The sequence below is a fragment of the Spermophilus citellus genome, assembly GCF_964194105.1.
Source record: "Spermophilus citellus genome assembly, chromosome: 11".
Lineage (NCBI taxonomy): Eukaryota > Metazoa > Chordata > Mammalia > Rodentia > Sciuridae > Spermophilus > Spermophilus citellus.
In genome coordinates this window covers 25,847,979-26,112,889 of record NC_138192.1, presented here as the reverse complement: position 1 = coordinate 26,112,889, position 264,911 = coordinate 25,847,979, and the positions used below count along the sequence as shown (strand labels likewise).

General features: G+C 40.3%; 3 protein-coding genes across 11 annotated transcripts; 1 reads left to right on the top strand and 2 right to left on the bottom strand.

Annotated features, from left to right (window-relative positions):
- The first annotated feature begins 23,033 nt into the window (after positions 1-23,033).
- CCDC93 (CCC complex scaffolding subunit CCDC93) lies at positions 23,034-106,447 on the top strand. Of its 9 annotated transcripts, none has more exons than XR_014018041.1 (25): positions 23,034-23,215; positions 27,960-28,073; positions 29,282-29,376; positions 35,753-35,864; positions 39,644-39,742; positions 40,625-40,681; positions 51,588-51,688; positions 55,257-55,286; positions 57,882-57,918; positions 60,646-60,738; positions 61,011-61,061; positions 61,879-61,965; positions 72,159-72,275; positions 74,990-75,052; positions 78,566-78,639; positions 79,959-80,040; positions 80,910-80,981; positions 82,420-82,473; positions 84,046-84,108; positions 84,335-84,443; positions 86,530-86,612; positions 88,703-88,740; positions 90,226-90,310; positions 91,099-91,232; positions 94,810-94,923. XR_014018041.1 is itself a non-coding variant. In XM_081261605.1 (25 exons), the coding sequence occupies exons 1-25, from the start codon at positions 23,174-23,176 to the stop codon at positions 101,416-101,418; spliced, it is 1,923 nt and encodes a 640-aa protein (XP_081117731.1). In that variant the 5' UTR covers positions 23,034-23,173; the 3' UTR covers positions 101,419-106,447. The 9 variants fall into 9 exon arrangements, 7 of the variants coding, with proteins under 7 accessions (XP_081117731.1, XP_081117730.1, XP_081117732.1 ...); XR_014018042.1 differs by having other exon boundaries at positions 91,084-91,232; XM_081261605.1 differs by lacking the exon at positions 91,099-91,232 and adding an exon at positions 101,365-106,447 and having other exon boundaries at positions 61,014-61,061.
- A 4,712-nt stretch (positions 106,448-111,159) lies between these two features.
- LOC308631099 (5-hydroxytryptamine receptor 5B) lies at positions 111,160-152,854 on the bottom strand (the record flags this gene model as incomplete). The annotated part of the gene is made up of 2 exons (XM_081262028.1): positions 111,160-111,495; positions 152,078-152,854. 2 exons carry the CDS (start codon positions 152,852-152,854, stop codon positions 111,160-111,162), a joined length of 1,113 nt encoding a protein of 370 aa, XP_081118154.1.
- A 36,708-nt stretch (positions 152,855-189,562) lies between these two features.
- On the bottom strand, positions 189,563-204,268 carry DDX18 (DEAD-box helicase 18). Its single transcript, XM_081260466.1, has 14 exons — positions 204,105-204,268; positions 202,420-202,794; positions 200,123-200,245; positions 198,091-198,226; positions 197,642-197,742; positions 197,342-197,541; positions 197,141-197,255; positions 196,087-196,226; positions 195,486-195,647; positions 194,889-195,041; positions 194,441-194,554; positions 192,638-192,694; positions 192,148-192,325; positions 189,563-191,120 (listed from the first exon to the last, which is right to left on the bottom strand). Exons 1-14 carry the CDS (start codon positions 204,187-204,189, stop codon positions 190,978-190,980), a joined length of 2,082 nt encoding a protein of 693 aa, XP_081116592.1. The 5' UTR covers positions 204,190-204,268; the 3' UTR covers positions 189,563-190,977.
- Between the last annotated feature and the right edge of the window lie 60,643 nt (positions 204,269-264,911).

The window sequence follows — 264,911 nt, the reverse complement described above, 5'->3', positions numbered from 1 at the left end:
GTTAAATGAAATGTCATTATTAGAGGTGCTCATGTTTAACAAATGTACTGTAAGTTAATTCAGTAGTGTTTTCTATAAAGTTCTCCACTGAATGTTCGCTGCTCATTTTCACTGTCTCTGCATGCCTAACATCTCCTTAAAAACGTCTTTAAGGAAACAATGTCAACTCCCAATCTTGGGGAGCAATTACATCAAGGTCAGAAGTGTCTTCTGGGCTCAGGTAATCTGTGTCACGTTCACAGAAGACCCTGAGCAGATGCAATTGTGTGTGTGTTCTTGGGTGTACATGCAATATGCTAGAATGTTAATAACGCTGGGGAGGGGAGAAGCAGCACAATTATTTGGCAGAAGATTTGAGAAAAACATTTTCAGCTCAAAGAGAAAAAAAAAGCAATGAAGCCCCTTTGGCATCTGTGCAAAACTGTTTGCTTGACTCTGGAGGTGATAAAAATAATTTATGAAGCTCTACATTTTTAGCAAGAGGAAATGACCTCAGCTTTTGGCAATCTGATGCAGTTAGTGAAGCCTCTCTCTCTCTACTACTTTTATGGATTTCCTTGAGCTACATATTCTGTGACCTGTATTTCAGATTTATTGGCAGATACATAAGCCACATTAAGTAATATAAAATGCGGTGAATGCATCAAACAACTCAGCAGGGACCTACTGACAGCGGGCGAGAGGCTGCCTCTTCGAAGAAGTCACTCTGAATTGGATACCTGTTTATGCAATTGTCTAACTAGGCTCTGCATTTTTGTTTTAAATAAAGACATGAGTTTGAAACAAAAGAGTCTCCAGCTGAACGCATAATATATGAGGTGGCAGGAAGAGAGTGGACAGCTAACTTTAAAATCTAATCAAACCCTCAGGATTTGGAGTGTGAACACGTTTTACTTCCAGTTTGGGGGTAAGCATGGCTTCTCAGTAGGAGAAAGGGGGCCCCTAGCATATTGTGCTTGGTTGTAAGCAAGACAATCGAGTAGCATTTTGATGAGGGAGATGCAGACTGGCTGTCTTTTAGTAAATACTTACTGCCCTGAGAAAGAGGAACAAAGTACCAGCAAAGAAATAAGTATTGAACAGTACCACACACTAAGTACTTGACATAAGGCTGGAAGAAATTTTGTAAAACCGATGCCCCCATCTCTGATATTGTAAGTGGTGAGGCAGGAGGACCAGGTGGCAGCTAGGAGACCTGAGGTCTAGCTAGACCAACTAAGTCACCTTGGGCAACTTACACCCTCTCTCTGGAGCTCACAATGAGACTCCTGGCATCCTTTCTAGTGCAGAAATCCCTCGGTTCTTAAACAATGGGGTCCAGATGATTGATGTAAGAGAAATGAGATCACAGGATGCAGGGGACACCTCAACTAGCAGTGAATAACTTGAGAAGATTCAGAATCTGGCATAAGCCCAAACAGAAAAATGACAAACCTGTAGACTCATGGAGAACTTTCAGTTCACCTTCTCGGGACTGTTATATTTTACTGTTAACCATTCCCTTTTAAAGATGGCCTTGTGAGAGTCCGATATAGGTACATTCCCTCTAAGAATCCTTCTGTGTGAATTGTATCCTACAATGGCTTCTCCATTCTCTGAAAATTGGTAGCTGTTTGGACCACTTAATACAACTATATGAATTAAGAATAGTGGTTAATGGCACCGATTCTAGAGTCAGATGGCTGATTTTAATACCTAATTCCGCTGTTATTAACTGTGTGATCTTGGGCAAGTCTTCCAACTTCTCATAGACTCACTTTTTCTTTTCTGTAAAACAAGGGTGACAATAATTATATTTGTTTACTGGATTATCATGAGGGTGAGATGTGACTGTAAAGCATTTAACAAACTGAAACAGAGGAAAATTTTCAATCTATATATTTAGGTATTATTATTATTATTGCTTTGTTTTATATATACCCACTTTGTCTTCTTGTTGCAAGAGTGTAATTCACTAAAGGCAGAGTTTCAACAGAACATGTCATTTGTGTTTTCTGCGGCGTTGCACTCACATTATGATTTTTAGAAAATAAGTATTGAGGGGTAAGGTCCTGTGAAGGTGGAGAAAGGAGAATGAAGCATAATAACAATAAGATAAAGTTCTTTGCCCCACCTCCCCACCCCTCCCCACCCCTCATTGCATAAAGAGCAGTTCTGACCATGGCTACCAGTATTAAACATTCACCTCTTACATGGAACATTACATAAATTATTTCTAATCACCACTCTGCTGGATATATATTATTATCCCTATTTTACAGAAAGAAAAACTGAAGTTCAGGGAAGGGAAGAAATATTTCACATCATCCAAGTGAAAGAGTGGGATTCAAACCCATGACCATCAGCTGCCAATGACCATTTCTATCATATAGTTAGTCCTTCCACCCACAGCATGCTGTCCAATCAGACAGAGGCTTAGCTTGTGTACAGGCGACCTAGATATCTTCTGCTGGAGAGGGATAAGAAATTAGAGATGAGGTAGTCAGAGACCCTTAATGCTGAGTCACTAGAGCAAGACAGTGGCCAAAGCTAAAAGTCGAGAGCCAGTCTTTAAAAATGCCTCAGGATGAAAAGAAATGCAGATCATAGTCACTGGGTACTCACACCATAACAAGTGCTATCACCAGGGTTCTTGCTGAAGCCGCACAATGGTGGCTTAAAGACAACAGGTGCTAAATAACTAAGATATTAAATATGGATATCAAACAATAGAATATGATTCCTCATTCCTTGGAAATGGTAGTCATGCTAGCCACTTGCAAAGCTCTTTTACCTCTGCCTTAAGTAAGGGGTAATAAAATGAGGGAGTTCATACTGGCAAGATTGGGACATGAGAAGAAAGATGGGATTAGGAGATAACATTAAGGCCCAGCCCTAAAATTCCATTTGGAAGTGCTGGTGCAAGTTATGGCTTGGCCTGGGACCAGCAGAGAAACACTTGGGCCATGCAGGACACGATGGGAGCCATATTGTCAGGAAGGGCATGGAACTGTGAATGTCTTTGTCAGATTGAAAATATCTGGTCTCTGCGAACAACCGTTTCCAGATCTGAATGCCGTCTGCCTTCCAGAAATGTTTCATCCTAGACTTGAGTTATTCATGTTGCTTTCCCAAATGTCAGGTAGAAATGCTTGGGGGGTGATAAAATAGTGCAGGAATACATTTGCCTGACATAAAGGAGTCCAGGTCTCTGTCAGCTAATTTAATAAGACACTCGAAGCAAGAACCACCTCTAATAATTTCAAGAGATAGTCCCTTGAAAAATTCAGGTAACCGAAACAAAAACGAGAGGAACTTTGTTTATTTAAATTATGAGGATAATTGCCTCAATTCTCCAATTCCCCTCACTGGGGTAGACTTGGCTTGAGTGTATCAGTATCCATGGTGACTCATCTAATAAGTAAACTGCATTAGCTCTGCTACTAGCAGAGAGGAAAGGGAGAGGTTCTGAAATATATCTGTCGTGGCTTCCTTCCAGAGCAAGGGATTTCATTATATCCTGAAAACATGAGGCAGTTCAAAGAGATTTGAAATATGGAATGAGAAGGAGGCAGAGAAGAAGTTTGGGATTGTGCACTTGCTTTTTAGTTTGGTTCTTATATATGGGAATCAGACACTAGAGACAGGGGCTCTAGGGGGAGACTTTATTCTTTTGGTCCAGGGTTTTGTTTTGGTTTGTTCTATGGTTGATTTCTTTCCAAAAAGTTCCCCCCACACACATGCAGGCTTTCAATTTTACTCTTATGTACATAATTTCAAGTGAGTATGACAGGGCGGCCTTAAAGATATTGCACATAGATTGATTCCATGGCTAAAATGAAATTTGATGGAATATTCCATGACTGATAATTCCTGTGTAGTAAACTCAGAAATGAATGGTGGAATGATGCTAGAAATCATCCCAAATGCTCACCACAGTTTTTGTGTAACCGCAGCATAATAACTTTCTTTGCATCCATCTACTTTTGAAAATCATTTTATGATTACAAGCATGTTAGCTATTCTAATTATTACTGCAAATAATTAATCATTTCCTTTACAATCACTTATTAATTAGCTGTCATAACACTGTTGTGAGTTAGGTGGAAGACAAGGATTCAATATTCAGTTATTAACACCTAATTAAAACATTCATTGTTTTCCATATGTTGTTTATAGCTTGGCTTCCTCCCTTGAACTTGACTGAATTTCTCTACCATAGACCGTCTTCCATTTCCTTTGCTACAGCGCCATCTGTTGTTGGGAAGTAGAAAACGTCCTTTGCTTTTATCACATAAAAAATAATCCTGGCAACTCAGCTTTTACTGGAACTGAAAAAGTTTGGTCTGCAGGGCTTGACTCTTGCAAGATTTTCCTTCACTTTTTTTTTTATTTGACAGAACTGGGGATTGAACCCAGGGGTGCTCTACCACTGAGCTACACCCCTTGCTCTTTGATCCTTATTTATTTATTTTAGTAGTACTAGGGATTGAACCCAGGGCCTTAGTGCATGCTAGGCAAGCACTGTACCAACTGAGCTATATCCCCAGCCCCTTCACTTTTTTTGTTCTAGTACTTACTACATGAATTCTTCTACTAATTTCAATGGCATCTTCTAAGTAGTAAATTAAGTCAGCCCTTTAATGAAACGACATAGAAATCGTCGACTCTTGACTATGGGAGATCGGTTCTCAGACACCTTCCCCTGTCTTCCTGCAAGAATGACCAAATCTACATAAAAAGTTGCCTTATTTATATGGAAGCTACATACATCCTCACAGATGCTTTAAGTCATCTCTAGATTACTTATAATACCTTACACAATATAAATGTTATATTCTACTATTATTTAGGAAATCACAATAATAACATCTGTGTATGTTCGGTGTCGATTCAATTATTCTTCTTCATCCGAATTTGTTCAAACTCAGGTTGGTTGAATCCACAGATGTGGAACCATGAACATGGAGACCAACTGTATACAACTACTCCAATGTAGGAAGTGTAGGGGAATTAATTAGCTAACTAGCTTGGTTAACATAAATTCACAATTGAGGGAAATTGAAGATGGAATGATTCAAATCACCTGTAGATTTACTATCTACTCATCTGTATAACAAAAGCCCAGAGGCCTTGAGTGACTGCAGGGTGCTAAGCACTGTTCATTCTTGCAATCACCTGATAATGAGGATGCTGTAATTATGCACATTCAACAAATAAAGAAATAGAATCACCGAAAGGTAAGGTAAATTTCTGATGCAGGGAAGTCTACATGATTTGTGGGGCTCAGTGGCAAAATGAAAATGTAGGGCCTTTTGTTTCAAAAACAGGAAAAAGTTACCATTAAAGGTACTAAAATGTAAAATATTTTTCCTTTCTTTCTACATTCCCTCTTTTTCTCTCTCTCTCTCAATTTATTATAATTTTCTTATTTGTCATTTAATGTCATTAAAAGTAGAGAGAATTTTTTGGCCAGGCCCACGCTACCTATCGCCCCAGATGTTTGGGAGGCTGAGGCAGGAGGATCATGAATTCAAAGCTAGCCTAGCAACAGCAAGGTGCTAAGCAATTCAGTGAGACCCTCTGCCTAAATAAAAATACAAAAAAGGAATGGGGATGTGGCTCAGTGGTTGAGTGCCACTGAATTCAATCCCTGGTACCCTAAAAAATTTAAAATTAAAAAAAGTAAAGAAAAATTTTATTATTAATATGAATATTACCATTCATTTTATATTGTATAATGCCCATTCTAAATGCAAATATAAGAGCATGTAACTGGTATTTAGAATAATCAGAATTGCACAATTACTATTTTGTAGCTCAAACATATAGAAAGTGAAGATGTTGGACAAATAGAGCTCAACTATTTTTATTTCAATGATATGAGCACATTCTACCAACACTACTCACTTTGGGCTTATTGGTGAGTTAGGAAGGACTTACAGGAAAGGGAATTGAATTCTCTTTTCTTCGGTGTCACCATTTTCAACGTTAAGTGCTTGGCTAACGCAGAGAAACCGTATATGAAAGGACGTGGTAGGGCTCCCTGTCTTGCATTTTCTTAGAATACACTGTCTTCATCCTGCATTTAAATCAAGTTCTGGTTCAGGCGCAAAGTCAGTGCGAAGTGTAACGTGCTCACAGCGTGCTCAGTTGGGGTGTCACTGACAGAACTCCCACGTATTGTGGGTTTACCAGGATTTTGCGTTCATGAGGCGTCACCAATTCAGTGAGGGAACCAGATGGGAGGGACAGCAGATGCCCATGTCATGCTTATCTTCTTCACTCACCTGCATGCTTCAGGGTCCCATCAGAATTCACTTACAAAACATTCAGAGATAAAAACTACCAAGGCATTGAAGACAATGATAGCACAATTTAATACCAAGTGTGAGGCCCTCTGAGCTGAGGGGTGCTGTGAGACTGCACAGATCATACACCCACAGTGCAGACCTCCCCCCATGATGGACAAGGTACAGAAAGGCAAAACTTTGAACTTCAGCCACCTGAGTTCAGATTCCTGCTCTTAATCATCGTGCTCTGCTCTGCATCAGACTGTGTCCAGAGGCACCTTCCAAAGGTTCTACTCTGTATGTCCGTTATTACATAAAGATTGTGGTGAAGGGCCCTTAGAATTTCAGTCTTCTCATTTTATACGTAAGAGATAAAAAATCTAAAGAACACAGATGACAGACCTGGTGTCCGGGATCTAGAATTCCTTTCACATTGTCAAAATGAATGCAACATCTCTTTCCCCTCTGTACCCCTCCTTCTGGTGACCTAATTCTCCTTTGCTAACCCACATCAATCCCATTTAATCCCTGTGTGTTAGATGAGGTGGATTCCCACACTCTCCACCAGGGCCCAGAGAACAGCATGCAGGCAGACCTGGCGAAGCCACATCTTCCACGTGAACCTCACTATAGCTGTGGGGAAAGAGATGCCTTCCTTCTCTGGGATGTGGCACCATGCAGACCATGAAATCTCTGAGCTTCTGACTTGTCACCAGGTAGAGAGGCACTTTCTGAGAACAAGGTCAGTGTAGAGGAAAGCAGAGTGGAGAGGTAGATACGTAGAGAAACTAATCCTTGATCCAGTACAGTTTTGAGCATCTGGTTGAGTCCTCAGTTCCAATAAATGAGCTCCCTTTTGTTTCTTAAGTCAACTTAAATCAGGTTTCTGTTACTAACTAATATAAATGGAGATATGGCTTTAGGAATCATTCAATAAACAATAATTTAAACCATGGTGAGAGTGAAAGAAATCCAAAGATAAAGCTCTGGGGAATTTCATTTAAGGAGAAAGTAAAGGAAGAGAAACCAAGCAGGGTACTGAGGATGCAGTCAGGGGTTTCGGGGGAAACCTAGCACAAGAGAGAGTACCCTCCAGGCAGAAGGAGGAAGCAGGGGTTGATACACAGAAAGTTTAAGAGGATTGACAAAAATGTTCTGAACTAGAGGTTAGGAGATTGGTGGATACTTGCATCAGGAGGTTATTGGGTGTGGGAAAGCAAGCCACGCTCTGATATAAGAGCAAATGCAAAAGCAAATCTTGTGTTTAAAACAATAGGTTGAGTATTGATCATGACTTCCTCTTGTGACACAACTGAAACCCAAGGAAAATAACTTCTAAAATTTTTTAACCTGCAAGAACGATAAGAACAAGAGAGGAGACCACAGTTCGAAAAACTGGCAACAGCAAATGAAAAAGGAAGTGGGCAAACAGATGGAGGACCGGTATCTGACTCTGCAAAGGGAGGAAGCAGACACCTCAAGGCCCACTTGGGGTTGTGGTGGGGAGTGACCTCCTGAGCAGAACTCTGACAACCTTAGGCCCGAGGCACAGGCAGCTTGGAGAGCAACTGCAAGGCTCAAGGCTGAAAGCACCTATTAGAGCCACGGGACCCATCCCTAATCTGTCCTTCTCAGTTGGGTTACTGACCCTCTGATTCTCACTAGAAACCAGAGCATTTTTCTATGGGAACATTGAAAGGACCAGAATCCTGGCTCCAGAAACACTGTTAGAGTCAGGGTAATGGATTAGGTCTGTGGCCCAAACCAAAGGATTAGATAAGGTCACACACTAGTGGCCAGAGCCCCCAGCCTGTCCCTGCCCTTTATCAGGGCAAGGTGTGAAACCCAACATGACACTGAACAAGCTCTCTGTGGAAATAATGCTCCATGTCAGTTCGCACTTGACAATTCAGCTAAATAAGAGATATATTTAGCAGAATCCCCTTCCTTATGTGGTCTGGGTTCAGGTGGCAATGGAATCTGTTTGAAGTTTGGAAAGCAGGGAAGGGAAGCAGCCTCCATTGTGCTCTGATGCTGGGTGTAGGGTAGTAGGTGCCACTACAGGTGCCACCATCCTGGCTGCTGGCTGTTCCCTGGGCATGGAAGACACCTGCCGGGCCCCCTGCTCCACTGGCCACCACAGATCTCCCTCAGCTTCCCCGTGGTCTGGGTCAGCCATCTATGCAGTCCTGCAGGAAGATGACCCAGTCTTCCTTGGCAGGTCACCTTCGTCACTGAGACTGTGGTGGCAAGAACGCCTCAAACAAGTTACTTGAGTCCCACAAACGGGGTGGCTTAAAACAGCAGGGGTTTGTTAAGTTACAGATCTGGAAGCCAGACGTCTGAAGTCCAAGCCTGAACCAAGCCAGCCTTCTTTGAACACTCGTGGTCAAAGAATTCTTCCCTCTTTTCCTTTCTTCTGGTGGTCTGCTGGCCATTGTCATAGAGGAGAATAACCTATATATACCCAGGGAAAATGAGTGAGTTTTCAAAGATCAAATGGAGAAGGTGAGCAGGTAGCAGCGATAGGAAAAAATAACACTTTGCAAAAGACAAAAATAACAACCTCAGCTGTCATTTATTTACATCCATTCCAAAAATAAATTAACAGAATAAATGACATTTATTTCAAAACTGAATGAAGATAAAGGAGGTGTAGCTGCTTGTCATAATGCCGCTACCTACTAGAAAGTACCCACACACTGCTGTCAGACTATAGATCAAAATTTCTCAAAGTGTGTATCACTGAATGATGATTTGTTAATACTTTCGTTCCCCGAAAAGGCTCCTTGTCTCAAATAAGTTTAGGAATGCTGCATAGTACCCCACCCCACTTTGAAAATCAGAGAACACACTAACAGGAAAAATCCCGGAGGCATCTGCCATAGAAAAATGGTATAACATTTTAAAATTCTCTTCTCTAGTAATATTCAGTAGCTTAAAAAACTTCTAGTGTCTCTTTATGTTACATGAAAGATTTTTTTATTGTCTTTTTAAACCCTTTCCGAAATCACCATAAAGCTAATTGGACTCAGATCCCCTTCCTAATTATCACTGTTAACACGTAAAATAGTGTTTTTCGTATCTCAAGTCTAAAATCATGTTATCTGTTGTAGACAACTTTAGTAAAACAGATTGCAAAGAGCCCGAGAAATGTTAAAATTCTGCTACATCTGACATATGGAGAATTTTTGGTATTCAACCCCAGCTTTGCATTTTTCTTTGCAATTTTCAAAATGCACAGCCTCACACTCTCTTTCAAAGCTTCTGGTATTATCCAGAAGCAATTACGAAGAAAACCCAAATTACCTTTCGTCATTCTACCTATTCAGGGCCTTGGAAATGCAGACTGACAATGAGCTAACAATTATTTGCAATCCACTTTCAGTTAATTTCACCATAAATTGAGCCTGAGGACTGCTGACAAATAAAATATATTATTCATCTGAAAACATTCTCTTTGGGGCTCCAGATCTCCAATCTATTTCATTAGTGATCACGATCAAACTAAGTTGGAAATTGATTTATGCAATAGTTATCCCTCTACAATAATTAATTAGGAAAATAATACTTCGGGGGAGCTTTGAAAGGGAGCCATTTCTAAGGCTCTTTGATAAAATGGAAAACTTTTAAAATAATTATGAGGCAGCATTCCTAAGGGAGTATGTATGCATTGCATTGCCTTTCCTATTTTCACAAGATCTTAGACTGAAACTGCAGTCAGGATAGCTCCTTGAATCTCAATTCAGTTCATCTGACAATTTTTGAGCACGTACTACTGTGTGCTGCGTCTGTGAGGGCTGCACAAATGGAGCATCCTCAATAAGGGTACACGGGCAAGTAATGTACTAACTGTCCTAACAAATGCTATAATAGACATAACTGCAAGGTGTTTTGCAGCCACCAAGGGTCCAGGGACTGATTCTACTTGAATGTCTGGGGAATGCTTTATAGGGAACCAATGCACTACAATTGGTTCTAGAATGATGGATTCAATGTTATTTGGTTGATTCAAGGGCTGTGGTCTGGAAGGAATCATGCAATTCTAAGCAGAAGAAACAGTATAAACTAAGAAAACTCCAAGTGGGTTTAAGAAGATGTGAAAAGTCCAGGGTGTCTGTGAGAGTTTAGGAGAGGAAGGTTCATTGAAGCCAGATTATGAAGGGAAAAACTTCAAGTCCACAATTTTTAATAAATGGGATTTTAAGCCAAGAAGCCGTGTTGTTCAGATAAGTCTGCTGGCAATGTCATTATGGTATGAAGGAACGACTGGAAGTTATTGTAATTATGGTGAGAGGCAACCAAAAAATGTAGGAGAGGAAATAAGAATTCAAGATGAAGCAGAACTTGAGAGTTGTTTAGTTCAGCCAGGCACGGTGGTGCACACCTACAATCCCAGTGACTGGGGAGGCTGAGGCTGGTGCAGTTGACAGCCTGGGCAACTTAGCAAGGCTCTGAGCAACTTAGTGAGACCCTGTTTTAAAATAGAAAAATAAAAAGGACTGGGGATGTAGCTCAGTGATAAAGTGCCCCTGGGCTCAATCTCCAGTACCAAACAAATAAACAAACAAACAAAACACCCAAAACTGTTTAGTTCATTCCCTTAAGAGAAGTCCAAGCACAGTGAGTTCAAGGACTTGGAAGGATCTTGTAGGTGCTAGTCATGGAGGTTTTGACCAAAGACAAGTGAAATGCAGAACCCTTAAAAGAGGATGAGAGTATCCTGGAAAGTTATAAATGAGGATGGTGTTCATTCACTCCCTGGTTCATGTCATCAAGAACCTACTGGGCATGGGACAGAGACACAAATGAGACCCAATAAGCTGGCAGCCTTGATCAAAGGGGACATTGATTACCTTCAGGCCAGGAGTGGTTTCAAGGTTAGTTAACAGAATTATAAGAGGGAAAGTCATGGAATTCAGAGTAATTCTGAAGTTCTGCTTCATCTCGAATTCTTATTTCCTCTCCCATAATTTTGTATTGCCTATGACCATAATTACAATAACTTCTAGTAGTTCCTTCACACCAGTCAATGAGTAAAGAAATGGAAAAAAAAAAAGATGGTCCAACTCAAGTTTCATGTCCAGGCAGGAAGATAAGAGTGAAAAAGAGCAATGTATATGGTGAATCTTAGCCCCTTTGAAGGAGTTTTCCTGGCAATCATCCATTGACATCTCATTGTTCAAACGTGGGTCACATGTCTACTCCTAATCTGCACAGGATCCTGGGAAAAGCAGAACTGGGCACATTTTTACACCCATCAAGTTCTTCTGCAAGGAAGACAAGAAAGAATGGACATTATCTAGACAACTAGCAACTATGCTTTGCATATTTAAATAAATTTTTATTTTACCCTCTTGATTGATTAAAATCTTACTGGAGTGTAGAATTCCACATGTAGTTCTTCTTTAGAATTTTGAACATGTTCCATTGTGTTCTAGCTTCCAATGTTACTTTATTTCTTTGTTTTGTGACCTGGTCTTTCTCTCTGCAAAATCTTAGCATCTTCTCCTTATCTCTCAAGTCCTGAAATGTCATATTAATGTGCTTTTGTGTGAATTATTTTTCCATTTTTTTATGCATGGCATTTGAAGAGTATTTTCAACCAGGACACTGCTTCATCATCATTTTGAAGGACTTGGTGTCTTCTATCAGGACAGCTGACCTCTCTTGGACATTTCCTTGGCCCTATCTTTCAATTCTCCCATTGAATTTTATATTTTCACCTATCATTTTCATTTTCTAAGAGTACCCTTTATAATCTAATTTGCAATCTATAAATAGCAGTTATCTACTATTATGTGATGATAGTGTAATTATAGGTTTTTAAGTGAGTTTTTTTTTTAAATTTGAAGCTTGGGTTGAGGCTCAAAGTCTAGAATTTAATGTACCCCCATATTCCAAAGGAAAATGCTAGACATTCATGTAGGGCTTGCATACCATGCATGTATAGTAAAACAAACCTTGTGCCCTTAGTTTACTTCTCACCCATATATGAATAAAAGTACATAAATACAGAAATAGTTTACACTGTTTTAAGTGAATCAGTGTTTTTTGAAAGAAAGTTATATTTAAGAGTGAACATTTAAAGTGAATGCCTCTTACCCTGCATACATGTCTGATTACACCATTGGTGTGACTCAGCACCATGCACAGCCAGAGGAATGAGAATTTTATCCTCCATTTGTGTTCAATGTATCAAACTGCATTCTATTGTCAAGTATAACTAATTCAAATAAAATTTAAAAAGCAAAAAGAAATAATAAAAAATAAAGTCAATGCTTCTTTCTACACCTTGGGTTAAGTAAGATGAGGCTTCATGGCACAAAACATCAGGGTTATGGCCAGGAGGGAAGACCAACAGCTTGATCCCCAGTCAGCTGCTGCTGAGCTGCGGAAACTGTGGGCCTGCTCCGCACTGGACAGAGTGTAGGGAAAGATTGTTCTTGAGAGAATTGGACCCACATCCTCTGGAGTTAGGAGGTCAGGTAGGGCAGAGAGATTCATGCTTTCCAAACCTCTGAGGCTGCTTAGAGTGCTCCTAGAGAGCAAAGAAAGAAATGCCTTGGGAATGGTCTGAATTTCCACAGTAGAGATGAACAGAGTCTCATTTTGAGAAATAGGCAAAGTATGAGTGATCTTGAAAGAACCCCCACCTAAGAGTTCCAGTAAACAGAATAAGCTTACAACCAGAGTTCCTGGAAGGAGAATGAGGAGAACATCCTGGTAGGCCTGCTGCATGGTGTTTTGCTCAGGGAAGTATGGGAAGAAGAGTTCAAGGCAAAAGTCCCATTCAAGAGTAGGAAGAAAATCCCTATAAATTCCTCTGCATCCAAAGGGGTCTACTCTGGGGCAGCTGCCACACAGAGGGTCTAATGTTGGAAATAAGAACTGACCAAAGAGGAGTTTCCCTCTTCCCTTCTCATTCCTGCTCCCCTTGCTATGGCATCAAGGGTGGCATAGAAGGATCAGTTAGTGAATGGGAGACATAGCATGAGAGGAGGAAAGAAGGATAGACTGTATACTTCCATTTCCGTCGAGAAGAATTTGAGGTCAGACCTAAGCTAGGAAGTGGATGAAGGTGTGGACTGCATGAGAGTGAAGGTTAGATTAGACTGGAATTTTCCATGCCTGAAAATGAGATCATCCTAATCTGCAAAATTTCCACAAGAGATTTAGGATCTACACAAGATATCATCCAGGTGTGGGTGTGGGAAAGTTGATCTGACAGAGCAACTTTAAAAAGGATGAATGGGGGGAAAATAGATTTCTTTTTCTTGCTTGTACCGTGTCAAATATAACCAATGTTAAAATAGTTTAGTTTTCTCTTCTGATTTTTCCTTTTGGAATTTTAGTGGGACTTCAGGAGAAAGAAAAGATAGACACAATCAAATTTTTGTTACTGTAACAAATACTTGAGATAATCAACCTGAAACGAGAAAATGTTTATTTCAGTTCCCAGTTTTAATGTTTGCTATGGTTTGGATGGTGTACCCCAAAATCTCACATGTAAGATAATATTCAAGAAGGTTCAGAGGAGAAATGATTGAGTTGTAAGAATCTTAACCAAGTCAGTGATTTAATCCCCCAATAGGGATTAACTGAGTTAACTTAAGTGGTAGGGCTAGAGGAGGTGGGAATTGGGGCGTGGCTTTGGGGTATACATTTGTATCTGGAGAGTGGAGTCTCTCTCTCTGTCTTCTGATCATCATGTGAGCTGCTTCCCTCTGCCACACTCTTCTGTGGGGTGTTCTGCCTCACCTGGAGACCTGACGAATGAAGCCAGCTGTTTATGGATTGAGACCTCCAAAACCAAGAGCCCTCAAATAAACTTTTCCTCCTCTATAATTGTTCTGGTTGGTTCTTTTAGTCACAGCAGTGAAAAAGCTGACTAAAACAGTGGTTTGGGTCCATGGTCAGTTGGCCCCATCACTTTTAGGTCTGTGTGACAAGACAGCACATCACGGTAGGGTGTGTGTTGGAGGAAAACTGTTCAACTCGTGCCAGAAAGAGCGGGGGGGGGGGGTACTCTAGTGTCCCACCATCCACTTTGAGGGTACACCCTGGTGACCTGAAATTTCCCACTGGACCCCGTCTCTTAACAGTTTCCACCACTTCCCGATAGCACCACACCAGGGACCACATCTTGAATACATGGGCCTTTGGACAATATTCTAGATCCAAACTATAGTAAAATCTTTTTTAACCCATCACTCCATACAACTGCTTTTTTTTTTTTTCCTTTTTTCTTTCACCAAACACTCCTTTTCCAGGAAAGATTTAAGTTGTGTATACTGATATTTGGAATGAGAAATCAGTAGGTACTAGGACAGTCCTAAATTTTCACTTAAATATTGGGCATATTCCACTTCATAAATGGACTTAGTAGAAAGTTACAACTGTGGTTTATTACCTTGTAGCTACCACCTCAATTTTCCTCAACTGAAAGGATACTCTCTGACGGACATGTCTGCCACCTGGTGGCCACTTGGATACACACGCTATGCTAACATGACCATGCTTAACCACCTTTCCATGCATCATCCACCACTGATTTACTTGGGGACACTTGGGGACGGACTCTAGACACAGATAAACAGAACACACACAGCTCTGTCCTTCCTCATGAACTGGCATTCTAATGTAGAAGGAAACACACCTTTTTTATATTTAAGGGAGGTTTGTAAGTATTAAGGCTCTAAGATCCATGTCTATGTATTCAAACTTTTTTATTCTCTACTGGATTCTTCCTTGAAATTTAATAAAATAAATTTAAATCATTGTCATCTTAAAAAAAAAAGCCCAAACATCAATCATGTTGTCCCTAATCATCTTTGTTCTTCTTCCCGTCTGTTCAAAATCAAGTTTCTCCAAAGAGGAGTCTACATCCTGTGCCCTTTCTGGATATGACTTCATTTTCATGATAGCCTTATCTATGTTGTTCTTAAGTATATTTTATTTTATTATCAAATAATTAAAATTTGAAGAAAATAAGAACTATCCATGTATTCATCACTCATACTTCTTAAATGGTGACATACTACATCTTCCTCGGCTCTCTTTCCTGAACATAGAATAGTAAAGTTAATGAGTTTCTCTATTCCTGCTCCCATTCCTTCCCCCAAAAAAAACTCAGTCAAGAGCATTCTTCCTAAGAGGCCTCACACCTATTATTTTCCATGTTTGCAAACTTAGCAAACAAATATAAGCGTGGCTTTTTTAAAGACTCAACTTTACACTTATGGTTTTCTTATTTATTTATTATTTCTTATTTATTCCAACGTGGAACTCGAGTTCATCTTTACCACTGTACAAAGATATCCCAAATGATATGTCCACTCTTTTGATGAATATTTAGGTCATGTTCAGAGCTTTTCTATTTCAAGCAATGGACTCCTCATCCACATGTACAGTTTTTGAGCAGAGGACCCTCTGTTTTTCTCCCAGGAATCCTCTCTACCCAGGGATTTGGCTGGCCCACCGCATCCTTCATTGACATTAAAAAAAGTTTCTGCCCCAAGCCCTGGATTCCACCTACTATCTACTCAGTCTGGTAACAGAAGTGACTCATCTACCAGATTGATTTCCCCTTATAACGAGTATATTTGAATGACGCCACCACAGCAAGACCATTTTTCCTCTCTCTACCAAAATAATTCAGATTTCTTTCACTGTTAGTTTTGTTGTTATTAAGTGGTGATACAATGGTTCAAATAGAGGCTTGTTAGTATTATAGTTTTAGGGTGATGATTTATAACTTTGAATTATTTTTCAATCACAAATTAATGACTTCCATGTTGTTCTATTTGTAGGCAAAGTATTTTGTTGTTAGAAAGCCCAATAAAAAAATTCACAGATACTGCAGTAATGTTCTTTGTCAAGAAATACAAAAGTTCTCAGAATGATATTCATAAATCTATAATATTTATATAATATATAATGTTGTGAAATAGATACTTGGTCTTTATCCAGACATATATCCTAAAAATCGTTGGAATCCTGGAGTGATTAAAATATCTCTCAAATACTAATGAAATGGTGGGATTGGCAGCCACCAGCCAGCTTTAAGTTGGGCTCTTCACTTGAGAGATCCAGGCATGATTAGAAGCCTACGAATTTTAGCTCCACCCCACAAAACTCTGAGGAGTAAAAGGGATTGGGGTTGAACTGATCACCAAAAGCCAATGCTATATCAAATATGCTTGTATAATAAAGCCACCATAAAATAACAAAAGAAAAGGTCCAGGGCTTCTGGATAGCTGAATACGTGGAGGTTCCTAGTCAGTGGAGTACCCAGAGAGGGGTCTGTGTCCCTTCCCATGTGCCATTACCTATCAGTCTTTTCATCTGGTGTTCACATATATTCTTTGTAATATCATTTATAATAAACCAGTAAGTGTAAGTAAGTGTTCCCTGAGTTCTGTGAGCCATTCTAGCAAATTAATTGAACCCAAGTAGGGCATCCTGGAAAACTAATTTAAAACAGGTCCATCAGTCACACAGGTTCTAACCTGTGCTTGAGAATGGCCTATGGAATGGGGGCAGTCTTGTGGCACTGAGCTTCAACCTGTGGGATCCGATTGTCTCTCCAAGTAGGCTGTGTCAGAATTGAATTGTATAGGAAGACACTCAGCTGGTTCTGAGTCTGCTGCAGAGTCCCCTGGATGAGTAAGAAGAAATGTCACCATGCTTCTGGTGTCTGAAGTGTGGAATGTCTGTGTGAGCAGTGAGTAGAAAACACACTTTGGTTTTTTTCCTATGTATATCCACACAAAAACATAAGCTTGAAACTTATTAGCACGTTGTTTCTATCTTATTTGATTTTGAGATGTTAAAAGTATAATGTATTTTTATTGCTATTTAAGAAGTCTTTCATATTAATCTAGAATTCAGCATTTATTGGTCTCCTAAGGTGATTTGAATTTTTTTCTCATTTAGTTTAATATGGAAGCTTGATAAAACTGCAATTCCAAAGATGATTTTGTATAAATATAGGGTATTCAGAAGTGGATTTCCTGAGTGAATCAATTACGTCCTTTAATTTCTAGAGAGTCCAAGGGTGGTACTTCAAATAGGCTCTCGTGTCATTTTTTGATGTGATTATTTGTTCATCCCAAATTCCGTTTTGTTCCTGTATGTTTGAGCCAGCTTTTTCACTGCTGCAACTAGGAGACCCAACCAGAACAATTATAGAGAAGAAAAGTTTATTTGGGGGTTCACAGTTTCAGAGGACTTGGTGCATAGACAGTTGGCTCCACTCCTCAGGGCTCCAGGTGAGGCTGAATATCATAGCAGAAAAGTGTCAGGGGAAAGTAGCTCAGGTAATGATCAGGAAGCAGAAAGAGAGACTCCACTCACCAGATATAAACATGTACCTCATAGCCACATCTCCAGTGACCTACCTCCTCCAGTCATACCCCACCTGCCTCCAGTTACCACCCAGTTAATCTCATCAGGGGATTAATCACTGATTGGGCTAAGACTCTCACAACCCCTTTGAAGTCTCTTGCATTGTCTCACACATGAGCTTTGGGGGGATACCTCACACCTGAACCATAACACTGTACTCAGCGCTCTTCAGGCAGAGGATTTAGGGTGTTTCTGGCATTTGGAGGGATAATTCTTCTGTGTGCCTTATATTAGGCTATGGTGTGCCCAGGGTGCTTAATCACCTCCAAATATGCTCCCAATAAACACTGACAGTCACAGGACAGGGGCTTAGCTGAGCTTGGCTCTCAGGTCTGCTCCATTCTCTCCTGTTTCCCTTCAAGGACCCAAGCAGAAGAAGCCGTGGAGGCCTGGGTATGTTCTTGCAGTAGATGGCACTAGCATGAGAGAATGAAGGAACATAGCACCATCATATATCTGCCCACATTCCTCTAGTCAAAGAAATTCTTATGACTCAATGTCAAGGCAGGAAGTTTGCCATCTGTAACAGCTGAGTGCTAAATGTTGGTAATATCCCTGCTAAGGTGTGAATGTTTGTATTCTGCTAAAATTCCTAGGTTAAAATTCTAGCCCTTAAGTTGATGGTATTAGGAAGTGGGACCTTTGGAGGGGATCAGGGCTCTGCCTTCATGAATGGGATTAAGGGCCTTATAAAAGGGGCCCCAGAGAAGTCTCTCACCCCATCTGTCATGGTCATTTAAGGTCACAGTGAGAAGCAGCCCACCTATGAGAAACAGTCTCCCACCAGACACTAAATCTGATACTGTCTTGATCTTGGATTTCCCCACCTCCAGAACTGTGAAAAACTAATTTCTGTAGTTTAGAAACCACCCACCTTATGGAATTTTGTTACAGAATCCCCAACAGACTAAGACAACTTCCTAATCTCTATAGAACTCCAAATGCCCCTTGGGTGCCCAGTCACTCCTCTCACCCCTATTTAGAACTCTTCTTGATGCCTGGCACACAGTAAGCACTAAAGGAATGGATATTTGATGAAAGATAAACTTTGCCAAATTGCCTTCTAGTTCTGTTGTGAAAACTCAATGACTAGGGAGTGTTATTGGCATTTGTTTAATGTCCTCAAAATATTAATTATTTCTTCCATGCAAAAAAGATCGTTCATTTTCTTTTTAAAATGAGGCTGAGAATTTTTTTCCATGTGTTTAGTGACAATTTCCTTCAGGAATTCTCTATTCAACTCTCACGCTCATTTTTCTATTGAATTTTCTCTTCCTCATTTGTAAGGTTTCTTGTCACAGGTAATGAACATTTTTTTTTCCAGTTTGCCTTTTAAATGTTTTAATGATGTTTTGGCAGGCATACATTGTTAATATTTATATAGCCTCATCTCTCACCCTTTTCTTTTTGTGGACTGCTAAAATATTTTCACAGGCAACATGTTGCACCAAATGAATATACTGTAATATATTTAATTATGCCCTTATTGTGGTCTGTTTACATGAGTTTCAGGTTGTATTAGTCATCTTTTCATTGCTCTGACCAAAATACCTGACAAGAACAACTTAGAGGAGGAAAAATTATTTTGAATTATGGTTCCAGAGGTTCAATCCATGGTTGGCCAACTCCATTGTTCTTGGCCCAAGATGGACAGAATAGCATGGTGGTGGAGGAATGCTGCTCCACTCTAGGGAAGATGAAACTTTCCAGAGCATGGCCCCAGTGACCCACCTTCTCTGGCCATGTCCCATGTGCCTACAGTTACCACCAGCCAGTTTATTCAAAGTAGGATGGAAGCAGGTCTCACAATCCCATCATCTGAATGTTCCTGTATTAGCACCAGAGCTTTGGGGGGACACTTCATATCCAAACCATAACACAGGTTTTTCTGGCAGTAATATTCTGACGAAGATCTCTGTACATAAATCCTGAGTAGAAGTATCATATTCAAGGATATTTAAGTTCTTGTATATTTGCTAAATTATTCAAATCCTACTCCCCAGGTGCCAGGACTCAGATCCTCAACCCACAGAAATCACATTGTAGATTCCCTTACATCATGACCCGCCCTAGATCCTCACATCCCAGGCCTTGCTGTTGAAGCCCTTACAGGTCACCTTTGTATGGCAGGAAACAAGGAGAGAAGGCTGAAGGCCAATTGTCTGGACAGGGAAGCTGTCCAGAACACCTCAGATGCTGCTTCTGCTGAGAATTCTTTTCCCTGGGGTCTCTTCATTGTATCTGCTTGGGAATGACAAGGGTCAGTCCTATCCTGGCCCCTTCCTCTAAAAGAGATTCTGACTCCAGCTATGCTCTATCCTGCTATACAGTTTTTCCTCCCTTAATAGCACTTATTTTTACCCAATATTATCTTATTAATTTAGATACTTAATTTCTTTCACCAATTGTCTAGTTGGTTGGCTGCAATATCTCCAACACCAAGAACAGTTTCTAGCACAAACTCTTGTCAAATTGGCTGCTCACTGGAATCACCTGTGTTGGCTTAATAATACACTTGTCCTTCCCCTATAAGCAATGCTTAATTATTAAATCTCTTGAGCAAGAATGTTATTGTTTTCTCTGAAATTAAGAATGTAGCAAATATTCTCAAGCATGTATACTCACTGCTGTGTAGTGATTCCTTGTCAAATTCTTTTTAATGTAGAGTGTGGTTGTGAAAATGATTGAATCTTGTTAATTAAACTATCATTTTTTAAGAAAACATACTGGAAGAAATCATCCAAATGTGTGTGTGTGTGTGTGTGTGTGTGTGTGTGTGTGTGTGATGTGTATTCATGCTAGGCTGTTTTATCTTCTGTCTAGAAGTAGAGGGTATTTAAGTCAGTTTCCAACACCTGGCCTCTATTATTTTCCTGTAGAAATGCTAAATATAGGACGATACATGGTAATATTTTACAACCTTAACAATAGATAAGGACACAATTAAGAATTTTTAGGAAGAACTCATTTAACCTAAAGACTTAATCTACTTAAGGATTTTGAATTTTCTGTGCCACTTTGATCTATAAAGAAACATACTATACTCAGGAAGTCACCATTCACTATTGTATTATATAAAATGCATATATTCCAAGGGAAAAAATATCCAATGTTCATGTCTCTCCCCAGACTACTGAAATCAGACACTCTGAGAATAGAACTAAGTGATTTCAATGGACTGAAAAACTTGAGCTGCTGACACAGAAGGAACTCAGTAATATTAATGGATGGATGGATGGATGGATGGATGGATGGATGGATAGATGGGTGACTAAAAGGGCAAATCAGAAAATCTTGCTTCAAATAATAGCATAGTCACCTACATGCTGTGGGACTTAGGAGTGTCACTCTACTTTTCTGAATACCCATTGTTGTACTAGATACCTTCCTAAGGTCTTCCTTTTTTAGGATTTCATGATTCCTCTTCTTGGTCATAGCAATAGCCTAGAGTACTAGGATTGGCAAAGGCCTAGAAGCACAAATGATTGAGATTTTATAGAAATCTTTATGCAGGGTAAAGGTGATCCTAACAGAGGGTTTTTTTATTATGACAACCTGTATTTGTGAGGATCTGGAGAATCTTGATATTGAAAGAACATCACATGATTTGTACTGAATGTACAAGAAAAGGATAGAATGACTGATTCCTAATCCCCCAGACAGCCCACAAGGGAGACAGAAAGTGTATTGGGACACCTGCAGCCAGAGGAAAGGGAGTACAGTGCATTTATTTGAGATGTTCCTTACAAATATCCTCTGTCACCATTCAAGATCTTCTCTAAGACTGTTTAGAGTTTCCCCTCTTAAATATGTGTTGCTTCAGCTTTCTTGACCACTATCTGACATCTTCAAAAAAAAAAAAAAAAAAAATACTGGGACAGTTTTTTTTTTTTTTTCTGGGAAAGTCAGTTGCTCATCATTATTTAAAACTTTGCAAAGGCATTTACAACAGAGGACCTGTGGTGTAGCCTCTCTGAGTCCTGTTATTCTCTAGGCCCTTTCCACTGGGCTACTTTATATACAGCTAGTTAGGTTCATCTGCTTTATAAGATTTGGCTATTTGTCTTAAGGCTCTGTTTACCCTGAATGGCCACAAATGATCATCACTCTCCATTCCCTCTCAACCTATACCATTTTAGTGAAGGACAGTTTTAAGGTTAAAAAAAATAAAATATTTGGGGAGTTTTGAGTATAGGAACCCTGGAAATTGAGTTTCATTGGTAGGTGAGAGTGAGATGTTCTACAACCCAGACAGGAGAGTTTCCATTACTTGAATATTTAGATTTGTCAAGTAATTTCTCAAGTAACCTGGGGATTGGAGGATGGCATACAGTTTTATGAATTATTTGCTACCTACATTTAAGAACAAAATTATGTCTTTAGGGCAGGTTGACTTTTGTGCTTTGGTTCCAGACAAGTCTCTGTTGTCAAGGACAAACTCCAAGGAGGAATGCAAAAAGCGCAGAGAATTTTTTCAAGGGGAAACATTTATTGAGTAATTAAAAAAAAAAAAAGATGGTAGGGATGCAAAGAGGAAAAAAAGCAAACACAAAACCTCTTTGATTTCAATCAGTTTATAGTCTCACACTTCCCACTCCTCAGAGAAAGGATTACTCTGTGTTCATCTCTTAAAAAGAGAAAGAAAAAATGCTGGGGAAACCCTTATAGAGCTGTAGCACGCTCATCAGAGGGACAACCCTTTATATAGCTGCCATCCTTTGGGACAGACAAAGGGTGTATCATATGTAGCAGCTAAAATGACTTCAAACCAGGATTCACATTCTCTGAGATGTCCCCCTCCTAGGAAGACCCAGAAACCCGGGTTGGGAAAGAGCTGAAGCCCGGGGAGGCAGAGGGCATTTTCCCAGCGGGTTTCCCGGGAACTAGATACCACTGGATGGGACGCTGTGGAGGACAGTGGGCATGAAGAATCCCTTCTTCGGGGGCCCCGTCCCTTGTTTCAGTTGCCGAGAAACTTGCCCAAGTGCGCCTTCGTCAGAGCTGGAACCCGGCCGGGATCTGGTATTCCTAAACTCATTGGTGCTCGAGCTCTGACTCTGAAGCTAGGGAGCTTCCGAAGTCCGGCTTGTGGAGAGAACCGGACCCAACTGGGACACCCGATGCTTAGAAAAGGACGGAAAGGGAACAGAGATGCAAAATATCCTTAAGATGCAAGAAGACTTCATTAAACTTTCATTAAACTTTTCGCGACAAGCATCAGAACCCCAGCGATAGGCTCTTGCATCAAGCAGGTACTAAAGGTCCAGGCTCCGCCCAGCCTCGCCCAGCTGCCTTCGCGCAGGCCCAGTCTCGCCGCGCTGCGGCCTCAACGCGCATGCTCCGCCCGGCCTCGGCGCCCCGGGCCGGCGGCATCGGCGGCGGTGGAGGAAGTTTCCGCTTTGCGCTCCACCCCGGTAGCAGCTTAGCTGAGGGGACAACTTCCTCCCTACGCGCGGCGGGCTTAGCTGCCGCCCCACGTCACCCCCCGGGTCATGGGGTTGCCCAAGGGTCCGGAGGGCCAGGGTCTTCCAGAGGTAAGGACCTCTCTCTCTCTGTCACGCCGGGGTTCCTGAGGAGAGGGCCGAGCCGGGGGGCGAAGGGTGGAGAGGGGCCTGGGTGGGTTGGGAGCGCCCCAACCCCTTCCCCGGGTGTGTCCACTCTGGGGAAGCACTGGCCCTGACCTCGGAGGAGGGAGAGCAGGTTCCCTTGCGTGTCGAGGTGGCTACGGGTCCGTGGGGCCAAAGTTAAGCGGCTCCCGGGTCACCTGGGACGGAGGGGGCCTTCCTGGCCGCACACCTGATCTAACGCAGCTGCACGTTCCGCAGTGTCGGGGATTCCACCACTCTGGGTCTCCCACCACTCTGGGTCTCCCAGACAGTCTCGCCCACCCTCTGTGCTGCAGGGCTCGCCTTAGACTGCTAAGCTCAGGAGTCACGAGACTTGGGCGCCTGGACTGTCCGGGCTTGGGCTGTGCAAAGGGCGGTGACCTTGGGGGGCCCACCCGCTCACTCCAGGTATGCCGGGTCCCGGCGGCCTACCCCACCCATCCTGCGGTCCAGAGCGAAGGACCCTCTCCTTGCATTTAACCCCATTCCGGGCGGCGAGAGGAAGTTTGGGAGCACTCCTCTCACTGGGGTTGTGTCGGGATGGGAACGCGCTTTCCTGATGGTGCTGTGTGGGCCAGGGACCAAGCCCCCCAGCTGTCCGGAAACGTTGCTGCTCCTCCAGAAAATAGCAGGTGCTTTTTCAAAGGTGTTTGTAATTAAGTGCTCAGTCCTAGGAACAGTGGTTTCTCTATGTGCTTCCAGTTTGGGAGTAAGGAGACTGTGTGCTTTGTCTTCTAGTTGTATATATTTAACTAGGTGGTTTGCATTTGTTTTCCCTTCCAGTTGATTTACTCAAAAGCTAGTATAGTTTACTAGATTCCAGAGAGAAATGGAATCCACCCACGCTGCATCTTTACCCTCTTCCTAAGCTTCTAAAGTAGGCACTTGGCAGGGGGACTGATTTCTTAACATGATGAGTGTTCCCTTCACATTTACCCTCCTGTGACCAATCTGGCTTCTCTGTGCCCCTAGTTCTTCCATCCCACTAATTAAAGAATTACTATTTTCTGTGTCCAGCTGGGGATGGAAGCGATGGAAGGACTAACATAGTCATCAGTGTGTGTTCCCAGAATGCAAATCCATTTTGTTATCTTAAGAGAATCTAGCAAGTGTAATATTGTCAGAATTCCTGTATTAGGTAAATCCTTACACCCATGTTGCTTTGATTTCACCCGAAATTATAAAGAATAGGATCTGTACTGAGATAGTTCAAGTTTTCTTCTTTGCCATTTTTAAATTCTAGGCCTTTATCAAGTTTTTATGTTGGCTTTTGTTGTAGCATCTTCCTTAAACCTTCCAACTTCCCACAATATTACCAATGTGTGTCTTTCTAAAATAATTCCCAGTCTGCTCCTGTGTGTCCTTTGTTATCCCTTCAGTGACTGCTAGGAGACTAGGTCTGATTTGTCATTCATTTCCAAGAGCCTAAGACAGTTCCCCACAATTAGGAAGAAGTCAGGGTGAATATAACAACTTAGTACTGAAAAACCAGTCTTTTATCAAGCAGTTACTAGTCCAGTTGATATATGAAATTTTTAATGCTTTACTGTATGTATGTGAAAGATACAAAGATAACCACACTTGGCCCTGCCTTCCAGGCAAAGCAATTCAAACTTTATTGGGCTGTTTTAAGAGCTAGCATTCATTCAACTTTAGCAGAATTTTAGTTTTAACTGCTGCGTATAGTAATTATCTTGGTGACTTTTTATGACTTCAGGAAGGGTAATTGTATTCCTTGTGTATTTAGCTAGTGGTCCTCTTCCATTTTGTTTCAGTGTTAATCTGCAAAGAAAATTTGGAGTCAGACATCCTAGTTCCAGTATCTTCTGCCAAGAAGTTCTTTCACAGGTTTTAGTGCAAAAGTGCACGTCTCCATTCTGGGTATGGACCCTGTGTTTTCATTGGGGTGCTCTGTGGGTGTTTAGATAAAATTTGAGGCAGAGATTGCCCACCCGTTATCTAATGTCCTCTTTTAGAATTGTTTCATGATTTAAAATGATTGAACAAATAAAGGGTTTCTTTTTTACACCCTAGGAGTTTTAAGAAAATATTTATTTATATCATCATTTATTTATTTATATATTTATTTTCTTTTTCTGCTCTGTCTTCCTGAGAGTAGTTCTTTTTATCTTTTCTTTGGTCTCTTTATTTGATGTTTCTCAGCCATCACAGATCTTTCTGCATAAGAGAGAGGGAAAGAAAAGTGGCTCAGGACTAATCTTACACACAGACCTGGGATAGGCAGCGGGTTTATTGTCAAGAGCCTGACAAGGCTGCTCTGCAAAAAGAGGGACTACTGCAGCAAGGAGAGAGAACAGCAGCAACTGCCCCTTGAATGTTACCTTTTATAGGTTAGAATCATGACCGCACACCAGGGGAGGGTTTGGTCTTGACTGACATAGTAAGCATCCCCGGATCTTGTGGAAGGCAAATTTGTTTCTTGGGAACAGAAACAGGCAATTTTCCTATCTCAGAGGGGGAACAGGAAAACTGGCATGTCACTTTATCTTCTCAAGGAGAGAACAGGGTAACTAGTACGTCCCCATCTCGGGGGCCAGTAAGTTGTCTTCTATCTCTCAATGAGAGAACAGAGAAAGACCAACATGTCTCTAGGCCGATAGGTTTTATCTCAGGCTACTTTCCAATTCTTAGGAATAAGAACACTATTCATAAAGTGGGAGTGGAGAAAAGGAAGATGGCTGCAATTATGCTAACAGAGAGAAGTTGTGAATAAATAATACTACTTTATTTTTATAAATGCACTAGGAACTAGTGAATGCTACTCTTTAGAAACTTTAACAGGCTGAATAGAGGGTCATTGGAGAAGTGAGGATGGATAAAATGAACTGTGGTCCAAAGTTGTCACCTCTCCCAACCCAATCCTATGCCATCTCAAAGGATTATCAATCATTTTAATAATTGTGTGTTCAACTTCACATTAATATCTATTCTCCCTTTCCTGGTAGTTTGTACTTCAGTTTGTACTTAAGTGTAAACTTGACTTTCTATTATCAGCATCCTGACTATGAAAACATTTTAATACATGATTGGTTTAGGTCATGCACTTTATGTAATGATTGAGTTTGTCATTCCTTATTAAATAAGTATGTCCTTTGAATGTTATTTTGATATAGTGGAGTAAACACACATGTGTAATATATAGCTCCTCTCCTAAACCAGATAATATTCCAGTGGGAAAGACAGACATGTACATAACATCAGACAGGTCACTCAAGAAAGGCTGATACTTAATTGTATGAATGACATGAACTATACACAAGATGCAGGTGTAGAAATGACCATTTCTGGCTGGATTTGTAAGGGGTGGCTTCTAGTAGGAGCTAGAATTTGAAGGTGATTTCTGAATGGTTAGAGAATATCAAGGGAAGGTAGATGGCGTGAATAGTAAAGAAACTGGAATGTGCATGCTTGTGTCAGTTGGCCATAGCCATGTTCAGGTTGTTTTATTTATTCATTTTTTTGGAAGGAGTGCAGATAAAGAATGAAACTGGAAAGATAAGTTACAGCCAAAGATCTAAGTGCCAAATCAAGAAATTTGGAGTTTATCTTATAGATGTAGTACATAATAGGCATTGTAATGAGGACTGTGAGAAGTGTTAAAAGAGGGGTAATGTGAAAGCTTTAAGAAGGGCTGAGCTAGACAAAATAACAGGGAAGAAAGATTGAGAGGAAGTGGCAATAATGATGGCATCGAATATGAATTAAAGGGGAAGATAAATGTGAGATGCATACTAAAGAAAGATTTGACAGGCATTGTTTCATAAGGGACTAGTAAGAGATGAGAATGAGAATTTGAACATGTGTTGTATTATATAGAAAGGTGGTTTTTGATTTTCTACAATAATAGAAGAGAGGAAAGTCAGTTCATAAAAGTAAAAGTGCTAGAATATTTAGGCAAATTTAATAAATATTAAATACCTGGGTGAGGAGTCATAGAAATTGAAAATTTTAAATGAAATCTCAATTTACACATAAGATTAATTAATTATTTTTAAGTAATTCTATTTGGTGGTAATAATGTATTATAATATATAATGTAACTGTAGTAGCATTTAACCCTTTAATATATCTGGGCTGAAAGCCTTCCTTGTATTTGTGTTAAAGATGAAAAAGGGAAGTGCAGAAAGGGATACATGTTTTAATTTCCTCCTTTCTTCCTACTTTATCAGTAACTTCCCAGGCCTGAATGAATATAAAGTTTAAAACAAAAACAAAATACCTTGTTATTATGTGCATGGAGTTTATAATCTAGTTGAGAAACCCATCAAGATAGCTATGTGTCGAAACCAGGTGTGGTGACATAGACCTATGATCCCAGGTACTTTAGGAGTTCAAGGCCACCCTGGGCAACATAGAAAAACCACTGTCTCAAAAAAGAAAGAAAATTGCATTTAGAGAAAAGGGGAGTGATGCACTGTCATTTCTCCCTCTACCTCTGATGACTAACAGCTCATTGAGGGAACCCTCTTCTTGGAGACTCTGGCAGCACTTCTACATAGTTCTCTATTACACTTCTGGAATTTTCAGAGCGAATCCAGTGCAGCAATTTAGCCAGCGTCACTGAGCAACGAGATTGCGGCACTGGGGATATGATTTGCTCTGGTTTATTTAAGGTAGCCTTTACCAGCAACACTTGTACTTTTTGTTCTAGGTGGAAACTAGAGAAGATGAAGAACAAAATGTGAAGTTGACCGAAATTTTGGAACTCTTAGTTGCAGCTGGGTATTTCAGAGCAAGAATTAAAGGCTTGTCACCTTTTGACAAGGTAAGAGGAAACCTTTCTAACCATTAAGGGTGGCATAATTAACCATGGCAAAAAAAGAAGCGACAAACTATGCTTTTACTTCCTCTGTTTCCATTCTCCCTGATACAAATTTATTGTGGAAGTTTTCCAGCTTCCTTTTCAAAGAAATTAATGATGAGTCAGTAGATATACTTGAATTCCTTTTCTGTGCACAGTTTTAGGAAATACAGACTGGCAAAAGAAATTGTTTTTCTGTTAAAGGAATTTACAGTTTGGGGATTATAAAGTTTATGTAAGAAACTAATCTGAGTTAATAATTACTTATCCTAAATCAGCCTGCTCACAGACAGTTGACAGATTCACTACAGATGGCAAATGTTCTGAATTTAGAGGAGCAAGATGTCACTATAAGATAGTCTTTAAAATTAGCAGAATCATGCATAGTGATTACACATAAAACAGTAATAGGTGTTGAGGACACAGAGATGAAACAGTCACTCCACCCTGTACTTAAACACCCTGGGCTGTTTTATAATACACATATCTAGTAGGCCTTATCCAGTCTAGGTCTGGGCTGAAGCCCTGGAATTTGTATTTTATTGAATATCTCACATGAATGTAAAGCAGAACTAAAAAATCGCCATTGTTTTTTTCTAATATCAAGTTGTATCTGAAAAGGATTTTGTTTCAAAATGGGTTTTTAGCATAGATTCATTTGCATCTCAGAAACTCTGTAAACAGAGTAGGAATTCTTATCTTCATTAAGTAGATGAGTGTGACAAGATATATAGAAATTGTGTAATGAGCCATAAAATCTCAGCCTTGATGCCTATATGCCTGGTCTATAAAACACATGATTCCTCTGGATCTAGCACTTGCCTAAAACTGGGTTGAGAAATCTCTCAGCTGAAAATCAATGTCTGACACCTTCACTATAAAGAGGATCTATGTATAGTATGCCCATGTAATAATAAAAGTCAACTTCTCATTCACATTAAAGTGGCCAGTAGCTACTTACTGGGCATTGCAGACAGAACATTTCCAACATTGCAGAAAGTTTTATTTAACAGTGCTATTTTAGATGAATTGTAGTAAGCAGGGCACATTCTCTCTTTAAAGATATATAATTTTCTGTGTTAATGGATCTGTAATAATTATTTATAATTTATTTACCTTCTGCTTATTACCTGAGCTAGAAAGAGAAAACAAGTATTTTCTTTTTTGTACAGGTAGTAGGCGGAATGACTTGGTGTATCACTACTTGCAACTTTGATGTAGACGTGGATTTGCTCTTTCAGGAAAACTCTACAATAGGTCAAAAAATGTAAGTTATTAGGGTTTGCCATGGAATGGCCTAAAGCAGGGAAGAAGGGACTTTCTTGAGGGTAATTATGTAGTAACTATGTGTATATATTTACATTCCTTTTCATTTCTCATATTATAGTGTTTGCATTTATTCTTAACATAAACTTTAAATGTTTACCTGTGGGTCATCTCTTAATATTTTTAGCTGTAGATTGTAGATTGGTTACTCTTCACCATCCAGCCTCTCTGTTTTTGTTTTTTTCATTTCTGTTATTGTTTAGTTAGTTAGATAAAACAAACTAATGGCATTAAACTAAGGAAAATAGCAACTGGGTCAGATATGGCATTAAACTAAGGAAAATAGCAACTGGGTCAGATAAATCGTATAGAAAATATTCAAAGTGTGTTGTCCAAAGCCATATGTGATTTTTCAGAACAAATTGTTCTTGCCATTTGCATCTTTGTAAGAAATAATTAAGAGCAGGCAGTAAACCTTGTTTCCTCTCTCTCTCGGTGAACTGACCCTTCTTGGGTTCTGTAGTCATCTTATTTGTCCTTGATAATGTTTCTTATTCTGAAGTCTACTAAGTCTGATATTAATATAGCTAGTCCAGCTTTCTTTTGATTAGCATTTGCTGGCATACTGTTTACATTACTTATTGTAATTTTTGGTTTTATTTTTAAGGTTGCTTTCTTTTAGGCCTCATATATTTCACCCTTTCTTTTCTATCCATTCTGATAATCTGTGTGTTTCAATTGGGAAGTTTAAACTACTTACATTTAATATATTTATGATGTGGTGGAGTTTAAATCTACTGCTAGTTGTTTTGTATTCCATTGTTTGTTTTCTTCCTCATCTTCTACCTTCATCTGCATTGACTTGGTGATTTTCTATGACTCTGTTCTACTCTTTTGGCTTGCTAATTGTATTTCCTTTTCAAAATTCAATGACTGCCTTAATATTCATAACATAAATTTTTAATATATCTACCAATCTTCTAAAAATATTGTATTACTTCCCATATAGGGTAAGAATCTTACAACAATATACTTCTAAATCCTTCTTACCCTTTGTGTTATGTGATCATTTTCAGTGTTGTAAACTTCACAGTACATTATTACTATTTTTACTTTAGATCAGAGGTCAGTAAAACTTTTCCATGAAGGTCTAGATAGCACATATTTTAAGCTTCATCTCTGGTTTCTGTCACAGAGGCTCAGCTCTGGTTTAGTGTGAAAGTAGCCATAGACATACATAAATGAACTAACTTTTGAGGGTCCCCTACATGCCAGAAGCTTGTGCTTCATATATGTCATTTTAATTTTCATTACAGCAGATATTATTCCTGTTCTACAGATGAAACTGAGGCTAAAAGAAGCCAAGGTCACCCAGCTCATATGTGAGAGTCATTTAAAGTTCAAGTTATTTCTAATTTATTTTATATATTAGAGTTTCTAGTGACTACTTAATTTATCTCTTCCCAAATACACTGATTGGGTGAAATTTGACTAGGAGGAGGAGATTCTTTCCCTTCCCATTGCCTCTGTTGTGTAAGGCAGAGCCACATTCTACCCTCCATTGAGAGAAGACAACATGGACACCTTGCTGGAGATTTTACCGGTGGGCTCCATGCTGTCTTTCATATCCCACCAGGGGCTTGACTATTTCATTAGATACCTAGTTCTACTTCTACAGCTGCCACGGAGCAGCTGTGACCTTGTGCAGGCTACTCCTCAGTTCACTTAAATATAAGAAGTGTATGAGCTCATATACATACTCATTAATTTTTTAAGCCTTTCACTACCCCCCCCAAAAAAAAAAACATTTTTAAAAGGATTGAAGATGGTTGGGGTATAGCTCAGCTGGTAGAGTGCTTGCCTCACATGCACAAGGCTTTGGGTTCAATCCCCAGCACCTGACACACACGCGCACACACACACACAAAAGGATTGAAGATGGCTTATAAACATGCATATGAATTGGTAATAGTGGAAAAGTGAAGCAAAGGTAAAGGGGGGAAATTGGACAAAAGGCACAATCCCACATGAAGGATGATCCACAAAATGCTTTGTTTTCCTAGGATCATTCAAAGGCCTTAAATCTTTGGTAACCAATGAAAAGAAAAACATGGTAAATTACCTGTTCATAGTAGACATATAATAGAAGGAAAATCAGTCCTTGAGATTTGAAAAAATTTGTAGTGCTAAGACCAAAGGACATCTCTCAAGGATCCTTATTAAAAAGAGCATTGATTAGGACAGCATACATGTTCATTGATATCTAACCATGAATAACTGGGCTTTACATCCCTAACATCTGCCCTTCTAGAACACTGGTGTCTCATCAAGCCACCTGTAGTGAAAGGTCCTTCCCAGGAGGTAATGCATAAGTTCAGGCATGTGACCATGCTCTCCCCTGTAGGGCAAATTCCAGAGGTAGATTTTTATTCTTTTTTTGTTTTTATTATGTCGGTGTTATATCCATGAAGTAAAAAAGATTCAAATACTATAAAAGGGAGCAAAACAAAAGCTATATCTCTTTCCTTTCCCATTATACATTCCAATTTTATTCCCTGGAAATAACCATCTTGAACTATTTAAATTCTTCGCAGTGTCACTTTACAGCTCTTAACTACAATTGTGTCTCTTTCATTAAAGTCTGATAAAAATAGGAAATTAGCTCACTTACATTCCTCGCTGCATCCCCTTCATCTTCTATCTTCCAGTCTTTTAATTACTACCTATTTGTGGTTGTCTGTACAATTTTGTACTACTTAGACTTCTGTTTCTTAATCCACTAACATAAGATAGTTTCTCCTGGATTCTAACTATTTGCAGTGTACATTTTTGTGTCTCTGTTTTTCCTTCTACCTTTGGCTACCATCTATCAACATTACCTTTAAAATGGTAAGAGCATAAGGGCTGTGCCTGTAGCTCAGTGATGGAGCACTTGCCTAGCATGCTAGGCCCTGGGTTCTATCCCCAGCATCACAAAAACAAACAAAAATGGTAAGGGCATGATATTTATAATAATTAAGTTGTTCATACTCTATCTACAAGTAGGTTCTAAAAGTAAATCTATAATAATTTTTTATAGTAACTAAAGACTGTGATGGGATCAAGAGAGGAAAATATTATCTGGGCCATAATGATACTGTTTAAAGGAGAAAATTCAAAATATTACAGTTGAATTGAGTCTCTCTTATTTATTCACTTGACAAATGTTTATTGAGTCCTTACTATTGGTCAGGCTACTACCTATTCTGGGTACTTTGGATACATTAATGAAAAATGTACTGCCCTCTTTATAATCTAGTAGGGAAAGACAAAGCCAGTGAGGAGTATGGAGAGATGCTGGGTAGGAAGCGGTTCGGGTTTTATGTAGGGCAGGCACTATAGGAGGACATGGGAGCTAGGACTTGAGGGAAGAGGCTTCCAGGCAAGGGCACCCATATTCCAGGCACTTGCACGTGCATTTTATTATTTAACCTTCCCAACAGCCTTTGAATAGGCAGGACAAGAATTATCCCTGGTTTTATGGAAACTGAGGAACCACATGACTTTCAGTAAGTTCCAGAGTGGGTGATGGAACTGGAATTTAGATCTAGGTTTAATTCACTCTTTCAAGCTGCAGTGGAGGATAAAATTCTGAGTACTCTTAATAAAAGGAGTCAGATTAATTGCCTATAATGACAAGTGGGTAGGTTAAACCCTTAGGCTAGTAAACCTGCCTGGTGACCTCTGCAATTGTCCCTTTTCTTAATTTTTAGGAATTTGAAGGATCCGTCCTCAGTCCAGGGAGGAGTGGGGGCCAGTGGCTTTCTGTGAGAAGGCTTCCTATCCTCCCTTGCCTTGCCTGCCTGTGTTTTCTTCCATGCCTCACCTCCTGGCAATGTAAATGCCTTCAGCTGCTTTCATCTGCACTGGGACTGTCCAGATTTGGCAGTAATTTCTGGGAAGTGAGTTTAAGAGGGTTGTAAAAGAGGTAATCCTTTATGAACCAGGCAAGCAGTCTAGCTGTGAGGAACAGCCAGAGGCAACCCTGCCTGAAGGCAGAGGGTTAAGGTGCTGGTGTTGGGATTTTAAGCTACTGAATGGATTCCCAATGATTGCTGACCTTGTGCACGCTGCTGGGTCTGCAGCCACTAGAGGGAGTGCTCCTCCTGCTGAACTAAAATGTAACTAAGGCAAGGTTGTGTTGGTATTACCCCCTGGTGCCTGACCTGGGTGAGCAAAGACTCAGAGCCAGCATTGCTGCCCATATGTATTTGCTAAGCTTGGAGAGTGTGTAGCAGCTAACCACTCTTGTCTCCTATCACAAAGAAATCAGGAAACAGGTGTGGAAGTCTCATGGAGATCAAAATGAACAATAAAGCTTATCAAAGAGAAAGCCTTAGATATGGTGCCAAGTGGGTTTGTTAATCCTTTCTTACTAAACCATCCTATTCAAGCCTCAGGCAGACCTGGTGAGCCATAGACGTTTGCACTGGAGCTGGCTACACATTTCATGATATGCGTGTCCTGAAGATAGATACTGAGAAAATAAGACCACAGGAGTGGCTGAGAGCCGCAAGGTGATGTCCTCCTTCCTCCAGGCCTTCTAGATCAATTCCTCTCCGTCCCTCTTCTGTTAATGAAGTGGAGTGAGGAGGAGGCAAAACATTACCTTAAAAGGTTCCCCTAGAAGATGGATGCTCCTTCCCTTTGTGAAAGTGCTATGGAGCATTTGTCACCCCCTCCCCAAACTTTTTCTCATAACATATTGGAATCGATATTTGATCTGATGATTAATGGGATATGTCTGTCATATTCATCAGTTTTAACCCTAGATCCACCTCCTTAAGCTACTTTCTAGACAACAAACTCTGTGTCTTGGTGTTCTCTGGAGGCCATTTCCTGGAGGGTTGCTTAGCTTTTGCCTCTAGGTCACTTTGTTCCTGTTAAGACTAAGAGCATGAAACGTACTAGGGAACACTGGTAAGAAAATCATCGCTCTCACTCAGGCTTGAGTTAAATGTTGATCTTAATTAAGGAAGCTATCTGGGAAGGACTATTAAACTGCAGCAGAACAAAGGTAGAAAGATTTTTGAATAAGGAACACTCTGGGTAGACCCAAAACTTGGTGAATTTGAAGCATCTACCAAGATCCCAGTGACCTCATGTTCACTCTGAGTGACCCTGAATTCACCGGGACCTTCGTCTGTGAAAGCATAATCCTGCACTTGTGAACAAGGCCACAGTTGCTGCTGTTAGTGATAAATTTTTTTTAAAAAGACTCTTGAGTGGGGATATGACTGAAACTGAGCCAAAGTTTCTATTTCTCCATATGGTTCCACAAGGCCATGCCTGGTAATTGTTTCCAAAGGTTCTCTCTCTTCATACCATGGCTTTTGGTTTTATCAGACCCACAAAATTACCTCATTTTTCTCCTCTTAAACTAATACGATTAAGATATACAAAACAGAATCACACAATTAGAGATGAAATACCAGTTGGTTAGAGAAAGAAGGATAAAGCTACAGTGAGACAGAACATACTTACACACAAGATCCTCCTCTGTTCCTCCTGTGATAAAACCATTCTTCCCAGACTGAACTGAGAACCCTCCCCAGTAGGAAGCAGATGCTTACCTCCTGGCCAGGATGGAAGATGCTCAGAGACCTCAGGGACTCTGGTTCCACCCCTCTCAACCCCAGCCATTCCAAAGGAAGAGACCAAGGCAAGGTATTAGAGAGAGATCAGGGTCTCCCTCATGAGAAGTTGAAATTTTCTCCTTTCTTAATGAAATAAGAGTCATCCCAAATTTAGAACTGGTTTTAAAATATTTATAAAAAAGGCTACTATTTATTTAAAAAATATTTTTGTGTCAGAGTTAAGAACTACAAATTTCTTTAAGAAATGAGACCCATGTTTTGTCTTAATATCCTGGGCACCTGTTACAGTGTCTGGTAATTATTTTTGTTGAAAGGGTATTTAGAACAATTTTTTTATATATAACCTGATGGTTCCCAGGCTTTTGGGAAAAAAAGTCAGTAAAATGAAATATAATAGAATATGGGACACCGATAGTTTTATTTTACCACATAAGATAACAAATAATAACTGCCACCTCTGACATCACCATCATATAAAGAAACAAAATATTTTAACTTAAAAAATTAAGAAAGGACAAAATCTTAAAATAAATGGTGAAGGAAGTTTTGCAACCTCAGATGCATATAGATGTGCAGCTTTTTCTCATTTTTCAGTCATCTAGGAGGAACTTGGTCATGGTCTGGCTCTGGCTCTGGCCTGGCACTGAGAAACTCAGGTTCTTCTGGGATGCGGCCCAGACTTTAGAAATGTCTAAAGGCTTCTCAGGATATTCTCATTCTGTGCTTGTTTTTTCTGAACAGAGCTCTATCAGAAAAGATTGTCTCTGTCCTTCCGAGGATGAAATGTCCACACCAGCTGGAGCCCCACCAGATCCAGGGAATGGATTTTATTCACATATTTCCTGTTGTGCAGGTGAGATCTGTTTGGTTTCTTGTCCTCTGAACGTCAGAATTCCTATAATAAATAGATCTGGGACTTGGGCTTTCTATCCTGGATATAAATCTAATGGAGGTGGTATGGATTTGGTAAAGAAGAACATGATGAAATTTCTTGTTGTCATTCTTAAAGGGTTGCTGTAATCCATATTACCCATAACACCTGTTTGAATGTTCCCATCAGTGGCTTTTCATTGATTTTGGGTGAACATGGAACTCTGTAACCTTGTATGTTCTAGTCTCTTCTACTCTACTATTCAGCTTCATTTTATTCCTTGATTTCTTTGTTTTTGTTTTTCTAGCCTCTCTGACTCAGATTCCCCTATACTTGTTATGCTTACTTCTGCTGCAGAGCCTTTGCATGTGCTCGTTCCTTGAGCTGGAGTGCTCTTCCCTGTTCTCCTTATGTTCTTTATTCATGTTCATCTTTCAGATCTCAGTTCTACCAAACCTCTTCAAAACCTTCCTTGACCCCCTAATATACAGGTTCCTTTGCTATGTCTCCTCCTACAGCCACATTCCCTTCCTTCACAGAAATCTTCCTTCCTATAGTTTTTTAACAATGTATACTGATATATATGATTATCTGTTTCTCCCATCAGACTGTAAGCTTCATGAGGGCAAGGATTATGGTTGTCTTGCTACTCTTTTTTGTCTTTCATACCTATCAGTATGTCTGACAAGTTATAGGTATTTAGTTCTCGTATGAACGCTGAATATCTCATTGGAGACTTCTCCCTATGTGTTTTTTTTCTCAAGCCACTTAGATTAAGTGGCTTGTGCTTAAAAGCTGTCTGTATTTTTTGTGGTTCTTGTTTCTGGGCATCTTCTCCAAGCATCTGAAAAAGAGGAGGAGCAGAGGCACTTATGTTCATTCCCTGCTGTGTGAACAGTATTTTGCATCTGATCCTAATACTGTTGTTTGAAGCATCTAATACAATTCCAGTCCTACCTTTGAGGAAAGTGAGACTCAGAAGGTAATTAGTTTCCATAAAGCTAGAGAACTAGTGAGCGGACAAGCATAGATTCCAGCCTATACTCCTATCTATAAGCCTTGTGCCTTTCCCACTCTGTCATTCATGCAGGCACTGAGAAGGAAGTTGCAAAGCTTTTCTTCATGTAGGAGACCTCCTAGGTTCAAATCTCAGCTTTGCCACTTCTAGCTGTGTGACCATGGGCAAATGACTTAATTTCTTATATCTTAAATTGAAGTAATAACTGAGAAGTTAATATGTGTAAGTACTTGGATGAAGGACTGGCATATCTTAGTGCTTTATAAGTGTCAAATAGCAGTCTGTCTTTGTTTGAGTCTTCCTGAGCGCTATACTTCAAATCAAATCTACAAATTTTATAGATTTCTCAATGAAATTTATAAATATGAGGTTGAGAGTCTAATTCAGAAATTAATCTGTATGTTTGTTAGACTTTCTATCTCTGACTCAGGAAGATTTTACTCTATTCTTTTTGTGATAATAGAAAGTCAGACCTTGGTGTTGATGATTGCTGAAACCTCCAATACTGTCCTACTATAAAGAGGTTTCCTTTCCCCAAAGCATGACTCTCTAGGAATTAGACTTTACTGTATCCTATAGTAGAACTTTGGAGGTTTTTTTTTTTTTTTTTTTAAATCCAATCCTGAAATAAGAAAATGAATGGCAAGTCATCTCCAGTCAGTTTAACATTTCAGGGGTCTGTGAATGTTCCACATTGGGAGTGCAGTGCTAGAGAAGTTCTTGTCTAGATAGAAGAGCCTTGACTGGTGGTTAACAGACTTCTTAATTTCATGAACCTTTACAATTTTGAAGCATAAAGAGAGGTTGGTGTAGGGTTGGCATTTGTAGCTGGCCAAGCAAAAACATTTTTTTTTTACTTTTTTATTGGAGCATAGTAATTATGCAAAATAAAGGGTATCATTATGGGATATTTATACATGCATATAACCTAATTTGATCAGTTTGATTCACCAATACATCCTCTTTCTCTTCTCCTTTCCTCTCTGATACCATTCCTCTGCCTAATTACTCTCCTTTCCATTTTATTGAGGTCCCTTTTCCCTTTTTTCTCTAGCTTCCACATATGACCCTTGACCTTCTGTGTCTGGCTTATTTTGCATTTTCCTTTGTGGCTGAATACACAAAGGAAGTATGCCACATTTCTTTGTTCATTCATCTGTTGACACACCTATACTGGTTCTGTATATCACCAGCATGATACATGGGTATGTGTATATTACTAGTATACTGACTTTAATTCATTTGGAATACTGAGGAGTGGTATAACTTGGTCATATAGTAGTTTCATTCCTAGTGATCCTGGGCCATGGTACTGGGGTTAGAGTGTGGGTGAGGGGCTGTAGTAGTGTTGCGTGCTGTCTGTTCTGCCTCTGCTTTATATTTCAGTCAGTGCCTGAGGTTATTGGATAGAGGTGGGGTGGGTAAAGTAGTGGAAATAAATGGAAGATACTGACAACAAAGAAATATTCCACATAAAGCTACCTGCAGACACCCCTTCTTGGTCAGCCACTTCCTAAATATGTTCTTCACTTTATGTAAGCTGGCTTCCTTCTGACAGTATTTCTTCTCATTCCTGTAGAAGTACCTTGCTGTGGGTCATATGTCTACTTTCCTAGGCAGCTATACTTCACCAAGTATGCTGTGGTAAAACACAACTACTAATCAAAATCCGTTTTGGCAACGTAGTGGTCTTTCCAGATAGTAAGCTGCAGCCCTGACAAATGGCTTCCCCTTTTTTTTTTATCCTTCAGTAATGAAGGGAATGCATGAAGAACATGGGGGAGAAGTGAAGGCTCCTTCTGTACCTTACACCACTCTTAACCCTCAGTACCTGGCTCTTCTGCAGAATATGGGTGTGTGTGTGTGTGGGGGGGGTGTTTTAATTAACTGGAGTTTTAAGTTGAAGAGTAGAAAGAGCAACAGCTTCTAGGTAACAGCTAGGAAAACGCTCAGATGGGTAATAAAATCCACTTGTCCAGTCATCTGGTGCAAGAGCCTCTGAGTTGTGTGACTCCCAGCTTTGCAGTTACAGATCACTGAGAAACTTATGTGTCTCTGTACCTCAGGTTCTGTAAAACCGAGCCAGTACCTTTTACCTTATAACATCATGAGGATCAAAAGAGAGGATGTTATATCAGCTGAACCATATACCTCCTTGGGCTCTATACTCAGTATACATTGTTTGCAAATTAGAATATTGTAGGGATATTCTTCCTCTATCAAGCAAGGGGATTTACTAGGTGTTTGCTATGGCACTCTCCCCTTTCCCTGGGCTGTGGTGTAAGCATAGGAAAAAGAGGTTTATGTTATGATCTGCCACTGGGAATAGTGGTTGGGGAAATACCTCTATTTGCCTTGTGCTTCAGATATTTACAAAGCACTTGGGTGCTATGATTTCATTTGCTTCTGTAGTAGCACTGTGTTGTCAAGAATATCAAGCAACTAATCTTCTTCCCTTTGCAGAGACAGTCTGAGGCCTGAGAACGTGGGAAATGGCTCTATGCTTCAATGTAGCCACTCAGCACTGTGACCACTGTGTAAAAGCACTGGTCCCCACTGTATCAGCAGCTTGGATGCCCAGCCAGTGCTTTTCCTACATGTTAGCGTGTGTTGACAGTTTCTTAACACCTGGTCAGTTCAACCATTCTGATTTCAGTTCACAAGATGTGCTATCTCTAAGTGGGCCTTTACTGCCATGGGATATCATCCCTATCGACTCATGTTTCCTCACTTCCTTCCCCAGTGGCTAGTGAAACGAGCTATAGAAACAAAAGAAGAAATGGGTGACTACATTCGCTCTTACTCCATATCACAGTTCCAGAAAACCTACAGTCTCCCTGAGGTTAGTATTGTGCTTTTTCTCTCTTCTCCACTGAGACCACGAATGTACACTTATAGAGACCACCGAGGAGGGGGTGGAACAAGCTCAAGCCCCCATTCCCAACTCCTTGCTTGGCATCTCCATCCCTCCTCAGGCAGCAATGAAACAGGGCCTTGTGGTTCATTAGAACTGCCTCTCTAAATGGCCACTGAGTCTGAAGCCCTACAGTTTTATCATTTTCTTTGAATTTTAGTACTTGATCCAGAACTTTTTTGAATTACAAGAGCAAGAGTGTATTTTTGTATAAAGCTTTTTGAGAGACCACTTACTTGTGTAGAGCATTTCTGTAGTAATAATTTATAGTAGTTGTAGTAACAATAATAATCTTAGCACAGCATTTGATGTCTTTTTTTTTAATTTTTTTTTTTTTTTAGTTGTTGATGGACCTTTATTTCATTAATTTATATTCGGTGCTGAGAATCAAGCCCAGTTTTTCACACATGCTAGGCAAGTGCTTTACCACTGAGCCACAACCCCAGCCCGCATTTGACTTCTTTAATCCTAATGATCGTCTCTGTTTTACAGATAGAGAAACTGAGGTTTTGAGGTTAGGCATCTTACCTGACACTTTGGCACTGATGAGATCTGAAATGAGAACAACACTTGTCTAAACCACTACACTCCACGGCATTCCTTTTTCTTCCTGTTTGTAGGGATCTGTGTTAGTGCCATCTGCATAGATCCTCATGTTTTTCCTTAAAGAATATATCCCATCTTAGGATAAGTGAGATGGCTTCTGGTAAAATAGTAATGAGAAGCCTGTTTATAAGGCAGATTTTTAAGGAGTCCAGTTGAGTAATCTGTAGTAACCTTGGGTTTGTTTATGCCTGTTTTGTCTTGCAGGATGATGACTTCATAAAGAGAAAAGACAAGGCCATCAGGACAGTTGTTGAACTCTTCGTAAGTCCCTTGCCTATGTTTTGTCCTGGCACTGTGTCACCTTCAAAGAGTCCTTTGTTTGAATCACAGATTGCCTACTGGGATCACCCAGGAGCTGGCCTGTAATGGCAGTGTGAAGGTAGCCCCACCTACATCATGTGCTCAGTGCCAAGACATTAGCACCTTCAGGTAGAATTGCCCCAACTAGTGCCCTGCATTCTCAGTTGCAGTTTTAAAGGAGAAATGTCCAAATGCGAAGCCTTTCCTCTTTTATCCCATGGCAGGGGTAAGTTTGGCATAACTTCAAGAGCAAATGATGAGCTGGAGATGGCAAATTAAAGTTCCTGCCCCATGCCCACCCCTGTGATGGCTTAGGAGAGGCAGAAAAGCTTCTGAGCTTTGTGCAGAAAGCTCTGGGATAGTTTTTGTCACCAAAATGCATTGGAAATCTGTACTCATCCAACCATATTCCCCAGCTAGGGGAAAGTGGAAAGCTCTTCCTTTTCAAAACACTGAGCCAGAGTCCTGGGAACATTGTTAGCACTGTCCATTCCCACAGCCTTCTTACCTAAACTGATGGGAATGAAGACTCAGTGCCTGTATGTACAGTATCTTTCTCTAGAAATAATACAGTGTTATTTGCATCTTGTTTACTTCATCTAAATTGTGTCCTACCTAACGTTTTATTCAACCTTAGGATTCAGCCTTGCTTATATATGTAGTTTTTAAAAAAATACGCTTGTATAGTCTATTGTATTTGTAGGCCTAGCTTAAATATCAGGTATACTTTTTTTTTTTTTTTTAAACTAGGGATTGAACTCAGGGGTGCTTTACCATTGAGCCACATCCCCAACCCTTTTTACTTTTTATTTTGAGACAGTGTCTTGCTAAGTTGCTAGGGCTTCACCAAGTTGCTGAGGCTGGCTTCTAATTTGTAATCCTTCTGCCTCAGTCTCCCCAGTTGTTGGGATTACAAATGTGCACCATTGTGCCTGGCTCAGGTGCACATTTTATGTGGTTGACTTGAGTTGCATTAAAGTATAAAGATTAAGGTGGTCTGATTTATGTGACTTTGTGAAGTTTTCAGAAAAAGACTGCCATACTGGCTTATCTTAATAAAATTTGTGGTCTTACAATGTGATTACTCTGAAAAGAAAATAAATATTCATTTGCTGGTGAAAGATGTGAGGTGCTTAGGTAAAACAAAATTGTCCTTCTCATTTTATTTTATGTTTATAATTTGTATCTTTTCCTCAATTTTGGAATTGGAAGAAGTGAAAAACCTATAAGATGATGACATTGGGAAGCCAGATGCTGTTTTCATATTTGGAGGCAGTATTAAATAAGAAGCCAGGTGTGGTGGCATATTCCTATAGTCCCAGCAACTCAGGAGGCTGAGGTGGAAGGACTTAGGTCTGGGAATTCCAGGACACCTGGGCAACACACCACAGCTCAAAACATAAAAAAAAAAAAAAAGTAGATAAATAAATATTAAAAAGGAAACATAGATATTAAGAAAAAAATGATAACAATGTCAAGAGTAATTTTCTTTCCTGGTTATGAAATCAGTGTACAGTTTAGAACACTCTGGAAGTTCTTTTTAAGAAGATTGATAGATGCAGGGAGGGAAGAGATCAGCCTTAAACTTATAATACAGAAACAGCCACTTTAAATGCTTAGATGTATTTTTTCCATGTTTTTAATTTGTACTTTTTAACTGAATTAGAATCATACTTTAAGATTATAAATTTTTAGAAAGGAATATAGTAATCAGTTATCTAACCCAGAATGAAAAAAGGCCAGTTCTAGCTATCGATTTTCATTGTAATGGAGACCTTCCTCCCCTTATTTCTGTTTAGTAATGCCACTACATAGAATTTAAGGAGATAATGATAATGACAAATAATTAGTGCCCAAACATTATTCTGAATGTCTATAACTCATCTAATTCTCACAATAACCTTATAAAATTGTAGGGGTTTTTTGTTGTTGCTGTTGTTTTGTTTTGTTTTTGTTTTTAATAATGAAACTGAAGCACAAAGAGGTTGGTTGACCATGGAGCCAGGACCAAAACCCAGTCTCAAAACCATTCTGCTATGAGTTTCTAGATAAAATGCTATTGCAGCTGATTAGAAAACAGTATTAGAATAAAAGAAGATAGAAAACTGTTAAGAGTTTCTTGGAGTATAATTTGTATTGCTTAGTTTATTTCCTTTCTTATGTGTAAACTTAATCCTCAGTTGACTGGTAGTACATTTTTAGCACAAATGGTAAAGAGGTTTTATGGATTGGTCAGAGGTTGCATTCCCCTCCCCCCCCCCCATCTACTGAAAATACTTCTCACTTCAGAAGCTCTCTTCTTAGATTTCTTTCTTTTCTTCTTCTTCTTTTTTTGGTACTAGAGATGGAACTCAGGGGTACTTTACCAATAAGCCACATCCCCAGTCCTTTTTGTATTTTGAGACAGGGTTTCACTAAGTTACTAAGTTGCTTAGGACCTTGCTAAGTTGCCTAGGCTGGCCCCAAACTTGAGATCCTCCTGCCTTGGTATCCTGAGTCTGTGGAACTGCAGGCATTTGCCACTGTGCAGTTTCACATTTCTGCAACCACTTCCTTGGCTGGCTTGAAATTAGAGTTCCAGGACTTTGCAGGATACTCCAGGGCTGTTGTGCATATCCTGGCCTAATCTTGTGGGCCAGAATAAAGCACTGAATAGCTTTCAGTTTGTTATCATTATCCCCAAGAAAATCTCTTTCTCTGTTTAAGAAAGGAAACATGCCCTAGGTGACAGATGTGGCTCTTTGCAAGCTCTGGTTCTGAAGGGTGTTTACTTCTCCCAGCTGTTTCCCAATTCTGCCTTTCAGATACCTTATCAGTGGGTAAGGTGATGAATTACTGATGAATCTAGAATCCCAGGCTTAAATTGTGAGAAATTAAGGATTAAAATTTGGCCAGCTACACAGATATCTAGTTTCCACACCCAGCCTTTTAAAAAGCAGTGTCTAGCTGCAGTGTATTTATTGAGTGTCTAATATGTCTGGCATCTAATTAGGCCCTTACCATTCATCAGCATGCACAGAATTTTATTATTATGAATTCCATTTTATAAATCAGGAAATTGAAAGTTAGAAAGGCAAACAAATTCCCTGAGTAGCTTCAGAGTTAGGAACAGGCAGTCAGATTTTGATTTTATATCTGACTCCTACACAACAGGTTGCTGGTGTTTCTCTCTTTTTCAGCACATTCCTGGCACTAATTTTGCAGTAAGGTTGCTGACTTATTTCTGGGTCCCAGAGACTTAGGCATATCCAGAGTGGCTAACATTCCCTCTACCTCTTCAGTCCTTGGGGACTTTTTCTATTACTTTTCCCTTTGCAGATGGGAGAATGGATGCTAAGTTGTCCTAATTTTGTTTTTGTTTTGGGGGGTACCAGGGATTGAACTCAGGGACACTCAACCACTGAGCCATATCGCCAGCCCTTTTTCGTATTTTATTCAGAGACAGAGTTTCACTGAGTTGCTTAGAGTCTCGCTGTTGCTGAGGCTGGCTTTGAACTCATGATTCTCCTGCCTCAGCCTCCCAAGCCACTGGGATTACAGGTGTGCACCACTGCAATCAGCTTTTTTTTTTTTTTTTTCCGTCTATCAACATGACACCATTGTGCCTCTACCAGCAGGCTTTTTACTTAATCTGGCTTCAACATAACTCCTTTTGAAAAATAAGTATTAAACGTTTAATATTGAGAATGTAGCTTATTCTTGCCTTTAGTTATCCTTGGAAAATTTTTCAAATCTTTTATTTTTGTCCTTAATTATGTAACCCATTCAATTTTTTTGACACATTAGTTTTAGGTTGCTTTCCTTTAATACTAATGCTGTAATAATAATGAAATATGAGGAAATAAAGAAAAATACAAAGGTGAAATTATGCATGGTATTGTGATGTCATTGTCAGGGATAACCACTGATATTCTAAGTAGGAACTAGAATTACGGATATCACTGTAGAGAATTAGAGATTATGAAAATATGACATTTCACTTTGTGTTCTGCTTTGTTGCTTGCTGATTTTGCACAATAATATGTTGAGGATTTCTTTCCATGCCAATATACATACCTCTGTAGCATTGTTATTGGGGGCAGATTATTCATATGTAGAACCAATTTATCTAGTTTTGCTTCTATCTTTTATTTACCCCTCTTGAGATACTCTTTTTGTCTTGCCTTCATTTTGCATTATCATTGGGAATATCTCCGATACTCCTTTTTTTTTTTTTTTTTCCTATTTCCTGTTTACAAAATAGCTAGCTGCTTTTTAGAATTCCTGTCCTCCTGGAGATGGTATTTTCAGAGGACCGAAGAAATAGAAACTCTGGCTTCCCCAGAATAGGCCTCTTCTTACCACCTTCCACTTTTTCATCATGATCATAATTATCATATTTATGTGTCTCAGTGTGCTGTTACACAGCTCACTTCCTCCTGTCCTGAAAGTATCTTGTCTTGCAGTGAGTGAGGTCTTTTACTTGCTCTTAAAGTAAAGTACGCCCTAAGATTTTTACCCAAAATGTGTATTTTGGTAATGTTTAAAAATTTGTGTGAGAATAGAAGGGATGGGGGGAAAAAGACTTTATAGAGCTTTCATTTTTTTGAACTTATTGGATCACCTGAAAGACCATTTAAAAAGTCATTTTCAATTCCTACTCCAGTGTTTTTTCCAGAGGGAATGCTATAAAGAACACCTTTTCATCCAGCATGTAAAATGTGAATGTAACACAAGTAAACTGATATAGTAATTTTTATTATTGATCATAATAATGATGATAATAATAATATACATCCATATATAGGTGAGAATATATGTCTTAGCCCTTACCATGTTTCAGGTACTATTCAAAGTATTGATTAGTTAATCCTCACAACCCTACTTATACCTGTTTTGCAGATGGAAAACCACAGATGTTAAATAATGTGCCCCAGATTGGGGAGTTAGTAATAGGTAAGGACTAAAGCACTGGTATTACTCTCTGTATTCATTCAGTAATGTTAATTGAGCACTACTGAATGCTAGAACACATTCTAGCGCTTCAAAGAGAAAAATCTGACCACTAGGTGGCAGTAGCACATTCCAGCTTTATTTGCACTATTCTGTAGGTTTGCTTGTAGGGCAGGGGAGTCCCTCAGTCCAAGATACCATCCAGGGGCTTTTGGCACAGGAGCCAGTGATCCAGAAAGGGAATAAGATAAGGGAACTCCTCAAGAAGGCTCAAGTGGCCCGTGATGATGCTCAGCAGAATGCAGAGTGTCTCTGGGTCAGGGATCTCTGAAGGGCAGCAGCAGCATGGGATTTTTATAGCCCTGGGCTTTTTATCTATGGTTAGCAAATGCTAGTAATTTCGGGGGGTATAGTTCTGAAGGATATACAAAGTAGGTAGGCTTTAAGTAGCTAAAATTCTGCTTATTTGTGATATTTTTAAAACAATTTGTCATGTAAGAATTTGAGTTTGTTGCTGGCCAGCTTTTGAATTAAGGGATTTCAGTTCACGGTAAAGAAATAAAAAGCCAGACCTGGTAGCACATGCCTGTAATCCCAGCAATTTGGGAGACTGAGACAGGAAGATTGCAAGTTGAGGCCAGGCTAGGCAACTTGGTGAGAAGCCTTCTGAAAATTATAAGAACTGGGAATGTTGTTCAGTAAGTGATCACTCCTGGATTCAATTCCCAGTATGGAAAAAAATAAAAGAAAAAAAAATGGATAGAAGCTAGGGGACAAAATAGTAGGCATTTTTAATTTTCTTATAAAGCACACCTTATTCTTACCTGCCTAGTTACACTATTGTTATAGACTCAAGGAGCCTTGAGGTGAGATTTATACTGGATCCTAAAGAGTAGAAGATGCATTCCTGTGTCCGCTTTGCTTATGTAAAAGGGAACAAATAGATAGGAATAAGGTTGGGGACACAAAGATTGCCATCTATCCATCTCTCCTTTCCTTCACTCCATACCTGAGGCTTGTTTTGTTTGTTATTTTATTAATGTGCAGCAGGAAACATTTCATTTGTCCCAGTTACAGCTTTTTCCTTATAGAATCTTTAAGACTTTGCACCTGGTGGTGAAAGCAGGTGGGGAGGTAGGGTTTATTCACAGGCTCTGGGGCTGAGGAATGTCTGCTGGAGTTGAGCTTGGGCTGTGAGAATGAGTGGTTAGGTCCATGGAGGTGACTCAGGGAAAAGCCTTTTCCTGCTGAGTCGGGTATGGGCTGATCCACTGGAGCTTTTGAATGTAGAATGCCAGATTGGTAGTGGCTGCTTCACGGCCTGCTCTGTTATTTCAGTAAAGAAGTTGTCTGCCATAATTGCGAGGGCAGCGATGAGGGATTTGCTGCAGGTGCTGCCGTGGTGCTGTGCTGTTCTACTTCTCTGCCCTGCCATTCCGAGCAGTGGGCTCAGAGGCATCACTAATGACAGGTGAGACTGACTCATAACCAGATCTGCAAGTAGATCTGACTCTCAGTGCAAAAGTTAGAGAACTCTTTACAAAAGGGTCACCTTAATTTTTTACCCCTGTTTGTGTGTCCTTTATCTGCCAAGGCAAAATATCAGAACCCATGAAGGATGATCAGAGTTGGATTAAAAAACATTTCATAGAATGTGTCTAGTCCCAATTCTAGTTTTATCCTGTTTCTATCACTTATTGCCTTGGTAACCATGGAGAAGTTATTTAACCTCTCTGCCTAAATTTTATCATCTGTAGACAGAACACAAGGATAACTACCCCATAGGTGTGAGGATCAAGTGGGCAGGACATTTATAGCAGTCTGCCCACGTGGCACTGGCCTACCATTAATAAATGATTGCCATTAACAATTAATAGCAAAACAAAAATAAGTTGATTCTGTATAGCTTTGTTAAAAAAAAGAATAATCATGTGTAAAGTATAGTATTTAAAAAATTAATCTGAGACTTTAAATTGACAGAATTATGTTAACAAGTTAGTATATTTATAGGATTAAGAAATCATAACAAATGAGAGTCTAAGAGTATCCTTCAAGAACTTTAGGTCTACTTTCATTTTATAGATAAGAAAACGGGTCTTTGGAGGGGAGCTGCTTTCCCCAACATCATAGGGCTGGTTACTGACAGAGATGGGATTCAACATCAGCTTTCCTGAATCCTGTTGCTTTAAAGGGTAATTTAGCAGTAGTTCTTTATAGTTGGCCTGGAAACCTGAAAGTTAGGTTTTCAAAGTAAACCCTTGTATGATCCACATAGCAGCTTCAGATTGTATAATGAGTCTTGTGAGAGGGCCAGCTGCAATGGCTGGTGGGTGGCTAGAACCTCTACCAAGGGCAAGTTAGCGCAGCAAAAAAAAAAAAAAAAAAAAAAAAAACCTTTGCACTCACGCCTATAATCCCAGTGGCACAGGAGGCTGAGGCAGAAGGATCACGAGTTCAAGGCCAGCCTCAGCAACAGTGAGCCCAGTCTCAAATTTAAAACAGGGCTTAGGGATGTAGCTCAGTGGTTAAGTGCCCCTGGGTTCAATCCCTTATACCCCCCCCAAAAAAAAAAAAAGAAGAAGAAAGAAAGAAAGAAAAGAAATTAGAAGCCAGTGTCCCTAAGGCCTAATAATATCCTAGGCTGAACACTATCGTACATATCTTGGACAAATCATTTCCTCTCTGCTTCCTTAATACTAAAGTGAAAATAATAGTTTGTGTTTTGCCTCTCTCTCATGGTGTGGCTATAAAATACAAAATATGTATATGATGGTATATGTTTTAAAGTGTGAAGTCCATTCAGAAGCCAACATAGTCATTATTTGGCAGACTAAAAGGTCCTTTTAGCTGTTGGTTTCAGTATGCTATTGTTTTGGAGTCAGTTCTTTTTTGGAAGAATCCTATTTCCTGCCTTGGGTCATTGACTTTTTCAATGGTAACTAAGGAAGATAGCAGTTAAGCTCAATTATATAGCACTGGTATAATAGTAGAGCTCAGGGGAAATTAAATTATACACAGTAACTATGTCATGTGGGTTCATTATATTTTTCATTTCACTATGTCTCTTTTATGTTATTTATAGCTTCCTATTCATGTAGACACCGGGAACACACTAGGGAATGTTTGTGGCAGCAGTTTATGAGAACAGCCCTCCAGCATCCTACCAGGCTCTGATTCTTTCCCTTTTCCATCAAATTGTTGAGATTATATAGTGTGTGTCATAGATTGCTTAAAATTTTTCATAATGGAAAGTAAAACAATGGTAGAGTTAACCAGAATTATCAAGGGGGGCAAATTCTAAATGGAATAAAAATGTCATTATCTGAAGAAACCTGATAGTAATGCTTGTGAGTTTTTCATGGATGAGCAACTAGATATCTTGCTGGCATAATAGCTGCTAGCTCACACCCAGTGCCCTGAGCTGATTTTAATGAGGTATTAATTGACTTACAGCTTAGCAGTCAAGAAGGACATGCATTTGGGGGTGAAGACCTACATTTATTGTCAACTATTATATGCCATGAACTTTGTTTAAGATAGATACATATGTACATGTAAGCACATATATACTTGTACACATATGTACTTGTATGTGTATAAAACTTCAGAATGTATACCACACAAAACATGTCTATATTTACTTTTGTATTTATAACTAAGGCATACTCTAGACAGCTGTGGTGGCATGCACCTATAATCCCATCTACCTGGGAGGCTGAGGCAAAGGGATTGCCAAGTCCTGGAGTTTGGGCCAACCTGGGCAACATAATGAGCCTCTGTTGCAAAAATAAACAAAAACACACAATCTAATAAAGTCAGTGAAAGGGTATAATAATTTTAATGTTCCTATAAAATTTTTTGAGGATAAACCTCAAAATATTTGTTTAAAGATAGGTATCTCTGAAGGTTTGTGAGTACGCTCCTTTTCTGGTATTAGAGTCTAAAAGAATTGAAATCTCCTTTGCCATTTCAAATTTTTCATAGGACTTTGGGTTAACATATGTGCCTGTGATACATGAACTGATTTCCTATTCACTTGAAGGCTTGTCTTCAAGAATAAAAGACTTCAACAGAGACAAACCTTGCTTCTCAATGCAAGACTCCATATTATAAAGGTGTCAGTTCTTCTCAATGTAATCTAAGTTTGGTGCAATTCTAATTAAAAACCAACAGTGTTTTTCATAATGTGTTGACAATCTGATACTGGAATTCTCTTGGAAGAGAATGTTAAGAATAGCCAGGAAATTTGAAAAATGAATAGTGGAGATACAATAGAGAATCATAAAGCAAAAAGAATTAAAGAAATTCACTGTGTATGTAGGTGCCATTTCAAATCATAATATTAAATTAATAATGTTGGGATTTTTAATTTTTATTCAGAAAACAGTCATTAGATTTACAACTTTATATATCAAAATGTTTTTTAATAGATTCAAAGATTAAATGTAAATGTAAACTATAAATTTAAAAAGTAATATATAAGGTTTTGTTATTGTTTTTCTTTTCCTTTTAAAAGTCCCTAGAATAAGAAGTAAGATATAAAATCTGAGAACTATGAAGGAAATGATAACTAAAACTAACTATTAAAAATCTAAAATGTCATAGGACCAAGAACCACCAAATTGAAAGTTGATACTACTCAATATTTAAATGAAAATATATGCTACCTAAAGAAAAGTCAAAGGATTAATACTCAGATTATATAGTATGCTTACATATCAGTAAGAAAATGACAAGTTAATCAGTAGGGAAACAAGGATTTGAACAGGATAAAAGGCAGATAAAATTCCTAGCCTCACTAATGATTTGAGTAAGGCAAGTGAACACAATAAAATATATTTTACCCATAGGACGAGTGAAAATTGAAAGCTTAAATATTTGCTGTTGCCAAAAGTATATCATTTATGTATTTATTGGTGGGCATATAAATCAGTACAGTCTTCTCCCATCCCTTTTATTTGGCTCAGTTTGATAGTGTAAACACTGTTCAAATCTGTGAGTTCATTTCTAAATTTCTATCCTACCAATATACTTCCACATCTGTGTAAGCATTATTTATAAGAACTTGGAAATTATCTGCCTGTACCTAAGTAAAGGGTTAAATAAACTAGGGGGCGTCTCTATTAAGGAATAGTACATGTAGTTTAAAATAATGAAATAGATTTATACATTGAGTTTATTTTCATAACACTATCTCTGTTAAGCAAAACAATAAAAAATGTTAAAACAGTATCTTATATTCTAAAGGTGCAGAAGAATGTGTACCTATCAAACTGATAGTAGTACCTCTGGAGAGAGGCTGGATACTGTAGGGAAAAGAGAAGGTGATGAAGGACTTTTTAGAAGTTTCATCCTTCATACTGTTTGAAACTTGTTTCAGGAATAGATCCATGTTATAAACTTATGCAACTCAAATAAATACAAAATGAAACAATGCTGGACTATTTTCTGAAGTTTTTGTCATATTAAATATGTCCTTTTTTTTTTTTTTTTTTACTCATGCTGCAGGGAAAAGACCATGGCTGTTTTTATGTCTGTAAATAATATAGAAGAGTACACTGTGAACACTAACAGTGGGAACTCAAAACGTTAAAAGCAAAGGATCCTCTTCTGTTAATGAGCCTTTGTACCTCATGGTAGTCTTTTCTATTTCTCAGCAATGAGGCATTCAGCATAAATAAGTCATCTCACGTAGACAGAGGTCCATCCATGGCCTCTCACCCCAGCTCACAGGAGCCTTGCCTCTCTGTCTTCAGTAGAGCAGATTCCCTGAGGATAGCAGATTCCCTGAGGACAGCTATCTTGAGTGCCCTGCAGCGGAGCCATGGACACTTCTGCATGATGGGGAAAGACAGTTCCTCCTGACTGACTGGAGGCATCTAGCAGCCAGGAAATCCTTCTCACCCCCCATTGCTTTTCTGTCTCATTCACTTAGGATGTTTACAAGCCACGTCGGAAATACAAACGCCAACAGGGAGCAGAGGAGCTGCTTGATGAAGAGTCTCGAATCCATGCTACACTTTTGGAATATGGCAGGTAATGAACAGAACCCAGTCTAGATGTCTGTTTTGTAAAGCTGTTTAAGATAAAAGCTAATTTAAATTCTTCATTTGGATTAACTGGATTGTCTTCTACCTGACTGAATTTGCTGTTTTCAACCATGAGATCTCCAACATCAGGATCTTTTCTTTCTAGTGTTAAATTATCTAAGTTTCTAGAGGTAACCTTTTGGTTCTCTGTGGAAATGTGTGTGTGAGACTGTGTACTGGGCTCTGCCTTTTTTGGAGAGTTGATGAGTTTGCAGAGTCTGGTGCTTGTATGCCCTGCGTGCCCTTCCACGTATTAAAGTCTTAACATCAAACAGAAGAAATAGAAGCACTTTCAATAGTTGTATACTGTTTGCATAAAAATAAATAAATTTGTTTTCCTGTGAAGATTGTTCTGACTAGGAAAATGAAAACTTCAGAAGTGGTTTTGTTTCTTCCTAAAAATAGTTCTAGTTTTTAAAAATCGTTCTTAAAATAGAAGGGAGGCCAATAGAGGAGAAAGGATTGAGACGGAGGGTGGTGGGAAGGACAAGGAGAAGAACTGAGAAATGAAATCTACCAAGTTATGCTATGTCCATGTATACCACAATGAATCCTGCTTAGATAAATAAAATTATAATGTACTAATTAAAATAATAACATCAGCAAGATCAGTTGAGTAGAGCAAGTGAATGGGGAGGGGGAGGGGAGAGAAAGGGAAGGTACTGGGGAAGAAAATTGAGCGAATTGTTATGTACATATACTAATAATGTGGCATGATGAATCCATTATTATGTATAATCATGCACCAATAAAAATTAAATTTAAAAATACTGTTTTATATGCTCAGTTCTTACTAAAAAAAAAAAATGTGGACGTGCTTCTCTCCATTGAATGTTTTGGTTGACACTGGGTCTTAACTTTCATTTATGTCCTGTATTCTCTACTTAGGGTAACTGATCCATTGATGTGAGTATGTCTCCTTCCATTCCCTTCCTTGTGCTGGGGGAGGTCGTTGTTTGCTGCTCTGCCTCACAACCCAGCCCTTGTTGGGTGGCTGGAACTAACTGCACTGTCGCTAGCAACTCTGAGCAGACATCCAATGGCCTCCTCCTCTATGGCAGAATAAGTAGGAAGGAAATTGGTTTTAATTATTCAAGCTTTCCAAAGAAAGGCAATCCCCCACGCCCTGCCCTGCTTTTTGTAGTATAAGGCCAAGTCTTTCCCTCTGAAGGATAAAAACTGGTCTGTTTCAAAAAAAGGCGGATTTAGTTTTGGCCTTAAGCCAGGTGTGATGGCTGCCCTCACCTCACCAGTTGGTGCTGTGAATTAAGTGCCTATTTTGAGTCAGGCACCACCTATATCACATACATAACTTAGGAGTCCCAGTACAAGAGAAAATTGCAAGGCTTCTTCTTAAGAACTATTAATGATGATCAATTATTAATAATTTTAACATAGCAACAATAAACATATTTAGGACCCTTCTAAGCATAGGGTTCCATGCAAATGGATGGGTTGCATGCTGACGAAGACTACCCTGGGCCCCATGGTGGAATCTCAGTGGCCAAGGCCCAGCCCTAGAGTGGGCAAGGACTTCATTGCTCAGGGAGAGCCAAAACTGGAGATTCTCTATCTGTGGGTGTAACATACCCCAGAGCCAAGGAAGACCTGGAAGAATGTATTAAGCTTTGTTAGTTTATATTATTTATGCCTTCATTTTTTTCTACTTTTATGGAAAGTGAGCTTTTTCTGGGAATGAAATGATATCAGAGTAAATTGCACACTTAGACCATGTTGATGGTATTTTTGTATCTTGCTCTGAAATTCTGAATTTCAAATGGGACCTTTTTGATACAATGTAACTGTTGTCATTGTTACCATGTGAATTCAGAAGGTTTCACTCTTCCTGCACTGGATGGTGCAGTCTGAGCTCAGAATGTGGCTTGGCTCCCTGTAGGGAAGGGGACAAGGCACAAGGGTTCTTTATGACTTCCAAGTTCTGAGTGTGAAAAAGAGCAAAGTGTCTTCATCCTAGTCTTTGTTCCTGTTGGCAGAGTTGTGCTGACTTAAGTTCATTTCTGAGCCTAGGGTAGATGTTCGGTGAAGGGTTCAGGGGCTTGGTTTTTTAGTATTGTTTTAGGAGATTGGTTATTTTATTGTTTTGGGCTTTTCTGGCAAGGAGAGGATGAGTTTGTGGTAAGCTGGGTAGTGAATACTTCAGACATTCTGAGAGTTTTTTTTAGCCCATTTGCTGCTTTGATAGCATTCAAAAAAAGCTAAAAAAAATAAATAAATAACTTTCCCAAAGTCACAGAACTATTAAGAGGCTGAACCTGGGACTCAAACTCAGGTGTCTTCAATTCTAAAAGCATATCATTTTCATAGTGTATAAGGATTGTTTGCGGCTCCAGGAAAAGAGTACTGTTAAGCTCATGGTTTTAGAAAGATAGACCTTCTTTGTTGTTTGGTCTGAGACTGAACAAGAAGACAGTGGTTCTGAAAACTGGCAGACACTGGATGAAACTTCAGTGAGCCCTCCCTGGGAAGGCTCTCCTCTGCTTCCTGGCCATCAGACTCCAGGGCTTCTGTTCTGTCCTCTCTACTGCTCGGAGCTCTTGCTCATGAAATGAGGATCATACAGCAATATATATGTCAAGAATTCTGAGCAGGTTCTTCTTTGTAAAAATCAGTCAGTGTTAGCTGCTAGCCGCAGCCATCGTTCTCCTTTTCACTGTCAGCAGCAGCAGCTAGTTTTCAGTTCTCAAATGCCCTTAAATATGACCTTCAGGTTCAAACGAGTTTCTGTCCTGAGCTCCAGGTCCCCTTGTCCTGTACTTTCTTTACCCCAACAGGATCCCTGTGTAGGGTGAAGTGTCACCCCTCTCTGCTTCCCTACTCAAGCTGGCTGGCTGTCTGCTGGCAGCTCCAGCCCCCTCTGCCCTCACTCCTGAACTCTGCATGTCCATGGCATGGTACCAGACTTGAGGAAGCCAATTCCCTCGTCTGTGGCCAGTGTTTCTGTTTTCCGCCTCATCTCATGTCTTGACAAGGGGAAACATATTTTGATTCCTAGAACCAAAAAATCTGAAAACAGTGTCACAGGTCACTGATCCTAGCCTCAGGCTCATAGGGCTCTTGGCTCTAAAGTCAGTATTTAGCTTCTTCCCTCTTTCCTGACTCTCATTTGTTCAAGTGAAGCTGGACTTTGAGCCTGGTCAACCATGTTAAATGCCTTAAGGACTGTCTATATGTGTTTGGGCATGTTTCTCTAAATGTTATGGTGTTAGAATAACAAAACTTATGGTTTCAGTTTTAGACTCAAATTGCAACCCTATAATATTTCAGTTTTATTATTGGTCCAATCAACTTTGCAGGGCTAACACCTAGCCATGTTGTTTTATGTGCTGAATATTTGACATTCAAGTGAATTTTGTAGCACAACTATTACAATGCTGGAGTTAACTGATTCTGTTGTATCAGAGTCTTAATTTTGAGTTGCCTTAAAGTTATTTTTTACTTAAGAAATGAAGTATGAAGCTTGTCTCCCAAAATGTGTCTGTTCTCTGTTATGACAGAGCCTATGACATGCTCCTAGAAGGTATTAAGTAAGTTACTGTTGAATAAATAAAGAACAGTTCATAACCCTTAGTATGTATGGCTTATTTTATACCCCTGTTTTGTATCAAATAATTAGATGTTTATCTTAATTTGACCTTGGGCAGTTATTCTGAAAGATTAGTTTGTTTTCTGAAAATGTAATGTCCAATATAATAGTCACTAGCCATATGTTAGCAATAAAATGTGACTAGTGTAGTAAAATGTTCAAATCTGTAGAGACAGAGGAGTGGACTAGTGGTAGCAAGGGCCTGAGGAGAGGTGGGAATTGGGACTAACTGCTAATAGGTACAGGGTTTCTTTTTGGAATGAAGGGATTGTTTTGGATTTAGATGGTGGTGATGGTTGCACAATAGCACATACATACACACACACACACACACACCCAAAACAAAAAACAAAAAAACCCACTAAGTATATACTTTAAAATGGCAGATTTTCTAATTTATGATTATTCTTCAGTTTTTTCAATGTAAACAATTATAGTGAATGAAATAAATTCCCTGTCCTCCAGGAACTCAGCAGGCAGGCCTGGAGGATTATACATAATAAATAATTATTGTACATTGCATGATGAGTGAATTCTGGGTCTAAATTCAGGATCATGCAGCTGGGAGTCTAACCTAGTTTATGTGGTCAGAGGAACTTTCCTGCAGCCAATGTTGAAGGAGGAGTCGATGCGATTTAGTTGTTTATTTTTTCTTTGGGAAATCCCTAAAGTCCCTGAGCCTTGGATAAGGGCTGTCTGCCTTTAAGCATGTCTTCTGTCCTGAGGTTCTCCACAAACTATAGCCCTGGAAAACATGAAATGTTCTAGATGCCAGGACCCTTTTAGGAGTGGGGAACCTTGGTAAGACCCAGTGTTGTTCTCAATTGTTCCCAATTGAGAACAGTGTGTTGACGCTAGTTTCAGTAGAAGTGCTTCATTAATCACAGGGAGTGATGGAGACTCGGCCAAGATCAGTTCCCAAGCCTCACATTAGAGCTGGGCCAAGGATGCGCCCTCTACCTCCATGATTAGGAAGCTAACTAGCAGTCTGGGGAACTAGGAGGCTGGTGCTCCAGCTGCTTCTGCCAGAATCAAGAAACTCTGCAAAACCAGGAAGCCATTTTGACAGATGCTGGCCCCAGAACCAGGTTGCTTCTAGTGTGATCCATGCCAGCACAGTGGGTTCTCTTCGTCTTCCTTCTCTCCTCATTTAACTGTTCCCATTCTTCTGCTTGGTGTGACCTGCATAGCACTTAGAACCCTAGGTATCAGGGAGTATTGAAAATAGTGTTTTGTTTTCCAGCCTTTCCTATACAGGAAGATGCAATTGATATTGATAAGCCAATTTAAAAAGTTTGCCACAGAGTCCTTTACAGAATTTATGTGGAGACCCAAAGTTTAACCTTAGGTGTTATCTGCTCTACTTTAGGCCTATAGATGTATACCTAATGGATAGAAGTGACTCTTTGGCCTTTGGTTGTAAGGACAATCTATTATAAGGCTAGATGATATTTATGACATGATGGGCACTTTGGAGAGGAAGTGGCTTTAGAGCTGAAGGGCAAGGATAGATAGGGAAATGGGAGAGAAGAGAACATTTCAGTGTGTGTAGAACCCTCTGTTCAGGCAGTAGATGAAGCGTGAACATGTTAGACATGCTTCTAGACATGAGGCTAAGCAGTTGTTAGGTGGGGTTGTGGAGGAAGAGGTGCAATGAGGCTGCTAAGGAGGTCCCATTTCCTCCAGAGGGAAGAGGCCTTCCCTTAACAAATGTGGATCAGACCCAGGCAGGGTTGGATAAGGAATGGACCGGAAAAGTAGGAGGTGGTGAGCCTGCAGTCCCCAAACCAGTAGAGGCAGCACACTGACCCAACAGGTGATGCATGGCATGAGCAGGGGCAGAGAAAAGGCCTTACTTTGTTTTTCTTAAACAATTGCATGTAATAATTTCCTTACAAATTATTTGAAATATGTGAGGTGGAGTGTTTTGCATTATGCTTTTTGTTTAAGGTAGAATAGCTCTTGCATTGTTGCTTTTGTTTTTTAGAGCACAGATTAATTTGAACCAAAAATATAAACTAATTTATACTGAAGTGTGTTTGTCTCTTGTCTCTTTTTAAATTTAAGTTTGCATGATATGAATACACATTATTGACATCATGCTTAGGTTATGTTTGAGAATAAAAAATGTGCTGGACTCAGTTATTAAAGCAATTAGAGAGCATATTTGACTTGGACAAACATTCACATTTGTAGGCCTAACAGATATTTTTAAGGCTTTTAACTTACACTGTTACTCCTGAAATGCAGTTCCTGATTCAAAGTGTAATGACTGCACTTAAGGAAATATTGTACTCTCTTCCATCAGAGAGTTCCCATTTATACTATTTGTGTAGTAAATGAAGGGCTGGTCCCTAATTAAAGAAGTTGTGGAATATGTTTCTGGATAAGGCACTTCAAGTATTTTCTCCAGTCACCACTTGGCCTAAACTCTCTGGTGCTTTCAATATAAAAATCCAACCAAGATGCATTTGTTGGAATTTATTGTGATTTTTTAAAATAGTAATTGAAACTCCCTCTTTTTTGTGGCCTGCAGGAGATATGGATTTAGCCGCCAGAGCAAAACAGAGAAGGTAAGAAAAGATAATGGGAGAGAATACTTGAGAGACGGAAGCAAACTCCCATCCCCACCCCCACCCCTTGGCCTCTCTGTGACACTCTGACACTTCATAGACTTGGTAGCAACTCCCTGGGAGGCCCAGGAAGAGTGGGGGATGGCAGGGCTGCAGCTGACCAGGCACTGGTCCCTGGGCAAGCTGGGGCATCAAGGATGTGCCAGCTGCCTTTGGCCTCTTCATTTCTGTCCTGGCGTTTCTATTCTGTAGGCTCTGCAGACCTGGGAGCCGAGTTAGCAGTCTCACCTTGGATCTGCAGGTGAAGGGTGATCAGAATCATGGTCCCAGGGTCTATCAAGTGGGCTCTAAATGTGTGAAGATGAAATCCTCTTCCAGGGCACCCAGAGCAGTCTTCATCTGAGGGTCTGAACAGGGCATAGTGGTGCGATGGCGTACAACTGTAAATTACAGGCCTGCCTTCCACCAAGGCAGCCAAGTATGAAAGAGTCAGTAAGTCAGCATGGGGTCTTAAACTTCACAAAGGAGTCAAATTAATTTTTGTGTGTGTGTGTGTTTAATGATCCTTAATTGTCAGCAGCAGGACAGGCACATAAATCTCATAGTTACAAACCCTTACTGTGTTCCAGGCCCTCTGTTCAGGGCTATGCATATGTTTTTTAATCTATTCTCCTGAACAGCTCTATGAGAAGGGTACTTATTTCTGTTTCTTAGGTTTGAAAGTTGAAGCTCAGCAAGGCTCTGTGATTTGTTCACGGTCACAAAGCCCTAAAGTACCATGATAAGAATCTGAAACCGGATCTCTGGTTGATACCTATAGACATCAAAGCCTGTACTTGTAACTCCTGCCTTGTGAATAATATAGTACCCACTGAAGTGTTTGGTGGTGATCTTGCAGCTTGAGATTAATGAACTCTTTCCTCATTTTTCAACCAACCTCAGATTTTCTTGACTGGGGCATGCTGCATCCTGCCACCACTCCACTTGTCCAGCTCCCCAAGTCTTCCCCACCTTCCTCTACTTCCTGGGCTGATTGTCTCATCATTGGTGCATTTATGTGACCAGGATCATATGTTCTAAAGCCAGACTGACTGACTAGCTCCTTCACTTCACTGTGTGACTTCGGATAATTTACATAATCATTGTACCTTTCCTTCATTCATAGTATCTATAAAACAGGGCTATCGGTGAACCTACCTCACAGAGTTGTCATGAAGATTAAAATCTAAAGTACCTAGAATGATCCAACACACAGTAAACATTTAAACATATTAGCTGTAATTATTTTTAGTAGCAGTTCGTTGGCAATTAGTTATACACTGATTGCTATCTTCATTTTGCTATTCTCATTATTTTTTTCCATGTTTGTATTTTCACTCAAATAAATAATCATTTCTTGCAGAGCAGGGTATTTTCTGGGCTTGAGTTGTGTATCATTTATCATCTGATATGTAATAAGGGTTTGATGTGTACATTTAATTTGTTGTGTAATTTTAAGTTTGAAAAGAATTTTGGGTATATGGATGTCTTATGAAATAGGGCAATTTAGTTAAAACTGGGAAAATCACAAGGTACCCATGAATTAGTATTCACATTGTGCTTGTCTTGTTATTCTTATACCATATAGCACATTTAAATTTGAGGTCATGTCCCTGTAGTTGTGTCCAAGCAGGAACACACAGTGAGAACACATGGTAGAGTTGTTTTAGCAAAGCATCTGGAGTTAGAATAGTGTGAGAAGGGCATCTGAGACCAATCCCCATTTTCAACCCCGGGTGATACTGATACCCAACGATCAGCAGTAAACCTGAGATCATCCAGGTGGTAGAGGAGGACAGGTAATCCAGGCTGTCTTGAGTGTGTGTGGCACATAAAGAGCTGAGATTGGTTCCAGAGCATTCAGTGTGATCAAGAGATGAAGTAGTTTGGAATTTTGTCCCTCAGTCAGTCCAGTGATTTTCAAACTTTTTTGATTATCCTCAGCAGTTTTTTTCTTTCTTTGCAGAAGGGGATCAAACCAAGGGCCTGGCATGTGCTGGGCAAGTGCTCTAACACTTAGATATAACCCCAATTTCAAAATTTTTTTCATTGTGATTCATTACACATACCTCCCCCCAAACTACTGCTTAGTGAGACATCACTTTTCTTTTGTATAATTTTTATATGATGTTAAAATTTTTTAAATATATTTTTATATAATTTATTAAATAATTTTAATAGTATTTTATGTAACTTTTTAGGTAATTTTATATAATTTTATATAATTTATATGGATGATAGGACATGAAGCCATTTAATAGGTATGACTATCAATGGATCTCAACTGGCAGTTTGAAAAAACACTGCATGAGCAGTGATCTGCCCTTGAATCTACAACAGGATAAAATCCCATCAGAGCCTAAGGACAAGTCTGACAAGTGTGTGGCCTAATGCTCATTTAAGCAGTTCAGAAATGGAGACAGATATCAGCCAGGCCCTGAATCATGACTTGCCTGCTCCGTAGATCAAATGCAAGCTTAGGCTTCTGGATTATCCTTTTGCTTTTAGAGGCTGGTTCAGCTCAGCAGGGGTGAGTGTGTGTGTGTGCACGCGCGCGCATGTGTGTGTGTGTGTTTATGTGTGTGTGTGTGTTTGTGTGTGTTTGTGTTTCCACATGCCTCTTTACAATGTTGTCCTTTCTGAATCTCCAACTCTGATGTTCAGCTGTTGTCACAACTTCCTTTTTAGGCTGAGGACAAGAAAACAACACTTCCTGCAGGGCTGTCAGCTACAGAAAAGGCAGATGCCCACGAGGAAGAGGAGCTTCAAGTGGCTGAAGAGGTGTGGGGCTCAAGTCAGTCTTCTGAGTTTCCTGAGGAGAGATTATAGTCCCATCCCCAGCTTTCCCAAATGGCTAGTGCCTTCCATAGCCAGCTGTTAGGAGCCACCACCCTCACCTGCCAGTTCCCTCTCATCGCCCATCATGTGGCTCACCTCACCACCCAGTCAAGGAATCAACTTGTGGAATTCCACCACAGAGACCTGTGTAGACATTCGCTTCAGTTTTACGAGATCATAACCACTCACTGCTGCTCCTTCCATTCCTCTTTCAGCAGCGTATTCAGTCACTGATGACCAAGATGACCGCCATGGCAAATGAGGAGGTGAGGCCAGTGGCCATGTGGGTGGACGTGGAGGCTGGGATTTGGCACTGCTCTAGGGGACCTTCTCCCTAGGGGACTTTCTTCAGAGCCTTTCCTGTTCCTCAGGTCCTTCCTTTGGGAACCTTTGATAATGCATAGTGTTGTCTTTCCCGGGGACTTCTAGGAGGGAGACTTGAAGGACCTGTGTGAGAGTGGAACATCCCTGGTGGACGGGTCTTCTGCAGAAGAGCTAGCCTTAATCCTGCCTCCCCTAACTGTGGGTTCTACCGCATGTGAAGGGGCCCCTGTCTTCTGTTTCATTTCACTACCATCTAGATAGAAGATGGAATCCTGAGTTTATAGTTGGTCTTCCCAGAGTGCAAGGCCCATCCAGAAGGTTCAGCCAAGTGCCTGGAAGGTTCATTTCTTTTGAGGCCAGAAAAGGCCTCTGACAATAAAGAGAGATTATAAATTCCTTTCTTCCCCCATTTGTTTTTCTCTTTTCCTTGAGTTCTAGAGTCCCTTGCAGGCTCAGTTTAGTGACACTCTGGAGGTCAGAGCATGGGGCATGGAGGATGAGGAGTGGTTTTCCAGTGGTATCTGGGACTGGAGGAATAGCTAGCCCAGCCAGCTGAGTGACTTAGGATGGGAAGAGGTTACTTTGACATTTTTTCTGAGGCTGCTTTCTTGCTTCCTGTCAATGTATAAGTGAACAAAAGCCAAATTATGTTTTCTCCTGGGAATGTTATCTGTTTTGCAATAGTACTCAGTGTTCAGGTTTTCCAGTTCAGTGGAAAAACAAGGCTCAGCCTTCAGAACATGCCATATGTGATTACAGAGTCGTCTCACTGCAAGCTCCGTGGGTCAGATCGTGGGCCTCTGTTCCGCAGAGATCAAGCAGATTGTGTCTGAGTATGCAGAGAAGGTAGGTGGGTGCCCCCCCTGGATTCTGTGCCTCAGGTAATGCCCCAGGGGTTTGTTCCTCACTTCCCTATCTCCTTCTCCCTACAGTGATGGGGGTCTGGTTGTAATTCCTCACAGGTTTGTCAAAAATATAGACACCAGGCTTTATCACATAACCATCAGCATTTGCCCATCAGCTAAATTAATTTTGTTCTGCAGTGTCCGTTTTTCTGTAAGTATTAAGAGAAAATATGTCTCTTACAGCAGTTATCACATTTGATACATCGTTGCCTGAGGTAAGGCACACACATTTTTCCTTCCTCATCAGGCTTCTTATAACTTGAGCTGGATTTGGCGATTGGGCTGAGGAATGAAGCTTTTTACTACTTAGGAGATAAGCCCCATAACTCAGCCAAGCCCAAGGCAAAATTTTTTGTTCTGCTTTATTAAAAGAGTATAGAATGAACAAAAGCCTGAAAGTCATATTTCAGATTAGCTTTTTTTTTTTTTTCTAAGAAAAGGCAGGAGAACCTTGAATATTTCAGGGAGGTGGTGATTAATCATTTTGCACATAACTGATTCTGGCCTGGCTGAGATGTAGTATCGTTATGGTCAGATTTACAGGGCATTGTTTCACATCCTTCCTTCCTCAGCCACACTCAGTCTGCTGTCTTCAAATGTTGATGTCTGTTGAAGCGTTTAGCTTTGTTCTCCTTTTTCAAAGCTTAGACAACAAAGTAGTTCTACCTCTGCCTTCTGTGCAGTGGTGACCTTGCTAAATTATTGCACAAGTTGTATAGTCACCTATGACCTAGGGGTATGATCTGCCTTAAACATAGCAAGCAGTCATGTCCCACCAAGAGGGGGCTTCTGAGCAAGACTGAATAGGACTGGTTTGAACTTAGGGGCTGGAGTTTCATTCCCCATCCCCCAGGTAAATGCTTTTAACATGGGCTTTTTAATTGAACTCTCAAGAGACTCCAGTCTCCTTTCTTTCCATGTGCCATCTAGAAAGGATGAAATTGATCAGTGTCATCTGAGAGTTGATCAGAAAAGGATTTTGGTTGTTCTAAAAATACAAGTAAACTCAAAAGACTTGAAGATGTAGTTACAGAAAGAGTGATTAAATCACTGCCCCAAGAAGAAAGTGCCTTAGTCTACTGTCAGCACACATACGTGAAATGGCAAGACCGGAGTCTGTGCCACTGGCTACATGAGTCTGTACACAGGATGTTGTGAATTCAGTTTCTTTAGGGAAAAAGGACAACTGGACCAGGCACCCATGGCTATTTCTTCAGGGACTCTGATTGTGTCTCCAGACTTGTTCACTGCACAGATAGGAGCTGCATTTATACTAACAGGAGAGTAGTCAGGCATACCTTCAACCAAAGGAGGTCCAAATCTCCTCCCTAGCACTGTCCCCAGTAGGAGGCGGAAGCTTACCTACATTCCCCAGGCAGCTCTCACCTCTTGAGCTTTCTCTTTCTCACTCCTGTGCAGATCTGTGCTGTATTCTGGTATCAGTCCTGTACTATTCCCTTCCACTACTTCATTCTCCTAGAACAAAGTGAACTTTGGAACAGAAGGAAATGCCACTTCTCTTTTTCCAAGGACATGGGCTTTGAAGAAAGTCAAGCACTCATGGGTTGATTGTCTCTGTTTTCATTGAGTAGATCATGTAGTACTAAAGTTGACAGTTTTAAAAGTTAAATTGCCTTTAATACTATTCCCATGTCACAGCAATTTTATATTTTCATGTTATCTAGTAGTTTTTGCCCCCAGATATTCATAGCTGTACATGATTGCAAGCTACATTTATGTCTGAAAGAGGTAGGAGAGGCCTGTGGTTAGAAGTAGCATGTGGAATCATATCTTAGTTCCTATCTATGTCTTCCACTTTTCATTATGTAGTCTTAGCCAATTATTTAACTACTCTTTGCCCTATAAAATTTCTGCAAAATAGAAATATTATTTTTTTGCCTGGTATTGTGCAGATTAAATGAGCTGTGACCAGAATACCTCAAACAGTACTGGCACATTATAGCTCTTTAGCTGTTGGCCTTTTATAGTCTGGGTGGGTGGGTTGGTTGATTGGTTGGCTGGCTGGTTTTGCATCACTTCTGAAGCATTTCACATCTTTCTGTCATGTTTATTTTGATACTCATATGATCATACAACACAATTCACTAAACATTTTCCTAACATTAGATTATTTTTATATTCTTGAGCCAGTCCCATTTATTTAAAGATGCATATGCAATGCTAAAATCAGACACATCAAATCACACATCACATATGAATAACCAAAAGACGTACATGCTGGCAAGTTCATAAGTGAATTCAGCAAAGTAAATTTTAAAAATCAGTTTGGGACCAAAGGCACATATCACCAAATAAACAAGTAGTAGAGTTTGGTTATTTGGAAAAATTATGAATATGCATAAGGGTGTTGACCCATTAGTTTTATTTCTATGATATCTAGTTGGTATAATTCTTTTTTGATTTAATTCTTTTTATTTATATATGACAGCGGAATGCATTACAATTCTTATTATACATGTAGAGCACAATTTTTTATATCTCTGGTTGTATATTCACATCAGTTCATGTCTTCAATCATGTACTTTGGATAATAATGATCATCACATTCTCAGCACTATCATTAGATTTTGAAAGTTGTTTCTAGTTGTTTGCCTTTAGGTAATATTATAAAGTCTGAGCCAACTCAGAAGAATCAATTATATCATCTGTACTCTTGAGCTACCTGCCTTTATGTTGCCAGGACACAAACTGCTGAGGGCCACAGCCGAGTTGGGATGACGCATGGCATTTTTCCAGAGGGAGTCCTTGAGAGGTGATGCCATTGAGCCATTGAGATGATGATGGTTAAGTTAAGCTGTGTATTCAATTGTATATAGACCCCTGCTGTCCAGCTCCCGTGCCAGGGTGCCAGCTACTTTGGAGTTCTTGCGGGGATGGTTGGTGAAGTTCCAGTGGAGGGAGTTCGGTGGAGGGAGTTCTGGTTGGTGTGTGGTGTGTCCCTGAGAGCGGCTGCATGGGTGGCGTCCGGGGGAGTTCGGAAATCGGAAATAAAGTTTGTTCCTACTTGAGTGGCTCGTGATTTGTGCCCAGCCAGACTGCGGCAACAAACAACTGGCCCAGAGAGAAATATATGATCTGAGCTATGCCAAACAGCAGAGAATCCTTCTTTAGGATTTTAGATACAGATACAGGGAGTGTGTATAAGACTGGAACAGGGTGTGCAAAACTTAACAGTGGCTATGCCTCCAAGGTGATGACACAGAGAGAACAATGAAGTCAAAAGCAAGGGTGAAGAGACAGCCATATGGCTGTTGAGTCCCCAGGATTCACAGTTCTGAGAGCTGACAAGGGCTCTCTTTTGTGTATACCATCAGCAGAGTTCCCGTCACCTGCAATTCAAAAGCTTACAAGGCACACTGGCAGAGTTAGTAGCGATAGACCTGAAGAGGCAGTCTTCTCTGCTGCTGCATCACAAACTGGAATAAAATTTATCATGGTGGAGGGGGACACAATCTGCTCTGTCCTGGAGTTGGGTTCTATGATTGAAAGCCCCTCCAAACTAGGAGAGTGGGAGACTGATTCCCCAAAGAAAAGCATTGGTGCTATTAAAGTAGTAAGGGAGGCTAGCACTTCCATGGGCCTTGTTCTTATTAGACATAGGATGTTATTTACTGAATTGGATGGAATCAACTCAGAAGATAATGGGAGTTAAGAACATTGAAAAGAGCATTTATGTATTTAGTTTCATTAACGGGGGCAAAGTGTAGATCAGGGAAAGTCGATGGTCACATCCTGTCTATCTTCTGTGGTCAGACTCTGTCAGGTTAATTACAAATAAGAATATATCCAGAGGATAGCAGCCAAGGTAGCCAAAGTTACCAAAAGTCTGTAATAGAAAGGATGGGTGGAAGAGCTATGAATACTTAAGTTGAATTGTCACATTAAAATCAAATATTGCTTTGTACATTCTCTAGGAGACGTAGAGGACTGCCAGGCAACAATCCTCAGAATCAAAAGATCAGAAGCAATATTGACATAATTTAATTGTAGACAGGAAAATTTACAAAACTTACTAAGAAAAAAATATTGCTCCCACAAATAATTCTCCTGATGATGTAACATACACCTAACTATAGAAATAAGATCAAGATGTTGACAGTAGTCTGAATGAGTACATTATAATGTGGTACTCTGCAGTGATATAAAGAGCCACCTCGGTCTGGGACACCCCAGAAAGAAACTTCCACAGCTTTCAGCAGCTTAGGTGTGATTCTGTATGAATGCACCATTTTCAATTTTACGTGTTTTGGGGGTCAGTTTCAGTATGCCCAGCCTCTTTCCTCCGCATTACCCACAGCAGGCAGTCAGAAGGAAGAAGATTCTAGGAAGACACAATCACTGCAAAGCCTGGAAGCAGATACTAAGGAAAGGAAAGGAGATCAAACCTGCTCTCACTAAAGAAGCTACATCTACCTGAGGAGGCAGGTTTCAAAGTCAGACAGTTGTGTACTCTAAGTTGCAACTTACCAGCTACATAGTACTAGGGAATTACTTAACTTCTTTAACCTACAGTTTCTTCATCTGCAGTATGGATATAATATTGCACATTCATTTGCTGAGCAACAATACTGTGGGCACTCAGTGAGACTCGAAATTCAGTGAATTTGAAAACTCATATTTATGTCCAAGGCTTTGCTCTGGGTTCCACGGTAATACAAAATCCTCAGAATGCATTTCACATTTAGAAGGCAGGAACATAATTCAAAATCTCCTGCTTTCATCCCTATCAATGACTGTCTGCTCAGATCAGCAAATCATGAAAAAGTCGATGGTCACATCCTGTCTATCTTCTGTGGTCAGACTCTGTCAGGTTAATTACAAATAAGAATATATCCAGAGGATAGCAGCCAAGGTAGCCAAAGTTACCAAAAGTCTGTAATAGAAAGGATGGGTGGAAGAGCTATGAATACTTAAGTTGAATTGTCACATTAAAAAATTAGATTTAATCTCTGTTGCTTCTGAGAAGAAAGGGTATGTCTTATATGTAATCAAGTCTTTGCAAATCTGATTCTGTTGTTCATTTTATTTGATTGTTTATATACATGACAGAATGCATTTCCATTCATAGTACACATATGGAGCACAATTTTTTATTTCTCTGGTTGTACGCAAAGTACTGTCAAACCATTCGTAATGATGTCCATCTCACTCTGCCATCTTTTCTACCCCCATGCCTCCTTCGTTCTCCTCCTTCCCTTTGCCTATCCAGAGTTCCTCTATTCATCCCATGCTCCACACCTTCATTATGGATCAGCATCCACTTATCAGAACATTTGGCCTTTGATTTGGGGGGATTAACTAACTTCACTTAGCATGATATTTCTCCAACTCCATCCATTTACCTGCAAATGCCATGATTTTATTCTTTTAATGCTGAATAATATTCCATTGTGTACATATACCACAGTTTCTTTATCCATTCATCTATTGAAGGGTTGGTTCACAATTTAGCTATTGTGAATTATGATGCTGTAAACATTGGTTCCACAATTTAGCTATTGAGAATTATGTTGTTGTAAACGTTGAAGTGGCTGTGTCACTGTTGTATGCTGTTTTTGAGTCCTTTGGGTATAATCCAAGGAGTACAAATAACCCAATTAATAAATGGGCTAAGGAACTGAACCTATACTTCTCAGAAGATGATATACAATCGATTAACAAATATATGAAAAAAATATTCATCTCTAGCAATTAGAAAAGTGTAAATCAAAACTAAGATTTCATCTCACTCCAGTCAGAATGGAAGTTATTAAGAATACATGCAACAATAAGTGTTGGCGGATTGGGGGAAAAGGCACACTCTTACATTTCTTGTGGAATTGCAAATTGGTGCAACCAATCTGGAAAGCAGTATGGAGGTTCCTTAGAAAACTTGGATTGGAACCACCATTTGAACCAGTTATCTCACTCCTGTTGTCCATTTTTGCTAGCTTTCGTTCATGAAGTTTGACTTCTTATGTACTTTTGGTCTTATGGTTTTGTTTTTTGACTGTGAACCCACTATATTCCTTGAAAATGTATGGGTAGAAATTGAAACCTGGAGTTGAGGCTTTATTCCAGGGAGAATCTCTTTTTGCTCCTGCAAAGCACATGGGAACACATCAACTCAGGTTTGTTTTATACATAGTTCTGATTTATGGCATTATTGGACTTGCAGGTTTATTAGACCATTCAGGTAGAATATGGATTCAGATTGCAGAACTGAATGTGGGACAATCTGTTACAAAATCTCATACCTATGTCAATATTTATGCATGGCATTTGTTACTGAATTGTACAGATCAAAGCTCAAGATCATAGTTTTGGCAAATACCTTCAGTTTAAAAAAAGTAGATACAAATACCCTCCTGAATCCCCAACTTTCCCTCACTTTTTGAACTTCGGTAATTTCTTAAAATTCTTATGACCCTATAGGTTTAAAATTTGTTTTTAATTTCAAAAAATTAATATTTTATGTAGTATATTTACTTGTTCTCAATTAAAGGGTCAACCAAGGTACCAGGAACTTCTGAAGTTCCTCTATTGGTCTAGAGAACTTCTGGAACCCTTTGAAATAGAGATCCTTTTTGGTTCAGCTTAAAGAACATATTTTGGTGAGGGAGGGGAATGATATAGGAAAGTTCCCTGTATTAGGAAGAAAGTTAGGGCTGGGAATGTAGCTCAGTTGTAGAGCACTAGCCTAGCATGTACAAGGCCCAGTCCCACCAAAAATAAAAAATAGAAATAATAATAATGCAAAGAAATAGGTGGTTAATATGGAAATAACATTTTGAGTCTCTTTCAGTTACAAAAATGTATAGTTTTAGGTAATCATTTTTTTTTCCCTTGGGTATTTGCCATTTTGAACTGTACTAATACTAATGAATGGCATTTAAATTTTTCCTCGAAGAACAGAGGTTGTGAATCTGACAAGTATTAGAAAATGTTGAATCTACACCAGAAGTCATCTTAATCCACATTGTGCTTTTGAAAATACATTCTTAATCTGAAATTGTTGAACAAAATCAGATTAGCACTTGAGCCCTCACTCCATTGTAAACACAAAGGATGTATTTGTAGCTGGTTGGCATTCTTTGATAGATGCTGCATTTTGCAAGTAGCAGTCAGTTAAAATGACCCAGTATTTAAATTTTTTCTGTCAAGAATTTAATATAAAATCCCCCTTCTCCATCTAACTCTGTGCTGTCATTCAAGATTCAGGTTGGTTGTCTTCAGTTCTCTTCTTCATTGTAAATCTCGATGAATGCACTGTTGTATGAGCCCTACTGCTAGAAGGGCCTGTATCTGTTTTCACACTGAGTTCTTTTGGCTTTAGGATGGTATTTGAAAGAAACAAATAATTTAGATTGCTTAATAAAAGGTATCTTTGAAAGATAGAGTAATCAGTTTTTCATTAACTAGCTTAAGAACTTTCTTCATTTTAACTGTTATTTTATCTATCTCAAAATTTCCCATTAGAAAAAGCAATTTTGTATAGTAGAATGTCTAGATTCAAAGGCAAATAGAGGAATTCATAAATTTTTATGTGCAGTGGGCCAATATATGTACATATTAGTTTACTTGAATTAGAGAAATGTCAAATATGGAAATGGTATTCGGTATCCTGGTATGTGCATTAATTGTTTATAAGTGCAAATTTAAGAGACTCTAGAGAATGAGAATTGCTACTTAGCACCATGAGAAAGTATTTGAAAGTCTTTGTGTGCTTGGAACATACTGTATCATAGAAGTGCTATGTAGAGGTTTTTGTAGAGTCTTCAGGATTCTTTCTGTGTCCTGCCAGAGTTTTCTCTCCATTCCTATGGTTCTGTAAGAGTGGAATCAGGGAGACCTTCCCTCTCTCAATGTTATGAAATAGCAGCCGACCTTTTGGTGGGCCCACTTCATTGGTAGTTCCAATCAATAGGGCGGTTGCCCAGGTAGTCAGGTTCTCAGCACTGTTTTCTTGTTTGTTTTGTTTTTCAGGATCCCTTTAATAACACCTGAAAATTACTCAGGCAGTGGAGGAGGTCAGGATGCCCTAGAATAACCTGACTTCAAACATACAGCCATACCATGCAGGCTAGTTCCACTGCATGGGCAGTTAATTATTTCGAACAAAATAGAAGGCTTATCTAACTCTGCTGGTAATGTAAAATGCTTTCAGTATATGCCAGTGACACTTTGGAAGTCAGTGTCCGAGAATCTAAATTGCTGTTAAAACCAAATGCCAAAATTAATTGTAAGAAAAAAGATATTAAATACATAGAAAACAAAAGTAGCCAAATTAATAACATAGTTCAGGGTGATCTAATCAAAGTGAAGATATAATTAGTTAATTGCAAGTCTGTTTCTAATAAATGATTTGGGAATAGGAAAGGGATGGTCTTTCCCTACTTTTCTTATGCTCTTAAATCATTTTTAGAAACACTTTCTCCTTCCCCAGAATATACATTGTGAATATCTTAATATAGCCAAAATTAATTTTAAAAAGTAAACTCCAGTTTCCAACCTGACACACTGAAATGTGCTAGTTGGCATTTTTTCAAAGTCCTAGGTTTCCAGGGTAACTGCGTTGTGATGTCAAGTGCTTAGGTATTCTGTCTTTTGTAGAAAATGATGTTCCTTACTCTTTGATGTTGCCACATCCCACTGGTTGTTTCCCACTTCCAGAGTTGTTAAGCCCCCAAAACTCATCATCTGTGAATAATGCTTCTGAATTATTTAGAGAAATTCTTAACCAAAACAAATGGCAGTTATGACCATGCCATTTCTCCTCCTCCCTTCCCATCTGTTTTTCCCAGGGGTACAGCTTCCAAACTTCAACCCATGGTTACTGTTAAAACATGCAGGGAAAGTTATGTACCCAAATAGTATTGTTGCACTTGGACAACAAGTCAGTGCTTAACTTGGAATTAGGGTACTTTACATAAAAAGGGAATATGGTTATAAGAGGCATTTCTTTAATAAAGCTTTTATAATAATCCAAAAAGTATTTTAAGGGCAGCTGTTGCAGTAGACCTTTTTATTTCTTTTTTTTTATAATTTTTATTATTGGTTGTTCAAAACATTACATAGTTCTTGACATATCATATTTCATACATTTGATTCAAGTGGGTTATGAACTCCCATTTTTACCCCGCTCTTTATTTCTTTTTCCTGGTGATTCTCAGGGGTTTGAGGCAAGTGTTTGCATTTGCTGACTCTACCATGGTGCTCCCTTCTTTGGCATGGTTTCTCAGTGACAGACATTTGTTCTCCTGGAAAATGCCACCACGTTCACCTCAACACTTCATCCAGAAATGTCTCCTTTACCCACTTCGGTCTTAACGTTCTCTGTATCTTATTCAGTCCCTTTTCTCCATCTCCTCCCTATTACAATTTCATAAGTTCCTACTTGGCTGCTCTCAGATCTGTTCTCTGTTAACACCAGAACAGAATAAAGCACATAGTTAAGTGAGTGGGCCCATGGTTGGGCAAAATGAGTTGAGAGGTTTGTTTCTAAATGATTAGGATTTTTAATCATATGCTTGTATTGCTTTGATGAAAGTGAATCAATTCTTTATTATTATTATTATTATTATCATCATCATTATTATTATTTTGGTACTAGGAATTGATCTCAGGGGCACTCAACCACTAAGCCACATCCCCAGCCCTATTTTGTATTTTATGTAGAGACAGAGTCTCACTGAGTTGCTTAGCACCTCACCATTGCTGAGGCTGGCTTTGAACTTGTGATCCTCCTGTCTCAGCCTCCCAAGCCACTGGGATTACAGGCATGTGCCACCATGCCTGGCCAATTCATTATTCTTCATGATTCCATGAAGATGCTGCTGTGACCATGTTATTCTCCTACAAAAAATGATTTGATGGTGCCCTGTTGCTTATATTACACTAACAAAGCCAGTTCTGTGGTCCTGTGTTTTTGTCCATGCTTCTCTCTGCCAGTCTGTTGATAGGTATTTGGGGCATTGTGTCAGGACCTTCTCTCTGGACTAAGGTTCTGAAGAGGGCCCTGTAACTGTATGGGCGTGGTGTGACTGACTGCCAAGTAGTGCCTTACACAGACTGAGCAGGGATGAATATTATGGACCAAGGTAAGCTAATTAAATTGTTTATATTTTCCCACAGCAGTCTGAGCTCTCAGCTGAAGAAAGTCCAGAAAAATTAGGAACCTCTCAGCTACATCGTCGGAAAGTTATCTCCTTGAATAAGCAGATTCAGCAGAAGACCAAGCATCTAGAAGAGGTTAGTGTTTTCTCTTTATAATTTCATTCAGATAAATGAAGCTGTTTTTCAAAGGAGAAATTGGAGAAAGAGTGGAGATCTTCCCAGCAGGTTGATCAAAGGAGATTCTAGAACAGGGTTTGACATACAGTGGCCCTCAGGCCAATCCAGCCACATATGCATTTGTAAATAAAGTTTCATTAGAATATATGAACAGCCACTTGCTTACATATTTTCTGTAGCTGCTTTCAAGCTACCATGTCAGAATTGAGTAGTTATAGCAGAGACTAAATGACTTACAAAGCCTAAAATATTTACTGTGTGGCCCTTTATAGGAAAAGCCTGCCAGGCTCTGTTATACAAGATCCCAGGGCAAGAGCTGCATTCATTCACAAATACTGAGCTCAATTGTATGCTAAGCACAGAACCAAGCCCTGGGGATGAAGAGCACATTATGATCTCTGCTCTCAAAGATCCAGTGGGGAGTTATACAAGACACAAAACCTCCATCACACTCATCATCATATAGGTACAGCTGCAGTGAATGCTTGAAGGAGAAGGTGGCTAAGGAGCTGAGGGAGTGACTGATAGGAAGACCTGACGTAGCCCCAGGTCACTGAGGACTGAGTCTGGAAAGATAACTAGGCATTGACTGGGCAGAAATTCTGCATGAGGTGTGTGGAGGATTTAGGAGAGGATTTAGAAAGCAACATGAACAAAGACCAGGGGGAGGAAGTGTTGGTCGATTTTGATTTTGTGGTTGGAGAGTCTGCTTGGTCAGCAGAGTCTGATTAAACAGGACCTTCCAGGTCATGTTAAATTCAAAGGAGCCGCAGAAGGGTTGAAGCAGCACAGTAGTGTGATCTGATTTGAATATTACAAAAGCATTCTGTTTGCTGTGAGATTAATTGAACTGGGGTGATAAAGGATTCATGAAAAACCAACCATCAGGAGGCTGTTGCAATTGTCCGGGTGGCCTGTGATGACGGGGGAATCGGAAGAATTTGGATCACTTTTAAGAAAGCTGTTACAGATGGCATTCTGCAATACTTAGTGATAGATGTGACTGTTTGGAAAGACCTTTATATATTTTCAAGAGGAAACTGGGGAGTTTGACTAGGGAACAGTCATATGATGTTAAAAAATTGTTACATGCTTCAGTTACATGGGGAATAACACTTTATTAGACAAATAACATGTAGTAGAAGATTATAGGCATGGATATGGCTTTTTGTAAAACAGTTGATGAGAAATTCCTATAACAGTTGATTTTTCAAAAATGGATACCAGTTGGCATTTTGAGCTTGCTCATTTTTATTCTTGCAAATTTCACATATTCATTGGTCTTGCCCAGTCATTTTTTTTTAATAAGGTGTTGATTTTATCCACTCTCTGGATCATAAGGAAAGAAGGATGCATAGGTTTGCTGTTATTTGGTTTGTGTTCAGTCATTTATTTAGACATTGCAATAGTTCTTAGTGAAGACTGTCATCTCTACTCCTGATCCTTGCCATTGATAAGAACATAAAAGTGATTGGTTCAAAAGGAACTTGTCACAGAATCTGGATGAACAGGAATGAAGGATGGAACTTCTTTATTATTGAAAGAGGATAGTTTAAAGGTTATTCTAGACCCACAGGAACATCTCCACAGAGGTGAACACTTACTTCTCCTTCTTGCCAGAACTTGAGAAAGAATGCCAAACTTGTTCCAAATGGCAGTCTGGACTCATTCTCAGTTCAGCCGAGAGGCCAGTCCTCCCTGACTTTTGTGTCTGTTTTACAGTTGGTTTAGATCCTGTGTTTACCAAGAACCTCTTGTTTTTCAGACATACTACCTAACATATAACAGACTTTTTAATAAAGAACAAAAATTAGGGGCTGGGGATGTGGCTCAAGCGGTAGCGCGCTCGCCTGGCATGCTTGCGGCCCAGGTTCAATCCTCAGCACCACATACCAACAAAGATGTTGTGTCCGCCGAGAACTAAAAAATAAATATTAAAAGTTTTCTCTCTCTTTCTCTCTTCTCTCTCACTCTCTTAAAAAAAAAAAAAAAAGAACAAAAATTAGTATTCTCCAGTTGATATTAAAGAAGACTGGTGTGTGCAATAACCCTGACCATGTAATTGGTCTACTGAGTGAGGAATCAGGAAGAAAGAATTAATGTTTTCAAGATATGAGTTTATAACAGTAAAGATAATTAATTTTATTTCTCTAAGTATTAAAGTCCTGAATCCTTTCTTTTATCTGTCATTATTTGCCAACTGGTTACACTCTGTTCTGGAATCCTGTGTGCTGAAACATAGTTTGTAGTCTGTAAGTAGGCAGGTTGGTTATCGGAACTGATTATAGCCATAGACAAGTCAGATAGACTTGAATTTGAAATGTGGCTTTATCATTTGTCAGCTCTGAGAACTTTAGTTAAGTAATTTAGCCTTTCTGTTTTTATTTCCTTGCCTATAAAATAAGCATAATGTCTTATCCATTGAATGTAAGGATTCAGTGATAGGATTTATGCAGAGTACTTAGTAGAGGGTCTGACACATACCTGGTGCTAATTAAATATAAGGATATTTTTTCATGCGTTCCTGGCAACTCTTCTAAAATTCCTATATTTTCTCAGTTTAAATATTTCTGAACTTCCATTTTCTCATCTATGAAATGGGGGATAGTATCCACATGTGTATTGCTGTAAGGATCAAATGAAAGTAAACATCTTTTATTTTTCCTTTATAGCTTCAATCAAGTCATACCAACTTACAAGCCAGATATAATGAAACAAAGAAAACCCTAACAGAGGTAAGCAGGTCCTTCTTCCTCCTTGGGCCTCTGTAAAGAGTCACCTTTATCCAACACTTCTGGGGGAACTTGTGTTTCATCAGCCTAATGGGAGTACAGTGCTGTCCTTATGGTTCACTCCACCTGAGGACACATGGTGTATGTGACCCATGCCATCAGTTTGTCCACACTGCCGTGTTCTAAACCATCAGTGGTCTTGGTAGGAGAGGTGTCTGAACTAAGAGTCAATAGAGACTCCTTGAGGAGGGCTGGTTAGATAGGCAAGAGGGCACAGAGAAGAACTTGCAGGGTCTCTCACAGCGAGTGGCCCCTATTCCTCAAGCAACAAGTTACAAAGCAGCTCCAGAGGACTGAGATCCTTAAGAGCAAGAAGATCTCTCTTAAAAGAGAGAACCTCAAAGTGATATAAACTGCTGTTCAGGAATACCAGTTGTCTCCCAGGTGCAATGGGGAAGGAGAGGGGCTGCAGGTCAGGGAAGAGGTGTGTGGGTGTCTTTGAGCTGTGGGATTCAGTTTCCAGTTCAGGCTAGGAGCGCGCCATCTCACATCAGTATCCCAGTGCTGCTCTCCTCCCACTGGTGATTGCCTAGGAAACCAGGCAAGGAACAGATGCCTCTGCCACCACCTCTGTCATGAGGAGCATTTAGATATTTCTGTCCCTCGTATTTCCACAGAAGACTGTCTTCATCTGAATCTGAAAAGCTTTCTTTGTGGTGACTTTGGTGCTGAGACTGTGGTTGTCCTCTGAGAGGGCCTCACTGTAACATCTCTATCTATTGCTGTCTGGGTCACTTGGAAGCTGGGACCATGTACGACATCTCTGAAATCAAGACAGTTCCTAAAGTTTCACATGAAATATGCTGATTTAAAATTCTTATTTTTGTGGCAATATGTAGCAGTTTTTCACCATCTTGCTGTAAATCTGATAGAGCTTTTCATTTGTGACCAGGACTGGTCTCTTTGGTTATTGTCTGAATGTTTGAAAAGGACAGGGGTGAAGATGACCATTAGAATAATTTTTTTTTCCTTTTCTCTAAAGAGGCTGTGTTGCATTTGGACAACTGAGCTTCCTTTACACAGTTCTGTGACTGCATTCCTAATAGATAAGATACAAAGTGCCTGGGGGTGGAATCCCTGCTGCTCTGTTACTTTTTAATGTTGCAGAATCCCTGGCCTGAGTTTGCCAAGTCATGGATCAATCTTTGTATAACAATCTGAAAAAAAACTGAAAGCAAAACATATTGATATCAGTTTTTAAGACATGTCTTAGAATATAAATTCTAAGTGGTTGTAAACTGCCTTTTTGTACTAAATACTAAATCAAGCATTGGTTGAGCTTTTTTCCTAGGCAAGAAATATGGAAAGAGTTGACCCAAATCAATAATAAGGGGAAGTCTTACTTTCCTCAAAGAATAACAGCCAGCATCACCATATGCTGGGCCCATCACTTGTATTTGTCCATTAAATCTTCACAGTGACCCTAACAGCATACTCCTCTTTTCCCTGTTTTGCAGATGAGGAAACTAGGATAGAGAGGCTAAATCACTTGCCAAAGGCTATACAGTAGGATGCCAGCATTCAAATGATGGCTGTCTGGAATCAAAGCCCTTTCAAAAAGCTTACTATCTAGTAGGACAAAATTAAATCCCATCTAGAAAAATAGGAAACCAGGCAAAACCTAGTGCTTAACAACTTAATAAGGAAATTTAATTTGTTGTCCTGTGAATAAATAATGACCTTCATCTCTGTGCCTGGTTATCTTCCATTCAAGTCGGGCTGGGCAGAGTGAGCACTCTGAACCCTTTCATGCCAGGGTTCCTGGCTTTTACCTTTTCAGCAAAACCTTCCCTTCCGTGATAACCTAATGGCACTGAAAACCAAGAAGACTTGTCTTTCTTCGATACTTAGGAATGGTGAAGCAGGCACGAAAGGCAGAAGAGGGGTGGCAGCAGCAAGTGACACCTATTGGGAGGTGCATGGCTGCCTCAGAGAGGCCAGGAGACTGCTGGCTCTTGTCTGCAGCACGGGCTTGGGTCTACCTGTCCACTCACTAGTACAACTTTAATTTTCTATGTGTATGGTTGATTCTTTTCAACACATGCAATATCCTCTTGTATCGCTAAGGGCATTGGTTGTCTTGAAACTTTCTCTCTATTCAGAATTCACATATTGAATCTACATTTTTTATGGGTTTATCTTCTAATGTTTGATGACTATGGGCTATGTTCTCATATTTAATGTTCAAATTTCCTTTCACCATTTCTGTGGATGCAGTATCTGTTTTATGAAGCATACTTCATGTGTTATTCTGAAGAGTGAAGCCTTCTATTTGGTGGGAGCAGCCAGTGGTAACTAATATTCAGGATCAGAGAAATCCCAAAATTTCTACTGACTGTTCCCAACTCCGAAACCCTGTTCTGCATCTGAGACTCATGTATCCCCTCTTATATTTATGGAAGACAGGCTTCATTGCTTTGCCCACCTAGCTATTGCAACACAGAAACCCAATCCTGCAAGTTGGTCCTTTCTGTGTCTGTTGACTCCACACAACTGACCTCTTCATCCATTCCGCTTGCCATTTCTTGTCCATTAAGATTAGTCCATTTATTCTAACATAAGAGTCTGGATTGAGGGGGTGGGAATTGGGGTAAGAAGGAGTTGCTACAACTTTTGCCATTTTCTGCTAGAACTCTTGGAACCTTTCTTTAAAAAAAAAAATAATAATAATTCACCTGGTTCAAAATTCAAAAAGCACAGAATGTATTTCTGTAACCAGGCCATCTATTTACCCCCTCCTGACAATCCATATAACCAATTTCTATTGAATCTTTTAGGAAATGTTATGACTATAAAAGCAGTCATGTGTATATTCTTCATATATGCATACATTTAAGGTATTCATCCCTTTGTACGTACTAGAAGCTTGCCATACTCATAATTTTGTACCTGTTAGCTATCTCACACTAGATATTAGAAATCACTGGACGCTACTTTACTTTCTATTTAAATATCTGTGATGTGTTCTGTTGTATGATATTACTGAACACTTTATTCATTCAAATCTGAGTTGCTTTAGAATTTCCCTCATCTGATTCAGAAAAAGGAAGTAAAACTGTTCAATAGACTAGGTTGTTAAAACTCTAGCAAGACTGGCATTCTGAGATTTAAATCCAGGTCTCCCTCTTTTAGCCACTCTTTTTCCTTCCTCCTTGCTACCATAAGGCATCTTCTCTCAGCATTACTTCAACTTTCCATCCATTTGATGCTGCTTTGAAGCCATGGCCAAAGTTTCTTTTGCCAGAAGATCAAAATCTGATTTGGCCTTTCCATGCTTTTCTTCACCCCTTTCCCCTTTCTCTGGTCCACCTTGCTTCTAAATGAGCAACCAAATCCAGTGGGCTCAGGCCACCTATCAGAAGTGGGGTTCAAGTGTGAGCCAGGGGAAGGAAAACAGAAACACTTTTCCCTCTACTACCAAGTCCCTAGCAATGTTGCCTCCATTTTTTCTTGCAGCTGAAAAGTCACAGTGAGAAACTGGACAAAGAGCAAGCAGCCCTTGAGAAGATAGAATCCAAAGCTGATCCAAGGTGAGAGCTCTCAGAATACATTTATTTTTTTCTTTGAAGAAAGTAACTGCCAGTACCTGGAGGCTTAATTTGTTTGCATACAAGACAAAATAGCCAGAGGTCATGACTTCTAGCCCAGTGCCTGTCAGTTAATATCATCACAGAAAGGGTGCCCATCCAAAACCAGGTGACTGCTGCTGGGCACTTGCTGCCATATGCTCGGACTGCACTGAGTTACCCATCTTTCTCCCATTTCCCCTTATAGTCAGAAGCAGCAAAGGCATTTTTGTTTTGTTTTTTGTTTGTTTTTAAAACAGTATTTTTTTTAATTGCACACAGGGGTACTTTATCCCCACCCCACCTCACCCCATCCCTTTTTTTTCCCCAAGACAGGATCTTGCTAAGTTGCTGAGGCTGTCTTCAAACTTGGGATTCTCCAAGTCTCTGGGATTACAGGTGTGAGCCATTGTGCCCAGCTAAAAACAATATATTTTCATAGTATAAAAAAGCCTATAGGGAAAATTCTTTCTGTGGCTTCTGTCCCCAGCCCAGTTCTCCTTAGAGCCATCTGTTGTTACCATATTTTTAACAGCACACATTTTAGCCATGTGTCCTTGGGAGAAAAGATGTGATCTTTTTGCAACGACCAAGATGCTATAATTTTATTTTTCTCCGTGTAAAATTAATCACAGTTTAGAAAGAAGGAAGCACTTAACATCTGATTTAGCTCCAGACTATTTGGGTGTAAAATCTACTAGGTGTTGCCCATTCCAGTGAAATTGTGAAATCATAAAAAGTTTCAGGCACAAGATGAGATGTTCTAGTGTGATGGACATTTTTAACAAAAAGTACCCACAGCCCACTTGGTTCTGTAATTAGAAACCTTTCTTTCATGATAAGGAGTAAAGTGCTATTAGGCATTTAACATTTTTTTTTTCAAATTAGTCCCTTTTTTTAATGTCCCTAAGCAGCTTGTTTCCTTTCCAGAATGGTTATTAAAAATGGTTTTCAATACTGTTTATGCCCTGAGTGTAGCTGAATAATTGGTATCATTAATATATCCAGTACTGTTGAAACTTACTGATGTTTCTACAGTTGACATTTTAGTTCTAGAATATGTAATGTTTATTTGGATCAGCATATAGTCTTGGGCATATAAATGAATAATAATGTCACTTAAATGAATGTCATTACCATTTGTGGAGAACCCATTAGACTCTCTTGGAAGACACAAAGGGAAATTAAAAATGGAGTCCTTTCTAGTGAGGCTCTTGTTTTAGCTATGATTTATAAAATCATAATGGCCTACCATATGTCATTTTTTGGTCTTTTCTTTTCAGTATTCTGCAGAACTTGAGAGCACTTGTAGCCATGAATGAAAATCTGAAAAGTCAAGAACAGGAGTTTAAAGCACATTGCCGAGTAAGTTGTTTGCCATTGGCAAACAAACCAGGACTCTTGTAAAGGCTCTTGACTTACCTCCCCTGTGCCATGGGGCATTTTATCCAGTGCAGAATACAAAAGCAGATTGATCAAGCAGTTATATACCAGTCATCTGAGGGTACCAGAGTGAGACCTCCAAGTGAGGGTATCCAACAAATAATGTTATCTAATGTCTTGGAAAGAAAAATCTTAAAATGGTCTTTAAAAAATATATTTTGTTGACAGATGGCTTTTGTGAAGGTAATAGCATCATACAAAGCCAGGGCTATCCTTTCAAACCTGGATGTCTATATAGCATATGTAGAAGCCTGAGTTTTTGCCATCTGGGCACTTCCAGTATAGTAGTGGGGGTGATGTGTACACAGGTGACTTCAGGAAACAGGAAATAAGGCCCGGCAAGTTCTGTGAGCACCAGGGAAGGAGAGGCAAGCCCATCCAGGAATCATCAGGAAGCTGGATCTTAAGGGCCAGGCAAGATGAGCAAATAGAAGAAGGATTTGGTGAAACAGGGTCCTAGGTGATAGACAGGTGAGTGAAACTGAGGCCTGCTGGAGAAAGGAAGCAGAGCAGCCTGATTGAAACCAAGTTCTGAGCCACTCATTGATTTCATTTCCCAGTGATTTCCCTATAAACCTAACCTGTACTTTGCAATGACAGGCCTCTTTAGACTGAAGGGCAGCTTCCACACAGCTGCTAGGGGAATGGGGGGACTTTCCCAGGCTGAAATTTGGAGATCCGAGCAGGTAGTTCTCAATTGTGAAAATAAGTCTTCTGGATCAAGTAGTAGTTAAATAATTGCATCCAGTTGTTAACCTTGTCTGAGTTTTGTAAATATGTTACTTTTAAAGGAAGAGATGACGCGGCTTCAGCAGGAAATCGAAAACCTGAAAGCTGAGAGAACACCAGGTGGAAGCGGAAAGGTAAGGACTTGGTTAGTCCGCAAGACAGTCAGCTGCTGGTATGGCCTCTGTGGGGAGTGTCTCTAGAGGACCAGCCCACCAGATAGTCTGGCGCTAAAAAGGACTGCTGGATTATTTCACTTAGGCCAATAAATACACGTTTCTCAACTGCTTTCCTCCTGCAGTTTTCTTAGATTTCTATCCTTCTTTCTTCTCTTTCTTCTGTGAAAGGAGCAATAGGCATGAATTACCAGATCACAGAATTATGTCCTTTGCCTTAGGTTAGGAAGTGTTCAAGCTCTGTTTCCTACTCCACTTACTCTTCAAAATGTCTTTTAGTTTACCCATTTACCCGTCTCTAGTCCTGCTGGCGATATGTTGCCACAAACATGAAAGAGGAGAGCAGTGCTGGGTTTTGTGTTAGAGCCCCAGGACTACAGGAACATTTTGGCTTTAGGAACATCAGTTGCATCTCTGAACAGGAGACTTGCTCTTCCATTGACCTAGCGTGGATGTCCATTAAATGTTAAGTTAAAAAATAGAGAAAAGAAAATGAAGTCTGTGTCTAGACAGATGAGTGACATGAATGTCTACAAAGCCACCATGCATAGAAACAGCAGGCCTGGGTAGAGAGTTACATTGTAAATAAATAAAGAATAATAAAAAGACAAAGCACAAAAGAAAATGAAGTCTATTTCTTCCACCAAATAAGATTGTAGGGAATCCCTTCAATTTTGTTTTCCTTTGTCACACTTCATTCAGAGTTCATTTCTGAGGGACCCTGTGCCTAGGATGTAAGAACTAGGTGGGTCATAGTGCCCATCAACTATACCTTCTCTCACCCTTATATAAAGGAGAACATTAGGCTTAGGTAGGGGAAGAGAATTGTTCAAGCCAGTACCAGGGTCCATATGCCCCACCTGGGCCCCACAGTCTCCACCCACAGGGGCCCTGGTCTTCGAGGTGCGTCCTCATTCATTTCAGCCAGGCCACATGACTTCACATCTGCAAGGGACTGATGGGTGAACAACAGAGCCAAGGATTCATCCATGTCCTGGGACCATCACCACCTAGCCTGCCTTGCCAATTGTTTCTCAGACTTTGAGCCTCTGAGATATAAATCACCACCTCTGCCAGTATCTGAGCTTCCCAGATGACAGACCCTCAAGGTCACATTTCCATTTGCAATAATCTTGTTAAAGAGATTCTTACATTCAAAAGCAGTTACTGTTTTACATGATGGGTATAACTGATAGACATTTAAGAATAATTTAAAATCTGGGGCTCACATACAGGCTGTTCGCTTTCTACTCTTTCTCCAAATGATGCTCAGTGTACATCAACACACTTCTCAGCTGGATGGGCATTCCACATCTCTCACCCCCTTCCTCCTTTTAGACCCTCAGCTCTCCCATTCTCCCTACTTAAAAAAGTAGTTATTGTGTTTTTATCCTTTCAGAACCTCTCCAGTGGAGAGCCACATGAAATCCTGACTTCTGGGATGACTCATGATGTAAGTACCTGCCCATTCTCAGGACTGGTACTGCCTCACAAGGTGTAGTGACCCAGCTTTCCCTTCTCTCTCAGCAATTTCTCATGCCTGCTTTAATGGTCTCTAGAGCCAACTTCTTGTCTCTTGGGCTTTCAGGGCATGGTACTGTTTCACACACCTGACTCCTAAGAGACAGCCCTGAAGGTTACCATTCCAGAGAGTTTTGTCCCAGGACAGTGTGCAAGCATTTTGTCTTCACACTGGCATCTCATTTGAGAAGTAGGGAGGCTTATACTTGTCACAGTTTGGGGGCTCTACCGGGAGGGGAAAAGCTTTCTCTATTGGACTACATAGCAAGGTCTGTAGACTATTTCTATAAAGGGCCAAATAGTAGACATTTTCAGCCTTGTGGGCCAACTGTGCTATAATAGCCCTAGTCACTATGTCAATGAATGTACATGACTGTATTCCAGTAAAACTGCATTTACAAAAAATAGGTAGAAAGGCATATTTGGCCCAAAAGTTATTGGATTTAGCTAACAGGCTATAATTTGCTTACCTCTATTCTGAGTTAAACCAGAGCTCCCAGCACTTCAGTGCAATTACAGGAGAAAGAGGAAAGGAAAATTGGGGAAACTCTTCATGTTCTTCTTTAAGGGCTTCTCTTTATTACCTGCGAGGAGAATGGGCTTAGAACTCTAGGGAAACTGTTGAAAGTTGCCTAAAAATGAGGCCTGTGGAGGAGAGAGGGGGTTGTGTGCATGTCTCCATCCATGCTTGTACATGCTGATGCACATGTGCTGGGGGAGGGGATACCTTTGACCCCTTTTGTAACTTTGATGTAATACACCATCCAACCATGTCTGCCTCAGTTCCATGCAGTGCTAGTATCTCCCTGTTCTCAGAGTTATCCAAAATAACTTTCCATAATCAGAAATGTTCTGTATCTGCTCTCCAATATAGTAGCCACCTGTGGCTGCTGAATGCTTGAAATATGACTATTACAACAGGGAAACTTGAGTTTTTAAGTTTTATTTCATGTTAGTATAAACAGTCACATTTGGCTAGTGGCTATCATATTGGACATCTTAGTTGTAAGTAAAAACAGAAAGCTAGCACTATCTCCAAACACACGCCATATCTGTAAGGATTCACTTTCTCCTCCTCATAGTATTTTTTGAGGTATGGGGGAAGGACTTCACTAAAAATACTGGATCCTTAGTGAAGGAAGAGACAGTATAAAAAGCTCTAGAATCTCACATGCAGTAGGACTTGTACCTTACACTCCACCTTTTGAGAAAAATTTGAGGATTCAAGATGGAGGAGATACATATTCAGCCTACAAAGACTCAAAGAATGAAAGTTTCGTTAGGCACAGTGGCACATATCTGCAATCCCAGTGACTTGGGAGACTGAGGTAGTAGGATTTCAAATTCAAAGCCAACCTCAGCAACTTAGCAAGACCCTGTCTCAAAATAAAAAGAACTGGGATATAGCTCAGTGGTTAAGGATGCCTGATAAATAATCCCTGGTGCCAAAAAAAAAAAAAAAAATTTCTATTCCTACATAATTGTAGCCTTTTTCAATTTTTAGGAAGACCTAGACAGACGATATAATATGGAGAAAGAGAAACTTTACAAGATCCGTTTACTACAGGTAAGTAAAATCAAGAACTAACAATACACAGATAGGTCTAAATAGGTATGAATGTCCTACTGCAGAACTCTAAAGTCTCAATGTGTAAGAACTAGAGAGACCAAGTTATAAGGCTGCTGTGTACCAGTCCTCTTTCTTTCCAGAATGGAGACAATATTTTGGCCCCTAGAGAATATATAATGCCTTTATTCAAATATTGTTATTTTCCCCTCCCTTTTATATTTAGGCTCGACGAAATCGTGAAATAGCAATTTTGCATCGCAAGATTGATGAAGTGCCCAGCCGAGCTGAGCTAATACAGTATCAGAAGAGATTTATTGAACTCTACCGCCAAAGTAGGTGCATCAGCCATTTACAAGCTCCCGAGGTTGGGGAGGGCCAATAGGCAAGAGACTGTGTCTGACTTTAGCATGGCAGAGGGGACTCCAGAGCACAGTCTACAAATGTCACTCCAGGAAGGGCTTCACTTTGTCATCAGGCACTCACGATTCCAGGAGGAACACTGTGGTGCTCTCTGTAGACAGATTCTTTACCAATTGAGCTCTTAGACTAATGCTATAAACTAGCCCTCATTCTGGTCAGCCATGTGATCTTCCCCTGAGCTCCCACTTTCCAATTTCATGTGGAACACTATGACCCTGATGTCTGGATGGGTCCTCACTCATTATTCTCTGCAGACTCTCTTGTTGATGTGGTCTTAACTTTAATACCATCATCTTCACCCAGTAATCCCAGAGCATTCTCCTGAGCCTGAAGAAGTGTCTCCATCTTGTTAGGCTCAGAATGGCCTTAAAGTTGCCATTGTCTTTTTGTGCCCACCTCTCCTGCTTTACGTTCTTGCTTGCATAATATCTTACATAAATGACCATTAGCTGTATTGTAGTGGCTTTTCCAAGTCTCTTAGGTCTCATCTAATAAAATTGCTTTTCTCTCTGCTGACAAATATTCAGGAGCTCCCCCAGGCCTTCTGAATAAAGCAGATTTCCTTCTTGTACCTGGGATAGGTCCTCTACAGTATGAGTGACTTACCTGGAGGCATTTCTTGATCTGGACCCTCACTAGCCCACACACTGCCTCTGTGCATACCCAGAGTTTTGGTATCTTATCTCTGGCTCCTCCAATTACATGGACCAGGATCCCTTCTCTTCTGTTAGGGAAAATCCTTCAGGATCCAAGTCAGTCCCTATAAGCCTGTCCCCAGTCCCCCACTCCCCACCCTAGGCAAGAACTATCTATTTCTCTAGTCTTCCCTCTTTCCATGTGTCCCTTATACCCAAAACCCAACAGGTAGAAAACTGAATTCAGCCTCCTTATCCTGTTTCCTTTAGCTGAACTGGTCCACTCAGTTCTAACTCCTGCTGCTCATCAGTTCTATTTCTTATTAACTTTCAAGTTTGTGTCTTCCAGATTGCTGCTGCAGCTTCCTGGCATCTCTGCCCAGAGTCGAATCCCCTCACTAAACTCTTGCCTGAGTAGTCTTTCTCAAACAGAAAGTTGGTCATGTACTCTTGCTCAAAAACTTTAATATTTAATAATTTCCATAACTTACTGGATAATTTTCAAAATCTTTGATAGACTGTTCAAAGTGCCACATCTTCTGGGCTTCCTCCTACAGTCACCCATGCCCTACCTCTCTAGCACATCTGCATCTTGGCCTGTAAACCATTCCCTAAATCCATCATGTCACTTTCCTGGAGTTTCCACTTGGCATTTCAAAGTCCATCTAAGAGTTTGCCTCAAGGCCAGGGCTTTTCAGCACCTCCCTGGTTCAAGCTTGAGCCCACTGTCTTTGCTTGAGAAGTCCAGGTCATGCTCCTCTCCACATCCCAGCCCACCAATCTGAGCTTTCAGCTAGTCCTCAGATTGACTCAGATGATCAGAGGTGGATATCATCAATGACAATTTTTAACAGAAAATAGGTTTATCTTTAAATCTTTTCCTTTGTCTGCTCAAAAGCTTTTAACAATAATGCCTTGCATCTGTATATTTCAGAGTAAATTTCTCACCCTAAAGTAATTTGTTAAAGGCATGTTTACACCAAAGCCATTTTTCAAGCAGTACCAAAAAAAAAAAAAAATCTATATGTACTTTTAATCATCAGATATTTTCAACCTATACCTGTTCTTGAGCAAGATGGGGAGAAGGAGGCCTTGTTTATTTGTGGCAGTGATTTGCAACTTTAGCTATAATGTGTTATTGGGTGACCTGGGTCCCACGTACAGACATTCTCATTTCTGTGACTTTTTTTTTTTTTTAACATTTCCAAGGTGATTGAGGTTGCACATTTTTGGGGCTTCATTAGAGAGTGAGCTCCCAACCCTGGAAGGCCTGAGTCCTGGCAGTGTTCTTCCTCTAGGAATGAATGTTTAGTTCAACTTGATATGTGTTACTACTCATGTGCTAATTTCTTTGTATTTACAGTTTCAGCAGTGCACAAAGAAACCAAGCAGTTCTTCACTTTGTATAATACCCTGGATGATAAAAAGGTTTATTTGGAAAAGGAGGTAAGAACCTTTAAAAAGAAAATAACTTAATCTAGTAAGCAATGCAATTTACTCCAGGAAGTTAAAATGAACTTGATGCCTGGGATGGGTTCATTCAATTTAAGTAGAAAGAGCACCTACTGTATGTCCAGTGCTGGGATTCATCTCCAGAAAGGGTAAGATTCCTTGGGAGTTAGTTCATCATCTGCCATGAATTGAGGCTGGTGGACAACCATTCTATAGTGCCCCATGAGAAACACCATCATGAAAAGAAGTAAAGTGCAAGCTCTGAAGCTGGGGAAAAAGTGTTGAGGAAGGGAGGCACCAGCTAAGTGACTGGGGATAATAGGTGGCCTTGTTCAAGCTTACGTGGAGAAAGCAGCTCAGAAAGTAGCTCTTTATTCATCACCGGCAGGCATTCCTCTGAATTAAGAGAAATGAAAATTTGAAACAGGAGCAAAAAGTTAACATAGGCATGCCTCCCTTGCCATCTTACTCTCTGACTCTTCTTCTATGATTCAGCTCCCGCCCCCATCCCCTGCATGCACATATGCACGCATGCACACACATACATACCCTGTACATCAGATGATTGGGGTAGGATGTGCACCTGAATTTAGATAAAAGAACAGTCCCAGTCTTGACAACAGCACAGTGTAGTGAAGAGAGCACAGGATTTCAAGTCATATTTGAGCTTTAGTTTGTCCTCATTCACCTCACTTCACATCTGATTCTGATGATGATTATGATCAATAAAGTATGAGAAAGTATAAGCTCCTTTCATACAGTGGATTCTTAGTACATACTAGTTTCTACCCACCCTCACGATGGGGCTTACAGAATTTGTTTTTATTGTCACCTTTTGACCTGCAACTAATTAGAACTTTTATAAGAACTTTAATAAGAGTAATATGATGTATCATCTAAAGTCAAATCAAGGCATCTAATTTTTGTTACTTTTGTTGCATATTTTCAGTCAAATCAGACAAACTCACTACTTGATAAGGGGTTGAAATTTATTTCTCTGTATCCACACCTTTACACAGTGACAGGAATCTAACATTTTTAAATAAATGAGTGTATTTGGTGAGATTTGAGTCAGACATCGGGCAGAGCTCTGCCCAGGCCCTGACTATAGGGGAAGACTTGCCAACCCTAACTGAGGGATAGTTCAGCCCCTTCTCAGAAGGCCATGAACCCTCAGTGTTTAAAGTTGTTGCATTTCTTTTTTGAACTTGGATATTAGACTTGCTGGGAGAGGCTAGACTTTCTAATTCAAAGCCAAATTAACACAGTTAAAATTTTGCATTTGAATAATTATGTTTTATTCCAAATGGACTTATGCCTGTGATATTTTAGAAAACTTCTCTTTGGAGCATTAAAGGCAAGAATATCATTTTCGCATTTCAGATTATGAACTGGAAGTCTAAATATGTTCATTGCTTAGTCCCAAGCCCATAGTTTGAGTGAGCATACAGCCAAAAGAGAACATAGGTTGTTAGACTCCAGACTTGCCTATTCCCAGGACTGTAGTATCCCTGAGGCAAGTCAAGGGTGCTATTGTGGAGACTTAGGCAGTTTCCATTGGAATGGAACCATTAAGGAAGCATTCCTTCAGAGGCCCTTAGAGCCACCCACCAACTGGGCATGTAGGCAAGAAGATTCAGGAAAGGGCAGTAAGGTGTGTCCTGTGCTTTCAGTCAGGATTCCAGCTGACACCCCTGCACTGATAGCCCTGAAGAGAAAGTGCAGTCTCTAGCAAGATCGAAGCAGGTGTGGTAGCATCTTAGCCAAAGAGCCCTCATATTAGTTATATGCTTTCTCAGCTGGTATTTAGGGCCCTTCAAAGAGCCCTCATCCTACATTTCCATGGGAATGTATCGCATGAAGAAAAGTTTTCTATGAATAGACAGAGGTGGATTCCCTGAGAAAAACTATAGGACTAAGAACATATTACTCTGTTTTTTCTTTCATCTGTTGCTTTAACCTACTTAAACAAGATATATGTTCCTTTCAGAAGCAGCATTTGGAGAGGAGGAGAGCTTTCAGTAATCAAGGTAGTTTAGGGATCTGCTCGTCTTCTACTTACAGCTTGTTTTTTAACTTCCCAGATTAGCCTGCTGAACTCAATTCATGAGAACTTCTCCCAGTAAGTACAGTCCATCCTCCCTCCTATAAATCCCTGGCTGCCCTCCTGTTTGTATTGCTTTCACCTTGTGAAATCACGGTATGATTGAGAACGGTACATGCAGGCCTTAAAGCTGGGTATGTGATTCTCACTCTATCACCTCTTCTGCTAAGAGCAGATATAACTGGTCACACTATCCTTGAGTTCCTGCAAAAATATAATGATGTTAGAGTGCATTTTAAAAACACCAAAGAGTAGCTTAGGAAAAAATTAACTCTCAAATCATTTGACTTGGCCTAGCTGCTATAATCTTTTGAATATTAGTTTCATCTTGGTAAGATGAGATTAATACCACTTATTCTTAAGCACATAGAAATGCCTTAAAATTTAGATAACAAAACTATAATTTTTAAATATTTTTAAAATCTTGTAATTTTTTTCTTTTAAGTTAATGTGTATCCTCTAAACCATTTTGTTCACATATGAATTTTTTTCCTCTAAAAATTGGATGCAAAGCCCACCTATACCTAGGCCACAGCAACCCTGAAACAGAAGAGGGGGACAGCAGAGGTTTGTGCTAGAGAGAAAGGAAGCCTACAATCTGGGAGCGAGTCCTGCCAGGATAGTGGGTGGACAGTCCTGGCAGCCTAGAGCTTGCTCCCCACTTAGCAGGCTTCCTTTCTCTCTAGCATAAACTCTACTGTCCCCCTTATCTGGGCCCATACTGAGGTCTTAATAAATTACAGACTCTAGATTTTATGCTTCTTTTCTAATGAATGAGAAAAAGAGAGAAAGAAAGAAAGAAAAACAAAAACTATGACAAATCCCTCATAAGATTCAGATTCAGTTAGTACCTCACAGTCTTAAGACATTTCTAAAAATGGTGCTTTATCTTTCTTTCCTGATAATTAAGAGAACCTGCAGTTTGAGGGTGTCTGTGAAGAGTTCTGCTGTCAGGCCCACCCTTTGGAATAATTCTCAGTCCTTGGATGTGTTCTGATGCCCCTAGTATTCTTCCTTCTGTAGAGCTGAAGATGAGAAAAAATATCTTAGCACAGCAGGAGTCCACCCATTTAGCTGCTGCTTCTAGCAACAGGACCAGGTTTCTCAGCCCTGGTTTTAGGAACACCTGGATATGTCTCCCCATCCCAATTGTCTCCCAATTCTCAGATTTTTATAAACCAAATCAAATTAAATGGTACATGCCACAACTCAAGGTAAAAAAACTGCCTTTTCCCAGCAGACTTCCTCTCTTGTAATATTTAGTCATGTCTTACTTTAACAAAACATGTATTAAAAGTGTTGTGGGAAATAAAAGATTAACATTCAGTTATTAGACCAGAATGATTGTCCTGAATTCCTCTGAGGTGTGGAATCGTAACTGCCTTGAAAAGGCCAGGTTGCCTCTTAGGGCATGATATGGGTACAGGGCTGAGTCCATGGTCCCCTCCACAATTTCTCAAGAGTTCTGTGTGCTGATCATACCTCTCCTGGTTTCTCTTTCAGAGCCATGGCCTTCCCTGCTGCCCGGGACCAGTTTTTACGTCAGATGGAACAGATTGTAGAAGGAATTAAGCAAAGTAGAATGAAGGTCAGTGGTTTCTTTACTGTCACACAGCAGTTCCATGGTGGTAGTGGGGAGGTCCTGGAAGTATTTTGTCCATCCTGATGGCGTTCCTTCCACAGGGGGATCCCAGCGGGCATCTGATTGTGCAGTAGGCAGGGCCTGCCCCCAGGGTGCCTGCACTCTGGGGTCCAAGTGCTGCTATAAGCAGTATCTCCAAGTTATTGAGCACCTACTGTGTGCCAAGTACTATACTAATCCTCCTGACAACCCTTGTAGTGCATTCCTCGTGTTAGCCCACTGTGAGGTGAGGAAACTGCCTTTTCCCAACAGATTTCCCCTCTTGCTCAGTGATCCCTTCACTGGATCTTTGCTTCACTAGACATTCATTCCTTAGAAGTCTCAGATCATAAGGGCATAAGAACCCCCTATGAAAAATAGGCAGATGATTTCTGAATTTGTTTCTGCTAAAACAAGAAGAAATTGAACCTCAAAAGTCAGAAGAGAACAGAGTAACTGAGAAGGGACACAAGAGCCCCAGGAAGCTTTTTAGAAAATCCTGCAGTACATGGGCAACAAGAGGTGTCCCTCCTTTTGTTCCATGTGCAAGGCCCCACTTTGGGAATTCAGTGAACTTGCTGACTGCTTGAGCTGGGGCCAGACTTATAGCTTCAGTTTTGACCACATTCCCAATTGAACCCTAACTAGTACCTCTTGCTCTCAATACTATGTAAAAAAAGATATCCTAGTGGTCCTCAGATTCAGTAGTAGAATCTAGTGGGGACTTCATCTCCACTCAGGATCCTGGGTTACAGTGCTCCAGAGAGTGGTGCCAGAATGCAAAATGAAAGAAGGAGTTGTCTATGGGTCCTGTCATCATAAAGGAACCACTTTCAAATGGCAAACATTGAAGCTGCCTGAAATCCTATCTCATCAGGAAGAGCTAAAGGTAAAAGTGCTTCATATCTCTTTCCCTGTAGAAAAACATCATTGATCTCCCCTTTAGTAATGTCGACAAAATATCGTCAAACGAGGGGGAAAAGGTATTACTTTGAGGAGACGTGGTTTCTCCCACTATTCAGCCACAGAAATAACAGCAGACATATCATTTGCACTTGCCATGTGCACATGCCCTCACCAAGGTAGCAAGTGTGCATGAGATGCCTTCTCCATCTGGGGTGTAAAGTGGATGGAGCCTGGTCACCCCAAACTGGTGGCAACCCATATCTCAGGGAGGTGGTCATTTCTAGCCCGCTGCTGCTTCTCATGGAGCTGCCCTCACTTACAGTAAAGGACAACAGGAATGCATTGGGCTCTTTCTTCCTTTTGCTTCCCTTTCTGTGTACTGGGAACCTCATCCTTGGGGGAGGAAATGGGCTTGACCCCTTAGTTCTCTGCATTCTCCCCCAGCTCAGTGTTAGCCAGTGAAGGAAGCTGCTAGTTGGTGGGGCTTGCAGGTGAAGGGAACCCAGGGCAGGGCAAGCTGTATGTCTGTATCCTCAGGGGCTAATGAAGCACCTGACCCATGGTGGGTGCTCAGGAACTATTTGCTGAACAAGTGAATTCATTCAGTGGACTCTAAAAACAGTACTCAGAAAGGGTTCTAGGTGGGGTTTAAACACTGATTGGCACCCCAAGTGAAAGCAGTTTGTGTGTTTTGCTCATTTGAATGGATGTGTTTGTTGTATTTGTTTATAAACTCAACAAGCAGCACTCCCTTTAATGTCCCATGGTGGGTCTTGCTTTCATCATGTGGCAGTTGAGTCTCTGGAGAAAGATTCCCCAGACCTGGCTGGGTCCAGGCATTACTGGAGATAGACGAGCACTGGGTATGTGCGATGCAACCGATGTTTATGTTCCATCTAAGGGCTTCTGAGTAAAGACAAAGTCACGTGTTGGCAGCCATTTTGACCTTACCCAGAGGAAGTCAGATTTCTGGGTCTCTGGAATACTTCAGGTGTTCAGCAGAAGCACTCCAGAGTTCCTGGCCTGGGTGTGAAGAATTGATGAGTAAGGAGTAGAAATGGTTTGAGTGAGCAAGAAGGTACTGAGGACAGTGTGAAAATGAAACTCAAAAGTAGAAGTCAGCTCCTGATGGTGAGAAGTCGGCTCCTGCTGACGCATGCAACCTAGTTAAATGTTAGGAAAAGCTGCCTTCATTGAGCAGCTGCCATGAACCAAAAGATGTATCACTGACTTAACATTTAACACCAAACATTCCTCGTAACAAGACCTGCAACCAGGGTGACATCCTCATTTTTACAGCTAAGGGGGATCTGTCATTCAGAAATGTTAAGTAGCCTGCCCTGATTCACAGTGAATGACAAAGCTAGGTTTGAACCCAGGCTTTTCTGGCCTTAGTCTCATTCCCTTTCTGACTTGCCACACTACTTTCCATAGTAGGTCCTGGATAAATTCATAATTGAACTCAACTGCTATGTCTCCATCACTCAAACACAATTGGTCATAACCAAATTTTTTGCCCAAGTACTGAGCCAACAGGAGAGACCCAGGCTAGAGCTAGCTGCCTACAGTGCTGAGGAAGGGACCTGACCATGAAGCTGTACTCAGCCCTGCAGGTCAAGTGTCTGGCGGTTTGGGGAAATGGGCTGCAAGGAGGAGTAGCAGTGGGAATTGCAGCCGGCTGGGCAGGTAACATCAGGTGGGCAAAGAGCCTTGGAACTCCGAAGCTGATTCAGGCTCAGGATTGAACTGGGGAAAACAAATCTGCATGTTGTCTAGGCCTCCTGAACAGCATTGGGATAGGTATTGGGAACACCACTTACATTTCACCTTTAATGTCAACAGAGGCTGTTGATGTGGAAAGACGAAAAAGAACTGCTGTATAAAGGTCACCTGTAACTTGGGTTTAATGACTGTACATTTCTTCCAAAATCATGGTCACACATCAGTGAAGCCCAGGCAAAGCATCACTCATGATTTCATTCAAAAAGCACTGGCTCTGTACTGTAACTCTGCCCTCACTTCCTGACTGGTGCTCCAAGTTTATCTTCAGAAAATGCAGCACATACCACTGCCAGTTCTGCTCCAATGCCATCAAATCCTCAGCTCTCTGACATTCCAATCTGAAGAGGTCCTATGCCCAACCCACTCCATTACTAGCCTATTTCATTTTCTTCATAATACTGCTGGACTCCTAGGAATTTTACACTTGTCTATTAGGGTGCTTGTTTGATGTCTATAAAATGTGCAGTCTAAGAGCAGGGACTTTGCCTCATTCACCACTACATTTGGGTGTTCTGTAGGTGTTGACATTTATTGAATGAATAAGCTTTTAGGTCCCTTAGAAAGGTCTCCTTAAATCAGAGTCTAGCCTGAATGTATAGGATCAAAATTTTGGAAACACTCCATAGTCTACCAGTAAGTGAACAATGATCAGGAATACTGTGTACTTTCTAAAATTACAATTGTAGCATGGAAATAATTACATCAAGAGAAAAGAAGATACACAATTTTATTGTGTGTGTGTTCGTTTGTTTATTTTGGTGCTGGATATTGAACCCTGGGGGGCTTTTGCCACTGAGCCACATTCCCAGCCTTTTTTTTTCTTCCTTTGTTTTGTGTTTTGTTGTTGTTATTGTTTGGTTTCTGTTCTTGAGACAGGGTTTCACCAAGTTGCTTAGGCCCTTGCTAAATTGCTGAGGCTGGCTTCAAAGATTCTTCTGCTTCAGCCTCCCGAGTTGCTGGGATTACCCACATGCACTACCATGCCTGGCAACAGACAGTTATTTAAATCAAGGTTTCTCAACCTCACACAATAATATTCTGGGCAGGACAGTTCTTAGCTGTGAAGCTGTCTGGTGATGCTTGGTAGCCTCTGGCCTCCAACCTGTGGTACCAGCAATACTCCCACCTCACAGTCATGACAATCATGACTGTTCCAGACACTGCCTAATGTTCACTGCAGACAAAACAGCCCCCAGCTGAGAATCACCATTTATTGTAAAGTAGTTTGTAGTAACAAAAAAATGAGGGGCTGGGGATGTGGCTCAAGTGGTAGCGAGCTTGCCTAGCATGCATGAGGCACTGGGTTCGATTCTCAGCACCACATAAAAACAAAATAAAGATATTGTGTCCACCTAAAACTAATAAATAAATGAATGAATGGATGAAAGAAATGAATGAATGAATGAATGGCTGGGGATGTGGTTCAAGTGGTAGCGCAGTTGCCTGGCATGCGCGGGATGCTGGGTTCAATCCTCAGCACCACATAAAAATAAAATAAAGATATTGTGTCCACCTAAAAAAACTAAATATATATATATATATTTAAAAAATGAAACCAGTTAGCATTCAGTGATCAGAAAATTACTGAATAAATTATAGAGACTTCATGTAATATACAAATTAATAAACTAACCTCAAAAACTACATGTAGAAGGAAAGTACTGGAAGGAAATCCATGAAAAATGTTAATAATGGTTGCTCTTCAGATATTGCCAGCAGCAGTATCTTTGTCGGAATACCTTTTCATCACCCACCATGTCCCCAAATGTTTTCAACAGATGGAAAAGAAGAAACAAGAGAACAAAATGAGAAGAGACCAGTTGAATGACCAGTACTTGGAGCTGTTAGAAAAGCAGAGGCTGTACTTTAAGACTGTGAAAGAGTTCAAAGAGGTAAGAGGAGAGCTGGGCAAGACATGCTAAGGCTAAAGTGAAGTATATGTTCACCTCAGGATGAGCTTTGAAAAATCAGAGCAGGATTTTTTGTTTTCTTCTTGTCTGTGAGGGGAAATGACAAATTGGTGGTATGTTCTAGCAGTACCTTGTGGCATTTAGGTAGGTGAAGGTTGCATTGGCCAGTCTTGAGGGTCTAATTAAATGTTATAAGAAACATCACATCTTTGTTTTCTTTTTCTTAAATTTAGATAGTGCATTAAACTCAAAGGTGAAATGACTCCATACATCTGCAGCAAGGTCCACCTATAAACAGCATTATGGATTAATATATACAGTCTTCCCTCCTGCCAATCTTAGTATGAGAGGGACCTTGAGAATCCACACGGGAAGAGAGAAAACATTGGCAGGCTTAGGCTCCCATCTTCCTTTGCCACTTAGCAGCTGTGCATCTTGGCAGTGACCTGTGCCACTAAGCTGTAGTTTCCTCTCTGGCACCAATACCCAACACCAACACTTAGCTGTGTTTGTTTCTGTTTTCCTCCCTGCATTTGGGCAGGATTGCTCTACATTGTTCCAGAAGGACAAGTGTTTGACTTTTTCTTTCTTGTTTTTTTTTTTTTTTTTTTTTTTTTTTTTTTTTGGTCCTGGGGATTGAACCAATTACAGGTCACAACTGAGCTACATCTGACATCCCATCCTTTTTGTTTTTTATTTTGAGGCAGCATCTCAATAAGTTGTGGTCCTCCTACCTCAGCCTCTGGATCACTGGAGTTACAGGTGTGTGCCACCTCACCTGCATGTCTTCCTTTTTCTTAAGATATTTCCAAAAAAGGAGACTGCAATTTTGTCACTTACCAGGAATCTCAGTAGCTTTATTTCCAGGGATTCCTTCACCCTTCCTAATCTGAATCCATGTGGTTTTGGTGAGTTCAGAAACTGCTAAAAATACAGAGGAGTTAAAAGTATGCTGTATCCTAGCTTTTGTTTGGTCTTCAAAATAAGAAATATAATCTTACATGTCAGTAATTTTATTCCAGTTTTTTTGTTGTTGTTGCTCTGTTTGTATTTTTTTTAGTGTGTTTTGTGGGGTTTAGTTTTTGGTTTTTTGGTGCTGGTGCTCAAACCCAGAGCCATGCACATACTAGAGAAGCACCCAATCACATCCTCAGCCCATTCCTGTTAATTTTTTAAGTCCTTTCTTCCTTATCCACATCTTTCCTTCTTTATCTATACCTGTGTGTGTGTGTGTGTGTGTGTGTGTGTGTGAGAGAGAGAGAGAGAGAGAGAGAGAGAGAGAGAAAACAGGGATATTTAACTTTTAGGAGTCACAGCCTCCAAGCATTTCAAACTCTCATCCTTTTAAATGTTCCCCAGTTCCTACTTTGCCTCTGGCTATACACTGGGTTGTAAATCAGACCTGGTGCCTGTTCTTAAGGCGCTTACCTTGTGGTGGAAGAGATAGATATGAAGGTAAGAAACAGAAACAAATGGAAACTCTGGTGAATAAGTAATAACAATGATAAACTTTGCCATTTGAGGGGACCAGTTAATTGCATGGTCACGGGATAGCTGTGTAGGCAGCAGGATTCGGCCTTGGGAGCAGTAGGACTCAGCTGGGAAGCAGTGCTTGTGTAAAGGCCCTGAGGCCCAAAGAGAGGGTGCTGTCCTGTAGTCTGAGACCCTCTGTAATTGGCAGTTTAGAGATGAAGTTTCAATAGGGCCAGTGAGTGAGCTGACAAGGAACAAATAGGACTCTGCTGCTCCCTCCAGAGCTTTTTCTCCTTTTAATCCAAATAGCTCACAAAGAGAAAAGACTCAGAGAATAAATTTCAAATGTTTATTTGGACACTCCAGCACTGCCCATTTAACAGTATAGAAACAAAAAACAAGTAAGTTACACAGGATAAATATAAAGCTGTCAGAATCAAAGCAAATGAAAATAAAATGGAAAAACTCATTCGTGGACTGCAGCTCCTTCCAAAGCATTAAGCTTCAACATTTTTAATGTTGTACATGGCAAAAATTTTAAAGTGGCAATCGAGTCAGCATTCCAAGTCTTAAACTTTCTCCCACCAGCTCTTCTGAGATAATTGTGGCCACCACAGGTGACAGTGTGGCTCACTGGCTACCCCCAGTTTCTACCCTGTGTCTTCAGAGTCACTGAAGACATAGATATGTCTGTTTTTCAGCTTTTTTCTGCTGTTTTTCAGCTTTTCTGATTTTCTGTTTCATTGCAGTCCCAGATAAGATCTCATTTGTAATAGGAAAGGTTTGAATAGTCAAACTTTCATCTCAGGGTTGAGTCTCCCAGAATCCTCTCTGTTACCCACTTTCGTTGCCTCTTCCCACCTGGTTGGCCTTCTGTTCCTCTGTTCTGAATTCTTCCCACTTCTTGGTCCCCAGCACTTGTACTGGCCAATAATAATCATTCCCCAGTAAGGCACAGTATTGTTGTCCAGAGCATGGTCCTTTGCTACCTTAGCAGTTTCCTTTATTGGATTTGGTTTACATCAAATTAATTAAGCACCAGTGAGAGCCCATGGATACTATTTAGGCACCAAGTCAGATGCTCAAGGTGACATCCAGCCTCCTATAGTATGAATACCTTTCTGATTAGAGACGTTGAGTTTTCTCTAAAATCATTAACTCACCCTGTGAGGTTGATAATTACAAGTCTGCCAGGAAAATCAGGAAACAACTCATCAACTAAATCACATTATGATGTATATTTCTAAACCACAGTTTCTCACAAGGAAACTAAAATTTAAATGTTCTGCCACAGCACTGGTAAATAAAAAACCCTATGTTTTCATGAAGCTAGCTTTGGAGACACAACCTTAAGTGAGCTGAGCTCACTGCTGGATGCTGTCTCTGGTGCACAGTGGGCTGGTTATAGTCTTCAGCAGGAAAGAGAGAGGTAATGAGACATTTTCCCTTTCCATCCAGGAAGAAATACTTAAAGGGCCCTTTTGTATTTGCTTTGAAGAGACAGACAATATCATTCTGTAGTCTCCCAAAAGGCTTCAGTAGATTGCATGAAATTTAGTCAGTGCTCACATATAGCCGGTGACAGCTGGAATATCTTTATTGAAAAATTCAAACATTATCTCAGTGTGAGGTGATATACAGAATTACCCATAGTGGGGGCTCTTTACAGCAGAAGTATTTTGATACTGCTGAGTAGTTTGGCCTCATTTAAAAGGTAAGATGAAAGTTGAAACTTATTGTTCATATTTTTATTATGGAAACCTTTAAAATTTTACAAAAATTGAGTGTACAATACACAATATAACAGTATAACTATGTGCTTGTTCTTGTTTCATCTCTTCCCCTCTCTACTCCCCACCCCCCTCAAGAAGGTGTCAAAAATTTATTTTAAAAAGAAAAATTTTCTGAGAAGTGTCTGTTCAGGTCCTTGGCCCATTTGTTAATTGGGTTATTTCTTATCTTATTGTCTAATTTTTTTAGTTCTTTGTATACTCTGGATATTAGGGCTCTATCTGAAGTGTGTGGAGTAAAGATTTGTTCCCAGGATGTAGGCTCCCTGTTTATCTCTCTTATTGTTTCTTTTGCTGAGAAAAAACTTTTTAGTTTGAGTAAGTCCCATTTGTTGATTCTAGTTGTTAACTCTTGCGCTATGGGTGTAGATCATAGCCAACTTTTTCTTCTATCAGACACCGTGTCTCTGATTTAATATCAAGCTCCTTGATCCATTTTGAGTTAACTTTTGTGCATGGCGAGAGAAAGGGATTCAGTTTCATTTTGATGCAAATGGATTTCCAGTTTTCCCAACACCATTTGTTGAAGATGCTATCCTTCCTCCATTGCATGCTTTTAGCCCCTTTATCAAATATAAGATAGTTGTAGTTTTGTGGATTGGTCCACCCGCCTGTTTTGGTACCAGTACCATGCTGTTTTTGTTACTATTGCTCTGTAGTATAGTTTGAAGTCTGGTATCGCTATACCGCCTGATTCACACTTCCTGCTTAGCATTGTTTTTGCTATTCTGGGTCTTTTATTATTCCATATGAATTTCATGATTGTTTTATCTATTTCTACAAGAAATGCTGTTGGGATTTTGATTGGCATTGCATTGAACTTATAGAGGAGGACATACAATCAATCAATAAGTACATGAAAAAATGCTCACCATCGCTAGCAGTCAGAGAAATGCAAATCAAAACCACCCTAAGATACCATCTCACTCCAGTAAGATTGGCAGCCATTATGAAGTCCAACAACAACAAGTGCTGGAGAGGATGCGGGGAAAAGGGTACACTTGTTCATTGTTGGTGGGACTGCAAATTGGTGCAGCCAATTTGGAAAGTAGTATGGAGATTTCTTGGAAAGCTGGGAATGGAACCACCATTTGACCCAGCTATTCCCCTTCTCAGTCTATTCCCTAAAGACCTAATAAGAGCATGCTACAGGGACACTGCTACATCGATGTTCATAGCAGCACAATTCACAATAGCAAGATTGTGGAATCAACCTAGATGCCCTTCAATAGATGAATGGATAAAAAAAATGTGGCATTTATACACAATGGAGTATTACTCTGCATTAAAAAATGACAAAATCATAGAATTTGGAGGGAAATGGATGGCATTAGAGCAGATTATGCTAAGTGAAGCTAGCCAATCCTTAAAAAACAAATGCCAAATGACTTCTTTGATATAAGGGGAGTAACCAAGGACAGGGTAGGGACGAAGAGCTTGAGAAGAAGATTAACATTAAACAGGGATGAGAGGTGGGAGGGAAGGGAAGTGAGAAGGGAAATCGCATGGAAATGGAAGGTGATCCTCAGGGTTATACAAAATTACATATAAGAGGAAAGGAGGGGTAGGAGAAGAATAATACAACTGGAAGAAATGATTTACAGTAGAGGGGGTAGAGAGAGAAAAGGGGAGGGAAGGGGAGGAGAAGGGGGGTAGTAGAGAATAGGATAGACAGCAGAATACATCAGACACTAGAAAGGCAATATGTAAATCAATGGAAGTGTAACTGATGTGATACAGCAATCTGTATACGGGGTAAAAATGGGAGTTCATAACCCACTTGAATCAAACTGTGAAATATGATATACTAAGAACTATGTAATGTTTTGAACGACCAACAATAAAAAAAATTTTAAATAAAACAAAATAAAATAAAATAGACCTCAGCAATAGCTGCATGACTCTATCAATATACTAAATATGAACTGTATACTTCAAATGTGTGAATCATACGGTTTATGAATGTATGAATATGTAACAACAAATCTCATCATTTTCTATAACTATAATGCATCAATAAAATGTGTGGGGGAAAAAAATAAAAAATAAAAAGAAAAATTTTCTTAACTTTTCTAATGGAACCCAAGATCATCTTATTTCTCCCTTTCCAAAAACTGTGTTCAAAAGTATCAGAGCGCCTTGCTTCTGACAGAAGAAGCCATGTTTACCTCCATCCAGCCTGGGAGCCCAGCTATTCCCTAGCTTTCCAAGTGGAAGATGAGTCTAAACCCTGTAGATAAACTAGTACTCATAAGAAAACTGAGGTCACTGAAGCTGTGCTGTGACAACTAGAAGAGCGGGGCACTTGGAGCACCTGAGCCCAGGAAAAGTTGACTTTGGGGATCTTGGCTGCAGAGAGTTCAGGGATGAGAGAAAGTTTTCTCTCATAATAAATGGTTCTCCAGCAGAGGATTGCCATAGTGGCCTAACCACTGCCACACCTGGGCCCTGTGAGCTGTACACAGGGATTGTTGTGTCCCAGCCCAGGAAAGGGTGGGCTGTGTTGGACGTTTGCTAGAAGATGAAGTTGTCTTGAGCTGTCAGGGCCAGTAGGAATAGGGGGACAGGAAAGGCACAGAGGGGAGCTTTTGAAGATGTTCAAAGAAGAGAATATAAAATAATGAGGTAACTTGTGCCACAGGACAAGAGGCCCAGTGTTATCCCTCTGTAAGCACAGATTTTGTACCACTTATTTTCAGTGCTATGGAAGGAATGTCCCTTGATAAATATATCTCATCTTGTTTTCTATAAATTTATTTCTTAAAATCAAGAATACCCCTTGCCTTCATTGTTGCTAGGGTAAGAATTTATAGTTTTGCCTACCACATTCTCTAGGGCTTCCTTCTCAAGGCCTCTCCCACTTCTCACCATAATAGGCTTCTGTCCCTTGAAGAGTTTAGAACCTTCAAGAGGTCTTTTGGAATAATAGTGCCTAACTCTCACATCTTTAGTCTGACAGTCCAGAAACTGAGCATCAATATATCTTCATTGAAGGTCAGTAAGTCACCAGATTTCACCTTGCTGGTAGACATGTGCTAGAAGTCTAGTTTAGTTAGTCAGGTGTCTCCTGTGGGATTGGAGGGAAGGACAGATTGTGCCCCATGTGGATGGTAATATAGTCACCAACTCTCTCTGTACTCTCCCTCTGCTTCTCCTCTAGGAGGGCCGCAAGAATGAGATGCTGCTGTCCAAGATGAAAGCCAAGGCCTCCTGAACATTCCCAGCCATTTTTGTATGTCACTGATTGATTTTTAATGCCACATCTATCCACTACAAGATCATGAAATGGTTCTGAAAGCAACAGTAGAGAGATGCAGGTGTATTGATTTCAACTCCCTGGATGTTTTCTTTCTCCTATCTGCTTCCATTTCATCTCTGTTGGCTGTTGTTGATGGAATCAGACAGTGTAAGCATTAGCTTGGATATGACCCATCACCAATGAAGAAATTGGGCTGTCTATGTTCTCTGTCCATTCAACTTATTTCTCTAGTAACATTGCACTTATGAAGATACCTGTATTTGTCTGGACTGTCTGAATAAAGAAGAATTCCTTCATTCAGCAAATATTAATTAAATGACCACTGAGAAATAAACACTGAGGGAGATTCAGCAAAGTATAAAACCCAGTCTCTTTCCCCTACTGCCAGGCATCCAGCAAGTGGCCCAGGGAGCAGATATAGCTCACAGGACCCTGAATCGTGGCTCATCTGAGATTTATTTCAATAAACAGAGGCTGCTGGATGAATGATCAGCCCATGTGAGTGTTTGTCACTTGGGCCTTTCACCTGCATGGTGCCTTGTTCCTGGGTTCTCAAGATATCAGTACCAGCCAGAAGGCTTGGATGATATACTTAGCAACTGGATTGAAAGCTCAATGTTGTGGGTTTAATTCTTATGTACTTAAGATCATGTCAAAAAAATTGACAATGGGCCTCATATTGAGGATGATTCAATAAGAATTACACCTTTCCATGTCCTGATTTTCATTCGAGCCACGGGCAACACAAGAATGGGCTTTTTCATCCCCCTCAACTTATCCTTCTACACTGTGGCCAAAGCAAGGAGACTATACTGCAGTGCTGTTGGGGCAGGCCGAGGGAAAGACCATGAGCAGGTACCACTGGGAAGGGAAGAGCAGGAGGCTGTGCAGAAAGGCAGGGAGACAGTATCTGGAGGAGGAGGAGGAGGCAGCATCTGGGCTAGATCTGAAGGCGGGGGGTGGGGGGGATATGATGTTAGAATGCTGGGCAAAGATAGGAATGTGGTTTCAAATGCAGGTGCACTATGATTAAAATCTCAGAAGGGTGTGGGAAAGGGGATGAGCCAGTCTCTGCAGGAGGCTTTAAAGAACAGCTGGAGAGATGGGCTGGGAACAGACTTTGGAGGATGGTGGAGGGCAGCTAAGAGGTTGGCTTTCTTTTGGAAGTGAGCAGTCAAGCTCCTGCCCTCTCAAGTCTGATGACTAGTCAGGGTCAGGAAACCTCAGTGTGAGGTTTATATTCCTTTCTTCATGAACCTTGCACATGTACACTGTTCAGTAGGTTTGGACCATAAAACATAAAAGCTTGAACATGTCAGGCAAGTGGGGGATACAGCACAGTCACAGAAACACTGTGCTCATTTTTAGTTCACTAATGGATGTGATTATACAGGTCTAAGTATACAGGCTTTAAAAAAAAAAATCTCTCTGGCTTAACACCACCATCAGTGTCTGTGCTGGTGCCAGCAAAGCCTTCCAGATGAGCTGAGTGAGAACAGCAGCATCTGCACTGGCACTTCTCTATGCCAGGCACTTCCTGGCTGTGTGCATCTCCACCTCCGCTGGTCCTGGAGTGGTGTTTATGTGGGGTTTTAAAAGGGCTCAGTTTAGTTGAAGCAAGTAATTGTAAAACAACAGGTGGGACTTTAAAGAAAGGAGGAGACAGCAGTTTGATTATGTTTGAAAATTGTTTCAAGTTCAGAGAAACCTTGTCAATAAGCTTGTAGGCCCCCACCTCTGCCCCTGTTTTCTGAACTTTGTGAGCAGTAGGAAATGATGTGATTATTTGTATTAGGGAGGCAGGGGCAGGTCATGTTTGAAGGTAGTGGAGTTCACCTGTCTGTGTTGGTTGGAAAGTATGGCATAAGTGATTCAAAGTAACCAATAAGCCTTAAATGGAGACCTGTTTTTTATTTAAGCTGTGTTTCTCAGGAGTTTTGTTTGGTTTTAGTATAGCAAGGCATTGGTAGATGCTCTTTTTCTTTTTTTAAACCACAAGGCCTAATACAAATGATAAATTAGTCTCCATTGCTTAAACACTTTGGATTAGACACAGAAGGCAATCTGGAGACTTCTTTGTTTTCTACAGACAACCTGCATCAGGGACAGCAGCATTGTGAGTAATTAGGACATTAGCTACATGGTGCAGTCAGGCTTTCTAGGCTCAGGAAATGCCCTGAGGTCCTCATCACTTCAGAAACCACTTGGAGATGACAGCAAGGTCCTCCCAGAGCCATGTCTTTCCCTGTGCCCAGATATACATAGAACAGTGTTGTGTTTTGCACAACCTGCAGACTTTTCCAGAATTATAAGCAAGAGTAGAAACAACCTTAAGTTACTTTTTATAAAATGCATGCTTCCGGAGGAACCAGGTTTCCCCAGGAAGTAAGCAGTTTTCCCTGCTCAGAGCAGTGAGCTTGCTCTTGGAGCTGGCTGCCCAGAGCTGGTTGTCAAGCCTCTAGGTCAGGGACTCCCCTCACTCTTACATGCTTCTCAGGGAGTACATGAGGCTGGTTTAAACAAAACTCAGCTGCTACTAGCAGAGTGGGACTAGATGCTCATGAGGCGATACCTGGGACATTTTGTTTTTGTCCTTGGGCTGTGTTCAGTGTCTGGGGATAACAGGTGAGCTGATACCACTAGAGGGAGGTGCAGTATGTTAGAAAACACTTGTCAAGTCACACAAGAGGGTATGTATTCTTTTAATGGAGAGCACAATCAAAGTTTTTTAGCCTTAAGCTTTTGTTAGAGCCTAATATTCATGTTTTAACTGGTTCTGGTTCATAGTCCCTGTTTTAAGAAAAGCTGGGCCTTGCCACCTCACCATACTGAAGAAACACTGCCTCATGATACTGAAACCCTTGGGACCTCCTAAAAACCTTGAGCAGAGACTGGGGAAGGCTTTCAGGAAGCCTTCTCACTACCTCGCAAGATGCTATAGCCGTGTGGTTATCATATTGACAAGCTCTGATCGAATCTGTGGTGAGCAGAGTAGACCTGTCTGAAAGGGCACTTGGAACAGTCAGCTGTGACCTGAGGTCTGTGCTGCATGGATTTCTGCTGCCTCAATGTGGTCTTATATTGCCGACTCTGCAGGTTACAGATGGTCAGTTTAAGAGGGAATTAGGCATTCTAGCAATAACTTTTAACAGTTTGAGCCTGAGTCCTTTGTGGGAAACACAGGTAGTTGGCTTGCAGCATGCTTTGAGGAAGAACACTTTAAGGAGGTGCTCTATGGCTTCCTTGTGGCCCATGTTGGCCATGAGGTAGAACATCTTAATATAGAACAGTACACTAAAGATCCCAGTGAGATGGGTGCCTTTATCTGTCCCTGTGGCTGGGCATTGCCAGGGAAGTGCCTTGCTTGATGCATCTTCAGAATCCTCCATGCAGTCGCCTGGTCTTTTATACTCAGTTTAGAGCATACTTTTTTATATCACATGGAAACAGGCTGAAATGTTACATGAAAAGTAATTTATAGAAGTCTCCTCTCTTCTCATAATAAATATATTGTGTAAGATCCTTGGGGGGATTTAGTACCTGGTCTGCAGCATAGTTGACAACCCAGGGAATACTCTTGTTCTTCCACATCAGCATGTCTCAATTCCTCAGATGGACCAAGTTCATGCCCTTAAAATGGCTGTTACTCTGCTGTTTCCTCTACATAGAGCTCTGTCCCCTCCAAGATCTTGGGCTATGGCTTTCCATGACCACCTAATACACATACAAACCCATTTAATTTTGGTCTCTGGCCCTGATCATATTCTGTCCATCCCTTGCTATCTGTCTTGATGGCACATGTTACTGTTTGAATGTCAGTTAGTCCTTTGTGAGTTCTGTTGCCCACCCTACATTCTGGAATGTTAGGGCAATAAAAACAGGGACCTTGTCTATCTTTCTGTGGTCTCTCTGGCATCTGGCTCAAAGCCAGGAAATACTAGGATAAATGTGCCTCTCCAAATTAGAACTTTGCATCCCTGTATTAACAAAATTTAGACTTAACCTTTCCTCTAATTTATGCTTAGTTTGAAACAGGCCAACAGTTCTATTCATCAGCCTAGGACGATCTCTCTCAGACTGTGTTCTTCTCTAACCTGGAAAGTTGGAATGAAAAAAGGTGTCAGTTTTCAAACTTTCAGAGGGTCTTTTAGAGATATATTTTTTTTCTCCCAGAATAGGCAAGGAAAAGAGAAAGGGTACACACTAATGTCACCTAAGATCGTGAGTATGTTTTTGCTCTAAAAAGTTCATGAAATCTAAAGGTCAGTTGGTAGAAAATGTCTCAGCCACATGAAAGCCAGAAATGGGATGATGCTGCCAGGTTATGGGAAGCAGCATTCAGATGCAGCATTGGCAGAAGTATGAATTATACAGCCTTCTGGAGGACTGTTGGACAATACCTGTCACAAGTGCAAATGCACAGCCTTTCGAACCAGTAGTGCTACACCTAAGAATGTTCCTTTGACAAGGATTTTTATTAAAGCATTGTTTGTGATAGCAGAAGTTGGAAACTGTCAATCAATATATAGCAATGGTGAAATAAGTTATGGCCAGTTCCTATAGTGGGGCAGAAATTTAAAAGAGCAGAGCTGCTGTATGTGTTCTGCCATGGAATGATGCATGGTTAAGTGGGGGGAAAAGGCACATGGTATACTAATATTTGGAATGGAAAAAATGTGTTTATAGATTGTGTGTGTATGTGAGCACATACACTCATGTCTATGACACGTGTCTGCTTGCATATGCATATAATATCTCTGGAAAGTTATACAGCAACCTGGCAGTCTTGGTTGCCCCTGGGAAAAGGGGTGGGAATAACTTCACTGTATAACTTTTGTACCTTTTGAATTTTGTACCATGTACATGTATTATCTTTTCAAAAATAAATAGTTTTTAAATTTTAATTTGGTTTAGTTTTCAAAAAAATAAAGGATTCTAGTTCCATAAATGTACTTTCTTAAGCAAAATAAAGCCCATGAGTCAGAAGCAGTAAAACTGTCTCTTGCTTGGGTCTTGGTGGTAATAGGCCAGTGTGGAAGGGGCTGTCCTCTGATGTAATAGCTTTGAGGAGCTGAGACACTGAGGCACATTCGGCACTATTATGGTTTGATATGAAGAGTCCTCCCAAGACTCATGTGTTGAAGGCTTGGTCCTCAGTGCAACAATGTTCAGAGGTGGGGCTTTGGGGAAGTGGTTGGGTCCTGAGGGCACTCACTCATCAAAGTGTTAAGCCATTGATGAGTCTGTAACTGAATGGACCACTAGGAGGTGGGGCCCCCCTGGAGGAAGTAGGTTACTGAGGATTTGCCTTTGAAGGTTATATCTTGTCTCTGACCCCTTCCCCCCACCCCCAGTTCCTGGCCACCATGAGATGAGTAGCTGTGCTCTGCCACACCCTTCTGCCATGATGCTCTTCTACCTTACCACAAGCCTGGAAACAAAGGAGCCCATTATGGGCTGAAACCTATGAAACTCTGAGCCAAATTAAGTCTTTTCTCCTTTAAGTTGATTTTCACAGGTATTTTGTCACAGCAACAGAAAATTGACTAACATTCCTATCTACTGTGTGAGTGTGTTGGCCTGGCAGGGATAGAAAATGGACTGTGAAGACGATAGAACCCTAAACCCCATTGTAGGGTTGCCTGCATGTCATGAGAATCACTGTGAAATTGTGCTTCCTGACTTTTGGGGTACAAAACATGGGGATGGTACCTCTGAGCCATGGCCCAAAGAGAACTGTTAACATCTTCCAGAAGCTACTCCAATCTTGAATGGAAACATACTGTGAGTGATCCTTCCCACCCTTGTTTATTTTTTGGTGTGGGAGGGCCCTGGGTATTGAACCCAGGAGTACTTTATCACTGACCTAAATCCCCAGCTGTTTTTGTACTTTACTTTGAAACAGCATCACCAAGTTGCTAAGGGTGGCCTTGAACTTGTGGTCCTTCTGCTTCAGCCTCCCAATTCATTGGGATTCAAGTGTGCGCCACCCCTCTTTCTTTACCAACAGAACTCTGGTTTCGTTCAGCTCCAGGAGAACGTCATAACAGCTGTTCTAAAAGGCATGAGAATCCCATTTCTGCTTTCCAAGGTTGATTTATAAATAGATGTCTAACCCAGTCATGACCAACAATGAGAAGACTGCTGAGGAGTCCCAGAAAGACTTTCCTGCTGATAACCAGCCAGAATTGTATCAGGAGAGCTTCTGCTTGCCCTTTCTGTTTATTTGTCAAGGAAATCACAAGATTTGAGCAACTTCACCATCTAGACACTGAGCTTGACCAACTGAAAAGATGGAAAGAATCAGGCTCCCTGAAGGCATGATGAGCTTCTGAGCCAACCTGGTCCCACTTGCTTCCATGTTCTTGTTCAATGAGAGAAAATCCCTGTTAACTGGTGCATTCAACCAGCAAATATTTGAGTTTCCACTCTGTCAAACACAAAATACAGAAATGAAAAAACACAGAAAAGAGAACCTGCCTTCCTAGAAGCTTCGTCCAATGGGGAAGACACATAAGAAAGAAATATGTAAGTCATGTTTCTTCAACATACTGATTAAATCAGTGAAGAAGGGTCAGGAATGTCTGTTTTGGTGGTGGTGGCAATTTTATATGGAGAAGCTAGGGAGGACCTCAGTCACTGACTAGTGAAGGAGTAAGTCATAGAGACCTGGGTGAGGAAATTCCAAGTATAGGGAATATCAAGTGTAAAAGCCCTGGATAGAAGCATACCCAGATGAGTTTGGTGACTCTCTGTGAATCTGTGTGGGAAGCTACAAGAGAATTTTGAGTAGAAAAGTGATATATTCTGGCCTCGTTTTAATAGGGATCCCTCTGGGGGCTGTGTTGCCTACAGGCTGAAGGGAATCCAGTTAAGAGATCACTCATAATCCAGATGAGCTAGGCATGGTGGCACATACCTATAATCTCAGTGGCTGGCGAGGCTGAGGCAGGAGGATTACAAGCTCAAAGCTAGCCTCAACAACTTAGCAAGGCTCTAAGCAAATCTAAGTGAGATTCTGTCTCAAATAAAAAGGGTTGGGATATGACTCAGTGGTTAAGCACTCCTGGGTTTAATCTCCTGGTACAAAAAAAAAAAAAAAATTAGATGAAAATACAACTGAAACAAATGGCTCACAGGAGTTATGCTTTCTATATTACATTTTTTTTTCTGGTGCTGGGAATTGAACCCAGGGATGCTTTACCACCAAGCTGTAGTCCCCAGCTCTTTTTTGAGACAGGGTCTCTCTTGCCTAGGATGTCCTTGATTTGCAATCCTCCTGCCTCAGCCTTCTGAGTTACTGGTATTGCAGGTTTGTGCTATCACATAAGGCTGGTATTTTTTCCTGTTTTGCTTTTTTTTTTTAAGTACTGAGCATTAAATTATTGGTTGATATTCATCAGTTCCCTCATAGTAGATACCTTTGTTATGGCACTGAAATATACTTCCCCATCCCTTCATTTTAGGATTGTAGTTTATTTATGAGGTGTCCTCCAAAAGCTCATGTCCTCCAAAGCAAGAATATTCAGAGGTGAAATGATTGGTTTATGAGAGCCTTAACCTAATCTGTAGGTTAATCCACTGAGATATTAACTGGGTGGTAAACTGTAGGCAAGTGGGGTGGGGCTGGAGGCAGTAGGTCACTGGGGGCATAACTTTGGGGCTTATATTTTTTCCTTAGTGAGCAGAACTTGCTCTTTGCTTCCTAGTTGTCTTGTCCTGAGCTGCTTTTCTCCACCATGCTCTTCTGCCATGATGTTCTGTCCCACCTCAGGCCCAGAGCTATGGAGTTGGAACCTCTGAAATCATGAGTGAAAATAAAATAACCTTTTCTTCCTCTAAGTTATTTTTGTTGGGTCTTTTGGTCACAGTGACCAAAAAGCTGACTAAAACCATTGATAGAGTTTTGAAAAGGTGTTTGTGTGGCCTATCATTTTGCCCTTCTCTCTTGAGAAGATTGTTGTTGTTGCAAAAAGTATGAGAGACACATGGTGCAGACCTAAACCTGATCTGCAGCTTTCAAGACCAGAAGAGTCCAGCTGAGATGACTGAAACTGCAGACCAGCCATAGACAAATGAAGGAGCAAGAAATAAAGGTTTGTTGCTATGTCCCACTGAGATTTTATAGTTGCTACAGTTACTAAGAACATGGTTGAAGGTTACTCTTGGTGTCTTTTCAGTCAAGATAATTAACTCAGCCTACAGGTTTTATTGGTATTGTTTTTTTTTTTTCTTGGGGGGTGGGTACTAGGGATTGAACTGAAGGGCACTCAACCACTGAGCCACATCCCCAGCCCAATTTTTTATTTTATCTAGAGACAAGGTCTCACTGAGTTGCTTAGCACCTCGCTTTTGCTGTGGTTGGCTTTGAACTTGCGATCCTTCAGTCTCAGTCTCCCAAACTGCTGGGCTTATAAGCATGCGCCTCCACGCCTGGCTCTTGTTGGGGTTTGGTAGTACTATTACAGGTATCATTTTCCCTCTGTGTGCATCACAGAAATGATCCAGAGCCTAGACAGGAATGCCTCTAAGGTCTTTTTATTACACATACAAGTCAGTATGGTTAAGTAATATGGAAACATTTCTCGTAACTCTCGTCCCTTGTGGTAAAGAAGCAGAGAAAAGACCTCACCAGGGTTTCACACAGTGGAATCATGTGGCAAGTTTTAAGAATTGCTGCTGCGTTGGGTCATCCCCCAGAAATTCTAGTTTAAAATCAGTCTAAGAGCAAACTAAAAATCCAGCAGCATCTGTTGTAGTTTAGATGTGATATGTCCCCTAAAAGCTCCTGTGTGAGACAAAGCGAGAAGGCTTAGAGGTAAAATGATTGGATTAGGAGAGTCTTGATTTAATCAATGCATTAATCCCCCATAGGGATTAACAGTGGTAACTACAGGCAGGTATATATTTTTTCCTCCTTGAGGGAGCTTGCTCTCTGCTTCCTGGAGCTGTGTCCCCAGCTATTTTCCTGCACCAAGCTCTTCTGCCACAATGTTTTGCCTTGCCTCAAGGAACAGAGCTGGCTGTCTATGAACTGAGACCTCTGAAACCTTGAGCCCCAAAATGAACTTTTTGGTCAGCGTAGCAAAAAAGGTGATGAAAACAATCTCACTGATTTAAAAAAAAGAAAACTGAGAGAATGTAATACATATATCACCAGTCTACACTTTGAGAGTCTGATTCAGTAGGTAGGTGATCCTCATTTTCTTGCAAATTGGAATACACAGCCACTGGGGGATTTGTGAGAGTCTTGAGAAAGGTAAGCTGAGTTCAGAGGGTGGGGGAAGCACTCTTTCACAAGGGAGAGTCTTCCAAGAGGCTTGAGATGCTCACTGAGGAACAGAGTATTGAACAAAGGAAAGTCAAATCGTCTTTGACTTGTGTGTCAGTTGTAACCAATTAGCAATAACTAAAGTGCTGTCCTGAAGGATTCTGAGTGAAATTCCTGCTCAATGGGGAAAGGTACATGATCCGTTAGCAATGTCTACATCTATATGGGAAGAAAGCATACTTCTATGCTTACTGTATTCTGTGAGACGAGCCTTTGGCACTGCTACTTCTATAGTCCCAGCCCAATGATATGACTCTCAAAATGTCATTAGTATTCAGCTAGGGAGAGACAGCTCCCAGATCACTGGTGAAAAGGAGAGATATGAGTTCCTTTTCCCCTGTCTCCCCATTTCTCTCCAACCCCTTTTATCTCTGCTTGGTAAAGAGGCTCTTAAAAGCATTGTTGTAGTTCTTGTTAAAAGCTGTGTAAATCAAGGGGTTGAAAAAAGAATTGGAGTAGCCAAGCCACAGGAAAATGCTCTTCCAGATGGGGGGTAAGCTGCAGGCACAAAGGGGGCTGATGAGCTCCGCCAGGAAGAAGGGGATCCAGCACAGGACGAACACACCAATCAGGATGCCCACCATCAGGGCTGCTCGCTTCTCCTTCTGCTCCCGCCAGGAGTCTCCACTGGTCTGGAAGGTCACAGTGGCTCTGCAACGGGCTGTGAACACCATCTCAGCCTCAGGAGGTGCCTCCTTCACCTTAAAAGAAAGTAAGTGTGGAATTAAAAAAAAAAAACTAGAACACAGAAAAATGATGAACAAACTGAAAAAATTCTTAGATTTTTCAGAGAAGTAGGTCCACAGGGCTAAATACTGCTCCAAAAGTGGGAAAGAGAAGTGAAAACAAAATCACAGCTTACTCGAGCAGAAATCTACGAGCCAAAGCTACTGCAGGGACCAGTGCAGAGTAATAAAACAAACTCTAATTGACCAATTGATAGAGGCTCAGTGTGGACAATCCTAGGAGTTAGACTCCTTGAGTGGCTAGCAGGGGTGCAGGGAGAGTGCTTTTGTAAGTTGTATTACTACACAAGGTCCTCTCAGTGAGTACTGGAGAAAAATCAACTCTTGGTTCCCGCAAATGGAGGGAAGTGAAAGTGGATCCATTTCGAAATACATTGAATCATTCACCTTAACAAACCCTGCCCTCATGAGAAGCTTGATTATAAGAGCCTAACCTGTTTGGGTTTATCAGAGCTAATGTACCTATAGAAGGGAAATATCCAACTCCAGTACCCTCCAACCTTCCAGCCCCAACTGAGGGGAAGGTGGGACTGGGAAGCCCTGTGAAGTTCGCAGTCCAGGGGCACAGCCTCCCCGCCCCCCCAAAAAAAGACTATAATGCCTAATCACAGGTTTTAAAATGCTCCCTGTCCCCCCAAACCTTACTGTTTTTCCTTACCCAAAATATCGTGCTCACCTTTCCACAAGCAATTACAAAACTACAAGGCAAAAAGAAGTTTGATGAGACTTGGCAAGATCAGAACCAGAATCATATGTGGCCATATTGTTGGAATTATCAGACTAGAACTTTTTAAAATATAATATACTAAGGACTTTAATAGAAAAATAAACAACATGTAAGAACTTTTGGATAATCTAGGCAAAGAGAAATTGTAAGAAATAATTTTTAAAAAGCTAGAACTCATATAAAAAAACATAGGGGAATACTCTAGCATATAGGCACAGACAACAACTTTCTCAATAGGACCTCAGAAGCTCAAGAAATAATATCAAGAATTAATAAACAGATGGCATTAAATTAAAAAGCTTCTGCACAATGAAGAAACAAGAATGTAAAAACATAACCTACTGAATGCAAGAAAAGTCTTTGCTAGTTACCCTCTAACAGAGGATTATTATCTAGAATATATAAAGAACTCAAAACACCCAACTTAATAAATGGAAAAATGAACTAAACAGACACTTCTCAGAGGAAATATAATGGCCAACAAATATATAAAAAAATGTCATCATTAGCAATTACGGAAATACAAATCAAATTACACTGAGATTTACTTTCTCTTCAGTCAGAATGGTAGCCATCAAGAATATAAACAATAACCGGGCGCTGTGGGGCATGCCTATAATCCCAGCAACTTGGGAGTTGAGGCAGGAGGATCCCAAGTTCAAATCCAGCCTCAGCAAAAGTGATGTGCTAAGCAACTCAGACCCTGTTTCTAAATTAAATACAAAATAGGACTGTGGCCGTGACTCCGTGGTCGAGTGCCCCTGAGTTCAATCCATGGTATACCCCCCCACACACAAAAAAAAGAATACAAACAATAATAAATGTTGGAGAGGACGTGGAAAAAAAGGAACACTTTAACACTATTGGTGGGATTGTAAATCAGTACAACCACTATAGAATGGAACCATCATATGGCCCAGCTATCCTACTCCTTGGTATTTATCCACATACTATAATGACACATGCATACCCATGTTTATAGCAACACCATTCAAAATCACCAAACTATGAAACCAGCCTAGGTGTCCATCAATGAATGGATAAAATAAAATGTGTTATGTATATACAATGGAGTTTTACTCATCCATAAAAAATGAAATTATGTCATTTGCAGGAAAATGGATGGAACTTGAGACCGTTGTGTTAAGTCAAATAAGCCAAATTCAGAATGTCAAGGGTCATATATTTTCTCTCATGTGCAAGCTAAAGAGGAAAAAGGAAAAGAAAGAGGGCCAGGGTAGGGAATCTTATGAAAATTGAAGAGAGATCAGTAAAGGAAAGGAAAGGACCCAGGGAGAAGAAGAAAGGGGGAATTAATGAGGAATGATACTGGCCAAATTATATTGTTAAATTGTGTGCATGTACAACTATGTAACAACAAATCCTACTACTATGTACAACTATGGTGCACCAATACAAAACATGGAAAAAAGAAAAACAAGAAATGATAGAGTTCAAACAACTATATCAGAAATGAAGAATGAATGGCTTTGTTGGGCTCATTAGTAGACCAGACATAGCCAAGGAAAGGATCTCTAAACTTGAGCTAGGACAATCGCAGCTTCCAGAACAGAAAAAAGAAAAGAAAAAGACTGGAAGAGAGAAAAAAAAACAGACTATCAAAAAAACTGGAACAACTACAAAAGGTATAATATATTTGTAATGAGATACCAGAAAGAGGAACAGAAGAAATATTTGAAGCAATAATTGCTGAGAATTTCCCTTAATTAATGTCAGACAGAAAACCACAGTTCCAGGAAGGTCAAAGAGCATCAAACAAGAAAAATGCCAGGTACATACATACATGAGGCTGTCATTTTAACCTGCAGATAAACAAAGATAAAATCTTTAAAGAAGCCCAAGGAAACAAAATACCTTACCTACAGAGGAGCAAAGATAGAAAGTACATCTGACCTCTGAGAAACCATACAAGCAAAGAGTGAAGTGAAATATTTAAATGTGTTAAAAGAAGAAAGGGAAAGAAAAATCTACAATTTAAAAAATTACCCATTAAAATTGAAAAAGACTGAAGAGTTTTAGTTCCAATACAAATGCCTTACAAGAAGTGTTTTTAAAAGTTCTTAGAAAGGAAATCATATAGGTCAGACACCTGGATTTACATAAAGAGCATCAGAGAATGAATACATGAAGGCAAAATAAAAATCTTATTTTTCTTATTTGAACTAACAGGTAAGTTTGTTCACAATAAAAACAGCAATAATGTTTTCAATAACTCATGCTATTTATGCTTATGTATAAGTCAAATGAAAATATGATATAAGAGAGGAGAAAGAGGAATTAGAATTATTTTGTTATTATAAAGTATTATATACCATGAAATGGTATAAGTTATTTGACATTGGACTAGGTTTGGATGTGTAACTGTACACTGCAAACTAAAGAGCAATCACTAAAAAATAAATAAAATATACCTGGTGTGCTAAGAGAGCGGAAATAACATCACAAAAATTTCATTTAAACTGCAAAAGACAGAAAAAAGCACAAGGCAAAAAGGAACAAAGAACAAGAGTAACAAATAGAAAGCCATAGCAAATATAGATACTAATCCCACTACATCAGTGATTACTAAGTATTATTATTCTGAATACATCAATTAAAAGAGCTCGTTAGGCTGGGGCTATAGCTCAGTTGGTAAAGTGCTAACCTCACATGCACAAGGCCCTAAGTTCAATCCCCAGCACCACCCCCCCAAAAAAAATTGTTGAGTAGACAAAAAAATAAGACTAAACTATAAATTATCTAGAAGAAAAGAACTTTAACACACATATAGATTTAAAGGGATGGAGACAGATATACCATACTACCAATAACCAAAAGAAAGTAGGAGGAGTACAAGTTTGAGGCCAGGCTCAGCAACTTTGTCTCAAAAAATATAAGGGGCTGGGGATGTTACTTTGCAGTAAAGCACCCCTAGGTTCATTTTCCAGTACACCCAGAAATATAGTAGGAGTGGGTATATTTCAGACAGAACACACTTTAAAACAAAATTATGGTGAGTGAGATGAACACTGCATAATAACAGGATCTATACTCCAGGAATTTGTTATAACCCTTAATGTGAATGTGCTTAACAATGGAACATCAAAATATGTAAGGCAAAAACTGATATAATTGTGATATACTTCATCCATTTCTCTTTTCAATTCTATTTGGAGGACTTCAAAACCTCTATCAGAAATGGACAGATCCGAAGGGACACTCCGCTAAGGCAAACAGTGGCCACCATCTTAGAGGGCTGAAGTACCCACCGCCACTCTCCGACAGATTGCAGCAACAAAACAGGTGTGTGTGACCCAGCCCAGCCCCCAAACTTAGGGGGATTTCGCATAAAATCTCTCCTAGACTTTCAGGGGGAGGCAGTATCAGAGTGAGCCTGCATAAAGACTAAAGGGGAGCTAGAGGCACCTGACGCTCAACCCCCCCTCCCATCAGTGGACAAAACAAAAGCTGCCTAGCCAGCGCTGGGGGAGGGGCAAGCAGAAAAAATCAAAACCATAGAGTGCCGGGGATCCCAAAAGCCAACGGTGTGACCCCGGAGATCCAGGCTGTCTGATACGCGCGGCCTGCCCCGAGGCTACAGAAGGCGTGGCGCCGCAGAGAAGGGGTTAACCAGTCAGCAGGGAATTAAGTGGCTGCGACACGGTGGTATCCCACCAGCCAAGCCCAAGCCCGCACTGACCTCCGGGCTGAGTTCGGGATTGCAGTCGGGGAAGGAAGCCGGTAAGGCCCCGCCCCCCACAGGGGACACTCCGCTAAGGCAAACAGCGGCCACCATCTTAGAGGGCTGAAGTACCCACCGCCACTCTCCGACAGATTGCAGCAACAAAACAGGTGTGTGTGACCCAGCCCAGCCCCCAAACTTAGGGGGATTTCGCATAAAATCTCTCCTAGACTTTCAGGGGGAGGCAGTATCAGAGTGAGCCTGCATAAAGACTAAAGGGGAGCTAGAGGCACCTGACCCTCAACCCCCCCTCTCATCAGCGGACAAAACAAAGGCAAACAGCGGCCACCATCTTAGAGAGCTGAAGTATCCACTGCCACTCTCCCACAGATTGCAACAAAACAGGCCCAGAGTATAGCTTGAACTGCCGAGAACCATCACTGAGGGGAAATCTGGTCTAGCAGGAGAACCCAAGCCTAGCAGGAGAGAACAGGAGACTAGAGGCAAGGCTCTCGTGACTGGGCAGCTGTAAACTGCAGGCCTGCCGGCGACAGTTCATCCACTGCCAGGGTAACTGGGCGGTAGGAGAACGCCCTCCCGCTGGCGATGGATCACCTGCCCACGGCCTGAGATACTGGGCGGCAGGAGTCTGCCTGCCTGCCACGACCGGGTGCTGAAACCAAACAGAGACAGTCCACTCACACCCCCCCATTAGGGCACCCCGGCAAGGAGACTGGGGCACAGCATAGCAGAGTAGTGTCGTCACTGGAGCTCGGACGTCGGAATTCCTTCCCAGCAGAATCCACGTTAGCAGGCATAGTTCAACAACACAAAGGAGAGACATCAGAGTAATACAGAAACAAAACAAATCTATAGAAGAGAGCAGAAACACGACAATCAAAAAGAACTGGAAAGTAACGTGGACAACATGAGAAAACAAGGGAAAAAAGGATTTCAAACAATGCAAGACAACTCAATTCTACAAGAGGACATAGAAACTTCAGAAACAGGGATATGGAAAGAACTCAGGGGATACCTAACTCGAATGGAAAGGAATATTAGAGAAGACATGAGACAGCAAGTCCAAGAAATAAAAGTATATTTTGAAAATGAATTAAACAAACAAATTCAAATGGCAAAGAACGAGATCTACCAGGAGATAGTGATCTTAAAAAAAAATCAAACAATAATCCTAGAATTGCAGGAAACTATAAGCCAAATTAAAAACTCAAACGAGAATATTACAAATAGACTTGATCAAGTAGAAGTCAGAACATCAGATAATGAAGACAAGGTTTATCAACTTGAAAAGAATATAGTCAACACAGAAAAGATGCTTAAATCCCACGAACAATCTATTCAAGAGTTATGGGATGTCATAAAAAAACCAAATCTGAGAGTCATAGGGATAGAAGAAGGCACAGAGTTTCAAACCAAAGGAATGGACAACATATTAAATGAAATAATTCTAGAAAACTTCCCAGAGATGAAAGATGGAATGGATTGCCAAATCCTGGAAGCCTACAGGACCCCAAACATTCAAAACCATAATAGACCAACCCCAAGACATATAATTATGAAGATAGCCAACGTACAGAACAAGGAGAGAATATTAAAAGCTACGAGAGAAAAGAGGCAGATTACTTTCAGGGGTAAACCAATTAGGTTAACGACCGATTTCTCATCACAAACTTTGAAAGCGAGAAGATCCTGGAATAATGTATTTCAAACGCTGAAAAATAATGGATTCCAACCAAGAATACTATATCCAGCAAAATTGAGCTTCAAATTTGACAATGAAATTAAAATCTTTCATGATAAACAAAAGCTAAAAGAATTTGCAGCAAGAAAACCAGCTCTGCAAAGCATTTTGAACAAAACACTACAAGAAGAGGATTTGATAAATAGTGCCCAAAACTAACAGCAGGAGGTATCTCAGTAAAGGGGGAGGAAAACAACCAAAAAGCAAAACTAGCCAAACTAAAATAAATAAATAAAGAAGCATGACTGGAAATACAAATCATATCTCAATTGTAACCTTAAATGTTAATGGCCTAAATTCACCAATCAAGAGACATAGGCTAGTAACCTGGATCAAAAAAACAAATCCAACAATATGCTGCCTTCAGGAGACTCATATGATAGGAAAAGATATACACAGGCTGAAGGTAAAAGGTTGGGAAAAATCATACCACTCATATGGCCCTCGGAAGCAAGCAGGAGTGGCCATACTCATATCGAATAAAATCAACTTCAAACCTAAGTTAATCAAGAAGGATAAAGAAGGTCACTATATACTGTTAAAAGGAACCATCCACCAACAAGACATAACAATCATCAATTTGTATGCACCAAACAATGGAGCTGCAACGTTCATAAAACAAACTCTCCTCAAGTTCAAGAGTCAAATAGACCACAACACAATAATTATGGGTGACTTCAACACACCGCTCTCGCCATTAGACAGATCCTCTAGACAAAAGCTGAATAAAGAAACTATAGAACTCAACAGCACAATCAATAACCTAGACTTAACCGACATATATAGAATATATCAACAATCATCAAGTGGATACACGTTCTTCTCAGCAGCACATGGATCCTACTCAAAGATAGACCATATATTATGCCATAAGGCAACTCTTAGTAATTATAAGGGTGTGGAGATAATACCATGCACCATATCTGACCATAATGGAATGAAATTGGAAATCAATGATAAAAGAAGGAAGGAAAAATCCTACATCACATGGAAAATGAACAATATATTATTGAAGGATCAATGGGTTGTAGAAGACATAAAGGAGGAGATGAAAAAATTCTTAGAGTCAAATGACAACACAGACACAACATACCAGAATCTATGGGACACAATGAAAGCAGTTTTAAGAGGGAAATTCATTTCTTGGAGTTCTTACCTCAAAAAAAGAAAAAACCAACAGATAAATGAACTCACACAACACCTCAAAAACCTAGAAAAGGAAGAGCAAAACAACAGCAAATATAGTAGAAGACAAGAAATAATTAAAATTAGAGCAGAAATCAACGAAATTGAAACAAAAGAAACCATTGAAAAGATAGATAAAACTAAAAGTTGGTTCTTTGAAAAAATAAATAAGATAGACAAGCCCTTAGCCATGCTAACGAAAAGAAGAAGAGAGAGAACTCAAATTACTAACATACGGGATGAAAAAGGCAATATCACAACAGACACTACAGAAATACAGAAGATAATTAGAAAGTATTTTGAAACCCTATATTCCAATAAAATAGAAGATAATGAAGATATCGATAAATTTCTTAAGGCATATGATTTGCCCAGATTGAGACAGGAAGACACACACAATTTAAACAGACCAATAACAATAGAAGAAATAGAAGAAGCCATCAAAAGACTACCAACTAAGAAAAGCCCTGGACCAGATGGCTATACAGCGGAGTTCTACAAAACCTTCAAAGAAGAATTAATACCAATACTTTTCAAGCTATTTAAAGAAATAGAAAAAGAAGGAGCTCTTCCAAATTCATTCTATGAGGCCAACATCACTTTGATCCCAAAACCAGACAAAGATACTTCAAAGAAAGAAAACTACAGACCAATATCTCTAATGAACTTGGATGCAAAAATTCTCAATAAAATTCAGGCGAATCGAATACAAAAACATATCAGAAAACTTGTGCACCATGATCAAGTAGGATTCATTCCTGGGATGCAAGGATGGTTCAATATACGGAAATCAATAAATGCTATTCACCACATCAATAGACTTAAAGACAAGAACCACATGATCATCTCGATGGATGCAGAAAAAGCATTTGACAAAGTACAGCATCCCTTTATGTTCAAAACACTAGAAAAACTAGGGATAACAGGAACTTACCTCAACACTGTAAAAGCTGTATATGCTAAACCTCAGGCTAGCATCATCCTAAACGGAGAAAAACTGAAGGCATTTCCTCTAAAATCTGGAACAAGACAGGGATGCCCTCTATCACCACTTCTATTCAATTTAGTTCTCGAAGTACTAGCCAGAGCAATTAGACAGACAAAAGAAATTAAAGGCATAAAAATAGGAAAAGAAGAAATTAAACTATCGCTATTTGCGGATGACATGATAATATACTTAACAGACCCAAAAGAGTCTACAAAGAAGCTGCTAGAGTTAATAAATGAATTCAGCAAAGTGGCAGGGTATAAAATCAACACGCATAAATCAAAGGCATTCCTGTATATCAGCAACAAAACCTCGGAAATGGAAATAAGGAAAACCACTCCATTCACAATATCCTCAAAGAAAATAAGATACTTGGGAATCAACCTAACAAAAGAGGTGAAAGATTTATACAATGAAAACTACAGAACCATAAAGAGAGAGATAGAAGAAGATCTCAGAAGATGGAAAAATGTACCCTGTTCATGGATAGGCAGAACTAACATCGTCAAAATGGCAATATTACCCAAACTTCTCTACAGATTTAATGCGATGCCAATCAAAATCCCAATGGCATTTCTTGTAGAAATAGACAAAGCAATCATGAAATTCATATGGAAAAACAAAAGACCCAGAATAGCAAAAGCAATTCTAAGCAGGAAGTGTGAATCTGGAGGCATAGCGATACCAGAGGTCAAACTGTACTACAAAGCAATAGTAACAAAAACAGCATGGTACTGGTACCAAAACAGGTGGGTAGACCAATGGTACAGAATAGAAGACACAGAGACTAATCCACAAAGTTACAACTATCTTATATTTGATAAAGGGGCTAAAAGCATGCAATGGAGGAAGGATAGCATTTTCAACAAATGGTGCTGGGAAAATTGGAAATCCATATGCAACAAAATGAAATTGAATCCCTTTCTCTCGCCATCCACAAAAATTAACTCAAAATGGATCAGGGAGCTAGGTATCAAATCAGAGACACTGCGTCTGATAGAAGAAAAAGTTGGCTACGATCTACAAATTGTGGGGTCAGGCTCCAAATTCCTCAATAGGACACCCATAGCCCAAGAGTTAACAACAAGAATAAACAAATGGGACTTAATTAAACTAAAAAGTTTTTTCTCAGCAAGAGAAACAATAAAAGAGGTAAATAGAGAGCCTACATCCTGGGAACAAATCTTTACCTCCCACACCTCCGATAGAGCCCTAATATCCAGAATGTACAAAGAACTCAAAAAATTAAACAATAAGATAACAAATAACCCAATTAACAAATGGGCCAAGGACCTCAACAGACACTTCTCAGAGGAGGACATACAATCAATCAACAAGTACATGAAAAAATGCTCACCATCTCTAGCAATCAGAGAAATGCAAATCAAAACCACCCTAAGATACCATCTCACTCCAGTAAGATTGGCAGCCATTATGAAGTCAAACAACAACAAGTGTTGGCGGGGATGTGGGGAAAAGGGTACACTTGTACACTGCTGGTGGGACTGCAAAATGGTGAGGCCAATTTGGAAAGCAGTATGGAGATTCCTGGGAAAGCTGGGAATGGAACCACCATTTGACCCAGCTATCGCACTTCTCGGACTATTCCCTGAGGACCTTAAAAGAGCGCACTATAGGGATACGGCTGCATCAATGATTATAGCGGCACAATTCACAATAGCTAGACTGTGGAACCAACCTAGATGCCCTTCAATTGATGAATGGATAAAAAAAAATGTGGCATCTATACACAATGGAGTATTATGCAGCACTAAGAAATGACAAAATCATAGAATTTGCGGGGAAATGGATGGCATTAGAGCAGATTATGCTAAGCGAAGCTAGCCAAGCCCTAAAAAACAAATGCCAAATGTCTGCTTTGATATAAAGAGAAAAACTAAGAACAGAACAGGAAGAAAGAGCATGAGGAAAAGACTACAGTAAACAAAGACGAATGGGGGGAGAGAAACGGAGAGAGAAGGGAAAGCATATGGAAATGGTAGGAGACCTTCAAGGATACATAAAATTATAAGAGGTTATGAGGGGCAAGGGGGAGGGAAAAAAAAAAGGGAGAGAATTGAACAACAGCAGGGGAGGTAGAGAGGGAAGATGGGAGGGGAGGGGAGGGGAGGGGGGATAGTAGGGGATAGGAAAGGTAGCAGAATACAACAGTCACTAATATGGCATTATGTAAAAATGCGAATATGTAACAGATGTGATTCTGCAATCTGTATTTGGGGTGAAAATGGGAGTTCAAAGCACAATTTGAGTCTAATGTATGAAAGATGATATATCATGAACTATGTAATGCAATAAATAATCAATAAAAAAAAAAAAAGAAAAGAAATGGACAGATCCAACAGGGAGAAAAATCAGTCAGGATAGTTGGATTCAATTGTACCAATCAGTGGGTATAATTAACATCTATAGACTCTTTCAACAACAGCAGATTACACATTCCCCCTCCAGCTTACATGGAATATTCAAGATAGACCACATAGGCCTTAAAACACCTTAAAAATTCAAGAGTAAAAACTGTAAAATGTCTGGTCTCAGACCACAAATGAATTAAATTAGAATCAATACAAAGATAGTCAAATCCTCAAATACATGAAGAAGCACACAACATACAAATCAAAGAGATCTTTAAAAATATTTTAAGCTAAATGAAAACAAAATTTATCAAAATTCATGTGATGCAGTAAAAGTGATGCTTAGAGGGAAATTTAGAGCATCAAATGCATACATTTAGAAAGAAAAAATATCCAAAATTATTCATTGCTAAGAGCCACAGCCAAGTAATATGATGCATGGCATTTTTGGTTGAAAGGTGATGCCAGCAAGCCATTGAGATGATATGATTATGTTAAGATCTGCATTCTTATGGATATTAGACCCCTGCTGTCCACCTCGGCCTGCTAAGGGACTCCTGGAGAGTTCCCATTGGTTGGGGAAGTGCGGTAGGAGGGAATTCCAGAGGAGGAACTTTCGATTGGGATCTGGGAGAACGCCGCGTGGGTCGGTCGGCAATCTTCCCAGGAGTGTACGGGGCATTGGCGGCAGTTTCAAAAAATAAAGTTTGTTCCTGCTTGAGTGGCTCGTGATTTTGTGCCCAGCCAGACTGAGGCAATTGGTGGCCCGTACGGGGAACGCCTGAAGCTTGGAGGTGAGTAAAATTGCTCGCCCCTGAGGGAAGGCGAAAGAATGGGTGACAATTTCAAAAAACAATGTGTTCTTGTTTTGATTTGTTTTTGTTTCAAGCTGCCTATCCCTAGAATTTTCTCAGGCAAACTGGGAAAAATGGTTGGCTCAAGGTTTGAAGTTGTTCGGCCCTGAGAAAGAGAAAATTGATACAACGATTTTTTTGTTCCGTTTTTGTTTCATTCTGTTTCGGTTTTGTTTTATGTTATCTTATTGGGTTGTGTTACCTTTATAGTAGATTAGAAATTAGTAAAAAACAAACCTAAAACTGTTAAGTAAATTGTTAGAGGTCCAGACTATGGTAGAAAACATGTTAGGTCAAGCAAAAGAGAAAGTCTCTCGAACTAGTCAGAGGAAAATTTAAAGGAAGAAAGCTTAAAAGACAAACAACCATCACGGGGAGAGTTACAACAGGAGGCTGCTGCTAACTCCGTTCTATCACCAGAGGGCATAATTCAACCAACAGCTCCATCTACAGCTGAGTGGCCCTCAACTCCCATAGTTGATGGATGGAATCCTGAGGCAGGACCCCAAAGATTAGCATGCCCTGTACTTGAGCAGGCAGGAAGGCAACGAATACACCGTGCTTTAGATTTCAAAACAGTAAAGCAATTAAAGGAGGCTGTAACAACCTATGGGCCGCAAGCACCCTTCACTGTGAGCATGGTCGAATCCATTACCAACTTGGACATGACGCCAGCAGATTGGGCTAACATGTGTCGATCTGTGCTAAATGGAGGACAATATTTGTTATGGAAGGTTGCCAATGAGGAATTTTGCATGGAGACAGCTAGGCAAAATGCAGCAGCCAGTTACCCTCAAAGAAATCTAGATATGTTGTTAGGAAAAGGACCTTATGAGGGTCAACGGCAACAAACTGAATATGATCCTGGCGTATACGCACAAATTGCTGTAGATGCAGTTAGGGCATGGAAAACTTTACAGGGGCATGGAGATTTACAAGGACAATTATCTAAGGTAATACAAGGAACTAATGAACCTTACGCTGAATTTTTAGATAGGCTTATTCAAACAGCTTCCAGAATATTTGGGGATACAGAACAGGCAATGCCATTTATAAAACAACTGGCTTATGACCAAGCAAATCGTTGCTGCAGAGAGGTCATTAGACCATGGAGACATGAAGATTTAAACACATATATTAAATTATGTAGAGACATTAATGAACAAGGGCAAATCTTAGCAGCAGTACAACAGGCTTTAGATGCCAGGCCAAAAACATGCTACAATTGTGATCAAACAGGACATTTTAAAAGGAGTTGCCCCATAGGAGGAGGGTTTAACAAAGCTAGGTATCAAAGGAATAGAATACCGGGTATTTGCCCACGATGCCGTAGAGGGAAACATTGGGCTAATGAATGCCGTTCTCCAACCACCATAGAGGGTACTCCGTTATCAAAAATCGGACAAGGACCAAATGTTTACCCACGATATCGTGGAGAAAGGCATCAAGCTCCATTGCCAAAAAACGGACCAGGGGGCCCAATGCTCCGGGGCCCAAAACCACAAATATACGGGGCAATGGAGGAACCCAGCAACACCATCAGGGTAGTACCCAGAACACATTATCCATTAAATCCCTCATCAGACAAACTAGAGGAAGTGCAAGGTTGGACATCTGTGCCTCTGCCAGAGCAGTACTAACTCCAGAGATGGGAGTTCAAATCATTCCCACAGGAGTAAAAGGACCTCTTCCCCAAGGAACAGTAGGCTTATTATTGGGACGCAGTTCTTCTACACTAAGAGGACTTATGATAAGTCCTGGGGTAATTGATCCCGATTATGAGGGTGAAATAAAAATTATAGCTAGTTCTCCAAGAGGTATATCAGTAATTTCACCAGGAGATAGAATAGCACAGTTATTAATAATACCCAGCCTGCATGATAAATTTTCCAGTCGCACTGTAGAAAGAGGTTCCAGGGGATTAGGCTCCACAGGTGTAGATTGGGCTATGCTGTCTTTAGATTCTCGCCCCATGCTAAAACTAAATATTCAAGGACATGAATTTAATGGGCCACTGGACACAGGTGCTGACCTTAGCATCATATCTCATCAAGAATGGCCAAAACATTGGCCATTACAAGAAGCCACTCAAACGCTTCAAGGCCTAGGAGTGGCGACTAATCCCCATAGAAGTGCAATGGTATTAGATTGGAAGGATCCTGAAGGATGTGAAGGAACTATACAGCCCTATGTATTGGATCATCTTCCTATAAATTTATGGGGATGAGATGTCCTAGATCAATTAGGTTTGACATTAACAAATAACATCAGTCCTAACGCGCCCATTACTAGGGCTAGACAAGGCTTTAGGAAAGAAAAAAGATTAAGAGAACAAAAACAAGGTATGACAGCACCAATTCAAATAGATCAAGAAATAAATAGACATGGATTGGGTTTTCAGAAAGGGCCACTGAGACAATCAAAATTACTTGGAAATCAGAAAGACCAGTGTGGGTTCCTCAGTGGCCCCTGACTAAAGAAAAGATACAAGTAGCCCATGACCTGGTCAAACAACAATTAGCGGAGGGACATATACAACCTTCCGTATCTCCCCATAATGCTCCCATTTTTGTCATTAAAAAGAAATCTGGTAAATAGAGATTATTGCAAGATTTAAGAGCCATTAATAATGAGATGGTTATTATGGGACCTGCTCAATCAGGGATTCCCCAATTGTCTGCTTTGCCAAAAACCTGGTATGTTTTAGCTATAGATATTAAAGATTGTTTTTTTTCAATTCCAATTCATCCTGAGGATAGTCCACATTTTGCATTTACTATCCCTGCACTAAATCATGAAGGTCCTAATCAGAGATATGAATGGAAAGTACTCCCTCAAGGGATGGCTAATAGTCCAACTATGTGTCAAATTTATGTTAACAAAGCAATCCAGCCACTTAGAAATCAAAATCCTGAACTACAAATATTTCACTATATGGATGATGTGTTATTGGCACATACAGATAAAAACACATTGCTAGAATGTTATGCCACACTTACAAATTTATTAAAAAATTATAATCTAGAGATAGCAATAGATAAAGTACAATTAAATCTTCCAATTAATTATTTAGGAGTTCTATTATCCTCAACCATGGTCCGTCCACCAAAAATTCAAATACGAGTAGATCAACTCAAATCACTTAACAACGTTCAAAAGTTATTAGGAGACATAAATTGGATAAGGCCTTATCTAGGCATACCAACAGGAGAGCTAGGACCTTTATTTGAAATCCTAAAAGGTCCATCAGATCCAAATTCACCCCGCATGTTAACGCCTGAAGCAAGAAAGGCATTAAAAATCATTGAAACATATATGGAAAATATGCATTTGGATAGAATTGATATAATTTTGCCTTTATTATTTATTGTACTACCAACAAAAAATATTCCTACAGGAGTATTTTGGCAGGAAGGTCCATTATTGTGGATACATTTATCTTATTCTCCTAACACTATTCTTACTAGGTATCCTGAGGCTGTAGGACAATTAATAATACTCAAAGGAATAAAAGCAGCAAAGGGAGTGTTTGGGATTTCTCCCAATAAAATTATTACTCCATATACTATGGATCAAATTGATGAGTTAGCTAATGAGTTAAATACTTGGGCAATAATCATGTGTAAGTCTAATGTTTCATTTGATAATCACTTACCACCTAATCCTTTGTTGTCTTTTTGGTCTAAGCATCCTGTAGTTTTTCCAAAGATGACAAGAAAAACCCCTATCTTGAATGCTCCAAATATATTCACTGATGGGTCAAATAATGGTACAGCAGCAGTAGTTACCCCTGATCAAACTTTTACATTTTTAGTACCCAAACAATCAGCTCAAAAGGTAGAGCTTAATGCAGTATTACAAGCTTTTGTGATGTTTAAAGATTCTGTATTTAATTTATTTTCTGATAGTCAGTATGTATTTAATGCTATAGTATCCCTTGAAGATGCTGGTAGGATTTCCCCTTCTTCTACTGTTTTCTCTTTGTTTTCCACTATACAAAGTCTAATCTAGGACAGAAAAGATCCATTCTTTATAGGACGTATCAGGGCACATACAGGATTGCCTGGAGCCCTTAGTTTGGGCAATGATTTAGCAGATAAATCTACACATGACATACATATTTTCTCCACAATAGAAGAAGCTGTAAATTTTCATAAAAGGTTTCATGTCAATGCTAATACTTTACAAAGGCGTTTTAAAATATCTAAAGAACAAGCCAGACATATAATAAAACAATGTCAAAATTTTGTGACATTTTTACCACAAGTTAATCTTGGAGTCAATCCTAGAGGACTAATACCTAACCATATTTGGCAGATGGACGACACACTTGCCAGAATTTAGAAAACTAAAATATTTGCATGTTACAGTTGATACTTCTTCCAGATTTTTGATGGGCTCCCTTCATGCCAGAGAAAAAACTAAAGATGTTATAGCTCATTGCTTACAAAATTTTGCCACTGTGGGCGTTCCAAAACAGTTAAAAACGGACAATGGTCCTGGTTATACTTCCACCTCTTTTAAACAATTTTGCTCATCATTTGGTATTACTCACATAACAGGAATTCCATACAATCCACAAGGACAAGGCATAGTTGAAAGAGCTCATCAAACTATTAAAATGTACTTATTAAAACAAAAGGAGGGAATTGGAAAGGGGTATATATCCCCCAAAGATAAACTTAAAATAACCCTTTTTACTCTAAACTTTTTAAATTTGGATTCATCAGGACTTAGTGCTGCGGAAAGACATTTGTATCCAAAAAATGTACATAAGCCTAAGGTACTTTGGAAAGATATTCTAACAGGACACTGGAAAGGTCCGGATCCAGTGATAGTCTGGAGTCGGGGCTCTGTCTGTGTTTTTCCACAGGAGGAACAGCAGCCGATTTGGATCCCAGAGAGATTAACAAAAACAATTTCTACAGAAAAAGAAGATGATTTGACTCAAATCCATAACAGCTGATATCCAGAACTCCAGCTTGGCTATTCTTACATCTTCGACAGTGATCAACCAGGATGCTTTTTTCAATATCTATTTTATTATTGCTTTTCCCACATCATAAAGTTCCATTTTAATTTTGAGCTCATACAGACATAAATTAATGTTTTTCTGATCAGTTTTATTTTTTGACTATGGAGTTTTTAAACATTGCAATGGAGATTTCACCTAGGTAAATCTACAAGGCCTTTACTATTGTCTTATGTGTTGTATGTTACGTGTGCACACTTCTGTTTTGTGTTGTATGTCTGTATGTGCGTATGTCCATATATCACATATGAGGAGCGCTCATGAATAAATGGATCCATTTTTTTATTATTATTATTCACGTGATTTTAATGGTTTAATTTAAATTGGGTAAACAGCTGTTGAGGATTGTTTTAATATATGAACAAATAGGAGGTTAACAGATCTGTTTGTTTACTTTCACCTTTCCTTTTCATTATATTTAATAATTCTGTTCAGGATAATGTAAATTGTTAGTACCTTAGTACCTGTTGAAATGTTACATATTTTTTTTTTTAGCATCATTGTCAGAATTCCTATTTTCATCCCAGTGCCGGTGAAGACAAAGATAAATCCAAACTACAACTTCTTCGATAGTTATCACAACAAACTGTATAAACTGATAGATCAATGAATAATAACTCAACAAGTAATGCTCAATCAATGAGTCGATTTATTTTAGGAGGAAATGGACATATTGATAGATTCCTCCGCTTTGAACTTGCCTGGACTATGTATCACTTGTATGCATTGTGATCTATTTGTTGATGCAGCGAATTATGGTAGTGCTGGCATATCTTTGCTGATGTGTCACCAGTGATGCAATTTTTCCTAGGAGCCATCAATTGGCTTGGTGTCATGGCATTTCTGTATCCTCCTCCCTTCTACTAGTGATGGTCTAATGTTGGGGGCCAACAGAGGTGAGACAGAGAACATTGAATCCAAAGTAAGAAGAAATAAAAATTAGAGGAGAAACCAATGATTGGAGATAGGATATCAATGGAGACAAATCAATGAAGCCAAACTCTGGTTCTTTGAAAAGATAACATCAGTTTGCTTCTAGACGAGAAAAAAGGAGGACACACATTACTCATATCAGAAATGAAAGCAGGGATATCACTAGAGTCCACATGCGCATTAAAGGGACAACAAGAGAATACTGTGAGCAACTCCATGCCCACAAACTTGATAACCTGGATGAAACATACCAATCCCTTAAAAGCCATGAGCTACCAAAAGTCACCCAATAAGAAATAGACAGTCTGGGGAGGGAACCAAGATGGCTGGATAGATGGCGAGATACCCTTGGTGCAACTCTGCCTCAGAGAAAAGTCAGGGCGGTAAAATATTTTGAGAATGAGAGGGAGAATTCTGGAAATTAGCATAGAAGTGATAGAAACCCTAAAACATTGCAGAGAGTCAGGAAACAGCCTAGAGAAAAGGATAAAGCAGTTTGCAACCTCAGCTGGAGCTTCTCAGCATGGGGTAGGGTTCCAACACTGCTGGCAAAAGGTAAGCAGAAAAGTGCCAAACTGCAGGAGAGCTAGTTCCACAGTACTTAAGTTGGGGATCCAGTTGGGGATCTGATTAGTCTAAAATTGATTCCTCCACTCCAAAAAAGTACTTACTTTGGACCCCCCCCAACACTCTGAACTCAAACTCCAAAAGCAGCCACTACTAAATACTATCTTGGCTTATAGACTGGCAGCTGAATACCTGCCTCTGCCAGGAGCTTTGGGCCAGTGAGCACTTCAAGCGTCCTGCAGCTTCCCAACCAGAGACTACCATAGCCGTAAACCTGAGTCCCACCAGGGTTCGCCCCGTGGGTATCAGGGAAGGTCTCCTCTTCAGTCCACAACCTAGGGACTGTAGCCACTATCGCAAAGCCCTACTTTACCCACTCCTGTCCACTGGGAGTTGGGAAAGTTCCCAGCCAAGCCCTGCAATTGCAGGAACATGGCAACTAGTGACTCCAACCCTGCTAACGTCTGACTCACCTTGGAAGGATCTAGAGAAGGTCTCCTTCCTAGTCCACAACCGTGAGACTGCAGTTGTTGGTGCAAAAGGCCTCCGCATTACTCATGCTTATCCCTAGGGACTAACAGAAAGGCACATCTATGTTCGCTGTAACTACTAATGCCACAAGCCTCATCCCCAAAAACTTTCCTCACATGACCTAAGGATAGTCTCACCCATTGTCTGAAGCTCCAGGACCAAAGGCACAAACCCTAGCATCACCAATACTCAGCTTGCAGGGTGTAGGGAAGGTTTCATTCATGTCCCACATCTCAAGAAATGTGGATACCAGTGTCACATGCCCAAACATGACCTGCACATGCCCAGTGTAACCTAGGGAACACCTCCAGAGCCCACGGACTAGACTACAAATGCTGGTGTCAACAGCCCTGTCATCACTCGTCCTCTGGGACCTGAAGAAGGTATCATCCAAGTTTCATTGCTCCATGAAAGCAGCTGACAGTACCAGAAGCCCCAGCACCAACTGGAATCACCCCATGGGACCTACAGAAGGTTCCTTTTGTGTCCCAAAACATTGATTCCATGGTTACCAGTGCCGTAGATCCCATCCCCACCTGTGCTCATCCAGCAGGACCTCTAGAACTGTGGCTTTTGGTGCCACCAGCTTGGGCATCTCCCACATTCACCCTGAGAGTCTGGGAAAGGTTTTTCTTACATTCTGTAGCTCAGGGAAAATGCCACAATCCTTGAGCATCACCTGTACTTGCTCTGAGGGACCTGGAGAGATTCCTTTTCATGTCCTATACCACCAAGACTGTGGCGGCTGCCCCCACAAGCCCAGTGTCATCAGGGCTCAAAACTCTTTGAAAGTCTACATCCATTGCAAACCTGTACAATTTAACTACCTTCATCCGTTGCTGCTGTTTAGACTATTGAGGAACCCAGAGACACCCAGAGACACTGCTGACATCAAAGATGAAGAAGTCACACAAAAGCTATGTTTTTGAGCTCCCCTATAACCAGAGACAAAGCATCTATCCAACTGTCGTATGTAAATTTTTTAGAAATATTTTCTTACAAAAACTCCTGCATAAAATTGGGAGCAATAAACATTACATCAGATGTGCAGACATCCATGTAAAGACACAAGAAACGTGAAAGGAAATATGATACCTCCCAAGGATGATGATAATTCTAATGAGGAAACTCAGAGTATGAATGAAAAGTTCACCAAAGAAATAGAAACCACTGAAGAGCCAGTCAGTTTGGGGAACTAGAATCTCCAGTCAAAGGAATAAAAATACAATAGAGAGCTTACCCCCAATGACTAGAACAAGCACAAGAAAAGAATTTCTAAACTGGATGTCTTTTGAATTAATCTGGCCTGATATGTCAAAAAGGGGGTTGAGAAGGGAAAACCTATTTCACAAAATAATAGCTTAAAACTTCTTAAGTCTTCCAAGAAATATGGATATCCAGAATTGAGAATCTCAAAGCACCTTACCTAGATTCAACCAAAACAGATTTCACCAAAGTATATTATAGTAAAAATGTCAAAAGTACAAGACAGAATTCTAAAAATGATAAAAGAAATCAACAAGTCATATATGAAGATCCATTATGCTTACATCAGATTTCTCAGCAGAGACCTTAACTTAGATATAAATTAACAAAATAACCATAAAATATGTATGAAGAAAACTGTAAGACACCAATGAAAGAAATCAAAGAAGTAAATAAATGTTTGTGGGTAGGAAGCCTCAATATTGTCAAAGATGTCAGCTCTTCCCAACATGACCTATAGAGTCAGTGAAAGCCCAATCCCAAAAATGAAAGCCCAAAACCTCAGAAAGTTATTTTGTGAAGATTACCAAACTGATTCTAAAGTTTCCACGGAGAAGCAAAACACCCAGCGTAATCAACACAATGTTGAAGAAGAACAACTCCAAGATACACCATAAAGCTGCTGTCATCAAAACAGTGTTGTACTGGTGAAAGCTTAGACAGACACAGGAGATGGGTGGATAAAATAGAGACCCCCAAAATAAACCTGCATAATCAACTGGTCATTGACAAGAGCATGAGTAATGCAATAGATAAAAGGAGCCTTTTCAACAAATGATGTGGAAACAACTAGGCATCCATGGGGGGCAGGGTAGAATGAACCTAGACCTAAGCCTTATACCCTTTACAAAAATTAACTGAAAATGGATTGTATGCTAAATATCAACCATAAAACTAGAAAACTAGTAGATAACTGGAAAAGATTTAGATCACCTTGGATTTAGTGTTGACTTTTTAGATGTAGTACCAAAGGCATAATCCATCAAAGAACTGATAAACCAACTTCATTAAAAATTTCTTATCTGAACCACTCTAAGATGTCATCTCACTCCAGTCAGAATGGTAGCTATTATGCATACAAACAACAAAAGTGTTGGCAAGGATGTGGGGAAAAAGTACACTCATACATTGCCGATAGGACTGCAAATTGATGCAGCCAATATGGAAAGCAGTATGGAGATTTCTTGGAAAATTGGAAATGGAACCACCATTTGACCCAGCTGTCCCTCTCCTCAGTCTATACCCAAAGGACTTAAAAACAGCACACTACAGGGACATAGCCACATCAATGTTTATAGCAGCATAATTCACAATAGTTAAACTGTGGAACCAACCTAGATGCCCTTCAATAGATGAATGGATTAAAAAATGTGGCATATATATACACAATGGAATATTATTCAGCAATAAAAGATAATAAAATCATGGCATTTGCAGGTAAATGGATGGAGTTAGAGAATATCATGCTAAGTGAAGTTAGCCAATCCCAAGAAACCAAATGCTGAATGTTTTCTTTGATATAAGGAGGCTGATTCATAATGGGATAGGGAGCAGGAGCATGGGAGGAATGGATGAACTCTAGATAGGGCAGAGGGGTGGGAGGGGAAGGGTGGGGGACATGGGGTAATTAATGATGGTGGAATGTGATGATCATTACTATCCAAAGTACATGTATGAAGACATGATTTTGTGTGAATATACTATGTATACAAGCAGGAAAAAATCATGTATAAGGACTAAGAGAGCCTCAGGTAGCCTACAGGGTCAGGTAATGCTTGCCTGTTAGAGGTCATCGAGGGGAAGACAGAGAGGATGAGATTTCCAGGGAAAGGAAAGAGCCTAAGCAAAGCACAAAGCATGAAACAGCCTGGCCTGCTCAGGGGGTCACAGGAAGTTGATTTGCCTTATGAGAAGGGTGTGAGCAGATGGAGGTCAGGAATAGACCAGGAGATGAGGCTGGACAGGCAGAAAAACTGGAGACCCCACCAGGAAAGACCCATGTGCAAAGCAAAGGTATGGAAACCTTGTGAAAAAGTAATCGGGAGATAATGGAGAATTAAAAAGAGAAACAACGATTTCTTCTTTTGTTTCCTTTCGCTTTTTCTCCCCACTATCTCCAACTGTGAAATTTATGAAGATTTCAAAAGAAAACCAAAAACCCATAGTGATTGATCCTGACTCTACTTTGTCATTTTCACAGGTTTATTTCCTCTGCTGGATATTTGCACACAAAATCCCCAGGTGCTTTTCCTTGCATTACATTTCCTCCAGTTTAATGAACCAGAGAGTTTATTTACTTTCACTACAGTGTTTTGTGTTTTGGTGGACAGTGAGCCATTCTCTCATTGGGCAAAATTAATACTTTCAGTAATTGTGTGGCCACATGTATGATATAGGGAGATGCTAGATTGAAACAGGTTTTGATTAATATCATGATTTATTTTTTGAACCTCAAAAATTTTTTAAAAATTGGAAAATGATAGCTCTTACTCTTAAGCTGAGGAATTTAGAACATAAATCATTTCCCACATTTTAGATATTGTGTTTGACACATACAAAAATTTAGCAACATGTTGTGTTGTGAAGCATGATAATATATTAAATTCCTAAGAATCTATAATTTCATGGACACATCATGAACAAGATGCATGTGTGTATTCCTGCTCTATCTCATCTCATTTCTCCACCCTCCACCAAAGGAGAGACTGGCACTATTAAGAATTTTGTGTCTATCTTTACTTCACCTTTGAAAAATAGCTGTATTAAAAGTGTATATACATCTAGGGGATGGGGTTGTGGCTCAGCGGTAGAGCACTTGCCTTGCATGTGTGAGGCACTGGGTTCGATACTCAGCACCACATAAAAACAAATACACAAAATAAAGGTATTGGGTCTATCTACAACTAAAAAAAAAAATTCTTATCTGCAAGAAAGACTGTCAAGTCAATTAAGAGACAAACCACACTCTGTGAGAAAATATTTGCAAAAGCCACATCAAATAAAGGACAGTTATCCAAAATATACAGAGAACTCTTAAAACACAACAGTAAAAATGTGAACAATCTGTTTTAGAAATGAGCCAAAAAATAAACTTTTACAGTCACCTCACCAAATAAAATAGAGATACCATATAATGTTAAGAAAAAGTGCTTCATTTCTTGTTATCTGGGAAATCATCAAAACAATGAGATACCACTGCATGCCTATTAGAATGGCCAAAATCTAGAACACTGACACCTAAATTTTGTGATGATGGGGAGCTTATTCACTGCTGATAAAAATGCAAAATGGTTTTTTTAACAAAGCCAAAAACACTCTTACCATAAAAGGCACCAATCGTGCTTCTTAGCATTTAGCCACAGGAGTTGAAAACGTATGTCCATACAAAAACCTACACAGGGATGTTTATGGCAGCTTTATTCATAAGTGTTCAAATTTGAAAGCAACCAAGATGAAATTCAGCAAGGGAAGGAAAGGATAAACTGCTTCGTATCCAAATATTGGACTATTATGCAACACTAAAAAGCTATCAAGCCATGAAAAGACATGGAGGAAGCTCAGCTGCATGTTACTAAGTGAAAGGAGCCAATCTAAAAGACTACATACCAGATGATTCCGAGTATTTTACATTCTGTACAGTAAGAAATCATTGAATGCCAGACGTTGGCACAAAATAGCAGAAAAAGAACTGAAGAGTTTTGGGACAGTAAAACTATTCTGTATTATACTACAATGGTTAGTACTTGCCATTATAAATTCATCCAGTGTGGCCCAGTAAACCCTAATGTAAACTATGGACTTTGCTAATGATTGTCAATGTAGGTTGATTTTAATAAATGTGCCACTATGGTACAAGAATGTTGATAGGGAGGTTTTATGTTGGGGAGGGGGACAGGGAATATACAGTAACACAATACTTTTTACCCAATTATGCTATGAAACTAACACTTCTCTCATTTATTTAACCAATAAAACATACTACTGAATGGTTAAAGCAACATGAGGCTGTTCCACTCCTGCTTGACTCTTCATTAATTCCATATTCCATCAAAAAACATTAAGTGAAAAAGTTACAGAAAATGTAGGTTAAGATAAGATTGAAAGATTCTTCAGGGAGACAGAAAAATGGTCCAAACCCACAAGACCAAATAATAAGGTCAGGAGTCTTGGTGTCAGATGCAGGCGTAAGTCCCTGCAAGCTCCTCTCCCCTCTCCAAGTCCATTTCCCCTTTTGTAAGTTGGGGTAATATTATGGTTTGGATGTGAGATGTCCCCCAAAAGCTCATGTGTGAGATAATGCAAGAAGGTTCAGAGAAGAAATGATTGGGCTGTGAGAGCCTTAACCCAATCAGTGAATCAATCCCATGGGATTAACTTGAGCGGTAACTGAAGGAGATAGGGCATGGTGGGGGCATGGTTTGGGGGTATACATTTGTATCTGGTGAGTGGAGTCTTTCTCTGCTTTCTGATCATCATGTGAGCTGCTTCCTTCTGCACACTCTTCCTCTATGATATTTAGCCTCACCTTGAGCCCTGAGGAATGGAGCCTGCTGTCTATGGATGGAGACCACCAAAACTGTGAGCCCCCAAATAAACTGTTCCTCCTCTACAGTGTTCTGATGAGGTGTTTCAGTCATAGTGGAGAAAAAGCTGACTGAAACAGGTAATGAAAGTCCCCTCCCCACCAAGGATGTCACAGAGATGAATTACAAATGCATTTCAATTCCCCCCATGGCCCCTGCCACCTGAGTCCATGTGTTCTATACTTAAGGCTAGAACTAGAGGCTGAGACCAGGATCACTGGCCCCTCACAAAGTCTGCAGCTATACAGACACGTGGTAAACATTAATACTGCAAAAACGTGTAGAACGGCAAATAGATTAAAAGAAACATAAATGCCTTTGTGCCAATAATTAGCTACCATCCACACGTCTCACCCTCATTCCCTGGTTAACTCCTATTTACCTGCCTGACCTCAATTTAAAGCCTGCCAACCCTCTCAGAGGAGCCTCCCTGATCCTCTGAACTCATGTGCGGCTCCCTATTTAGGTAACACAGTTTTCCTCTTTTGTGGTCATTTGTGTGGTGGAGTACGTGATGTCCAGCTCCTCCTGAGCCAAGCTGAGCAAAAGCAAAGAACTGCTTTCTTAGCACAATAGCTACCTGGCAACAGCACTTGCTGCCTGGTAGGTGCCCAGGAAATATCTGCTTAATTAATGGTTTATCCCTGCAACAGAGTGGTCTGCATCTGCATCTCTCTCCCTTCTCAGAATGCTGCCCATCACGACCACAGATGCCGCTCAATGTACAGAGGTAGGAGTCTCCCAGGCAATGATGGTGTCCAGCTCTTCTTCAAGACACAACTGGAAGTACCTATCAGGATGGTCGCAGGACCATGGGGTACTTGGCATTGTTCAGAGCACTTTGACTCTTCTTCTCTCACCTGGATCAAGATGGTGATTCTAACTAAGTTTCCACATGGCCTGACTAATGCAAGGTCAGGCCTGCTCTTGGTACTACCTTCAGATGCTGTGTCTGCCCCCTCTTCCCCCACATTTACTTATTTGGAAAATCACTAAATCGGTCTAGAATTAATTGTGAAAATTTGAGCAAAAGCAGAGTTTTCCTATACGGATGCACACCCAGCATCCTCTCGCCTGCCATTTGGGAAGAGAATGAAAAGATGAGTTTTCCAGCATTTGAACACATAGTATCTCCATCCCCTGAGGGCAAACATGCTCTCTAAGGGGGCAGTGGAGGACTGCCAACCTGCCAGAGTGCCCTCTTTAATAAACCTCCAGAGTTCCCCAGTGCACAGGCAGGGGCTGCAGGTTACCCTCCTCTTTAGAGGAAAAAGTCCAACCTGCCCCACATCTCAGAAGACCATCAGGTCATCCGAAGAAGCCTGAGTGAGAAAACAGGTATCCTGCACTTAGGTATCCTGAAATCATTCCATGAATACTTCTCCATCTCTTATCAGGTGGCAGAGGTCCTCACAGAGCATGAGAAGAAGTGGAAAATGGTTTTCTTCCCACTGAGCTCAGTAGTGGGCACTTTTCCTTCCATTTCTTAGCTGATCTAAATGACCTCCCAGACACTTGAGTTCCTCCTCTATGTAATGCAAATTCTAAATCCTTAATGAAGTAACGAGTTGGGGGCTGGTAACTCTGTGGTAGAGCACTTGCCTGGCACACATGAGGTCCTAGGACTCATCTCCAGCTCAGCAACGACAATAGTAAAAAGGAAAAAAAAAAAATGGATGAAGTAAGTTAAGTTGAAAAAAATTCCATAGAAAGAGAGGGGGAAAAAAGGCAAGCCTGCTGTTTAAATATGTGCACTTGAAACCCCTGGCTCCATCCCGGAGTGCTGATCAGAGCCCACGTTGGCTCCATCAGGATGTCCGTTTGCCAGAATCCCTGTGATCACAGCTTGTCAGCCTGAGCCTGGTACACGATCTAATTTCAGGCTGATTTCATAATTTTCCCAAAGTATTCATGTGTAGAGTAATGCGGGAAGACTATGGGATCTTTCCAGAAACAGCCTCAAAGAAAATAAGCCACATGTGGGTAATCCTGGTTCAATAGGAGACTGACCAGTTTGGCTTGTTCTGTTCAAAATGGAACAGAAACTGAAAGATAAGAAGACTATCCCCGAGAAGCTCCTACCAAAAGACATTGTGCTAAACACTTGCAATGAATGGCACTGATTCATCTACACATCAAGTCCTTGAGGCATTACAAGTTAAGAAGCCCTAATCCAAAAATATGAAATAAAAAAAATTCTCCAAAATCCCAAACTCTTGGAGCATCAACATAACGCCACAAGTGGACGATTCCACACCTGACCTCATGTAATGGGTCACAATCAAAATACAGACACATTAATAAATTGTAAAGTATATATGATAAACACATATTATATATTGTTATTGTATAATAAATATATGCTATATAATATATTGTATATTCATTAATAATATGTATATGTATAAATACTATATAATATAAATATATATGGAGAGAGACAAATACACACACACACACACACACACACACACTCCCCAAAATACTAAACACTTCTAGTCCAAGCATTTCAGGAAAGGGATACTCAACCTGTGTTGTTATTATTCCCATTTCATAGTTGAGAAAGTATTCTGAGAGATTAAATACCTTTGTCCAGGGTCACACTCCTGCTTATTGGTAGAGCTGGAAGTCCAACTTGGGTATTTTGAACCAAAGTCCACACTCTTACTCTTACATATTGTTTTTCATCCTTAAGTAAAAGTAATTGATCTCAGTACCTTCTCAAGGAATTATTTTCAGATCCTATTTAAAGCTTGGGATGCTTTCAGAGTGGGTATCTACGGCTCCCTAGGCAATATCTAGGGCCTCTAGCAACCTATGCTGGGATCATTCCTAAGTCTCCTTCTTTCCTGCGATTTCCTGCACACCTGTCTGATGACCACTCACGCTCAAGAGACCTCCTACCTAGGGTTTAGAATCTGCTAATCCAGAAGGCAAGAATATGACTGTGGGATGCACACCATCAGCAGTACCTGGCACTTTTCAGTCCTGCTGTACAAGGAGGAACACAGGTTAGTGAGATGGAAGAGCAAGGCCACACAAACAGGGAAGGTGAAGCCAAGACACCTACCCAGTCTTTCTGGTCCCTGGCCTATAGGGTTTCTTTCTGCTGCACTGAGACACAATCTAAAATATGAGTTTAGCTAAATGTCTCTATATGGTCTGAGATTTTTCCAACTAAAATTAATCAAAGACCAAGACTGCCAGATGATAAATGCACAAACACTTATTGATTACCTAGTGTAGGTTTAGGGGCCACGTACTGAAATTTCACATCAAGTCTCCACTTGAAATATCTTATCCCACCATTCCAATAAGTACTCTGCTGTCACAGCATGGATTCCGAGTTGTTGTTCAGAACATGTGTCACAATCAATACTCCAAGGAAGCAGGGACCTTGAGTCCCATCCACTGGAGACTCCCCAGTATTTGGCATAAGACATATAGTTTCAATAAATACTTACTGAAAGAACGAATGTTTGGAAGGGGCAAGGCACTTGCATTCCTGCAGGTTTTGCTATCACAGACCCTGACAGCCTTTGTACTAGACTACCATTTCAAGGATGTTTGTACAGCAAACAGCATTGGAAAATAAAAATGGTATCTCCTTGTGGAAAAGAGGTAGGTTTGTTAGCAACCCACTACAAAAATATGTGAGTTTCTTTTATAATAATATAAAATACATCTAATATAATGGTATGGTTTGAATATATGTCCTCTTCAAAACTCATGTTGAAAATTAATTGGCTATTAACAGTCTTAGGAGGTGTGGCTTTTAAAAGGTGGTTAGGCCATGAATACTCCATCATCATGGGTGGGCTTAATGCCTGAATGAAAGGGCTCCGTGCCCTCTGCCTTGGCCCTCCTATCTTTTGATGCATGATGATGGAGAGATGAGGCCCTCAAAAGATGCTGGAATTTCCCAGCTCCAGAGCTATGGGCCAGTAAGTTTCTGTTCATTGTAAATTAGCGAGTCTCAGGTATAAACATAAAGCTCACATTATGTAATAATATCCTTCAACTCCACCCCAAGAGTCTAGTGTCTTCTGCCAGCAGCCAGTTAGTTATGGAGTCTGACTTGTTAGTGTGTAAATCAGGTAAAATCACAGGCCCTTCACAGTTCTGCACATTTGTCTAGTGCCTGGCTAGATGTTCCATACACGATCATACTCAGTTATGACAGCAACTGTGTAAGGAACAAATGAGGAAACCCAAGGCTCAGAGCAAGTTAGGGACTAACTATGATTCCAATTTGAGTCCTTATTTCTACAGCTAGAACCAGAAAAGGCTTATCTATAGCAGAGGCTTATTTCAGTGTTTCTGTGAAATGGTATTATAGAGTAGGACCTCAATGAATGTCGGCTTCCTGTCCCCATTCCTTGCTTCTCTAGGAAAAACTCCAGCTAGCACAGAAAGAACCTACAACATTTGCAATGCCCTAATGCAAATATATGATGAACATCTTAATAAGAAGAAGTAGAAAAGCAAAGCACTAAAGGGGAGAATGGTCCCTCACCACTTATGGAACCTACCAGTATGCACCATGACCACACAGGTCAGACAAGGCAGGCATCAGGCAACCACAGTAATCCTTTAATGCCTTACAACATCTGTGGGACACACTGACAACTGCACAATTATGGTTGAAGGCAACCTGAATTATAACGGGAATGCCCATTTCTAACCAGAGCCCTTAGGTCAGGTCTCAAAACAACTGTGGCTTCCTTTTCTCTGAGATAATCAAGTTCTAAATCCAAGGTACTTTAAGGAGATAACTAAAATATCACCTAACGTAAACAGAAGCTGTCTGGCTTGTCTGACAACCTAGAACAGGGAATTTTCTCAGCTGCTTTTCTTGTGCGAAAGAAATCAAGCAAATAATTTAAGGAAACTTTCTTGTAAAAAGAAAAGCAGAGGACTGCTAGGGTTGATGCAAATAAACTGCTCATTCAGTGTAATAAAATACACAACAGAATAGGGTTGATATAGATCATATCTATGTCACATAGGTATGATCATAACTGAAGGCATAATTGTTATAATGTTTAGATTTGGAAAACGTGTATTTTTTTATTGGGAGTTTAATCACTCTGGCAAGGCAAAGAATTCACTGGAGTTAAGGCTGAAAAGGGGAAAATGAAAGCAAGAGTGTCAAGTAGGTTAGACCACATTTGTGTTTTCATCTCTAACTCCATCTAATCCAAAATCATCCCTCTTCACATGTAGGTGACAATGGAAGGTCCTTTGTGGAGGCCTGAGCTCTTACCTTTAGGTCTCTGGACTCCTTGACTAGTGATTCTCAGTGCCCCAGGGGAAGGGTGCAATAGAGAAAGAGGAGGTTTTGTCTTTTAGATCTTGCATTGTCCAGTCTCAGTGTTCTGATATGCCACCTTAGGCGGGGCCCTGTCTCCAGGAATGAAGATCACCCTCTCAAAGAGTCCTACTTACTCCTGCACTGTGGGTTCCAACCCTTGAGGTGAGCCAGCAGGAAGAAGGCTGAGAGAGCATCGCCCTGCAGGGAAGGGTTTCAGGAAACAAATACAAATTGGGCAAGCTAGCAGTTACATACTTTACTGGGCAGCAAGTTCAAAACTTACTTTACTATTCAAGAAATTCTGTAATCTATCAAAAACACTTTAGAGCCATGGAGTTTGAGTTTACATCCTTCTGGGAGGCCCAACCGTCTCTAAGAACTACACAGATTTAACAACTAGCTAATTGCAAGGTCAAAGTGGATCATACCTGTTTACACTCTCTTTGTTTCTCTCCTACCTGCTTTTCACTTCCCCCAACAATCCAGAAAGAGAGAAAAGAGAAATGGAAATAGTGGTAAAGAGTCAGGACGAACACAGTGAGGTAGGGAGAGCAAAGGAGACTTTTGTAGGGAAGGGAGAGTCAGAGATATTTCTGAAGGGGTAGAGGAAAAGACTCCTTGGTAAGCCCAACTTGTTTTTGTTTTTGTTTTTTGGTTGGTTGGTTGGTTGGTTTTAATTCTCAAGTAGGTGCCAATCTTACAAGTATCTAAACTTAAGCCAGTGTTTTGTTGCCACTAATGCAATTTGATCTGTAAAATTTAATTTTCTAGTTAATATATAGCCCTGCAGTCTACCATGGGAATGTGTTTGAGCCCACAGTTTTTTTAGCAGATATCAGAACAAAAAGTGATGACTACCTACTGTTCTCTTCCCATATGTGAGCTCAGGCCAAACACCACTGCTTGCATGTGTGGTTCTATCTATAAGTTCACTGGCTGCTTAGTCTTTGGGATGGTTGGTATGGGACGTAAGCATTAGACAGGCAATAAAAACATCACAGGTTCAGATAAGGATACTCCAAGAAAATAAAATTACATGCCAATAGCCCTGAAGAACATTGGTGTAAAAAAAATCCTCAATAAAACACTAGCAGATCAAATTCAACAGCACATTAAAAGGATCATTTACCATGATGAAACAGAATTTATCTCTGGAATGCAAGGAATGGTTCATTAAGAACAAATCAATAAATGTGATATATGATATTTTTGTCAGATTAACAGAATGAAGGACAAAACCATAATCATTCCCATAGATACAGAAAAAGCACTTGACAAAATGCAACACTGCTTCATGATAAAAACTCAAAGGAGACAGAACAAGATGATGGCTGAGGAAAATGGTCTGGTGATCTCTCCCCACAGACACACCAAGTGGAACAGCTAGTCACACACCAAACCACCTTCACAAGAGTTTTAAGGAAATCAGGCAAGAGACCCTAGTATCAGCATTTTGTATAACAAAATGATAGAGGCATTGAAGAAGGCAGGCAGGAAGGAGTTGCCTGGATCAACCCACCCCCAACTCCAAGCAACCCAGCAAGGAGACATGCCTCTGCTTAGAGGAGGAGGAGGGAATTAAATACTGGCCTTAGACTTGAAACCCAGTACCAGGTGCACTAAGGTGAAACCCAGTGCTAGGCAGACTCCTGTGACCCCTACCACCAGGCCAATACACTCCAACTGAGCCTCTGAAACTTCATCAGGCCAAGTAGGAATCCATCTACTAAGGAGAAAGGCATGAAAACTGCACAGGTCTTTATCTCAGAGCCCAGTGCCAGGCCCGCTGAGGTGAGACCCAGCACCTGGTAGAAATTGAAGGTCCCATATTGCAGGCTAGAGCTCACAGAGCCTTTAGACCAGCTCCACCATAAAAGAGAGAGAGACTTGTGCAGCAGTAGGACATACCTGAGTTTCAGGCTGCATGAGTTACAGCTTTGGAGTGGGCCTAGGATATACCTCCCCTCCTCCTGGATTGTTTGGGCCCATGTGGCTTGAGACTCACTAGGTCTAACCCAGCCTAGTGCCAGCCCTGGTGGCCAAGGGTCTGTCTCCACTGCTCATCCACCAACCTCAGGCAGCACAGCTATCATCAGGCCAGTGCACAGAGGACACTAGAACCCTGGGGCCCTGGAACCAGGGAACTGTGCTCCAGTAAGATGGGCTCATGTTGTGGCCTGTATCACCACTGCCTCCAGTGGGGGCCTTGATGCACCCTAAAACATTCTTGGGCTGAAAAATACACTCCCTGAATTTAAAAATGCTATGGAAAGCAGCTAAAGCAAGATAGAACAAACAGAAGAATCAGTGAGCTCAAAAAGGCTATTTGAAAATACACAACTGGAGGAGAAAAAAGAATGAAAAGTTTATGAGAACTTTGGGATAGTATTAAGGGAGCAAATATTGAGAATATTGAGGTCCAGGAAAGATTTAAGAATGCCAAAGTGATAGAAACTTTACTCAAAATAAAACAAAGCAAAAACTTCACAAACCTAAATAAGAAAACAAATATCCAGACACGGAAAGATGAAAGGTCACTGGTCAAATGCAGCTCAAGTAAGTCTACCTCAAGACATCTTATAATCAAGCTTTCCAGGTGAAAGATAGTCTCGAGACTTCACGAGAAGAGAAACAACAGATAGCCATACTGATATGAAATAAAATAGACTTTAAATCAAAAACAGCAAAAATGAGAATGTCATTATATAATGATAAAGGGCTAGGCACAGAAAGACAAGGACTGCATGATCTCATATGTTGAATCTAAACAAGTTGATCTTATAGAAGTGAGGAGTGGAATGATGGTTCCAGAGGTGGGGAGGCATTGGGGAGAGGTGGGGAAAGGTTATCAATGGGTACTAAGTTACAGTGAGATAACAGCAAGCTCTGATGTGGCATTGCACAGCATGGTGACTACAGGCAACAATGACATACTGTACATTTCAAAAATAAAAGAAAGGCTTTTCAAAGTTTTCACCATAATGAAAAACTAAATTTTAAGATGGTAAATACGGGGCTGGGGATGTGGCTCAAGCGGTAGCGCGCTCGCCTGGCATGCGTGCGGCCCGGGTTCGATCCTCAGCACCACATACAAACAAAGATGTTGTGCCCGCCGAAAACTAAAAAATAAAGATTAAAAAAAAATTCTCTCTCTCTCTCTCTCTCTCTCTCACTCTCACTCTCACTCTCTCTTTAAAAAAAAAAAAAAGATGGTAAATATGTTTAACGTGATTTAAACATTACACAACGTCCACAAGTATAGAACATTACAAGGTACCCCTGTTAGGATGTACAACCTTTTTTATATTTATTTTTTAGTTGTAGTTGGACACAATATGTTTATTTTATTTATTTTTATGTGGTGCTGAGGATCAAACCCAGGGCCTCAAATTTGCTAGGCAAGTGCTCTACCGCTGAGCCACAACCCCAGCCCAGTATCTACAACTTTTATATTTCAGCTAAATATTTTTTTAAGTTAAAAAACAAAACAAAAAAAAAACCAAACTCTCAACAAATTAGGTATAGAAGGAATGAACCTTAACACAAGGAAGACCATATATATAGCAAACTCACAGCTAACATCATACTGAATGGTGAACAGCTGAAAGCTTTCCCTTGAAGATAAGGAACAAGACAAGGCTGTCCATTTTCACCACCTTGAGTTAACATAGTACTGGATGTCCTAGCTAGAGCAATTAGACAAGAAAAAGAAATTTAAAACATCCTAGTAGAAAAAGAAGTAAAATTATCTCTAATGACAGATTTCTTCTTCTCCTTCTCCTCCTTTTTTTTTAAGAGAGAGAGAGAGAAAAAATTTTTTAAATTTATTGTTTAGTTTTCAGCAGATACAGAATCTTTATTTTATTTGTATGTGGTGCTGAGGATCGAACCCAGGGCCGTGCGCATGCCTGGTGAGCGCGCTACCGCTTGAGCTACATCCCCAGCCCCTCCTTCTTTATTGTAGTGCTAGAATTTGAACACAAGCCTTGCACATGCGAAGCAAGTGCTCTGTTACTGAGCTACATCTCCACCCTGTACAACATGATCTCATATACAGAAACCCCAGAAGACTTCAAAGAACTGGTAGAACTTATACACAATCCACCTACAAAAATCAGTAGTGTTTCTATATATTAATGCTATAGTTTGGATCTAAAATGCCCACCAAAGGCTTGGTCCCCAACCTGTGGTGCTGTTGGAAGTGGAGGAAACTTGGGAAGATGGAACCTAATAGAAGGAAGTTAGGCCCTTGGGGATATGGCCGTGAAGGAGTCCCTTCCTGCCTCTCTCTCAGCCTCTTCTGCCTTGATGTACTGTGCTGCCATAGATCCAAGGCAACAGGACCAAGTGACCATGGATTTAAGCCTTTAAATCTGTGAGCCAAATAAACCTTTGCCCCATAAAAGCTGATTATCTATGTAGTTTGTCACAGTGAAGGAAAGCTGACTAACAACTGATGGCAAATTGTCAAATATTAATAAACCATTTACAATAGCATAAAAATATTTAGGAATAAATTAGCCAAGGAGGTGAAGGACCTGTACGCTGAAAACTACAACACATTTATGAAAAGAAATGGAAGACAAACATAAATGAAAAGAAATACCATATTCATGGATCAGAAGACTTAGTATTGTTCAAAGCTCATACTACCCCAAGTGATCTACAGATTCAATACAACCCCTATCAAGATTCTGAAGAGATTCTTCACAGAAATAGAAAAAACAATCCCCAAATCCATGTAGAAGCATGAAAGACATGAAAGAGCCAAAACAATCTTCTATATACTAATGCTACAGTTTGGTTTGCCCACCAATTCAAAATAACAAAGCTGGAGGCATACCACAACCTGATTTCAAAATATGTGTAAAAATCGGTGGCAATCAGAACAGCATGATACTGACATAAAAAGAGACATTTCAACTTATGGAACAGGACAAGGAGCCCAGAAATAAATCCATGTATCTATGATCAACTGGTTTTTGATAAAGGTGCAAAAACACACAATGGAAGTATAACCTGTTCAATAATTTATGTTGGAAAAACTGTAATCCACAAGCAAATAATAAAATTAGACAATTATCTCACACTATTATTATATTAAAATCAATTCAAAATGTCTTAACAACTTAAATATAAGACCTGAAACTTTTAAGTTTACTAGAGGAAAACACAGGAGCAAAGATCTACAACACTGATGTAGGCAACAGTTTTTTAGATGTGATCCTAAAATCGCAGGCAATAAAAGCAAAAATTGATTGCATCAAACCAAAAAGCTTTGCATAGCAAAGAAAATAATTAACAGAGTGAAGAGACCACCCTCAGAGTGAGAGAAAACAATATTTGGAAACCATATATCTGATAAGGAATTAGTATCCAAAGTATATAAGGGACTCAACTCAATAGTAAGAAAACAACTCAATGAAAACATAGGCAAAGCACTTGAGTAGACATTTCTAAAAATAAGGCATTACAAATGGCCCACAGTTTTATGAAAAAAAGATGGTCAACATCGCTGATCATCAGGGGACTTGACATTAAAATCTTATGCGGTATCATCTCATACCTGTTAAAATTACAATTATTAAAAAGTGAAAGATAAGTGTTGGTGAGGATGTTGATAAAAGAGAACTCTTGTTCACTGTTGGTGGAAATATAAAATAGTACAGCCATGATGAAGAACAGTATAGAGTTTCCTCAAAAAAAACTAAAAATAGAATTTCCAGATGATCTAGCAATCCCACTTCTGAGTATATATCCAAAAGAATTGAAATCAATCTATTGAAGAGACATCTTAATTTCCAGATTCATTCCAGCATTATTCATAATAGCTACATTATGGACTCTACCTAAGTACTCATCAACTGATGAATAAAGGAAATATGGTATGTGGACACAATGAAATACAACACAGCCTTTTAAAAAATATTGTCATTTGTGACAAACATGAATGGACCTGGAGGATATTATGTAAATGAAATAAGCTAGGTATAGAAAACACTGCATGGTCTCACTTACATATGAAATCTTAAAAAGCTTCGTGTATAGTTAGAGTGGCATGTAATTACTGGAGATTGGGGGATGCGGTGAGAGAGACAGATGTTGACCATGGAATACAAATTTCTAGAGGAGTCAACTTTTTGTAATATAGCATTATATAAAACCAAGATCCAAGGTGACATAAACCCTGCAGCTCAACACCTCACACTTATTTTTTGCCCTTTACATTTCAAAGTGCTTTTCCATACACTACTCAATATTTCAGGTATTATTGTACCCTGGAAAGACCAGGGTAACTTCAAGCAGAGAACCTCCAAGATTTCATTGCATTTATCACATCTATAATTATAGCCTACTAAAACCAGTCCCTTGAGAGTGGGGACCTGATTACTGATTCTCTGAAACCTCAGAGGTTGTGACATTAGCTAATAGAAGGTAAGTCAATCACCATCAAAGTATTCCCATACTGTCATATTTTTTATGAATAGAGCCTAATTTTTCTCAAGGATCCTTGAGTATGGGTGGGACTTTGTGACTCAACTTTTAATGCATGGAATACAGTGGAAGTGATCATATGTGACTTTCAAGATTAGAGCATGAAAGGTTTCCTCCTTGCTTTATTCTCCTGGGTTGTTTGCTCTGAGGGAAGCTAGTTGCCCATGGTCATACACTCAAGCAGTCCTATGAGGATGTCCTTTTGACAGGATACCAAAGTTTCTCACCACTAGCCATCTGAGTAAGCTACCTTAGGGGCAAAATCTTCAACTCCCGTGTAGCCTTCCAATAACTGCAGCCCTATCTGACATCTTGGCCATAACCAGGAGACCTCTGGCTACAACAACCCAACTCAGCTGTTTCCACTGCCTCACCCAAAGAAACTGAGCTAACATTGGGTATTTTAAGCCATCAAGCTTTGGCACACGAGCAATAAACAACTACTCCACCCATGATGGTAAGTAATAGTAGTAAGGGAGATAAAGTAATTTCATTACTTCTAACTTATAAGATTAGAAAAATAACAGGGAAAGTAATACTGCAGCTATCATTTTTAGTTTAGTATTCTAAGTGCTCCACACACACTATGATCACATTTACTCTTCATAAGACTAGCATGAGACAAATGGTAATATTTTCATTTTACATATAGGGAAATGTAGACTTAGATTAAGTCAACTAGATAAAGTGCCAATGAGTGGCGCAAAATTAAAAACCCAGGTGTCCTTGTTTCCAAATCTCATACTTTTAACTATGGTGCCCACGCTGTCTCTATACATGTTTGTTGACTGAGAATGCATGAAAGGTATCCACCAAGGCTCCTTTCAAAGATTCTATGCATATTTGCCTCTACCATTCCCTTTCTCTTTTGAAAATGCTAAAAATTATATTGTGTGAACATACTCTTATAAAAACCAATATCACCAAGACTGGATTCATTATTATATATTTATTAGTATTGTATTAATTTTTTCACTAATTTTAAAGGAAGTTAAAATTGAAACATTTCCATGGGCCTCCAAAAGACTTATGGCTCTAGGTGGTGGGCCTCACGGGCTGATGGATAGATTCTAGGCCATCGTGTCAATTGTGCACAGAAATCAAGCAATTGAAAAGAAAAAAAAAATCCCCAAAGAAAAACATTTGATGTTACACATTGGAAGTCAAAGAAATCATGTCTATTGACAGTTTTGCTGTTTTTCTCCTTCTCATGGGCACTGGGATACTAGAAAACAATAGCAACCCATGGGGCTCGCTTTGGAGTGGGCACAGCATACTGTGCATGTGGAGCTCAGTTTCTCAGGATATGAGGTTGACAGAAAGGATTCCAGGCCAGGAATTAAATCTGTCTTCTGAGAGAAGCTGGCAGTGCCTCTCTACTCAATTGCTTTCAGTTGGTCTTGAAAGGAAAGTTCATGAGAATAGTTTTTAGATCCTGCTCCCTGAGATCCTCTCATTCCTCTCCAGGTGAGATGCCTGAGGGCAGGAGAAAGCCCTCAGAATAAAGCACCTAGAAACCACAAAGAGTAATAATAAAAAGAACAGTGACTTTAAAACTAGTATAAACTTCAGCTTCTCCACATGATAGCTGGGTTGTTTGGGATGGATTCACTTTGGGATGCTTTAGCTTTCTCATCTGCAAAATGATAGCTATGTGGCAAACACAGTTCGTGCTCACCAAATATCCCCATGTTCCCCTCCAATTTATAGCTAATAGCTGACCAGAAGACTGTGAACAGAAGAAGAATGCACTTAAAATCTGATGTATTCCACATCTCTCCTACTCCCACAGCAACTTTAGAAGCTGCATGTTCAAAGAAAGGACAAGTGACCCAAATCCATGTGTTACTGTCTGCAAGAAAGCTATGCAAGAGGGCCCCCAGACCGTGTAAAACTTTGAGTGAAAGTAAAATAAACTTCTATTGGTTTGAAAGTTATATGTTACTGCAGCACAACTTAACTTTTCTTGACTTAGGAGAGATTGTAAATGCCAACTTTGGTGCATCATGAGGATTCAAGAAGATGAATGTAAAGCATCAAAAATAGTAAATTCATATTTTTCCTTGTCTATTTTTGAAAATGGCATTTTGTCCTAAAGGATTAATCACTGTTTAGCAGCTATTGCAGACTGCTTTCTGATAATATTTTAATATTGGGACCTAGCCACAGAATTGTGAAAAAAAGAAAAAAAAATGAAGGATGTACACAGCCTCCTCAACAGGACTCCTGTCACCCACAGAAAACAGTACGAACACTTTGCAGCACCTAAATTCAACTCAACTAACTATCCTGGAAGTGTAAAAAGAAGTAGGTGGGAGAAAGTATAGAAATAGCATTTCTGGCATTATTTTAAATATCTGTTATTGTGTTTTGTAGCTAGAGACTTGCAAACGCTGACTCAGGAAAATTACTCAGGATTTTGATCAAGGACTTGCTGGAGTCCCTAGAAGCAGGATGCTCTAAGACATTACCTCATCTACAGTCTCAGCCTCTATGATTCAAGACTTTTAAACATGACAGAGCAATATTGTGTATTACAGAAGTGCAGGTCCAAAATAAGGGCTTGCCCTACCTCCCACTGCCAGCAAGTGGCTAAATCACAACACTGCCCCTACCTCCTGGAACTCTTTCTCCGCCAACACAGGCCACTCCAGGATTGGACAGCCTCCTATCTGGTCACCTCTTCCTTAGGCCACCTGCCTGAATAGAGTCCATCAAAAAGGAACGCTAAAATCCTGCTTGGCAAGCCTTTCCGGAGTTCATTTCACTGTGATTTCTCTGGGTGCACATTGGATTGACATAGCTATTACAAGTCAGCCCCTACCTCTGACAGAAAAGCTATAATCACTCAGCCTTTTACAAAGCGCCCTCTCAAATAACATCATTAGTTCTGAATAAAGTTCTCCCTTTTAACACTTTGCGATTATGGCCATGACGTTCCTATTTTATGATACAAAGTTCTTCTGCCATTTAATGAAAAAGAGTCTACTTTTAAAAGCATGTACTTACTAACCTAAATATCTGGGTTAATTTTCTAACATTCAAACAAAGCTAACAAGGACAAGTAACTTTCCCTGTCCCCCCCCCCCCTGCATTCCCTTCCCAGTCCACATATTGTCTTTAGAAAGGGCAAGTAAATAAATCCCATTATTCTCTAGGACTGGGAGCTTATTACTTGAAATAGTTGACCCCCAAATAAGAAAGTTTGGGTTTCCAGGGTGAGGAGGGAGTTGAGCATGGGTGAGGAGGGCTCTAGCTGAAAGGAAAAAAAATCTGCATGCAGAATGATAAATTCGTTTGGAAGAGCTACCACATGTACTTTTCTTTATCTCATTACATTTCCAATAGAATCTTCCCTCCCCTTACATATTGACAGGCAACAAACACCCTGTTGATTTTACTCTACCCTGTTTTGCCACCCATCCTGTGCCAGGCACTATGCTAGGTACTGGACCTTCTTCATCTCATGTGATCCTTGCCAAGAGCCATATAAGGTAGGAATTAAATTGTTTAAAGATGAGGAAACAAAGCATACAGAAATTAAGCAACCACTCTAATGTCCTAAGCTAGTACTTAGGGCTAAATTCAATGATTCCGTTTCTAAGACCGCTGGAGGGATAGCACTGGGGTTGGCATGCCCAAGGAAAGTGACACTTGAATTATGTTACCCTCAGTTCTCCCCTTGGCAGGGAGCTAGCCAAAAGAGTTGGAAATATGGTCTTTGGACTGCAAAAGATTGACTGGGATCTGATGGAGACAGAAAATAAAGGGTGAACAGCCACGAGAATTCCGTCTTCTACAGCAAGATGGATTATAGCATACCACAATCCCACATTATCTAGCTGAGATCAAGACGTTGGCAGCTCCAGGACCGACACAGACATAACTAAGCCAAGGAACACAGAGTGTGTAGCTAATTAGACACGACCTCGCCACTGTCTAGATAAGCCGTACCTGCAAGTCCCCTTCAACCCCACAGTGCCGCAACATCAGCTCGTGCTCCAGTCCTAATGTATAGGTGATAGAACCTCTTCCCTTGCACGCAACCAGCAGGTGGCTGACACTTCTCCGGTGCGGGGGGGGGGGGGCCCTCGAAACTCAGGTAATAAAACCCTCCACTTGGTCTTCCAAAGAGCTCCCGTTTTCGAGCGCGCACAAGCCTGCAAGCTTCCGCCCGCTCTACCTTAGGCTAAACTTCCTCCTCCCCCAGAGTTCCCCATCCCCAACGCCACAGCCTGTCCCTCACCTGCACGGTGGAGGGCAAGGGCTGCACAGCCCGGCGGCGGCGACCGAAGCGAAACTTGGCCGCCTTGTAGATCTTCCAGTAGACAAACAGTACCACGCCAAGCGGCAGGTAAAAAGCGCCGCAGGTGGAGAAGACGGCGTAGGAAGGTTCCTGGCTCACCTGGCAGCGCTGGAGCTGAGCATCGTACGCCTCGCCCCAACCAAAGAGCAGAGGGGCGAGGGCAATGAGCGCAGATAGTGCCCAGGTGAGCGCGATCATGACAGCTGAGGCACGGCGGCGGGTGCGTAGCGTGTATTGCAGGTGACGCGTGATGGTCCAGTATCGGTCCAGAGCGATGGCCGCCACGTTCCAGATACTGGCGGTACAGCACAGCACGTCGAAGGAGATCCACACGTGACACAGGCTCCTACCCAGCTGCCAACGTCGCCCGGCCGATAGCTCACTCACTAGGCTCAGGGGCATCACCAGCGCTGCCACTAGTACGTCCGATACGGCCGTCGAGGCCACCAAGTTATGCGGCACGCGATGAAAGGCGCGGACACGCAGGATGGTGACCAGAACCAGCAGATTCCACAGAAAAGTGGCCGCGATCAGCAGTACGAGAAGCGTCACCACCAGCACCGTGAAGACCGAGAAGGGCGGCTCCCGGCCGGGCAAGTCGGTGCCTCCTGGGGTGGACCCGAGGATCTCGCTCGGGGTTGGGGGACTGGTGCAAGTCTCAGGTCCCACCAGAAGGGCGGCTCCGTTGGTGGTCGCCAAGAGGTTAGCGGCTTCCATGGTGCTCTGGCTTGGGGCTGCAGGGCAGGGGACGTTCGCTTTGACCCGAAGCTGTACCTGGATAGGGTAGGTGCAGGCACAGAGAGAGGGCACTGCGTACTCAGGGGAGGACCCAAGTGGATTTAGGTCGCCCTATCCTGATCTCTCTTCTGGGTTGCAGTTTCTCTTTGTTGCTTCTGCCTGGAGCCCTCGTGGACCTTGGACTCTCTTTTCCAGTGGAGGAAAATGAGGGACTGGACCTCTCCACTCTCTCCAGCTCCGTTCAGCGCCCTGCTCCTTCCCACTTCACCGCGGTCCCCGGGGCAACCTGCTGTCTGAAGATCGGGAATCCGAGAGCGCTGCTCTGGGTCCGCGCGCCAGGGCGGGCTTGGAGCGTTGCCCCCACCCTCCCCTGGGAGGCTGAAGCTGAGCTGCTCCTGGAGTTGGGCAGGAGTGGTTTGGAGAACCCACCAATAAGAGCCAGACCTGCAACGTCGTCCCCACCCGTCTCACGGCTTCTGGGGGCGCGGAAAGCACCCTGACTGCGGGAGCCTCCCACAAAGGTTTAGATTCCTATAGGAATTGCGTAGCCGCCACCTCCGTGAATCCTCGGACCTGTCTGGTGGCACTGTTCGACACTGAAAACGTAGGGTGCCGCCGCATACCGGCCAGAGGGGTTTTGATTTCTTGGAATCGAGGAGTCTACCGGTGCCTATTGGAGATTTTTTTTTTTTTTAAAGAAAGAAAGAAAAAGATAAAGCTCCTAGACAGCCCCCTGCCCTTGTACTGCCCCTTCATTCGCAGCCCTTCTGCCAGGAAAGGGCTACTAAGTACCTTGAGTAGTTCACTCCCTGTTATATGCAAAAAAAAAAAAAAAGCTTCTGAGCAGTTTGGCAAAGACCTGAAAGAGGAATTTATCCCCATCCCCAAATCACCCGAACTTCCAGCGCCCTCCCTTTTCACTTTCTAATATCCCTGTCTTCCAAATTTGTACTGTAGGGTTTTCTTTTTTGTTTGTTTTTGCCATGCTAGAGAGAGAACCCAGGGCCGCATTTGTGCTAAGCAAGTGCTTTACCACTAAACTGCACCCCTAGTTCCAGTAGTTATTTTTATTGACCCTTGGGCAAAGGTAGAAAACACTTAAAAACATGAGATTCCTCTCACTCTCTCATTCTCTACCAACTCCAACTCCTCCTTTTCAGTCTCATACTTTAAAAACAACAACAACAACAACAACACACACACACACACACACACACACACACACAAAACCCTCAATTGTAATGAAATCAACCTAAAGCTGCGTCATTTCTGTTGGTGGGAGTAGAAGAGAAATATAACTGACACCCTCCCCCTTCAGAGCAGCATAATTGGTTTGTTACTAACCCTCTGAGAACAGAGCAGCAGGCTAATCTGGGTGCTCAGGAGAGCCCAATGGGCCCTGCACCCTGAGAGTGAGCTCCCAGAGAGGACTCTGGAAAGGCCACCCACCATCAAGGCAGGTGGAGGGATTTTCTTCCCTGGTTCATCCAGCAGCCCTACCCCCTAGAACCTGACTGAACCATCTTCTCATGTTGGTTGGACACCCTTAAGAATGTTCTCTCCTTTACCCTCACTTGTTCCTTCACAAGTAGGCACTGTGTACATTCTTGATACTATGCATGGTTCTCACTCACATAGGACAGCATACTCACAGGACCTAAAAAGTAACATTAAAGGAGTCAAAGTAAAAGTACTTGTTTTTATTAACTACTTAAAGGCTTAAGCTTCAAGTAGTTGTAAAAATATCAGAAGTGGTGAATTCTTCAGAGAGCACAGAGATGGGGAAGTGGGGGTCGGGTTTGCTTCTTGGAGGAGGGGGCTGTTGAGATTTTACAGAAGAGTAAGGAAGGAGTTCAGATTGGGAGTGGAGAGCAGGCCAGCTCTACTGTGAATGGCTGGGTGGAAGCCACATGCACATGGGGTGTACATGCAGGTAGATATTAAGAGTCCAGAAGAAGGCAGGATTTAGGAGAATTAACCTAAAGTAGGGAAACATCCTTTATAATATAATGGAGACTAGCCTTCAAAATACTTTTGCAATGATATCTTCCCTCATTTTTCAAATAAGCATAACAAAAGCAATGAATACTATAAATGCATAAATATTCATATTGCACCAGTCAGATATATGACATGCTTTGATTCTCAGTCTTTGCTCTACTCCACATACATTTTTCATGCTTAAAATCAATTTTTTATTTTGCCAATTTCTCTTAACACTTTTCATGCTCCAATATATTCTCTTCTGAGTTAACACTTTTTATGTTGTGCCATTTTACCAGTTGGGCTTTCTGACACAGTCTTCTCATCTTAAAAGTGGGAGTAAATATCCATGTTATGAGATTGTTATAAAACTAAAGTTAGGTAAGACCAGTAGTACAGGGTAAGTATTCAGTAAATGATGACCATTCCTGTTCTTTTTAACCAAACTTTAGCTTCAGTTCTCTTCTAATCTTTATATAAGATTGTTTTGTTTTTATGTAGTTTTAATCTCACAAATATTTGTAACAACAAAACACTTACTTTCAATAGAACTTACAACCTTTGTAGGCACCATTCCCATTTACAGATTAAAAAAAAATTAAGATTTGTCAACCTGCTGCAATGGACTAAATTGTACCCTCCACCCCCAAAGTCATATGATGAAGCTGTAACCTCCAATGTGATTTCATCTGGAGGTAGGACCTATAAAGAGGTAATATGATCCCATGAGATCAGAAGGGTAAGAGCCCTTATCTGATAGGATTAATGTCCTTTTAAAAAGAGACAGGAGAGAGCTCATTCTCTCTCTCCCCATGTGAAGACACAGAGTATAATGGTTAATTTGAATGGTCAACTTGATTGGATTTAAAGATGCCAATGATTAAGAGGTTTCTGGGTGTGTCAATGGGGGTGTGTCTAGGAATGATTGGCATATGGAACAGTGAACGGAAGCAGAGATGCTCCCTAAGTGTGGGCAGCACCATCCAATAGGTTGGAGGCTTGGATGGAATAAATGTTGGAAGAACAAGGAAGCAGCAGCAGATAGAAACTGGATTCTTCTTGATTGCTGCTGTTATTGCCTGAAGCCATCAGGCTCCAGCTCCTTCACTCTTCCAAAGTGGAGTCTGCTGGTCCACTCTCCAGAGAGTTTTCAGAAGCCTTCCATCTGGGGTAGTATTGTTGATCCCTTTTGTTCTGAGGTTTCGGCATCTTGGACCACACAGCTACTAGCCATTGTGGACTATCCAGCTTCTAGTTGGGTAAGCCCAATCTAATAGATCCCCTTTTTATAATCATAAATATATCTCCTGTTGGTTCTGTTTCTCCAGAGAACCCTGACTAATACACAGTGTAAGGCTTCTGCCCACAAGCCAGAAAGAGGGTCCGCATCAGGAACTGAATTAGCCAGCACCTTGATCTTGGACTTCCAGCTTTCATAAATGAGAAATAAATTTCTATTGTTTAAGTCAGCTGGTGTATGGCATTTATTATAACAGTCTGAGCTAACTAATACACTTGCCTTGAGGCTCCCAGCTGGAATTTCACTTTCTGATTCCCTATTCCTCCTTTGTCCATGACACCAATGTACCCTCCATTTACTGGACTTTATAGTTCAATAATTGTTTTCATTTATCTCTGTTAGTTATTTTACATCACCATGATCATCATACCCAAAGAGACCAACTTAGAGGAGGAAAAGTTTTATTTTGGGCTCATGATCTCAGAGGTTCAGTCCATGGTCAGCCAACTCCATCACTTTGGGCCTGAATGAGGCAAAACGCCATGGAAGAGTAGTGGTAGAGGAAAGCTGCTCACCTCATGGCAGCTAGAAGCACAGAGAAAGGAAGAGTTAGGGCATAGTCCCAGTGACCCCTCCCCCCACCAGATGTCTACAATGTCTTTCAAATAATTAATCATCAAATGGATTATTCCATTGATTAGGTCACAGCTCTCAAAAGCTAATTGTTTCACATCCTGGCTTAACACAGGAGCTTTGGGGAGACATCTCATATCTGAACCATAACATAAAAAGGCCTTGTGCTGGGCTGGGGATGTGGCTCAAGCGGTAGTGCGCTCGCCTGGCGTGCGCGCGGCCCGGGTTGGATCCTCAGCACCACATACCAACAAAGATGTTGTGTCCGCCGAGAACTAAAAAATAAATATTAAAAATCCTTTCTCTCTCTCTCTCTCTCTCTCTCTCTCTCTCTCTCTCTCAAAAAAAAAAGGCCTTGTGCTCTTCCTTTAGAAAACTCTTTTGTATCCCAATTACAAATCTCCTTGGGGTTCCCTTCATCTCTAACCACTCCCCTGCCCAGCTGATTGCAGTCCAGCCACACTGACCTTCTGCAGATCTGAACATGATGTGCACGTTCTCTCTCGGGGCTTCATGGCTGTTGTACCATCTTCAATAATAATGCTTAAGGCATCATTTTCTGACTCCACTTGAGTCTCTGCTTTACTGCTTTCATCTCAGGCCATCCCTCACCACTGGATCCATGATTGATCACTCTACTGGAAGGTGTTCTCTAACTCCCCACTCTATCTCCTTCTCTTCATGGCACGTCACGGAAATGACATCATACTATTTATTTCCTTTCCCATTATCTGCCTTCCCTATTGAAATGTAAGCTATTTGTGTGTAGGAAATTTGTACCCTGAGGTATCCTCAGACTCTGGCTCCATGCCAGGCACATAGTAGGTAACTCAATACATTTGAATGAAGAAAGGGTTCTTGGCAGAGGTGATCCACAGGCGTGAGCATCCTTGAACATTTTTGTTGGGCGTGCTTAGAAGGTGAGTCCCTGACTGCTTGTTACCTAGGCAATTTCTCACAGCTGTGCTTGTAGGAAGCAATCTTAAAGAATGAAAGGACAGGCTTCCTGCCACTTATTATTAAAGTGATGAGTCCCAAGCTCAGGGCTCTTTCTGCCACCCCACAGGAATTTGGGAAAACACGGGCAACTAGTGCAAACAACACAAAACTCTGACTACAACTCCCCTACCCCCACTCCCACCAGTACTAAGGATTGAACTCAGGGCAGCCCTGGCTAAAGCTTTTGCCCAGAATAATAAAGTCATTTGTCTCTGACCCAGTGATCTCCTGTTCTCTCCCAGCTTCTATGAAATGGTAACAAGGTTGCTCATTAGATTAAAAGTAGGGTAAAATCTCAAGAATCTGCACAGTACTTGATGAACATTCAGTTTATTTATTTTTAAAATTATAGTTGGAAGAATTTTTTCCCTTTGGGGAATAGTTCCTTGATACATTTTCTCCGAAATTTATTAGCTGAGTTAGAATGTAGGAATGATTATTCTTTTTGTGTATTCTCAAATTGTACCTCAGAGATATTTAATGGATTCACTGTTCTCTTAGCTCTGGTTTTGGAGAAATGAGAGAAATTGACAGCTTTGCCCCAAATCAATTTTTATCATTAAAAAATGTTTAATTGGTATGCTATGGTGTATTTTCATTGTTTAAAGTTTAGTTCTTTAATGGCTAAAAGGGCTGCATTTTCCCCACATAGTGATTTATTATATATATATATATTCTTTTGTAGAAATATTTCATTCTTTTTTAAAGGACTCTAGATAGTGACTTTATGGATATTTGACAATTTTGTAAATTGATGTACTTGCCACCATCATACTTTCATCAATTTCTTTGCATTTATTTGATTATATTTTGTTGAATGACTTCTTGTTTTATACGATAGAACACATCAATCTTGTCTCCATCAGCATCTTCAATTTGCTTGGTATTCACCAATTGCTTTCCTGTGTCCTATATCCATTATTGAAGTTTATGAATAATTTACAGATGTGATTCTTTGATCCCCCTGGAGCTATGGCTATGTCTGGAAGAAAATGTGGGTGCAGCCATCTCTCCTGCTTGCTGTGTGTATTCCTGTCTATGGGGTTCAGCCCTGATTCCTGAGTGCAAGACACTGTGTCTTTCAAAATGGGTATGATACTGTTGACTCTGGAGGAACTTTCATTTACTAGAGATGAGATCTACTTGTGTAATAACCATAATGCATCAAAAAAGTGCTAACAGAGGGTTAGAAATGTCAATAAGGATTGGTGGCCTTGCAGAATAAATCTCTGATGGGAAGGAAGAGTGCAGGCTTCTGGGGGAGGCAGCTTTTGACCTGGGCCTTAAATAAGGGGATAATTTTCCTTAATAAAAGTGGGGAGAGAGGAGAATGGAGGGATATCTGGCAGGAGGAAGAAGATGAACAAAGCCCTGGAGGCAAAGCAATATCAAACCACCCACAGAGAACAACTAGATAGTGTCCAGTACTGACTAAGTGTTAGTTCATTTACTTCTGACTTGTCAATTTTTGATTTTAAAGAAAACCTAAGAAAAACATTTCTGTTATCTTTATTCAGCTGGTCCTTTCATTTCTCTTCAGTATTTTCACATATCTCCCATGATTATCTTTTTGTGCAGTTATTAAAGAGCATTCATTGTTCTCGTAATGTTCTTCCAAATGATTTTTAATATTATTTTTTTATCAGTTCCTTTTCTGGTTTCATCAAATCTCAGACCAAGTGTTATCTCCTTGGAGAACTGGTCTTGATGCCCTCATTTGCTCCAGCCTCAGATCTGGCTGGACCCAGAAGCCTCACTGGGCAGGAACTTGTGTCTGGCCAGGGCTCTCCTAAGATTCTACCAACTCAAGGCCTGAGATGGGCTCAGAAAATTGAAATAAAATAAGGAAGGAGGGAAGGCAAGGAGGAAGGAAGGGAAGAACCAGCTCCCTGAAGATGAAGAACAGTAATTCGGGGTGTTTCACGGTATCAGGGAAGATATCATCAGGTCATAGGAGGTGAGGAGAAGGATCTGCTGAGTGTGAAGTGAAGTAAAAATAAATAAACAGCAAAAGATAGAAAATATAGAACATTGATCTTTATTTTATTTAGTTGTATTGTTTTTAACATTTATGGTCAGGGAAGGTGTTAAGACAAGACCAAGTGTCATTCCTGTGACACAGCTGGAGCATCACACCTCAGAACTGGTCATTCACTGGGTCTCCAACTTCAGCATATACCAGAGTCATCCGGAGAGCTGGTTAAAACCCGGATTGCTGAGACACTTCCAGAGTTAGGTCTGGGTTTGGGGCCAAGGGTTCATATTTCTAACAAGTACCCAGAGGATGCTGATGGCCCTGGTGCACATTTTGAGGACCACTGTAGGTTCTCAGTAGGATTCACAACCCTTATCTACTTTTCATTTCCTTTATGTAACTTTTTAACCCTCACTGTATGCCAAACACTGTTTTAAGGATGCCCTATAAATTCATACATTTTTTTTACAACAACCTATTTCATGAGATTTTATTCCCTCCATTGTACACATGAAGAAGCATGAAATATTCAATCATGCTACCAAAATCATTCTACCAAAATCACATAACTAGTTCTAAAATCTGTTTAACTAATAAGAGGAACTTTAAATACTGTAAAGAAGCCACACTGGGTCTGTCAGTCATGGGACCTATACGAGTTACTGAACCCTTTCTGCCTCTGGGGATAATAATAGCATATATAGACTTGTTGGGAGGATCAAATGAATTAATTCACAAAGGATATTATAATTACCGTATGAAATGCAGATGATTACCAGGGGTCTTTCCTCTCTGCTACAACATCTATTCCATAAGGACCAGAAGTCTGTCCTGTGGTTGTTGGAATCTCCAAAACTAGACCCTGAATAAATATATCTTGTTGTGTTGTCATGTGCCTTGTGACATTTTCTTTTTAGATCAACATTATTAACAATGTTGAGATTCAGTTTTATTTGCATTTGCATATGAACATCTAAATGTATTTACAATTCCACAACTTGATCAGGAGTTCTCAACCTAAGCATTACTGACATTTTGGACTGGATAATTCTCTGTTTGGGGAGCTGTCCTATGCACTCTAGGATGTTTATCAGCATGTTTGGCCTCTATCCATTAGATGCCAGTAGAAACCTCAAAATTGTGACAACCAAAAATGTCTCCAGTCATGCCAAGTATACCCTGTGGGACAGAATTACCTCTGTTGAGAACAATAGATCTGATAATTCGGATGTCTCCAGCTGCATGTCCTGTCTCAACTGTCCTAGACTCCAGGAAGTCTTAGTCCAACCAGATTCCCCTCCTACAGCCTCCCACAAAAAGTTCTGCAGCATTGGTATGGCTCCTTGTCTTAGTTCCCCATGAGAAAACATTTCCTTTTCAAGGAGCCACGTGCAGAAAACCACTTGGATATGCCTGTTTTGTATAACTATATTGAAAGGGTTAGCCATCTCCCTTCACTCAAAGGCTCTTCAGGATGTCATCTCCCTGCAGTTTGAGCCTCAGTCCCTCACGCCTCACATCCTAGCCATTTCCAAGGTGTCTGCCACCCTAATGTCCACTCCCATCAGAAACAAAGGATTCTCCTGAGGTCTTGCCTTGGTCTCTCCCCTTACCTAGACAAAACCACAACTCCCAAAGAGATGCATCTTCCTACTTCCCAAGTCACAGTTAATTAATCAGCCTTGACCTGACAGCTTGTGTTGATGTGAGTGGTGGGAACATAAGGTTAAGGGACACTGTGCTGACCCTTCACATACTTTCTTTCCTAAGAAGCAATTTACCTGCATCCCTGCATGGCTTAACTAGACAGGATATGTTGCATTCCTTTCCAAACTACCTGTTATCTGCAGGAGGAATGCAGCCCTGAAATAATATCAATAGGAGGAACCCAAGTCACCCTGAAGGGGGAGACTTTATGTGCCTTTTCACAGACCAGATCCCCAAACTTGGGGAGATGAGGATAATTCCTCCTAATCATAAAATCTGTAAGAATTTATGGTCAAGAATCTAATGAGAACCTTTCAGCAGGGGCTAAGTTGACCTAGAGTTGTCACAGCACTGGGGACTTGAAAGTCTGATGTCATCCTGCTATCAGAGAAAGGTCAAGAGGTGGACCTGGGTGGGACTCTCTGGAGTCCTCTCTGGGATCCACAATAAAACTGGAGTGCAGGAGAGGCACACTCTGAGAGGACCCACTCTCTCCCTTGAGGGTGTCCCCTTTCCCTTTTCCTATCCCTTGAATAAACTCATGCCTGTTGCTCTGAGTGACATGTCTGAAATATTTCTGACTTGATGGCAAGAATCAATGTTTGAAAGAGGGTCTTCATGCTGCCTCAGTTTCCTAAAAGGCCCCAGCTCTGTAACAGTGTGAAGCTTTAAAAAGAGAACATGGAATGAAGATGTGCTACTGCACCCTTCCTGCTGGGCCTTGCTCTGTCCGGCTCTCACCCACAGGTAGTGAACTCTTGAACAAGAATGTTCGTGTACGCACAAACACACAAACCTACACACCTGCGCGCGCACACACACATAACCTTGAAAACAAATAAAAATGTTTTAGGGAGAGCAGAGCCCACATTTACAGGAACGTTTTCCCCCAAAGACAACACAATCAGCAGAGATGCACCCTATGCAGTGAAACGCTTCTCACAGGACATTTTTATCCTTTGTGTTTCAAAAAAAAATGCTGCTTTATCTTGGCCTAACCAAAAGGCTCAAAGGATGCCTGCCACCAAAGATGAAAGTCAGACCTCCACCTCCGGAGAAACTGAAAGGCTGCCTCTGACTTTAAAATAACTGTCTCTTTCCCACCTACTCCTTGGTGCATGCCATTGGCATTTTCAAAACTCCCGTGGAAACAAAAGGAAAGAAAATTGATGTCCACATGAAAACCTGCACATGGCTGTTTATAGAAACTTTACTCATGATTGCATCAGCGCCCAAACTCCCAAGCAACCAAGAAAAAAAGAATCATGCCATCTAGCCTCATCCAGTTACCCATTATTTCTACAGCTGGAGATAAGTCTAGATTTAGACATTATTATCTGCTTATACTTTAACCTACGCCATAGCATCGTCTGCCTTTGTGCAACCATCGTTAACCATATTCCTTCATGTTTTCCACTGAAATCTAACAATTAAAAGCAAACCCCTCCTTTCCTCTGCTGGAAAAAAATGCTTATTGGTATTCAACCATCCAGAGAGTTCTGCTCTATCTGGGCTTGGTGCTGGTCCCAGCCTCCTCACTGCGGCAGATCTGCTGTAGAATAAGAGTGGGTGGAAATAATTTCTTCAGATAAGCAATGGCCTACCTCCAACCCTTTATCAAAGGGATGTTAAGGATCAGATGGAGATGGGAAGAGAAAACATGTTCAAGGAAACATCTAGGCATAATTGGCATTTGTTGTTCCTACTGCATGGGGGTGGAAACTAATTTGTTTGCCGGAATGTGGGGAGAGAGAGTGCCTTAGGGTACTTGTTCCTCCTACTACTCTTGGAGTTTTAATTAGCAGATGAGTTCCTTCCCCTTCACTTCCCCAGCTGCTTTCTTTTTATATGACCAAAGGTACTTTAAAAAATCTTGCATTCAAACTCCAGCTCTGAAACATACCACTTTTCTCATTAAGAGATCTCCATAGCAAAGACCCTGGGCCAAGAGCCCTAAGTTTTCCAGAATCAATGATGATAATAAAGACCACACCCACTTGCTGCTAGGTGGATCCATGAGAGTTGAGTGTTCTTCTCAGTTTGATGTCCCATGTTCTTGTTCTCTCTGGCTCATCTTGTCAACCAGGTTGCATCCCCATCAGAAGCAAAATAAGATGGGGAGGGAGAAGTGGTGCATGGAGAGAGCAAGTGTCTCATCCGGGCTTTTCTGCATTTTAAGCAATTCACAGAAGGCAAAGTTGGGAAGGAGGGCTGCAATGAGGTGTGGGCATGACCTATGTTTCCCCTGAAGGCTTTACATCTTGCACCCTGCTTAGACTTGGCTCATAGTTCAGGGTAACAAGGACCAGGGAATTTAGTCTCAGATCTTGTAATGGAACCACCCGCCATAGGAAGACCAATAGATGCAATTTCTAACTCCAGAGAAGCAAAGAGAAAGTGCTTAAAAACAACATGAATCAAAAAACTCCGAAACATTTCCAAACTGGAGACACGCCACTTGGAAATGGCAATTAGGAAATTCATCACTGAGGGAAGTATAGATGAGAAAAACAGAATAAGGCAAGATGATACTTGGTTAGTTTCATGCACAGATTTATAGAATGTATACAAAGAGCCATAAAAAATATCTTTCCAATGTGTTGTTTGTTGCTGAAATGTGGTTGTAAGATTTTAAAGAAAGGCATAAAATATTTTGAAAAAGGCATGGGTCTAATATAGATTCTTAGAAAAGCACCTCACTTGCTATCATGTTTCATATTCCAAGGTGAAAAACCCCAATTCTGCCCAAGATCCCTGGGGCAGAAGATATTCTGGTCTCTGGAAGCCCTAGACTTTCATATCTCCCCAGAGTGTTTCTGAAATTAATTCAAATTCTAGAGATGCAGAGAAAAACCTTGGCGTTTCCTATTTCCTCGGTGTTCTGACTGGCAGCTCTAAGTTGGAAGAAGGGAATAACACTTTCAAGTCACGTAGATTCCACCAACCCACTTGACTCTGTCTTTGAACCCTGGCTTTTTCCTCTATATCTCTGTTCTACAGCTCTAATCTTTCTCTTTCTTGGAATCTGATTCCCTGAGGGTAGTAGGAGAGGGCCATTACCATGTGTGTTAGTCAGCTTTCTGTTGCTGTGACAAAATAACTTTAAAAAAAACTTAGGGGCTGGGGATGTGGCTCAAGCGGTAGCGCGCTCGCCTCGCATGCGTGCGGCCCGGGTTCGATCCTCAGCACCACATACCAACAAAGATGTTGTGTCCGCCGAGAACTAAAAAAATAAATATTAAAAGTTCTCTCTCTCTCTCTCTCTCTCTCCTCTCTCACTCTCTCTTTAAAAAAAAAAAAACTTAGCAGAGAAAAGATTTATTTTGGCTCATATTTGCAGAAATTTCTGTTCAAGGTTGGCCAGCTCCATTGCTTCTGGGACTGAGGTGAAGCAAACATCTGGATACCAGGGCACTAGGAGTATATGGTAGAGGAGGTTTCTCACCTCACTACAGCTAGAAAGAGGGTGGGGGAGAGCTGGTCAGGGATAAAATATAGACTTTGAGGACATGTCCCCAGTAAACACTCCTTCAACTATGCCCTACTGCCTATAGTTTCCACTCTCCAATATTCTATTCAACTGTAAGCCCACCAAATGGATTAATCCATTGATGAGATTAGGGTCCTCACCTTCCCCCAAACCCCACCTCTGAATATTGCTGCACTGAGTACCAAGCCTTCAGGATTTGCTTCCCTGGCTGCAGAGGAAGTTCAGACAAATAGTTCTCAGTCCTGGCCCCTTCTGGGATCACCTCCCCCATGCTCACAGTCGCTTCCAGGAGCAGTCCCCAGCTGCCAACATGACCAAGTATAAGAGACCCAGGCACCTCACTCCAACTTGAGACAAGGCTATAGGGCCATCGCAGCTTCAGAATGCCCCAATGAAGTAGTCTGGGACATTTACTGATACTGTGTAATAGCTCCCCTTCTCCCTTGGCCCCCAACTTCCTTCACTCCCTGTAGGTGATTTCCCCTCTAAGGATACCTCAGGGGAATCTCCTCATTTTAGGGCCTGTATTCTAGGGAACCTGACCTTCAATAGCCAAGATGAGATGGATGCAGAAGACACAATTTAATAGACAAAGGAAATGCATACAGTAGGTTAGCGGTGATGCAAGATGGTAGTCAAAGGGGAGTCATAATTGGCAATTCAAAGAACATATTCACAGGAAAACATCAATGGAGGAAGAGTAGTTGGAGGAGGTTTCCTGGAGGAGGAGGACTTGGGACTTGTCCATGGGTAGGATTTGGAAAGGAGGAGGAACAACACAGGGCACTGCAGGTAAAGGCAATTGCCTAAGTGATTTGAGAATGAACCTCTCGAGTTTGTGAAATAGTGAGTTTTATTTGGGCAAAGTAGAGGTGGATATATAGAGGTGTGGTTTGGATAAACTAACTTGTGGATAGAGAGATTTGGAAGAACTCTGAGAGCCTGGCTGAGATGTTTGAACACCCACAAGAGGTGAGGGACAATTAGGCATATTGAACAAAAGAGGGACACAATGAATCTTATTTAGACATAGGTAATGCTAAATAATTGCTGGGGTTGGGTGGACAGGCATGTTATCATAATACTGAAGACAATACATAAAATCACTCCTCATTTTACTTGTCTTAACAAGAATCAACTATTTTTTACTTCGTTGTAAGGTAGAATGGTGACTCAGATTTTACAATGCAGGTAGCCATTTTAAGAACATAGGGTGGTTCCATTGCTGTTACCCATTTGGAATGTTGGTGAAAATGACAGGACTTTGAGAGAGGGTACCCAGGACATGTCACCTCCCTTCCTTTTGCCTTTATGGGTTAGTGTGCTTGGGAGCATCACTTTACCCAGCAGTTTATATGATAGGCTAGTGTTAGGACTGAATTAGAGGAAGAAAATCTTTTGGGTGGTATATTAGTTAGCTTGCCATTACTATAACATATAACTGAAATAATCAGTTCATAAAGAGAAAAGGTTTGTTGGTCTCACAGTTTGGAGGTTCATCTGTGATTGATTGGCCCTGTTGCTCTGGGGTCTGAGGCAAGGCAAAGCTGCTCACTTCATGGCCAGAAAGCAAAACAAGAGAAAGAGGAAGAGATTGGGGTCTCACTATCTCCTTCAACAGTATCTCCCCAATGGCCTTAAGACCTCCCCTAGGCCCCACCTCCTAGAGGCTCCATCATCCCCCAGTAGCTCCATGGGCCTCTGGAGGACATTTGAAATCCAAACCAAAGCAGTTGAAGTTCTACTGATCCAATGAGGAGGGCAGGAACTTGAAATCAGGTGGAGCAACTCTGGGAAGAGGAACAAACATTAGGAGGGAACTGGCCTCAATAATCAGAACTGCCAAGACGATGATTTCAAATCTGCCTGATTTGGAGCCAGGGAAAATGGCGGTAGGGGTGAGGGAGTCAGAACCTGAGTCTACAGGGTTCCAGGCCACACCCGCTGAGTGCATCTAAAGTGCTGCCACCTGGGAAGTCCAAGAGTCACTGTTCCCCTGTCTCTGTTGCTTACCCCAATAATCCAACTTTCTAAATTCCATATTCAAGGAAAAAAATGAACTTCGCTTCCTAGAGGGACCACACCACTCCACTCTGAGTTTCTTTCTAAGGCACATGGCTTTCTCTGAGCTGTTCACAGTCCAACTTGTTATGACTAAAGGATGTGAATGGAGTGGGCATCTAGTATGTGACCAGGAATAGCTCTTCTGGGACAAGAGCCAGCAACCTTGAACTTGCTAGCATGTTAATCTCATTTCACTCTTGCCTTGGGCATCAGGATGCTTAGAATCATACTTGATTTTTGTTCTCTGATTTATTAAGGTGGTTTTATACACATGCACTCACACACACAATACAAAAGTTTTCATTTAAACATTTTTAAGTGTACGATTCAGTAGTATAAGTTGAATTTACAATGTGCTCAACTTTCCAAACTTTTTCATTACTCCAACAGAAACTCTCACTATTAACCAATTCCCCGTTTTCTTCTCCCTCAGCCTTTCTTTCTCTGAGTTTTACCTATGCTAGATATTTCATATAAGTGAAATTGTACAACATTTATCTGTTCGTGTCTGGTTACTTTCACTTAACATATATTTTCAAGGTTCTACTATTTTTTTTAGCATGTATCAGAATTTGATTCCTTTTTAAGGCTAAATAGCGTTCAACTGGGAGGTAGAAACCACATTTTGTTTGTCCATTCATCTATTGGGGTTGTTTACAAGTTCTGGCTATTATGAATAATGCTGTCATAAACAGGGGTGCATAAATAAGTCTGTGTCCTTGTTGTTACTTCCTTTGGAGTAGAATTGCTGGATCAGAGGGTAGTTCTATGTTTAATTTATTGAGAAACTGCCAAATTATTTTCCACCTTGGCTGCCCTATTGTATGTTCCACCAGCAGAGTATAAAGATTACCATTTCTTCATGTTACCTGTTTTCTCATTGGGCCTCAAATTTAATTCTTAATTGCAGAAATTATTTTCGCATATACTTTCCCTTCCTTTGCTATAATTTTATAAGTTATCTCCCTATTTCTGTTATTTATCTTTTCTTTTTTTTCCCCTGTAAATCTTTTTGGAAATAGGTGGACTTCAAATCACACATGAAGGAATGAAAAACTTAACAACAAAAAGATTTTCATGGGATTAAGCTACTGCTCACACCTTGTGTTTTGAAGATTTACAACCTCATTTCTTTTTACCTCTCAGATAATCTTGTCATGGGGGATTTTCTGGCTGTCTGTGTTTCTCTTTTTTTTGAGTTTCTTGTATTGTGGCTGTACAGTCCAGTGAAGATTTCTCTGTTTCCTGAGCCATTTGACAGTTGAGCTCATCTAGTCAAAAGAGATGCTAGTTCTTATTGTGTTTTTGAGTTAACATTTATATTCTCTTGGTAAGACACAGAACTCGAAGTATCCTGGTGTTCTTTATTGAGGATACAATAATATAGCTGACGAAAGTATCCCAGATGCTATGTATTACAGTCTGGAAATTCCTTCTTTAGAAACTTGCTCAAAAAATATTAGTCATTATTTCCATTAATGACTTCAAAAAGGGCTAATGAAAGTCAAATCACAGTGGAAAATAAAACTTGGTATTCTTTCTTGTGTCAATTGAATATGAAATAGAGGGATAAGATGACATTTAGTTGTTTCCAAATCTTTAAAAAATTTACTTGCATATATGGCAAGTACTTAACAAATTCGACATTCTTTTTAAGAGAAAACACTCTTTGGAAGGGAAGTTTTTCATTACAATAGAAGGTGTATATGAAAATCCCATAGTTAACATCGTATTCAATGGTGAAGGAAGGAAACTTTGTATCTAATGTTAAGATAAGGATGCCCCTTTGGCCATCTTTGTTCAGTAGAGTACCAGCTAGAGCAATTAGGCAAGGAAAAAGAAATAAAAGGCATCTAAGTTGAAAAGAAAGAAGTAAAACTTCTTTCTTATGAAGAAGAAATGAAGATGGCATAATCTTATATATAGAAAACCCAAAGGATTTTTAAAAAGTGTTAAGAGGTAATTAATGAATTAAGCAAAGTTGAAGGATGCAAGATTGGAATGCAAAAATGGGTTGTATTTTCATATAAAGCCAGAGTACTCTGAAGAGGAAATGAAACAATTCCACTTATAACAGCATCAAAAGGAATGAAATATATAGGGCTAAATTTGAATACAGAGACGTAAGACTTCTAAGTGAGAACTTCTAAGTGAGAAATTGCTGAAAGAAATTTAAAGGGACCTAAATAAATGAAGTGACAGCTTATGTTCACTCGGTGGAAGACAATATTGTTAAAATTGTAATATTCCTCAAAGAGATCTACAGATTCAATAAAATCCCTATCAAAATCACAATATTCTTTTTTGCAGAAATAGAAAACCCAATTCTAAAATGCATATGGAATCACAGGAGACCTCAAATAGCTGAAACAATTTTAAAAACAAAGAATAAAGTTGAAGGTTCAAAATTTATATGAAGCTACAATAATACAAACAGTGTGGTGTTGACATCAGGATGGATATATAGACCAATGGGAAAGAGTTGAAAATCCAGAAAAACTCCAATATATCTATAGTCAATTGATTTTTGACAGTCGTGCCAATACTGTTCAAAGGGGGAAAGGAATATCTTCTTCAACAAATGGTTCTGGAACAACTGGATATCCACATGTAAAAGAATGAAGTTGAATCCCTACCTCACATCCTAAAAAAATTTAACTCAAATGGATCAAAGACTGAAATGAAGAGTAAAAACTATAAAACTCTTAGAAAACAATAGAGGAAAATCCTTGTGACATTGGCAATGGGTTCTTAAATATGAGATGAATGGCACAAGAAAATAAAAAAAATAGATGAATTGAGCTTGGTCAAAAATGAAACTTTTGTGTATCAAAGAATACTTGTAAAAACTGGGTGCAGTGGTGCACGCCTGTAATCCCAGAAGCTCGGGAGGCTGAGGCAGGAGAATCGTGAGTTCAAAGCCAGCCTCAGCAACAGTCAGTGCTAAGCAACTCAGCAAGATCCTGTCTCTAAATAAAATACAAAATAGGGCTGGGATGTGGCTCAGTGATTGAGTGCCCCTGAGTTCAATCCCTGGTCCCCCTTAAAAAATGAACACTTGTAATACTTCGAAGAGAGTGAAAAGACAACCCATATAGTGGAAAAAGCTATTTGAAAATCATTATTTGTTAAATCTAGGATCCAAAAATATATATAAAAAACTCTTCATTAAATAACAAATCCCAATTTTTAAAAATGCAAAGGATCAGAACATATATTTCTCCAAAGAAGATATACAAATGGCACACAAACCCATGAAAAGATTCTAAATGATATTAGTAATTAAAAAATGCAAATCAAAACCACAATGAGACACCATTTTATACCCACTAGGACAGCTTAATATAATCATACACACACACACACACACACACACACAAACATACATGAAAAATAAGATATGTTGGCAAGGATGTGGAGAAACTGGAACCTCAGATAATATAATGTAAAACAGTGCAATGGCATAAGGGTAGGAAAGACAGTGGAATGTGATGGTCCTCATTACCCTAGGTACATCTTTGAAGACACAAAGGATGTGACTCTACTTTGTGTACAACCAGAGATATGAAAAATTGTGCTATATATGTGTAATATGAATTGTAATGCATTCTGTTGTCATATATAACAAACTAAATGTTTGTTATATATGACAACAGCTATGGAAAAATGTTTGAAAGTTTCTCAATAAGCTCAACATAGAATTATTACCATATGACCCAGGATTTTATACCTAACAAAATATCCCAAAGAATTGAAAACAGGTTTTCAAAGAAAAGCTGTACACAAGTGTTCACAGAAACTCTATTCATAGTAACCAAAAGGTAGAAGCAACCATTCATCCATCCGATGAATAAACAAGAGCTGGTATCCCCATACATACAACTCAGCTATAAAAAGGGAGCTCTGCTACATGTGGATGAGTGTTGACAACACTGTGTTAACTAAGAGAAGCAGACCTCAAAGGCTACATCGTATGATACCATCGATAGGAAATGTCCAGACCAGGCAAAGTTATAAAGACAGAAAGGAGATTAGTGGTTGCCTGCCAGTGGTTGGGGGCAGGCGGGAAATGGGGACTGATGGCAAATGGGTACAGGGTTCTTTTTTTGCTGTTTATTTGAGGCAGCAAGAGTATTCTAAAACTGTGATGGTGATTTCATAACTGTGAATATGTGAAAAATCACCCAATCATACACTTCAAATGGGTGAATTGTGTAGTATGTGAATTATATCTCAACAAAGCTATGCATAAAAGTTACCCTTCTTCAAAACCAAGAAACAAGAAATAAAAAGAAATAAATTTTTAAAAATTCATAGGGTCTAGACCCTCCAGGCCCTTCAGAATTCATGTGAGACCCCTTGCCCTCCCTCACTACTAAGCAGGAGAAATCTCTTGGTTTCAGCTTCTGTTCCTGAGTTGGGTTATTTTCGGTTTCTCCTGTTCTCAGGCCCTTCAGCTGAGGTCACCCACCTTGGCTTCTTTCCACACATAACTCATGACAAAAAGGGCTTGTGGCTCTTTGGTGATCTGTCTCACCCACTTGTATTTTGGGATTCAAGGTGATACTTTGTCACCTATGTTTGTTGTAAATGTTGTTCAAGGCTTCTTGGTTTTGATTTCCAGGTGTCTGTCTATTTTTCTGTTGGAATTCAGAAAAATTCAAACATTATTTTAGCATAGCTGCCACGATATTCCCAAAATTCCTAAAAGGAGAGCTTTGAAATCTAGCAATTTTTGATACAAGTTTCAAATATTTCCCCCCAATTTAGATTTATCATTTGTCATTTGAGCAGCTTAGAGGGGTGGGTTGAAGATGAGGAGATTGGGGGACTTTTGGGGATGATTGTAGCTTCCTACACTGTATTTTCTATGAGCTGCAGATGACCTGCTTTCAAATCATCCAGCGAACTCATCAATCTTTCTGTTTTAGTAGTCCTGAGGTTCTAGAAAATAATTAGACTTTCTCAGGAAGTTATTAGTATTTCTCCTGGGTACTTTCAATAGTGTATTTTAGCTCACCTACTGCTCAGAAAATATTACTATGGTAACCTATTCTTCCATGTAAAGTGGTTAGAGTTGAAGAAAAAGAAGATGAACTAAAAACCTCAGCACTCTAGCCACTTATTACCAAAGGCACTTGAGAGAATTAAGAAAACAAATGTAGGTACAGTGCAGGGCTCCCTCCATTACAGCTTGCCTTAGCAGAGGACAGGGAATGTTGCTGAATCGAAATCTGTGCCACACTGGGGTTTGCAGAAAAGTCTGTCACGAGATTGCCAGGTGTCTGTTGTGGGGTCAAAATATAACTTGTTTTAAGGTTTCTTCAAGTCCTATGGCATCTCTTAATATTTAAACCCAAGTTGCCTTTGCTGTGAAACCTAATCCCAAGATTGAATGCAGAAGTCCAGGCATTTACAGCTTTTCTCTTCAAATGGACTGACAAGGATCCTTACCAACATGCACAGGTGCTGATAAGATCTTTAACTGGAAATGAGGCAAAAAGACTGCATTAGTTTCCTGTTGATGCTCTAACACATTTCCACAAACTTAGTTGTATAAAATAATGCAAATGTATTATATTTATTATATTTTGATGCTCAGAAGTCCAAATTGGGTCTTCCTGAGCAAAACTCAAGATGTGCGCAGAGCTAATCTCCTTCCGGAGGCTCTAGGGGAGAACATTTTCTAGTCTTCTTCAACTTCCAGGGCCTGCATTCCTTGGCTTGTGGCCTCTGGCTCCATTTTTAAAGCTAGCTGTGCAATGTCCTTAAATCTCTGACTCTCTGACCTCTGTTCCTGTTGTCCCATCACCTTCTCTCACTCTGACCTTCTAGCCTCCCTCCAGGAAGGATCCTTGTGATCACATTGGGCCCATCTGGGTAATTCAGGATAATCTCCCCGTTTGGTAGCCATTGATGTAATCACATTTTCAAAGTCCCTTTTACCACACAAGTTAATATGTTCAGCTTCTGGGGATTAGGATATGGACATTGGGAACTGCTATTCAGTCCACCAGAGACCCTAACAGCTTCATGTCTGTCTGTCCTAACCAGAAGATGGTCTTGACACATGGGTTCCTGGGGTGCTAGAAAGCCTCATGCTCTGGTGCCAGGGGAGCTGGATTTTACTCTATCCCTTAAAAGCCAAAGGTGCTCTGAATGTCTCTAATGAAAGAAACCTTTATGAAGCCTAATTTAAGGGGACAGGGAAAGTCCGATAGGAAAGCATGATATTTTCTATATTTCATCTTCAATCTCTCTCCCTTCTGAATTTCTCTTACTTTTGGACCAAGAATATACCAAAGACTCTTTCCTTCTGAAAAACAAAACAAAACAAAAAAAAAACAAAACAAAAAAATAAACAGACCAAACATGATGTTTCCAGAGTACTCCAGCACACCTTGACCTAGACAAGATGGCAGTTCAACAACCATTTATTTTTTATTTTTTAAACAGGAAATGGGGTCAGAAAATTCATGCTCATCCCACATGGACGACTTGTGACTGCCTAATGGGGATATTCACTCTCCTCTGTCTTTGCATCAATTATTCTATATCAAGAATCCTGGGAGCATCTGTATGATGGAGCCTGGATCACAGGCACATGGCTTTGTAGACAGAAAAGAAGAAGGAGGAGAATACTTCATTTGGGACTCTGAATGGGAACAGGGTCTGGTCATCTACCACAACTCTATATTATATGGAAGACCCCCTCAGCCTTCCCACATCAGTTAGATTAGGTCCGACTACATGTGAGACACGTATATGCACACATGTGTGCCATGTAATGCTTAAGCAAGATACAACTTTTCTTTTATCTTATCTAAATTAAATGCGGAGGGGTCAGGAGCCCAGTGCTGATGTGGTGGCTCCATGATCATCGGGTGTTCCATCCAATTGCTTCTCTCTGCCGTGATACCATGTTCAGCAACATCATAGTCCAAAATGGCTGCTCACACTCCAGATGCCACTTTTGCTTTCCACATAGAAAGGAGGAAGGAGGAAATAACAAAAATAATCTGACCCTGTTTTTCTGGGCTACTTTTCAGAAGTTTGCACATGATTTTTTTTTTTTTTTTTTTAGTGGTTGATATTTTAACACTTTATTTTTTTATTGGTTGTTCACAACATTACAAAGCTCTTGACATATCATATTTCATACATTAGATTGAAGTGGGTTATGAACCCCCAATTTTACCCCAAATGCAGATTGCAGAATCACGTCGGTTACACATCCACAATTTTACATAATGCCCTATTAGTAATTGTTGTATTCTGCTACTTTTCCTATCCCCTACTATCCCCCCTCCCCTCCCCTCCCATCTTCTCTCTCTACCCCATCTACTGTAATTCATTTCTCTCCTTGTTTATTTTCCCATTCCCCTCACAACCTCTTCTATGTAATTTTGTATAGCAATGAGCATCTCCCTTCATTTCCATGCAATTTCCCTTTTCTCTCCCTTTCCCTCCAATCTCATGTCTCTGTTTAATGTTAATCTTTTCTTCCTGCTCTTCCTCCCTGCTCTGTTCATAGTTGCTCTCATTATATCAAAGAAGACATTTGGTATTTGTTTTTTAGGGATTGGCTAGCTTCACTAAGCATAGTCTGCTCTAGTGCCATCCATTTCCCTGCAAATTCTATGATTTTGTCATTTTTTATTGCTGCATAGTACTCCATTGTGTATAGATGCCACTTTTTTTTATCCATTCATCTATTGAAGGGCATCTGGGTTGGTTCCACAGTCTAGCTATTGTGAATTGTGCTGCTATGAACATCAATGTGGCAGTATCCCTGTAGCATGCTCTTTTAAGGTCTTCAGGGAATAGTCCGAGAAGGGCAATAGCAGGGTCAAATGGTGGTTCCATTCCCAGCTTTCCCAGGAATCTCCAAACTGCTTTCCAAATTGGCCGCACCAATTTGCAGTCCCACCAGCAATGTACAAGTGTACCCTTTTCTCCACATCCTCGCCAGCACTTGTTGTTGTTTGACTTCATAGTGGCTGCCAATCTTACTGGAGTGAGATGGTATCTTAGGGTGGTTTTGATTTGCATTTCTCTGACTGCTAGAGATGGTGAGCATTTTTTCATGTACATGTTGATTGATTGTATGTCCTCCTCTGAGAAGTGTCTGTTCAGGTCCTTGGCCCATTTGTTGATTGGGTTATTTGTTATCTTATTGTCTAATTTTTTGAGTTCTTTGTATACTCTGGATATTAGGGCTCTATCTGAAGTGTGAGGAGTAAAAATTTGTTCCCAGGATGTAGGCTCCCTATTGACCTCTCTTATTGTTTCTCTTGCTGAGAAAAAACTTTTTAGTTTAAGTAAGTCCCATTTGTTGATTCTTGTTATTAACTCTTGTGCTATGGGTGTCCTATTAAGGAATTTGGAGCACGACCCCACAATATGTAGATTGGAGCCAACTTTTTCTTCTATCAGACGCAGAGTCTCTGATTTGATATCAAGCTCCTTGATCCATTTTGAGTTAACTTTTGTGCATGGCGAGAGAAAGGGATTCAGTTTCATTTTGTTGCATATGGATTTCCAGTTTTCCCAACACCATTTGTTGAAGATGCTATCCTTCCTCCATTGCATGCTTTTAGCCCCTTTATCAAATATAAGATAGTTGTAACTTTGTGGATTAGTCTCTGTGTCCTCTATTCTATACCATTGGTCCACCCGCCTGTTTTGGTACCAGTAACATGCTGTTTTTGTCACTATTGCTCTGTAATATAGTTTGAAATCCGGTATCGCTATACCACCTGATTCACACTTCCTGATTAGAATTGCTTTTGCTATTCTGGGTCTTTTATTTTTCCATATGAATTTCATGATTGCTTTATCTATTTCTACAAGAAATGCCGTTGGGATTTTGATTGGCATTGCATTAAACCTATAGAGAACTTTTGGTAATATCGCCATTTTGATGATGTTAGTTCTGCCTATCCATGAACAGGGTATATTTTTCCATCTTCTAAGATCTTCTTCTACTTCGCTCTTTAGGGTTCTGTAGTTTTCATTGTATAAATCTTTCACCTCTTTTGTTAGGTTGATTCCCAAGTATTTTATTTTTTTTTGAGGATATTGTGAATGGAGTGTTTTTCCTCATTTCCGTTTCAGAAGTTTTGTCGCTGATATACAGAAATGCCTTTGATTTATGTGTGTTGATTTTATATCCTGCCACTTTGCTGAATTCATTTATTAGTTCTAGTAGTTTCTTTGTAGACCCTTTTGGGTCTTCTAGGTATAGAATCATGTCATCTGCAAATAGTGATAATTTAAGTTCTTCTTTTCCAATTTTTATGCCTTTAATTTCTTTTGTCTGTCTAATTGCTCTGGCCAGTGTTTCGAGAACTATATTGAATAGAAGTGGTGATAGAGGGCATCCCTGTCTTGTTCCGGATTTTAGAGGGAATGCCTTCAACTTTTGTCCATTGAGAATGATGCTAGCCTGAGGCTTAGCATAGATAGCTTTTACAATGTCAGGGTAAGTTCCTGTTATCCCTAGTTTTTCTAATGTTTTGAACATAAAGGGATGCTGTACTTTGTCAAATGCTTTCTCTGCATCAACCGAGATGATCATATGGTTCTTATCTTTAAGTCTATTGATGTGGTGAATAACATTTATTGATTTCCGTATGTTGAACTATCCTTGCATCCCAGGGATGAATCCTACTTGATCATGGTGCACAATTTTTTTGATGTGTTTTTGTATTTGATTCGCCAGAATTTTATTGAGGATTTTTGCATCTAGGTTCATTAGAGATATTGGTCTGTAGTTTTCTTTCTTTGAGGTGTCTTTGTCTGGTTTCGGAATCAGGGTGATGTTGGCCTCATAGAATGAATTTGGAAGAGCTCCCTCTTTTTCTATTTCCTGAAATAACTTGAAAAGTATTGGTATTAATTCTTCTTTAAAGGTTTTGTAAAACTCCGCTGTATACCCATCCAGTCCTGGGCTTTTCTTGGTTGGTAGTCTTTTGATGGCTTCTTCAATTTCATCTATTGATATTGGTCTGTTCAAATTGTGTGTATCCTCCTGACTCAGTCTGGGCAAATCATATGACTTAAGAAATTTATCGATGTCTTCACTATCTTCTATTTTATTGGAATATAGGTTTTCAAAATAATTTCTGACTGTCTTCTGTATTTCTGTAGCATCTGTTGTGATATTGCCTTTTTCATCCCGTATGTTAGTAATTTGAGTTCTCTCTCTTTTTCTCTTCATTAGCATGACTAAAGGTCTGTCGATCTTATTTATTTTTTCGAAGAACCAACTTTTAGTTTTGTTAATTTTTTCAATAGTTTCTTTTGTTTCAAGTTCATTGATTTCCGCTCTGATTTTAATTATTTCTTGCCTTCTGCTACATTTGCTGTTGTTTTGCTCTTCCTTTTCTAGGGCTTTGAGATGAAGTGTGAGCTCATTTATTTGTTGGTTTTTTCTTTTTTTGAGGAATGACCACCAGGCAATGAATTTTCCTCTTAAAACTGCTTTCATTGTGTCCCATAGATTCCTATATGTTGTGTCTGTATTTTCATTTATCTCTAAGAATTTTTTGATTTCCTCCTTTATGTCTTCTGTAACCCATTGATCATTCAGTAACATATTGTTCATTTTCCATGTGATGTAGGATTTTTCCTTCCTTCGTTTATCATTGATTTCCAGTTTCATTCCATTATGATCAGATAAAATGCATGGTATTATCTCCACCCCTTTATATTTACTGAGGGTTGCCCTATGGCATAATATATGGTCTATTTTTGAGAAGGATCCATGTGCTGATGAGAAAAAAGTATATCCATTTGATGATGGTTGATATATTCTATATATGTCAGTTCAGTCTAGGTTATTGATTGTGATATTGAGTTCTATATTTTCTTTATACAACTTTTGTTTGGAGGATCTGTCCAATGGTGAGAGAGGTGTGTTGAAGTCACCAATAATTATTGTGTTATGGTCTATTTGATTCTTGAACTTGAGGAGAATTTGTTTTATGAATGTCGCAGCACCATTATTTGGTGCATAAATATTGATAATTGTTATGTCTTGTTGGTGAATGGTTCCTTTTAACAGTATATAATGACCTTCTTTATCCCTTTTGATTAACTTAGTCTTGAAGTCGATTTTATTCGATATGAGAATGGCCACCCCTGCTTGCTTACGAGGACCGTGTGCATGGTATATTTTTTCCCATCCTTTCACCTTCAGCCTGTGTATGTCTTTTCCAATCAGATGTGTCTCCTGGAGGCAGCATATTGTTGGATTTGTTTTTTTAATCCATGTTACCAGCCTATGTCGCTTTATTGGAGAGTTTAAGCCATTAATGTTTAGAGTTACTATTGATATATGGTTTGTACTTCCCGCCATGTTTGATTATTTATCTCTTTTTTTTTTCTAATTTAGTTTGTTTCTCCATGATTAGCTTTCCCCCCGTCCTCTGTCTTTACCGAGGCACTTCCCGCTGATGGTTTTGGTTATTGTTTTTCATTTTTTCCTCGTGTAGTGTTTTGCTCAAAATGCTTTGCAATGCTGGTTTTCTGGCTGCAAATTCTTTTAACTTTTGTTTATCATGAAAGATTTTTATTTTCTTGTCATACCTGAAGCTTAATTTTGCTGGATACAGAATTCTTGGTTGGCATCCATTGTCTTTCAATGTTTGAAATACATTGTTCCATGACCTTCTTGCTTTCAGTGTCTGTGATGAAAAATCCGTCGTTAACCTTATTGGTTTACCCCTGAATGTAATCTGTCTCCTTTCTCTTGTAGCTTTTAATATTTTCTCTTTGTTCTGTATATTGGATATCTTCATAACAATGTGTCTTGGCGTTGGTCTACTGTGATTTTGTGTGCTCGGTGTCCTGTATGCATCTTCAATTTGTATATCTGTTTCCTTTTTTATTTCTGGAAAGTTTTCTGTAATTATTTCATTCAGTAGGTTACTCATTCCCTTGGTTTGAAACTCTGTACCTTCTTCTATCCCGATGACTCGTAAATTTGATTTTTTTATGTTATCCCATAACTCTTGGATGTTTTTCTCGTGATTTTTTACCAGCCTTTCTGAGTTGGCTAGACTGTTTTCAAGATGATATATTTTGTCTTCATTATCTGACGTTCTGGCTTCTACTTGCTCCACTCTGTTAGTGATACTCTCAATTGAGTTTTTAATTTGGTTTATCGTTTCCTTCATTTCTAGAATTATTGTTTGATTATTTTTTATAATCTCTATCTCCTGATAAAGATGCTTAACTTCTTCTTTTATCTGTTTATGCAATTCATTCTCAATGTGTTCTTTCGCTGCTTGAATTTGCTGTCTTGTATCCTCTTTAAGGTTCCATTCCATCTGTCTAAGGTGTTCCTTGAGTTCTTTATATGACCATTTTTCTGATGTCTCTAGGTCCTCCTGAATATTTAGGCTGTCCTGCATTGTTTGTACTCCTTTTCTTCCTTGCTTTTTGAAGCTGCTCATGTTACTTCTTCTTCTGTTTGACTGCTGAATTACTGTTTACTCCTATAAATTATTTGATGCTTGGGAGGAAAGGTATTAGAAGGGAAGGGAAGAAGTCACTGTAGCCGCAGGTTTCAATGAAGTTATCTCCTCCGCAGCAGTCTGATGACGTCAGTTCTCTGCCATAGTGGTGTCTCTTGAAAATGGTGACAGTTCTATTCCCTTTGCTGGGCGACCAATGCAATGGGTGGGTCCTTACTGTCTCTCCCAAGCCCCGTTTCAAACCTGTGGCCACTACTTATGAAGGCTCGGTAGGCATTTACCTCCGTAGGATGAGAAGGGCTGACCAGTTGTTTCAGCCGGATGGATTAGTGCTGAGTCACAGCTGTTTGTCTGCGGGAAGCAGGCGAACAGGAGCTTGAATTCAGCCGATCCGGGCTCAGTGTGTGTTCTGAGAGGCCTAGACTGTTCGCCCCAGATCCACGTCAGCTCAGCATTGCCTAGTGATCCTGAGCAAACAGATTTAGGTTGTTTACGACTCCCTATGCCTGCACAGCTGAAGAGGTCAGAGACTTGATCTCTCTGCGCCCGCCGCCATGTTGGAATCTCCTCTGCACATAATTTTTCTTCAGTTCTAATTGGCTACAACTTAATTGCATGGCTATACTTATTTGGTAGGGAAATCAGACAAGTTTGCTTTTTTTTTCCTGAGCCTGGTTAAAACCAGGGATTGTGTAACTGAGGGAGAAAGAATATTAGGGGACAACTGGTATTTTTACTTGCAACACCAACAAATAAAAGGGGGGATTGAATACCTGCTTCTCTTTATCTTTCCTAGAAGATTGATAAGAGCCAGGTGTGGTGGCTCATGCCTATAATCCCCGCGGCTTGGGAGGCTGAGACAGGAGGACTGTGAGTTCAAAGCCAGCCTCAGCAAAAATGAGACACTAAGCAACTCAGTGAGACTCTGTCTCTAAATAAAATACAAAATAGGGCTGGGATATGGCTCAGTGGCCGAGTGCCCCTGAGTTCAGTCCCTGCATACCCACCCCCAGAAAAAAAATTGATAAGCGTTCACTATGGCTTCTTGTCAGTTCATTGTCTTGGTTCTCTTTCTACTCTTGGGCCAGCCATCTTATTCTCTGCTATAACTTGGAACTTGTATGTCCCCCCAAACACCCATGTGTTGGAGACTTGGACTCCAGGGTGATGCTGTTTGGAAGTGATAAAACCTTTAAGAGGTGGGGCCTAGTGGGAGGTCTCTAGGTTATTGAGGGAGTGGCTTGAAAGGGAGTGTGGGATCCTGGACTCGAACTCATTCTCATTTTTGTCCTGGTCATGTGGTGAATGGGTCTGCTCTGTCATGTGATGCTGCCATGTTGTGCCACCTTACCAGAGGCCCCAAAGCAAAGGAGTCAACTGATCTGGAAATTCCAAAAGTGTGGACCAAAACAAAACTTTTCTCTTTATAAGTTGATTATCTCAGGTAGTTGTTATAGTGGCACAAATCTGACCAATATATTTTCTCTCTCTCTTTTTCTCTCTGACTTTATCAAAGTGCCCTAGTTATAAGTAACAGAAAATGATTATTCAACTCAAGAGGAAACTCTTAGAAAAGACTCACAGAATCAAAGGGAAGGCTTGGGGGAACTAGGCAACTTGAGGATCGGGGGGTTGGAAAACAGAAATTATTTGACAATGCTCTTGAGATGCAAACAGTGAAGTTAATGAATTTCAGCTTTGTTTTCTTCCCAGCAATTGCATCATAGCTCTTGAAATTTTGAGTTGTTTGAGAAAGGCTTATTGATCTAGCTTTTTCTCATGCCTGACCCTTTAATGGTGGTGGTGGGGATTGGGTGGAAAAAGTAGAGATAATTCTCAAAAGAAAATTGTTGATATTAACAACAGGAGAAATGTTTTTTTTTGAGGGGGAGGGTACTAGGGATTGAACCCAGGGACACTCGATCACTGAACCACATCCCCAGCCCTATTTTGTATTTTATTTAGAGACAGAGTCTCACTGAGTTGCTTAGCACTTTGCTTTTTGCTGAGGCTGGCTTTGAACTCACGATCCTCCTGTCTCAGCCTCCCAAACTGTTGGGATTACAGGTGTGCACCACTGTGCTGGCCACAACAGGAAAAATGGATGCTGGTAACTGGAAAAACAGACCAAACAACAACAACAACAACAAAACCCAAACCTATAACTGCTTCCTATCATTCTCCAAGTGAAGAACAATGATTCCCGTTCCTTTGACTGTCCTGGCTCGCACCTCATACCCCGGCCACATGATCTTCTCACTGCAGCCCAGCCATGCATTTCCACCATTCTCTCTTGGCACAGCCCTTCCCACTTCCAGACCTTGTTCTTCTTCTTTACATCGGAGACCTTTACTGGTCCTTCCTGTTTCTGGCCAATGCTCAGGTCATCCTCAAGTTCTTCAGACTGTCCTGGCTGTGCCTCCTCTGGGCTCCCACAAAGCTTGCCTATGACAGATCTACTTCTGTGCACCTCCCTTTCCCTGCAGACCAGGGGTTCTTTATGTGTGGGGACTGAGTTGCTCATCTCTGCTGCCACGGCATCTGGCAGGGCACCTCACACAAAATAGTTCCTCAAGAAAACTGCCACGAATGAGCGAATGGCTCTAGAAGTCTTGTTCTGATTCTCTTCAGACTGCCCGCCCCCTGGATATCCAGCTGACTTCTCAGAACTGACTCACTCCAAACTAAGTCCCCCTTCTTCTCCATAAATCATCACTTCCTCCTGCTTTCTTTCAGCGCCGTCTCTATTTATTGAACTCGTGCTCAGCTTGCTAGACATGACGGAAATGAAGATGCCCTCAAGGATCTTCTCTTGATCAGGGTTTTCCAACCTTGACACTGTCAACATTTGGGCTGAATAATATGTGTTGAAGGACCAACCTGCTTGGGGGAGATATTGAGCAGCATCCTTGGCCTCCACCTACAGGATGGAAGGAGCATCCTTTTCCCAGTTGTGACAACTATAAATGTCTTCAGACAAGGCCAAATGTCCCCTGAAGGGCCAAACTGGCCTCAGTTGTAAACCACTGGTCGGAATACAGAGGCACAGAGATACAGCAAGAAAAAAAAAAAAAACTCCAACATGAGATAGTTAAGTACAACAATACAGACGTGTTCTGAAAGGAAATGAAACTGAAGACTCTGAAGACACGTCTATCTCCACCCAAAAGCTAAATCTTATCTAGATGAAATAATGAAAAGGCAAGAGAAGATGCATTTTCACTGGAGACAAAAGGACTCAGGATTGTTTAGCCTTTGTTATGCAAAAGCTGGTTTGCATTTGTTGACAGCGACAGTTCCCCACATGGTGAGGGAAGTGAGCTAAGGAGACAGTCAGGCACTAAAGGCTTCTCCCCATCTACTGTAATTCATTTCTCTCCTTGTTTATTTTCCCATTCCCCTCACAACCTCTTGTATGTAATTTTGTATAACAATGAGGGTCTCCCTTCATGAATTACAGTAGATGGGGTAGAGAGAGAAGATGGGAGGGGAGGGGAGGGGGGATAGTAGGGGATAGGAAAGGCAACAGAATACAACAGTCACTAATAGGGCATTATGTAAAAATGTGAATATGTAACAGATGTGACTCTGCAATCTGCATTTGGGGTAAAATTGGGGGTTCATAACCCACTTCAGTCTAATGTATGAAGTATGATATGTCAAGAGCTTTGTAATGTTGTGAACAACCAATAAAAAAAAAAAAGAAAAAAAAAGGCTTCTCCCCATTTGATAATGGAAACACCTTTCTGTTGGAGACCAACCTTGCACATGACTGAGTCACACTCCCCTCCCCGGCTGGGTGCTGAGGCGCTCAGTCACAGAAATGTGGCAGAGCTTTCCCCACCCTTCTTGGGTTTGAGGGACAGTGTCTCGTGCCTGGGTGTGTCTTGCTACAGCCCCATGGATGAAACTACACTCACCTGTTCCTTTGTAATATAACCCCTTGCCCTGTTTAGGATAGAATCTTCCGTGGAAGTGCCTTGTGTGTGTCCCCTTCTCTTACTGTGCCCTTGGGTGTGGCCTACCCAGGTGTCAGTCAACCTGCTGACAGTGGACATCATGAAGATAGACTCAGCCCCCTGAAACCTGACCCCTTGCCTCATTTGAATAGCTTCTCCTCAATAAAAGGGGTCGACGTGTGCTCTTGCTCTCTCTCTTCCTGAGGACCCTTTGCTTTGATATAAAGAGAACAACTAAGAACAGAACAGGAAGGAAGAGCATGTGGAAAAGACTACAGTAAACAAAGATGAATGGGGGGAGAGAAACGGAGAGAGAAGGGAAAGCATATGGAAATGGTAGGAGACCTTCAAGGATACATAAAATTATAAGAGGCTATGAGGGGCAAGGGGGAGGGAAAAAAAAGGGAGAGAATTGAACAACAGCAGGGGAGGTAGAGAGGGAAGATGGGAGGGGAGGGGAGGGGAGGGGGGATAGTAGGGGTTAGGAAAGGTAGCAGAATACAACAGACACTAATATGGCATTATGTAAAAATGTGAATATGTAACAGATGTGATTCTGCAATCTATATTTGGGGTGAAAATGGGAGTTCAAAACACAATTTGAGTCTAATGTATGAAAGATGATATATCATGAGCTATGTAATGCTTTAAATAATCAATAAAAAATTTAAAAAAAAAAAAAAAAAGGTCAGAGGAGCCGTCACAGCGACCCCAAAGAAAAAGGTATTTGTGTCTCTTGTGTGATTATTTTGCACAGCCCAGTTAGCCCAGTTTACCTGGAGTGACCCCTGAGCCTTTCAGTCGTGAACAGAAACCTGACTCTTCCTTTGTGGTCACCACACCACACCCTCTTCTTATTCCAGAACCACTGAGGCTTCACCCCAGCGTCACTGCCCGTGCCTGGAGGATGGCAGTGTCACAGTGTTCCCCCACCCCATTTGTTCCTTTTCTCCATCTTCTGGTCTGGGTTTCATTCAGGTGCCCTACTCTAAATATTAACCAGGATGAATCCCAGTGCATCACTTCATCTCCTTTCTCCCCACTGTGAACCAAATTTAAATTCCAACCTCACTTGGCTCTAGCCTTGTTTCTGATTTCCCCCCCAGGTCCCTAACTGTTACTTCTCACAACCATCCTAGCATGTAGGACAAGCTTTGCTAATAGCTAACATTTCTCACAGGCTCTCTCTGCCAGTTCATACCATCCCACAGCAGCCAGTAAAGGCGATGGTACTGTTCTTATTTTACAAATCATGGTGATGAGGCGCAGGGAACTTCCTTGCTAGTTCGCGACACCCTTAGAACTCAAATATGGGCAAACCCCAGAGTCCAGGTTTATCCCCCAAACCAGTCAATGCTGCGTCCTCATTGCTGATGTAAATCACTATCTGAACACCTGTCTGGTGTCCTTCACCCCCTTTGCAGCCAGTTAAATATCCCTCAGGACTCAACTCCCTCACACATTCTCAAAGCTCTTCTCAAATGCTCAGCCCTTGGAGATGGTTATTTTTCTTTATGATACAACCCCACCCTCTAGGATTTGCCTCCGATACTTCTCACAATGACTTGTGGAACAAAAATCACCCTGCATTCTTAGGCTCTTCCTTTTAGATGGTCAAGTACATGATATGAGAATGAAGTCAAGGATGCTGCTCCTGTGGTCTCTGACCATCTTAACCATCTCTACTGGAGCATCGGGGCTGGAGGCCAGAAGTTGTGGTTCAGAATTAGGTATCCCCCAAATGCGCATATGTTAGACAATGCAAGAAAGTTTAGAGGTGAAATGATTTGGTTATGAGAGCCTTAGCCTCATAAGTGCGTTAATCCAGCTGAATGGAGTAACTGGTTGTTAACTGTACATGGATGGGGAATAGTTGGAGAAGGTGGGTCACGGAGGCCATGGTTTTGTGGCAGATAATTTGTCCGGGGTGAGCCCAGCATAGGCTCTCTGTGACCGTCATGTCCTGAGCTGATGTTCTGACTCACCTGGGGCCCAGAATAACAGAGTTGACTGTCTGTGGACTGAGACCTTTGAAACTGGGAGCCTCAGATAAACTTTTCCTCCTTTAAAATTATTCTTTTCAAGTCTTTTGGTCACAGTGATGAAAAAGCTCATGAAAACAAGGGACCTTGTGTCTTTGTCCTGGCACCACCCGTGGTGTCAGGGCTCAGGCTATCAGGCATTTGCAGGCTTCTCCTGTGTCTCAGGACACCAGCCACATCCCATCAGGGGAAGCAGGGGGACAAAAGCCCACCTCAGCCTGCTGTGGAGTCAGAGTGGGAAGATACCCTGGCTTTGGGCGGGCAGAACGGCACTGTGTATGCAGACCAGCTGATTCACTTAGGGGCTCTCACGGGCTCTCTTCTGACTTCTGCTTCCTCCTTGATGATACTGTCCTTCCCAGGGCTGCTGGGAGGCTTGGAGGACTTGTACACTTTAGAAGACCAGCCTGGAGTCAGGTTTATTTCTCCATGTTGTCCCAAATGTATGCTCTGAGTGTGAGAGAGCCTGACATGTCTATGTCGCCGCTCTTCCCCTGCTCTGTCCTTTCTTTCCTTTGGAGAAAATGAAGCCTCTATAGTACTCTTCTGTCAATTAAAAAAAAAAAATGAGAATCACTCCTCCTTCAGGAGGAAGGTCTGAGAGGGCAACAGGCCCCACGCAGCACTTGGCCTGTTTGGCTTCAGCACATCTTAGAGGCCCTCTGCTGGGGACATTGGAAACCATGAAAAAGAATTCCTAGCAGTCTCTTGGCCTTAAGCGCCCCCAACTTGCCATTTTGATGGTGGTGAGAGGGTGTGAGAAGCAGATGAAGTCTGGCTTCCAGTCTTTCCCCCCTGATTTTCTTGGTGGTACTCTCAACAGCTCTTGTTTCTGAGAGCTGACTGCCTGCCTTCTGTGCACACCAGCCTTGTAGGTATCGTTCTTTCCTTTCTGCAGATGAGAAAATAGGTACATAGAGAAGTCATTTGGTCAAAGCCTCAGTGCAAATTCTGCCAGGTTCCAGAAAATACAGTCCCTGAGGGTCTGACAATCCCACCTACCCTTTTCCAGCTATAGATACTGCCCTCAAGGCTGTGAGCAATGCTGACGACCCCATTTTTCCTGCGTCCCAAACCTCCAGATTCAGAGCAGCTTCTTCCTCTGTCCTCAGAGGTGGTCAGTTAGCCCCTTGTTCTTCCTTTGATGTGTCCTTGCCCTAGATGTTTGAAGTCCTGTGCTCCTTTGAAATCAACCTCTTTCCCTGAACCCAGGAGAGGGAGGCTCTGGGCCTGGAGTGCAGGAATGGTAGAGAACAATATGGGCAGCTACACACAGAGGCAAAGACAAAATGAATTTGAGAAATTATGTACTAGGCTCTCAGTTAAGAGCTACAAAAAGCTACTACGAATGATCTAGACTGAAAAGGAATTAACTGAAAAGATATTACATGGTTGAAGAGAATCAGCTTGAAAAATAGGCAGAGATGAGGGCGAGTACACAATGGGCAGGACCCAAGTCATGCTACACGGTCTGTTTTCCGCCTGCCGCTACCTGGGTGCCACAGCCAGAAACTACCTGCTTCTGAGGTGGAGACTGCCTCTGGAGTCTGGAAAGGAGGCCATCACTTGCACTATTTCTGCTCCTTCATTTTATTCATTAGTATCTGATTCAGGGTCTGGTCAGTTATTTCTAATTGATCTAACCCAGGTCACAGCTCTGCCTTGGCTACAGGGAAGGCATTTCTGCTTTTCTGATGGGAAGATATCTCAGCGATCCAACTAGGAATTGAGTGGTATGGTTTCTAAACAGGAAGTCAAGATTCTGGGCTGCTCCGTGAAACCAATAAGGCCCACTTTTTTTCTCCCCATGAAATTATAAATGAAAATGATGAATCCAAAGAGAGAATGGCTTCCTTCTCAGGGACTTGTGGACAAAGTAAATCAGTTTCATCTCCTGTGTCAACACCTTTGGACAGTGACTGAATGCAGCACTGTTGAGATCTCAAGGTGGTGATCTGCTTGCAGAGGTAAGGGTGCCATGGGTGCTAGGTTGCCTATGGCATGCTTCTTCCCTCATTAGATATTCAAACAAAAGCACAGCTCTTTCCATCTGGAACATCAGAGCGTATGTGTCTCCTAGGGCTATCCTAGTTTGTGGCTGACTATACATATTAACACTGTTTCCTGGGTTGGATATTCTCACTGTGAGGTCAGAGCAAATGGAAGTTTAATAAGAGGCTGTATATGTACGGATTCTCACTTGTTTGCAAACTGCATGAAAATCACTCGGATACCTTGCCCCATGTAAGCCCTCTGGACCACAATCTCCCCTGAGGGGTGGGCAGGGGGGAGGATGGAGGGGCAGGACAAGAAAATCTTAGTCCACTGGAATCCAAAAAGGATGCAAGATTTTCACACCTAGAAATAGCTAGAATATGTCTGCATATTCATATTATTTGGAAGACAATACTCCTCTACAGCACAACTCACCTCCTTTGTCAGAGGGACCTGGGGAACTGAGGGAGTAGCTCAATGAGAGTATTTGCTTAGCAAGTCTAAAGGCCCATTTTGATCCCGACAACTGAGGCAGCAGGAGGGAAGAACCTGGCCACATTTGTCTGTATCTTCTGTAGTTTCTGACACCCAACAGATTTATTTATTTTGCAGGGCTAGAGCTCAAACCCACGGCCTGGCACATGCTAGGCAAGCACTCTACCACTGAGCTACATCCCAATTCCGCAAGTCGTAATTCATGATGAGCCATGAGTATTTAAAGGCACATGGTTGTTGCCTCCACCTAACAGTAAAATCAGAGTAGCCTTGAAAATGGCATTTGTTATGGGTCTAAAAAAGTGAAGTATCCCCCAAATCCTCCTGTCAATGCAGGAACTCAGAGACAAAATGATTAGATTGAGTGTTGTAAACTAATCAGTCCAAACTAGTTTGTATGAGTGGGTGAAACTGGAAGGTGTGGTACCTGGGGTGTGCCCTGGCAGGGTGCATCTTCCCTGAGGCTGCTCTCACCTTTTCTGTGCTTCCTTGGCACCATGAGGGGAGCAACTCCCCTTCACCATAATGTACTGCCTCATCTTAGACTCAGAGCAAAGAGTCTACAGATTGAAAACTCAAAACCATGAGCCCCAAATAAACTCTTCCTTCTGTTAAGTGGTTCTTGTCAGGTATTTTTGTCACAGTGATGCAAAAGCTAAAACAGCATCTACTGGATAGCCTCCTTAGAGGGATGTTGCAATTGGACCACTTCCCTAGGCCTGAGTTTGCTGTTTGGAAATCCTGTCTATTCTAAAAGAGCCCACATGGGCTCAGGATCTTGGGTTAGCCCTTGCTACTCCTGCTGTTTGGTAGCAAGCTATTTACAGAGGATGCAGAAACATCTCACATATACAGAGCACCATGCCAGTTACCTTATTCGTTTCTTACCTTTTTACGAATTAAGCAATATTACTTTCATTTATCTCATGAAATAGGTCCAAAGAAGGTTCTAAGTGGCATAGCTGGAATTTGACACAGGCACTAAATTTATGAAAAACATTAATTTATGGAAAAATAAGATCCATTTTTTGGATATCTTTAGTCCAGCTTTACATAAAACTGCTCAAACTAAAAACTTAAGATACAGCAATGATTAACCACCACTGCAGACTCTTAGACCCCAGGGCTTCTAATTACATGTAGTGATCTAGTTGGCTTCCTGCCCATGCTGCCTTCTAACCTTCATGACATCACTTAATGCTATTTGTCAGGTGTGCTCTTGAGAGCCTGAGAAACACTTCTTGTGCTAATGAGCCCTGAGGATGCTGTTGCCCTGGCCTTGCATGATCTGGCAACAGACTCCCTCACATCTGCATCCTGGCCAGGCTGCTCACGTCTGGTTGTCTAAATGTCCCTAGTCTGGATCATCCTGCCACCAGAATAGCATTTAGTACTCAGTAGGACTCTGAAATGGCTAAAACCAAGTTATATAGTAACAGGTTTACTTTTCTCACAAAATCTTTGGAGGCTGACTCACACTAGGGGTTAACAAAGGCAAGACAAATAGGGCCACTAGACACTGAATCAAGAGACTCTGACTGGGACAAGCAGGAATCCAAGAACCCAAATCCTGGTGGACCATGCAAGGATTAACAAAGCACTGTCACAAATGAATTACAAGAATAGGGGGGAATTATTTAATGACACAGGAAAACAACACATTATGAAACAAGCTGGTTGTACAAGTAGTAGGTAGAGGATGACCTCATTTTTGATAAAAAATTAAAATGTATAAACACATACAAAACCTGGAATGTTACATGCCAAAATATCAACATTATTACTTCTGACCACTGATTAAATATTCTTCCCTTTGCTTATATATTTTTTAAACATAATCATTTCTGAAATGAATAAACAAAGAGCACTGAGGAGTGAAATAGTTATTAAATGGTAGGAGTTAGGAATCTAAGAAGCCAAGGCAGGCACTCAGCAGTCAAGGTCCGAAACTCAAAGAGATAGCAGCCAAGCCTAGAGGTGGAACATAGTTCTTTCCTTTCCTACTGTAACACTGATCCAACTGTTTCTTCTCCACTTGATATTCTCTGCATAATTACATTAATGACACTATGAATATTAACTGGCACAACAGCAAAATGCTGCTAGCAACTTTGGTTTTGAATTGCTATAAAATAGAACTACTTTGTAGTTATGTACTACACAGAACACCAGAAATGAAGGGCTCCTGTGACAAAAATCCCAACTGATTAAATAGCTGATTGCTATTTTTTCTGACCTTGGTTCATGTTCAGTTTTCAGTACAAATGTATCTTTCATGGATCTGGAGATTTTTTCCTCACACAGAAACTAACATTAATGTACACTGGGCACTGGCTCATGACTTGGTTTTGAGTCTACTGATAGACTTGGCCTTGTCTTCTAAGTACTCTGAAGAGCTGGAAGGGCTTATTAAATTCTAAATCACCTTACAATAAATTGAAGTTAGACTCACCATTCTTTATTCTTAAAAAAGTTCTTAACTAAGTTACCAAATGAAAGAAAAGAAGATTACATTTCTATTACTGTGAGGTTCAACAATTTTAATTCTCTCCCTCCCTCCATAATGCGAAGATTGCTTAGGGGCACTTTATTCAAGTAACAATGGTAAATAACCTTTATTTCTTACTCTTTAAAAAAACAAACAACTGGAGAAAGGCTCATCATTTTAAAACTGGGAATATATAAAAGTGATTTTTTTACCTAAAGTGTTTCTTTAGATAAAAATACACCAACATTTTCAGAAGCAAAACTAAAAAAATAAACCAAGACTATTTTCCACATTAACACCACCTGTCCAGTGTATTAACATCCCTCTCTATAGCAAGTTATAGCAATCATACCACAAAATCTTTACATACCATAAAGTACAAGAATATTAAAACAATGACATAATTTGATTTTTTTGGTATGTTATTTAAAATCAAAATATAATTTCATCACAGTAGAGATCAAAAAGAATCTAACGCTACAAAAATTCCTTTTGGAAGAGAAAGAAAAAAAATTTCAGGGCAGTTATTCAAGATGAAAGGAAGTTCATTTTAGTGAGAGAACTGCCGGCTGTCCGATGATTTCTTGCTAATATGTTTGAAGATTTTGGACTTCTCAACTTTCTTGGTTTTCTGGTAGCCAAATCCACCGCCACCACCTCTCTTTTTACGCTTGCCCTCACTGCTGTTCACATCTACAGATGAAAATGTTAAGGAAATCAAGCAACAAAGGTGATGAACTGCAATCTAACACCTACAGAGAGAGAACCCAGCATGCACTGTATCACCCCCCAACAATGAAAACATGGACATGAGCCTCTGGGACAAATCTGCAGAAAACTAGGTGTCACCAAAGTACCTGTGGACTAAAATTAGCAGGTATGATTTTTAAAACAAAATGTAACAGTTAATGACTTCACACAATGAAATTCAAAACAAGAAGAGATAAGGAGTTATGAGGACAAAGGAACACACTAAAAAGTAACCTGTATCACAACAAAATGACTTTCACTTCTTTTCAAAGCTGATTCAGGAATGTGTGGCCAGGTGAGGAAGCTGCTTTTCCTGTCCCAATTCAGCATGTACTCATTAAGGCAGACATTTACCCATTGTCTACAACTAGGACAGCAACCCAACAGGGTTTTCTATCTAGTCCCCCAGGAACTACTGCCTTAACAGTAAAGAATAAGCCTTGCCTTAGCTGGCTTGGTTTCTTTGATGGAAATGCGAGGACAAAGCACATGTCATAAAATGCAGCAATATCAATTGGAGGTCTTATTCCCTTTGTGTTTTATCCTGAGCAACACTTTTTTTTTTCTTTTACAAATTTGCCTCATCCTTGTTTAAGACCATTCAATGGCTCTAACAGGATTAAAACTTTGACCTGGACAACCACCTAATGTTTGCTCTTCTACCTCTGTGCTTCTTCCTGGAATGCACAACCACTTCTACCTCTCACTGTCACTCAAAGTCCTTTATCTTACCAACACTTAAGTCACTAGTTGCCTTGTTCCCGTGACCCCCATCCTGATGGCTAACCCCTGTTCAATAAACCGTACTTTTACACTCTTTTGCTAGTACAGAGAAACAGATGCTGACCAGGACAAACACCCAAGCCTCTGGGCAGTTGCCAGAGCACATACTAACCCTGTGGAGTCCAATGTCCCTTGGTAAAGTCTTTACCCCTTAGTTCCAGATGACTTAATTTAAAAAAAAGGATACTCAGATCAACAAAAGGAGGCACCTTGAAACCAAACGACAAAGCAACCTGAGGCAAATTTAAGTTATTAACATCAAAAATCTGTTTCAGAGAATGAGAATCATATGCTCGAATGTAGGACTTGTATGCTTCCTGGGCTGACTTATGAAGAAAGTAGTTCTTTTCAATCAATTTTTCAAGCTGAAATAGAAAACACTGGTTTTAATAAAATAAAAAAAAGCAGTTCTCAACTATTAGAACAAAGTCATCTTCAGAAGATACTTGTTCTAATACCATTGCTCCGGGTTTTGGATTACGTGTAAATTCTTACCATGGGGAGAACAATGCTCTCAGGGGTGGACTGAGAGGAGCAAGAGCACAGCAGTGGGAAACTGGACAGCAGGAAACCTTAACAACAGGGCCCATCTTACAAAAGGGCAGCCTCAGAGCACAGGGACAACACAATAAAGGTTTCTGTTTTCTCTGAAATACAAGGGAGGAGGAGATGCATACCTGAGATTGAATGTCAGAAATTTTGGACCAGGAAAAGTCAAATTCGTTTAATGGAACCTAGAAAACAACAGAAGTACAAAAATTATTAAGCCAGAATGATCAATATTCACATTTCTGGATGAATGAAGAAAGTGTAAAGTGTTCCATAAACAGTGAGGAAAGTGATAGAACCGGACAGCCATGGTTCAGTGTAGCTAATAAGCTGAAGACAGAGAAGGATGCCCTGTGGAATTCCCTCAGGACAGGTAGCAAACTCTGTTTTCTCCAGTCTCTCCATGTCAATGGAAAGTTCCACATTTACTCTGCTGAGTTTCCACGAACCATGCTAGGAGTCTTCATTTCTTTCTTCCTAAAAGATCGAGAAGGTGAGGAATTGAACGGAGATAATGAGCTAGTAAGTTCTTTTCTCTAGGGATCTCTATCATCCTGATTATTGGAAGGGTCTGAAATTTTTAGTTAGCAGGACCATCAGCCCTTTCTTTCTATTTAAGAAGAGGGGCTCTAATACCATCTTGCTCTGTGACCCGGTGACACCAGAGGTCATAATGACTACATACTTCCACAAGAGGGATTTGTTATCATTTATCATAAGCAAATAAAAAGCACAAGACCTGTGCTAGGTACTGAGGGGAAATAGGTGTCCAAATTCTACACTCCGGCCTCACAGAGCTTGCTTTGCAGTCCTGTGGAGGAGACAAATAAATGAACACTTGTGCTGTGGGAACACAGAGGGCAGGAAACCAGAAAGCTTCCCATAAGAGACAGCAGTAGCTGAAACCAGAGCATTCCAGAAAACCAGAAGAGCTTCTAGAGAAAGTATACAAAGGCTACAGGGCAATTTCATGAACTACACCAAGTTTCAGTGGGGAGGAAAGTCACCAGGCAAGACTGTGCCAGGCAGGCTGACAGGGAGACAGATGTCATGGAAGAGAAGATCTGACATGCATCCACAACACCTAGAAACAAGCCACTTAAGTTTTGTTTTTGTTTTTTTGTATAAGGGTTTAAACCCAGGGACACTAACTACTAATTTAAGCAACATCCCCAGCCCCTTTCCTGCCTTAGCCTCCTAAGTTGCTGGGATTACAGGTGTGTGCCACTGTGCCCAACTACCACTTAAGGTTTTGATGGATTCTGTTCTGGTAGAATGGAATGAGGCTAGATAAGGCAAACGGAGGAAAGGCCGCAGGCAATAGCCACTCTGGAGGCAGTTATAAGAGAATGGGTTGAGGGCTGAGATTATACTTTACAGTGAGAGACTTCTGGTGGTAAAGTGCTAACTATGAGGGAAACCGAAGACCAGGAGGTGAGAACAAGGGACAGAAAGCAGGAGGCAACAGAGGTAGGAGTGACTGAGGATCTCCATTGCCTCATAGGAGGCCAGAAGGAAAGACACCAAGATGGTGGTGGGGTGTAGAGAAGACTGCAGGAGGGAGGGAGGTAGGAGAGCGATGACCAGGTGCGAGGGAGCCTACAATGGTGGAAGAGTTTTAAATAGGGCTTCAGGAATGGCAGAGGAGAAACAGACATAAAAGGCATAGCTGAACAACACAGTTAGAGGGCTGAGCCATGTGGTCCATCCTTCTGTCTGTAATTCCTGGGTTGGAAGCATGTAAATATTATTATGTTTAACCTGCTGAACAACTGCAGTTAACCATGCTCTGCCCTGATTCAGACCTCTGTGATACATTTAGAGGTGGCATGTACTTGCTAACAATCCCCACCAAGAGGACTCTGTTCCCAATTTAAGATCCATCCCGCACCACCCCATAAATTTTTTTTATCCTAACCAAAGATCTTTACCTTGGATTGCTTCAAATAACGGAGGAAACCCAATTCTTCTGGGCGCAAAATGAGCAAGGCATGCCCTCTTCCATTCAGCCCTCTTGCTGTTCTACCCACACGATGAATATATTCCTTGGGTAGAGAAAAAAAGCTGTGTTAAGGCACTGACTTCCACATGTGTCTGTTACCACGTGGCCACATTTTTCAATTATGTTACTTCCTTTAGGTCTTCTGTTCTTAACATTACTCCAAGGATCTACTGTTCCTAATTTATGACCACAAATGCCTCTCAAATTCTCTTTGGGACCCACAAAGCCCCAACCATTTATTAATACTAGAGAAGTATTGCAGTGTCAGTACAGTAAGGCTAACCCTTATAAATATGAATGAGGTGCTTCTTGGGAACATGGAGAATAAATGTACTCCTCATAGAGCCATTCTGAAGACACCCCAAAGACTCAGTTACCTTGGGGTCATCTGGAGGGTCATACTGAACAATCCAGTCAACTTCAGGAATATCCAACCCTCTTGCTGCCACATCTGTACACAACAATATCCCTGAATCTGCATTGCAGAACTGGAAGAATGTGGTGGTACGCTTATTTTGCTTCTGCTTTCCCTGGAATGGATAAAAACATTCATCAGAGCTGGAATTTTGAGTTGCTGCTGGGAAGCATAAATGCAGCAACCCTAAACTGGAGGTGCCATTCTATTTTATTTCAAGTGCCATCCCTGGACTGTGTTCTATTTCCCCAACAGGAGGAGGATCGTGTCCTTCACTCCTCTGTAGCCCATGCCCTTCCACACCAGCAGAGCTCCCTCCACACAGGACCAATCACCTATGAATATTTCAACTACTTTTAACTTATAACTATGTTTCAAGGAGAGAGCAATACATCCAATCCCATAATCTATAGAACTTCCTAAGTGTAATCTATTCTTTTTATTGCCCCTTTCTAGGGCTACAGATGGAACCCAAGGGCTCCCACACCCTAGGCTCTATAACTAAGCTACATCCTCAGCAAGTCTAATCGATTTTCAATAAGCCATCACAGTCACTTACATGAATGGCCAAGACAGGTAAATCGATGTAGTTCAGCAACTCATAATGGTATTTTACAGATTTACAAGATGAAAAGAAGACCATAAGTTTCTTTTTTCGGTTCTTCTTAAGGAAGGTAAAGAGCAGAAGGAATCTCTTTTCAGAGGGACAAACAACATATCCCTACAAGAGGTTCAGATAAAGATACAAATTAACCAAGGGAACTTCCAGCACCATGAGCCAATACTGATTGTGAGCACTGAGAAGAAAGCATATATGTACGCAGCCTTTCTGACAGCATTTTAAAACAAAACCAACCAAAGCAAAGGTTTTTAAGCCTCATCTAATTACAAGGAATATTTTATTCACAAAAATCTCAACCTTAAAGTTTCCACTTTCACGTCACCGCTTTTCCATCTTACAGCTATACATCCCAGAGCCAGTATTTCCTTATTAAGAGTTCAGGGTATTTTATACCAGAAGGGTCAAATACACAATATCACTATATTTAAATTAAAAGCTCATTAATCCATTTGCTTTCTGGATGCTTTTCTACATCCTACATACAAGGAAATACCAAATAAGATCCTTGAAGTATTAGGTTATTTATTTTAAAAAGTACCTGCTCAAGACCATCCACTGTTGCATTAGCTTTATCATCATCAACACCAACATACAATGGTTCCTTTTTCAAAGAAATCCTTGCCAGGTCTTCCACTTTTCGAGTTTGTGTGGCAGAAAAGAGCATCGTCTGTCTGCGTGCTGAAATAGACACATGCGAGATAACTCAAGTCTTTCAGGGCATCTCTGTAATTGCTTCATAAAACTGTCAGTCACCACTGTGAGAAGTTACATGTGTGAGGAGGAAAGGGACAGAGTCATAAGGCATCTTGCAAAGAGGCATAAGGAAACTTGAGAGTGAAAGATATGTTCATCATTTTGATTACAGTGAGTTTCCAAGAATAAACATGGCAAGAGTATAAAACATTATGAATTTTAAATAGGTACTGCTTATTATGCCAAGAGTATATTTCGACGATGCTTTATATGATTTATTAGCACATAAATCATATAATAAATGGGATCATGGTCGTATTATGTATATAAACAGTTTACATAAGATGTTGCAAGACTACAACCAAAGTAAGTACACATCAAATATAATACAGAAGGCAACAAGACTATGGTTACCTGGAAGACATCAGACAAAGTAAGAAGACGTAAGATGGTAGGGGAGGGTATGAGACTTATGTTGACACTGTATAATGCCTTATAACTTCTGAAACAGCAAAACTATTATATGAATCAGTAATAAGCTTGATGCATGGGGCTGGGGTTATGGCTTGGTGGTAGAGCACTTGCCTAGCATGTGTGAGGCACTGGGTTCAATTCTCAGCACCACATATAAATAAATGAATAAAATAAAGGTTCATCAACAACTAAACGACAACAACAAAAACAAAGCTTGATGCATGCATTCCAAATTACCTCTAAGAACGATTGGCACAAGTACATCATACAGCCACAATAAAATTCTGATATTAATACAATATGGTTGTTCAGCAATGGTTGCTCCCATAGGAAAATTATTGCATCAATTAATTATTAATTATTATATTAATTAATTAATCTTTGATTGCTATTATGCAAGTCACATGTAGATGTAACCTACTTACTTGGCAGAAGTTTAATAATTTGCTTTAATTCTTCTTCAAATCCAACATCCAAGATACGATCGGCCTCATCAATAACCAGACACTGAAGGTTTTTATACATAAACCCTGGGGTATTCTAATAAAAAGGAAAAGAAAAACTGTCAGTTGTCAAATGTATGTTTCATACAAGATAATAAGAGGCACTACATAACAGTGCTCTACCTGCATGTGGTCCAGGAGCCGGCCGGGTGTTGCCACAATGATGTTGATCCCATTAGCAAGTTTCTGTGCTTCAGCAGATCTGTTACTGCCACCCATGATCAGCCCATATGTGTGAACGTGGTGAGTCATCAGCTCCTTAAGAACACCAAAAGTCTGCATGGCCAGTTCTCTAGTAGGTGAGAGTATAAGAGCTCCTGTTCCTAAAAAGCAAAAAAAGCAAGACTTTGAAGTCACCACGAGTCTCTAAAACCCATAGCAAACTTTTAGTGAAATAATGCCAGAAACTGATCAAAAGCTTACCATTCCTGGGCATGAACTTTAACTTAACAATGAGTTCAATCACAGGGATGAGAAACGCGAGGGTTTTACCACTGCCCGTTTTTGCTGCTGCTAAAAGATCCCTAAATATTAAAAAGGAAAAGAGGAAGATATTCAATCTACTCATTAAAAAAATATTCACTGAATACCCTACACATACTAAACACACATTTTAGGTACTAAGCTCAACCATGAAGACAGACCCAGTTCCTGCCTTCCCTATTGGTGAATCAACCATCTTGGTTATATACTTAGCTCAGAAATACGAACTATTATAGAACAGAAATAAATATCTTTCTTCAAATAATTAGAAAATCACTTAAAGGTTTCAGTACAAGTTGGATATATCAAAATTAACAAAACATACTCATATTTACAATCTTACAGTCCTAAAAATAGACACTAATGTCCAAGCATCAATGTTATCATACCTGCCTTCCAGAAGTGGCCTAATACTTTTATGTTGAATTTCAGTCATGTTCGTGAAGCCCATTTCTTTTATTGCCTTCAGAGTGTTTTCATTGACAAGATTAGTTAGAGAAGCAAATGAAGTATCCTCAAAAGCTCCTAAGCAGAAGACAATTTATCATTAGCAAACTTATTTCTTTAAGAGGAAGAATTATGGTACTTACATGAAATGGAATGCCAAGATAGTGGTGAGGGTGACAGTCCAGAAAGAAATGAAATATTTAAGAAGTCTGATTTAGAATGACCCCACATATCAAGTGGCATGGTGGTTCTTAGCAGGGGTGGCATCAGACACATGCTGGGGAGTTCCCCACTCTGCCTTGCGCAAGTGTAAATCAGGGATTCTCAGCCTTGGCACTTCTGATGATCCCTAACCTATGACAGATGACTCAACTTACAATTTTTCACCTTTATAACAATGTAAAAGCACATCTTTACAGCTATTCTAGTTTTCACTCTCAGGTATTTCATAAATTACATGAGATAAATTACATGAGATAAATTACAAGACAGGGTTTGTAAGAAGAGTTCAGAGCATGTTTAATGTAGGCTAAGTGATAAAGTTAAGTGTATTACATGTATATTTGATTTACGTTTTCAACTTAAAGTAAGTTTACTGCGATACGATACAGTTTTATCTAAGTAACATCTGAACTAACAACGTGAAGAGTTCAGAACGTGTAATGTGGGCGAAGTGATGATGTTAGGTATATTAAATGCATTTTTGATTTAGAATTTCAACCTGAAGTAAGTTCATTGGGATACAGTCCCATCTAAGGAACAGCTGAACTGACATTATGTGCTGTATAATTTTCTTTCTTTTCAGTGCTGAGGACTGAATCTAGGGCCTCATTCATACTAGGTCGGTGCTAAATCACTGAGCCACATCCTCAAACAGAATAATTCTTTGGTGTGGGAGGCTAGCCTATATATTATAAAGTTACACAGCATTCCTGACAACCAAGAACATCTCCTAGGAACTGCTCTTCCTGGTATACCTGGGACAGGAGATTTCCTGTGATACAGAACTTTCAGTGCTAAATCTGGGAAATTTCTGGGCAAACCAGGATAGCTTTAGTAACTCCATCTGGTAGGGTTGAGAACTCTACCTATTTCTTGTTGAAAATTACTGCCATAACTAGCACATCCTTTTTTTTTTTTTTTATGTGCCAGAGATTGAACCCAGGACTTTGTACATGCTAGGAAGTAATCTACCACTGAGCTACACCACCAGCCAACCTTTATAACTAACTAATCAAGCATGTCTAGGGTTGGATCTTAAGCTCTTAATAAAAAAGCCCCAGCCAAAAATAGCTCATGTAGTTTCTAGATAATTCTGGTTAAGAGCTGTGAATTCTAATCTAAATTCTTGACTTTATAAAAGAATAAAAGTCAAAGGAGATTAACTTGGCAAGTCTGCTCCTCAAAAAAGTCAATTTTATCTTTCCCTCCTTATTAGTAACCGAGCCTAAACCTCTGGTGTCAATTTCTAGGCCATGATTTCCCTACTGCAACAAGGACGGAGCCTTATAAAAGGATAAATCAACAAAACATAGGATCCCAGAAGCTGCACATGTACAAAAATATGTTAGGAACAGAGAAAAGAACAAAGGAAGGAACGAAAGTACTATGGCACCATGAGGTAAAAGATGAAGACGAAAAACTGCAGCAGAAAGATACATAAAGAATTTCTCAGTTACTTTTTTCCAGCTAAACTAAAAGTCACAACTGAACCTTCAATCCCATAATCTACGTTTTTTATTTTTTTTGTACCAGGGATTGAACTCAGGGGCTCATTACAACTAAGTCACATCCTTAGCCCCTTTTTATTTATTATTTTAGATAGTCTTGTTAAGTTGCTTAGAGCCTTTGCTAAACTCTGAGACTGGCCTTGAACTTGTGCTTTTTCTGCCTCAGCCTCTAGGTGTGCACTACCATGTCTGGCCAGACACATATTTTTGAGACGGTGTATCTGGAAAATTTCCTGCAAATTACCTGTTAGTCCCAGGGGCAGGCTGGGTACTTCACTGTCCTCTTCCTCACCAGCTGACTTTTCCACACTGTTTTCTGTTTCTTCAGGAGCTTCAGAGCCTTCTTCAATTTTTACTTTTTTTGTATCTTTGGTTTTAAAAGAGAAAACAATTTTTTTTCTTAAAACAAAAATATCAAATGAGATAAACAAATGACTTGTGATGCAAAGAGGTATATTTTCCAAAGCCTAACATATTTGATATTGTCAGAATATCTCCTTTTCATAAAAAGAGATGTCATTTAAAAATTCAGGGTACATAAGATTTTCCAATGAAACTATAATTTCAGGCTTCTTTTTAAATCTTTATTTATTTTTATGTGGTGCTTAGTACTGAACCCAATTCCTCACACATGCTGGGAAAGCACTCTGCCACTGAGCTACACCAACCCCCTATTTTAGGCTTCTAAATGTACTATAGCATCTCATTTAAAAACTTCTTATGAGTTGACTTAAATAATATAAAGATACTAGTTACAATTTTCACACACCTCACTGGGTAAAAAAAGAGCATATGTGGTGAATGTAATTTCTAAAAACTCCTTACAAGCGCTAATATGCCCCTCATGCCATTTACCATTCATTTTCTGTAATAGCCACTTTAATTTGAAAGATGAACAGAAAAAACAGAAGATATCATTTTCCTAGAGACAGACTATAAAGCAAAGGCAATGATTTACTTAACTGGGTGACAAGAACTAGACTGATACTAGGTTTCAAGAGGTGAAGGAGGCTTTACATTCACAACTTGCATAACATGGTCCCAATATGCCTTTCCAGTCACACTTCCCATAACTCTCTTAAAACATCCCTTCTGGCTCAACTGGGTTTATTACGATATTGGGCTTTTAACAGAAATTTATGGCACCCATTGATGCTGGTTTGAACAGAAAAGACGTAACCCAAAACTCTGGGCTCTGTAGCCCAGCACTAGCCTCTTTCCCTGTACCTTACTGAAATTCTTCTGGGAACCGGTCAACTCTGTAAGCAAAGGTCAAAAGTCATGGACATCACCAGCTGCTCTCTATGTTTTCTGCAGAACACTTCTTTAAAGTTTACCCTTAGGTTAAAAATTCCAATAACATGATTTAGATTAGAAATGTTACTTCCTTGAGCATATTCAGAAGACTCTTGAAGCCATTAATAATTTTACATTAGGAATGAAATCACTTTACATAAAAACTAATTCCTAATCTTCAGTTTTCCCTATTTATTAAGCAATTTCTCGTCATCCAGAAATTTATTAGTTTGTAGACAACAAGAAAACAGTCATACTTTAGGAAAGTTCTTTTAGAAAGCTCCTTTCTAAAAGAAACCTTTTCTTCAGACAAGATACACTCATGATGTTCTAACTCTAGGGCTGGCAAACTTTCTATAAAGGGCTAATAGATATTTTGGGCTTTGCAGGCCATATGGTCTCTGTTGCAATAAAAGCAATGTAAACAAATGGGCAATGTGGAGATCTAGTAGTTTTACTTAAAAAATTGGTGGAAAGCCAGATAGTTTGACAATCCCTGTTCTAACCTGCCTGGAAATCTCTACTTGCCACATCTCATTAAAATGCTTGAGTTTATTACATGCAATCATCATCTTTCCTCTCTCCTTTCTCACCATTATCTTGTCTATGTTACTCACTTGGAAATTAACATTCTCTTTGTTCAAAACTTTTCCTAAATGCTATTTTATACAATTTGCAATTAAAACTCTTTTTAAAAGGAGAAGACTTTATGGTAAGAAAAAGGAAAATATGTGGCCAAAAATGAGAAAAATCAATAGAATCATTAATGTGAAAACCCTTGACACAGAAAGGCCAGGGGAGAGAGACCACCAGCCCAGATTTCTTTAGTTTTAATAACTCTACAATTATGTTTGGAAATAGGCAAACCTAAAATACTATACCATAGTATGTTCTATTTATCACAAAAAGTTCAGACAACTGCCCCAAACCAACCAACTAACCAAACAAAAAAACCCCACAAAAAGCACATTCCTATAATTCTAAATAAGTTCTTATCTAGGTATGCGGCTTTCTTCAAGGTTAAGGATTGTAACATGACACACTGCTGAATATTTTGATAAAAGTTAAAATGTATCTCTAGTATTATAATATTTCCTTCAGCTACAAGGCTAGTCTCTGATATGCTGAGGAGCACAGGGGAATTACATGTCACACACACACAACAGCAACAACAGAAGGAAGGTGGGATGACTATGAGAAACTATTTGAATAAGATGGCTGAAGTTCAAAGAACAAAGTACCTACCAGGCCCAGCATCATTTGCCATTTTTCTCTTTTTCTTCTTCTTTTTCTTTTTTGTTTCTGAACTGGGAGACTGTGTTTTTGCTTCTCCATTGGTTAATACGGTAGACTGGGGGGATTCTTTAACATTTATATTTTCCACTATTTCTTCAGACTTATCTCCATTTTGTGCTTCTGACAGGCCCACATTCATAGAATGCTTCAGGGATTTTTTAACTTTTATATTTTCCACGTTTTCTTCAGACATATCTACATTTTGCACTTCTGACAAGCCCACAGTTACAGAACGCTTCAGGGATTTTTTAACTTTTCTGACTTTCATTGTTTCTTCAGGCACTTCACCATTTTGAGTTTCTGATAGGTTCACATCTGAGGCCCCTGTTTAAAAACAGAACAGAAGGAAGGGGGGCTTAAACATTTTCACATAAAAAATTCCACGGTTTCGGAGACTCAAATTATTTAGCTACTTCTTGTATGTTCATTGTTAAAATGAACATAAAGTTGGTGTTTTACTATAGGAAAAGTAGACATTCTGCTGGAAAACAGAAAGTTATAATGATTTCTTAACTTCAAAAGACCCCTCTTTAAGGAGTTGGGAAAGGAAAACTTCAAGGAGGTTAAATATGATGGGCACAGACAATGGCAGTTACAAAATATACATTTAAAGTATCTGACAAATATAACTAATTGTTACACTGAAAAAGGCATTTCATATTATTCACACAAGTACCATGTCTCATAATTTTATAACACTCAACACTAACTCTCCTAGACTTTAGTAAATTGAAATTTCAGTTAATGAAATCACTATATTTGTCTCAATATATATTATGTACAAATACCCAAGGATGTCATTACAAAAGTTTCCCTGCTCAATTCTGCTCACTCCAGAATTTCTTTCAATCAATCAATGTCTATTGAAAACCACCTGGGGTGACACAATATGCCTCCAATATTTCCCCTAGTGTGTATGTATAGGGGGGGATTTATACCTAATATGGAATCCAAATGGATAACACAATGACTTCATTATCTGTGGCCCACTGTCAGGAATATAAACTTCAAATCCTAATTAAGTCATAGGGCAGTACACACATATATAGAAGCTCTTTGAGCCTCAAGTTGGGATCGACAATAATAAAAAATGGCAGGAGAGGCAAATTTTCACATGTGAAGAAGACACTTTCTGAGCTGATAATAAGGAGTGAAGAGCCAGCAGGTTGGTGATGGTATCAGGTAAGTTCTATTAAGAGAGCAAAATCTAAAAATTGTTTTGGGATTAAAAGAAATTAAATAGAAGATGGAAAAGGTGCGTAGAAAGTTAGTTCATGTGTCTGACTGGAATGGGAGAGAAGGGGGACGAAGTGGAGCCTGCAGCTGCTGAGAGTCAAAATGGGTTAAGATGAAGCGCAAAAGCACTTCTGGAACCCGAGAAGTCAACCCAGCGGCCTCCTTTTCTAACTCTGAAGGGAGGAACTGATGCTCAGAAGGGTCAGAAGCGGTCCTGGGCCACCCAGCTGGTGGAGAGTGGCGCGGACCCGACAGGATGCTGCCCCAGGTTGCCTGCTAGCGAACCGCGATCCCACGTGCCGCGGGAAACTGCGGCGCTTCTAGGAGCCGCGGGGACTTCCCACCCAGCGCCGCCGGCCCCGCCGCACGGGGCCCTCCTCCGCCACCACTCAGCTCACTTTGTAACTTTAGGTTTCGCTGCCGCAATTTGAGGTTCCGCTTCTCGATCTTCTTGCGCAGAAGTTTCATCGGCAGGTGAGACATGATGCCGGAGAAACGCCTTCACCTCGCTGCCACTGCACTGGTTTTCCGTCCTCAGAGTGGACGTAACTTCCTTTCAGGCCACTAGCGCTCAGCTCAGCTAACTGGAAATACGTCACGGAACGCTCGAGCCCGGCAGGGCGGAAATGCTTCCGGGGCGGAAATGAGTCCTAGTGCTTGCACCGCGGTACCGTGGGCGATTCTGTACAGCGCCCCCTGGGGAGACGGAGGTCTTGTCTTGTGCCAGATCTGGCTGCACATGACCAAGATTTGAGAGCTTCTTTAGTTTGTTTCCCCTGCATGTACAAACAAGGTCCAGCGTAGGGCACCATTAATCACGTGCCTTTGAAAATCCTGTTGCCCTCACGATCAGCGTATGTTTAACTCTTTAATAAAAACTTCTTACTTAGACTTCCTATCACAGGGATCTCTTTCCTAGGACTGCAGTTACCCTACAGTTATTCACTGTCTAGCTATTCCTATTTTAGCATATTTGGGCTAAGAGTTTGTGGTAGATGTGGAGGTAAAATAGTGGAGCTTATGGAACTTCCATGGAGACGAAAAATAAGAACTATGATGGACGTTATGACCCATGACAAGGGAAGCACAAAAAAGGAGCAACATTCTGGTCTGGGAATTGGGCGAGGGATGGAGTCTACATGCAAGCAATGCCTGTTATGTATGCATAGGCACCGAGCTAGCCTTAGACTTGGTGGCACACGCCTGTATTCCAGGGACTTGGGAGGCTAAGGCAGGAGCATCGCAAATTCAAAGACAGCCTTAGCAACATAGGGAGGCCCTAAGCAACTTAGGGAGACCCTGTCTCAAAATAAAAAAATAAAAATGGGCTGGGGATGTGGCTTAGTGGTGAGGTGCTCTTGGGTTCAATTACTAGTATCAAATAAATAAATTAAATAAAACAAATAAATTAAATAAATAAAAAATAAAGTTTCTACCACTTTGACATTCTTAAATCTTTCTTGGACCTCAATATTATATTTTTTGCCACCTTATTAAAAATATTAAATTTAACAGACGATACCTTATCCACCTGTTCTTTCAATTTCCACCCCAAATCCTTAAGTTTAAAGACAAGTGTTTGTAAAATAAAAAGCAGATTGTGTAGTTTCTCTTCATCAAATAAAAAGTGTTCCAAGAGGAATCAATCTGTTTTCCCAACACCTTAAAATTGTGAGTCGGAAATGACTGACTCATCCTCTCCAATCACTGCTTTAGGATGGTTGAGTGATTTTCTACAAACTTTAAAATGCTGTTTTTATAAGGTTTACCACTCTACACTGTGTAGGAACTTAAAAAGTGCCCAGTAATCGCACACAAGTAAGACATTGCTTCCTTCAAATGATTTGATTTCCTGGTGAGAAATAGGTGGGTTTTGCAACGATTCATTAGGAATATTAGGAAGGTCATAGGACTAGAAAAGACAGAGTTTAGATACATTTTCCAAAAAATAATGAACATAACTGGATGACCAATTGTATGTGGGAATTAAGTGAAGGAAGAACAAAGGAATGTCTTAGACTCTTTTCTGTTTCTAAAACAAAACATCCAAAACTAGGATACTTGTAAATACGACTAGAGGCTTATCAAAAGCCAAAATGAGAATCTTCATGTATCTTAGTTGAACATGACATAAAGCAAATGAAATTCATGCACAATTAGTTTGACTCTCCAGCTTATGTCAGAGAATGACCCATTGCAAATTCCCCCAAATTACTTTGCTTGAGTTTATGTAAAGATGAAGAGAAACAATCCTGTTTGACAGAGTCTCTGACTTGTATTCACAAACAGGAGGTTCTAGGGGCATGATCTAGTTTGGGACAGGCAGAGGCACTGTTGGAAAGATTCATGGAGTGTCTCTGAGGAACCTTGAGGTATTTAACATAAGCCTTACAAAGTAGATATGGAGAGGGGTGCAGACTATAAAGGCTTTTCTTCTGGGCATGAGGTGTGGACAGGATACAGGAAAATAGTCTTTATCAGGAACATTAAGCTTGTTGATTCCAGAAAAAAATATTACATATTCTCACATGTTCCCCAAATTTGGGAGAAAGCAATGAAATAGGAATCACATACTTGGTTTTGAACAAGGAAAAGAATTCCACCAAAAGAAAAGAGCTGAGAACTCTTAGTGAAGGGGGAATTAGGTCCTATAATGTGAGATCCTCATGCCTTATCCTGTCAACACTGAACTTGATGATAACCTGTACCTTCAGCTTTAAAATATCATCTTTAAGGCAAAATAAAACAGAAAGATGCATTTAAAAATATAATTTTATATAGCAAATTATTTGTCCTTTACAAGTTATTTCTTAATCACTATCCATGGAAAAAAACAAACTGAGATATTTCAAAAGCAATACTGATGGTGGTTCTTGGCAAGTCTGGCCAAGGATCCAGTCACAAATGCAAGTGTAAATTGTTTCTTCTTTTATTTGTTTATTGCTGATCTTATCTGTCAATAGACATCTGATTACAGAAGAATTAATTGCTCATCTGTGTGGACTTTTTAAGTTCCTACACTGGAAATTTTTTAATATCAAATATTTATTAAGGGGCTGGGGATGTGGCTCAAGCGGTAGCGCGCTCGCCTGGCATGCGTGCGGCCCGGGTTCGATCCTCAGCACCACATACAAACAAAGATGTTGTGTCCGCCAATAACTAAAAAAATAAATATTAAAAATTCTCTCTCTCTCTCTCTCTCTCTCTCTCTCTCTCTCTCTCTCTCTCTCTTTAAAAAAAATATTTATTAAGTTAATAGGACATTCACAATTGAGTTGGCTTCCAAATTATATCATTTGGCTTATGAATTTTCTTAAAAAGTGTCATATTTTGAATTGGTATAGTTTAAGATGATGTTGATATTATTTTTATATTAAAGTTTTTTTTTAACCTCAATTATGGTAAATGGCTTGAGGCTCACTGGGTGTTTGCCTTTTAACTCTTATATCCTGCTGTACCCTCTGTGCTGTGGAATTCTTTACCAATATTTCAGTTTGACTCCATAACTTCTGCCATCTTTAATCATTAAAGCATCTGGTCTGTTGAACTTGTCCATCTCATCTTTAATCGCAAGCTCCTTCCTTCTGCAAAGGAGGCAAGACCCTCCAAATATTTCAAGGGGAGGAATGAAGTGTGGTCTTCTTGCTTTCTTCTTCCTTTCTCTTTTCCGTGCTTGTTCCTTAGGCAGAAAAATATAAAAAGTCATTTCCTTTCTTGATCTTCCATGGTAAGTTGGAGCTCCTTTCTTTGTTGGTTGGAATGGCTTTCTTCCTTTAACAGACAACCATGTTTTTGTGGTGGGGAGGTTAATTTACCTACTTATTATTTCTAGTCCTCATTTAGCTCCTTATGAAATATTGTTGTGGTGGGGAAGTTAGTTTTCCTATTTTTATTGTCCGTTCCTCATCTAGCTCCTTGACTAGAGACCTGGACAGGTGGAGACCCCAGAAGCTTATACCTGCAAAGAACTCAAATGTAAGAAGCTCTCATAAGCCTTGATGGTTATTTTTGTGATGCACCTGTATCTTCTAGTTCACCCTGCCCCACTGGCACCTCCGTGTATCTGTCTGTCATGCACTCCTCATTGTCCCATTCCAAGGATGCCAATAGCATCAATTTCAGGCACAATTTTGGGCCCTTTAACTCCTCTAATGGTTCACTTTCCTCTGAATTATTTAGATAAGGCATTGCAATAGAGCAAAAGGTACTAGAAAAATGTATGTGTTTATTTCTCTTGCTTTTTTTTAAGCCTTCCTTATTCAGTCTAATCTCAACAGGTCTTCTGCTTCTTGCTTCATTTTCACAAGCTTATTTTTGCAAGTAGCTATCTGAATTCACAAGTGTGAGACTTCCTGGAGTCAGAGCTCAGGTGAAGACAAAGCAAAGCTTGAACTATGAACATAGCTGTGTTAGCCTAGAGCACGTCCAGGTAGCTGTGTTGTTGAAACTTACCTCCTTTGTCTTGGGGAACTCATTTCTGTGGTTATGAAAGAATGTCTCTTTATTCTCCAAAACCTTTCCATTTGGTTTACCTGATGTTTTTGAGCAAGGTATAATCAACTGGCATCCTCATTACCTATAAGCTGGAACCGAGTTGTACAGAGTTGTACAAATGTGGAGGCAGTTATTTGAAAGTTTTGCTGGCTTAGGTATAAAGTGAGGATAATGTCGGTTTCTATTTTGTAGGGTCATTAAAAGAATGAAATGAGTAAATACATGTCAAGTGCTTAGGGCAACCCTGTCAAACAGAAAAAGCTCAATCAATACATATGGCCTAATATCATTAAGGTATTTCTTTGGTTCACTCTTTTGTGTTTGTAAAGAAAACCTTATGCAGGCTCAAGTTGCCAGAGAGATCAACAGAGATGTGCATTTTGGACTCAGAGTGCTTAGTGCCACAGGGAAGGCAGTTTTTTTAAAATCTTTTTATTAGTTGCTCAAAACATTACAATGATCTTGACATATCATACATTTGATTCAAATGGGGTATGAATTCTTATTTTTCCACGTGTACAGACTGCAGGATCAATCTGCAACCTGGTTGCATTCTTATCCCCTTTGTCTTCCCAGCATGCAGTAAGGTATCTGGCATGTGAGTACTCAAGAGGAAAGGAATGGAAGAATGAATATGCTTTTGGTCTTATTTTAATTCTTAGTTATCAGCATGCTTTCTTTGTTTGGTAGAGACACGTGAACCACAAGCATAGATCAGACCTGTTGGCCTGGAATTCTCCAAAAGTTAGGGGAAGCACCAAGCTTCTTGGAAGCACAAAGTTCAAGCCACAGAGTACCTTTTTTTCTGAATTGCTTTTCCACAGAATTGACCACTACTTAGAGAGCTTCATCATCTTGCATTTGAGAAGCAAATTCCATGTTTTTCTACTTGAAGAAACATTAGCACTGCAGATCCTTCTCCTTGCCGTCAAGGCTAGCAAGTGGGGTCAACTGAATAATGAGCAGATTAATCAAAACTTCAGATGCTGCCTCCAGCTCATAACTTACAGACTGACAGGTTCATAATCCTTAAAATCATCATTTTCCCTAAGGTAGAGGGCTTTTCTCTAATAAGCTACTCTCTTTTGTAGCATGAAGATTCTAAAAAGAGGGATACAATCTCTTTTCCTTCAATAGAGTGCTTCTCAATTCTTACAACTATTCATTCAGCTAGAAAAAAAAATTCTTGAAGTCTCGATGAGGGATTGATTCACACACACACACACACACACACACAGCAAAGAGAAATATTGGCTAAACTGCAAACTTAGGTCACACTTTTAAGTTAGTAAAGGAACTTACAGCCAAAAAAAAAATTGCCTGAAAATATGCAGTTTGACATTAAACCATTAATGGGTTTAAGGTTTCTGTGCCCCTAAACCATTGTTTGAAAAACACATCCATCATCTTTTCCATTCAGCACCCTATTTTAGTCTTGAAAATTGGTATTTTTTTGTAACTTAATATATTAAATCATACTATTTTAACAGAACTCAGAGTGGGATAAATGAATCCTTTAAAAGCTCACAGGGATCATAGTCCTTGACCATAGACCTTCTCAGAAACTTAAGTACTTACAAGCTGTCAAGATAAAATTGCAGAGGGAAGTAAGGGGAGGGGTGGAGATGTGGGAATGGGAATGACAGTAGAATGAGACGGACATTATCACCCTATATACACGTATGCCCACGCTACCCGTGTGACTGCACCATGTACAGTCAGAGGAATGAGAAGTTGTGCTCCATCTGTGTACAGTGTGTCAAAATGCATTCTACTCTCATGTGTAACTAATTAGAACACATTTAAAAAATTGAGAAAAAATATAATATTGCATAAATAAGAAGTATTGTGATACTTACAATATAAAATAAAAATTTCTGGTCCTTTCTTCATCTCAGTGGCTACTAGCTTTAACTTTCTAGGCTCTTCTAGTAAATATCCTATGTCGAAAGAGATCATATATTGTCATATGTTAGTTAAAAATTGTTTTGTTGTTTTTCTTTCTACAGTGATAAGAGACTTCCTTTCTTAAACAGGTCCTCTCAATTCTTCTTGATAGAGCCGTGTTACTGCTTATAATGTCTAACTCTCGCTTGCCTCCTTGTACTCAGGCAAATGTCACCCGTGACAGACTTTTTAATCTTTCCCAAACATTCTAATTGTCTTGCTTTCTCTCTTAAGTAGCTTTTGGTTTGTGTGTGTGTGTGATGCTGAGGATTGAACCCAGGACCTTGTGCATGCGAAGCAAGCACTCTTCCAACTGAGCTATATCCCAGCTATGTCCTTCTCTTAAATTACTTATAATCCACCTATTGTTAATTTTAAAAGAAGTCCCGGTATCCTGGATGTATCCCAAGTAGGGATGTATTTTTCTCCTCGGAGCCGTCACTCTGGAAGTTGCTGTCGTACCGCTTCGATCTTGTCTGCTCCTTGGGCCTGCACCTGATGCCAAAATATTCAGTAGACTGGGGTAGATTTATATGGCTTGATAAATATCTCCATCTAAATCATAAGAAGTGCATATAGGAGAGAGACTGAACCATACATCACTGGTGATGAGGGAGACTTTAAGATCCAATACTGAAGAGTGTTTTTTTTTTTTTTTCCCGTGTGTCACTTGTCCCAGGCTAAGCCAAAATCCCTGCATGCTCAAGCCCCTTAGATAAAATGCATAGCATTTGAAAATAACCTATGCACATCCTCATGTACACTTTAACTCATCTCTAGATTACTTATAATATCAAATATGACATAAATGCCATAAATAGTTGTCTTATACTATATTGTTTAGGAACCAATGACAAGAATAAACATTTTACATGTCCAATACAGATGCAATATTGGATGTCTTCAATCTGTGAACCTTTGGAGTAGTTTCTAGTGAACTTATCATAACAAAGGAAAAGCGGGGTTCAGTGAGAGCATTTGTGGTGATTAAGTGCTCATTCAGTATTGCCACTTACCAGGAACATTGGAAATTGGAAGGAACAAACTTTTTAGTTGACCCCCACATATGATTGGAGGTATTTAGTGGGAGAGGAAGAGAGTATCCTATAGCTTCTAGGACAGTCCTGGACAGAAAGAATTGTCCTACTTCACATATAACTTCCAAATATTCTCTGAAGAGTCATGTATTTAATTACCGGAGCTTGGAACTCAATTATATTTTACATATAAATACTATGTATTTGGCATGATTTTAATATACATGGAAAATAATTCTCCCACCCTTGTATTCATCTCCATGGCGACTTGCTTTTACTTTCTAAACTCTTTGTTCTGGTAGCTACCATCATATTTCTAAGTCACTTACACATTATTATATCTTAATTTAAAATTTTGGGCCTTTTTGACTTTATGTTATCATTTACCTGGCTTAAATCAAGTATCCTCTTAATTCTTTCTGATATAGTTTTGTTGGGAGTTTTTTAATTCAGTGTAAATCGAGGGAAGATTGTATTTCATTTTATTTGCAGCTTTAATGAGAGTTGTTCATCATTTTGGAAACTCATGTCACTGGTGGCAGAGTTGCTGATGGCATTTGAGTCAACAACATGACAATCCTATATTGATCTGCCTTTGGGGCTTTTTTATTCACAGTGATTTTGTAGACGGATTCTGCAAGCATAAGATTACCCGATCAAATCTTTTCAAGTGGCTAAGCATTTACATATTGGAATATATCTTTTTAATTGCTTTCCTATTATTTGTGATTTATATTATAACTTGGATACTACATTGAGAGTTTTTTAAATTATGTACATAGGGAGGTTATATGATCTGTACATTTAATTTTAGGATAGTAGAAGTGAAATTACAAAATATTAAATATTTCTATAAGACTTGGGTCTTATGCAGTGGAGCACAAGTGTATGATCTGAAATTTTCCCAGAACAAGTTAACATTCTACTTGAGGGCTGAATGCTGAGGATAACTAGGCCAAGACAAAGGGTAAGTGTGTGTGTTGGGGGGGGGGTATGGTGTTAGACGACACAGATGAGATCTTTGCGAAGGAGGGAGCTAGGAGAGTCAGGGAATTAAAAGAAGACTCCTATGGTTGGTGTTCAGAAAACCAGGTGGACAGGAGGATCAAGTGAGGCTGGTAAGATAAGCAGAGGCCAGTGCCTTCAAGGACTTTAAAAACCAAGTTAAATTGAATTTTAATATTAATTCTACATCAATGAAAATCCAATAAAGGGCACATAAAGTGATAAAATCCAATTTTCATTTTGAAAAATAACTGCCTATAGTGTGGAGAAAAAAAATTAATGGAGGATGGATGGATGCAGGGTGAATATGAGGAAACTCTAGCCCAGGTGAGGGATGACTGTGATCTAGATTAGGGCAGAGGTAACCATTATGACATAAGAAAACCTATCTGAGAAATATTTTGGAGGTAAATAGATTTGGGGATGAAATGAATTGCTTGTTGGTCATGGGCAGAAGGGAGATGATGGTGCCCGTGAGGTTTGGCTTGTGCAATTGGGTGGTGCAGACACTGTCTGTCATGGGACCCTAGAGAAGGAAGGGGACAAGGCTTAGGGAGGGTCAAGATTGCAAGTTTGGCCTTGGAATGTTGATCGGAGATGCTGTTGAGATCATGAAGAGGAGGGGTTGAATAGGCAGTTGGGACTCAGAAGATACTTACAAGACATCTGGCCAGAGATAGAAACACGGGGCATGTACTTTAAGGGGCAGTCTCAGCTGCAATTCATAGAAAGAGAATGTGGAGTATTATGAGAGGACAGCCCAGGATTGAGCCTTAGGGAATGTTTTAGTCAGCTTTTTTTGCTGCTGTGACTAAAGAACCTGGCCAGAATTTTAGAGGAGGAAAAGTTTATTTGAGGGCTCCTGGTTTCAGAGGTCTTAGTCCGTAGAAGGCCGGCTTTATTCTTCAGGGCTGGAGATGAGGCAGAACATCATGGTAGGACAGGGTGGCAGAGGGAAGGAGCTCGCATCAGGTGATCAAAACACAGAAAGAGAAACTCCACTCTCCAGAAACAAATATGTATCCAAAGCCACACCCCAATCCCCACCTCCTCCAGCCACAGCCTACTGCTTCAATTACCACTCAGTTAAACCTTACTGGGATTAAATCACTGATCAGGTTAAGACCCTTGCAACCCAATCGTTTCTCCTTGAACCTTCTTGCACTGTCTCTCATGTGAACTTCTGGGGGAAACCTCACATCTAAACCATAACCAGGAACTTTAACACGTCATGAAGACTGTGGTTCTGTAAGTGTGGCACCCAGACCAGTGACAGCAGCATCACCTGAGAACTTGCTAGAAATGCAACTTCTTAACACAACTCAGATCTATGAAATTTGAGCCCCCGGGGATGGGGTGAGCTCTCTATGTCTCAGCCAGACTTCCAATGATTCTGATCTCCTTAGAATGTAAGAATTGTTGGTATTACCAACGGGAAGGACTTGCCAGAGAGGAGACTAGGGAAAGAAGAGCATGTGGTGTCACAGAAGGTAGGGGTGAAAGTGTCTCAAGAAGGTATTAGTCTACAGGAAAACTCTGCTGAGAAGTATCCCCTCACTCCTGTCAATTTTGGTACCTTAAAGTTGGGCAACATAAAAACCCCATAACTCAGCAACTCCCAAGTTTTCTGTGCGGCTCAGTTTTTATAATCTCTATGAGCAATGAGATTTCAATTTTTGCCACTGGCTGTAACCCTGATATTACAAAATATGCCAGATTAGGGTAGGGTCAATTTTTTTAATGGCAAACTTGCAAACTTGCAGGAAATCAGAAAAGAAGAGAAAGAGCAAAGGTAGGGGAGAGTGGATGAAAAAGTGATGGTTTGTAGTCTGGATTCAGCCACAAGCAGAGAGGGGAGCAGGCTGGCCTGCCTTGCTGGGAACCCCTGAGAGTAAGGGCAGCTTCATTGCAGAGGTTCTCACCTTGGCTGTCCTTAGGAATGTCCTAGGGAGCTTTTACAGACCACTGATGTCCTGGCTTCACCCCAAGCCAATCACACCAGCATCTCTAGAAGTGGGCTGGCTCCCTCATTTTTTAAACTAATGTTCAGCCAAGGGTTGCGCACCCTTGAGCAGGTTCTTGTGTGAATAAAGGTTCTACTAGTTGGGCCGGCTACCTTTAAGGTAGATTTAGATGGATTGGTTTTTTTCCCCCACATTTTTCATTGGCACATTTTAATTGCACATAATGGTGGGACTTATTGTTACATATTCATACATGCAGAGAGTATAGCAATATAATTTGATCAACATTGTTCTCCAGCATTTCTCTTTTATAAAGGTAGTGTTTATTAGATGAATTAGATGAATCTCACCTGGCTGGGCAGAGCGCTTCCACTTTAATAGGTTATTGAGTAGCCCCCACTTTGGGGTTGCAATATCTGTTGAAAATCAGTTATATACTTTTTATCTTGTTAAAGCCACTACTTTTAGCAAAATATTGGCACTCAAAAGATTTACAATAGTAACATACTTGCCAGTACTCAGAAAATGTAAATAAATACATTTCTGCAGATTTACGAGTCTTTGCTGTGAAACACTAACCAGCGTGGTACAAGGCCTTTGTTTTTTGGTTAAAATTATTGTTGTGCTGGGAATTGAACCCAGAGTCTCATGCATACTAGGCAAGCAGTCTACCACTGGGCTGCCCCTCCAGTTCTTGGTTAAATTTTTCTAAAGGGAAACAAAGAGAATGATTTGTGTCAGGATACTATATATATATTTTTTTCTTTTTAAAGTTGCAGCAAATTGAGAAGTAAGAAAAACAAGTCTTTTCTTGGGTAGGAGACCATGTAAAGAGAGATTGAATCAACTGTGGTTGAGAGAGACAAACTGTGTGCGTTGAAAATGTTGAGTCATGTGGAGGAGTTCCTAGATAGAACTTGGTCTTGGCCCTGGCTGCCGTCTTCTGATTCATGGTCATTTCGATTTTACTTCCAAGGTCTATAAATCACCACCAGAGGGCCCTGGAAGCATTTCTCCGTGATTTCAAGGACCACAGTCTTTTCAGAGTACACCTGATAAAATAGCCCCAGTGCAAGCAGGAGGGGTGGCCTGGCCCCTATATCAAGTCTGTTTTTCTCCCATGGATATTTTCACCCAGAATGTCACAGCGGCTACTGAAAGGGCTTCAATGTGCTCTGAGTTTTATCAGTTTTTTTTTTTAAACTGTCATGTTGAATAATCTTTTATGCCTTGGCTTCTTTTTGACGGGTTAAAATTTTATATAAATTTGCTGTTCCTTATGGTAAGAAAAATAAGGTTATTCCTTCTTTAAGGCACAAAGGAAAAAGTTTACTTTGGTTTTCATCCTTGTTACCGAGCCAGGGGATTTTTTGGGGTCTGTACTGCGTGGTGGGTTTTCTCAGCACCTCATTCTTTATGCCAGACTTAATCTGAATTTTTCTTTAGATATCCTGTTTCAAGAATCCCAAATTATTTTCAAATTGATAATTGATTGAGGTACCTACACAGCAACTGTTAGTTGCTCAAAGGTGGGTATTATTATAATCATAAAGTAAGTGACTTGGTTCATTTGGGCTGCTCGAGCAAACTCTATAAACAGGGTGGCTTATAAAAAATTTATTTCTCACTGTTGTGGGGACAAAGAAGTCCAAGATCAAGGCACTGGAAGTCTCAATGTCTGCTGAGGGCCCACTTTTTGGTTCATGGATGAATGGTGCTTTTTTTCTGAGCATCTTCCTGTGATTGAAGGGGGCACACAAGTTCCTTTGGGCCTCTTTTACAAGGCATTTGACCCCATTCATGAGGGCTCCACCTCATGACCTAATTATCTTCCAACTATTAATACTCTAGCTCTTAATATTAAATCATTTTGGGGATCAGGTTTCTACATGTGAATCTGGGAGGGGAGACCATGAACATTTAGGCCATAATGGTATTTGTATTAATCTGGGTAATTCATTTAGATATTTAGAGATCTATTTCTCAGCTAGTAGTCACATAATAGATGATTCATTAATTAAGATTTTATTCTTATTTTCACTGAAATAATATCTTTTGGTAAGGAGGAGTTCACACACTTTAAAATGAGATACATGTACTAAGATGCTATTATTTTGAAGAAATAAAAGATTATCTGTTAACACCAACCCCCCAAATAACCCATTTAGTAAATGGGCAAAAGAACGAAACAGAAAGTTCTCTAAAGAAGAAATACAAATGGCCAATAAGTATATGAAATGTTCCACATGTCTAGCAATCAGGGAAATAAAAATCAAAACTACACTAAGATTTCATCTCACTCCAGTCATGGGAATGATCAAGAATATGAACCACAACAAATGCTGGTGAGGCTGCGAGGGAAAAGGTACACTTGTACATTGTTGGTGGGACTGCAGACTAGTACAGACTAGTACAACCATTTTGGAAAGCACTACGGAGATTCCTCAAAAAATTAGGGATGGCCACCATACGACCCAGCTATCTCATCCCTTGGTCTCAAAATCATCCTACTATAATGCCACAGCCACCTCAGTGTTTATAGCAGCACAATTTACAATAGCTTAATTATGGAATCAGTCTAGATGCCCGTCAATAGATGAATGGATTAAGAAATTGTTGCATTTATATACAGTGGAGTTCTACTCAACCGTATAAAAAGAAGGAAATCATAGCATTTGCTGGTAATGGATCGAAATGAAAACACTCATGCTAAGTGAAATTAGCCAAACTCAGAAACACAAAGGCTGAATTTGGAAGCTAGAGTAAAAGAAAGGAAAGGGGCGGGAAGGGTAAGATAACATAAAGAACCAATCAAATACAAATTAATAGATAACCGAAAGGAAGTCTAGTAGAGGAAGGAGAAGGGGAGAGGGAAGGGAGATGAGAAGACAAAGAGGGAGGGGAAAACTGAAATCAATTTCCATGCATGACTGAGTTTGTCAGGATGAACCCAGCTACGATGTGTAACTACAAAGCTCTCATAATAAAAACAAACAAAAGATTTTCTGTTTATGACTCCTATAGATTTAACATTTCTTATATGAAGTATAATTATTTCCATATATTAGGAAATATTTTTATAATTTTTACTAAATACAAACAGAGCATACTCTATTAAAGATTGGATAAATATTGAGCTAATACAGAAAGTTCCCTGATCTTGTATTCAAGGTCAAACAGAATAATCACTTGGCAAGTTGGCAGGAGAAGTACAAGTATCACATATCTGGTGCGTAGAGATTTCCTTTAAGATATTGTCCACTTTTCAGACTTTACACATATGTAAAATCAGAAACTATATTCAGTTGCATTAAAAATTTGGTTCCTCAAATCCTACAGATTTTTATAGACATTTCTTTTTATTGGTACATTTTAATTATACACAATGTTTGGATTTGTTGTTACATATTTGTACCTAAACATAATTTGTTCTATTTCATTCCCCAGTACCTCCACTATCCCCCCTGATGTGAAATAAGCTTGAATTTAGTTGTCAGGAAGCATAAGGCCCCTGGAGAAATATCTCATCAGGATTAAGTTGTTGAACTGACTTTGTTTCCTATGACTATCCATTGGAGGTAACCGAGTCTTATGCCTTTGTGGTTTGCTTGCTCTACCTCTGTATAAATTGGGACCTGTGATGTCTCCCCAAAGCCCATGTGTTGAGGGCTTTATCAGGGCCTGTGGCACTAATGGGAGATAAGGAAACTTAGGAGGTGGGGCCTGATGGAAGGAAGTTAGGTCATTGGGGGCGTGGCCTTGAAGGAGCTATTGGGATCCCTCCATCGACCAGTCTGGTCTTTGCTTTCTGACTGCCACAAGGTGAACAGTCCCCTGCCACACCCTCCTGGCATGATATACTGTTATGCCATGGGCCCAAAGTTACAGGACCAAGTTACCATGGACTTAAAACTGTATGAGCCAAAGTAAACCTTTCCTCCTTATACATTGATTATCTCAGATGTTTGTCACAGCAACAGAAAGCTGAATAACATTATCTACGTGCATGTTTCAGATTTTCTTCTTTTAAATGCCTTCAATGGATTCCTTTCCCCGATGCTCTCATCTCACAACTTATGTAAAATTTTTTTTGAGATGGCTGCCATTAATAGGCCTGAAACTGCCTGGGGTGAACATATTGTCTCAGAGAGAATGTAACAGTTTATTTCACTTTTAAAAGAAATTTAGTGAATTCCATGACGATTGGATTAAGTGAGGAGCAAAGATTTCGAGTGTGTAGGGAAAGTGAGAAAGGGGGAATATTTTCTTTACCACTGTTAGGAATATGTGTTTAATGTTAGTAAATCTAAATGCATAAGAGTCAATCCTCATATTTGCTTCTGAGTGTCACTAGTGGTCATTGTCCTTAGACTGAGAAATTCTAGAGACTTCTCTCACTTGAGGAAATAAGCTCATGATCTACAATGAAATTTATTCTCATCTTGGTAGTAGAGAATGTCCTTACTTATTCAGAAGTCATTTAGCTCCTAATATATATTTGATATTGGAAATTAGAAAGAAAAATAGGTATTTGGCCATCAAAAATGGATCACTCAAGGTTCATAATGTAAAACCTGTGTCCCTTATTCAAGAAAGAGCCTCTTGATCCCGGTCAATATGGATTTATCCACACTTTTAGGGAGGCTGATGACTGATTTCCCAATTTAGAGAAGTCACAGATATTAAAGGTGGGCCGGTGAAGAAGTCCCAGGAGATAGGGAGGACCCTGACAGCAGCAAGAGTGATTGCTGACACTAAGAAGGACACTAAAAACATATTCAAATTTTAAAGACTGTAGAGACCTCAGATTGTGCTTTAGGATATTTGAGGCTAGAGCAGCCTTTTATCTCTCAGCCCTTCTTATGAGTGTCACTATGTGCCACCAGTGGTTTCCAGCAATGCTTCTGGAATTTAGTGGTTCTTTATTCTCTCAGGGAGATCAGATGGGTGGGATTTGCTACACCCCATATCTCCAATTCTTCTTTGTATACATGGTGTATGTTAGGCTTCTTTATGTGGGCTTCTCAGCTACCACGTACATTTGAAAACCAACATTTTAGTCTATAGTTTGGTTCCAAAATCATACCAAGTCATCAAGAGAAGAATAAATTATTCTCACTACTTTTTGTGCAAAGGCATGGAAAAGTATAAACCATTTCAGAAATATTTACATTAAAATGGTGAAAACAAAAACTTTGGCATGATAGATTCTAAGTGAATTTTGTTTGTATTTATTAAATCCAAAGAAAGAAACTTAATGCTTTCTGATAAGTTGTATTCCCTTACATCACTATATAAGCAAGGCATGGCTGAAGATGGCTCATTTGTTGAGTTCTATTGTGCTTACAGATATCACGGTGCAACCTTTTAAAGACAACTTAGAGACATGACAACATTTGGTAAGGTACTTATCACAAGTGCCTTTGAGTATCACTGTGCAATCTTTACAACATCTTTAAGAAATATCAAAGTATTTGGAGGGAAAGTTGGTGACTCATTCTCTTGCATGTGTCGATTTTGAAGATGAAATCAGTTCTAGAGGCAAGTCCAGTTTGTTTTGTCTATATAATCAATGTATCTAATTAAAGACAAGGTTATTTGTTGTCTTGAAGATAATTGTTTTTTATGCACACAGTGTTTATTGCCAAATGAGGCAGAGCTAAATATGGAATCTAATTGTTTACATACATGTTGTTAAAATAGTAAAATACAACATACCTACAGAAAAGTATATAAGTAGAAGTGTACACATCAATGATTTATTACTTGGATCATCAAACTTTTTGTATGAAAGGCCAGATGGTAAATACATTAGGTTTTGTGGGCTTCATGGTCTCTGTAAAAACTATCCAACTCTGCCATTTTTAATGCAATGACAGAGACAGACAATATGAAAACTGATGTGTCTGTTTCAATAAAACTTCCTTTACAAAAATAGGTGGTGCACTAGGTTTAGGTCATTGGTGTGGTTTGCCAATCCCTGATTCATTACAATTCAAACCCCAGGATTACTACCACAGAGGACCAGAAATACAATATCGCCATCATTTTGGAAGCATCTTAGTCTACCTTTCTAATTACCATGGCTACATTCTAACTCTAACCCTGACTTTTATGGTAATACATTTTTTTGTTTTTATTTATACTTTTATCAGCCAATCACAGTTTCATCAATGGAATCAATAGTTTGTATTCTTTTTTTGCACAACTTTATCAGATTCATCCCTGTTGCATGAAGTGGTTATTTGTCCATTTTCATTACTGAAAAGAATCTCACTATGTGACTATTTTAACATTTATTTTCCCATTCTGATGCTATTAGACCTTTGATGGTTCTCATGTTTCAGATTTTATGAATAATTCTGATATGAGCATTCTTGTACTAATTTCTGTGCATGTGTGTGTGTGTGTGTGTGTGTGTGTGTGTGTGTGTGTTTATTTCTGCTAGGCTTACATTTAGCAGTAGAATTGCCAACCATTCTTTGTTTCTGTATTTTAATAGATAATATCGAGAGTTTTCCAAATCAGTGTGTCACCTTTGCATTTACCTGCAGTGTTCAAGTGTTCCCTTTGTTCTGCAGCAGGAATCAGCATACGATGGCCCACACCCAAATGTGGAAGGACAGCAATGACCCCTCCAGCACCGTGAACCATGGAGACTGGGCTGATTGTCTTTTTCCACCATTGTTCATCCTCTGCTGGCAGCCACACCTCACTGCTACCCAGGGCCTAGAGGGTCACCACCTAGGGGATGCTGTTGTTGGCAGTAGCCAGGGCACCAAGAAGTGAAATCCATCTCTCTTCTGGCCAGCTGCTCAAACAGAGACAGCCAACCTCCCCAGGACATAGGGGCAAGCTGAGATCTCAGTGTCCCTGGGGCAGACAGGGAAATTCATCACAGTGGCTGCCCCTCTTCTCCACCCCAACCCTGCCCAGACCCTGTTGCTCTTGTTTCCAACCAAAAACAACTGAGGCAAAACCCATCCACTGCCTGGGATGGTCCACTCCAGTAAAATGTAGCAGTGCAGTCCAAGAGTTTTCTCTTACTATATAAGTAACTGAATTCAAATACCCTGAGTCTAGTCTTAAAAATAATATACCATCTTGTCTTTTACAGGGAAAGTTGGCCAACTCCTGTTCTATAGTCTTACCAACATTAAATGTTGCCAATCTTTCTGATTTTGTATATTCTGGTGAGTTTGTGGCTATTAAGTGTTGTATTTTTAGTTTTTATTTCTCTGACTTCGAATATCCTTGAGTACCTCATTATGTCAAGTGACCATTTGGGTTATCATCTTCTAAGGAATGTCTGTTCAGGTTTCTTGCCCATTTTTCTTTTGGAGTATCTTTTTATTAATTTCTTATGTATTCTGGATATGAAATTTTGTCAGTTACACGTTGCAAAATTTGTTCTTGTGCTGCGTGGTTCGTCTTTTTTACTTCCTTTCATGGTATCATTTGGTGAGGAGAAGTTCTACATTTTTTACTTTTCTATTTTTATTTTATTGTTTTACTTTTATACAATAGTTGTGTTTCATTAAAACTTTTTTAAACCTGATCATGAAAATATTCCCTAAAATTAGTTTCTAAAACTGTGCCTCTCAAACTTGAGTGGGCATCAGAATTGTCCAGATGACTTGTCAGAGCACAGCTGGCTGGTCCAACCACCAGACCAAAGCTGAGTGAGGTCGGAGAATCTGCATTTCTACCAAGTTCCCAGGTGATGCTGACACTGTTGTTTTGGGGTCACATTTTAAGAACCACTGACCCAGAAGCCTTTCACATTTCTATCTTCAATCCACCAGAAATGATATAGCGAGGGTCAGTTTTTATTGCTATCATAGGGAAATTCCATTATGTGTTGACTGGACTTTTTTTTCCCACTATTCCATAAACCAAGTGTTTAAATGGGCATAAATCTGTTTCTGGGCTCTCTGGTTTTTTTCTGTTTTGTTTGTTTGTTGTCTACTGATGGGCAAGTGTAGGAATAGCTATGACATTTTCATGAATCTTGTAATATGGTCAAGAAAACTTCTATCTTTCATTCTCCTCCTACATGTTCATGACCAGAATATCAATTCACACACACACAAAAACACATACACATACATGCACCCCACACTGCATACCCCCATATGCACATGCAGACATTCACTCACTCAGGGCTTTGATTGGAAGTGTATTGGCTCTATAGATTGGTTGGAAGAATTGAAATTTACAATATTGAATCTCATAATTCAGTACTTCTCAATTTTCTTCCTTATGCTTTTCCCTAAGGAGACTTTGTAAAATTTAATACCATAGATGTGTTGTGTATCTGTGCTTTGCATATAAAAAGAATATGATATTTTTATACTCCACAAAATCATTTTTTACCCCTTTTTGGGCAATTCTACCCCATGATGAATATATGTCCCAATACCTAGTATAGCCTTCCCTCTATTTAGATGCCCTTTGATTGCTTTTAATAATGTATTTTTAATAATTTTCTGTGTAGCAGTCACATGCATCTCTTTTTAAGTTGATTCCTGGGCAATTGGTATTTTGGAATGTAGGCTTCATGCCCTTCTGGGTTTCTGTGTACCTCCTAAATGGGCTTAAGGGAACAGATATGGTCATGGCCATGCGGGGCACCTTGGTCTCTTGGCTGCACATCCAGTGTCTGCCACCTGACTGCCCCACCTCATCAAGTCCTGATTTGTAGTCTCCATTTATCAAGACAGATGCTTGAAAGCTCTGGTCTAATTTCAAACCCATTTGTCATTCGCGGCTATAAAAGAAAGTAATATATATGGCTTTAAGTGCAGAACAGATATTTGGAAAGGAGGGCCGTGTCTTGGAAAGCATTCATAATTAAGGCATAAACAACAGTAGGTAATTCTTTCCTGGTTTACAAAAACCAGGGTGAAAAATGTATCAGTAGATGGCACTATTTCTCAATAGATAGGAAAATCCCTATGGTGGTGAAATAGGTTTCAGGAAAACATTTTTGTTACATTGGGATTAAGAATAATATAAATAAAACTGAAAAAAAAAAGTTCAGCAGAATCCCTTGTGACCCACTTCTCTGTTGAGCTTAATTAAAGGCAATGAAGAAGCTTAAGCCCCTTCACCCTCTCTTGCTTTTGGTGGGCTCTTGCTCGGATGGTGTCTTTTCTCAGACCAGGCTAAGCTAAATGACAGTGTTATGTAGAGCTGGCGAGACGAAAATAAAGTTTCCCAAGCAGAGATGTCACTTAGTGGTGGAGTATTGCCTTGCATGTATGGAGTCCTGGGTTTCATCCCCAGTACTGAAGAAAAAACAAAAACCAAAACCTTACAAAACTCACATATATATGCATTGCCCAGATGGAAGCTCAGGTGTGTCCTGGCTGTGTCCTGTGCTCTGCCTGAAGGCAATGCTGGCTTATCTCTGTCAAGAGTCACCTGTAAGGGAGACAGAGTGCCCAAGTATTTCCAGAGTGTAATTTGCAAGACGTGTTTGCAAATCTTGCCTCTGCCACACCCTGGTCCTAGCAATTTGACCTTGGTTAAACCATTGATTCTCTCTGATCTCTATTTTGTTCCCTAAAAAATGGAGGTAATATCTACATCACAGGATGTCATGAGGATTAAATGAGGCAGCATATGTAGTCTCCTAAACCTGATGCCAACGAGTAAGGACATGCTATTGATTATTCTGTGCTCTCTGGAGCTTTGACAATGGCATAGAGAGCAGACTGCGTGAGTCCCGAGTGGTAACTATTGTGTGCCCAGGTGAAGAATGTCATTAAACGTGGCCATTTGCCTTGGTCTCAAGTGCGAACCTTGAAATTCAGTCATATGGCTTTCAACAGAAGAATCTTTCCTTCCTAAGTCCCCTGAGGAGATTTCAAAGCATGCCACTGCTCCAGCCCCAAAGATCTGTATCTAATTGGTCTGGGATGGGCCATGTCCCCAGGTAACTCTGGCTGTGCTGAGATGCCTGCTGGTGTGTGGTATGCCATCTTTACACGATGTCATCTGCAGAGGTGAGATAAGGTCTCAGACCTCTGGTGGGGTTGCAGGTTCATATTTGAGTATCTGTGAAATGTCAGAGCTGATGATTTCCTCCTGGGCACTAGTGCATGTATTCAGTCCAGGTATGCTGCTGACAGATATCTTTGCAGCAGATTGTGGCTGGGCAGAGGTGAGGTTAAAGTATGAAAGGTATTTCTTCCTCTTAGACTTGCTTCCTGAAATTCAGAAACACATTCCCACGAGCAAATCATAGAGAGCTTAGTGAAATTTTACATTTTTTCTCAAGTTTTCTCTGTCTTTGTTTTTGCTTTTATTTGTAGGTAGGACTGTGTGCCTGTCTGCTCTCTTTGTGTTACCTGTTTCTACCTTTGTTTCTGTCTGTTCTGTTTCTTTCCACCTGTCTCTGTCTATGTATTTCCCTGCTTTGTGCCTGTCTGCTCTGTTCCTGTATATCTGTTTTATTTCTATTTGCCAATCTCTCTTTTGTTGTGGTGGGGCCTGATTTATGCATCTGAGGGGACTATCTTGTGTATTATTCAGGTTTGTCCAGAGAATCAGAACCAACATATGTGTGTGTATGTGTATACATATGCATTTGTGTGTGTGTATATATATAAATATAAATATGTATGTATATATGTGTGTGTGTATAAACTTAATGTGTAGTCTCCTACTTATGATGATTCTGCTAATGAGTTTTTTACTTTGTGGTAGTGTGAAAGCACACCCATCCTACTTCCTATTTTCCACTTTTAGTATAGCATTCAGTAAATTACATGAGGTATTCAACACTGTGTTTATAAAATAGGTCTTGCGTTATATGATTTTTTCCAACCGTGTTCAGAGTGTGTTAAAGGTAGGCTAGGCTAAACTAGGACATTCTATTGGTGAGGTTAGGATATGACCCCATCATAAATCCAGGATCATGTGCACATAAATATAACAAATAAAGAATTGGTTCAAGTGACTATGGAGACTGAGACATTCCAGGTCCACAGATGGCATGCAGGAGAGCTGATGATATAAGTTCTGGCTTGGGTCAGGGTCTAAAGACAGGTGACATTCCAGTGTAAAAACAGGCAGGAATACAGAATGCTTTCTGACTCATTGTTTTAGTTAGCTTTTGCATTATTCTGACTAAAAATAGGAGCAACATAGATAAGGGAAAATTTATTTGGGGCTCATGGTTTCAGAGTTCTCAGTCTATAGACGGTGTTGCTCTGGCCCAAGGTGAGGCAGCCCATCATGGGGGGAAGAGCCCAGTGGAGGAAAGCTGCTCAGCTCATGGCAGGACTTGAAAGGAGGAGATGGGGGTAAGGGACCCTAGGGAAGATGCACCCTCCCAGAGCACAACCCCAGTGAACCACATCCTTTAGCCCCTCCCCACCTGCCAATAGTTACCACCCAATTAGTTCATTCAAATTGAGATGGACTGATCAGGTTATGGTTCTTACAATTCACAATCATTTCACTTCCGAACATGCTCAGATCCAAACCACAACACTCATCCTTTTTGGCTATTGAGGCCTAACTGTTGGGAGGAGGCCCACTTGTATTGGGGAGGGCAATCTGAGTGCTGATTCAAATGCCAAGCTCATCCACCCCCTCCCTTAACATGCTCAGAATAATGTTTAGCTACATATCTGGGTAACCAGGGTTCTTGTCAAGTTGAGGCATAAAATTAACCTTTACACCATGGAAGTCCTTATGTCCATCACTCCAGAGCTTCTGGTTCACAGAGTCTTAAACTGGCTGCCGAAGGGTCAAATTTAGTATGTGCCATTGGTGTCCCACCCTCACATCCAGGCAGCTTCACTCAGCATTTTACCTGTCTGACCACTTTTCGGGGTCATGGCTGGGCACAAGTCACTGAATTTATGACGCCCTGACCTTTTTTCTTCATCTCTTCTGATAAAGTGGAGCTAAATATTATTTATAGATAACACTGAAAAAAATGAAAATATGTTTATAATTCCTATTGGCAATATTACTCAGCTAAAGAATTCAGAGTTTGACTACACAGCTACATGGTTTCTTCTTAGTCCTCTATTTTTGGGAAGAAAACTTACTTCCTGGTGGATTAATCCATGGAACTAGGGTTTATCCTTTTAGCCAGAGTGAACCTCAGAATGTTTTGATTGCTTGTTTATCAGGGAAGAGTTTTCTCCCCGACTAACCATCTCCTCATCCTGATTCTTCTTCTTCTTTTTTTTTTTTTTTAGGTCACTTCGGCGTGTTCTTTCCTGCTGGAACTTTGCCTGACATCCCCAGACAGTTAAATCCCTTATCAACCAGGACACACACCACTGGGCTCTCTGAATGTAAACTGTCTTCAGAAAACAATTTGGAGTTTGAAAATACAAGTCTGTCAAGACATAGATGTTGAGATGTTTGAATAGAACTTAAAAAGCTTTTTTTAAAACAATCTCTTCTATCCAACAGGAATAAAAGAAAAGGTGGGGCCATAACTATGTAATAGAAATATAACACCCTAAGCTAAAGACAATGTAATTATATCAGTGTTTTACATTCTTTTCTGAAAATCTTCCTGACAAATTGTTATAATTTCCTTGTTTCTATATGGCACATTGAAATGTTTCCAACAGTGCTGTGCTTTGGAAGGTATATGGCAAACAGCAGTCTGAAATACTAAAAATGATAAGTTAAAAAAAAACAGTTTTGTGCCCTTGCTGCCTGGCAGGGGAGGGGTTAGGATGGAAGTGGTGGAGTGGCCTCTAGGGTGGGTAATCCTGGAGAGCTCTTGTAATAAGAATTCAAATTCTTCACTTTTGCCTGTGAATGTGCAATGAGTAACTAAAAGCAGAAAGAAAAAGAAAAACCTATGGTGTCTTCACCTTCATTTTGCATCTGTCTCTTTTTCTCTGAGTCACCTTGGATTCCAAGAAGAACAGGTCTGACTGATAAGCATCCTGTGATGAGTGGAAATTAGCCCCCAGCAAATAGCAACTTTCTTTCTTTTTTTGGGGGCAGGGTATGGGGGTTGAATTCAGGGGTACTCGACCACTGAACCACATCCCCAGCCCTATTTTGTATTTTATTTAGAGACAGGGTCTCACTGAGTTGCTTAGTGCCTCACCATTGCTGAGGCTGGCTTTGAACTCGTGATCCTCCTGTCTCAGCCTCCCAAGCCTCTGGGATTCCAGGTGTGTGCCCCCACGACTGCCTAACAGCATCTTTCTTATTGTTGACAATCCTGAGGTTATGATGAACCGGACCCCACCTAACCAAGGTCACCTGCTTTGGCAGCTATGCAAACCCTCCACCTATGCAATCCCTGAACCCTTGTCCTATCTCCCTTTCTATAAAACTCAAAGACATGTCAGCTCCCTGATTACAGGGATAATGACATGGGTTCCCTTATCTTCTGGGTATAGCTACACTGATTAAAGCTCCTTTCTTGCCTGTTTGGTATTTTGGAGTGAGTGGCTGGACCTGATTTGTTGGACCTGCAGAGACAGTCTCTGACCTAGGACACCAGCAACAGTCTGAGACTATAGAATGGACTGAAGAGAAAGCGGGGAAGGTGAGGCATAAATAATAGGAACCTCCGGGGGCTCCCTCTCTGAGGATGTCAGCAGCAGCCTCTCCACAGCAAGAGGGTGCCATATTTCTATTATGTAATTATGGACTTGCCCTTTCTTTTATTCCAGATGGATAGAACAGTCCGCTTTAAAAATCTTTAAAATTCTGTTTAAACACAGGACAATGCTTAAACCATCCTAGAGTATATCCACATGCCTCTGTTCTCTGGGAGCAATTTCAGTATTCATTGAGTCATTTACAATCAACTCAGCAGAATCTCCAGGTCTGCAATGGGAACTGGGGATAAACTGTGGCCATCAATTCTGCCTGAGTTCTTGAAGTTTTTCGATCAATTTAGATGTGGAATTTTTATTTTTTGCACTTCAAAGGAATACAGCTTTTAAAAACAAAAAAATTGAAGCAAGAAGCAAGGATGGTCCAGTAGCATTCTGTTTTAGGCTTGGCTGAGCACAATCAGGAATTTGATTAGTGGCACCAAAGAAACAGATGAAAAGAAAAACAAAGCCCCTCTCATGAAGAAATGCCTGTTTGATTTGCTTTGTGGGAACCCATGCAGGAAGCCTATAGGGAGCACCTGCTCAACTAAGGCTGGGTCAGGACGTATTTGCTTTTTTGAAGTTATTGAGTGCCTGATAGAAGCAGAACCAACCCCACACATGGTTGGACTGTTTCCAGGTGTTCCCAGTGCTCTATGCAACACAGCCTTACCAACACATCATCCCTTCAACAACAGCATCCAAAGCAACTGTTGCACTTTTCTTTGCTACTTTTAAAACCAGAGTGTACACACACACACACACACACATACACACACACACACACACACACACACACACACACAAAGACCTATTTCTGAGAACTGGGGGGATTCTATTTATTTGCATGGCCATAGAACTTGTAACTGCTGGTGGGCATCTCTCACTTTGTTTACCATATGCTCTTGTAAAGATTCTCTCTTTGGCCAAATTTGAGTCAGGCTTCTTTTAATCCTCTTCTCAACCTTAGGCTCTGTCCTTGGACCACTGAGTCCTGTTTTAGTAAGAATCCTGTTGGATTAATTTAGCCAAACTCTCACTCTTGATATCTGGTCAAATTCCTCACTGCCCGCTCTCAATAGCTTAGCATCCAAGTCTGCCTGGCCTTGATGTTTTCCCTTAGTATGACTCCCCCTATCCTCCTCCCTGGTAACAAATGCTCACTTGTCCTTATTGTATCCAGAGTTCAGCAAACTCTATCTTCCCCACTGCAAAACTCATTGCAGTGGTACCTCGAATAAAATCTTCAAAGCCTAAATAGGTGTCAGAGCAATAATCAGATAATTTTGTTCTTTGACAAGGGTTGGCTCCACTCTGCATCCCTGGGATCTTACAAGAGACTGAATCATAGTGGGTTCTCAGTTAATACATCTTGAAGGGAGAAAGGAATAGAAGATAGAAAGACATAGTTGAGCATGGCAAGCAGGGGTTTTGAAGCCCACAGACCCAGATCAGCAACCTGTCTGCTATGGGATCATAAACTTTCGATCTTTCTATGCTCCACTTTCTCAGAGGTAAAGAAGGGTGACGATGTGTAGCCTGTTCCATAAAGTTGTCTTGAGAAGCAGATGTAAGGATGTAAGGTGTCAAGCCCTTGGTATTTGATCAATCAATAGTTATCATTGTTATGAATAAAGAGATGTCTTCGGAGAGGGGTCCGAGGAATTTCCAGGAGGAGAGAGGGGAATTCAACTTACCGGTGGGGTTCTTTGTACACATAATGGAAAAGAATTTCAGTATGAGCCAGTCAAAGGGATAGGCAGAGTTTTATTTCAGGAGGTAGATGCACATTCATGGGCTGTTTCAAGAGTGAGAAGCAGCCCTAACTTGGGCTGAGGGTCCAGTGTTTATAGAAGAGCTGTATCGAGCTAGACTGGAGGTGGATCCAGGGTGCAGCTGCACAATTTGGCACCAGTTTTTCTATGCTAGGTGTTTCCCTCATTTTACAAGGGCATGGGGGCCAAGGTTTACAACTGTATTTTCTGCATCTCAATCACTTGAGGTTTCAAGATTTCACACCTATCTCTCCTTATCCTAAATCCCTATTTCCCAACCTTTAGTAAAATAATGGCAAAATGCCCCTATCTTGGGGCATGTAAGAAAGGTATAATTCCTTCTGGAATCTCTCTGTTATTCAGATGCATCCCACCCCTTGTCTGCACCCCCCCATTTACTTCTTCCTCCAAAATTAGTATGTTGAAGCCCTAACCTCCAAGGTTACTATACTTGGAGAGAGACTTCAAGGAAATACAGTCCTGCCTTGGTATCTTCTGGGGACCAGTTCTAGGATCCCTATGGATACCCAAATCCATGAATGCTCAAGTTCCTTATATAAAATGGTGTTTGCATATAACCTACACCCATCCTCCTGTGTACTTTAGATTACCTCTAGAGGAATTTGACTACTTAACACCACAAAATTGTCAGGTAAGAACGTGTTACACTTTGTGGGTTAGGGAATAATTATGAGATAAAAAGTCTGTATGTGCTTAGTAAAGAGGCAACCTTTTCTTTTTTCCCTAAATATTTTAAATCTGTGGCTGGTTGAGTACACAGTGAGGAACCTACAGATGCTGTGGAATGATTAATTAAGTTAAAGGCTGTCATAAAGGTGAGGGCCTAATCCAATAGAACTGTTGTCTGTAGAAGAGAAAGAGGCATTGGACACACCTCTCTTTCTCATTCTTCCTTGTACAGAGGAAAGGTCATGTGAGGATTCAGCAAGAAGGTGGACATCTGCAAACCAGGAGGAGAGGCCTTGCTAGACATTCTGTCAAAGTATCCTGATCATACTAATAAACATTTTAAGTCCCAATGACAATGCTTGGTTCCACACAATGTAACCAACTCTCCCCCAACTACACTCTCCACCCTCAAATTTCTCCACCCACCATTGCATTCCTTACCCATTCTCTGATTTTCTATCAATGCCATCTGAGCCTTTATTCTCTTTTTCCAGAATTTGGCTCTTCAAAGACTGTGATTACCTTTAATCAAACTATCTTCCAAATATAAATTAGTGTTCAACTTTTTAAAGTTTATAATTTCATGTGCTCGAGGGGCTAGTTCATTTTATAAATAAGGCCTTAGAAGATCAGAAAAATTACAGAGATTTAACACAGATTGGAAAGGCTTCAAGGAGGAGCTACTGCAAGTTAAGGACAGAGAGGAGTTTCATTGTTTTGGACAAAGAGAATATAGAAAATATGTTTGCTTTATGGCACTGTTTTTGTCAGTTTTTCTTTTGGTCACTGTGACCAAAAGAACTGACAAGAACAATATAAAGGAGGAAAAGTTTATTTGGCTCTCATGGTTTCGGAAGTCTCAGTCCATAGATGGCTGGCTCCATTGCTCTAGACCCAAGAAAAGACAGCACATCATGACGGAAGAGTATGGTGGACAGAAGAAGCTCAGGACATGACAATTAGGAAGCAGAGAGAGGGCTCTGCTCAACAAGGACAAAATATAAGCATCAAAAGCCTACCCCCAGGGACCCACCTTCTTTAGCCACAACCTACCTGCTTATGGTTACCACCCAGTTAATTGATTTATGTGGATTAACTGGTTAGATCAAGGCTCTCATCATCCAACCATTTTACCTCTGAACTTTCTTACATTGTCTCACACTTGAGTTTTTGGGGGACACCTCATAAAAACCATAATAGGCACCTAACCTATAAATGCTTCTAATTCAGCTTTTAAAAGAGTAAATCCCTTTCATTACTCCATTTGGGTGAGGAGATATTCCAACTATTTATTGCTTGACAAACTGCCACATAGTTTAATGGTTTTAAATAACAGTGATTATTTATTTCACCCATGAATCTACAGTCCGGACAGAATTTCGCAGGTATAGCATGTTTCTGTCCTATGCAATGTCAGCAGATCAGCTTTATTGGTGGCTGGAGGATCTACTTCCAAAGGGATGCATTCACTTGGCTGGCAATTCTGGGAGCTCAGCCAGAATGTGGGCCTCAGTTCCTCTCCACATGGATCTCTCCACAGGCGGCTTGGGCTTCCTCACAACATGGAAGCTATTTTCTGAGAGTGAGATCTTGAGAGTCAGCAAGGAAGTGGAAGCTGCCAGTCATTAAGGTCTGGATTCAGAAATTTTCACATCTTCATTTTTGTCTTAGTCTACTGGCCAGGCTGTCACGAAGTCCTGATTCTAGGGAAAGGGTATGCAGGATAAATATACCCTATTTCCTGATGGGAGGCATGCTGTATAACTTTGAGGCCATGTTTTAAATCTGGCACAGTAGATGGTATAAACCAGAAGTACCTCAATCTTGGTTCTATTTTAGAAGAATTTTGAAGTTAAAAATAAAATTAAAAAAAAATGTCTGTAACCACCTCAAGAGATTCTGATTTAATTGGGTTGGGAGAAGCCAAGTAATCTGCATTTCTTTCTTTCTTTCTTTCTTTCTTTCTTTCTTTCTTTCTTTCTTTCTTTCTTTCTTTCTTTCTTTCTTCTTCTTCTTCTTCTTCTTCTTCTTCTTCTTCTTCTTCTTCTTCTTCTTCTTCTTCTTCTTTTTTTTAATTCTAAGTGATTCTGACAAGTAAACAATCTCTGGGATAAAGTTTCTGTGTCCAAAAGATGATAAAAATGGGCGTTAGTCTAAGGCAGTAAATGAGGCTCCTCCTACTATCTGGAACCTGTAGGAAGGAAACTAGGTTGGGAATTGAATCAATTCAGGAATTTTCCAACACCACCCCCTACAAGATAAATTGCTTCCAAATTAGCATAAAGGAAAAACTTTTAAGTAAATAGACTTGCCATCATCATACATGCTTTTTCTCTTATTATATCATACCTGCAGTTTGTAAATATTAAAAAAAATCAATAATGCTGCCATATTGCCATAATCTAATTTGTCTTTTTTTGATTGTGTGAAGCATGAGTAGGCGTCTGGCATTGCATTTCCAGACCTCAGAGAGTGATGTTAAACATTTATAGTGCACTTAATCACCTGTCAGAAATGTACAAAGGCGTAATGTCTCATTAATAATTATTAAATCATCGAGTCACACAGAAGGAGATGTTCCTCTCTTTACTTACATAATGACCGATAACTACTAAAACGTGGGTCATTTGTGATGCACGACCGGCATGTCTGATGGTGGAAATCTGCTTGAGGAAATTAATAAGAAATCTTATTCAGAGATGGGCTTTTAGACAGGAAGAAAACATGCATATGGATTGTTTCAATATTCGTTCAGGGCAAATAGATGCTCCTCCCTGTTCAGAGTCAGGTTAAAATTCAGGCAGATAATTGCTAGGAGTGAAGAGATGTGAAAACAAATGATCTTATTTGCTTTCAGAGGTTAGATAATTCATTTTAAAATGCCCAGCTTGGGGCTTTTATTCATAGGTATATGTATCATTTTGTGCATAAAGAAGATACATATTTTGATTTGAAATGAGATCAGAATGGAAGGTGCCATTGGAATTTTTCAGGTATTGGTTTTTATTTTCAATGCTGTTCATGAGGATATATATAAAATTTTATAGGAACACTTTATAAGAACAGGAAATTTTATTTTAGAAACATGTAATGCAAAAATTGAATTGTGTCTGTGCAGATTTTCCCTCCACCTCTAATATTCAGCCTCAAGAATTTGAAATTTTAGCCTTTAAAAAAATTACAGGATATCCTTGCTTTTATGGCAACTGATATGATATTAACTCTTCTGATTTTTCATTTTCAACTTTAAACTTTTTTCACTCTGGGCAAAGTCAAAGATTTACAACCTACACAGTGGCAATTGCATGATCCAATTAAACAAAGGGGAGGCTCGAGTTTGTATAGTACTGTGATAGGTGTCCTATGCAGTTAGTCTTGCCTATCTGACATTCTGTGCCACCAGTATTCCTATAGTCACACTTTCAGAGTCTTTCCTATCTTTCTCATTATTGTATGAGGCTGGTCTTTGGTAAGACTATTAAATACACAATGTGATCTTCTGTTCTCATCCTCCCAGTTCTGGGCCAATAATCAGTCATTTATTGCTTCCTGCCATTGGCTGTCCCTCTATATGGTTTAGCTTTGCCCACAGTTCTCGAAACCATCATGGGCTGAATATTTGTTGGTTGTTACTTTTGGGGAAAAATCATCAGAACATCTTGTTTGTGTTACCGTGGTTTGGGGAAGAGGACCATATTAAAAATGCGTCTTAAAATTTGATTAAGATTGACTTTCATTTTAATTGGCTTGAACAGATTAATGAATTTGTGCCTTTCCTTTGTCCAGAAAAGATTTAAATCCTGCATAATGATGCATTCATTTTTTTCCAAACATCATAAATACAAGTAAAAGAGGATATGAAAGAAAATTACTGGTGGAGATATAAAAAGGAGCCAGGAATAAAGTCAATACACAAATGCAGACCATACATATAATTTGTCACTTTTATAATATGCAGGACTTGAGTTGCTCTGTATGTATTCTAGAAACAGAACAAAAAGGGATATTTGATTGATTATACTACTCACAGTTCATGAAATTAAAAATAAAAATGCAACCCATTCTAAAGAGATGTACAATTCCAATTCATATTTTTTAGTTGTCAATGGATCTTTTATTTTATTTATTTATATGTGGTGCTGAGAATCAAACCCAGGGCCTCACACATGCCAGGCAAGTGCTCTACCATTGAACCACAACTCCAGCCCCCAATTTCAATTCATTTTTTTTTTAAAGAGAGAGAGAGAGAGGAGAGAGAGAGAGAGAGAGAATTTTTAATATTTATTTTTTAGTTCTCGGCGGACACAACATCTTCGTTGGTATGTGGTGCTGAGGGTCGAACCCGGGCCGCACGCATGCCAGGCGAGCCACATCCCCAGCCCCCAATTCATTTTTAAACATTCCTTTTGGGAGTCTCCTGATGAGAACACTATATAATAGCAGTGTCTTCACCCATCTCAGCCCAGATACATGGGGTTCCATTAGGGTGTCTCTTCTTCCTGGGTGGACCGATAAGTGTGACCCCCAACAGCCCACAGCCATGAAATATTACATGAAAGAAGAGTGAAGAAGGGAGAAAGGGTGAAAAGATAGTCTTATCTGACAAACTTCTGTTGATATAGTGTAATCAGGGAATGGACATTAAGGTATCTGGATGAAAGGAAGGAAAAGATTTATGCACCCATTCAAACTTTTTTTTCTCCTCTTAATTGATTTTTTTTAAAAAAGTATTTTTAGTTGAGGATGGACACAATGCCTTTATTCTATTTATTTTTACGTGGTGCTGAGGATCGAACCCAGTGCCTCACATATGTGAGGCAAGCACTCTGCCACTGAGCTATGACCCCAGCCCCTTAATTGAGTTTTTGACAAACATCAGAAGATGTGTAATGTTACAATTCCTGGCAGATACTTAACAGTGTGTGTATGTTACATCTCCAATTAAGTTTGGGGAAAAAAAAGGCTTTAACAGATCATGGCTGCGGGTAAAGTTGACTCAGCTTACGAAACTGAGGTGCTGAAAGGGAGATTTGCTGAGCTGATACCCATTCTACTTCTGCAGGGAGGTGAGGAGAAAGAATACTGGGTGTGTAGAAGCAGAGGACCGAATTATGTCTTACTACCTCTGAGCATTTTTCCAATTACTGTTGCAGGAACATGAAAATCAAAGGCTGATGAATGATAATAGTCAAGGTGAGTCATTGCCAAAGGCAGAGGGAGTGAGGAAGTAGGATGGCTGATTTGTGCAGATTCTAAGATACATCTAAATGGAGCTTTCTGACAAAGCAATTGATCCATTCATCCGCTGATGCATGCGGTATCTATTCTTTGAGCACTAGCACGTGGTAAGCACCTCGCTCCACACTAGGGATGCCAAGAGAAAAAAACAAATGGTTTGATTGTCACTATTTTTTCATTCTCATCTTCCACAGGTAGACTGATATTCTTTTTGCTTTCCACAGATGTTTTGGAGCTCACGATTTGTTTTCCAGCTTCTCAGTAGCAATGACCTTCAAAGAGCAGGGAACGAGCCTTACTAATATGGTCATGTAAAAATTTCAGTGCTGTGTTCTGGTAATACCAGAGGTTCTGGTGTCAAAGATAGCATCATTTTCATTCTCTGTTTTTAAAATTGAGTAATAAAACAACAGTTAGGAATTACTGTTAGCGAGACAGATATGAGAGAGTCATTTGAACTTCCTCAGTAGAGTGAGGATTGAGGAGTAAGTTTTATTCGGAACGATTTTGAGACCTAATTACTGAATCTGAAAGGCTGTTTTTTAAATGTCAGTAATGGTAGGAAAAAACCCTTTTTCTCAAGAACCATCAGGGAATGAATAGTACAAAATGTTCTTGTTAAAATTCCTCTTCTCCTCTTAAAATAGATGATCAAAGACATCCTGGGTTGCCATCATGTGAGGAGATGTATACATTTACAAGGAATGGCATGTAGGAAGACTCATATCTTTACCATGACACAGAGAAATCCACAGAGTAAGGGCACGTTCAAGCTGGAAGGCAATGTCTAGCCCAAAGTCTTCATTTTGCAGATGAAGCTTCTGTGTTCCAGCACAGGGTTGGGGGGTTACTTACAATGTCTCAAGAATAATCACAGATAAAGTACAGGTGCTCATTGACACACAATGGGGTCATGCATGACCCGATGAACCCAATGTATGCTGGAAATAGCTAAGTTGAAAACAGACTGAATGCACCTACCTACTGAACTTCAGACCTTAGCAACACGTCGTGCTGTGGCGTGTGGGTTATTTCCCCTCTCGATCCCATGGCTGACTGGAAGCTGTGGCTTGCTTCTGCTGCCCAGCATCAAGACAGGGGTTCTTAACACGCATCACTAGCTTGGAAAATGATCCAGATTCTAAATTCAAAGGGATGTTTCTACTGAATGTGTGTCATTTTTGTACCACTGTAAAGTTGGAAAAATCATGAAGTTGAATCATTTAAGTTGGGGACCATCTTACAATGGGTTTTGGGCCCCCCTTCTTCAAGCAAGTGTCCTGACAATGTGTCTAGGAGGGTCCTGGCTGCTCCATTCCTCCTTGTTTCCAGAACATCTGCTGCGTTGTTTCTATAAGTGCCTGGTGACAGGAGATTGATGGTGATGGCTATGCTCTTTGCCAGTAGATATGCTCTGTCCTATAATACATAAGGGGAGTTTTGTTGGTGCTCTTTGGAAAAGTTTTCTCACCATAACAAGAAGTAAGTCCTTGGAAAGAGGCCTCTTTTGTAAATATTTTCTTTGCTTTCTTTTCTGATATTCTCACAGGAGGGAACAAGACTTGGAGCCGCGGCAGCTTTCTGTAAGAGGAAACTGTTAACAGGCATGGAAGTTGGCTGACTGACATCATCACCCTCCTGAGCAAACCTGGGACTGACTACATCTTGCAGCCAGCTTAGCAGGATCTCCTTTGGTTTAAGTCAGTGGAAGGATGGCCGGTGTAAGAATAAACAAATGGTCAGGGTGATTGTAGAACATCGAGTGAGAGGGAGTGCAGTAGGAGATGAGAGGAGGGAAGGGGAGGCCAAACCAGGAAGGGCTTTTAAGTTTTACTCTGTTAGACAGGGTTGGGGGTCTTTGGAAGGTTCTGAGCAGAAGCATGATGAATTCTGAATGATATGCAACTGTATCACTCTGCCTGATAGATTATGAATAGACTCTGGGAGGTAGGTCTGTGTTGAATTTTGATATACTTTTCTTTTCACCTTCTCTTTCCCCCTCTAACAAATAAATTTGTAAGGCTAGACTGTGCTAGACTCTGAGGATAAGTGCTAAACATAATAAGTATAGCCTTAGCTCTCACAGCACTTATAAATAATGGGGATAGAGATAAGTAATCAAGCAAATGTAGCCTCATTTAACTGGGTCAGAGTAGAATGAATGAAAGTTACTGAATTCATCATCAAGAAAATGTCTGTGATTGTAAGCACCTCTAAATATACCACATGTTTAAGGTAGATAGGAGATATCATACAAGGAAATTTTTACTGGGGCTTGGGCTGTAACTCAGTGCAGAGCACTTGCCTAGCATGTGAGGCACTGGTTCAATCCTAAAATAAATTAATAAACAAAGATATATAAAAAAGAAATTTTTACTTAAAATATTATTAAAATATTTTACATTCACTGATTTTTTGTGATCCTATGACATCTTGTAGACTCTAGGCTCCATACTAGAACTGGGTAGTGCGGTATATGTGGCTCTAGATGTAGAGGGCTCTCTCATCAATTGAGATGGCAACAGATAATAACACCATTATTATGTAGCTATGTTTGGGTAGTAGTGATAGATTTGAAGATTTTCCAGAGAAGGGAGTTCCAGATATTAATTGTTTAATCTAATTCCCAAACTTCATGGCTTCCAATGAGAATAGCCATTTATTGTCTCTAATGGTTCTTATGAGCCAAGAATTCAGGAGCAGTCCTGGCTCAGGGTCCCTCTGAGGTCGCCCTCAGGTGGTGGCCTGGGTCACAGTGAGATTCATTCACTCATGCCTGGTATCTGTGCTGGAAAGAAGTGCCCATGGTTAGGTGCTGGAGCAGCTGGGGCAGTTGGGAAACTTGGGATATCTATTTGGTTTCCCCTCAGAATCTTTTCTGCTTGGTGGCTTTGTGGTCTGTAGAGTTCTCATATGATGGCCCAGGACTCTAAAACCTGAATTTCTAAAGAGGGCACAAAGCATCAGCTGAGTTATCACGTTTTATAACAGAGCCTCAGACCTTGCGCATCGTGTCTTTCACGCACTGTGCTCAGGAAGCTGTCACAAAGTCTCCTTGAGATCAAAAAGTTCTTCCACCTCTTGATGAGGGCAATGGCAAGGCACTGTAACAGCAAATGGGACCAGAGATACTGCTGTGGTCATTTTTAGAAAGCAGTTTGCTGCAGCAACAGCAGGGCTCAATGCTTTCCTCAAGGTGAGTGTTTGCAGGAGCAGCCTAGAAACCTCCACAGGGGAGCTGTGGCTTGGGCCGAGTTAGAGGATGGATAGGAGCTAACATTTTGGATTAGATAGGGAGGATATGTTTATTATTCTCATTTTTCTAGGTGGAGAAACAGACATAAATAAACAGTTGATAAAGACAACTGCAGTCTGAACTTTTGTAGTGAAAACCCTGGAAATGGTTTCTAATCTCATGACCTTCAGCACAGCCCAGGAAAAGTCCAAGAGATAAGCACAGGACACTTCCTCACCCCAAGTAGGCACAACAGAATCTCCAAGAGTGGACCTGAGGGCTTTTGTTTGTCAAAAGGAAGCAAACAGGAGAAGAAGCAAGAGTGCCCGATTAGATCTCACTGCTCCAGTTAATTATAGACCTTTGTGTTGAATTCTTTGATTCTAAAATCAATTGTTTTTTCAACTGGAAATTCTTACCACAAAATTTTAGATACTAGGGATTCTAGGAATTGAATTTAAGAGGGAAGGGAAAACTTTTCTTTCTTATAGAGTCAGTGGATTCAGGAGTTGCCAGATGCACCAATAGAACTGAATTAGTGACTTACTGCTTTCTCTGTTTGTTGGTTCTGTAGACCTTTGAAGATTATTAAATGAGAAGGATGCTCTCTTTCCTTATACATATTCAGGTCAATAACTGTTTACTGAAAACCTGCTATGTGCCAGATACTGTTTTGGGGGAAACAAAATATATAAGCCACAGTATTTCCTCTGAAAGAGCTTACACATAGTTAATTTGAACAACAAACAAGAAATGCTATGATGGGAAGCTATGTATGCACCTATATGCTTGTATTGAAGGAAACTGGTTTTGGGGAAAGGGATTGTCCCGCAGGAGCTGATGCTAGGCAGAATGAATAGGAGTCCCCCCCGGTACGGTCGATGGAAAGCTAGCAAGATTAAAAAAAAAATACTCTTTGGAGTTTTATGCAATCCAGTATTAACTGAGTTGGTAAAGATTGTGTATAAAATTCATTTTCTTTCCTAGTATGGTGTATTCCATTTGTTCATATTAGTAGGATTCCTTTAGCTAACATCTCTTTGTACGTTTATGGATCAGACAGAACTAATCTGTTTTCTTATTTTGTTTAAAAATATAAACATATGACATGTATAACATTGACTCTTTCTACAATTTGTAGAGCTGGAATTCCCACACTTTATCAACATTAACCTATCAAGTTAGATTTTATTTTGTTTGCATGAAGTATTCATCCTTCAAGGACTAATAGCTTTGGCTGTACCAGGGGGATCTGATTCCACTATGAAATGTATTTCCATTTGCAGTCTCCTCTTCACACTGGAAGATTGTCAACATTTTGTTTAGCAGTAACTTCTCAGTTTCCAACATATTTGATTTGTGACCACAGGGGAAGAAGGATCAAGCATCTTCAGACAGAAATTTCAGGGCCTCAGCATATTTCTGCTCTGGGGTGCTTTTGTGGATAACTCTCTGAGGTCTGTCCTATCTCAGATCTTTAAGTGTGCCTGGGTCATACCACATGTCACAGTAAGGCTGATTCATGAAAAAATAATAATAATACAGTCATAACTTGAATACTTGACCATAGGGAGATGTTTGTGTAAGTTACAGCACAGCCACACGATTGAACATGTTGCTGTGGTAAAAATGAATGAGGTAGCTCTGGATATTCTATCAGAGAAAGGTCTCTTGATGTGTTGTTGAATCAAAACAGTGAGCTGTGGAGTAATATACAGTACCATTTATGTGAAGGTTACTACCATAAAGCAGTACTGTGCATCTTTATGGGTAGCACATATATAAGTGTAAATGCAAGGACAGGTTCTGGAGAGAGAGGTAACAAATGTAATGGTGGTTATCTCTGCAGAAGACAGGATTGTAGGTGATGGCCCAATGGGACTTGGTCCCCATCTGTGAAAGTTAAGATTTTTTTGTTTTGTTTTGTTTTGTTGTTTATATGGAGATTGTACTAAGAGAAACCATGTAGATGTGACTTCTCCAGGTGATGATTCTGGGCCTGGGAGAACAGGGGTCAATGGAAGAAAGGTCATGGGGGCAGGGGATGAACCTTCTCAAAGGCTTGTCACTGGGTTCAGGTGAGATGGGTGACTCCCCTAACTTAACACAGCCAAGAGGGAGTCACCCATCTCACCTGAACCCAGTGACAAGTTCTTATGAGGGTTACATTCAATTATGATAAGAATTGACAGGTTTCACTAAAAACAAACAAACAGATACCCCTCTTTCTTCATGTTCTTATAATTGGGATCCTGCTTTGTGGCCAGCTTCAGCATTGGCCTGGGTTTTTCATGGTTAGACACCCACTTGAAATGTCTTATTGATAGATTTTTTTTCAAATTTATTTTTTTGATCGACTCATATGGACCTGGAGAACATATATTAAGGGAAATAAGTTCAGAAAGACAAATGCTGTATGATCTCATTGTCTCATCTCATATCTCAGGTATGAGATATTCCTCCAAAGCTCCTGTGAATGTAGGAATCGTCAGAGGTGAAACGATTGGATTGTGAGATCTGTTACATAATCAATCCATCCTACTTTGAATGGACTGACTGAGTGGTAGCTGTAGGCTGGTGGGGCATGGCTGGAGGAGGTGTGTCACTGGGATATGCACTAGAATGGTTCTTCTTCCCTGTGGTCCCTTCCCTTCCCTTTCTTTCTGCTTTCTGGTTTCCATGAATGGAGCTGTGCTTCTCCACCACACTCCTCCTCCATGATGTTCTGCCTCACTTGGGCCCAGAGCAATGGACTCAACCCCATGGACTAAACTTCTGGAAACATGAATAAACTTTCCCTCCTCTAAGTTGTTCTTGTTGGATATTTTGGTCACAGTGATGAAAAAATTGACTTACACATTCACTCATTAAGTAGAGTCTAAAACAGTCAATCTCATAGAAGTTGAGAGTACAGTAGAGGACAGTGGAGGCCCAGGAGAGAAGAGGGGAGACTTTGGTTGAGAGAATCCCTTTTCTGGTGCACCACTACTTACAGAATTCTTCCTGTTCAGTTAATGCCTTCCCTGGGGTGAAAATTGCGGGGGTGGGGGGACTCACATCATTGGTATCTTTTGTAATCTCGTCCCTGATGAACACAAAGAGGAATTTTTTCAGTTCCTGGAATATACTGGGGCTTAATTCTCTTGTGGCCGTTCTCCTCCTGAAGTTGTTCTTCGTGTGGAAGAACACGTTGTGCAGAAGATTCTTTTGTAAATCAATAGGAATTTTGCCTGAGAGCAAGCAGTAAAGGGAAAGGCAGGCAGTGACTGCAGATTCTTGCAGAGCAGTTTTTTTGGGGGGGTAGCAGGACCACTGTCCTCCAGGGAAGACGCTCCCATGGTAGTACATGGTGATTCCATGAGGGTCTGTGAGGGACAAGAAACACTAGTTCTTTATACATATTTTGGTTTTTAACATAATCCTTTCCCTGTTGCGTGTTCCAGGAAGGTGGGAAATACTGCTTTCTAAATGCCTTTAGTTTCCTACCCACAGTGTGGTTTTGTTGCATTTGGTTGATTTAAAGAAGGTATTTAGAACCCCAGTTTCTTCTTGTCCTTATTTCTTGCTAATAATATTAGAAATGTAGACTTCCTATTGTTGATGGAGATAAAGGCTTTTTATCATATGTCCTTGGAGAAATAAGCACTTATTCCAAAGAGGTGTCTACAGGGATGGCAGAAAAAGGATCAGCTCCACACCCATGAGTTCAGGCAGCTGTTGAAGGGTGAGAGTCTAGATGCTGACCTCTTGGCTTTGGAAGCATCATTTCCTTCCTCATTTCTTGCCCCATTGTCTGAAATTTTTACCATAGGAGTCTCCTGCAGTGTGTGTGTGGGGGTGTTGCAGGAAATGCAAGCTGTCTAGGAAGGAGAAGTGCTCAAGTCAGGGATTCTCAAATATATTTTGTGTAACACTTCCCCTCCCCCACCAAAAAAAAAGTTGTTGTTGGGGTGGGGAAGCCTAGCGGACATGGGAACATGACATTAACTGTACCCTATCACTTACTATAAATCTGTACAGTGAAGGTTGGAGATGTTCTTGAGTAAGTTGTTTATGCTTGTTTAACCTAGTGCTATCCATGATATTTGATTGTCATGCAGGCTCTCTTGTTGTCTTGAGGAGTGAGTTTTCTTAGGATATTTTGGATTGTTAGTGACACCTACTAACAACCTAGTGGAATTCATTTTTATTTTCCTCAGTTGCCCTAGGAAGTTTCCGAGAGTTTAGGACAAGGAAGGCAAGGCATTAAGAAAGATGCAAGAGGCTGGGGTTGTAGCTCAGGGGTAGAGCGCTCGCCTAGCACGTGTGAGGCCCTGGGTTTGATCCTCAGCACCACATAAAAGTAAATAAGTAAAATGAAGGTATTGTGTCCAACTACAACTAAAAAATAATTATTAAAAAAAAAAAAAAGATGCAAGCTCTGGAGTTTGCTCCGAGGGAAGTGTGTGTTCACTGTGTCCAAAGGCAAGTCTAGAGTGCCCCTGTTAACTGATCAGCAGGAAGGGAACCTCATGATGTGACCCCTTTTAGAACTGGCCCAACATGACTATTATTATTATTTGTATTAACATTAAGAAAACTGTGTTCATCTATGATGTTTCAGAGTTTGCTAGCAAGCTGTGGATATTTATGCTACTTACGTGGAAAAAATTTCAAATGGCGTTACACAGCAAACTAAACTTCCTTTCTGTTCCCTTCCCTTCCTTCTCTCTTTTTCTTTCTTTCTTTCTTTCTCTCTCTCTCCTTCTCACCCCTTCTTTTATCTTTTTCTTTTCTCAAAAAGTTCACTGTCTTTTTCATGCCAGGCCCCCTCTTTGCTTCGGGGTTAAGCCCCTCCATCACTATCTCAATTAACCAGCAGTAAACAGCACAACATCACTTCTGAACTTTGCTATCCCTTGGACTTAGATCCTTTAAAGTTGGATACATTGACACATTCTCCCCCTCCCACTAGACCCCCCTTTCTTGACTTCCTTAAGTAAAGTAGAGGCAGTAGACATAATGACTAAGACACTAGGTCTGGCGTCGTAGAGACCATTCAAGTCCTGACTCCGTTGTAATGCACCCTATATTCTGACTGATCCAGCCTCCTGACCCTTTGTCTAATTCCATTAGGGAAGGTATAAATGCTAAAAGCTAAAGTGCCTAGAGCTGGCAGTGTGATGTTATTTTGGTAAACGAGTTGTTACTTTTTGACATTATTTAAAAATAGGTGGGGACCAGGGTCTAGAAGATGACTCATTCCATATGGGGTGCTGACTGCATTACTGTTTTTCCATTAGAACCATTTCTTCTGTCTCAATGGGCACGCTTTAGAATTTGTGATCTTTTTTGCTAAAATGCTATTGAAACTTTCCTCCCCATGCTCTCTTTGCTTCCTGCTGTCATGAACTGAGAAGTTTTCCTGAGCCATGCCCTTCCGTTATGATTTTCTGTCTCACCTTCAGCCCAGAGCTATGCAGTTGGCTGACCGTGGACTGAACCTCTGAAACTGTGAGATGAAATAAAAATTTCCTATTAAAAAAAAAAAAGAAAAAGAAAAAAGAAACTTTGCTTCCTACACAGTTAAATTTAGCATAAGTTGAGGTCCACATACAAGTCTTTGAGACTAAAGCATCAAAAGGATTTTGGAAGGAGGTGTTTTCGGCCATGTGCCTAGAGCTGCCCAATTCCAGGTTGGGCTGGGTCAGGACTAAGTATGACCTAGGGAACGAGGGTCCTAGAATTGGGGCGGGGAAGTAAAGTTGTCATGGATTATGAGGGTGAGGGTCTAGAGGAAGCAAAGCTATACCTGAAGAAGTAGGCCACAGGTCAAGGCTGAAGAGCAGAGTGGCACTGCAGAATGGCAAGGTTGACACACTGCAGAATAAACCTAGAGAGGTATAGGGTGGAGAAAGCATGTGGCAACTGTGCATGGCTGTCCTGTTCTGAAGGGGCTCTTGAGGGCTGTGTTGAGTGAGCTGTGGCCCAGCTCAGGAAAGGCATGTTGCAGTAAGAATGGCACCAATACTGTAAACTCTGCCTCATCCAGGTAGATTGTTACCCTGGAACATCTACTGAAAGATTTTCCTAGTTGGTCTCAGTTCATTGACAGCACACAGATGTATTGTCCTGTCTTCTTTCCTGTTTCCCTCGATTTCTTTTTCTAGCTCTGCAGAAGCTGGTGCCTTTGCATGTACCTTGGCTTTACTCCCACCCCCTCCAGGCATTTAAATGATCTTTTTATCATCCCAGTCCAGAGTGTGTCTCCTTAACCCTCTGCCAAAGATCACTCAGTGAATGAAGCCAAATGCGGTGGCTTTCGAGCTCTCTTGATTCCTAATGTCGGAGCGATTGTCTGAGCACAATGTATTGAGTGTTTTCCTTGTCATTGGGCCATAAAGGCAGCTTGTCCCTGGCTTCAGTAGAAAGTTGGGATTTGTAGGTTGATGACTGGCTTCAGGTTTTTTTTTTCCCCTTTACCATAAGGCAAGATCCTGGATACTTTTAAAGATTAAAAGAAGAGGGCTTTAATTATTTTTCATATTCACACTGTGGGCCTGTGGTCTGTGTTCTACATAAATATGTCTTATTGAAGACTGTCTTATGTATAATTCAAATTTGGAACTATCATCGTGGGAAACCCATGAGGGTGTGTGCATTTTGGGAACAGATTAGAATAGTGAGTGTCTTTACCTGTTGGACTAGGTTTTATTTTGCACCTTCCTTTTTGGTGTTTGCCCTCTGTTTTCAGAGCTTCCGTGTGCAGGTGTAAGCAAGGCACACAAGGTGCTCAGGTTGTGCAATGCAAAAGGGTGGCTCCTCTCAAAGGGCTGTGTTATGAAGATGGACCCTAAGTTATGATAGTTTCACTTACCATGTTTTCTACTTTACAATGGTGCAAAAGTGATATGCACTCAATAGAAACACTGTATTCGAATTTTGAATTTTGAAGTTTTCCATGAACTAGTACTATGCAGAATGATTTTTTTTTTGGGGGGGGGATTCTATGCAGGGTCTTGCACATGCTAGGCAAGTGCTCTACCACTGAGCTATATTTCCATCCTACTTAGAAACAGGGTCTCACTAAGTTGCTTAGCTGGCTTCCAACTTGCTATCATCCTGCCTCAGCCTCCTGAGTAGCTGGCATCGTAGGTATGTGTCAGCACACTTGCCTTACAGAATGATACCTTTTAATGATTCTGGGTACAGCCATGAGCCTCAGCTTCCAGTTAGTCCCTCTGTCATGAGGAGCGTGAACTGATACTCTGCAGTGTACCGTGTTGCTGAGCTAGGATGTTTGATAGGGTAGATGTACTAAAGGCATCTTTGACTTGTGGTATTTTCAACTCACAATGGATATATTGGGACACAACTCCATCGAAAGTCAGGAATCATCTCCATTATATACATTCTGGCTTTACGTACTTATTTTTAAAGCAATTCTGGTAGATGACCCGATGTTTTAACAAACATGAAAATTTCCTGACAGAGGGCAGTGATGTGTCTTGAGGAAGGGGTACATTTTTTTTTTCTCATTTGCACAGATGGCCCAAAAAAACTGTTTTAGGAAGCTTGAGACTGAAGAATTTTCCTTGCATGAATATATGAAGGCTGGCAAGTGTTTATAGGGCCCTACCCAGGTGTGATCAGGAGGTGGAAGATCATGGAGGCGATAGGGAGAGGGGCTTTTAATGGGAGGTGAGGAGGCAGCACTGGCTTGAACAACTTTCTCCCCCAAGAAACTGGAGAGGCCTTCTCCATTACCAGGAAGGGATAGGGAAAGCAGGGTGAGCTCCATGAGACCCAAGCCTGAACTGTCCCCAGAACCCAGGTGGAATGGTAGCTTCACTGAGCCAAGGGAGAAAGAACCTACTTGGAAACCTAAGCAGAAGATCTCCGAGAGACCCAGGTTGGCATATGTCAGAGAACATTCCTTTTTCTAAACAGGTCTTGTGACTTTGACACTGAGCATCTTAGCAGGGACCCAAAGGGATGTCAGGGCATCCTCAAAGTTCCTGGATCCTGTAAGCCATTCCCTCTTCCCTAGGACTCTGTACAAACACCTGTGCCTAAGTGTCTCACCACATCATCTGACATATGAATAAAGCAATGTGAGATTTCTTATATCCAAGTCCAGCTGAGCAACTGTATATTCTCCATATCTGAGAACAGATGATGTGTTTAGCTCAGAATCACAATATTTCCAAAGCAGGTCTCTTGTGCCAGTCACTGGAAGCAAGTGTGACTTAGATAAAAATCTGTCTTCAGCATCTTTTGATTTTCTTTCAAAAACACCCTTTATTATTCTTTTTCATCCACATTTTTACTACAGGGATCCAGCAGCCCTCTGGTGCATGCTGGCTGCCCCAGGTCCCTCTTCTTACAGGAGGAACCTCATGTTCTCTTCTCTGCCATACTCCTAACCCTACCCAAGGATGATTCCAGCAACATCCCTTCCCAACCTGCCCTCTGGTTACAAATCCAGGTGATGCATTAATGACTTATGGTGAATTAATAGGTTATCTTACTTTCAAAGACAAAAAAAAAAAAAAAACAAGTCTGAGACCAAATTAGCAAAGCCTGTATATTTATAAGCCTGCAGCTTGGAAAGGAGCCATCCGCTGTCACTTTGTTTTCAGCAGGGATTTGAAGGGCCTTGAAAGGTTTTAGAATAAAAAAAGAGGAAGTCTTGAGGTAGTCTCTGATTGGTGAGTATTCAATTAGTGGGACTTTCTGATTGGTCTGTGAGTATGTTTGGTCTTCATAGTCTTTAATTGGTTCATTATCCTTTTTTTATCTGACTGGGGAATTTTCAGCCTAGGCTGACTTTGAAAATCTTTTCTACCTTTTCAGGATTATCTTAGGATGTATTTTAAGTCCTGAGGGCAGAGTGGGATAACTGAGCCTGAAAGAGACCAGGCAGGGCCTCTTTCCTTTGTGCAAGATTGTGTTCTTTTTACTTCCAAGAATGCAATTTCTCCAGAAATAGTTTGTCACTAGTGGAATTCTGTCCTTCCTTCTGTTCTATTTTAATGGCAACGGTAGGAGCAATGACATAAATAAGGGAAAGAAAAAAAATCTGCTGTTTACTGAGTATTTACTAAGCATAGACACTATCAATTACATGTAATGAATTTCCATTTTAAGGGGGTGGAAATTGAATTGACCAAGGGTCTCCAGCTGTCATCCATGAGAGACAGAACTGAGATCCGTGCTGGTGTGGTTCTTGCCGCAGTCTGGCTAGGCACAATTCAGGAGCCACTTGTCAAAAGAAACGAACTTTATTTTTGGAACACACACACTGCATCACACAGCTCTTCAGGAAAACCCTCAGAGCCCAACTGCCACCACCGGCTTCCCACAAGACTCTCCACCTCCCCCACTCCTCCTGCTCTTGAGGCCAATTGGCTGGGTCGCGTGGGCGGAGCCAAAAAAAAGTCCCCCAATGAGCAGCTCCGAGGTCTGAAAGGGTGGGGAAACAACCCAATGAGCATCACCGCAGAGGAGCCAATCAGTTGGCAGCTAGAAGTTTGCTGGGGCCGCTGTGAGCCAATCATCAGCTGGCAGCTGGAAGTTTGCTGGCAGCTGGAAGTTTGCTGGCAGCTGGAAGTTTGCTGGGGCCCCTTTGGCTGTGGCTCTCAACAGTTCTGAATACCATGATCTTTTCATTGCACTATTTCCTCATTGTCTAGTTGGGTAAGGGATTTCATTAGCATCTTCTAAGTCACACCTCCTGCTTGAGTTGAACAGAGTACCTCTAGCTGTGCATGTAGAAACTGTATATTCTGGGGACCAGCATTATTCTTCAATTTCAGCTGGGATTATGTTAGAGAAAATGGCCAAGGGTCACTAGGAGGAGGTGAGGGTTCCCTACAAAGCTCTGGAGTCTGGAAGGGACAAGGAGACTATTGCAACCCTGTTTTTAAGTATGTTTGCTACTGGAATCTGCTACCAATACCTTATGTCCTAAGGCAGAAGTTAAATAAAAATGTTTTAAGACTTTTGAAAGAAAATAAAATGGCAGTAGTGTTGAGTACTGAAGTCCCAGACTCTTACTCCTTTAACATACAATTGAGTGCTTTTCTTCTCAAATTTTCTGCTCAGTCACATGACTCCCCGTAGTCCTCTTGTGGACTTATTGCCTCAGTAATTTGACATTAAGATAGGATAGTAGGAAATTTCACTGAAACAGCCTCTCGGGAGTGGGAAGAAATGACAGCAACCATCCAAGAAAAGGTAATGTTCTCTTTAAGTGTGTATCTGATAGGACTTTATTGTACTTTGTGGCATGTTATAAAAATCCCTTTTTCTGCCCTCTCATCTTAGGGTTGGGACATCCTAAGGTTCCAAGCATAAAAGCCTTCCCCTAGGGCTGCCTTTCCAGCCATCTTAACTTGCATACTTGGCAGGGGATAGGGATAGACATTGGAGGATATTTTCCAGATGTCCTGGATTCTCCTTTACCACCAGGATGATTCTATCTGCAAATGGGGTATATCATTAGTACTTGAACACCACCCAAGGAGACTGGTTTTGGTTACAGCTCAGTAAGGGGCCCCTCTGGGTGGAACAGGGGAACTGGAATCGGGTGTTCAATCAGTGGAGGGTTTTAGTTACAGAATAATTAGAAGTTCTTGCCACCCCCACTCAGATGCCTAATGAATGCGAATGGGTGACAGGAGACCAATAAACAGATGTCTCTGTTGTTTGTGAGTTTTATTGTAGAGGAGAAAAAAGGTTATCGTGTAAGTTGGAACTGAAAACCCATACAAATTATGTGTTCCTTTTTAATCACTGCCAATCAGTTAATATTCTTTCCCCAGTGTTTTGCTCTGTCCTTTTGCAATCCCCTCCCTAGAGCTCGTGAGTCATACTGGGAAGGTGTTAAATGATAGTCCTTCTTGAAGCATGGCCACTCTCAGCCTCTTAGCCATGAGCCATAATCTGAACGATGCTGGAAGTGTTCACATCCAATCACTCTCTTGTTTCTCTGGCCATCTGTGCTAGACGAGGGGGAACTCATGGCCACATTGAAAGCTGCTTGGAGGTTCTTAACTTAGAGAGCTGAGCTTTCCTCACTCCTTCAAAGTGCTCAGAGCACTTCTGTATTTACCTGAGATTCCCTGACCACTAAGATTTAAACGAAACTAGTTCTGATCCCATCCACAAGTTAGAGGGACTATCATCTAAATGAACTTTAAATTTTAGCATGTGGTCTCAATCTCTAGGGATTCTGGGCAGGGTGGCTTACATTTTTATGTAACTGCACATATGTGACTGCACATATGGTGCGACACTAAATCATGTCCAACCAGAGAAATGAAAAATTGTGCTGCAGTGGTGTACAATGAATCAAAATGCATTCTGCTCTCATATCTACCTAATTAAAATAAATAGATAAATTAATTTAAAAATATTTAATTAGAATAATTTTAAATTTATTTTTATTTTATGATTATTTATAATTGAACTATAATAATTTCATATATCTATGGGGTACAAGGCAATCTGAATAGGTATTGCTTAAAAGAAGAGGTCCAGATGTCCAAGTGTATAAAAAAATGTGAATCATTGCTAATCATCAGGGAAGTACAGATCAGAACCACATCCAAATGTGGCCTGACCCTGGTTGGAGTGGGGAGGTTATATAACAGCTGGCTGCCTTTGGTGCCAGGCCTCTGCTCTCCTGGGGTGATTCAGTTTACAGAGGGGCTGCCATGTCAGCCCTTTTCTTGCTCCACAGCCTCTTCTCTGGAACCTCATCCGAAGGCCCTCATGTGATAACTGACTATATTAATCTGTTCAGCCTGCCATGCCAAAGGAACAACAGGAATTTATTTTCTTAGTTTTAGAGGCTGGAAGCCCAAGATGAATGTGTCAGCAGGGTTGGTTTCTCCTGAGGGCTCCCTCTTTGGCTTGTAGAGGGTATCTTTTCCCTGTGCCTTCACATGGTCTTCTGTGTGTGTCTGTGTCATGTTATCATAAGGTCACCAGTCATGTTGCATAAGAACCACTGAAAAACCTCACTTGACCTTAATTACCTCTGTAAAGATGCTGTTTCCAACCACAGCCACATTCTAAAGTACGAGGGGTTAGATTAGTTGGGTGAGTGGTCACAATTCAACCCATAGTATTAACTCTAGTGTAGATTTAGGAAGACAGAAGGGATTGATATGAAGATGCAGGTAAGTTATAACCTCTTCACCCTTTTTACTACCTCATACTCCAGCTTCCCACCCTACCACTTGGCATTTCTCACTCCTTTTTCTGGTTCCTTCTTATCTTGTTTCTTTCTCATCCACTCTCTGCTCCCATCCACTTCCCACTAGGGAACAATAAAAAGAATAAAAAGCCCACAGCATTCTGCTCACTGCCATGTCTCTGTACATCTCAAGTCTCACAAAGGTGTTCGCAGCTCAGCGGGCCATAACCATGGCCTCAGCCTTCCTCCCTCTCCCTGGTGTCTGCCAAAAGGGAAAAGGAGCAGTAGAGAGATTTTGTTCATCACTGATGTGGTTTATGACTCTCCATCTGGCCTCTTCTGTAGAAGGCAGAAACTCTACAATCAACTTTAGTTTGGTCGGTGTTCTGTCTTGATTACTCATGTTTCCCTGCACCCCAGGTCTTATGCAATTGAGTTAAGTAGACTTCTTTTGCTCTAAAATGCATCTATTATGGTGGTTGTCTAAGTATTGTTCCTGGACTAACAGTGCTACCTAGAAACTTTCTAGGGATGCAAATTCTCAGATTGTACCCCTGACCTATTGAATTAAATTCTAGGGTGGGGTGAGGCCCAATAGTTTGTGATTTAACACCTCCAAGGGGATTTTGATGTACCCTCAAGTCTGAAAACCACTGAACTAACAGATGGGCTTAACAGACATTCAGGAACAAAATACTGGCCACCAACAAATCAGTAACTAATCACAGTGTGCAAACTACTATGCTCTTCCTACAGAAGAGAGTTATATAGAAGCCCACGGTCTTTCAAGTTGCATCAAATGAGGTTGAGAAGAAAGGTGTGAACGAGATGAATTCACCATGCAATTTTGAGTTTCTTCAACTTGCTTGCAAATCTCTGCTGAACTTAAAATAATAATAAATATTTACCATATCATTGGCCTACCATTGGCTCTCATAGAAAAGTCATTATGAACTTTAAATTTTAGCATGTGGTCTCAAATATCATTTTAACTTTCCATATTCTTTACTTTCTTTAGTAATGCTGATTCAGATTTTTTTTCTCAATGACCATTCAATGTTCATTATATGAAATTCCTAAAGTTTCAAAGAAACTTTCTACTAGCCTGAAAAATTATTATGCAATTATAAGAAAAATGTGTGTCTTTTATGCTCAGCATAAATGGTTTTTCACGTGTCAAAAGTGCCCTGATTGGGCCAGGCTCGGTGGTGCACGCCTGTAATCCCAGCAGCTAGGGAGGTTGAGACAGGAGAATCGCAAGTTCAAAGCCTGCCTCAGCAAAAAATGAGGCACTAAGTGACTCAGTGAGACCCTGTCTCTAAATAAATAAAATACAAAATAGGGCTGGGGATGTGCCTCAGTGGCAAGTACCCCTGAGTTCAATCCTCAGTACCCCCCTCAAAAAAGTGCCGTGATCCTCATTTTGAGCTACTTTACAGGGTGCGTCACATGATGTGAGCTAGTCAATCCATGTGTTCCATCTTCCTGGCTTGGTGATTCACTCAGGAATATACCCAGGACCCAAGTCAGGTTTGTTGAGGTTAATAAAGTCCTACATAGGGATTATGGGTGTGATATGATGGGAAGTGGATTCTCTCTCTTCTTGGGTATTAAATTTTATATGAATGGGAATATAAACTGAATCTTGACTATGAAGCTATAGAAGAGCAAGTAGAGTTCAGAGATCATTCCTGGCAATAATGTTTAGGCTCTGAAACAGGCCCCAAGTTAATAAAATTTACCTATAGACTTTAAATTCTTTTTTTAGAAATTTTAATGGGATGGATCAAGTTATCTGTAATTTGCAACGATTACGAATCCTGGCCTTACTTCTTAGTATGCATTTTGGCTTGTCAGAATCATAGTTTATTACCCGGAAGGAAACAAATAGATCATCTAGTTCAGATATTAGCAAGCTATTTCTTAAAGAAATAGATCATAAATATTTTAGGTCTTTTGTGCCAGACAGTCATTATTGTAATGATTCAACAGTACCATATATGAAGAAAGCAGCTATACACAATATGCAAAAAAATTGAGCATGGTCATGTTCTAATAAAACTTTACTTATAAAATAGGTGGTTAACCCATGGGCTGTGGTTTATCAATATTGATCTGACTGAATTATTCTCTCCCCAGGGAGAAAATCTAGGTCTATAGAAGTCAAGTGACCTGCCAATAATGAACTATTCAGTTCCCGGTCAAACTGAGAGAAAGTCCCTAATTTCTGACTTTTCTAGTACTCCATGTTATTACTCCTAAACCTCATATATCTTGATGTATGTTAAACATTGAGCAAGCCTGTGATAATGCAAGGGCATGGTCTATAATCCTGAAGCTTCTGCTCATGAAGCTGGATGAGATAAAACACGAATTAGGTCCGGTTAGTTTGGAACAGGTGGACCAACCATTTGGAGATTGCTGAATGTTCATTTCTGGTTACCAGAGAGGTTCATAGCAACAGGTAAGCCCTCTTAAGGGGCAGGTTAAACTCTAGGCATTTGTTTGGCCAAAGTTATTTTGATATAGTGAGAGTAATTGCATCTCCCTATCAACTTGCTGAATGATGGAATGAGAACCATGTCACCATCTACCTCATCAGCTCCAAGCATCCACATTTTTTTCTGGTCTTTATTTTTCTTCTAAATCTTCTCTTCCAATGCCTGTTCTTCAATTCCTTTTTATAGATTGCATTTGCCATGAACCCTCCATTATTGATCTAGTTAATTCTTTGCTCAGGTCTCTCCTAGCATATATTTGGGGTACATATTAATATGTGCATGTTCTTTTGTATAGTTTTTTTCACTGATGTGCATGTGAGTACTTGCATGAAGGATTTATTTCCAAATGGAGATCTGGAATGTTGGCTTCTATTTCTTTAGTTTGCCTCTCCTGGAACAACACTGTTTTAGTTGTGAGAGTGGCTTTGTAAAAGCTGTCTGACAACTCACTGGTCCTTGGTGTGCATGTGAAACAGGGTAGTGAGCATAAAGCGATGACTTAGACACCTGCTGAGATTCTGTTCTGAATAGGAGGGAGGGGATGTTAGATGGCACAACATTGGAATGATTGTGGTCCTTGCTCTGGAGTACCAATATGATGGTTCCAAACAGAAAGTACCCATCGTATCACCACCGCCTTTAGAAAAGCTGACTCCTCAAATATAACACACCTTCTAAGGAGAAATTTGTTCAGGTCATTTGTAGAGACAGAAAGATGCAATATTATGCAACAACTCCTCAGATAAGTAAGGGAAGTTTGCTTCCAAACATTTGCAGGTGTATGAAATGTGAGTTGGTTATTTTGAAAAGGTGAAAACAATTTCTCAGAGTGCCCATGATTCCTCTCATAGAATCTAAAGCAAGAAGTCAGCCTTTACACAGAGGCGTGGACTGGTCAACTTAGGGCCCACAAAAGGACCCAGAACCCAGAAAAATATAGTCCACACCAGAACTTTTCCATTAGCCATACTGGTTTTATAAATAATTTAGTAAATAGTTAATGATTAGAATATAACAATAATATTATTATTAGCTCCTTGATTTGAAGGGAATGAAGAAGGATTTCAGAACCCATTCTTCTTTGTGATCCATTATATATTCATGTTAGAGTAAATTGTATTTGTCTTGCCTAAATATTGGACCATATAGTATATAAATTGTATTATAGCCTTTTAGTATCATTTATCAATGAAGATATCTAGACATTCTATATCTGACTACATTCAGGTGCCTTGATTAGGTGGTTTTTACCTGATTTTTTTTGTTGTTATTGTTTTTGGTTTTTTTCTTTTTTTTTCTTTTTTTTTTTATTGGTTGTTCACAACATTACAAAGCTCTTGACATATCATATTTCATACATTAGAATCAAGTGGGTTATGAACTCCCATTTTTACCCCAAATACAGATTGCAGAATCACATCGGTTACACATCACATTTTTACATACTGCCATATTAGTGACTGTTGTATTCTGCTACCTTTCCTATCCTCTACTATCCCCCCTCCCCTCCCCTCCCATCTTCTCTCTCTACCCCATCTACTGTAATTCATTTCCCTCCATGTTTGTTATCCCATTCCCCTCATAACCTCTTATATGTAATTTTGTATAACAATGAGAGTCTCCCTCCATTTCCATGTGATTTCCCTTTTTTTTCTCCCTTTCCCTCCCACCTCATGTCTCTGTTTAATGTTAATCTTTTCTTCCTGCTCTTCCTCCCTGTTCTGTTCTTAGTTGCTCTCATTATATCAAAGAAGACATTTGGTATTTGTTTTTTAGGGATTGGCTAGCTTCACTAAGCATAATCTGCTCAGTTCTAGAAAACTGGACTGGAAACAGAAGCAGCAGTTTGTATAATCCGAAGATTTTGCTTATGCCAGGAAACTGTAAGGGTAACATGAATATCATTGAGGAGGTCTAACATGGCGGCAGGCGCAGAGAGATCAAGTCTCTGACCTCTTCAACTGCGCGGGCATAGGTAGCTGTAAATTATCTAAAGCATGTTTGCTCAGGATCACTAGGCAATGCTGAGCTGATTTTTTTTTATAGTCATGGTTTTGGTATCTAAAGTACAGATAAGTGTCTCGTAGAATTCTATCTTAACAAGACGTATTTCTGCCAGGGCCTACTATCCATTATACTAGCACATAAACAGACCACTATCTTGACATACATTTTCATGGATTCTATGGAAAAGTTCCTGTTGACAATCTTTACTGCTGAAGAGTTATGTCTTGTGTCCATGGAAGGCTAGAGAACAATTCTTCCCGTTCCAGTCATTCAGCCCCAAATAACATCATTCAGTTCTTTACTTTTCTAAAAACCATCCTTTCTTTCAGTTGGGATTGAGAAAGTGAGATACACTTTTTCCATGAATTTAGCCTTTGGGGCGCACTAATCCAGATAATAAATTGCTCCAGAAGCCTGGCCCCAAGGAAAGTGCAGCCTTGGTTCCTTTTGCTTCTTTGCCAGCCGATGTTATGCTCATGTTGGAATTAGACACTCCATGTCCACCTCATCAACAATGTGGCACCACATTCTAGGTCACCTTCTTTGGAAAGAATTTTTTTTCCCCTGGGGGGTGGGCAACATCAGTGGAGTGGCTACTGTGTGCCAGACATCATATTTGATATTCACGGCAAGCCTGTGAGATAGGTTTTCTTAAATTTGATTTACAAATGAAGATACTCAGGCTCATAAATTTCAGTTAACTTGTTCAACTCAGTCTGCTTTGGAATCCTTTGCTTCTCCTAATATACCCTAAAACTCTATTTTTCATGCACAACACAACAAAATCAGTGTAGACCACTGACCAGTTATTTTTGAATCATGCTTCCTCTTTTCCAAGTCCACAGGTGCTCAGATGTTAGTGCTAAGGTTTTCTGCTCAGGTGTTGATGTCTCATTTTACCTCTCCCAGGTATGTTGTGTTTTAGGCATTCACATTCACCTAATTAGTAAATATTTGCTAAAGCTGGGCACTGTGGTGCATGCCTGTAATCCCAGAGGCTTGAGAGGCTGAGGCAGGAGTATCTCAAGTTCAAAGCCAGCCTCAGCAATTTTGTGAGGCGCCAAGACACTTAGTGAGACCTTGCCTCAAAATAAAAAAAATAAAATAAAATAAAGAGGGATGGAGCTGTTATTCAGTGGTTAAGCACCCTTGTGTTCAATCACAGTACCATTTTTTTTCTCAGTTAATGTTTACATATTTATAGACCAGCAGCATAGCATGGCTATTGGGAGCCAGTCTATGATGGCAAATTATCTGGGTGATTGTAGGCTGTAATTCCCCCCCAAAAATACAACCAAATGCTGAAATCCTGAAAAATCAAAATTCCTTAAGTCTAAAAATTTTAAAGATCAAAATCCTGAAAATAAAAAATTAAAATTCTTTCAAGGACACTTATTTATACTTTAAAAAGGGGATTTATTTGAACATACAAAATCATGACAGAACACTTCACAGATCTCTGTACAATAAAATAGGCAATGATAATATGCATATTATTGCAAGCATAAACACCCAAGTATACTAGTGATAACTACATGGGTGTAATGTTAATGAGCAGACAAACTCTACTAGTAAGAACTAATAAAGCAAATTTTGTGAACATACATCCATATCCCTATCGTTGGTAATTGTGTGAATCCTAGCTTTACAACTTCAGGCATCTGAAAAACAGACAAACTAAGTCTTTTGATAAGATTGCTCAAAAACAGTGATGGGTCGAAATCACACATGCAGTGTCCCAAGGAGCCAAGATCTTAAGAAATTTCACAAATGCAATTGTTCAAAAATAACATCTCTTCATATTTTGAGGAAGTCTCAATGTTTTTATGACCATACACAACATTTACACATGAAGTGAGATTCTCTTAACCCTTAAAGTATTAACCCTTAATAACCCTTAAAATATTAACCCTTAAAGTATTAACCCTTAATAACTTCAGTGCCTTATTTTAATAGCATCATTGTTAGGAGACCTGATAAGGGTTCAGACATGTTCTTAGAGAGGGAGGGAGCCTCCCATGCTGAGTCATATAGATCTCTAATGATGAGATTGTGGCTACTCCAGACAAGGTTTGACAACAATAAAGAAATAAAATGAAACAACTGAAATGAACTGAGCACTTCTTACATGCCAGGCTCTAAACTAAGAGCTTTATGTGGATTATCTCATGTAATCCTCAACAACTCAATGAGGAGTCATTATCTGCATTTTACAAGTGGGAACCAGAGGGCAGAGTTTGACACTGCAGTGTGACTGCAGAGCCCACCTGTACTGAACCTCAGGTTCTTGCTGGGGTGTTCACCTTTGCTACCAAACCAGCATTCCTATATGGCTGTCTGTTAGAATCTGTCAGCCTCCCTTTACATACTGTGGCCTCATAGTCTTTATTAGTTCATGGCGATCTGATGTCGACTAGAAATAGACATTTTTGTTTTAACTTGTGGGATTCATGTTTCAGCAGCTTGGTTTGGATGAACAGTGGGATACCCAACAGAAACTGCTGTTTGCGAAAGAGATGTGCAGGGGTAGGAAGTACATGGAATTTGGCCAAATATGAATATTGTATTTTTCCAGATAATTAACTATGGCAGCTTGTAAGTAAAATATTTGCCAGTGCTCATGAACATCACCCAGTGTAATGTTATCTTTTGATTAAACAACATATGTTCTCTAATAATTGCATATGTATGCGGGATAAAGAGAAAGGTGCCAAGATGCTCATTATTCTGAATTTCTCAGGTTGGGTGGGTGTCAGCCAGAATCTTACGTATTTCAGGGTTTTTGAGAAAGAAAGTGAGTCTAGGATTCTACTGATCACACATTGTTGTTTTTCTAAATCTGGCTACAAACTACATTGTTAATAATGTTAGCAATAGGACATGGAAAGAGCATTGAGTTAAATTGGATAATAGGAAATTGTGTTAGTCAGTTTTTTATCACTATAACAAAATGCCTGAGATAATCAATTTGCTAATGGAAAGGTTTCTTTTGTCTTATAGTTTGGGAGACTCCAGTCTATGATCAGTTGGTTTCATTGCTTTTGGGCCTGTGGCAAGTCAGCACATCATGGCAGGAGAATGTGGTGGAAAGAGAAGAAGAGGAAGAGACCAAGATCCCACAATTCCCTTCAAAGGCATGTCTTCAATGACCTAAAGACCTCCCACTGCCCCTCCTCTTAAAAGATTCCACCACCTCCCAATAGTGCCACCCTGAGGACCAAATTTTAACACAGGGGCCTTTGAGAGACAGTCAACATCCAAACTATGATAGAAAGAAAATTAACAATATAAAACACTGGAGTTTTGTTGGCTTCAATTTCAACCGTTTCAGCACCACCAGTAGGCTTGTTAAACAGAGATTGCGTGCTTCCTCCCAGAGCCTCTGATTCAGGAAGTCTCCGGTAGGACCCCAAAATCTTTGTTTCTAATAAGCTTCTGGATACTGCTGGTGCTTTGGACTGAGGGCTACACTTTGAGAACCACAGACATATGTTAAGGCCTGGATTATGCCAAATAGCACATAAAGATATCTGTTGACTGGAGGCCCCACTGTGATATGCTGCATTCTAACATGTTACAAGAGAGTCACATAAATTTTCATTCATCAAGGGTACCAGTGGTTTGTTGAAACTCACATAAAATCAGCTTGAAGTTATCCAACAATTGTAAATTGGATCTTGATTGTAAACTCTTAAGAAGTTGTTGCTGTTATTATTATTATAATTATTTTGCATGAGGAGGCAGTATCAATGCCATGATGTCCTGTGGGGTACCCCAGTGCCAATGCAGATACATCCTCAGTTGCTGATTGGTTCGTAGGTTGAAGTCAATCTCTGCTTGCCACTTTTCTCAGCAACTCTTTAGCTCCTCTTGGGCTTATTGTTATTTCTCAGAAAAACATTTCTGAAGGATGGGACTGTTGCATAGCTTTTAATTTTAAGTTACATTATTAGTACTCTGGCACAATTTACAAAGATTACAAAATAACTCAAAGCACTTCAAACATAAGAATATGACAGTTCAATGGTCTGTACCATGGCTCATAGAGTGGTGCCCTATGATCAACAAATATTACTTCTAGACTGGGTGTTAAAACTATGGAACCTAAGATCCAGCAGGGCTAGAGAAAATATAACCTGAGGATTTATGGAGTCCTTCCCTTAGTTCACTCACAGGGGACGGAACCAGAATTATTTTCTGGCCTCTTGCATTATACCACAACTTTATTTTGCTTTTCTGGCCCACATCACCACGAAGAATATGTCAACCTTAACCAGCAGGTGAGTTGTCCAGGCTGTTGGATTTTGAAGTGAGGGCTTTGAGCAGCTGTAAAGCAACATGAGGATATGGAAGAAATTAAAACTATTGTACTCTGCAGGAAAATGGATGGAACTTGAGATCATCATGTTAAGTGAAATAAGCCAGATTCAGAAAGTCAAGAGTGATATATTTTTCCTTATATGTGAAAACTAGACAGAAAAATAGGAAAAAAAGTGGCAGTTGGGGATCTCATGAAATTAGAAGTGAGACCAGAAGAGTAGAGGAAGGGTATCAGAGGAGAGGGAGGGATTAGTAGAGGGAAAGGGAAGGTATTAGGGAGTGAAACTGGTCAAGTTATGTTGTGTGCATATATGAATATGTCACAATTAATCCCTCTATTATGTGTAATTATAATGAAAAATTTAAAAATAATTACAAGATATGCCACTCCGGCATAGTGACTATTTTGAGTTAAAGGGAATTGAAAAATACCAGTTGTAAGAAGATCATTTTCACCTTTATTATGTTTCTAAAAAGCAGGTGACAAAATTCTCATGTGAAAGATGTCCTCCTTCTCCAGGAAAAGAATGAATAATGTTAGCATCAAGAATGGGGAATTGCCAATCAATAAATGGGCTAAGGAACTGAACAGACACTTCAAAGAAGAAGAAATACAATCGATCAGCAAATATATGAAAAAATGTTCAACATCTCTAGCAATAAGAGAAATGGAAATCAAAACTAAACTGAGCTTCCATTTCACTCAGGTAAGAATGGCAATTATAAGAATACAAGCAGCAATAAATATTGGCGAAAATGTGGAGAAAAAGGTACACTCATATGTTGCTAGTGGGACTGCAAATTGGTGCAACCACTGTGGAAAACAGTATGGAGATTCCTCAGAAAATTTGGAAAGGAGACACCATCTGACCCAGTTATCCCACTCCTAGGTTTATACCCAAAGGACTTAAAATCAGCATATTACAGTGACACAGCCACATCAATGTTTGTAGCAGCTCAACTCACAATAGCTAAAGTATGGAACCAACTTAGGTGCCCTCCAACAGATGAATGGATAAAGAAATTGTGATACATAAACTCTCTCTCTCTCTCTCTCTCTCTCTCTGTCTCTCTCTCTCTCTCTCTCTCTCTCACACACACACACACACACGCATGCACACAATGGAATATTACTCAGCCTTAATGAAGAATGAAATTATGGCATTTGGTGGGAAATGGACAGAAGTAGAGAATATCATGTGAAGTGAAATAAGCCAATCACAAAGAACCAAAGGCTGAATGTTTTCTCTGATATGCAGTTGCTAATTAACAATCAGTGGGCACTATAGAAGAATAGAGGTACTTTGGATTAGACAGAAGGGAGGGGAGTGGTAAGAGGGTAGGAATAAGTAGAATGAATGGGACATTATTACCCTATGTGCATATATGATTACAGGATCTGGGTAACTCTACATCATGTGCAACCAGAAGAATGAGAAGTGATACTCCATTTATGTATGATGTGTCAAAATGCGTTTTACTGTCATGTATAATTAATTAGAACAACAACAAAAAGAGAATGAGGAGTTGAGACTCATGGAAATCTGTAAAACAAATCTTGTTAGATTAACCCTGATCCTCCTAGCCCCTTCTCCACTCAATTAACTATCCTAACCCAAGCCCCTCTGTCTTGTCACATTTCCACAACTTACTACTCTGTGTCTAAGTTAGTATATATATATATATATATCTAACTTCATCTTTGGGTCTTCATTTCCTTTGGAAAGCACTGGGCCATATAAAAACTCGAGTAGAGACTCGCAGGAGTTCAACCAGTTCGCATGCTTTACTTCTGTTAATCTGTCTTCTGTCAATTTTATTCTCAGGTCTAGTTGGAAAGTCCTAAAAACATCAAGGTAATATTTTGGCTCCCTTTGGACACTGCAGCATTTAATAAATAAATTTGCCAGGGCCAGTGATCCTCTGTTGGGGGCCATTTTTTCCCTGCCTTCAGGAGTCAGTGATAATGTCTGGAAACATTTTTGGGTATATTTCAGTTGGGAACTGGCATCTCATGGACAGAGTCTAAGAATGCTGTAAAACTGCTTAAAATGTACAGAATAGCCCATACAACAAAGAACTATCCAGCCCCAAATGTTAATCGTGCTGAGGTTGAGGAAACCCTGGAGTATATGGGTACAGAGCTGTGATGCCCTCCCTCTAAGCTACTGCAGCCTAAGGTGTCCCTTACATATGGTGGTTTGGGAGCACCTGGTGCTGTCAAGTCAGCCAGGTGGCAGATGTGGGCAGGTAAGTTGGTCAGTTTGAGGCCCTTTGTGAGGTGAGGTTTTGGCTCTTGCCCATCGGGGTGGAATCCAGCCCTTGCAAGCCACGGTATTCACTTTGAAGTCAGAGATGCAAACAGGCCATTTCCTGCTATCATCGCGGGGGCACTGCGGAAGTCATTAAATAGCAGTTTGAAGGAAGAATGATGATTTCTTTCCCTTCAAACACCACGTTCAGTTAATTTACTCTAACTGAATGTGGAGCAACCTGGTACTGGACAATGTGTGGAAATACCTGCCTATTCCTCATTATTTCTAATGGGACTTTCAAAGCCTCTCACAGATTTAGGATCCTATTTGGTCTGACTTGTATAACACCTGTCAGTAGGCTGCCTCCCTGCTAGGTCATTAATATTTAAATAATGCGATTTAAAGGTCAAACTGTGCCTACAGCAATATTAAAATACAGCATTTTGTTTCTCTAGATGGTAATGCGAAGGGTTAGGACTCGAGTAGAGACTTGCAGGAGTTAGTGGGAAGCTAACAGCTATGCTGAGGACACAGAAGAAGTCACATTTATTTTTGTTGCATTAATATAATTAATAAATTAAGGACCCACCTTTTTTTTTGTTTGTTTGTTTTCATGGATGTAAACCTACCTTGTTGGATTGAATTATTGCAAAAGTTAAACTACAGAAGCTGAGCTACTAATCCCCAGTGAATAGGTCAATTTGTGGGGGGGTTGCCTTCTAAGGTACCTTCTGTCCCTCTTCTACCTCCACTCACCTGTCCTTCTCTTCCCTGTGTCCCTTCTTGGTCCCCTGTCCCCTCTGGTCACTTCAGGTCTCCTTTCTTGGGAAAAGCCTTCACTCAGTCTATCTCTCCCTGGTGCTATGCACCTCATCGTCTGTAGGGGGAGTTGGTCTCCACCATGGTCACTTTGGGAAGGAGCTTTGCTGTGGTCTGAATGTTTGTGTCTCCCTAAAACTCCTATGTTGAAATCCTAACATGCAAGGGAGTGTAACTAGGAGGTGGGCCCTCCAAGAGGTCATTGGAACATGAAGCCGGAGACCTCATGGGTGCCCCCAAAGAGGGATAGCGCCCTTATTTCTGCCACATGAAGACATGAGATGGTGCAATCTTATGAGGAAGAGCCTCTTGTTTGACATCCAACCTGCTGGTGCCCTGATCCTGGACTTCCCAGATTCCTGAACTGTGAGAAATAAATTTTTATTGTTTATAGGTATCCCTAAATTGCTACAACAGCCTGAAAGGGACCAAGATGAATTCCTGAACAAATTTGTACATGGTGTTAATATGGACATGGAAGTAAATGTTTTTCAGTTTTTGATATCCTTCCATTAGGTCTTCTTTCTACTGAATCGAGGTATCTGGCTATGGGTGACATAGACATGCATCTGTCTCTTCCAGCCTGTGACACTTAGTGGACTCACTAGGGCAGAATCTTGCTTTTTTGAGCTTTGCCATTTTATAATTCTCTCTATAACCAAGCTTGGTTTTATAACTGGTCTATTGATTCTCTGGAGTTTTCGATGCTGCCCCTTCAAGGACTTTCTTTTGCCTGGTAAAACAAAATTTTGCTGTTATCTAAGAGTTTTGTCTGAAGACTAAAGTTGAGATGATATTTGCTAACCTTCCACAGAACTCGACTAGTGTTGTGAATATAGCCCTTCTGCTCTTTCTTTTCTTTGTTAAAAAGACTGCCTTGGGCTGGGGATGTGGCTCAAGCAGTAGCGCGCTCACCTGGCATATGCAGGGCGCTGGGTTCGATCCTCAGCACCACATAAAAATAAAATAAAGACGTTGTGTCCACTGAAAACTAAAAAATAAATATTAAAAAATTCTCTCTTAAAAAAAAAACCGTTTGGGTTTCCTGTTGTTGCTGTAACCAATGATCAAAAATTTTATGGTTTAAAATAACAGAGATTTTTTTTGATCTTATAGTTCTAGAGGTCAGAGGCTTGACATGAATCTCACTGGGTGTCAGGAGGATAATCATGGTGTCAGGAGGGTATTGCTTCTGGAGGCCCTAGAGAGAATCCATGCCTTTCCAGCATCTGGAGGCACTTATTGTCCTTAGCTCTCACCTGCATCCAGACTCAACACCAGCAGCCTATATCATCTGCTTTTGTCATCACAGCTGCTTCTCTGACACTGACTTTCCTGTGTCCCTCCTAGATAAACCAGCATCATCTCTCCATGGCAAGATCCTTCACTTAACTGTATTTGCAGAATTTCTTTTGTCACGTTAAGTTGATGTATTCACAGGTCCTGAGATTTAGGAGGTGGACTTCTTTTGGGAGATCATTATTTTGTTTACCACAATAAGAAGATGCCCTTTTTTTTTTTTTAGATTTGTTTCCTATGTAATTTTTCTTTGTTTCCTACTGTTTCTTTGGTACATTTTTATTATTAAATAAAACCAGTTCCAGAAGATTAAAATTTTTAGTCTAGTGAATTATTACATAGCAAACACTTTTTAAATATTTTTTATTTGTTCTAATTAGTTAAACATGACAGTTGAATACATTTATGCACTTTGATATAGCATACATAAATGGGGTATAATTTCTCATTTTTCTGATTGAACAAGTTGTAAAATCACATGGGTCATGCAGTCATGTGTGTACATATGGTAATGATGTCTGTTCATTCTACCATCCTTCCTATACCCATATCCTCTATCTTCTCTTCACTCTCTTCTACTCAATCTAAGGTAACTCTATTCTTCCCTAGAGTCCCGGCCCCCAGGCCCATTATTGTGAATTAGCATCTGCATATCAGAAAAAACATTCAGCCTTTGTTTTTTGGGGATATGGAACTAATCTAGGTGCCCTTTAATAAAGTATTAGATAAAGAAAAAAATATATATATAAAATGGAAGATTACCCAGCTTTAAAGAAGAATGAAATTATGCTATTTGCTGGTAAATGGATGGAGTTGGAGAATATGCTAAGCAAATAC

Excerpts from the sequence above, each read along its gene's own strand:
- DDX18 (XM_081260466.1), bottom strand. The coding sequence starts at position 204,189 with ATGTCTCACCTGCCGATGAAACTTCTGCGCAAGAAGATCGAGAAGCGG. Across the intron at positions 197,542-197,641 it reads AAAGTTCATGCCCAGGAATG|GAACAGGAGCTCTTATACTC; the intron begins GTAAGCTTTTGA and ends TTTGCTTTTTAG. Across the intron at positions 192,695-194,440 it reads GTTATTTGAAGCAATCCAAG|GTTCCATTAAACGAATTTGA; the intron begins GTAAAGATCTTT and ends GTTGTTTTCTAG.
- CCDC93 (XM_081261604.1), top strand. The coding sequence starts at position 23,174 with ATGGGGTTGCCCAAGGGTCCGGAGGGCCAGGGTCTTCCAGAG. Across the intron at positions 28,074-29,281 it reads GCTTGTCACCTTTTGACAAG|GTAGTAGGCGGAATGACTTG; the intron begins GTAAGAGGAAAC and ends TTTTTTGTACAG. Across the intron at positions 57,919-60,645 it reads GCCAGAGCAAAACAGAGAAG|GCTGAGGACAAGAAAACAAC; the intron begins GTAAGAAAAGAT and ends CTTCCTTTTTAG.